General features: G+C 39.4%; 4 protein-coding genes across 5 annotated transcripts; 3 read left to right on the forward strand and 1 right to left on the reverse strand.

Moving 5' to 3' along the window:
• The first annotated feature begins 1506 nt into the window (after nucleotides 1-1506).
• Nucleotides 1507-4606, forward strand: LOC146306392 (toll-like receptor 1). The gene is made up of 2 exons (XM_084711087.1): nucleotides 1507-1606; nucleotides 1755-4606. The coding sequence occupies exons 1-2, from the start codon at nucleotides 1593-1595 to the stop codon at nucleotides 4222-4224; spliced, it is 2484 nt and encodes an 827-aa protein (XP_084567213.1). The 5' UTR covers nucleotides 1507-1592; the 3' UTR covers nucleotides 4225-4606.
• A 1438-nt stretch (nucleotides 4607-6044) lies between these two features.
• cnot4b (CCR4-NOT transcription complex, subunit 4b) lies at nucleotides 6045-56458 on the forward strand. Its single transcript, XM_084710917.1, has 13 exons — nucleotides 6045-6532; nucleotides 17781-18018; nucleotides 19431-19628; nucleotides 27090-27176; nucleotides 27264-27365; nucleotides 27485-27610; nucleotides 29038-29162; nucleotides 29328-29531; nucleotides 31165-31222; nucleotides 31934-32189; nucleotides 34900-35463; nucleotides 43137-43373; nucleotides 56094-56458. Exons 2-13 carry the CDS (start codon nucleotides 17845-17847, stop codon nucleotides 56378-56380), a joined length of 2418 nt encoding a protein of 805 aa, XP_084567043.1. The 5' UTR covers nucleotides 6045-6532; nucleotides 17781-17844; the 3' UTR covers nucleotides 56381-56458.
• Nucleotides 56459-68599: 12141 nt separating this feature from the next.
• Nucleotides 68600-235673, reverse strand: tmem178bb (transmembrane protein 178Bb). The gene is made up of 5 exons (XM_084711139.1): nucleotides 235519-235673; nucleotides 234626-235268; nucleotides 149537-149650; nucleotides 78309-78446; nucleotides 68600-72438 (listed from the first exon to the last, which is right to left on the reverse strand). Exons 2-5 carry the CDS (start codon nucleotides 235008-235010, stop codon nucleotides 72188-72190), a joined length of 888 nt encoding a protein of 295 aa, XP_084567265.1. The 5' UTR covers nucleotides 235011-235268; nucleotides 235519-235673; the 3' UTR covers nucleotides 68600-72187.
• An 8659-nt stretch (nucleotides 235674-244332) lies between these two features.
• On the forward strand, nucleotides 244333-249243 carry mrps33 (mitochondrial ribosomal protein S33). 2 transcript variants are annotated; one of them, XM_084711234.1, is made up of 3 exons: nucleotides 244333-244492; nucleotides 247647-247866; nucleotides 248579-249243. In XM_084711234.1, the coding sequence occupies exons 2-3, from the start codon at nucleotides 247652-247654 to the stop codon at nucleotides 248682-248684; spliced, it is 321 nt and encodes a 106-aa protein (XP_084567360.1). In that variant the 5' UTR covers nucleotides 244333-244492; nucleotides 247647-247651; the 3' UTR covers nucleotides 248685-249243. The 2 variants fall into 2 exon arrangements, with proteins under 2 accessions (XP_084567360.1, XP_084567361.1); XM_084711235.1 differs by having other exon boundaries at nucleotides 247650-247866.
• The last annotated feature ends 5885 nt before the right edge of the window (nucleotides 249244-255128 follow it).

Genomic DNA, 255128 nt, shown 5'->3' on the forward strand with positions numbered 1-255128 from the left:
CACAAAGACGATATGTGATTTTGCTCCTAGTCAGTTTATTAAATGTTAAGAGTAAGGAGGTTGTGACTGAATTCATCACTGGCCATCATGGTCACTCTGTGTTTTCAGGCAACCATGACTTATCATGGAGACACACCACGAGTGTCTATCATATGTTCTTCAAACTATAAAAACAAAGGCTCTTGGGAGAATTCTATCTATCACACACTGCATGCTGGGAAGTCTGCTGATATGCTGCACCTGCATTCTAAAAATAAACATTGCTTTGATTCATTTGTACAAAATTGTATGTATAAGAAATTAATAAGTTGGTAAAAGAATTAAAAGAAATTTGCAGCAGTTTTAAGTTGAGGAAGCAAAAATTTCTGATTTCAGAATAACACTACAAATCTTGTGTTTGTGTTTTTCTTTAGTGAACACAACATATAACAACACTGAGTTCATATTTTTACAACCTTTTTAATGACTTCAATCCACTTTCAAAATATATGCAAAGTGCCAAATGAATACTTGAATAAAAAAATTATGTCAATTAGTTTTCATGTCATTTTGAAAGTCCTGAAAATTTGTGACTCTCCAAACAATACATAATTATGTGTGTATATCATGAAATAGTGAAACGTCATGAATTAAAGTAGGCCAGGTCTCTTAATAACGTGTACTTTTGTCATTCCATATCTGAGCACCATGAAATCTGAGGGAGAACTGACTGTGTTTAATTTTATAAAAAGGAAGGAAGATGATCAGCCTGTCAAGGACTGTGTGAGTGAATCTGAGGATTAAATCTGAAGGAGTTGTGAAAGGATGACAGTAAAGACAAAAGCAAAAACAAATATTTATATATAAACACATATCTGATGAATATTTACTGAGAGCATGTTCAGTTTTCTGAACAGATGAACCCTGCAGAGTGGTGGTGTGCCTGTATGAATTTGCCCAAGAAATATTACCATAAATCCAATAAGGATAAATCATTTTTTTTCCAATTTAACTTCTCCTAAACGAATACCCCCAGTGTTAGAAACGTGAGACATTTATTTTCCCCCTGCTGACATTCTAACATAATCCCTTTCAGAGCTTTTTAATATTCACTGACACACACACACACACACACACACACGCACACACACACACACACACACACACACATTCACCTACCTGAAGCCATAACTATCGCCAAGAAAATAATATTTTGAAACTTGAAGAATAGGGCAAAAATCAACATCTCACGATGGCTGGAACTCCTAACATAATAGAAAGCAATGGAACAACAGTCAGCTCTTGATTAGTTCATTCAACAGCTCTCTGCTTTTTTCTGCTGCCGGTGAATTAATGCCACAAGAAATATAAATAAATTACAAGCATGCAACTAAGAAAGAAGGCAAATAAACAACAGTACCCCGTTTCACAATTTACAGTCACATGCAGGGAAAGAAATTACAAGAAAGAGGAATGTACAGGAGTAAAAAGAGGAACAGAACTTCTGTGGGTGACAGATTGCTTTTCAGAAGACAGAGAATAAAAGTCGAAGCTCACAGCACACAGCTCAGACCTGAGCTCCCGACTTTTTGAAAACTACTCTTTCTGAGGCTATGTCTGCACAAAGGTAATCTTCTTTTTCTTGTCATTTTTCTCCATCTAGCAATATTACTTATTACTAAAAAGGTTTGGTCTGTCATTACTGTAAGTGATCATGTCCAGCTATTTTGCTCATCTATTTTGACTCATTTATTTCACTGATTTTGGTGTTTCAGCACAAACGTAGCATTTCTGATTGGGACCATTGTCATCGTGTCCCTAATGAAACCTGACTGCACAGCTGTAATGGAAGATGAAGAGGGACTTAAACTGTGTGTGACATCAAAGCAAGGAATGAAAGACTTCTCCCATCTAAATCTAACCAAAGTTCCTTCAAATCTACCCAATGACACGCAGTATTTGGATATTTCTTACAACTCCATCCAAAGACTGAAGGAAGGTCAGTTTTCCAACCTGACCCAGCTCTGTTTCCTGAAGGTAACTCACTGTGGCCTGCAGGAGATTTCTCCCAATGTGTTCATTCACACACCAGCACTCAAAGTTCTCAATATATCTAACAATGACTTGCCTATGATCCCTGACATTTCACTGAAACAGCTGAAAATACTTGACTTGGCTAACAACCTGTATAACAGCTATCGAATTCCAGCATCATTTCAAAATCTGACCAATCTGGATGTGCTGTCAGTGGGTAGTACAGCTGCTCTGTCAGTCAACTACAATGACTTTGACCCACTGATGAAAGTCTCTCTGCATCATCTGATTTTGGGAGCCGGAAATCAGTGGCAAAAGTATGATTCTGGCACTCTTGCAAAATTTAAGGCTATCCGAAAGATTTCCCTTTTTGCATCTTTTTGCAGAGATTTCAGTATGTTGGAGAACCTCCTTGTTGACCTGAATGTGACAGGAACAATGTCATTAAGATTCATCACTGTGTTTCCAGACAAGTGCAACGTGACCGGCAACCCTTTTAAGAACCTGAGAACAATGCCATTAATACGAAATCTCACCCTAGAGAACACTTGGATTAACAGTTCATTCATGGAGGCAGTTCTGGAGAACGTGTGGCTGTCCTCCATTTATGACCTCTCATTTGTCAACATCACTTATAATGAAGATACCTCCGAGGGGTTTCAGTTTCGCACCATTAATCACACAATCAATCTTAGCTCACTTACCTTCAGTGGTGTGAATCATTACCAATACAAATACCCCAAAATCAACATGACCTTGGAAGCCTTCTCAAATCTGACCTATTTAAAGTTCTCTGGGACTGGAATGAACATTTTACCCTGTGATCTCTTATCTGCTCTTCCATCACTGGAGACCCTTGATCTGTCAGATAACCTCTTAACAGATACAGGCTTTTGGTGGTTTCACTGTTCATACACCTCCGTCTTCCCCAAATTGAGGCAACTGTCCTTAAGCAAGAACCGCTTCATAAGCCTTTCCTTCATCTCTAAGAGGACGCATCAGATGAAGACTTTAGATTCTCTGGACCTCAGCTTCAACTCCCTTAACTTGGAAGGGGAATGCTCTTGGCCAGCTCATCTGACTGAACTCAGCTTGGCAAATAACAACCTGGGCAACAATGTCTTTAAATGCCTGTCACCAAACTTTGAGAGGATTGACTTGTCAAAGACAGCAATAACAGCCATAACCCGAGAGGATCTATCTAGATTTCTCAAGCTGACTCACCTCCGACTCACCTCCAACAGCATCCAGGTTATCCCTGCAAATCTCATCGCCCCAGCTCTGCTCAGTCTCTACATAGATCAGAACGCCATCACATCTATATCCAGGGAGGTCTTGGCAGAATTTCCAAAGCTCCAGACCCTCAAAGCTGGAGGCAATCCGTTCGTCTGCTCATGTGACTCCTATTGGTTCACCACTGTTCTCAACAAGTCTTTGGTCCTGGATTGGCCCTTAGATTATACATGCAGCACCCCACCATCGTTTGCAGGCCTGTTGCTTTCAGAGTACAAAACCAGTGAGCTGTCATGTGAGACGTGGCTTCAGGTTGCAGTTGCTTTGCCTGTAATCATAGTCTTATCTGCTGCCATAGGTCTGGTTTTCTACAAATGTGATGGAGTGTGGTACACAAAGATGTTATGGGTGTGGATCAGGGTGAAGAGGAGAGGCAATAAACGCTCCAACATATTGAAGAATGTATCATTTAGTTACCATGCATTCATCTCCTACAGTCATCAGGATGGTGACTGGGTGGACGACCAGCTGGTGCCCTCTCTGGAAGGTTCTGGGTTTTCACTCTGTGTTCATGAGCGAGACTTCGTCCCTGGTGAATGGATCATAGATAACATTATCAACTGTGTGGAGTCCAGCTACAAGACGCTGTTTGTCCTCTCCAAACATTTTGTCCAGAGTGAATGGTGCAACTACGAGCTCTTTTTTGCCCAGCACAGAGCCATCAGTGTCCAGCGGGACTCTTTAGTCTTCATCTTGCTGGAGCCCATTCCAACTGAATTTCTGCCAAAGAAGTTCTTAAGACTTAGAAGTTTACTGAGGCAGCAGACGTACCTTGAATGGCCAAAGGACGAACGGAAACAGCAGATTTTCTGGGCGAGTCTCAGATCCATGTTGCGTATGGCAGACAAATCTATGGTTCTAAAGGATGTGGCTGTAGCCATTTCAGATACAGTACCTCTGATTACAGAACAAGTGTAGAGCTCAAGTAAAGTTTCTCAGTTTTCAAGTCTATCTAAAACAATATCTTCATGCCTATATGAAACAGTTTTTGGGTGCTGTACTTGTTCCTCTTATTGCCTGTGAAATTATACAGATATGGGGGAAGAAATAACAAAGCAGCTGAAAATAATGAGCGTCCTTCTGGTATTTACATTGACCTACAGAAAGTGTGTGTTACTAAAAGCCAGTTGTTGAGAAAACTGAAGACTTTGGGACAAGGGGTATAGCTCATAATTTAGTATATATGGTATACTCAGAATTTAGAAAGGACACCTGTGGAGCACCCCAGGAATCAGTGATTGGTCCAAAACTTTTTACACTTTATATCAATTATATTTTTAGTGTCACTGAATTGTTAAATATTTCAAGTTGTCTCTCACTATTAAGAAGATCATAAGTTAACATGAAAAAAACACATTGACCGATTTCAATAGCAGTCCGTCTTTGTATCATTGCGTGCTCATTTGAATTCTTCCCCTCTGCATACGGCTGATAATGTAGTTTGTATGGAGTCATTTATCCCTGTTAATTACAAAAATCTATGATTGATTGATGATTTGCTCTGTTTTTTTTTTGGTCTTGTCTTTGTGTCCTCTGTTGTGAGCCTCTCCTTATTTAGGCAAATGTCTCCCCCTGCTGTTTGTAATGACACTCACCACACACCAGTATGAAAGCATGAATCAGAATGAGGCTGAATAACAGATGGCAAATTTGTCTTTTTATTTTAATTTTATAGATTATAAAATCCATTAAAAATGCACTCTGACAATTTTTTTTTCTAATTTGAATTCTTCCCCTCTGCATACAGCTGATAATGTAATTTGTATGGAGTCATTTATCCCTGTTAATTACATAAAATCTATGTCGCTCAGCCAATTGCAGTCAGTTCTATATCATTGTCAGCCAGTGTACTGGGTCCCTAAATTCTTAATATATTATTATACTACTATGTAGGCTTTTAATATATGATACCACTTTATATAAGACACTCGTTATAAGGGGTTGTAATCTATAACTGATATCTAAATGTCTATAAATCATTTAAAAAGACTTTATAGATCTGTGATTATTAGGGATGCTTGACATGGATATATATTTTATGATTGCCTGCTTCCTGCTTTTATGATTGCTGCTGATACTGATAAAATAACCAATAATTTTGCATTTTTGTATTTTTTAAAAAAGAAGTTCTGTAGTTTATGCACACCAGAGGGTAAGAAAGGCTCAGGTTTAGCAAGCAAAAATGGATGATTTAATATTCTACAGCTCTGACTGAACCAAATCTGACTGACTCCACTATGACAACAAAAACACAGAACGGTTCTGATTCTTCAAATGTTTAGTTAGTTTGTATAATAAAGTTCATCAAAAAAACTTCACAGACTTAAGCTTGTAGAGAGCATCTCTGCGAATTCAAATTAAATGCTTTGTCATCATCTGTTGAATCAGATGTTAGATATGCCAATATTTATTAGCCATAAATTCATTATTGAAAATGATAAACAATGTAAATTCTATCACCACTGAAAGAAAAAAAGATATCCTCACGGTAAAAAGTCATAATGATGATTTTAAAAAAGCTGAGAATATGAGATAAATAGTAAAAATGTCAGTTTTGAAATTGAAAAAAAGTCGAAATTATTAGATAAAATCATAATTATGATTTTAAAAAGACGAAATTCTCATTATATAATTATAACTTAAAATTTATTTTTTCCTCATAATTTAGACAATTTTTATCTCATAAGTTCAATTTTTTATCTCATAAATACAACTTTTTAACTTATAACTATTTATCTCATAATTTCGTTTTTTTATCATGAGGATCTTTTATCGTCAATAATGCACAATAAATGTAATGGAATTTATATTATTCATTATTTCCATTAGCATAGTCCATCATTTTTTATACAATTTAAAGCAACATTCCTTGCAAAAATATGCAAAACTGGTGGACAACCACTGCGTGGACAAGTCGCTGTGTAGACAAGTTAGTGGAGACTACAATACCCATCATTCCGTGCATGCAACATCAAGAAGATTTGCGCCGACTCATTGAGTTGTGTAGTTGTCCCTGTTCTCTCCTCCTTTCAATGTAAGATGGTGGTTTGTGGTGTAAGTAGGTAGCCAGCAGCTTTATGTTGTTTCTAGAAGACAACAGCTCCTGAGTCCCAGAGACAGAGAGACAGACAGATAGACGAACGGCAGCTTTCTGTCCCGGAGGTCCTGTCCCAACGCACAGGCTGACTGCTCCCTCATCAGTCTCCAGTAACACACAGACAGCAGGGTGAGTATCCACACTAACTGTTGTCCCTGTCAAACTGAATCATCATTTCTACTGGAAGACATGAGTGGGACAGTTGAGACAAAACATTCTATAGTTGTCAGTGACTGTCGGTCTGTCAGTGACTGTCGGTGTGTCAGGGAAGCCGCTCCGGGAGGGCAGCCGTGATAGACTCACTCACGCCGGGTTGGTACTTGGGTTGTGTCGGGCTGTGCCGGTCCGGCGGAGGGCAGGCAGGCCGCGCAAACTCCTCTTCCTGACACACTTTAGAAAGAAACACAACTTCTAATACAACACAGCAACGTGCGAGGACGTGTCTGTGTCTGTCGGTAACTTTGGCCGGGTCTTATGGCACAGGGAGCGGTGTCTTCATGCTCCAGCAGAGACAAGACGAGGCTGTGGTCTACCTTTAGCCTACGTCATACAACACAGACAGTAGCTAGCAGCACTCCAGGCACACAGCCAAGCCGGTTAACATAGCGGTTAGCTTAGCTTAGCTTAGCTCGGCCGGCCAGTCACCGGCAGGCAGCGCCCCGCTCAACTGTCACTTCAGGCGGCACATGACTGACAACAAAACTGCTGCTTCTAACCACCCTCAAAACCAATACTGCTTGTGTTTGTCACTTTATTAAAAGTATGTTACAGTTACACAAGTGCATTGTTCATATATTTGCTAAGGGGAGAGTAAACACAAACTTGTTTGGCACACTCATATAGAAAAATAGACCTTTTTCACAGCAGTCACTTTGACATGAATTAGTAGGGTCAACGCAGGTGTTACCAATGATACTAGCTAATTAAATTCAAGCAGGTCAAACAGGGACAGGGTGCTGTTGCGCATATTGGGTCACTGGAAAGACACTACTGCACCAAGGACACATATGGAACGGGACCTTAATTAATATCATTGGTTACACCTGTTTTTACTCCACAATTTCCATCCATCAATGTAGCAACTATGAAAAAGGTCTATTAAGCATACTTAATTGTGTCCTCCTGAGTGTGCAGCTAAGAAAATATGAAGCTTAAGTCAGGTCTCTCTTATGGGACATAAATTTGGAAAAAATATGGCAAGAGACAAATTGTTTCTCAAATTTTTATTTATTTTTTTTTTGTCAATTTGAAACATAATTTTACAAGTCTAGTCACTCTTATCTTGCACAATATACATCACTGACACAAATGTCACTGTCTCTTGTAATGTTATTTTACCTAAAGTGTTTCATCAGAGACTCCTGGTCTGCTGTGAAGAGAAAGAATGTGCGGTTGTGTGACTTAATCCCTGTATATAAAAACACACAGGCATCATAGCTTCAGCAGCTAAGGTTAGCTTTTGGAGGGAGAAAATCATGACGCCACTTACATGACTTCTGACTGTGTAGTCTTTCTAATTACGTATCCTCACAGTGAGATTTTTCAAGAGAGAACAACTTTTTTGACTTGAACATTTATGTTTTAAGTTAACCAACAACATGTAGAATTTGTGGCAAAATTCGAACAGGATCAAAAACTAATTTGTCTCATTGTTTGACTACAGTTCATAGTTTTTCTGAAGTTCGGTCCCATGATTGTCCACCAAGAGATATGACTTAGGCGCTCTTTAGAAAAAAAAACAAAACAAAACATTGTAGGACTGGTGACATGATATGATGAGGTCAGAATCAATAATTGTTGGTAATAATTGTTGGAGGTGTCAGCCTAGTCTGTCAGTATGATGTCTCAGGCGTAAGAGTGCGGTTGTCTGCCACAGCTCTGTGTTGGCAACTGACACTAATCTCACTGGACTCATCGTCCCTCTAAACGGTTATATTAGCTATTGATGAGCCAGCCTTAGAGACGAACAATGATGTCACAGGGCTGCTGATGTGGCTTCATGCTTCTTAATTTGTGCACCATGTTTCACTGTGATTTACAATTTTAATTGGGCTGATTAACGTATTTTTTATTCCTTTCTTCATATTGTCATTGTAAATTTCTATGCGCATTTAAAAAGCTGCACAATATGTCTCCACATACATCTCCAGTGAGCACTTCTGACTGGACTTTACTTCCCTGCTCAATATTACAACTAAACACTAGAGTTACTTTGTCCATCTAATGTCCATTTGGCTGTCCAATAAGGAGATTCAACTGTTTGTTCTTTTTTAAGTTCAGCTCCACACTAAACTCCTCTATCAGTCCACCGTGAGCCTCATGTTTAACCAGTGCTGTCAGCAGCCTGACAATAGAGATGCTCCATGTTGTGCTGGGATTTTATAGCTGATTTTTGAGCTGGACGCACATTTCAGCTTTTTGTGACTGAGGGGAAATCTCATGTTTTCACATCACAGATAATGAAGAAAGGCATTAATGACAGTGTCAGAGAAAGTAAAAGTATGCATCACAGCACCACAGAGCCTGCCTGCTGTTCTCAGCAACACAGTGTTTTTGCAAGGAAAGAAAAACTTTATGTATTGTTGTTAATGCTGAATTCAAAAGAGAGCACAAATGATTAAGATCTTTTTCTGCAGAGGTTTCACACCCCTGCTCTGTATGCACATAAACCCCTTGGCAAAATGTGTTCTCATTTTTAACCAGAGGCCCAACAGTAGAATCCAACACACTGGGCCAAATGGACACACTGATTTTTCACAAAGAAAGAAATAACTTGATTTAGGACATTTGCCGAATTTACAAGAAGGCCCAAATAATTTCTCATTTGCCCTAGACAGCAAAGTTTATAAAGTTTCTCCTCACTCAACAACTCCCAAAATTATGCAGCTTTTAAGGGAGTGTGGGGATATTGCAGTTACTGTTGTGTTCACAAACATCCTCTGAAGGTAAGAGAGCCCAAACATGCAATTTGAATTACAGTGAACAAAATGATGTACTTAGAACATCAGTTGAATAGTCTCAAGAAAAGATTAAATCGAAGGCAACTGGACTTGTTTATATGTCTTTGAAGACATTTGTGGCAGACTGGTCTGAGCTAGTCTAGAATAGCTCAGACTAGTCTGACATACATGAGCTGATGAAGTTTCTCGAATGAGAGGCGAAACGTCTTCAAAGACATATAAACAAGTCCAGTTGCCTTCAATTTAATGCTTTCTTGAGATTACAATGACCTGGACGAATGAGAACATTCATGGACATCAGTTGAGTAGGCGGTCCCTCAGTGTGGACCAGGACACATTGCGTTCACACTGTGAAAAGAATGTGGTCTCATGCTTGCCCAGTCCACGTCCAAATGTGGTCTGAACAATTGCATCTCAAATGGTTTCTTTATGCGTCCTGGGTGAATTCACAGTCGTACTCAGAGCTGTCCACTTGTGAATGCCAGGTGTCAACAGGCTCAGAGTTAGAGACTAGCAGGTGAACATAGTGTAGTATTCAGCAGCTTAAGAAATCTTTCTCAAGAACTGGTGATGACTAATACTATGAAACTGAGCCACAGTTTGTTGCCATACCTGTCACTAGCACATCTTGGCAAAAACTTTACAGATACTGAAATAGGCCTGGTATAGATATGAAAACATATTAATCTGTCCATATCGATAATTATTGATCATTTAGGTTGTGACAGATGACGTGTGTGCCAAAGGGTGGAAGTGGCTAAGGTCACAAAATCCACTTGCTGGATTATCGCCAGGCAATGTAAACAGAAGTAAACATCACAATATATTTGACCAAATACCTCAGTATTGTAGGGATGACTATTGGTGCTTTTACAAAATATTGACACAGTAACACCAGGAAAAGGAAAACAGATCAGCATCATATTATAAGTATCATATTATGTTTTTCATGTTATAAGAAGATATTTTCATATAATTATGACAAAGACTTACCATGTTATGACAAGAAACATTTCTTGTTATATCAATATACTATTTATTAGGGGTGTGTATCTCACTGACTGAGACGATTTAATATGTATTGTCGTATACATATCAGGGGGCATGTTTTGTGTGATTGCAGCAGCAGGTGCCCAGTGAGAGCGGTGCAGGCAGAGGCAGGAGGAGAGAGAAAATGGAGGAAAGTTACAGCATCAGTTCCCTGATGCCAAAAATAAAACATGTGTGTATCCTAATGAGATGCATTGATAGGCTAGTGCTGCATCGATTAGTTTCTGATTCATGTTCAGCTTTTTACTGATACAGGTCGTCTGAACTGATGCACTCCTATCTTACACATTGAAGTCCGATGAGTTGGATGCATGAGTGAATCATTACACCCCTACTATTTATTGTGTTATAATGTGAAAACTAATGTTATAACATGGTAAGAAGTGGCAACTTATATTGTTATATATATTATATTGTGTCTGCACTTGTATTGAGAATTTTCTTTGACACACTTTTATGACTTTGCCTCCTGCTTCTGACCAGTGTGATCCTGTCTTAAATAAGTGAGTGGTCATGGGATAATAAAGTTTGAAGAGGCAAACAGCTCAGTGTGCTGGCTGTGTTCCTCCTGTTTTGCTGTCTCTGTGTGGAAAAGCCCTCTGCTATGGAACTGGGTGTTGATGTGTCTTTGTGAGCATGCAGACAATGCAGTTCAGTCAATCATTAATGAGAGACAGTCATAACTGCATTATGGGCAAAAGTCAGCACGAGTTTCCCTGTATGTGCTTTATTTGAATTGGTGTCATTGTGCATAGAAGTGACCGCTTCAGTCTGCAGAACCTGTGTGTGTGTGTGTGTGTGTGTGTGTGTGTGTGTGTGTGTGTGTGTGTGTGTGTGTGTGTGTGTGTGTGTGTGTGTGTGTGTGTGTGTTTGTGTGGTAAGATAATTCACACACTGTATATAGATATATTTTAGGGTCTGCCTTGTATTTTTTATCTAGTGAGACACTGCAATACAAAAGTTAATGTCTTCTCTATCAGCATACATGTAGGTTGTGATAAGGAGCACTTCTTTCACACACAGGAGGAAAACTCAGTTTACCCAGTTCAGAAGCAAGCAGGATAGTGAAGTAAACCAGGATCTGTAACAGCACTACAGTTTCCCCTTCTACTAAAACCCTGTTTGCCCAAGACTGATATTACTGATATCTCTTGATTAATTGATTAATTAATCCTGTCATGATATTGTCAGTTGCAAAAAAAAAGAAATTCAAGTCTTTCCTCTGTTGATTGTTTATCATTTTTTATTAATATGTTGATCATTTTCTCCACTATTGCATTAGGTGTTTGGTTCATGAAGTATCAGTAAATGCTGATCAGTGGTTCCCAAAGTCTGAATTGACATTCTCACAACTCAAATAAATTCAGTTTACTGTCAGAGAGGAGTAAAGAAACCAGAAGATATTCACATTTAAGAAACTCAAGTCAGAGAATTTGGACTTGCCTTCTTAATAAAATGACTCAAACCAATTAATCAGTTATGAAAATAGCTGGCGATTAAGGGTTAAGTGCTTTCAACAACTACACAGCCCAAAATGTGAAAAGATGAATCCTGCTTTTGTCTGTCTTCCACCACAGCTGCTGTTGCTCTTGATTTTTTTTTTGTCTTGATTGAGGATGTCATTGCTGTGATATCTATCTGAAAAATTCAGAGTAGGACAAATATAGCCAGTAAGTCTCATTAGGGATGTCCCGATCCGATATTGATATCGGATATTGGTCCGATATCACCCAAAAAACAAGTATCAGATTTTATCGGACTGCATCTAAAATCTCCGATATAAGCGCTCTGATAAGCAGTCCATTTTCCGCTCCAGCACTTCTATCCATGGGTGACTCTGGTTGCTGACTATTGTTCTCTGTTTGAGTAACATCACTTGATCAAGCCTTTTCTAACATTCCACACTACAAAATAAGTAATAAAAGTATGTATAATTCGTGCTGATATCGTATCGGATCGATATCGGTATTGGCCAGTAAGCAAGGCTGCAATATCGGTATCATATTGGAAGTGAAAAAGTTGTATCGGGACATCCCTAAGTCTCATAGTTTCTGTCTGGTTGTAATAGTTCAGCTGTCCTGTGGTGTTAAAGACACACACAGACAAAGGTGACTGTCCTGTCAGGCTGTTGGTGCCAGGTGACGTGGTTTCAGCAGATGGTGGTGTGGGGATGATGTGTGCTGAGCTAAAGGTCCCTGCATTAACAGGTGGATGAAAAAGATGGGGAGGAAACAGGACAGAGTCTTTGAAGAGAGAGTGAGGAAAAGAGCAGGTTCTTCTCATCTGTCCTTTTATAATAATTAGGACTGCAACTCATGATTATTTTCTTAGTTGAATAATCTATTTTTTTTTTTTTTTTGCTTAATCAATTAGTTGTTTGGTCTGTAAAATATCAGGAAATTATGAAATATATCCATCAGTTTTTCCCAAAACTCAAAATGATGTCCTCAGATGTCTTGTTTTGCCTTGAATCCAAAGATATTCGGTTAACTGTCAAGGAGGATTAAAGAAACCAGAGAATATTTATATTTAAAAAGCTGAAATAAGACCATAATCTAAGAGAATAAACTAAAATGATATACATAATATATATAATATGTAATAAAATAAATATAAACTAAGAGAATTTTGAATTGTTTTTCTTAGAATTACTCAAACTGATTAATTGATTATCAAAATAGTTGCTGATTAATTTAATTATCAATTAATTGTTGCAATAACGATAATGATAATAATAATAATATAAGAAGAAGAATTTTACGAACTTTATTCGTATAACAACTTTCATACAATAAATATTACCATTAACATTAATGGTTGAGCTGATCTTGTGCACTTAAAGGAGAAATCTGTAATATATTTACTGTAATAAATCATAAAATGACCATGATGTGCCATCAGATCAAGGAAACATGTTACATTGAAATACTTGCTTCACTTGTCTGCTGTGGTGTCCCCCTTTGAAATTTCTATTCCAGGGTGTCAATAACTATATGTCTGTTTCTCAGTAATCAGAGTTTAAATTAATGCAGGATTTTTGCCAAATGCGTTAGTGTCCGTTTATGAGTCATACAAAATCATTAATAATCTTGTAGAAGGTGTAGATGTTTATGAAGAGGCGGTCAGGGGGAACCGGGAGGAAACAACTTGCTTCAACCATTGATTGTATATTCTACAGGATTACAAACTACTTTTGGTATCTATTTGGACTGCAGTACAATGGCTACATTTTGCTCATTTAAACAAAAACTGTTGAAACTGATTTTTATCATAGATTATTTTATAAAGGTAAATTAGTATTTCCACTCTAGTGGGGCCCAGCTGAGCTTGTGCATACCAGCAGACATTGATCATTATCTGAATGATGACGTTAGCTGACAGGATTTGGTGGATGTTGAAGTAAATGTTTTCTCTGTCAGCTGCAGTCAGGGTCTCATGGTTGTGGGTATATGAGCCCAGCACCTGCTGTAATGCTGCCTTACTAAAAATGCTGTTACTAAATTGATGCAGACTGATTTCATATAGCAGGAGCCAGCCCCGGTGCTGAGCTGCTGGAGGAATTGCTGATGACCATACATGTCCAGCAGGGAGGACATGGGAGGCTGGAGGAGCACCGCTGCCTGCCTGCTGCCCATCTGGATTTCCCCTTAAAAGAGAGAAGCCTTGCCTGACTCCACCCCCCCCACACTCAAGACAGGCAGGGTATTTTTAGCTGTCATTTTTAGCAGGGGTAGACCCATATGGAGATCCTGGGTACTTCATTAGTGAGGGTGCAGAGGTACAGGGAGCACTGAAATGTTTTCCTGTTAAAGATTGAAGGTTGAAGATTTTGTAGGTTTTACGGACCAGTCTGGCTCAGTCAGGATGCAGTTGTCCACTGCTTGACCAGTTAGCCAGTCTGTCACTCTTCAAGCTGTTCAGCTGCCTGCTCTGTCTCTGAGTGATGAGAGTGGACTGTCCCTCAAACAAGGACATAATATGTGTACCATCATTCACAGTTTCCTGAAGGGATATTTAGAAGCTTGAATCACACATGATCTCAAATAATTTGAGTAATAAAAACATAATTGAGGTGGTGTATTGAATAAGATTCGCCTCAGCTCTCAACCATGGTGGTGATTTTTTTTGGATTAAATAGTTTGCAGGCTTCTTTTGGGATTGTTGCAGCTTAAAATGCCTGATGTCATAGCAGCTTTTCTTAAAAATTGTGATGCATGTTGCAGTGTTTTTAGGTGATTTTTGCAATGAGATTGCAGGAGCAAGTGAAAATTGGAAAAAAAGTTTTTTTGTTGTATAATTCATGAATCAATCAAAGGCAGTTTGTTCCAGGGAGAATAAAATCACAATCTAACACAATGTGCTATACTATAAGAAAGTATATGTTTTTGGAGCTTAAACTCAGTCAAAACAGTACAAAGTTATAAAATGTTAAAGTGTGCAGGGCATTGATAAATGTCAGTAACCATGATAAAAACTAATAAACAATGAAGTGTTGAGGCAGTTCATTAAGACGTACATATATGACGTTGCATGGGGGACTCCTATGATTGGTGTAACTCATAGGAAACTGCAATTATTGGTAAAATTTGCAGAAAAGTTGGGTTGATTTGACAAAATTGCAATGCCATGCAGAATTGGTATTGGTTGAAACCCAAAATCAACCATTTACTAGCAAGTGAAGGTCATGTGATTTTGTTGTGAAATTAGCAGAAACCAAAACTTCTCATTAACAAGGTGTGTAAGTTTAGTAGGCTTAGTACGTGACATATTGTTATCTAGCTTTTGTTGAGTACTGTTCATTGTTTTTATACACTGTTGAACTAAAAAGTACAAGGAAATCAGGATGTTTGTGGAAGTGTAACATTGTGGTGAAGGTTCACAGTACAGGGATAAAACTTGGTGGCCACCTACATAAAATATTTGGTGGCTACTGAGTAACTTTTTGGCCACAGGCCATCATCATGTCCAACCTATGTCCACAGTGTCTCCAAAGTAGTGTATAATAAGCTTGTTATTCAGAGGATGTGAGATTGATTTGTTGTTTTTTTCCCTCTCTTTTCCGTCCCTTTAGTTTTCTGTAGTGTGACACTGCAACAGACAAGCTGGAGCTGTGGCAGGTTTGCTACCACTTAGGATTCTATAGACCACTAAAATCCAATCCTCTTAAAAGTCGTTTGAGCCACCATTGCAAAATTGTACAGTCTGCATCTACTGAAGTCAATTGAGTAGGGTAGTTGAAAAGAGTTATTCACCTTTGTAGGAGTACTTCGGAAAAAAACAGCCTTCAGATTTACTGCCCATTTATAGCCCAGCAGCTTATTAAGACCCATATTTACTTTGTCTCAGGCAGCAGCTAGGAGAGAGATTGAGGTGGACAGATGGGTCAAACAAATCTAAAATACAGGACGTTCCTGTCCCATATGAAACCAATAGTTAAAGCTGACTTATCTTAAGATTATTTTAACCCAAACCTAACCAGACTGCTACCATTTTACATCATTAAACATGTTGTGACATGTGATTTATGCCATGCAGCTTATTGCAGTTAAGTTGTTGGCAATCAACCTCGTTTGTTGTTTAGATATGAGGATGGGTTACAGATGTGTCCTCCTGGCTGACTGTTTTGGTCTCTTGTAGCTGCTTGTAGCTGGTTTGACAGCAGTCCATCACTTCCACTAGACTTTGTTCCAAGTTGTGGGTTGATGTTTAGAAAAAAACTAAATAATCTAACTTCAAAATCACTCAACTTTTGACATCACATCAACTTTTGACACCACATCAACTTTTGTCATGTAAAGCATATCAAAAGCACATTGATGAACCGTTTTTTCATCTGAGACACTGGTCAGGTTGTGCTCAGTGCTGTCAGTTTAGAATGATTCTAATTCACCAACATACACATGGTGGTAAAAACAAACATGAATCAGACAGTGATTTTGCGTGGAAACTTTCTTTTGTGTGCCCAGTAAGAACATTTCTACATACATTGTGCATATTAATGTCTGAATAGACTCCCTGCACTCAAGTAGAACATGCAGCTAATGTTGAACCCACAGCACTATTAAAAAGTGTTAGAGTCAGAAACATTTACAAAGACTTTCTAAACTCCAACTGAAAATCCAGCCAACAAATTAAAATTAATTTTCTTCTTATAGCGAGTACAAAAAGTCAAATGTATTGTGTTGCAGTTTTGTTCGTTGTCTGTCCATTAGCTCAGTGCTCATCCACGCATTAAAGTAAATCATGTGTTTTGAAATCACCCAATTTCTTGCCAATTAAGCAGCACAGTGTGCGTGCAGAGGTTTTTACAACACTGTAATTGGTCACTTAGACTGATCCAAACAAAGCTGAACATCTCTCCAGCCCTGTGTGACACAGCTCCAAAACGAAAGCTTCATTAGCTCTCATGACTGTGACTCACACTCAATCCACACATCATCAACTGAAAGCAGTACTTTGAGCAACCTTAGTCACTGTTGAACCTTTTAAACCATTTTAGATGACTTTGTGTGACGGACCCTACAAGCATATTTCATGACAAAAATACTATGTCCATAGTCCATCTCACTATATTTAGTCATGTTTATTTGTCTAATAATCAAGCATTTAATACACTGTGTCGACAGTAGAGCTGCAATGATTAGTTGATTATTAAATTTATTAACTCTTTTGATAATCGACTAATTGTTTTGAGTATTTTTTTAAAAGAAAAAAGTCTAAATTCTCTGATTTCAGCTTCTTAAATGTGAACATTTTCTGGTTTCTTTACTCCTCTCTGACAGTAAAGTGAATTACTTTGCAGACATTTGAGGATGTCCTCTTTGGCTTTGGGGAACATTGATCAACATTTTTCACCATTTTCTGACAATATAGACTAAACAGCTATTGATTTATAAATTGCGAAAATAACACTGATTAATCAGCTATGAAAATAATCATTAGTTGCAGCCCTAGTCATCAATAATGTACATTACACATTCTTGCAAATTGGGACAAGTCCTGTCCTACATTGTCGGAGGGTGTTTTTGCCTTATTTGATATGGACAGCTGAAGATAAGACAGGAAATGGGGTGCAGAGAGAGGAGACGACATGCAGGAAATGTTCCACAGGTGGGAGTCACAGAGGACTCAGAGCTTCAGTACCTGTTGCATGCTCTACCAACTGAGCTAAAGGGGCACCCCAAAAATCTATTCTTTAAGGATATTTAGTTAGAGGGATATTTAGAGTTTGAAATGCATTTTCCAGAATAATTGAAGAGTAAAATTTTAAAACCCCCTCAAAATACATTTTTGTCCCAATTCTGAGGAACATTTTTCTCAGTTTTGGTCATTAATTTGCATTAAGTTCCTGTTTATCTCTACTCCAGTGTCTGCAGCTCCTCCTATCCTGTCCTGTGAAAGCTGTCCTGTCCAGTGGTGTGAAGGCGTAGGATGTCCCGGAAGCCGGAGGTGAAGGACGACCCGATGGAGTGCCCGCTGTGTATGGAACCACTAGAGATTGATGACGTCAACTTCTTCCCCTGCACCTGTGGGTATCAGATCTGCCGCTTCTGCTGGCATCGAATCAGGACAGATGAGAACGGCCTCTGTCCCGCCTGCAGAAAGGTAGACGTCCGTCCTCTCTGAAGCATGTTCAGCATGACACAGGATGTCCTTATAATGACAGACACAAGTCCAAGTCAAGGAAAACAATTCATCTCCTTTATGGAAGCTTTAAGTATATCCCATGCCCAATAGTTCTCCTTTTAAAAAACATGAGAAATGAGCTCTGATCTTTTATGATATAAATTATTAATAGTCCTAATGCAAATTAAACTTTTCAGTACTAGAATAACAAATCACTTGCTTGTTCAGTTTCACAGGAAAACAGTGTTGCAGAATCTCCCAAACAATGAAAGTGAATGGTGACCAGTTTTCAAATGTAAAAAAACAAACAAAAAACATAAAATTCCTCCATACGACTCATCTGGCATAATCCCAAGTTCGCACACTATGACACCACACACACACTCAATTCAGACAATGTGCGTGTGCATGTGAATGTGGCTTCAAGCTTCAGCTCTACAGTGAAGATTCAGGCTACAGACATGGTATAAATGACATCTTTCGAGTCAGCTTGGCATGTTCGGTCTTTAGGAGACTTGGATTACACCAGATGAGCAGTATGGAGGCATTTTATGTTTCTATTCTTTTGGGGTTTTTTTTGTGTTTTTTTTTTTTTTTTACAGATATGCCAGTAATTGATGCTGTTTGTCTTTAAGTAAACTAGACACAAGGTCCTATTATATTAATATAATTTTTACAGTGACACTCCTTAAAATACATGTACACATTCATCAGTTCTAATGCTTTTTTCAATCATGATTTTATGACGGTAGAGAGCTCAGTGGTTGATGTCTGCTGGGCATCTTGATGGATGATGGCATCATCCATCGGCTCAAGTGTGGCACCAATGTGTGTTCAAGTGCTACACAGTGATGTCATGACCTTTACTTCCTTTTTTAATTTCCTTACTTCAACTTTGACCTGCTGTAGTTGTATGAACATGGCTTTCCTGTGCAATAAGGGCTTGTTACAAAGATTTCAGGTGCACTCACTTCGACTTTTACTTCCATTTAAAGTGGTTCATATAATTGTTTCCAACCTGTCTGTTTGCCAGACTATGCGTGTTTACTGTCAGACTGTCGCTGTGTGCTCAGATCTCAGAAATAAACTTAATAAACACAATGTTATCATAACCAATAGAAATAATGGCCCAGTGCTCTTACATATATAATGTCAGGTGTCATGAGGCAGAAAATCACATATTGGACCTATTCAGTCTAAAATCTCAGAGGTGGCAAATTAAACTTGTTGTTCCACCTTCAGTCCCATCCTGATCTCAGATATGACTCACACAGCTGTTGTGAACTCCTGGAAGAACTGAGCAGTAGAGATTGTATGATGTGTGACAGTGACAGAGCATGTGACTGGGGATATTTTCCTTGAATGCTCTGTGTGTGTTGTGTGTTGTGCAGCCGTACCCAGAGGACCCAGCAGTGTACAAGCCGCTGTCACAGGAGGAGCTGCAGAGGATCAAGAATGAGAAGAAGCAGAAGCAGAATGAGAAGAAGCAAAAGATCACAGAGAACAGGAAACACCTGGCCAGCGTCCGCGTGGTGCAGAGAAACCTGGTGTTTGTAGTTGGGCTGAGTCAGAGGCTGGCTGACCCTGAGGTGAGACAGCACACACACACAATAAAGAAAGTACTATACGAGCCTGGTGTTGAGCTCAAATGGTAGTAAAGCTCTATCATATTTACTAGAATGAGCCTTGAATGAATAATTGTGCAGCTGCAGCAGTTGAGTCTGCCAACCTCTCAATAGTACTGGAAAACAGCAGCAGCAGCAGTGTGGTGTCGGTGCCTGATGACGTCTGTGATGATGTCAACAAGCCATAAATATCCTTGAACATATTAATCATCTTTCCGGCAGTGTAGGACAGTGTCAGGCTGTCTGAAGGTGGCATGTTATGACATGACAATAAGCCTTGCCTTGCCAATGATGTTAGGGTCCAATGTGTCAGATTTAAGGGGAAATTATTGTCAGAATATTGCAGGAATTAAATATAATATTGATCATTGTGGCGTGATTAGTGCATAATCACCTGAAAATAAGAATTGTGTTTTTGTTACCTTAGAATCTATAAAGGGAACAGTGTCAGAACACAATCTGTTCCAGCTGCACAGACGGTCATCTTGGATAGCTGTCTATAATTTGTCCAGGTGGTGTTGCCATAGATAGCTATCCAGTATGGCAACCCTTTTGCACATTTGCAGAACAGATTGTGCAGCTGGAACGGATTCTGTACTGACAAGCAGGTCTTCTTGCATGGAGGTTGTAATGTTGCACTGTAATGTTTCTACAGTAGCCCAGAGCGGACAAACCAAACACTAGCTCTAGATCCCGCCCTTCCAGTTTTCTGTCCAACGGAAGGTTCTCTTAAACCAGGGATCCTCAACTTGCTTTGACCTGGGGCCTGGGGCCTGTTAATAAACAAATGGGAACATTAAGGTAATTTATCAGATAAAATGAATACAAATTAAAAGGCCCATAACCCGTCTTTCTCTGTCTTTCAAATTAACTGACTTATTCACTTAACTAAATTAACTTGCTACAAGTCACTAGACAGACATTTTGGATATTTCTCTACATTTAAACTGTAATGAGTTTTTAGCTGGTTATGACACCATCTACATTCAGTAATGATGTGTAAGCAAATGAGACCACCCACGAGAAGATCCACAATTTCTATTTAGTTATTCTTAATAACTACCACCATTTACAGTGTGTGGTGTGTTAGCCAGTTAAAATTAAGCAGGAGAAGATTTTTATTTCCTTAAATTCATTTTTGACGTTATATTTTGTGGTTATGGCAGTAGAAACACTACATCATTTCAAAATCAGAAAAATATGACAGTTCTAGAGCTGTAACAGTTAATTAATGATTAAATTAATTGTTAGCTATTTTGATAATCAATTATTTGAATTGTGTTGACTTTCTTTACTCCTCTCTGACAGTAAACTGAATATCTTTGAGTTGTGAACAAGACATTTGAGGACGTCATCTTGGACTCTGGGAAACACTGATCAATATTTTCTGGCATTTTATGAAACAAACAATTAATCGGTTAATTAAGAAAATAATCAACAGATTAATCAATAATGAAAATAATCATTAATTGCAGTCCTAGAAAGTTCCTTGTAGTAGCTTCAACAACTGTAACTGCACTGTAGTTCTAAATGCTTTGGTAACATTTGAAAGAGTTTATACAACTTGGACAACATAGTTGGAGCCTCTTCCATCATGCAGTCACTGAAATGTTGGAATGATTCATAAACATATACATAAACATAAACTGCTCCTTACCAGAATGAACAGCATATTTAAGATCTTTTATGAAATGATGAAATACTCATTTCTGGGATCAGAATTATCTAGATTTCTCTGTAAGGTTTGCTCCTCTTCAACCATTTTCTGAGGGGAAATTAGACACTTGGAAGGGGAAAGTGAAGCAAGTGTTCAGATTCAGATTGTGGCAAGCTAAAACCTCACCGCTACATACCAGTAAATCCTACATACTGGTCCTGATCCAGCCCTGTTTCAGCCTCTCTCTCTCTTTTTTTTTACTGATCACCTTTAAAGCTGAGTATTGCTGAATGGCTGCTCCCATATGAGCATATGAGCCAGGACACAGCCTCAGACCCTCGGGCAGGGCTGTGCTGGCTTTTCCTGAGTCCTGGCTTGAGACTAAAGGCAACTAGGCTTTTCCCTGCCGGAGGGTCTGAAGTTTACTGAATCGGTAACTTCTTTTAAATCACTTCTCAAAACCTAACTTTTAAAAAGGAACATTTTTATTAACTGTAGCACGCCATTTTAATATCAACATGTCTTTTATACTTCTTTGCTTTATTATTATTAGTTATCTTTCTTGTTGTTGGAGTTTTATTCTGTTGTTTGTTTCTTGTCCAGACAATTTTACCCCAAACTGTGGGTCAACTTCACAAAAATTACAACATAAACAAACTGAGTGGATTTTGTGTCCTCAGTGTGTTCTGAATGACAGAAAAAAGTCTGAAGGAATCATATGTAGGGAAAGATTTGAAAATCACCTAAACATGATTCTACTAAAAATGCCTATTTTGCTACAGGCATTTTATGAGACAAAAGAAGTGAATTTCACACAATTAACAGAGGGAAAAAAGTGTTTAGTACTAATAGAGGTTTGTCTGGTGGAGCCATTTATTAAATAAAGAAACTTAAAATTAGAAAAAAGTGAAAAAAAAAACAAATACAGGGAAACTAGATAAACATGAAGAAAAAACATTTTGTATCTTATAAATTATTCATGATTAACTGATTAATAATTGGAAAATGTACAATATTTGCAGCCCTTTTCTAAGAGATCCATTAGTGATCAAAAGTGTTTCTTAACCATCCCCTGGCCCTACTTTTCTGCTTCCTAAAATAATCATTTAAATCTACATCACTACACTAGTATACCTAGGCAACATAAATTGACACTAATCCATATAATTTTTCACTGATTAACAAATTTAAAACAAAATCTTTAAACATCCCTGAAAATGGCACTGATATATTAATTTCAAAATATTTGTGACAGCAAAATTGGCATTAATCAACATAAATGCTGTCAATGATGAACATAAATTTAAACACGTTAGCTTTAAGGAAAACTTGTCATTACAAAGATATTATAAGAAAACAAGGCCACTAGTCATTTTGACCCACCTATGTATCTTACACCTTGTCCTTACTGCATGTGATTCCAGTGAGTGTCGGTGATAAAATGCATTATCTCTGTGAGAATGTCCTAACTGGCCACGAGCACTGCAGCAAAACTTTTGTTGCATGCCCCATTTCTATTTATTCCTGTCGCTCTATACCAGGGGTATTCAATTAAAATTCAAAGATGTCCAGTTAGAGAAAATTTCCTAAAGCAAAGGTCCAGAATATCATAATGTCTAACTTTCTCGAGTGGGCCAAACCAGTAAAATTTAAGTATAATCTATTGATTATTCTGCCGATTAATCGAGTAATCAGATAAGAAATATTGCGTGTTCTGCATTTTTTTTCTATTACATTACTTTTGCTTTATTTAAGAACAATGGAAATATACAAAAGAGAAGATAAGACAGGTCTATTAAATGAACAACTATAAATTGCTAAAGTAAAAATACTCAGCAAAGTAACTTTACTTTTAATGTAGATTTACTTTTACTGTTTTCACTTTACTTTTTACTTTTTTCCCAAGTACAAAGGTAAAAGTAAAGGTAGTAATGTCTGCAGAAACCACAAACAGAAGAGTGAACTCACTCTTTTAACTGAAACAGTCACCAGAATGTTTTATTAACATGTTAAAATCACAACATTTTTCTTCTGGAGCAGGACAGACGCTCCCAGACCCCCAGAGGACAGAGGACTGGTTTACCAACATGCCACCTTTTTCTCCTCTTATGAGTTTGCAGGTCTGTATTTAGTAATAAAAAAAATAGCGATAAGAATACCATTAAAGTACAACAACAGCAATAAAAATGTTGATTTTTCAAAAAAGGAAACAATAACATGCACAATTTTTAAATTTTAATTAAGTAAAAACACTAATACCACGATGTAAAAAATACCTAAATAAAGAATCTGAGTATTTTTCCATCACAGCAGGTCAGTGATCAGTGTTTCAGTGACTCTCTGTGGATCAGTGAATAGTGTTTTATTTATGGTGGCCCGCCACATTAAAAACATCGGCACCACCACATGATTTTCTATTTTTGGAGCTGCGCATCTTTTTCGGTCGTGTCTAGAAGGTAACTCTTTATTTGCACTCTCGCGAGATTTGTGTTCGTTATTTCTACTAAAATAATCAAACTCGCGCGATCTTTCGCGGGTCTAGGGTTCCCTTCTAGACACGACCCTCTGTCTCTCTGTCAAACTACAGACAGACTGTCTGTAAACAGCACGATGTTTCACTCTGCAGTGTTTCACACAAAGACTTTATTTGTTTGGACATCCAGGTTTGGTTTGTCACCAATTTTGGCATTTTTATTTTTTTAATTAGCCCAAGAGGACGAAGGCATCTGCGATTGATTAGTGATCAGTCTGCCCTCCTCTCCTCCCTCACCTGTTCACTCTGCTGTGAGAAGATCTGAACGTTTCTCACAGAGAAACACAAACTCTCCTGTTTTACGTTTAGGCCTCTTTATACAGTTTAATTTTATAAGTGCATCTGGTTGCTGTCGATGTCATTAACCATCATGTTAGTTTCTGTTGTAATAAACTGTCATTAACAACAGTCTCCCCACACGCAGCTTCTCTGCAGTTGGTCTGTGTGTTTCCTGATCAGATAAACCAGCGCCGGAAAGACTAGAAAACTTGCGCCAGTTAAAATAGAAGCGTCCCGTCAAAATTTAAAATCTATTAATAATTTATTGGTTATAGGTCCGGGTCCGTATAGGACGGCGTGTGGGTCCGGACTCGGACCGCGGTCCGCCATTTGGGGACCCCTGCTCTACACAATACCTTATTTAACAAGACAAACCTAAATAAGTTGTCAGTACTCACCCTCCTGTTACTTTAGTGGTTACGTCTGCAGTTTGATCCAGAGCAAACAGCTGATCAGTGTCACAGGAAGAGAAATTAACTTACTAAAATCTGACCTGATCTACCTGACACTGTCAAATAAATGTTCAAATTCACCTTCATCATCATCATCGGTGTCTGAAATCTACCAGCCACTTTCATATTTATTCTGTTGCTCCCAGCTGTTCATCATTTCCCACCCTGAATGTGGTTTGATTAAGCACAGGTGTGCTGCTGGAACACACCAGAGCAAAAAATATTTGCAGTTTGCATGATAATTGTAATCTACTTTAAGTGACTGAAGATCCAGTCATCAGTAAATCGTGCGGCCCTTATCAGACAGATAGAGAGGTGTCCTTTCCAGTAGTTTTGATGGGTGTGATTCTGAGTAGCTCATGTGGTCTGACTCCTCCGTAATAATTTCACCATGAAACTACTCATGAAGTCGGTGAAACATTTGATCTTGTTCTGTCACAGAATTGTATATTCAAATGGATTCAGTGTGGACAGAGGGCATGTATAGTGATGCTCTCATGCAGTTAGGACTGGGTGTAAGGGTTAAGAATTTCCTTTTGCACTTTCCCTGTACTGCATCCAGCTCCATGTCTCATGTACAGCATGTTTCTGGTTGATTGTGGACAGCACTGACGCCTTTGTATGGACATCAGACAAGAAGACATGCAATAATCAATTTTTTAACTGATTTTGTTTTCAGTATTTTTCAACACTTTGCCCCACTTAGATTTATTAAAACTTTCGATATGTTACAAAACTCTCGAACAGTTGGAAGAGTTTCTGTTGTGATTTGTGTGAAGTCATGTCGTTTAATGTCTGTACTGTTCATTTTAGTTTTGTTGTACTGCCTGATTTCACTCGTCCCATTGTGGAATTGTCTTAATGTTGGGTTTGCCATTAAAAGTGCTTTTTAAATAAAGTTTATTATTACTATTTAAATTCATGACTCAAAACCCAAGTCATGACTTGAGTCTTCACTTTAGATTCTGTTATAATGGATTATGAGAACACGGTGGTGCAGCACAAAGTAGTGCAGGTGTACTGGTTGCAAAAATCAGTTTGTTTTAAAATCAGTTCAGTTTGAATTCTCTTCTGTACCAGTGTGACTGAATGCAGCCGTGTGGTTAGGCTTATTTTCCTCCTGCGTACTGTGTTGTGTTTCTCTGCCCATAGGAGGATGTGCACACTGCAGTCCCACCTCTGTATTCTCACTGTCTAACAAGATAACAGCAGAGCCAAGAGATAACTGTCCTTCTGTCTTCTCTGTCACCCATGTCTTTCTTTGTCTCTGCTTATGTGTGTCTTTGTGTTTTGGAGGAAGAGGGTGGGAGGCTGAGCAGGCAGGATAGCTCCAGTAACACAAAGGCCACAAAGAACCCCCCCTACACTGTATGCACTCTGCCAAGACTGAGCAGAATATCAAAACCCTGAGTCCTGCCATCCAGCTCAGAGGATTGACATCAACAAAACATTTCCTCTGGAGTCAAACTGTTCAGTATGATTCATTCAGATGATTCATGCTTTTGGAGAAACCAGGCACTTATTTGCAGTTTTCCAAGAGAAACGCCTGTTCTTGACCCAGTCAAAGTTTTAGGGTTATATTTCCTGTTGCTCCAGGGGTCTCAAACTCAAATTACCTGAGGGCCACTGACAGGTTCTTGAGCTGATGAACTTTCTGCCTGATCTCATCATTCTGCTCCTCATATATGACACCACCTCCTATGGTACGGTGAGGGAGTGAACTTGAGCAGTTGGAGGTAGCAGGTGCGGTTTGGGATGATGGGAGAGCTCTTATGTTTATGTCTTTGTTGCTGTTAATATGTTAATTGTTTTGTGTTGTTGGATTATCTAATTAATCATTTCTGTTTTGTAAATCTTTGGTAATGCCCACGTTTTGTGCCTCTCAAGGGTTTTATCCTATATTGAAAATGATTATTTTTGAGTAGCACCAAGTGTGAACCAGTTGTCACCCATTGGTGGAGCATGCAAAGTTCCTCATATTACAACTTAACAGTCACTAAAACATGTTTCTGAAAACATTTGAGGCAGAAATAGGCAATGGAGAAACAGAATACTGATCCATATTTGATCAGCACTCTCTAGTTTGACAGTTTGCTCTGAGTTTGATGAGCTCTGAGTGTTGCACTGGGACACTGAGAATGACCTGTCAATCACATGGTAGCCCCGCCTTAAGGCATATTCAGCTTTTTGGTCTTAATGGAGCCATAATTTACTAAATGAAATCATGCCTCATGCAAGGGGACTTGAAACTAGTGATTAAGAACCCTAAAGTCAGTAGGAAACAGTTCACTGAGGTCATGAATCAAGAATAAAGTTTTGCCATAAGAGAGCACAAAATCTGACTTCTTAATGCAACCAATAGAGTTGTCTCCTGCTGGACTTTTGAAAGCTCTGGCTTCACTTTTCAGACCTGGAAGCTCTGTCCACTATTTATTATCCAAATGATGATGATGATGAAGATAAATACTTATCACACAGGAATATGTGTCTTCTGTGTTTAACAGGTTTTAAAGAGGCCAGAATATTTTGGGAAGTTTGGGAAGATTCACAAAGTGGTGATCAACAACAGCACATCGTACGCTGGGTCACAGGTGAGGCCGTCCACAGGTCACAGTAGAGCCAGAGACAGCCACGTTGATACAACTAGTTCTTAATTTAAGTGTTGTCTTTTTTCCTAGGGACCCAGTGCCAGTGCCTATGTCACATATATACGCTCTGAAGACGCTCTCAGAGCAATCCAGTGTGTCAACAATGTAGTGGTGGATGGCAGAACACTTAAGGTAATCTTTAAATCTTTAAGGTAAAAGAAGCAGCTTTAGACTGGGGAACGACTTTAAGTTGATAGAAGGTTCAACAGCTGACTATTGACTTATTGTAGGATATATTTTGTGTTTTTCAGGCTTCTTTAGGAACAACAAAATACTGCAGCTACTTTCTAAAGAGCATGCAGTGCCCCAAACCAGACTGCATGTATCTGCATGAGCTGGGGGATGAAGCTGCCAGTTTTACAAAAGAGGCAATGCAGGTAAGTGTAGGCAGCAGAGGTGGGAAGTAACATCTGTACTTAGGCTTGTTACTTAAGTTTTGATGCATTTAAGGAGAAATATTGATTATTTTTAATTTGCATCATTGCTGTGCCATCTTCCCAACATCAAGACTGATCAAGAGTTCCTTAGTTTATTCATCAGTGCATATCACGCACCACAGATGCAACGTAACAAGACAAAAAAAACTGTGCAAAAGACGTAAGATGAAACATACCAAGATGAAAAAGACTTAACAAGATGAAAAAGAGAAGATGAAAACAACATCAAAGAGGTAACAAGACAAAAATGATGCAACAAAATGAAAACAGTGTAACAAGGTGTAAGAAGGCAAAAACCTTGTAAAAGACGTAACAAGATGAAATGACAGAGAGGGAGACTCAACCACAGAGAAGAGGTGAGGTTGAATTTTCTTTGCACAGAAAATGTCCTTCAGAGAGCAAGTTTTTACTTTTATATTTTGAGTAAGTTGAAGTAAGTACTTCTACTTTTACCAGAGTCTTTTTTTACACTATCCGTACTTGTACTTCAGTGAGGGATGTGTGTACTGTTGCCACCTCTGGTACACAGGTTAGTCATTTTGAAGACACTACTTCAATGTTTTTAAACATATTCCAAGAGTCATAGCTCAGTCAAATGTGAACTCACAGACAGCATAACAGACACTGCTGGATACATTAGCAGCTATTTCGAAGGGGCCATTTTAGATCATCATTCATAAATCAGTATAATAGTAATGAGACACTCCTTATAATTTCAGAACTTGCCTCATTGTCAGTAAATGTAGACATTATTTTCTTTAGTTTCAAAGTACTCCACATGATGGTAACCATGCAAGGAGAAACTGCAAGTGACTAATGTGGGATGATTTTCCATACTGCAAAACTGTGCAATAAGTAAAGTTAATTCGCTGTCTCCATAGCAGTATCGTACATCTGGTTAACATCACTGACAGCAAAATGAAAACAATATAAAGAAAAGGACACATCAACAGGAGTGAGCTGTTTTTTCAAGGAAGCCAATAATGATTGTATTTGCAAATATTTTTTTAAAGGGACAGTTAACCCCAGAATCACAAAATACACATCTATGTAGATAATTTTGGTGTGAGTTTCAGAGTAGAGATGTCTGCCTTCTCTCCAATATAATGGGACTAAATGACACTCGACTAAATGACATTTTAAAAATGCAACAGCAGAGACTCTTTCTAGAAATCATGACCCGGTTCTTAAAGATAATCCATAATCCATAATCCAAAACTTTCTGTCTAGTTGAAAAAAGTAGTTCTGGTAGATTCTGTTGCAGAAAGAGGTGGAGCAAAAACAGCCAAACAAAACTATATAGTTGGTTTCTTTTATTTGTTATATTTGAAACCATGGCCCTCTCTAATTTGTTCTTTTACATCCAGGCAGGAAAGCATCAGGAGTATGAACAGAAACTACTACAAGACCTCTACAAACTGAACCCCACCTTCCTACAGACCTCAGCTGTGTCCGGGGACAAACCAAAAGGCAAAGCCAGCTCTCTACAGAGGTATTCTAACACTTGTGCATCTGTCTCTGTGTGTCTCCATAGTTATTTGATGTACCTTTCATCATTTCCTCTTTGGACTTTGTAATAAATAGCAAGTTAAACATTTCAGTTGAGTTTTGACTGCATCAGATGGATCTTTATTTTTCTGTCTGCGTCCTGCCACAGGTCTAACAGCTCTGGCAAAGATGGCTGGCTGTCATTACAGCCGTCAGGGAGGACGAGCAACGGTCTGTCATCAGACCACAGGAAGAGTCCGCCATTAGATGGCTCAGACTCTGAACACTTGACCCCTGAGGGGCCCGAACCTGACCTCAGCCTTGGCCCTGTACCGGCCCTCACACCCTTCTCCTCAAACTGTGACCTTGCTAGGTAAACTAGAATGATGCTCTGATTTATTCTGCAGAGGCTGGATCAGCCTTATGTAATATGTTATATTTTAATATAAGGTAGCATTTTATTTGACTTATTGGCACTCACTCACGAGTTTTGGAGATATTGGCCATAGAGATGTCAGTTTTCTCTTCAATAATGGAACTAAATAGTACTCAGCTAGTGGTGCTCAAAGCACCAAAAAATACATTTAAAAAAGTGTCTCTTTCTAAAAATCATGACCCAGTTACTCAAGATAATGCACAGACCTTGTTGTGAGCAGTTTCATGTAGGAACTACTTTCTTTCTAGCAGAGATGAAAGTAGTTCTGATAGACTCTACTGGAGAAAGACGCTAGTTTGAAATTTTTTAAATTTATTTTTTGAGCGCCACAAGCTGAGTGCCGTTTAGTTCCACAGCACTAGTTCCATCAGTACAAAAACAAAGTCAAGTCATGTTTTTCTGTTAAAAAGACAAAGACAGAAGTGGAGTGGTTGGTATTAATGTGTAGAAATGCACATAATGCTGTATTGACCATGTTGTTTTAAAAAAGCTGTTTCAGGCTACAGGTCATTTTATTCCCCTCAGTGTCACACCCACAGTGTTTGTTTGAAACTCACCATTATTCCTAACCAGCTTTTATATAACAATTCTAGAGGAACTGTGATGCTGACACTATCACGTGAGGTTGGAACACTGCTCAGTCTAATGTTGACTAAATATAATTAGGGCTGAAACCCCACAGAGTGGATCAAATTGCTGTGAGCTGGAATGAGCAGGAACAAGAACTTAACAATAACTGGAAATGATGTGCAAGTGCCTTCCAAGGAACATGTGCCCAGTCAGCCACATGGTGGTGCTGTAATTAGGGCCCAAAAAAGTAATTTTGGAAAGGCCACATCCCTTTGCTTGACTTGAAATTGGACACATATGTCCAGCTAATTGTGCTAAACCATCTATCATAAATGTCCACCCAATGGATTTTGGTTTTGCTAATTAGTATAAAATGAAAAACAGAAAAGTGACATCTATTTTTTTTTAACTTCATTAGGACCAAATTGGACATACAGCACTGGAGGCCTGAGATACACAGTTCTACTATAAATAAGCAAGATCAGTCAAAAAACATGGCTGCCATTAATCAGAATGTCATTGGCAGAGCTTAGCAGGAAATTGGTTATATCTCATTAACCATAAGTCCAATCATTCTGAAATGTGGTAGATATCTTCAGGCCATGTTTGGGAACAGGTCTGCAGAAGTATTTTTAGTCTAACCTGTAGGGGGCGCCACAAATAACACATTTATTTGAACACCAGGTGGACAGAATTGTATGAATTTCTGTGTTTTGTGTTCACCATAGTCTGAAGTGACAGTGATTTCTACAAGAAGGTGTGACCTGTCACACATTCTCTCATTATGCAAGATGCCATGGAGCAATTATTAAACTCACTGGAACCGTCCTGCACTATCTTCTCAATAAATGCACTGAGTTTTGTTCAGATTTGATGAACAGGGGATAAAGTGTAGAACTTTGTGTGTGCAATTCTTGAACCAGTGCAGGCTTTGTGATGATGAAACGGTGTGCGACTGGTTTCATTCCTTCTTTAAACAGTTTTTGTTTTTGTTTGACAGTCCCAGCAACAAACTGCCAGAAATCATCAGTATAGGCAACGGTGAAACCTCACAACTGGTAAGAAATGGACACACTTGAATTACAAAAACAGAAATTTCCTAAAACACAGTTGTTGTACATGAAACCAGCTGAAGAGCAATTCAGTGTTAGGATTTCTTGTCCTTACTGATAATTTTAAATCACAAATAATCCATCACCCTTTGTGTTTGTTATCTATTTTAATTATTCATTTTATTTTGTAGTAATGTGAAGTGTAAAACAATGCAGCTGAAAATTTCCAGGTAGACAGTATTACCAAAGCCCTGGTGTATGAATCTGGTCATTTAATTTGTTAATTTGATGCCAAATGAAACTTTTGACTGTTAAGATCTGCTGATGGTGGTGAAGTTTTCTAAACTTATCAATTAATTATGTGACAAAAGTGACAGGTATAAATACTGCTGAAGAAGACAAGGTCAGCTGACAGTGAGATCTGATGCTCAACAGTACAGATAAATGTGGGCTCACTATGTGTCACTATTGCCCTTTTCATCAAATGTGTTGGAAACAATTATTAATGATTTATAAAGTGTTTACAATCTAATTAATAACAAATAATAAACAATTCAGAAAATAATTTATAAGGGTAGTCAGGGTAGTCATGTTGTAAAGTGGTACCCATTTTTTATGTTTGGTTCATGATACTATATGTGTATAATTTAACTATACTCTTAATGAGACCAACATATGATAGAGTGGTAAAGGGATGTTCTCTCTTGTGTCCTGCAGCTCCTGGGCAGTGACTCTCCGTCGCCCCCTCCTGGCCTTAGTAAGCCCAGTCTGGTGGTTCCCATCAGCGTCTCAGGCCACACAGTTCACTCCCCATTTGAGGCAGCAGCAGCAGAGTCCCAGTCGCTGTTCTCAGATAATAGTAACTTCAGGCATCCAAATCCACTCCCCAGTGGGCTGAGCGGCTTCCCCAGCTCCCCGCACAGCAACGCAGACTGGCCCACTGCACCAGAGCCACAGAGCCTCTTCACCTCAGGTGGGCCCGATGGAGCAACAACCAGCTGGTTGTGTGAAAAGAAGCAGTCTGTCTACTGCTGGGTTAAGCAGGTCATAGCACAGTGTACTGGTTCTTTACAAGGTCTCAGATTGTCTTTTAAAATGTCATGATATAAAAACTAACTGAAGGCTTGAAGTCATGACAGTCTCACTGGATTGCAGTAGTGACTCTTATGGTGTAACTTGCCAGCAGCTCCCACTTAGGTATGATAGACGATTCACAGTTCAATTCACTAAAGATATTTTTAACTAAGTTGGTGTTAAAACTAAGTGTGAATGTGCACAGTTATCAATTCTCTTTAGGCGTAAAATGTACAAAAACTAGAATGGGCCTCATGCAAGAACCACTCAAACAGACAGGTTTCTTCTCAAGTGGTTTGCATCAGTGATTTAGGAGAACTTGATGCATTCACCAGTTTAGATTTTTTTCTTAGGTACAAACTAAGTGGCACAGACCTATTAGAGGAGTTTTGTGAAATCAGTCTGCTATTGTCCAAACCACAGTTTTTCACTAATGACTGTATATTTCATTTGTTGGAAGCACTGACATTATCCTGCTGCACTCAAATTATAATATAATTCTAAACCTGTTCATCAGGGCTGGGTATCAATTCAGATTTCCCAAATTGAATTGATTCAATTCATGAAGTCCTGATTCCATTTGATTCAATTCAGTATTGATTCAGTTACGATATTTCAATTGCAATTACCAATTTCACTTGGACATGAAAGAGATTCTCAGAGAACTAATGTGTAAATTGTACAAGGAACCCTTTAACCTGCTGCATTATTAAAAATATGAATGTTTACATTAGGAATTGACCCCAAATAAGTTACATTAACAGTGTCTCCCCCAACCAATGGAACCCCCGCCCACCTTGAATAAAGCAAAATATTTTATGTTGTGAATTTTTAATTTTTAGACATTTTTATTCAGAAACCACACATCCACAGGAGCCATGACATATATTAAAAGATCAATTCTGAGATTTTATAAATTGATATCAGACCATGAAAAAGAAAACTGATTCAAATCAGCCCTAGTATTCATATAGTCTACTGTAACTATTGACTATATCCTCACATGCAGGCTTTCCAGCAGGACATACTCCGCTGCAATGCCCAATAGTACAGCATCAACTATTATGGCATGCAATTCTGTGATAGCAACTTCTCCTTGGTCCCCTCCGCCGGTTGCAGTAATCAGTGTCATCAATTGATCGATTGCTGTGGCGAGATGTTTTTTTTAAGCAATTTCATATCAAATGACACTGTTAAAACAGATGAATGGATCTCTGAAAGCAGAACTTCAGTGTCAGAAATTGTTCACTTCTTCTTTTAAACTTTGATGCCATTTTCATGAATGAACACTTCCTGATGTACGGGGCACTGTAGGCTTATGGGCAATACACACGGAAATCATTTACACAGTTATCTGAAAATACAGGTGTTTGCTGTTTGTGGCACACTCATATGAGCCCACTGTATGAAAAAAAAGTAAGAAACACTTTAGATATGAATACAAAAATGTTCTTGGACGAGGACCATTCTGTCAAATGATAAGATAAAGCAGCTTCTCTACAAGAAAAGTGTTATTGAAGCTCAACTAAACTAAATCTCAAATGGTGAAAAATTTGTGTGTGAACTTGGTTGCTATGGATACCTCAAGTCTTTGCCAACATAACATTACGGTTGCACAAACATCCTGATTTCTAACTAAGCCTAGTCAATCTGCTACACACAAGGTAGACTAAAAAAATCAAAACAGTGAATGGAAGAAGGAGTTTAAGTGGCTAGAGGATGACACATTTGAGGACGTAATGTACTGTGGTGTGTGCCACAAGCTCAATTTTCATCAGAAATACCACATCACAATTCATGGGAAAACTTTTTTTCAATTTATACAAATTTATATATATATATGGATTTATATATATTTGAGCGACCAGAAATGTAATTTATCCACCAAATTTAATGGAATCCCTGAACTGGAATGAGTTTCTGGTCATCCAAACGAACTAAAATATGATTAAAATGGAGTAGAACAAAACATTTCTCCAGCACACAGAGCTTGAGGGAAAAATGAAAAGTCTGTCATTATCTACTCACTCTCATGCCGATTGAAGGTCAGGTTTAGTTTTTTTTTTAGTCCACAAAACACTGCTGGAACTTCACAGGAAAACAGTGTTGCAGAATCTCCCAAACAATTCATCATTACACCACATCACACATACCCCTTCAGACAGTGTAAATGTGGCTCCAAGCTAAGGATTAAGGGTAAAGATTTCAAGTAAACTTGGCATGTTGGGGCTTTAGGAGACTTGGATTACACCAGATGAGTAGCATGGAGGCATTTTATGTTTTTATTATGTTGTATTTTTGCATTTGAAACCTGATCACCATTCATCTTCCAGTATTTGTAAGATTCTGCAACCCTGTTTCCTGTACAAGTCCAGCAGTGTTTTGTGGACTAAACAAAACTAAACCTGACATTCAATCGGTGAGAGGGTGAGTAGATAATGACTGAATTTTCATTTTTGGGTGAACTATCCCTTTAAAGAGTTCAGTGCGTCAGTGATCACCTGTTAAAAGCTTGACTGTATGTTTGTGAAGCTTGCTCACAGCTCATCTCCTGTGTGTGTGTGTGTGTGTGTGTGTGTGTGTGTGTGTGTGTGTGTGTGTGCGCGCAGACACCATCCCAGTGTCGTCGTCCACAGACTGGCAGGCAGCGTTTGGCTTCGGCTCATCCAAACAGCAGCAGGAGGACGATCTGGGCTTCGACCCGTTCGATATCACTCGCAGGGCTCTGGCCGACCTTATCGAGAAGGAGCTCTCTGTTGAAGACAGCCTCAGCTCCTCCTCCCTGTCTCCTGCCTCCTTCCCCCACAGAACTCATGTGCCCCTGCTAAATAAAGGCCCCAGGCCTCCAGGAGGGCTCAGACTCCCCAGCCACCTTCCACCCTCTCACCACTTCTCCCAGCATCAGCACCCACACAGGGGAGGGTACAGCTCCTTCAGTTTCCCCATTCACCCTTCATCATCATCATCTTCATCCTCCTGCTCCTCCACTTCCTCGTCCTCCTCCTCAGCATCTTGTGGCTCCTGGATGGGTTCCTCCTCCTCCTCACGCAGTAACTTTGTGCATTTGAACCACACAGTCAGTCCGACAGCCTCCGGCTCACACAGCAGCTTCTTAGACTTGACAGTTCTACCAGGACACCACAGCACCGGGCTCGGAGGAATCCCCATCTCAGGTAAGACTGGATCAGGAATGTCTCACCTCACCATCACATGTGATGGTGCCTGACTGAATGAGGACCACAGCTGTAAACTCTGTGGCATGTATCACCCATTCTTGAGAATTGGGACAAATCATGTCCTACCAGAACAACTTCTTAATACCAACATTTTAATTCCTATTTTTTGGTGAAAATTGATTCTTTAAGGATTTATATATGAAACATATGTACTTTATTAAATGTTCTGGTCTGATTTATCTTCTTTTTATTTCTAAACCCCCTCTACCTACAGATAACATAGGTATAAAATGTGTTGTTATTATCATCTTAGTTTAGAATGAATTTTCTATGACAGTCTTGGCCCTTTTAAAGTCATGTCCCAGATTTCCGTTAATTCTGTCAGAGTTTTACAAAGCAAAAAAACCTTAGCTATATGCTAAGGACCCCTGTCTCACTTCCTGGTTTAAAAAAGGTGAGAATACTGCTTAAGTACTGGTAAACTTTCTTTTTTTCTTTCTTTCTTTTTTTTTTTTTTTTTTGTTAAATTCATGAACTAATATTGCTGTCAGATGTGTCTCAACCATAACATGTCAACTCTGTAGCCCTTCTAAATCAAAGCTAAATAAGAATTATGGTTTAAAACTGTTTATTTTGATTAGCATTAAGAGAACTCTGAGAAACTTTAAAAAATAAAATGGCTGCTCACTATGACTGTGCTAGGAAATGAAAGAACAACATTTTGTTGACTCTGTAAAATGTCAAATTTTTCATCTGACAGAGTTGACGTCTACATTTAATAAGAAATTAATCAGTTTTGTCTTTTAAAATATATTTTCCAGCATAGTTGGAGAGTAAAAATCAAAACCTCCTCAATATACAGTTTTGTCCCAGTTCTCAAGAATGAGAGTGGTGTGTGTGCAAAACACACCTGTTAGGAACTGTCTGATTTCATGACCTCTGCTTGCAGCTTTTTCGACACTTCACGCTTGACACTAACTACACATAGGTTAACCCTAACCTTTCCTGTACATGGTTCTGGGTACAAAGTAGTCTAAGGCTTCACTTAACTTTTTCGATTAATCTAACTCTTCTCAACTTTCTTTTTAACTACTAAAGTAATTATTCCAGAGATTAGTTTGTAACACAATTAAGATAATAATTAATTCACCCAAAATAAGTATCAAAACTATTTCTCATTAATATTCCAATATTTTATTCAGTCCTTTAATCATCATATTTGTCAGATGCCTGATCATAAAATACTGAAGCTCAAATTCAAAAGAATTGTTGTGACATAAATATGAATTTAATCACTGTATGTCAGAGCGACCCTTCCCTCGAACTGGAGAATCAATATTTTTGCTGAAGTACTTGACTTAGAGCTTAAAATGGTTGTGTTATGGATTTATTTCCTCACTGAAGTCAGATGCAGTAAAGATAATCACTAACAAATTTATTTTTGTATCAGTTTGGGGCAAAGAAAACTGCTATGAGTTACAGACTGTAACAACAGTGTGTACAGTGGATGCTAGTTTTGAGCAGAGCCATAGAAAACAGGTCTCATTTGCTGTATAAGTTTGAAGTTTTTAATATTATTACCATTATCATTACTATTATCATTATTATTACATTACATAACTATGGTGATAATTACAGACAGACAAAGATCAAAGACAAATGCATTTTTAATCCCACCATTTTTTTCTTTTTTGCTGATCTGAAAAATGATCCGATCCATGACTCAAAACCGTGATACGATCCGAACTGTGAGTTTTTTGATCCGTTGCAGCCCTAACATCAGCCAACGTGTGAACTTACGTTAAAGTTACAGTTCAGAAACATTAATGTTAAGGCGGACTCTCACTGCATCTATATTTTTATTCCAGTCCTATGTCCATCACTGCCATAAGTTACAAGAGAAATAAACACAAACACATAATGAAACAAGACCCACCAGTGTTTCTGTTTAATGAGTAACTGATGTGACAGTTTTACACCGTATTTGGTGACCCATCAGATTCTGTGACCTGCAGGGATGGAGTACTCGGATCTGTTATTTAAGTAAAAGCATTACCACCACAATGTAAAAATACTTTTAAAATCCTTAAAAATACTGTATTTAAAGCCCTACATAAAGTACTGAAGTACAAGCATTTAGTAAATTAAAGTAACTTATGACGGTAGTACCCAACTCACTACTTTTTCTTTACTTTTACTGTAGTACAATTAATTGCAAAATTAAATTATTGAAATCATAATATAGCCAAGTGCAATAACCACATCACAGAACTCGAACCAAATCCAATCAAATTTTTGGAAAAAGGAAGAATGTGTGAGAAAACAGCATAATAATGAGTTACTTTAGTACTGCAGAGATGTTCTGGTCCACAAATCTTGTTCTCCAGATGTAAGAAAACATGTTTATTTGCTACAAATATCACATCATCATAATTTTAATACCTTTTTTTTAGTAAAAATGAAAATTGCAATTCACAAATGATAAATTCCACTAATTTTGTCACATATCGCAATTGGAATTTCAGTCAAAATAATTGCAATATGACTTTTGTACCATATCATGCAGCCCTAGTGCTAAGGTAAAAGTAAAATGCAAGCAGAGGATGAAGCAGAATGCTCTGTTTATATGTTAAAAACACAAAATATATTTTTTCTGGTGGAGGATACCCACAGATTCCCCCTTCAGGGGATTGGTTTACAGACATGTCACCTTTTTCACCTCTTATAAGTTTGCAGGTCAGGTTGCCACACCCGGCCTGGTGGTGTGTGCTAATGCAAACAGAAGAACACACACCACTGCTGTGTGTTTACTGCCATGAAACTAAAGACCTCAGGGTGGTTTTGTCAGTGCCACAAAACCTGCCAGTCTGTCTCAGCCTGTCAGTCTTTACTGAGGGTTTCTGGAGATATGCACTCAATCAGCATCAGAAACTGCACACAAACTGAAATGTATTTGGTTCTGTAGAGTATTTAGCCTCTCTGCAAAATTGGGAGCCTAAAGTAACAACTAGTACATGACAAGTACATAATTTTAGTATAAAGTATAGTGCATTGCATTGTGGGTAAACTTCTGCTCACTAATTGACCACTTGGTGGCAGCACATCACTTACTTTAGCACTTGTTGTAACAAAGCAACCAGATTTTCAAGGTTTCAAGCAGTCTGAGCAGCACTGCAGCTGTTACTCCAGTCTGTTTCATATCAGCAAACACAGACCCTGCTCTTAATGTTCAACTGTCACTCAACAGCAAACCTCTTTCCAAAGAGTTCCTCATTTACTGAAATAATCTGGCTGTAAAAGCCATCACGACTAATGACTTAGTTCCATGTTTAAAAGTCTGCAAATGTTCGTGATAAGAGAAGAGATGAAGGAAGTGTTGAAGGCGTGGTGGAACTGCAGCAGCTCCAGGGAGTAGACTGACCTGAAATCCACTTGTAGGTGCAGATTTACAGAGAGCTCCTCATAAATCATCCTCATGGCAATCCACACAATTCAGATCAGATCTCACACTGAATATTCTCTGGACTCTGAAGGAAATGTGAAATATGTTTTACCAGAGAGCTCAAGCAGTGACACAAAATCAGAGAGATGCATGGAGTCCTTAAGCCTTATGTGTGATCATAGTTAACTGATATTTCTGATAATTATGTCTTATTTTTAGTTCTTCAGTGACTTGTACTAAAGGGCCGGTAGCCTACTCAAGAAAATTTTGTTTCTTGCAATCATCTGTTCTTTGTCTTATGAGAAATAAATGAAATTCTTATTTTGAGCTCACTGAAGTCTCATCTGTTTCTCCTAACCCCCACTTAGGAGAAAAAAAGAGCTCATAGGTGTCTCAGAAGTTTCTACTTGATAATGATATGGAACAACAAGACTTTAATCTGACTTCTGAGATAAATTTAAGATCTCATTTAAGACAACCAAGTTTTCTTTCTTTTTTTTTTTTTAAAGATTAATTTTTGGGCTTTTACCTTTATTTTGATAGGGACAGCTGAAGATATGACAGGAAAGGAGGCAGAGAGAGGGGGAATGACATGCAGCAAATGGGTCACAGGTGGGAATTGAACCAGCGACCACTGCAGAGGACCAACAGCCTCAGTACATGGGGCAAATGCTCTGCCAAGTGAGCTATGGGAGGATCCCCCAAGTTTTCTTTTAAGATCCCTCTGTTACCTCAAGAACTTAAGATCTTACCTTAAGATCAGTGCAATGAGACAAAAAAAGAACATTTTAAGATCTTTAGTTGATGTTTAGTCTTGGCCTGAGTGGCTATTTATCAAGAAACTAATTTTACAAGTATGAGAAAATGGTCAAAGTCTCATATTGTTCCTCAGTTGAGTTCATTCATGTCTCGGAGACACAGGCTAGACAAAGACAAAATCTAATTTTGAACTTTTTCTTTCCTCTGGACATAGTTCCTTGTAAATTTTCATGTTCTTTCTCCTTTTTTTCTTTTCTTGCCATATTAAGTCAAAAATAATAATAATAATAATAATGTGTATGTTGCATTTTACTGCTGTAGATGTTTAAAGTTTAAAGCTTATTTAAACTATTTTATATACTGTTGTGTAGTTTAATCTACAGTAATGCCATATATTCTGTAAGGTCATCATATGTTAACACTATTTGATGTTATGCAGCTGCCCGCCTGTAGTCAGGGCTGCAGCCCTCTCGCCCAGTGTGTATGCCCTGATGGCCCACCCAGCCCTGGATGTTTTTACCAGCAAAGTCAGACATATGACAGCTCATAAAACCAGCGTGGTTTGGCAGTGTTTTAATCTAGAAAATGAAAATGAGGTTGGATGTAGGCTGTGTCAGACTAAACTGGTATATAATCACTCGACTGGAGCGATGTGTAACCATGTTAGCACCAACACAGACATTAAACTGCAGGTTGCCGCTGCTAGCACTGCTAACGTTAGCCACACTGTGTCTCAGGCTGACAGCTAACGTCAACTCCAAGTAAATTATGTTGTTTGCCTGCAGACTCTGTGATCCTGTTCAGTCTGAAGAGTTGAAGCATTCAGTGAATTGTTGTAATGTTTTGTTGGTTAATCTGCAGTGTTTGTGTTGCACTGCGCAAAGTGTCACACATTTCAGCAGCATTTAATATACAATTTTCCATTTGCTTCAATGGCAGCATTTTCAGGCAGTATTAAACGTTATTAATTAATGAATTGTGCTCAATTTTAAAATCTGTTTTTTAAGTGTTGTCTTACTGACAGACTACTAGACTAAATTAAAATTGATATTTAATCCACAGGGAAATTAGTCACCAGGAACATCCTTAGTGTCCACATACTTTTGACCATGTAGTGTACCTGTACAGAAATAGGCCACTCAAACCAGCAGCATCTTGTCTCTTGGGTTCTAGCTGTTCACCTTTTCTGTGCTGTGATGATGTCATTAACGATGTGAGTTACCAGTGTCTGAAAATAAGATAATGTCTGTTAAATGAAACTAGTTGAAGAAGATGAGGCTGTACTGGCTGACAACCTTCCTCTGACAGCAGTCACGAGCTAATTCAGCGGTGAATAATTCCTCCCTGTGACGGAGTGGCATTGGATAACTTGGTTAAAATTGATTTGGAAGGCAGCTCGCAGCCTCATGAATTAAACATGGCGGCTCTTATTTATCTGGGGATGCAAATGGCAACATAGGTGATGATGTTAATGCCAGCCATGCTTCCCTGCCTGACAGCCTGATTAAAAAGAAAAAAAGGGCCTGGTGAGGGCTAAGCAAGGATCACAGGGGAATACTGAAGCTGTTTTGTTTCTTCTTAATCACTCATGTTTTTGGGGTTAGTGCTCGACCGTATTTAATTCAAAAGCTTCATATAATTAACGGAATAGTCCTTAGACTTAATGTTTGAAGTAATGGCTATGGTAACAACGTCTCAAAGACATGTTGTAATAAATAATACTTAATGGCATTTCCACTGTCTCCTCTCTGCCTCAGCCATCTTGTAGGAAGAGAGCTATGGGGGTTAATGACTAAGTTGACTAACAATCATCCTGTCAATTAGTATTTATTATTCATAGAGCCATGGTAACTGGAAAGGCAGTCGTCCTCGTGAGGCCTGCTGTCTGCACCGTCTCATTAGACAGAGCTCCAAATGATTCCAGCTCCCAAACACAGCACGGCCATGCTGCTGCTGGGCTGCAGGACAAAACAGAGCAGCTGAATAATTAGCCCACTTAAATCAGAGCTCAGATCTGACTGACCTGCACACATTTCTGACCACAGACACAGAAAAAAAGGTGGAAACTGATGTCATCATTAGATTGTCTTTGTACAGTTTATCATTTCAAATTATTGTTCACTGATGTAAAAACATACCAGACTTCCCTGCTATTGAGTGGCTGATGTAACATGTATTGTCAGTGAACATTTTGAGTCCATTCCACACTGGTAAGAATACGGTTGTGGGGACACTAAAGATCCTGAGCCACAGTGAAAGGATGTGATTTTAATTTCTTCACTGCCGGGCTGTTGGAACTGAGGTAAGTTGAAGTGAACTGCTGGGCTGATTTAGACTGAGGGAGTCACTGAAGGTATGTTTGTAATGGTGTATTGTATGTGTCACTTCATAGGGCTTATATAGTATTGGGGGACCATGGCTCCAGCACATCACTGAGCCATGTTTCAGGTCCACCCAAAAAATCCTGGACACAGAAATAATAGCAATATTTGTGAAAAACAGTTTAACAGTCTCTCCACAATTCAGCACTACATAATACTTTCCTTTTCAGCGAGAATTTTCTTATATGTAGTCTGTCCTTCACACAGACTCATACAGGTTTTTTTGATAGCAGTCATCAAATCTGAATATTTTATTGGCTCTTAGGCCTGTGTATTGAATCTCAACACTTAGTACAAACTGATCTGTCCATGGCATCAAAAACTGTCAAGTATTAAAACTTGGCATTAGCTGTCTAGTCAGATTCATCATGTTGTTGACTTGTTGTTGTTACTCTTTGATAAGATCAGATAGTCCCTGATTGACTGAAGAAAATGTTGCCAGTTTCAGACTGTTTTATTTAGACAAGGGTATTATACAATTAACCCTATCCAGGCTCTGGTGTGGTTTGTTTTGTGGTGTGAAAGTAATGGGATTTTATGAATAAGGGATCATGTGCAGTGAGTGGGACATGATTGCAAAATAGACCCTTTCAGGTTGGTGTCAAGGTCCTGCATCACCCTGTCTGGGTTTATTATCAATAATGACCTTTTCACTGTACTTTTCCTGCAGATTTCACAGCTACGTACTGATTAAAAAATTATTATTAAATTATTATCTGGCCTCTGCAGACACCTCTCCTCCCCAGTGTCACTGATGCTCAGTAGATGGGTATCAATAATATTCTGACTGGTTGTAATGACCCGCTGTTGAGTCCTTCTGTCATGGGATGTGCACATCCCATGATCCAGTTTGTGATGTTTCCCATCAGAATGCTTTGTATTGCTCCCCTGTAGAAAATGACGGACATGGGAAATTGACTTTCTTAAGCTTCCTTAAGAAATACAGCTGTTTTTGAGCCTTCTTTACCAGGATGGGTGTCCACCGCAGCGTCTCTGTGATGTTGATTCCAGGGAAACTAAAACTGTCCACTTGCTCTAACTGTTGTGTTGCTGGTGGTAGATCTTCCTCTCTCCCTGTGTCCATGCAGAAAACAGCAGCTGTGTAGAGAGCATAAATGTGAAAGAGTGGCAGGACGGCCTCAGAGCGCTCTTACCCAACATCAACATCAACTTTGGAGGACTGCCCAACTCCTTGTCTTCCTCATCGTCATCCTCCTCCTCATCAAGTGTCAACCACACGGGGGCGCCGGGGGTTTCTGGGAGTGTTTCTCACAGCCTCTCCTGGGATGGCACAGCCAGCTGGATGGACCCAGCCATCATCAGAGGTAAGAGTCAGACCTGCTCAGGGGCACTTGTTCATCTAAAAATATGATAATTGGGTTTTTAAAGAGATATGTACCAATTCCACTGAGAATCCTAATGATGAGATGGAGCTAGTAAGGTATTCAAAACACCATGCCATCGCATGAAAAACCTCTCAACACAAATACTGAAGATCAAAGTTTACATGACTCTGTGTATGTAGGAAATTTCAGTCATGCGGTGTCCAGAATATCAGAATATAGCTGTCAGCAGGATTATACATCATACATCAGCACAGCCTACAGACCCTGCATTGCTCGAAGGTTACCATAAACTTAAGAAAAGAAAGAACACCAAAATAAAAAAAGTGAAGCTGGACTCCTAGTCTAGAATGAAACTTATTGTCAGCTCTTATTTTGCTTTGGAAACCCTCAGAGATCAATGAAATCTGCCATTTTGGTCACTTCATATTTGTTCAGATTATTCGATTGCGTAAAGGCAGTTTGTGTTGGTCAGCAACATTACCTAACTAGCAAAGTGGTTTTCTAAGACAACATGATCAATAAGGTACTAGGTGTAATGACCTTGACAATTCCTGGTGCGTCATGTTCCGTGGTAAACGGCTGACTAGCTAGCTGTATTTGAGCTCAGAGAGCATGTGGTTGCAAGTTGTCAGGGTACCTGCAGGGTTTTAAAGTATTAAATTAAATATAATCTAAAATGAAGGCCTTGGAAGTATTGACTTCCATTTACAAGCTCTATTTATAAAGAATATTTAAAAATAATATATATTTCTAAAAATCAATTGTTTTTTTTGGAAAAAGAACTAATAAGTGCTGTTTAATAAGTGGCAGCAAAATCCATAATAGAGGTGGGTTAAGCCAAACCAAGGAATCTGAATGTGAGTATTAAAATAAAATGTTTTACTAAAATTAAGTACTTGTAATTTTTGTTTTATAAATAATTGTTTGCTACCACTTGAAATCCATTATCCGGATTGTCTACTATTGCTGGTATTGCTGTGATGTTGGTGTAGCGGGTCCTGGTCAGGTCTCGCCAACAGATAGATAATCTGGAAACACAAGATAATAATGAACGAGACTGGGACACAGCTGCTCATCATCCAAGCTATCCGGATTATGAGCCCCACTTCCGCACCGCCACGAGTCTCAGTTGACGCCGCGGTCGAGTGCTGCCACCCAGTGTCCAATTCCTACAACTCCAAGTCGTGTGTTTCTTTTCTATTTAACCAAAATATATATATATATATATATATACATACATATCTGCTCCAGGGAGAATAAACAATATTAGAATAATTAAAATAAACTCACAATATTTTAACCAAATAATTTGGTGAGTATCACATCCACCCCGACAAACAAAAATGGCTCCCGACATTTGTTACAAAGAAAAAAAAAAAATCCCTTGTTTTTTTTTTTCCGTTTTTTTTTTTTAATAAACTTGTGTTGCGAATGGTATGTAGTATGTGTATGGCAAGTACACTTGTGGTGTGCATGGAGCAGGTGAGATGAACTGACTGGTTATGTGTGGCATGAAAGGTAGCGGGACTGGGGCAATATGTGAGGAGGTAGAATCTACATGGGTTTGTATTGAAGGCTGGCCCAATGACTCATAAGTGAAAGTTGGTCTTGGTCTCCTCTCCCTTGCCGATCTTCTCACCCGACTGTGTTCATCTCCCACATGCAAAGGTCTTCCAGGGGGGGAACCCAGCCTTTCCACCTGTATTTGGTCAGCACAGTCAGTTTGCTCATCCCTCCCAAGCTGAGGTAGGTGCACGACATCATGTTGTGCTCTGTGCAATTCATCGCCCACTGATTCCACTTCTCTTTCTTTTGCAGGGATTCGTTTGTGTTCTCTCCCAGGTAAGTCCGTCTCATTCGTGTGTGTAACGTCTCTTTCAGGTAGGTTTGTCTCATCCATGCGTGTAACGTCTCTTCCAGGTAGGTTTGTCTCATCCGTGTGTGTAGCGTCTCTTTCAGGTAGATTTGTCACATCCGGTAAGTATACATCCACAGGTTCAATTCCTCTCATTGGTACTGTATTTGAATGTTCTCTGTTCGTGAGGGATGGTGTCTTTGGGGTCTGAACAGGAACTGCAGTAGGAGGCAATGAACTTGGAATTGACGTTTTCCCTCCTCCTGAGGCCGCTGGCCTGCCACATCCAGACTGATCACTGTCCATCCTCACGACAGGTGTTCTCAACCAATAACCTCCTGCCCCCCCCGTCCTCATCATCGGAGTCTGATGTCACCTCAACGTCAGTAGGGTTTCTCCTTGGTTGAGGTTGTTTTTGTCTTCGAGGGGGTATTAAGGCTGCATCAACTGGCTGCGCTGGGCCCTCGACCGGTAAGTCATTGACTAGGAGTAGCAAATTTCTGTGTATGGTTCTGTGTCTTGCACTTGCCTCTCCCTCAGGATGAATGACATATACAGGATTGTCAGAGATTTGCTCCTTCACCACATAAATCTTCTTTTCCCAGAAGGAACGAAGTTTACCGGGTCCCCCACGCTCACCCATGTTCCGAACCAGCACACGATCTCCCACTTTGAGGACCACTCCCCTTGTCTTTTGGTCATAGTAGGACTTGTTCTTTGCACTTGATGACAAGCTGGTTTTGTTTGCTATCTTGTACGCTTCTGTCATCCTTTTCGACCATTTCTCCACATATCCTTTGTGCGTCACTGATTCGGTATTGTCCACTAATCCGAACAAAAGATCCACAGGGAGACGAGGATGCTGTCCATATAGCAGGTAATGAGGTGAGTACCCAGTGGACTCGTGACGAGTGCAGTTATATGCATGTATCATTTGTGGTAAATGTTCCTTCCATCTCTCCTTTTCTCTATCCGTCAGTGTCCGTAGCATTTGAAGCAAGGTGCGGTTGAACCGCTCCGCGGGGTTGCACTGTGGATGGTACGGAGACGTCCGTGAGTGTCCGACCCCTGATAGCCGTCCGAGGGTGCGGAAAAGGTCGTTCTCGAACTCACGCCCCTGATCATGGTGGAGGCGATTTGGATAGCCAAACCGAGGTATGTAGTCGTTGTATATTCGTTCAGCTGCAGTTTGCCCTGATTTGTTTTTGGTCGGATAAGCCTGGGCAAATCTGGTAAAATGGTCAATTACTACCAAAATGTACTCAAAGCCTCCTTTGCTCTTCTCCAGGTGTAAATAGTCTATGCACACCAGATCAAGGGGGGAAGAAGAGGTCAGGCCACCCATTGGTGCACGTGCCTGTGTGGTGGGTTTCTTTTGTTTTATGCAGCTGCATTTCCTTGTGACATAGTCCTCTATACACTTCTTCATGTGTGGCCAATAGAAACGTTCCCTGGCGAGATGGAGCACACGCTCTGTCCCAACGTGTCCCATGTTGTCATGAAGGTGTTTTAGGGCAACTGACCGGTACTTGACTGGTAGGACTAACTGTTTTCTTTCTGATGTTTGGCGGTATAGGACTCCATTCTCCAAATGTAGTTGACTCCACTCGTGAAGGAGCTTGCGGGTGAGTCCATTCACTGACCTTCTGACCTCATTAGTGAGAACGTTACTGGTTTCTTTTAGTCCGATTATTTCCCCTATCTCAGGGTCGTCTCGCTGTGCTTTTCCTAGCTCTTCAAGGCTTATTTCAGGCAGGAGTGGATGAGGCTGGGGCATGGTATCAGCAGAGGAGGTGTAAAGTGCAGCGATCCATGCTACATCCTTCTTCAGAGCTGCTCTGCCTCCATCCCAAGTTGCGTGCAGCACATCCTGAGACAGCTCCTCAGTGCACGTTGCAACATAGTTGTCAATATCGAGTGGGATGCGTGAGAGTGTATCGGCGTCGATATTGTTTTTTCCAGGTCTATATTTTATGTTGAAGCGGAACTCTGACAATTCTCCAACCCAGCGATGTCCAACTGCGTTGAGTTTTGCGGTGCTCATGACGTAGGTAAGTGGGTTATTATCAGTGTAGATGGTGAAATGTGGAGCATAGAAGAGATAGTCTCTAAATTTCTCACACACTGCCCACTTCAGAGCCAGGAACTCGAGTTTTCCACTGTGAAGCCTGTAGTTCCTTTCCGCTGGAGTCAGAGTTCGCGACCCATATCCGACCACTCTCAGTTTTCCACCTTGCTGTTGGTAGAGGATTGCACCGAGCCCTTTCTCCGAAGCATCGGTGTGCAGGACGAACGGTTCTTCAAAATTGGGGTATGCAAGGACCGGGGGGTTGGTCAGCATGATGATTAGCCTTTCCAGCGTGCTTTGGTGTTCAACCTTCCACTCGATGGGTGTTTTGGACGGGAGCTGGGGACCTTTGGGCTTGCAGTGACGCGAGGGGAGCTGGAGTGTTGAGGACTTAACTTGGAGCAGATCGTACAGTGGTTTGGCTATTTTTGCAAAATCCTGTACATAGGAGCGGTAATAACTCAGAAAACCGAGGACCTGGCGGAGTTCACCAATAGTCTGGGGCGTTTTGTCTTTTAAAGCCAGCACTGCGTCGATGTCTTTGGGGTCAACTCGAACTCCCTCGGCCGACACCAAGCGTCCAACATAGCGAACCTCCTTCTGGAACATCTCGCATTTCTCTGCCCGCAGCTTCACTCCATGGTGCTGCAGTGCTACGAGGACCCTGCGAATGACCTCCACGTGGTCACTGAAGGATCTGGAGTAACATAGTAGGTCATCCAGGTACGGGATGCAACACTCGTCCCGCAGGGAGCCCAACATCTCCTCCATGCTCCTCTGGAAGGCCGCTGGTGCATTAGAGAGCCCGAATGGTATTCTTGTCCATTCGTAAAGCCCCCAGGGAGTGATGAAGGCGGTGAGATGGCGTGACCCTTTGGCTACAAACCCCTGGTGGTAGGCTTTACCCTGGTCAAGTATACTGAACACTGAATATCCCCCCAGCGTGTCCGTCAAGTCCTGTATCCGCGGGAGTGGATGCCTGTCAGGTACTGTTTTTTTGTTTAGGAGGCGGTAATCTATACAGAGGCGTAGAGCACCGTCCTTCTTGCGCACACACACCACTGGGGCCGAGTAGGCAGACTTTGACTTTACTATCCATCCCTTGACCAGCAGATCTTGAATGTACTCCTTTACCTCTTTGAACAGTGGTTTGGGAATGGATGTGTACGCTCTCTGTACAGGAACGTCGTCTTTGAGGTTGATCACCATTTGCAGATCTGGGATACAGCCGATGTCGTCTCCATCTCTTGCAAAAGCGTTCGACTCCTCATACAGCATCCTCCTTGCAGCCTCCCGCTGTTCTTCCTCCAGGTGGTCGAGATTTACAGGTGGGTGCCACAGGGGTGGATCTGAGCTACGGACAGGAGTGGTGGTGACCTCACTGACCATGGCTGCAGACTGGGCTTCGCTCAGATTATCTGCCTCCACCACATTTTCAACATGCTGCAGGATCCCTAGTGCTGTTTTACGTGGTATTGTGATATCGTGATTGGTGTTGTTGCCAATTGGAATGGTGACGTAGGGTTTGGTTGGATTTTGGATCTGTAACAGTCCTGGCCCTACATCCCACTGCCCGGACGACAGGTTGTCTTCATCTGTTTCAAACAATACTAGCTGGGTAGAGGCGTCCATGTTGGGAGGCACCCGACACTTCACCCATGACACTTGACCGGCCGAAAGTATGATGTCTTTGGCTCCTGTTCTCACGCGCCCCTGCTGTATTTCTGACTTTGATGTCTGAACAAAGTTGACGAGGGCTTCAGCTGTTTCGCTGGGGACAGATATGGCATTGCTGAGCAGGTTAACAAGTACTGGCATTAGCTTTTCAGGTTGGCCACGAATTAACACTTCCAAAACATTAAAGCCTATCAATGGCCTGTCCATGGGGTCGCTGCTGATGAGAAAGGGGACACTCATGGACAAATTGGGGTCCAAATTTCCTGGTAAGTTCACCGTAATATTAACCCACCCATCATATGGAATGAGACCACCATTTGCTGCAGTGACTCTTAGTCCCTCCTCCCCTAAGATCTCGGAAACTGGATGGGTGCTGAGGTCCGGTAGGTATTCTTCTTTCCAGGCACGGCTGATTATACTGACTTGTGACCCAGAGTCCAGCAGCGAGGTGACAGGTAAGCCATTTAAATAGCTTTGAACTAGGGCCTTTTTACCAATGAAGCTAGCAACAGCTCTGGCTTTAGCTACACGTGGTAGTTGAGGGGGGGGCTGTTCTACTTGTGTGTGGTAACTCTGTGTGTTCATCGGTATTGGAGTCGGGGGCGAAGTGGGGTGTGTCTTGTCACTTTTTGTTTTGCTTACCGGTTGGGACTTGCTTTCAGACTCGGCCACTAGATGTCCCCCTCCAGTGGCCGGTTGAAGTTTCCCTGCCTCTTTGGTCGCTTCAGGCAGCCGGCTGCATGATGTCCTTCATCCCCACATACAAAACAATGTTTACAGTCATGTCTGTCCTGTTCCACACAGCTTGGACAACCATAGGGTTTCCCACGTTTGGGTTGATTCCTGTTTTGGTTGTGCTGACGCCCTTTGAGTGTTAGCTGTTGTTCATTTTGTTTTTGCATGGTCAGAACGAGTCTGGTGAGTTCCTCCACCTTAGTCGTGAGGTCCCTCAGGGGGTCTGGTTTTGTCGGGTTTGGTTTGGACCCTACACTCTCTGACTTTGGGTTTGGTCTCTTTACCTCATCAGGTTCGAGTTGTGCGCTGTGTGCGTTTGTTACCGTCTGGCGGCGAGAAGAGCCAAGTCTTTTCATCCTCTCATTTTCTTCACTGGTGATTTTCATCACATGACGAAGGATCATCTCATCGGTGACGCTGCTGCTTGACAACAAAGGTTTGAGTTCTCTGCGTATATCAGTGTGTTTGTGTCCAAAGCCTTGGTATACTGTATGCAGGAAAACATCTTGTACTGTAGCAGCAGAGTATTTAATGTCAGTATCAGCCAGTTTTGATGTGAACAGGATGCGCTGTTTTAGACCCATCACCCGGTAGAGGAACTGTTGTGGTGTCTCGTTCTCTTCCTGTTTCGTGCACATCAACTCTTGGAATAACTCTGTGCTGTTTTTTTCTCTTAGGTGAGTTTGGAGAAACCCCTTCAGTTCAACCACCGTGATGTCGTCTTTATTTATCAACATCTCTTTGAATATCCCTGGTTTTATGATCTTGAGCACACCCCGAACAATCTCTGAGTCAGAAAATCCCTCCCTGATTCCATCATCAACCTGTTTGCACACATTGTTGTAACTGATGTCAGAGGATTGGTCACCAACCTGACCGCCTTGAACTTTGAACTCTCTCCTGGGCAGGTAACTGAGTTCCCTCGCAGACATCATCCCCTCGCAAGTTGACTGGGAGGCATGTTCAGCTGGTGGCTTGCTGCTCGGCTGCCTGGACATATCAGAGGGCAGGGACAAGTGTGTCTGTGATGGCGTAGCATGTGTTGGTATGCACTGTATGAGTTTCTTGCTCAGTTCTTCATAACTAGCGAGCATTCTGAGCAAATCAGTGTTTGTTGTGTCAGGTGCATTCAGCACCGTAGCTTTAGCTGAGCCAAAATCTGGTGCAGCATTATCACTAGGTGATGCAGTACTGACTGAAATGGGTATGGGGTGACTCTGAATATGAGTACCTGTGGGGATTGTGGGAGATGTTTGAGTGTTTGGAACAACAGACCCATCAGATAAACCAGCAAGGTTAACAAACTCTTCCCCACTTTGCACAGCATTTACCTCAGAATCATTCTTGACACTTAGCAATGGCATATCATTATCACGACATCTTACTATATCATCAATGGCATCTTTTAACATCAGCAACTGGACCATTCCCTGATCTTCTGTCTCAAGTAACTGCGTGCTGTACATAAACGAGTGAATGTGGTCGTAATACACCTCCTGATCTCCCTCCTTAAGCTCTGTCTGGTGCACATCCGCCGCTGGATCCACCGCTCTGGCAACCCGAAGAAGCTCTTCCGTTGACAAGGTGAGTAGGCTCTTCCTGATGTCCCACACCAGGCTCCTCCTCCCACCATCTGACATAATGGCTCCTCGTTCCCCTCACGGCTGACAACACCGTCTGATGATGGCACCGTCGGTTCTGGATCACAGGCCTCCACTCGCACGTACACGCAGTCCCCCACGGCTGGATAGGGCTGTAGGTCGGCAGCTGGATGATGTGGCCCTCCACCTAGTTACTGGTCAGCGCTGTCTTCAACATCACTCGGCTTCCGGTCCAGTAGATGGCACCGAAACATCCCGGACGAGCCCCCAAGAATCTGTAGCGGGTCCTGGTCAGGTCTCGCCAACAGATAGATAATCTGGAAACACAAGATAATAATGAACGAGACTGGGACACAGCTGCTCATCATCCAAGCTATCCGGATTATGAGCCCCACTTCCGCACCGCCACGAGTCTCAGTTGACGCCGCGGTCGAGTGCTGCCACCCAGTGTCCAATTCCTACAACTCCAAGTCGTGTGTTTCTTTTCTATTTAACCAAAATATATATATATATATATATATACATACATATCTGCTCCAGGGAGAATAAACAATATTAGAATAATTAAAATAAACTCACAATATTTTAACCAAATAATTTGGTGAGTATCACATTGGCATTAAGTTTCATTCAAGTGGTATTAAAAATAAAAGTCTTAAACTCTGGAGGTACCCTGGTTGTGCATATTCTGCGTTTAGAACACCCTCAGCATCAGTCTTACATCTAAACTAACCATTTAACAGTCAAATGGTCCAGAAATTTTAAACACAAGTCATGTAATGAGAACATTATTCACTTGGTGGATAAAAAGAGAACAAATAGCTCAATTTCTACCTGAATGCCATTCATCATGGAGCACCGCCAGGTTCTATACATGTTTGTGTTGATGTGGAGTGAAGATCAGCAGACCTTAAAGGACTGCGAACATGAATGTCTTGTAAGACAGCAGCTATTGAATAATTAATAATATATTAATAATGCCCCTGCCGGGGGTAGCAAATGTGCTGCTGACTCCAGTCACCTAAACACGAAGAGAAAATGTATTTAACCAATGAAATGACATGTACAAAGGGTCACTTGACAGTCTCAAAGACCATCCTTCATCCTTCAAGCGTGGTTGTTTGGTCCTCACCAGAATTCGAGTCTGGCGTTCACGCCAACCCAAAAGCACCAAGAACTGCATCAAGGGAGTTCAGTTCCAGGGTTCACTTCAACCGGAATAAGTAAGGCTGGTGAGAACCTACCCTCAGTATATCATTTTATCCCCATCTGTCATACCAGCTACTAGATCATCACTGAAAATATCCTCGAAAAATCATAGAAAATTATCTCTAGAAAAGAATGAGAACCCTTTTAAGTACATTACCTCAGTCTGTATGGACGTGAAGAACAACTGACCCAGAATCACAGATTCTAAAATATTTTTATTTAGATCTCTTCACTGTCAGATCTGTGACAGAATTTTCCCATGACCCCCCAGTACCCCTGTGGTTGTGTAGCCAGAGTGCTGAAATAAAGTGGACACTTTGCCGTCATTTGTCTTTTTTATTAAACTGCTTTTAGCAGGAATGAATTTTGGATTCACTACCCTCATCCTACCACTTTCCAGCAGCAACATGTCCCCAGTTGCTGCTGTCTTTTACTCCCAGTTCAGACGGGAGTGTTCTCCAACCTGCCTTTGACTCATTCATCTGAAATTGTGTACACAGTTTAGTCCCATGTCATCACTCAGACTCCAGGCTGCAGCTGGAGTTGCTGAAGCTTTGTTTGTAACCGGAGGTGACACCACAGTGCACACATATTTGTTTTGTTTGAACAGTATGTTTGTCTTGCCATTAAGTGAACATACTGTATACTTTTACCCCTCCATCTCTGTAAGAGGCTCATTGTATTCTGGAGGTAGCAGCGCAGTCTATTATTCCTTCCAATCCCAAACTGTGTTGCCCCCCTCCCCCACTGGCCCGAGGCACAGCACCTCCCACTGGGAAGAGATGATGCTCATAACATCCACCTGCAGGCCAGTCAGGCTCAGGGTGACAATCTCATCCCACACTGGAGTTTATGTGTTCATACTCCTGTGCTGTTGGTAAGGATGTTTGTAACCCAGTTTTAAAAGACCTTCACTGATAATTCATGTTCAAAACCAAGTGCTATAAATTGCAGAGAAGATTTGAGAAGCATGATGCATCATTTTGAATTTATTATTTGTAACTTAATCTAGCTAAAGCTAAAGGTAAAATGTGTCATGACATACCATTATAAATGAGGCATTGTTGGATTGCCCCATCCTACAAATCAATGTTACAGACTCCAGCAAAACTCTCATCATCATTTTTATTCGTCTTTTCAGTGAAAATAAAATACAAAAGTTGACATTCGCACTAAAATTGTGACTCATTTTGCAATCATGTGTCAAAGTATGATTTTATCTTGGCATACCTTTCAGCCTTACTAACAATGAATGAAATGACAGTTTGTATTAAAATATGATTATTATCTCTCATTCTTTATATCTTTTGCAACTCTGCTCGCCTGACATGCCAGATGGTTTGTTTACACAGAACCATCCGGAAAGTCATCCTTAGAAACTCTTTGGAAAAGGGTAAGCACTGTCCTAAAACACTTGGCAGGTGGTTGGATGAAGCATCTGTCTATCACATCTGACACAGGCTAACTTCAACTAATCAGATCAACAAACAATATGACGTAGTAGCAGAGCACTGAGGAGGAAACGCAACAAGAAGCAGCATTCTGAAGTAGCTAGTTAGCATGTTGGTAGATGATTCCTGTCGTTGTTATAAAAAAAAGTTGCGTATAAATGCATTCTTCGGGGCGCCCCTATAGCTCAGTCGGTGGGGCGTGCGCACTATGTGTTGAGGCTGTTGGTCCTCTGCAGCGGCTGCCGGTTCGAATCCCGCCTGTGGCTCATTTGCTGCGTGTCATCCCCTGTCTCTTCACCCCCCTTTCCTGTCATACCTTCAGCTGTCACTGTCAATAAAGGCAAAAATGTCCAAAAAATAACCTTTAAAAAAAAAAAAAAAAAAAAAAAAAAATGCATTCTTCAAGTTATCACTTCCATGGACGCCTCTTGCTGTCATCATACCTAAAATCACGCCTGTAGCTGTATTCCCTCCTAGGACACTGATTGGCTACACCACTTTTGTTGCAGACACAAACGGATAACTTGAAGCCTGGCAAGAAGGATTCTCAGGAGATCACCATCCAGCTGCTTCGCAAAGTTATGTTTGTCACAGACCACAGCAAAAAGTCACATCATTATTTTTATTCATATTTTCAATGAAAATGAAATACAAAATTTACAGAAGTTATAAAATTTACCCTCATCAGTAGCAGGCAGCTGTTTTCAGTAGGAAAAACTTTTATAAACCCCCTGTACACTGCCCAGCACCAAACAGCAAACAGACACACTTAGCCACCAGCTAACATAGGACTGGCTGATACAGCCATTATATTCAAACATCAATTAACATGTAATATGACAGATTACTATAATGTCATATTTTTTGAAAGATTTTTTTTTGGCTTTTGCCCTTATTTTTGACATAAGATATGACAGGAAAGGGGGTAGAGTGAGAGGGGATGACACGCAGGAAATGGTCCACAGGCAGGAGTCAAACCAGCGGCTGCTGCAGAGGACCAACCATGCGCCTCAGCACACGGGGCACATGCTCCAACAACCAAGCCACAGGGGCGCCCCACCATAATGTCATATTAAGTTATCAGTGTTTCTGCTGGTCATGGGCCACCTTGCAAAAAAAATAAAAAATCACATAAGAAAATGAAGCATTACATGATCAGTGTGATTACTTTTGTTACTCTGCCCATGGCTTCCTGCTCTGCAGCTCCCAACTGTATTTAGGAGACCTCCAGTTTTAGGCCCTTTTAATGTGAAGTGCCGGCAGACGCTGTAGTAACATTACATAAACAGAGACTTTTTATATCTTTTCCTTGGCAGCAAACACAACACACAGCCTGAAGTGGCTGCCTGAAGTAAAATAAGCACCCCTCAAACACTGGGAAAAATTCACTTTAACAACAATCCTGCTAGATTCCATCACACTCACAGGTTACCCACAAAGTCCATCCATCCATCCATCCTTCAACTGCTTTTCTGATGTCGGGTCGCAGAGGTAGCCGTTCCAGCAAGGGGTCCCAGATTTTCCTTTCTCCGGCCACATTAACCAGCTCTGATTCTGATTCTGATCCTGAGGTGTTGCAAGGCCAGCTAACATCTTCACGTTGTCAGAAGGTTGTATTGTTGGAGGATGTCAGCATAGTGTGTATAAAGCTTTCAGTGGCTTCAGATGGAGATGTGTGAAGTCTGATAAATAAAAAATAAATAAATAATAATAAAATAAAATAAAATAAAATACTCGGCTGACCAGACTTCTGTTGCTGCTCCTCTACTGAAGATTGGAGGCTCAAGGCTACATTAGCTGCAACTAGCACCCACCAGAAATTCTGACTGAACTATCAACATTGCATTGTGGGCAATGTAGGCTTCAGGTTTTGACGAGAAAGAAGAATCTGTGGAATATTAAGAAGAGTACAGTGTTCATCACTGGAGTGTTCTTTCACATCACATATCCTTTGTGGATGAAATTGTGCTACAGTTGAAGAGATGAGTGAACACAGCATTTAGCCATGCAAACAGCAATTAATTTATTTAGTAGAATATTAACATGATTAAAATTCAGATGTAGTATCTGAGTGTGTTGTATCTGTTGCCCCGTCCCCTGCAGGTATCCCGGCCCCAAGTGGCAACAGTCTGGACTCTCTTCAGGATGACAATCCTCCACACTGGCTCAAGTCCTTGCAGACGCTCACAGAAATGGATGTCCCGTCCAGCTCCACCTCACAGAACGGCCCCTTTGGGAGCCAGCCGCCCCCCCACAGAGCTGGCTGGGCACACTACCCGGCCCCCAGCAACCAGTTCCACTCCCCACCACCAGGCTTCCAGACAGCCTTCAGACCCACAACACAGATCCAGACAGACCTGTTACAGAGTGCTGCCATCGACCGCCACTAGGGACTGTCAACAACACACATGCACGCACACACACACACACACACACACACACACACACACCACCACCACCACCACCACCACCACATTGACCAGCATTATGAATCAGCAGAGACAAAACTATTAACAACTAATAAGATGATATAATATTTAAATTTCTTCCTCCTGCAGATCTTCTGAGCTCTTGTGTTTCTTGTCTTAGTTTCTGATGGTTGAGTTTGGTCGAGGTGAGTTACCCCAGACACACCTCCTGATGCATCATATCACTTAGTACTGATGAGAAACAAAAGTGTAGTCAGTCATCATGTTCACAAAGCATTGCAAACTGTATTCCTCGGTCATCAAAAAGTTCACTCTAGTCAGCATGAGTTGAAGACTACAAGTCTAAAAAAGAAACAACTGTGGTTGTGTGGAGTTAGTAAGAAGTGAGAAATGACCAGAGCTCTGTAGCTGCTCCTCATCTCTGATTGAGGCTAAAGGCTCCAGGCTGCATTAGCTGCTAATAGCATAACACATCAGAATCTCTGACTCTCATCAGTTGAGTTGCATTGTGGAGGAGTCGTGCGATTCTAAATCAGTTCTCTTTTAATTTACAGGATCAAAGGAATGTCAAGAATATGAAGATAAAAGTCTAGTCTTATTTTTGATGGGAGGAGGTGAATATTTCTCCACCACAGGGTGGGATTAGACTCCAAACTGGATGCAAACACAGTCCTGTTTATACCAACACATGTTGACATGTATGGTACACAGCCACAGACAGGTGCTAACCGATACACCCCTGTAGACATGAACATATAGTATAATTTGTGCTAAGGACTGCCAGCCTGTCTGGATCCAGGACAGTGACTATTGAACCTATATTGAACCTGATTTGCACGTCGTGCAGACACACAGATATGGTCCTGAGGCCATAGTACAGGAACCTCCTATCTTAAGTCTTAAGATAGGTTTTTTGCTAAGTTGGTATTATCGAAACAAATCCAAATGTACTTTATGAATCCTATCATATCTTCTTTTCATCCTATCCTATCTCAGATTAGAAAATTCTAAATATTCAATCCAACATCACTTTTCAACTTTTATGTCTGTTACCTAGCAACTGAAGCTACTTTTTTTCATTTCACAGAGCTATAAACGATGAACTCCAACTGTTTTTTTTTTTTGTTTGTTTGTTTGGGTTTTTTTTTGTGTTTTTTTAATGTCATTGAAACGCACAGAAAATGGACCAAAAACAGCTAGGGGCTCTTAACTTTGAGACTGGGAGATTTACTACAACCAACTAACTAACTAAGTGAGCTGAGACAGCAGTCTCCACTGTATCAGGCATCAGATGTCTGAGAACAGTTTAAAAACAGCCATAAGCATTAATCAAGTTAGCTAACACTAATGTTACCTTGTTATTAAGTTACTTAATACTACCATTTGCTCGTTAGTATGTTGGCTATCACCACTGTTGGCACGTTAGCAAGTTAGCTTACACTACCTGATGGGACAGCGAAACATAGGGCAACAGTTAAATTAAAGACAGTTTATTTCAGATTTTGGGAAGTTGGGATGCTTGTGTAATTCACTTTTCTTATCTTCAGTTAAGATTGGAACAGTGGGCCTCATGCAAGAACATTTTTGTATTGTTATCTTAAATTTGTCTTATTTTTTTTAATTCGATGGGCTCATACGAATACACGACATCAGGTTCAACAAATGCTCATAACTTCAGAAAACGGTCAATTATCCACCAGTGCATATTTGAGTGCATGTGCATGAGACTTGTAAATTAGCATAATTAACGCCCCAATAATACCATATAAGGCTACATTTCCTGCTCCATATGTCAGGAAATGTTCGTTCATGAAAATGGCATCAAAGACAAAAAAGAAGAACATTACGAGTCATTTTAACAGCGTCAGCAGTGAATTAAAAGACCCACTAAAGCAAAGAAACGGGAAAAGCGAGTGCTGTTAATGCTGTGTTACCTGAGGGTCGGGCTGTCACTGAAATAAAGAAGAAATGTCTTGATATGAAAATGACTTCAGAGAAAAAATCAACTCGCCACACCTACATTAAAGGGCAATCGATGACTGCAGCAAGAAGAGAGGGTTAAGAAGAAGTTTTCATCACGGAGACAGAGGACAGAATAAGTGAGGATGCCTGGACAGAAACTTCATAAACCTGCATGCGCACATAATGGCCAATACACCTGATAGCAGGTAATAATAGATTATTGAATGAAGGATGATAGGCTTTATATGTAAATTTACAATTCTATTATAATTTAAAATAATATGAAGAGTAATTTATTTTTCAAACTCAAAAAGTCTTCAAAGTAATGAAATATAGTTATTAGTGAAAAACTTTGGTTTGTATACGAGCAAGCTGACTGCAGGTCTGAACCTCGTAAATTGTGTTTGTATCTGAAAGAAAAATCAAAATATGAGAAAACTGGTGAATGCCACAAGTTCTCTGAAATCACTTGTATGCATCACTTAGGAACAAAACTGTTCGTACAAGTGGTTCTTGCATGAGGCTCATCGACTTCAGAACTGTTCATCTGTAATGGTGTTTTTCCTAAACCAGATCCTAATCCTACTTAACCATGTTTACGAACAGTAGACATTATTTGCACACCTGGTTTCGGAAAAGATCATGGATTCATTGTTAAAATAAATATGTGGTGTTATACACCGCAAGATGAGCATGACTTTATGCAACTTAAACCTTAAGATAACATTGACTTATGGTTCCACACGGGACATGAAACCTGGCCTCCTGAGTGAAAGTCCTGTGTTTGTTCCGCCTCCACCTGAGACGAACTTTGTTGATCTTTATACTACATCACGTGACGCATTAGAGGTACTTAAACCTCTGATGGATCTCATACAGACAGTACCCTGTGCATCTGTATGAGGCACTGAGGGGAGGGACAAACCGTTGGTATTTGATGACCTGGGAATGAGAACAGTGTGGGACTGCAGTAAATGGGTTAGGATCTGTTCAATAGAAGGAGGCTCTTGCAAGACAAAGTGTGTACCTGAGGTCACTGCTGAAGCTGCTTAGTGAATACTGACCTTGCGTCCCCAGCACATCTGTTAACCAAACCTCTGTATCAGAGGGTTGAAGGTAGACAGACAGACAGACAGCTCAGATTAGCTTTAGCTCGGTCAGTGCCACTGTGTGGCGCTCACTGTCAGCTGTCTTCACTGACCTCGCCCAGTGTCCCACATTTACATGACAGTTTAAAGCCTCAACTGTGTGAGTGATGATGACGTTCAGGGTAGTCACTGCTGTTCTGTGGACATGTGATTTAGACTTGTTCAGACAGGAGAGCTCTCAGTTCAGACTTCATGTGTTGACCATTTCTCCTGTCAGTTTCTATTTAGAACATTTGTTTGTAAAAAAAAAAGAGAGTGTTTTAATTGGACAGTTAATCTCACTGTGTGCTGGGATAGTCGAGCTTCAGACCAACTCAAACCATCAGTAACATGAGGTGTACATCATGTACCCCTTATTGTCCAAAAGCTTCAACTTCTAATGGTCCTAAGTTGTACCTTTTTTCATGAGGTCCTGACAGCTTTCATAATTCAACAGTATTAGGACACTGATGAAGTCTAACATGTTGTCACAATGTTCAAACATGTCTAAAATGAAGAATTGAGGGGAACAACACCTCTCCAGGTCTGGAACATAAAACAAACTAAATATCAAATAAAAGAGAAAATATGAAGTGTGGTGAGTTTTGTCATTATTTCTTCTACTTCTCTACAAGCTTCACTCATGAAGCTTCATGTTACACGAACATTTCTTTTAGCAAAGTCAGCAGACCAGTCCACGGAGAAAAGTATTCAATCAAAGCCAGAGACTTGTCAATCTGTCCATGGAACATGATTAGGACCACATGTGATGAATTTATTTGAATTCTGAGATTAACTCTGGATTTAATTTAGAGTTTTGAGTCAGAATGTGGAGTATAAAGTCTGGGTTTAAAGAATAAAGTCATGATTCTGACTTCAAAGTTGGAATTCTGTGTTTAAAGTCACAATTCTTAAGAAAAAGTCAGAATTCCAAGTTCAAGGTTAGAATTTGGAATTTAAAGTCAGAATTCCAAGTTTAGAGTCAGAAATCTCAGAATTAAATCAGAAAATTCTGAGAATAAAGTCATAATTCTGAGTTTAAGGTCAAATTTTCAAGTTCAATTTTGAGTTTAAAGTCAGAACTCATATAGTCATATTTTTAAGTTTAAAGATATAATTCCGAGATTAAAGCCTAAATCTTATTTATTAAGGCATAAATCAGAGTTTACAATCAGAATTATGACTTTAAACTCAGAATTCAGCTTAAAGTCAGAAATCCGAGTACCAGCCTGAGTCAGTTCTCGTCATCCATGTGGGAACTGGTTTTGAGCTCATGTTGTCTCAGATTCTCTCCTAGTTCTCACTGAAGCTTCCTCATGTACCACCAGACACATTAAAAGCATTTGAAAGGACAGACCTCAAATGCTTTCAGTGTGCCAATTACCTTTATCCTGCTGAGGAGGCAGCAGCTTGCAGATAATGTCAAGAGCAAATGAAGTGCTCATACTGTGCCTGGCAATGCTCACATTCACTAGTGACACTGTCACACTTTGAACAACACAAATGACTGCTCCTTTTTGCTAATTGGCTAAGCAAGCTGACAACATTAAGCCAAGTTTAGAGATGATCTTTAAATTCATTAGGCAGCCTTTGTTTCTGACACATGAATTGGAATGTAGACATGGGTTTGTTTTGTCAGACAGCTGTCTGAAGATCTTTATTCCTATCAGCAGCAGGCCGTCTGAAGGCACAATCCATAGATCTGCACATGTTGATGAAGGGAACTTGTCTTGTTGTCATGATGCTTGGTTTGCCTCTGTGAAGGAATGTTTCCAGTATTTATTTTCAGATGATTTGTCTTAAATTCACTTCTCCATAGTCAGTGTGTTACCTACAGTAGATGGCAGTGGACAAGTCCCCAGTTTGAGAAGCAGCCAAAAGCACACTCTTGAACTGTTTCGGAGTTTCCCAGCTGGAACCAAAAAATAGCAGGTTTTCCTTTGGAACCAAAGTGGGTGTGTTATATTCAACAACTCTCCGTGCATTGTGCAACAGCCTCTGTTGATGACATACATGATTACGATGGTTTAGAAGTTTCCAAGAATCTTGAATGGAATTGGTTCAAGAACCGGAGCTTATTTGGTGGAGAAGAGTGTTTAGAAATAAAAGTGCTGTCTAGGATCATATAGGGTTGTTAGGCTTGTCCCATAGGAGAACCTTTTTTGGGTAGAATACAGCATAAATGATTCTACCTAGAACCATCTATGAAATTTTCAACCCAGAATCCCCTATGAGAGGTTCTATAGAGAACCCTTCTATTATCCACCTGGAATCCTTTTGGGGGTTCTATCCAGAACATTTCCACCTAACAAGAACCCACCCAGGGTGTTGTACTGAGAACCTTTTTATATTCAGACAGTTTCATCTAGAACCAACTCAGGAATTTCTACAAAGGATGCTTTTATATTCCAATAATTTGAACAAGAATCCACCCAAGAGGTTTTACCAGGAACCCTTTTATATAAGGGTGTCATCAATATTTCATGGGATTAAAGTAGAACCCACTCAGGAGGATCTAAAAATATAATTTATAATGGCTTCACCTGGAACCTTCTCTGGGGGTTCTATCCAGAACCTTTCCACCATCTAGGACAGGGGTGTCGAACTCAAACACAAAATTTTGCCAAAGGGACAAAATTTAAAACACAGTCTAAATTGCAGACCAAACAGGATTAATTAATTTCTTGAACAGTCTAAAACTCACTGTTTTATTCAGCTGCTTCTCCATCTACTGTAGGTAATACATTGCTTGTGGATAAGTAACCCATACAATCCTGCTTCAGATAATCCGAAGTACCCCTTTAAATCTGCTCTCTCTCTCTTTCTCACTTCACACATTCAGTCAGCAACATGCACGACAGCCAACAGCATTAGTAAACACACCGACAAGATTTATTTTGTGATTTTTACATTCCACAGTTGAACATTTCCTCTTTTTTTTCTCCTATGTTATGTTTACTCAACAGACACAGTACTGATGTTAAAGGTTGATAGACCAGTTTTGTTTTTAATGTCTGTCCACAATGGAAGGTGCAGTATCTCTGTCCTGAGACATCCTCAGCTCTGTGTCTCTGTGAAGGCTCTCGGTCGGCTCTGACGAAGCCTGATGAGCTGTCCTGCAGCTGGAAGTGAGTCCTGCAGGTTGGGTGAGTCATGGTTCAGTCTGTCAGTCTGAGCTATTTCTGAAATGTCCATTATCTCACAGACTGTAAGTTCACTCCTGTGTGCTCCTCCACCAACTCAGTTTTTATCAGTTAGATTTTTAAATACATGTGTAACAGGTAAGTCTTTAAATTTGTCTGCGAACAATGCAACATTGCATTTTTTATACCTCTGTCAGGGCATAGTATGGTGACAGGTGGCACTAAAGGAATCATAAACTGAGGAATAATCTTCACAATCTGATTTTACCTAAAAGAAATAAATAGCTGAAGAACTGCTGAAGAGAGTGTGGCCAATCTATATTAGTCTAATTTATGGAACCCAACAGTGTTCAGTTTTAAAATAATAAAGAAATTATAAAACAAATAGTCTTATGAATAAACAATGTAGTGTGAAGTAAATGAGTGAAACAATAATTTTGCAAATAATTTAAGAAATTTTTAAAACTCAACTTATTATTATTAAATAATTCCATCACTCCGCTGAGGCAATTTTACTTATATAGCACCCAATAATATCAGAAGTTATGTCATGGCGTTTTCATATAGAACAGGTCTAGACTGTACTCTTTATACAATTTTTTACAGAGACCCAACGGTGCTCACTGTGGCAGCAGAGGTGAGGAAAAACCTCAAGAAGAAACCTCAAAAAGAAATGCTCTAGGGTGGGTGGTCTTTCAAAATGCTCTTCTCAAAAGTCTGGTTGTAATTCATAATGGCTTTTTTCCAAAGACACATTTATTTCATTTCATGTCCCACTGCCCTCTCAATTTTCAGCCAGTCACATCTCCTAAAAGTTTAGTAAGCAAGCTCCATTACTGCTACAAAATGTATCCAGTTAGCTGCTAGCTTAACAAGATGTACATACTACTGAGCAAGATGGCTAACTAGTCTTTCATTGACACCGTCTCTTCACTTTGATGCCAATTAATGAACCAAGCTCACAACTCTGCCTGCCCAGTCATTTTTTCCCTGTTTCACCTAGTCCTGCCCCACTGTGCTGTGACAGGCTACTACTCCTGAGCTGTGACTGGCTAGTTCTTGTTGTCCTTGACAACATGTCCATGTGATTACCAGATAACCTTTCTAATGTTGTGAATGGGTATATTTGTGTGTGTACTTGTATGTTATATGCATGTATGTATGTATGTATGGATGTATGTATGGATGTGTGTTATATGTGTTCAGGTTGCCATAAGTTGACAATTCAGTCTGCTATCAGGCTATAACAAAGTACTTTTCTAGCCTAAACCTTACCAAACTGTGACTGAAACCAAAAATTATAAGACACCTAAGTCTCAAAATAAATTAAAAGCTATATTTAGCTTCACACAGGACACAAAGACCAGTCTCTTGGGTCAAAGTCTTGCATTTGATCCTTTCATCTACCTCAGCTACCTTCCTAAACTTCTCCCAAGTGCCAGCCTACCCACAGCCAATCAGAGCACAGTAGGGCGGACTGTGGCAGAACTGTTTTGGGGAAAAAAGAGTTTGCTTATAGCTTGTAAACCAGCCAGAAGGGTAGCTGCCTTGTTAAGCTAAGGCTAAAAAGAAAGCTGGCATTATGAAATAAAATGTGCCATTATGAAATAAAACTTGACTTTAACACAATTCATTGGGAAAATGACGAAAAAATGGATTTTTGAAATTTTGAAAACTTTGTAATGAAATAAAAATGATATCCAATAAAACTCTGTTGAGTTGGGTTTTAAACTTGAGGTAATAATATTGAACACTTGAGGGTTCCAAATTAATGGTCAGTAATAAAGTTTAAATACAGGCTAATCCAAGTCTAAGACACCATTACTGATGATTACTGATGGCATCTCACTTGTAAATCTGCTCAGTAAAACTGTAATGCATGTTAATGACTTTTAACTGCATTAGAACAGCTTTTGCCAAGAGATAGAACTTGTCACTGTACATGTTATAATGCAGACATTAAATATAAGTGAAGTTAAGAATATAATATAAAGAATGTATAATGATCAGTACAGGTCAGTCTAGGTGCTGAATTCTATAAACTTTAATTCTGGGATGAAAAAAATCTAAGCGTAAAATCCACAAAAATCTGCTCCTTAAAATTGCTTTCACTGACTCATCTCCATTAAATCCTCCTTCCTACACTGCAGGACGCTCCCTGTGTTTCCTTTTATAATTATAAAGACATCATGGACTGCAAGTTTGATGATTTATGATCAATCAAAGGCTCGCTGGTAATGCCAGCAAGGATTTAATTAATACACAGCACTTCAAGTTCACATCCAGACTCTGGAGGTCAGACAAAAGCGGTACTAAAATTTGGCAGCACCAGTCACATTTAATCAAGTTGGGATGTAGAACTTTATGGTAAATATGTTCAGGAGCACAATTTTACTCAAACTTTACACAAATCCTCTCATGCTTCTTATGGTCTGGACTCCTCATATTGTTCCTCTCTCTCTCTCTCTCTCTCTCTCTCTCTCTCTCTCTCTCTCTGTGTGTGTGTGTGTGTGTGCAGTTCTTTGTTGAGGAAGGTTTAAGCACCACAGCTTTTGAAGTTCAGTAGACTTAAAGTAATTTCATGCTCAATTGCATTATCAGTCTGGGAACTAGGGAACATCTCTTATTGAAAAAACATACCATGATTGCAAAGAAAAACTCGGCCTCGTTGAACTTGAATAGTTTAGATGAGCCACAGCTTGTATGGAGAGCATTAATCATATGGCAAGCCCTTTAAACTGCCAACTCGCAATTTCATCAGTGGAAATGGCATTCTGACACGTCAAAATGTTAAATTAGGATATCTGTAGAGCAGTTCTGACATGCTAAAATATTTTTTCACATGTAGAAATTACAGTGTGACTGGTCAAAATTGATTTACAGATATCAGTAATTCATTTTTCACTTTTAGGAAAAACAGATACAGATATCTACAATTGAATTTCCATATGACATTATTATTATGTCAGACATGGTAACAATTGCTTTTCTGTTTTTTCAGAAAAAGCAACAATTGTATTTTGGTAATATCTAACATATCAACAATCGCATTTCCGATGTGTCTGAGATGTCAACAAACCATTTTGGATCTGTCACATTCATTTCCTTAAGCATTTGAGATATGTCACAAATGTCAGATAGTCTCACATAGCCAGATGTCTCTCCACAGCACTTGTTGCTGGAGAAAGGTCTAGCTCTCATTCTGATATTCTGCCATATGGGAAAAAAACACCCTGCCTTGTTTGCATTTCTTTAAACCAATCACAAACGTCTTGGGCAGAGCTAAGCCCAGGATGCTGCGATGGTGCTGCTGTCAAATCGTGTTTAGGTTGAATATTTGAACGTCAGAAGACGAGCTCTGGCATTAAAATGACTATGTCACTGCAAAAGAAAAGGTAACAGCTGTTAGCTTGTTTACATTCGTACTGTTGATGTCCAAGGTGCTAATTTTTATCTTGTAGGTTGCAGATCAGAGGTTGACCTTGTTTCTGGGGGACTTTGAAAATGCAGATAGCGAATACCGTGTTATTGCGACCACTGGCAAGACTTATTCCAGCAGTGTGCATCCTCTGCGTGTCAGACCATTCAGATACCAACAATTTTAACTGTATGTCCAACATATCAATGATTGTATAATTGATATCTCCAACATATCAACAAACCAGACATAAGACCAGATATATCACCCAAATTAGCATATTCATTTGTACACTATTAACAATATCCACAATGACATTTTGACCAGTAGAAATTCCCTTTTTGATATCTGAAATTCATTTCTGACAAGTAGATATCTCAAATATAATTTTTATTTGTAGAAATAAATTTTCCCTTCAGATATCTGAATATCAATTATAGATTGAAAATTACATTCTTACTTGTCACAATTCCAAGCCAATACATCAATAATTTAATTTTGACCGGTCAGAATTGAATTTTAGATATGTATAATTCATTGATGGTATTTGTAATGTAATGAAAAAATGTAGATATCTACTATGAACACCAGGACTAGTAAGAGTGGAATAATACTGGTAATTAATACTTTGACAAGTGAGAACTTAGTTGTCGATATCATTGATTAGAAATCAAAATGACATTATGGCTTTGAGTTCAAACTAAGGAATTCAATCACTGTTACTGCTACTGATTAAATGTTAAAAGGGCTCTGCCATACTATTACATACTGTATTATATATTTGTTTTGGAATTAACCAGCAGCCATGGTTTCTGACCATTTTATGGTCCATTATATTGAGACGGCAACTTAATCATTTCATTTTCTTGAGATTCTTTGATGCTCATCTTTATTTTTTAGATCATTATCAGAGATAATGGTTTGATATCTCATTATTTCAGTGAAGGCCATTTTAACAGTTAACTGATGATGAGGACTTCATTATGTCATTATATAAGATGATGTTATTATAAGATGATGTGTTGGCCTATGCATGATTATGATCTGTTACTTATGCTCTGGTCTGGTCTGGTGTTGTCAGAGCAGTATCTTTGAAGGCTCAGAAGACTGACTCCATGATGGAGGCTCAGATGAAACATGATTACCTCCCGATAATGAGAAATTGAAGATCTGATCACCAGAAAACCATGTGTGATGTCTCCAGATAACATTATAATCACTGGCTCTGTCATATCTCACAGCCCTGCTGCTCTCTGGCTGTGAGAGGTTAGCTGGGTGCAGAACAGTGAGTGGTTTGCATTGAACCATCTGAAGGTGCTATCACTTAGAGTTCTCTTTAGAGCCCACAAAAACTGTCACTGTAAAATCAATTTGGAGATAAAACTACTTTATTTTTTGTCCATGACATCACAGAATTAATTTAGAACCACACAGTTTCTACCTTTCTCCTGCCTCTGAAGTACCTGTGAATGATGTGCATACAGCTGCACACAGGGAGATGCTGAATGATGCGTGTAATACGAGATTTTAACCCATCAAGGGCACAAAAATGTGTTGTATGATAGCAGCTAATAGATGAGTAATTAATTAAAGGTTATTTCTGGTATATTCCAACTTGGGTCTTACTTTGATAGTTGTAGCCTTCATATGATGGTTAAATTCTACTCATAAACTTAATTTCTGAGATCTGGGAACACTGTGACATTTGTGCAATAAAGTCCAACCAATCAAGAAACACGATGATCAGACAGGTTGCAGACAAGCTAACAGTTAATGCAGATCAGATTCCTACAGAGGTCCAGTTTTGCAATCCTGCACCCACCCACAATTATCTTCAAGTCAAATCCAAACCTGCTTGGACTTGCGGCTTGTGATCTGACACAAACACAGGTGCTCACGTGTGTTCTTGAAAAAGTATCTATAAACTGGAACAACACCTGTGCTCCCACAGTTGTTTAATATGTTGCTAGCTTGATGCTATCAAAAACGCTAATACATTTTGCCACAAGCAGCAAATCTGCTGATGATACTAAATTTCCTCCAAAAGTCCAACTTGGCCTTTGACAATGTAATTTCCACAATTTGGCATTCTCTACTGCCTAGTTTTGCCTTTATGTCACTGACAAAGGCGTGGCCCGGCATGTTTGACTTTATGACTTGATGTACCAGCTCGCAGCTAGCCTGCATCACTGTCCGATCAGTGATGTCATATTATTTTGCGAAGAGTGAATTTAGGGGTCAAATCTTGTGTTGGTAAACTGATCGAGATGTTAAAAAGACAGCACAATTATTTTCAGCTCTGATTTTTCAAAAAAAAAACAAAAAAAAAAAAAAAAAAAAAAAGCCTGTTCACATTTTGTTCATTTTTACCTGTACCCATGGATTTATTTTATATATATTTTTTTACCTGTTACACAGTCCTGATCCAGTGCAGGACTTTCCAGTGCCAGTCCAAGCAGTGTTGTGCTAGGCCTGGGCTATCTGACAAGAACACACACATCTACAGTTGTACTGTAGAAACACTAAGGCCTTAATTTTGAACTTGAAGTATTTATTTTATTGAGTTTTGTTTGACAGATACAGAGCACATTATAAACTAGCTGTAAATGTGACAGAGTTAGCAAAAACAAGGTTAGCCATTTTCATCTGTTTTTTTTCAGTTTGGATGAAACATAGGGCAGCTTAAGCATCATTCACAGGGCGGAATCTTGCCAGGAAATCATCTGACTTGTCTCAATTTGGAATGAAGGCGCTGTTTGAAAGGATTTTCACACTGGATATAATTAGCTACCCTCAGGATAGCCCTGGTATAATTTAGCCCCTTTCACACACACATTTTTAACCTAGTGTAAACCCAAGCCCAGGGCTATACCAGTCACACACTGCTCTTCTGCTAGCCCTGGGTTAAATGCCTGTACAGTGACTAATGTTTAAATTCCTGCATCATTCTGGAATCAAATAGCCTTTAACTGTTTCATACCGGCTGCTTTTCCACTTTCATGCCAAATGTAGGCATGCTTGTGCTTGCCATTAGAGCTTGAGATCTGTGCCTGAACCCAACAGGACCTTACAGAACCTGATGAGTTTGGGTCAGGTCTCAAATTCATTTATTTTAATTTGTCTCCCCAATTTAGTCATCACCAATTCCAATTCCCTGCATGTATTGTTCCTGTCACTGAAAATTCCTTCTGTTTAGCGCACAGAGAGACTTTGTTAAGAAAAATGTCGGGCTGTAATCGGGTTGAACTTATATATGCTAATGAGGATCAGGTTCGGGTCAGTTTTGGATTGAATTTTGCCGACATCGGGCCTCAACAGGCTTAACTTTTCAGGCATGATTAAAGCCCTACTTGCCTGGACAGTTTTGTTTGTATCACCACTTTCATTCTTCGATCACATCTCGGGGAGGCTACTGATTGACCATGGGCCAGCATAATGAACATTAGCCTGAGGTGGAGTCAAGGGTCATAGGCTCACCTGGCTTGAAGGGTAGTGGAGATGTGTGCATGAAATATGTCATTGCACCAGCTCATTTTTCATACACCTGGGTTCATCTCTGAAGAATAACGGAAAAACTAAACATGCACAACTACCAACAGCATTGGTCAAACAAGGGCAAACTTGGGTATCATTTCTGCTTTGTGTCCTGGAGCTTTCAGCTAACATGACTTTTCGACGTATCACTCAAACCTTCATCATGCTCCACCAATCAAAGGTCAATAATAGCTGTGTCTTTTTCCATTATATTCTTTTTCTTGACAGCTTCTGCAGTGGGTTGTTGGTGCTCAGCTGGCAGACTTAAATTGCATGATAGCTCAACTTCTGCTTCTCACTCATGAAACAGGTGGGATGCATTACATTTTGGGTTTTAGGGAAATACTGTGGGGCAATAGTGGAAACACAAATGGTTTTTGCTCCAGCGGCTTGAGATCCAAGGATATTAATGGCAGCTGACTTGAAGATAGCCCTAGCTTGCAGTGGCACTATAGTGGAAAAGTGGCTAAGGGCACCTTTTAGTTTAGTTGATTTTCAGGAGATAACTCTGCTCTAGAGCAGGGCCAACAAGCCCTAGGACAAAGTTGTGGTTAGTCCTTTCTGGACTGTGTCAGGATTGTGCCAGTGTGAAAACTTTCCTAAGCTGAGGCTAAGAAGGTCCTAACAATGCTTTTACCCCTGGGCTAAGTGCAGTGTGAAAAGCTCTTGACGGTAGTTGCTGAACACATAAAACACGGGTAAAACTAGTTAATCCCCCTCTTTCACTCCCATACTCCACCAACTGATGTTGACCTGCTGGCCAATACTCAGACACTCTATGAACTGATTGGGATAAGGACTTGAAAAGAAAGACCCAAGTTGTAATTGACCAGAATTATTCTTGAACAGATACCATTTCAGGCTTTGTTTCCAAATTGACTATATTGTGATTTTCAATGGATGGCTCACACTGGCTGTGGTCTCACTACCTTTCACTGCTGTTTGTATTGTATTGTTGGAGTTCAAAGTTCAGCTCTGGATGACTGGATGTCTGTATGTGTGCCATCTATCACAGCCTGCACAACTGACTGCTGTATTTGGTCGTACTGAGAGTTTAAATGGCCTGTTTATTGCATGATGATCATCCTGCCTAATGTGCATAGAAATATTGAAGCCCATCCTAGTGTCTATTGTGATTTCTGATTTATGGCCTTGAGGATTCTTAGCTTTTCTTTTTTAGTCTAGACATCTTTAGACTGAGCAAGGTGGCACCTTTTTAAAACCTTGTACTTTGATTCTGTACTGTTTACAGAGAAAGCCCTGCTGGGTCTTGGCTGTTGGTGAAAGAAAAATAAGAGCTGGAGGAAAACCTGTGTACTCTGAGAAACAAGCAGCGGATCTTCCCGACAAGAAAAGCTGGAGCACGTTCTCATCAGATGCGATAACTTAAGCCTTCCATAGTTGCTCAGGGCAGCAGAGAACAAAGTTGAATAACTCTTCTCTTTGTGCCGTGTCTGCTGGGAGTCTCCAGAACAGATGACAAGGCAGAAGTCAGTCGGGTTGAACAGGATACTACATCTCTCCATTATGTCTTTCTGTTCATCAAAGCTCCTGCCTTTACACATCCCCGAGGCAGGGCTCCGCTTTGTCATTATGATAATTTTTTACAACTTTTTTCTATAGAGACTGCAAAACAATGCCTCCCCACACATACACACACTCATACACACACATTTACCTCTATGACTAGAATGGAAAAATCAAACAAACACAACATTTGCTCTGAAATTACGCTCAGTTCGTTCACAACATGACGGGTTCAGTAAAAAGGAAAATACACTTTGAGTAAAAGAGAAATGCATGTATAAAATGCTAAATGGAATACGGGATCATCAGACAGAATGGAATGCACCTACACGAGAATGAAAATGGTCCAACATGACAGTTCCTGGTTGTCTCTTCACTGGAATATTCTGTACAAGAATGTACAACAGTGGAGGTCCTGGATCTCTTTGCTCCTTGCATGTTCCAAGTCACTGGAGGAACCTCAGAAACTGGAACACTGAGAGTTAACAGATGGCCACTAAACATGATCCCAGCCCAGCAAGTCACATGGTTTCATGTCTGGTCCATGCCCTTGTGAATAATCGATCCTACAGGAGGCTCCAAGAGGCCAACTCCATGAGGAACTTCCACGAGATCTTGACAATCAGACTGTTTCCCTCCAATACTGCTGATTCATTGAGTTCTCCACAATCACAGTAGACCAGTTCATCGAAGTAATTCTCATTTTGAGTTCCCATTCTTTTCCTATAACCTCACTATCCAAAAGATCGTCTTTCAGTGTCTGCAAATTTCTTTTGCAACCTTTCAAGGTCATGGTCCATTTCAGTGTCTGCCCCACAACAACAAAACAAGCACAACTTCAATTTTTTTGATAATATTTCTTGAGTTCTTCAGTTTTTTTCTGTTATTTTCAAGATTGCAGATCATCAAGACACCCATTTTTAAACACACACAAATTAAAAAAGAATCTGTAACCAGGAGAGACTGGAGATGAGCGGACAGATGAAGACATGGAACAGTTTTTCTGTTTGTTTATGTCGATATGTGGGTTCAGTTGGTCTTCTCTCAGCTGCCGGCTTTAGCAGACGGTGCCATTCTCCTGTCTGGACTTGGGGCAGGTGGATCGGGGTATGGGCTGAACAGAGGGAGCCAGGGTGCAGAAGAAGCCAGCGATGAGGGTGAGGCCGAGGCCTCCCCAGGCGCAGAACATGGACCAGCCGTAGCCATGGCCGATGTCGTCAGTCAGGCCATACAGGTGCCGCGGGTAACGGGAAAGCTCAAAGTTGATGCCGGCAACACAGGTGCAAAGGGAGATGATGCAGAAGGTTCCTGAAATGATAGAACAAGATATTGAAGGAGATACATACATCAAACCTCTGTCACAGTGAAAGACAACCAAACCTGGGACAACCCTGACCTGAAAGCGGGTAGTGAAATCACTGTCTGCTTTTTAGCCTCTTCAGTTTTAAAACTACTGAAGATGCTGGTATCATATGAAACTAGAAGGCCTGAGGAATCCATAAGTATCAAACATGTCATGCTAGCTAGGGAAGGCTAAAGTTTTTTCCCAGGAGAATGAGTCACGACCCACCCTTAATGTGGTACACTTTGGAAGGACATTTGAGTGGACATTGATTTGATCTAATCAGTTCTCTAGTGGTCAAAGATGGTTTAATTCTGCACCAAATCAAATCAAAGATTTGCCTCCAACAAAACAAAATGTTGATATCCTACTTTTGATTTTCCAAAAATCTTTTTGTATGTTGTTTTATAGCTGTTTCAAGTGGCCACGCTTGAAGGCAAAGTGAAAAGCCTGTCACGATAGAGGTGTTTATTATTGTGCTTTCAGTCAGTCTCTCCTTGAAAGAATTCACGGTGTTGCTATTTGTTCATATAAAGTGACAGTAGTTATGTGAAGAATAAAAAAATAAAATACTGATGATTCAACCATTAAAGTTTCAGGTCCATCAGATGTTGGAATATATTGAAAAATATACAATGACTGCAAATAAAAACTTGAAAAGTCAAGCCATGGCTTGTATGGACAACATGAATAAATGCATACTGTAATATTGATGTATAATAGAATTGTATTGTGTGGTAATTAATCATCAGCCATGATTTCTGACTATTTTATGGTCCATTATGTTCAAGCAGCAACTTAATCATTTCATTTTCATGTGATTCTTTGATGATCGTTTATATTTTTTAACCATCATAATGGTTTGATGTCTCATTATCTCAGGGAATGCTTGATGATGAGCTGATGATGAGGACATCATTATGTCATTATGTAAGACGATGTTATTATAAGATTATGTCTTCCTACGCATGATTATGATCTGACACTTATTCTCTGGTCTGGTCTTAGAGGCCTCTTAGAAGAGGAATGACTCCATGATGGAACAGGATTGGATGAAACATGATTGACTCCAGATAATGAGGAATTGAAGATCTGATCACCAGAAAACCATGTGTGATGTCTACAAGTAACATTATAATTACAATATCACTGTCTCATTATCATCCTGCTCTCTGGTTGTGAGGGTTTAACGGAGAAGAAGTTCAAACCCAGCCTACTAAAGTCAGATTTGAAAAGTTACTGAAATTATTTGTTGGCAGACTAGTTTGCAGATACAATAAATATAAATGTTTCTTCATTATGTTGGTAAAAAAAATGCTTTATATTTCCTACAGCTCAGTGTCTCATTGTTTGATTGTTTGTACTGATCATTGAATCATGAAAATTTCAGACCATCAGGTGATGGAAATGCTCTACTCTTGGAAACAAGGGTTCCAAAAGGTTTCTTTCTGGAGGGCTACACAGAACCATATGAAGAACAAAGAAGAACCACCTTTATAGAAAAAAAGAGAATTGTTAAAGTCATTGCAGAACTCTTTCATCTTCTTACTACGATAGTATTCAAGGGTTCTCAGAAGAACCCCCTGAGGTCTCTTGCTCTTGTACAAAGAGCTGCTCCTATTGAGAAATTTGGACTTGAATTAGGTAAGACTAAATCCTGGTGAAGAATCAAGTTGTTAACAAAGCAACTGTTAGGAGAAAGGAGGAGGCTTAAGAGTTCTCAAGCGGAGGAGAAAATGTCAGAGACAAAGGGCCCTATCTTAAACCCAGCATAAAGCAGATGTGCTGCTGGTGCAGGTGGCTTTGCTATTTTACACCAACACAGTTGTCATTTTTGCCACGTCTGCAAGATGCGTCTGGCCTGTGCAGCCATGGGTGGGAGGTCTAAAAATGAAAGCAAACCAAAGGCGTGGCCCGGCATGTTTGCTATCTTGTGCTCGGTGCACTGGAGTAAAAAACGACTTGTGCTTTAGACCAGCTAAAACCTGGTTGATGTGGAAAGTCTGTGGCGCAATCCGTTTAAATGCGCAAGATAGTAACCAGCTCATTTAGCTGAAGCAAACACACACACACACACACACACGACTCCACAATCACAAAACACCTTCATTTATGTTCAGTCTTTTCCCCTCACAGGAGTGTGGATCAGTAAAGTGTCCTTTGAGCATATTTTCAATCCAAAATAAAGTGTAAATATTGCAACAAGCAGCATGTATGTGTGTCTCGCGTTTGGCTGGGGTCTGTGTGCTTCTGTCAGAGCCTGATACTAGCTGGATACCTCGTAGATAACCCATGCGTAATTTTGTGCAACTTCAGAAACACTTTCTTATTCTGTTTCCTCCACCCACAGTAGTGTTTGCAGGATGGAGGAATGTTCAGTCACAACCTTGATCAGCAGACTGATCACACAGTCACAGTACTTTCACAGTTCATTCATTTCCACTGGATGTCCACACCTCACAGGCTCATACAGCGGGCTTTCCTCCTTAACATTGTAAATAAACTTAAGCAAATAAATATAACAACTCTCAGCATGTGAATTTTGTAGGCTACTTTTAGTTTTTGGATCAATCAATCACATTCTTTAAAAGCATGAGTCATACCTACCACACCCCCTCACTATGATAAAGGATTTCTCCTCTCCAGCTAGGACTCCTTGCTAAAGATTTTTAGGCTAAGTTAGAAGTTCTCTGAGAGTTTTCTTACAATGTTTGTGAACCTATAGTGATGTTTGTGCCTTGGAGCATCAAAGGGATCTTACTAGAATGACCAGAGTGTGTTCTAGATAAAACCCATGCATATAAAAATGTTTGCGGTAGAACTCCCAGAGAGGATTCTGGGTGGAGCCATTACACCATAGAAGGATTCTCTGTAGAATCTGTCATAGGTGGTTCTGGGTGAAACCTGTCACAGATGGGTCTAGGTATAACCCTTTATATTGGCTTCAAGGTAGAACTCTCTGGAAAAGATCCATATGGAACCTTTATAAAAGGAACCAAAGAGGAGAGATCAGTCTCTCTGCTCATTATTATTCATTTATTATATCATTATTTCCTGGATCTTTGAATAAAATGGTATTTCCAAAAAAAGTCACCAACACACGAACAATGGGCAAAACCCCAGGAGATCACACAGAGAACATGCCACCAAACCTCTGATATCCCTGCTTTAAATGTTTAATCTGTCCACTTTATCTCATCTGAATGAGTCCTTTATGTGAGACTCTGTTTAGCAGAAGCAGTTGGAGACTAAATTTGGCCTCATTCTGGGAGCTCAGTGACCCTGTGGGCTGTTTCACTGTGATTTGGCCACTGCAGACTGACCCAGCCTATTTCTTGTGCCTTTATTGCCAAGCAACATAATTGACTTTTTAATTGCCTGTTCATTATACAACTGTAGGGCACAGCACTAATCCGGGGCCCATCATAATTGAGTGTGCAGTTGCCTCCTGCCAGACCAGAGCTGTTCAACACACATCACATCAGTGTGTGTGTGTGTTAGTTACTACTGACTAGCCACTGCCAGAAAGTGGGACACAGGGTTGTGTGTGTGTGTGTGTGTGTGTGTGCATGTGTGCGCTTGGGGGATGCAGGGGCTGGAGATGCTACACACTCATGTTCAGATGGGTAGCTTAGCATAGCTGGCCAGGCTGTGTTCATCTTGGTGAATAACACACCTCAGAGGTGAAGAAGTTGACCATGAACCATAACACTGCTGCTTTGAAACCAAACAGGGACATTGATGCATTGATATGTTCGTAAATGGCCAAAAAATAAGGAAATGGGCCTAGAAGTGGGACACAGCCAGTGACTGTGCGCAGCTTCCTTAAGACAGTGAGGTTGTCAGGTTTGACAGATCATGCCTGTAGAAAGACCAAAGCCTGTGCTCATTGTAGGGCTGCACAAATAATCCAAAATTAGTCTCAACTGTGGTTTTGGCTTCTGACAATTAAATGAACATGATTGATGTTTAAAATGAGGGCTCAGCTCACAGAAAACTGCTGAAAATCAATCTGAGTGCTTTATAAAGTAAGGATGATCTGATGGTAGGGTGCACAGACTTGCAGAGGCAAAGTGCAGCGCTATACATCATACATGTCTGTTTGGCATACATAAACAGGCAAGCTAACTTTAACATTGGATTCAGCTGAGTGCATAAATTATATGCACAAAAATGGTAGCCCCATCTGAGAGCTGACATTTGTCCACTTATTATTTATCCTGTTGAGACTGTGATGTTTTCAGTGTTGTGTTATAGAGTTCTGGGAACTCTGAAACTTCTTCCATCACTCATTACCTGCCCTGCTTGTATGTCTTGCTTCTCACTACATCGTCTCATTGGTTGCACTTTGAAAGGTCAGCAGCAACCGAGGTCGAAGTGAAAATTCAGTCATTATCTACTCATCCTCATCCTGATTGAAGGTCACGTTTAGTTTTTTAGTTCACAAAACACTGCTGGAGTTTCACAGGAAAACAGTGTTGCAGAATCCTCCAAACAATGGAAGTGAATGGTGACCAGTATTCACACGTAAAAAAACAACACAATAAAAAGATAAAATGCCTCCATACTGGAGGGAATATGGTGTGACACTAAGTTCAGAACAAAAGTTTGCTGATGTTATCATGGTGACCTTTATTTCACTAAATTTCAATTTGGACCCTTTTTATGAGTTCTTTCTCCTGTCATTGTTAACTATTGATTAAAAAAATGTTGGTTGTTTTCGCTTCTGAAGTGCGGCATGCCAGAAAAAGTTTGAGAATCACTATTTAACAGAAAACTGTTAATCACTTTGGTTATGCTTTCAGTGAAGGTCATGTCTATAATACATTGTAAGCACATTAAAAAGACATTATAATGCATTTATAAGGTTGCATAAAACCAAAGTATTTTAAGTGGTGGTAGAGTGTAATTAATTATAAATTCCACATTCATAATGCTTTATAGCTCCATGTCAAAGTGACAGCAGTGTTAAAAATTGAGATTCATTAATAGGGCTGAGTGATACAATCCCTAAAGATTCAAAGAAGAATCTGAGTCCTGGCTTACACAGCACATTATAACTACCATGACTTTCACCAGTTATAAAGACACATAGGGAAATGCTCTAATGTGTCATAACAGATTATAAAGTGTATGTAATAATGTCTTATAAACATCAATAATGCAGCAAAACAATATAGCATTACTTTGTGAGCAATAAGTAAAGTAACAGTACAGTATAAAGTTATTTGCAATTATATGATGTTAATAAGACATTATTCCATTTCAGAAACTTAATTAACACTTTAACCTGTTATGACATGTTAGAGCAGTTCTCTATGAGTCTTGAACTGGCTAAAGTAGTTACAACATGCAGTGGAACCCAGGACTCAAATTCTTCTTTCAAACACTGCTGTCACTTTGGCATGTAGCTATAAAGCATTATGAATGGCTGACATATAAAACATTGTGTCACCACGTACACTTTGTTACAAGTTGTCATGCATGATTGTAGACATTTCTTAAGAGTTTAATGCTGCCTTATAGATGCATTGTAATGTCTTATGAATGTGCTTATAATGCATTATAAACACCTTCATAGAAAGTCTTACTATTATGTGCTGAGATGATTACACTGCAGTTCTTTTAACAAAAGAAGTGTGATGAAGTAAAATGCAGATTTATAGAGGCCCATCACCACCAGAGAAATCAGTAAATAAACCCAAAGTTTCTTTATCGATGATAAAATGTGTTCCTTCAATGTTATTAATTTGTTTTTGTACAGTATGGGATGTCTGATAAGGTGGTGATACTATAATCAGCTTTCACTGACTGTGTATGAGTGTGTGTGACTCACCTCCCATGAGGAAGAGGAGGCCGGCCACATACTGCATGAGTCCTCTGTCCCAGCAGCAGCCGAGCACACCGATGATCCAGCCAAACAGGATGATGGCCACTGCCATGCCCATGAAACCTGCCGTCATCCGCCGCAAGTCTGAGGAGACACAGAGGAAAGAGAGAGAGAGGTTAAACATGAGGAGAACACTGACCTGAGGAGAGGAAACATGACACATACATGTTCACGCTGCGTCAAAACCCCGTTTCAATCATAATAACTGTCAGTGGAGAAAGAAAAATATTCTGAGGTCCTTCCTTCAGTTTTGGGTTGATAACCGGCCCCGCTGAAATAAACATTGAATACTTGCTGGCAGCAGAAATGTAACAGGACGGCACTTCCAGCCCATAAAGTTCATCAGTGTCAGTCACTGGTCCAGTTCTAATGAAAACTGTACAGACGATGATGCATTTGGACACAGTGGCTTAGCAATTTAAATACTCCCACACCCTGAGTCCAACTGACACGCAACCAGCTACACACATCCAGCTGTCCTTTCAAGTCAGGGAAGATCTTGTAAGAGGGGGGAGTGGTTTCAGAATAAAATAACTGAGGGAAACAACCCAATAAAAATGGGTTGCAGACCCATTTTCTCCGGTAGTTGCCAATAGGCAGAATAAAATCCACACCATATTTCCACAAATTCTGTCTAGCAGCAATGTCAACTCTTCGACACTAGAACAGCTGAGGAAGTCATTTGAACATTTTTTCTTTTTTTTTGTTTCATTTTCATTCTCTTGACCATTTTAGGCTGTGATAATTATTTGTGATGGTTCTAGGGGGAAAACTGTTAATATCAATGCTAAAATAACATGTTTATAATCTTCTGAAATACATTTACATATACATACATGTAATTCATACACTATGTAATTCTACATTAATCTAAAATTTGAATCAGATCACAAATAGTAAAGAAAAATACTGCTGTGAATATATGCAATCATTACAGTTTATTTCACAAGATGGCAGCATATTGATAAATATATAAATAAATGTTTAAAAAATATATATATTTTGGTGTTATTTAATTTTTTTAAAAGGTGTGAATGCACCCAAGATGCATTGCAGTCTGGGCCATACTCTCTCAGCAATGTGTATGTTAATGTGTCCTGGGTCCTGTCCAGTCCGTCCTCTCTAGTAAAACATGCATGTAGGTATTCTGACAAATATTTCCGTTTATTGTTAGAAAATGGAGAAATATAAAGAGCAAGTAAGTATGAATATGGTTGTCAGAGGTGAGGTGGATGATGACTCAAACAAACATTGTTATGTTTGCACCACCTCAATATGTCCTGTATCTGTTTCAAATTAAAAGCCTTCTCTCTTTCAGTGGACTGTGCATGTTAGTTATGAGGTGATGACATCTTATTGTATTTTTCATCAGTCTACAAATGTAGATGTTATGGCAATTCATTATGTATTTTTCTCAGTCTGTGTCTCAAAGACACACCAGATTTCTCTTTTGGATCTTCTGCTGAAAAAGTTTGGGACCCAGTGCTGTAACTGAACTGACCACATGATGGCAGCAGAAAAAGCTGTGAACAAACCTCTGACATATTATCAACTTATTCAGTTCATATGGTGAATGTATTAGTGAACAGTTGCCTACTTACACATACAGCAGAGAAACATCTGACTGTAAAAGTGGCCAGATGTTCCACACGGCTGAAAGTCTGAGCCTGTGCAGAGGTGCAGCAGAAGGTTTTACACTTTGAGATTCATTGTTGACTGTCGGCTTTGTGATGTTTTACAATACTGTGTTATTTTACATTTGAGGGGATTATTGATTATTTATATTTTGCTTTTTTTTTTTTTTGCACGCTGCCTTCTCAACATCAAGACTGATTCGATGGAACTGGATGGAAAAATAACACATAGAAAAGATGATTCTTTGGTGTATCTATCAGTGCGTATCAAGCTCAACAGATTCAACAAGAGGAAAATTATGTAAAAGATGTAACAGGACAAAAAGAATGTAATAACTTGAAAATGACATGACAGAACATTACAGGATGTAACAGGACTTAGGACGTAACATGATGTAAACATGACATAACAAGACTTAACAAGACATTACATGAGGTAACAAGATGAAAACAATATAAAAGATATGACAAGATGAAAATTACATAGCAAGAATTAACAAGATGAAAACAATGTAAAGGACATAATAAAACAAAAATGACTTACAAGATGTAGCAAGACAAAAATGACAAAACATGTAACAAGAAAAAAGAAGATAAAAGAGTAACATGACAAAAATGATGTAAAAGACCTAACAAGATGAAAACAACATCAACGATGTAACAAGAACAAAACAATGTAACAATATATAACAAGATGAAAATGACATAAAAGACGCAACAAGACAAAAAAAATGCTAAAGACTTAAGAAAATGAAAATGACAGGGTGTAACAAGATGAAAATGATGTGAATGATGAAAACTACATAAATGATGTCATAAAATAAAAATGACGCAAAAGATGTAACAAGTCAAAAATGACAAAATAAAATGAAACAAGACAAAAAGTTAAAGACCTAACGAGATGAAAACAACATAAAGATGAAACACAAAACAACATGGCAATACATAACAAGATGAAAATAACAAATGATGCAAAAAGACAAAAACAACGTAACAAGATGAAACAGACAGAGGGAGATTTGACTGCAGACAAATGGTGAGGTTCAGTTAGCTCTGTGCAGAAAAAGACAGTGGAAATGCTCTTACTTTTATACTTAGGACATTTCAGAGCCTGTATTTTTTCACTTTTACTGCAGTAAAGACGTTGAATCAGTACTTCTAGTCTTTTTTTTTTTTTTGTTACACAAGTATCTGTACCTCTACTCCAGTAAAGAGTGTGTGCACTGTTTCCATCTCTGGTGTCATTGCCTTTAACAGACCGTCTCATGGTAACAGTTCACTCCTTGGCCTCATTTGCTTCTTCATGTTGGGTTCATATGAACATCAGTATTGAGCCGTCCCATACCTAAACTCCAGAGCAACATATTGCCTCTAACTGTTAATATGAAACACACTCTGTCTTCAAAGCCAGCAGCGAGGTGTTTGTTCTGTACTAAGAGCCTAATTATTGGTAATATGCATACTTCAGTTCTGAGAGAAGGACTGCTCAGTGATGGAGGGCAGCAGAAGTCAGACACATTATTAAAATGTCTATTTACCATCATGTTATATATGAAACTGAAGTGCAGTCTTATAAATGTGGTCCATTCTGTGGAGACGACAGTGTGAGGGTAAACAGACAGAGTGTGAACGAGGCCGTGCTCTGCCACAAGGACAGCAGTGAGCTCTGCAGGAGGCTAATGACATTGACAGCGACTGGCTGCAGAGAGCGGCTGAAATATGAAGAGGAGGAAGAGCTCCAAGCAAAAATCCAGACCCCCCCTTCTCAAGTAGATTAGAATGTCATGGATGAGGAGCGCTGTCGGGGGAAGGATGGGGGAGGAAGAGGGTGAGGGAAGGAGGAGGCCGGGGGCTGGATGGAGCAGGACTCGGCTGGAAGACACAATGTGGTGGGGCGAGAAAGGTCAAAACATTTGGCCTGAGAGCAGAACTGTAGAGCACCAGAAAACAAGCCCGCTCTAATGTAGAACATGCTGATCATGTTCCTTCAGATTCACTCCTGAGATCTTCATCCTTTCACTGCCAGCAGCCTCTGAGACACACATCACATATTGACCAGCCTCAGGTAGTGCAAATACATTGTTGTAAAATCTGACTTTGGCCTCCTCTGACCCAGAGCTCTGCAACCTGCAGCTCTTTTGCCCTTCTCCACTGGCTCCATGTGGCTTTGACAAAAAACTGTATGGGAATTAATAGCCTTTTTTTCATTTTGATTGTATCGTTTTATAATTGTATCATTTAGCATTTAATTTTTGAGGTTTTTTTTTTTTAATTGCGAGTCAATTTAAAATAGTGATTTGTCATTATTTGGGTGCCTGAAGATACAATGGTTGCAAATGAACATATTAAATTATTAACCATTATTTACTTTAATTTCAGTGAGGTTACTCTATGGTTTTTGAAATACATTTTTTGGGTGGGGCTTCCAAAATTCAAAGATTCAAGTTAACATAAAGAAGAAAAGTAAATGATCACAACAAAACATTAGTAGCTGGAAAAACTAAAAAAATCTATTTAAGTTACCTTGAAATGTAGAGTTTTCTCAGCTTTTCCTTTTTACAGTGTATACAAAAATGTTTTAATATTTCATCAACTACAATGTGTGTCATAACGTATGTCATATGATAAACAACACTAATATACTTTTTTCTCATTGAAAAAAGTACATAACTTCTGAAACCAAACTTACACACCTGCATTAGAGAAATATTTGCCACAGAAGGCACATACTGTAGTAAAATATATTTAAAGCTGCACTGGTTTTGACCACTGGGGGGGCGGGTTAAAATGTAATGTAAAATATATTGTCATTTACAAGAGTTTATACTACACATTTGAATTGCCTCTAGATGAAGTCAGAACACCATGTTAGTGCTATGTGTGACAGACATGTTTGACCTGCTGGTAGACCAACTTTTAAGTTGGAGACTCTTGTGTCAAAGACTTTTAAAGAGAGACTTTAAGCTCATTTATAGCAAATGGTTGTACAGTCGGTCTGCACTCTGAGGGAACTCTAAAAGACTCAAAGAAGCAACAGGAGTCCTGCTGGGAGAACTAATCCCACTTAATAAACACAAACTTACATGAATAGTCCCTCTGAGATAAAAATCAACTAAAAGCTTAACACATGAGGAGGAGGTTGGGGTGATGGAGGAGCTGAAGCAGTAAACAGCGTTGGCACGAGTGTACATGAGCTGAGTAATAGTGACAAGTAATGCAAGCGAGACTTCAGAGCTCTGCCTGAACCAACAATATGTTCATATCTGAGCTGTGGGCTACAAAACCAAGTCTGTTTGGAAGCCACCACAACCCTAAATGACGGTGAAATAAAACACTAACATAGAGACCAAACAGCTGAAAGGACTTCTACAATATTCTACATATTTTAAAAGAACTACATCTGTGAAAAGGCATAGTTCAGGTTTTTTGAAGTGTGATTGTATGAGGTACTTATCCCTACAGTAGATGGTGGGCCATTCAAAATTTTTTAGATATCTAAAATACATGTTGCTGCTGACCCTGTCAAACTTAAAAAAAAACCTGAACTATTCCTTTAAAGTGACAATCCATTATACAAGTTGAGACATTTTAAAGTGTCTTGGACATGGAATTATTACATATAATTCAATAAAGTTCTATTATGCCAGTTTCTTAATGGGGTGGGGGTAAAAAAAACTGGAACACGTGTTTTCTTGTAAGTGTAAATGTAATTCTGAAGTGAAGGGGTTAAGCAGTGAGGAAGTTAGTGACAGTATGACAATGATCAATAAAACAAGAGCCACAGCTGACAATAACTGCATGAGCAGCCTCTGAGGACGTGGTGTAACAGGAGCGTGATGTGTTAAACACAGGCAGCAGGAATGTGTCATCCCACCAGTGAAGGATGAGTGGAGGCAGGCGCTGTTTGACATTCAGATGGTGCAGAGAAAAGTGAAGGTGTGGATGTTGAACAGGCGGTTATGTGGAGACATTTACTCTGACTGTGATCAAAGGTTTGTCTAACAGGCCCAATCCAATTTTTCACTCTGAAAATGTGAGTGCTTTCATGTACATAATGAAAGAGGCTGAGCTGTCTGGAAAATCAGCATTTTGCCTTTTACAAAAATTATTCAATTCAAAATATAGACTTGTTTTACAGCATGGTGTGGTTGTAAAGACATCTTTAACAGCTTCAGAATATTGTGTAAACCAGATACATTACATTTAAATATTATCACGTTTCTGAGAGTCAGTGCATGTTATAATATTGTGTTTATATTTTAGTTTACATGTCTATTCTACATTTTCAGGGGCAAATATTATATTTTTCCACTGCTGTTATAAACTGGATAAAAATACAGCAAAATTCTAACAATAATGTACCATTCTTCCTAATACAGGAAAATACTGTAATTTTTGTCCTGTATTTTGTAAAACAGTTTAGACTCAAGACTAAGTTTGTGTGGCAGCTCATTTATCACTGATGTGTTTCCTTGAAGCACTTTAAGAATTTACAGCATATTTTACTTGGTTTGTAAGATGTTTACAAAAATGTAAAGTTCATTTTAATTAACTGTAAGTTTTAATACTAGACCATTAAAATTAAAGACACATTGTTCTTTACAGCCTTATGTCAGTTTACAGCTGTTTTATTCATTTTCGTATGAAGAAAACTTTTCAGCAGTCCACTGTTAATGTATTACGTACAGTATATTACTGGAGTGACTAGCAGTATTCCACTGTAAGGCTCACTTTCTACTGCAGTGTTTCACAAACTTTTTTTCTGGGGACCCACTTTTTACAAATAATAGACCATCACAACACAATTTAGGCCCTAAGAATAAATCTTAAGAAGAGTAAATTTGTGCATAAACAAACTTTGCCATCACCGTGTCTTATCTTAATGCATGCAAATGCATTTTATTGAAATCATTACACATTTTAAATGCTTCATAAATTAAAAAAAAAAAAAAATCAGGTTAAAAGGCCATCTTATTATTTTAACTTCCTCTTCTCAGGAAAAAATATATAATACATATTTTAAATCTTACATTTTTTTGAATTTCTTCCATAGACTGTGACCCACCTGTGGGTCCTGATCCAGTCTTGAGGGAATGACTGTTCTGTACAATAATAATCTTTGACAATAATAATCTGTTGTAGTAAATTGCTGCAGTGACGATGCAGAAATAAAATCACAGGGAAATCTGTCACAGTATCTAACAACTATAGTTACTTATGGCATATACTGCAAGTATATAGCTTATATTTACTCAACAGATTGGGGTTAGAGTTCCATAAAAGTATTATGTAACATGGCATCAGTTTAATAACCTGACACATTTTTTTGAAGTAAAAGTAGTAATACTCTTCTACATATACTGTATATAACAATACTTGGAAAAAAAGGACACTGATTTTTGATATACTTTTGTACTTAAAAAGCAACGTTATACTTAATCTGCTTCTTTAAGATGGTGATGGAAGTTTTTTCCAGAGAAAAGTGAGAGTAATTCTGCCCTCTAGACTAGAGAGATGCCAGAGAAATGTACCTTTGGCTCGGTAGGTGGGATGGTAAGAAGCTTGAGTGTTCAGAATATGAATGTATATATATATATATATATATATATATATATATATATATATATATATATATATATATATATATATATAAATTGGGATTCTGAAGCTGAAATAAGGTGTTATTATTTTTTTTTACAGTGTCCCTCAACCAAAATGGCTTTAGTTGCCCAAAATGAGTCGTGACTGAAATATTTCATGTGACAAACGGGTGTCATGTCCAGTCCAGGTGATCTGCATTTCTTTAACGTCATGGAGACAGTGTCTTCAGATGTGTAAACAAACAAATATAATATACATACAAACAGTGTTAGACATTTTTCAGGCTGACTGTCACTGAGCTGTTTCTGACTCTGTGCATGACTTTATGAGCGAGGAGCCCATGTGGAACTCCCTGTCAGGAGGCCTGTCACTCACACACTGTAACCATGGTGACCCCTGACCTTTACAGTGAGGCATGAGTATGAACTTGGTGGACGCTGTCTGACAGCTAGTGACACTGCAGAAGTCCTGATACTTGCTGAACATCCACACTGTCACACATGCTTCCTCTTTTTCATATTATATAGTTTTGCTTTAAATTTTGCTATGATCCTTTTATTACATGAAGTATATTTTTCCATATTGAATATTCTTTACTTCTGTTCCTTAAGAAACCATGCTGCTGACTTCATGTTCTACATGTGTGATGCATACAAACTCATCAAATACAGCAGCTTGGTTAGTGGCTTTATGCTTCAAACTATGACACTAGAGGTACTCTAGTGTCAGTTCTGCACGTGCAGAGCTCTGTGGTCAAGTTAGCATTAATAAAAATGCAATGCTTGGGTAGACTTTCAAAAGAAAAGCACAGAAAACTACTTGGATGGGTTTAGGGAAAGATCACGGTTTGGGTTAAAGTAAGCATGTTCTGTTCCGTTCCATTTCATAACTTACATCACCTGATGTCTCTTAGTTAGTGACATCTTTTTCCATGTCTGTTCAAGTTGGTTACATCACTTTTGTAACTTAAATTTACTTCCGTAATAACATCACGTTCATTTTTTACATTTATGTTATGCAATGCAAGGCATTACTATACAATACAACACGATGCAATGCAACATAACATAGCATGACTTAAAGTGACGTACCCTCTAGTGTCAGTTCTCCACATGTTAGAGATAAGTCGAGTAACAAATAATTAAAATGCAGCGTTCAGGTAGACTTTCAAAAGAAAAGCACAAACTAAGCAGGTTTAGAAAAAGATCACACTTTGTGTTAAAATAAATGTGTTCTGTTCCGTTCCATAACTTATGTCACCTGAGGTTTACTTAGTAAGCATTTAGTGATTCTTTTTCATGTCTGTTAAATTCCGTAACATAACTTTTGCAACCTGAATTTACTTACATAGTAATGTGATCTTCTTTCTTACTTATTCATTTACGCAAGGTAAGGAAAGGCAAGGCAACATAACAAAATCTACCCCTTCAGCATCATTTCTGCACATGCAGCGCTCCGCGGTCAAGTAAGAAATACTAAATATGCAACATCTGGGTAAACTGTCAAAAGAAAAGCAGAAAAACTAGGAAAAGATCATGGTTTTGGATGAAATAACTACATTCTGTTCAGTTCCACAACATAAGTTTTGTAACCTGAATTTACTTACAAAGTAACATCACTTACTTTCTTACTTACTCACATACATAACAACAAATGTGAACAAATGAAGTTAACATTGACTTTTGGTTTTCCACAGGACACAAAACGATGTCACCCGACTTTGAGAACAATAAAACACCATGCAAGATAGGCACCTCCAGAAATGATGCTACAGGGGTACCTATAGTGTCATAATTTGAAGGATATGGGCACTGAACATGCTGCTGTATTTGATGTGCTGGGAGTAAGACTAGGTTGTCCACAGAATGGAGAATAAGATATATCTTACATTTGTTTCTTATGGTTTAATAAAAGGCTAACTGCTAGCTGACATTGATGTAAGTCAGTATGAGTTGTTGCTCTACTAGAAGCTGTATTTCCCTCTCCCTCACTCTGCAGAATGACAGTCCTTCCGTCAGGTCACATTAACCCTCAGCTTGTTCTCTGTCAGGAGCCACATCCTGCAGGTCACAGTGGGACTCCACGAGTTAAAGCATTAAAGAGGACAAATATGGAGCAAAGTCCCTTGTGGCCTACTCTGGAAGAAGTGCCCCCTGGGTAACAATGTCCTGGGATTCCACAGCAGTGTTACCCCTCTCCTGCATGAATACATGCGCTGAAGCACATGTGCCATTCTACAAGGCCTGCAGCCAAGATCAAGGGATGGACAAGCAAGAAAGGAGGAGAGGATGGTTGGTGGTAATAAACTTGATTTAATAAAATATAGTATATTGTGGGTGGCATTATGTTGGTTTGCTGAAAGAAATAATAATAATTACCTAAAAACATTAAAAACTGAATTAAAAATGAAATGTAAAGACATCTTAGGAGCACCCTCCTAAAAACATCCTAAAAATGACAATGTTGAAGTTGTAATGAAATGAAAATGCCTTTTTAACCCGTTTAGACCACATCCCTAGTCATATTAGATATGACCCAAATAAACATTCACAAAAAAAGAATCTTTTGTATTATATGCCAAATCCAACCATATTTTCTTCCTGTAAAACAAAATATGATGTGCGTATGTGAGCTACAACCAACCAATTTCAACCAATAATATCATGATATCCACCCATCAATCAATCTTCAACTTTTTGCAGCACAGAGCTAAAGATTCATCAGTTAGAAATCTAGGAACTGCACGGTACACAGGTTTATGACACGCCCACTAATCAACATTAGTCCTTCTAACAATGTGTCCTGTGTGCCCATCCTGTTTCACTTGCAAATATGTCAAGATATGAAAGATAGATACTCTTGAAATGCTGTGTAATCTGGACTTTAACATGATGTTTAGCAGAAAATGTTTATCATGCTCATTCTCTTAGTTTGGTGTGCTAGCATGCTAACATTTCCTAATTATAGCTTTTAATACAAAGTCCAGGACATATTGAAATTCTGATCTTCTGGTACCGCAGACTCACCAAAGTGTATACAATACATCCAGAGTGGACTGCATTGCAATCCATCAATTACTTAGCCTGGCCTAGTTCATTTTTGATTTCCAACATATGCTGGCCAAAATGCCTCTGGATGCCATTGGATAGACCTATAACCAATCAGAGCAACAAAATGTGTGACTTAGCTGTGCTTTGTCCATTTCCAAACATGACACAAACTGGTGGCTGCCTGGCAGCTGTATTTTCTTGTAGTACGACTCATCAATACACTTAAATATGTATATGAAAACATTTGAGAATCAGAATTGTGATCCACATTTGATCAGCACTGCAGTGTACTATTTTTTTATTTAAGTTTCAAGGTTGGCAAGTACGAGCCTAAGACGACAGAGAGCTGAGTGGCCACAAACAAACAGACCTACAACCAATCAGAGCAGCAAAAAGTGCAACATGAGACTTTTCAAATCTGCACCAGTGATGCTCCACTGCCCGTCATCATACAGAACCTACACCATATCACATAAATAGCTGTGACTGGCCTGACCAGATCTGTCGGAGCAAAAGAAAACGTGAGCTTGGCAGATTCATCTGGTTCCCATAAATTAGTCGCAAGGACATTTAAACTTGAATCAAAAATGTCAACCTCATGGAGGTGCTAGGGTGAAAGTCAGGGGATCACCATTTGGATTCAGAAAGTGTTATGACAGTGCTCATCTTTCACTCTGAGCCAATGTGGACCAATCAACTGATATCTCGATCCACACTGTGGCTACAAATATGGAATAGAGGAATTTATGAACAATTATACAAGATGCAAACATGTATTTTTCATTTTCAATGGAGGCCAGCAGGAGGCTTCCCCATGCTTCCAGCCATAGCAATAAGCTAGGCTAGGCTACACAGATGAAATTCATGCTGATCTTTTCATCTGATTCTGGGTAAAACAGCAAAAGACATATTGCCTACAAATAATTTGCTATTAGTGTTGTTGTCTTAAGTTTTCCAATCACTCCAATGCAGGGTGTTCAGGGCCAAAGGTTTCTAAGGACTGATGTCAGCACTTCTCTGGCATACAGACTAACAGCAGCACCGAGGGAGGAAAGACAGAATGACAGGCACACTGACTGGGCTGTCAGTCAGTGGCTGGGAGGAAAGCCAGCACAGGACTTTAACTGAATGCACTTTTTCTGGCCAAATTCTGTGCTGACACAAAGTGTGTGGATATATATGCTTGGTGACAGTCAGTTACTTTAAACACATAATCACAATTTTGGCATGGACTAAACTATTGAGATATCACTTCTATACAAAAGTGAATTTGATACTTTTGAGAAAATTGACTGTACAAAACATGTCATGTCATTAGAAAAGAATTGCACAAATCTAGTTATACTAGTATAGTCAGTGAGGATAAAAGCAGGTGTGGAGCTGTTGCTGTTCTTTTATCTTTGGCACAAAGTTGGAAATTCTACACAACCAATTCTATATAGCAAGTATACCAGGCACAATCCTTGAATTCCCTCTGAAATTGGACACTTCAAGTTTTTTTTTACAGCAGCTTGGTTAGTGGCTTTATGCTTCAAACTATGACACTAGAGGTACTCTAGTGTCAGTTCTGCACGTGCAGAGCTCTGTGGTCAAGTTAGCATTAATAAAAATGCAATGCTTGGGTAGACTTTCAAAAGAAAAGCACAGAAAACTACTTGGATGGGTTTAGGGAAAGATCACGGTTTGGGTTAAAGTAAGCATGTTCTGTTCCGTTCCATTTCATAACTTACATCACCTGATGTCTCTTAGTTAGTGACATCTTTTTCCATGTCTGTTCAAGTTGGTTACATCACTTTTGTAACTTAAATTTACTTCCGTAATAACATCACGTTCATTTTTTACATTTATGTTACGCAATGCAAGGCATTACTATACAATACAACACGATGCAATGCAACAGCTGTTGCTGTTCTTTTATCTTTGGCACAAAGTTGGAAATTCTACACAACCAATTCTATATAGCAAGTATACCAGGCACAATCCTTGAATTCCCTCTGAAATTGGACACTTCAAGTTTTTAGGAGATTAAAAAAAGGTAATTCTGTCGATTGCTTTAGCTCATAATCAACATTGCCTACTTGCTTTGGGACCATGAATAGCTCATTCCACTTGGTAAGTATGAGACCCGAGAGTGGGATTTAATACAAACACTTTCCTTACTGTTGCAAACTCTTTCAGTTTTCTTCCTCCTGCTATCTGAGTGAATTCTGCTGGCAGTACTGAATTCCCTATTTGGTCTTTCCTTATTGGGTCTAAATCACTCCTGGCTCTGTACCCACAGTGCTGCTCAGCAGACAAAAACTCAGCAGAGGCCTGATAAAACTCCCTCACTACATCTAACAAAGGATTCAAATGTTCCATCCTTGTGCCCTGAGCTAGAACATGTCACCAAGCATGTTTGGAGCAGTTTAATATGTTAATTGGGAAATTGAAACAACCCCACAGACCTGTTACTGGACCAAGACATCCTTTCCAAGACAAAAAAGCTATGGGAAAACTCCACCCCAAGCTGCTAGCACCACTGTTAGGTCTTTTTTTAGTGACTGAAATCTCCATCCTTTCAACACCATTTTCAGTTGACACAGAAGATCAACGAAGGAGCACCAGACCTCAACAGTGATTCGGAGACCTGCATCCAGGCTAGAAATAATGGGCCAAAGGGTTGTTGTAAATTGTTAAGTGATCCCTTAGGACCTCCTCCTGTTAGGGTTGTGTCAGAGTGGTAACTTTGGTTTGTGAAACTCTTGGGAGATTTGTAAGCATTCTTTCTTGATTGTGCACATTTCACAAAAATGTTTCATAATGTGATAACACTGTGGTTAAGATATTCTCATGTTTAAAGACATAGACATAGACATAGACAAAGACAAAAACTTTGGTTAGAGGTTAGGGAAAGATTGGTTAAAATTGGTTTTGGTTAAAATTATCACTCAGCTCTTTGGTGGGTCTGAAGTTGCCACCTAGGACCAAATGATTGTTTGCCAGAGTCATGACAATGGTCACATTTATCTTTGGTGATGCATTTGACCTAGTCAGTAGTCCCCTTTGGCAATCTGACAAAGAACCGCAAACCATATCTTCCAATGTATGCTCAGAGGTGGAAAGTCATTGTTGCAGGTGGGGGCTCCATAGACGTGCTTGCAGAGACAAGACACTGTCTTTCAGGTGTAACAAGTCAAAAATCACTTAACCTTGTTTAACTCTTCGCACTGTTGTCAGACTTTTACTGGGGCTGCTGGAATTCTTTGTAAAGGTGCGAGCACACAGTGCCAACAGCTGCCTGTTGATCGGGAGAACAAGCCTTAGGACTAGCTTGCTTTGAGGCTACCTATAACAATCTAGAGTTGGGTCTCCTGCATATAGGGAAGACCTGTGGAGGTATCAGTACCTGCATTTCATAGAAAACTGGAGGCAGTGAGTTCCTTTCAGTTACCAGCTGAGAATACTAACAGTGTAACATAACAAAAACTCCCCCAGTCCCACAGGGAAGAGTTCTGCAATCTCAGAAATAAAATTACAAGAGGAGTATTGTCACAAACTGGCTCAGGAAATGTGACAAAGAGGAAGTTTACACAAGAGATTTACTTAAAAACTATTTATTAAAAATAAAGTTAACACAAATTATCAGTGGGGTGTGGAAATTGGCACTATCAGTGACGCATGGGTTTGTGGCATGTTTGCTGTGGAGGTGTACAAGATTAAAACAAAAGAAGAGGCTGTGGGTGTCAGCTGAGTGAAACTATGGACCAGCATTTGTAGCCTGGAAGGCGCAGGTGAACTAGATCAGCTCAAGACCCTCCCATGTCAGCCAGTTTCCTGCTGAGGTTGGCCAGGACAGTTTCCAAGACAGTGGGAGGGACATCACAGTATGTTTCTGTGCTGAAAGATACAACAGGCACAGACCCACAGCAGGCCCATGATGCATATCTCTTGATCTACCACTAGTGTTGGTTGGCTTCAGTTATAACGCAAGAACTGTTACTTGTTACTTTTGTCATACCTGAAAACAATGAACGAGGACAAAACAACAAAACCTGTCCCCAATCTTTGATCTAACATCACACAAAATTTCACTGGCACACGACAGTGTAGCAGCTACCAAGGGCTGATATACATGTATTATCAACTCAATCTGTTGTCTTCTTCTATCAAATGCTACTGTCTTCACCACAGGCAATAAAAGTGTAGCTTGCATGTTGGAACACTAGTCACTGCTGCCCTCTGGTAGCTGGGAGTATTAATAATTCTATCAGTGATAATAGGTACAACGATAGATAAAATATTGACAGTTATAACTAAAATAATATAACTACATTATATGAATATAGCTACAATAAGATAATAAACTTGTGTGCATTGATAAAAGAACTAATGCAGGCACTTAAAAGTAAAGCAAAAGTTACTTTTCCTAGTTTCAAATTTTTTATGCAGTAACTAGTTACTGAATTTCAGTAACTGTCTAGTTTCAGATAGTCTAAAGTACAAATGTGTAACAGTTCAGCCTGAGCTAAAAACATTTACCAAGGTTGTTTAGAGTATCACACTAATAGGCCTTTTCCACCAACATGGATTCGGCCCTGTTCTGGAACTGAGTGGAACTGAGTGTTCTGAGTATTTCCACCCAAAATAAATTGATTTTAGAACTCAGAAAAATGGTTCCCAACTGGAAGCAAAAATAGCATGGTTTCCCAGGATACCAAAGTGTGGGTGTCATATTGTACAGGTTGTTGTGGATTCTGAAGCACCCACTGACAATGATGCTTACAATGATTCTACTCAAAACTGGTGGAAACACAGGCTGGTTTGCTAGATGGTTCCAAGGTTCCAAGAATCTTGTACTGACCTGGTCCAAGAACCAGAGCTGATTTGGTGGAGAACAGCATGATTTAAGTGAATCAAAAAGGTGAGGCACTGCAGAGACCCAGGTTCAGTAACCAGTAGCAGTGCTTCTGTCTTGCCAGAACCAGAGACTATTAAATACAACTGTCAGTTTCAGTAATGGATCATGTTCCAACAACCTCAGCAGGTTGGTCTGTCTACACTGTCTTTGTGGCTACACTCTCCCCAGGCCAAGAGTTGGGAGTGTCAGTAACAAAGGAAAAAGGTTTGCACACATATTATTTCAATACAGCCAAATGATGCAAATTTACCTTTTTGTCACTTATACTATTGAAAGCACAAACAGGAGTGGTGGTAGGGTGCAAAGAATCAAGATGCACAAAAGGATACTTTGACATCTACTGCACTGAACAAACAGTGGCAGCATCAGCAACAGCCTTTGAATGGAACAGAGGTTAAAAAGAGCTGCTGGTTCAGTCTGACATCCTGTGTTCAAACTCAGAGCCACAGCATGTCCTGTGACAACTGACTCCCATACAACAGCTGACCTGTTGCATCTACATACAGCTTATCTCCTGTTCATGGGTGACTGAGCATTGTCAGGTTTGATGTGGAAACCTCTCTGAGAGATCTGTTTAAACCCTGATGCACAGTTTGATGCATGTCTCTGCAGCTGTCAGCCTGTCTGTCTTGGTCTGTGGATCCCAGATAGGTCCTTGCAGCAGTCAGAATTCAGACAGGGCCGGCACACAGGCCTGTGTGTTGACTGGAGCTGGGAGCTGTCAGACGTCATCCATGCCCCCGCATTTGACTACATTTCATGAGTGATGGATATACCCTTGGTTGTACTGTGCATCCATCTGTGTTTTATGCTAGGACTCTCTATGGAGAGAACTGATAGACCATTGTCTATCAAACATCTTGTTGCTCTGTTCATGTTATTTATTTTTCATCTCATTTTTGCATGAATAAGGCTGAAATAGTGTCTCACATTTTGATATTTTTTTGATTGTGAAAAACATTTATTGAAGTCATTTGGTTGACAAGCGCTGGATGATTTGGCACCTCACAATATATCAAACTCCAACATTCAGTACCTTTGCAGGAAAAAGCGTGTCCTTCATGTAGTGAGGTGGAAAGCAAGTGTGTGGGGCTAGGGGTGTTGGTTGGGTGTAGGGCACATCTGACTTTCAAGCAGGAGACCAGAGTTTGTTTCCCATGACAGACTCCAATTATCAGTCAGTTTTTATTAAATGTTACTCCAATCTTACCCTACTCCTAATCACAAGATTCTGCTATCCACAGATACTGTAGAAAGTGAGAATTAACAGAAAAAATATTTTAACATATGGTATGCAGTGGATGTTAAAACAAGTTGTCCAGTGTAAGAGGTGTGGAGGTTTGCACTGCAGCTAGTAAGTGAAGTTGGCAGCAGGTAAGTTACAGTAAGTGAACTCAGTGGAACTCAATTTGTATTATGTTGCTAGAAGTGAAATTATTGGACCATGGCATGATGGATGAAAGTGAAAAGCCTTTGCCAAGAATGTTTTCATTAATCAAGAATGAAGGTTGCTCTCAGTTCAGCTGCTCAGTTGGTAGAACACGCGCCCCATGTACTGAAGCTGTTGGTCTACTGCAGCAACCATGGGTTTGATTCCCCTCTCCCCTCCTGCTAACTAGTTTGGAACCCCTGTGCTGTCAGTGTCCCACCTTGTACAGCAACAAGTGGTCTTCAGCCACACCAGATAGAGCAATAACAGATGTCTGAGGCTGCACATGCAGCATGCTGAGTGCATCAGTGTGTCTATCCTTCACCCTGAGGTGTGGGTAACCTGCTGAGCCACACTCATGATAAGGATTGGGGATTGCAGTTATTTCCAATGTGTGGGTCATAAGCTTGTATTAAGTCCTTGCCCTTTGTACACACCACCCGTCGCTACTACTGATTAGATAGTTTAGTGAGGTCCTCAGATAGGTCCCGTCGGGACTCAGTCACAGCTCTGGTGATGTGTCAAGAAGATGATCAACCTTTACATGATGTAGCGGCTAAGAAAACTTAAGGCCACTGAGGGGCTGCATACACAGGCTGATAACGTGGTTGATAGGCTCGCTGTGCACTGCTTAGTTGTGTCGTGAAAAAACAGCGTCCCACTTTGTTCTTGTTGCTTTAATGAATAAGTTATTGCTCACCGTTACTGGTCTTCAATGTGTTAATGCAAGAGTCCAAATTCCATGTCCATCAAGATCCATAAATCCAATATTCACAAATACAACAACACAAGCTTCAAGTGGCGTAGTGGTGTAGCGGTCAAAAGACTATTTGTGCTCCTCCAACTAGTGACACCTGTCGTCTGACAAAAACGTTCCTACCTAAGTAGACATGTGACCCATACCACAATGGTTACACCTAGTGGACAACTTAGTGTCCTACATATATACATCTCTTGAAATGACCCTTACAATTGAGATTCCAAATAGTCAGTCTTTTTTTTCTTTTTGCATTATGAATCCATTTCAACTAGGACATTTCTACCTCTATTTATGTTTTAGTTTGCTATCACCTTTAGTCACAGACTTATGTGTACCAACATTCACCGAAGGCAGCAGTACACAATAACAAGTACTGATTTGCCTACTTACGTGGGTTGAAGTGCCAGGACTCTATACCATTAAGTACAAGACTAATTAAAGCGCTTCAACAAAAGCAACAAGGGCAACCTTGCAATTAACCTTACTAATATTCCATTAGTTAGCTTAAATCTCTCTTATACTTGTGGCCTATTTATCTGAAAAGCTCAATGCGTGTCCACTGACCCTCCATAATAACTCCTGACCTGAGTTGAACACAGGTCAGATGCTGACTGGATTTGGTGACTGGGTGTCTGTATTAGAGATGGAAATTAATTGATACTGACATTTAAACATCATTTAACCAACTCAACAGGAAGAGAGAAATGTGCTCATGTGGGCAAGATAAAACTATTGTTTGTTAATTATTATTCTATATAAATTACTGTAATTGGTGAACAGTGAAGTGTAGTGAAACTAAACTACAGACTCTGAGTACAGCAACAAGCCAAGATTAACCTGTGACAGAAGTCTCATATGAATGGATCAACACAGGTTTAACACACATTGTGTAGACCATTGTCGTATGATCTGTTGTGTGAAAGAGCTGTTAGAGCCTCTATGAAAACATAACTTCTGCATCTCTGTCCCTTAGAGGCCACTGTTAATGTTGCCACAGATTTGTTTAAACTGTTGCAGCATCTTGATTACTGATAGTAAAGGGAGTTAATGCTCCTTTAGCGAAAGCAGCTGTTATTGTTCTTCTGTTGTATTTAAGTTGTGGCAGTCATTCTGAGCTTCTGAGAGAAACAGTGGAACTCGACATAAATGACTGAAATAATGAAATGTTCAGTCGAACAATATAACTGTGTCTGAGAAAAAGAGGCACAGATGATCAGAACAACCACTGACTTCAAAGACAAAAGCTCACATTGAATCCTCCTGATTACTGATGCTGCGCTGGAAATAACTGTGGATAATAACTGTGCTCATTTGTTTACTGTATCAGCATATAACAGACTGCTGTCTGTCTGCTTTTCTCTGCTGCTTAATAGCTTCCATTGTTCAGCTCTGTACTGCAATTCCCTTTTAATTACGTTCTCTGCTCCAGGACCAATGGCCCAATGAAATGTTATTTCATAAAAGGGAAATGGCTTTTGGTGCCTGTGAGGAAATGTTATTTTCTCAGTCAGATGGATGGAGAGGAAAATGTCCTGTCTGTAACAGCTCAAAGATTGCCTGTTAATCAGCACTTTGCTGCCTTGGATACTCCTCCTCACAGCTAGAATACACAGCGCGGTGTAGTGTTGTAACTGTGGAGCATATCAACAGTGAACAGTCAACTGTTGCAGGGAATTCAGTCTGTGACCAGGGGCAATTTACTTTTTAGTGCATCAACATCTGCCTCATCTACTCACCTATTTCTCAGACTGCCTTTTAATACTATTGGAATGGTGGTTATGTGGTCATATAGAATTAACTAACTAGTTTGTGTCTATTAAGTATGACTTACCCTAAACCCAAGTGTCCTAGTGAGGGCATGAACCACCCTCTGATTGGCTAATCCTGATATTCTAACCCAAACCCGAACCCATCCACCCAACCTCTGAGTTTATAGGCCACAGCTAAAGAATCCCAGAAGGAATCCTGAACCATAACCCAACCCAACCCTAACCCTGCCCAAACCAGTTTCTGGAAATATCAGGCTATGATGTCAAATTGTTTACATTTAGCCATGTAACCAAAGGAGACAGATCAATATGCTGACAAACAATATTTGGCCAGATGTACAAGAGGCACAACACAAATAAAATGTGTTATGTTGTTAAGTGGTTCTCAAACTGTGGGGCAGGCCTCACTAGGGACAAAGATATGAAATAGAGCCACTGCAGGTAGGGCACAGATGACCAGGGAAAATAGGAAAATAAAGAAATGAGTTTGCCGTCGTGCTGACCGCTATTTCACTACAATTCATCTTCAGCATTGCCTGTTTTATTTGTTGCTTCCCTTATAATGATCGATTACAAAACTATAACAATTAATAAAATATGACTGCAGGGTGTGGGGCATGAAGTTCTTTGGCTTCTGAAGCGGGGCATGACTGCTTTACTCTGTCAGTGAAAGCAACAGTCTGAAAATTCACAAGACCTTCATCAATCAACATCAAATCTGCTCTACAGTGTTCTTTAATATGCTGAAGAACTGACTACTTTGACCTGAAAATGCCAAGGGCATTTACAACAACCAGCTGGCTTTGTTATAGCCCCAGGCAGAACTTACTTTTGTAATGCTACCAGGAACAAAATGATAAATATTATATTTATCACAACATGAATTTTAGGACTGCTTACTAGCTTTTTTGTAATGCTTTAAACTGCATCAGTCCAATGAACCAACTCTTTGACAACTGAGCCAATAGCCATATTTTCATCACAAATGTATAGCAAATTTTAACAGAATTTTAGCAAATAGCCAAAAGAAAATGTAAATGAATTCTTGTTTGCATCCACTACAGTTATGTGATAATAAGGATTTGGCTCATTGAGGTAAGCAGCAGGTGATGCAAATTCTCCAGTTGGAAAACCATTATACCATTGCAGAGGAAGAGGGCGCAACAAGATGATGTAATTACAAGAGCCAGCTGGACCTCAAACTGTGAAAAAAACAGGATGTAGAATATGAAGACAACAGGATGGAAATCAGACATTTCTATTAATTTCATGTATTAGAAAAGTTATATCAGATCTGTGTAGAGCGATCATGTATGTATTATAGAGCCATGGAAACCATGAGGAAACAGTAATGTGAGTTAGATGTGCACTACATCAGATCTTATTAGGAAAATTAAAAATCAATTGTGGTATACACCGATTAGGCATAAGATTATGACCACTGACAGGTGAAGTGAATAACACTGATTATCTCTTCATCATGGCACCTGTTAGTGGGTGGGATATATCAGGCAGTAAGTGAACATTTTGTCCTCAAAGTTGATGTGTTAGAAGCAGGAAAAATGGGCAAATGTAAGGATTTGAGCGAGTTTGACAAGGGCCAAATTGTGATGGCTAGACGACTGGGTCAGAGCATCTCCAAAACTACAGCTCTTGTGGGGTGTTCCTGGTCTGCAGTGGTCAGTATCTACCAAAAGGGGTCCAAGGAAGGAACAGTGGTGAACCAGCAACAGGATCATGGACAGGCAAGGCTCACTGATGAACGTGGGGAGTGAAGGCTGGTCCATGTGGTCCGACCCAACAAACGAGCTACTCTTGCTCAAATTGCTGAAGAAGTTAATGTTGGTTCTGACAGAAAGGTGTAAGAATTCACAGTACATCGCAGTTTGTTGTGTATGGGGCTGCATAGCTGCAGACCAGTCAGGGTGCTTATGCTGACTTCTGTGCACCGCCGAAAACACCAACAATGAACATGTGAGCATCAGAACTGGACCATGGAGCTATGGAAGAAGGTGGCCTGGTCTGATGAATCATGTTTTCTTTTACATCACATGGATGGCCGGGTGCGTGTGTGTTGCTTACCTGGGGAGCACATGACACCAGGATGCACTATAGGAAGAAGGCAAGCCGGCAGAGGCAGTGTGATGCTTTGAGCAATGTTCTCCTGGGAAACCTTGGGTCCTGCCATCCATGTGGATGTTACTTTGACACGTACCACCTACCTAAGCATTGTTTCATACCATGTACAGCCTTTCATGGAAACGGTATTCCCTGATGGCTGTGGCCTCTTTCAGGAGGATAATGCACCGTGCCACAAAGCAAAAATGGTTCAGGAATGGTTTGAGGAGCACAACAATGAGTTTGAGGTGTTGACTTGGCCTCCAAATTCCCCAGATCTCAGTCCAATTGAGCATCTGTAGGATGTGCTGGACAAACAACTCTGATCCATGGAGGCCCCACCTCACAACTTACAGGACTTAAAGGATCTGCTGCTAACATCTTGGTGCCAGATACCACAGCACACCTTCAGCGGTCTAGTGGAGTCCATGCCTCGATGGGTCAGGACTGTTTTTGCAGCAAAAGGGGGACCAACACAATATTAGGCAGGTGGTCATAATGTTATGCCTGATCAGTGTATATGTTTTCATTAGTGTATAATCACCTGAAAATAAGAATCATTGTGTTTTTCTTACCTTAGAATGAGCCCTTTATATCTACAGAGGGACTGCTGTTTCCACTGTAGCCAGGACAAACCAAACACTAGCTAATTTTTTGATTGAACTGAAGAAGTTTTTTAAAATTTAGCCATTTTCATGAACTTTTTCTGATGGAGTAGGTCAACAGAAACAACTAATAATTTAATAATAACCCTGATAAAGATAATGAGATACAATTGATACAATTAATTAATACAATTGATCTTCTGAGCTCAACTTGGGTCTTTGCTTGTAGACTCATCAGAGTAAGTAATTGTTGAGATGTGTGAGTATAGTAGTGGTGTCACTAAAAACAAGTCAGTGGGGCCATGAAACACATGTAGTCAGACGATTGGAAACACACCAAAAGATTACCAAACACATCCTCATATCTGAACAATGGAATAGGTTGATAACTTCAAAAACAATGTATATTACAAGTGAAGATTTCTGTCAGCAACAGGCTTACCAGACGTTAACTACATTAAGTGGGTCAAGTGACATAACTCAGGTGGTTTACATTGAAAAATGGTTGCAGTTTGGTAAACTTAGGCACAAAAACTATTTGGAATAGAACATTAAAAATATTTTAAATAACTGTGTTTTGTATGTAACTTGATGAAAGTGACGTCACTCATGCGACAGAAGTGATGCGACAGAAAGATATTTTGACTTACTTGAGTGTTTACTTTTTGTTCCACACAGGACTTGAACCCCAGTGTTCTGGTTGAAACTCCTAGGCTTGTTTGAGCCATCCATCCACCACATCTCTTCAAAATGGGGAATTTGTCGACTTCTCCTGTCACTATGTCCATTGGGGGGCGCCACCGGACATGCATGTTTTTTCTAATGAGGATGGATTGGATTATCTGTTTCTCCAAACCAGTGTTTCCCTTTTTTTTTTTTCTTGGGGAAACACTTTTTTTGAAATGACAAACCATCGCAACCCAAGTACCACTAAGCCTTATCAATAAATTCTGGTAAGAGTCATTTGTACATAAATAAATGTTCTGGACCATTTCTTACTGCCATTTTTGCCTGTCCCTGAATTGTCTTGACATACATATTTTAAAACTTTATGAATAAGGAATACACTTACTAAAAACATAAGTGCATTTAGATAGGCTCTTGTTTTTTCCTCTCATCAGTAAAACAATATACACATTTTAAATGCTTGATAAAAGGTGTACTGCAGATATAAATCTTATATTTGCAGAATTTCCTACAGTATTCCTACAGTAATTCATTTATTTGGAGACCCAAATAAAATCTCCTGTGACCCACCTGTGGCTACCGACCCAGTTTTTGGGAATGGCTGCACTAAACCACTTTATTTGGAACAGTAAAACTAATCCCTCTACAGTGTGTGCAGGAGGTCAAAGTTGTCTCCATGTAAAAATACACAATACAACCTGCTGCATTGTAAAAGCTCACATGTGCGCATGTTTTTTGGGATCAGAGAGTGACTAAGCGTTTCTGGTGCGAGGTGTTTGTAGAGGCGAAGGTTTCAGTGAGATTGAGATTTGCTGAGGTTTTGCTGCTGTAAGCATGTGGTCCTGTCACAGAGGCTGCCTGCAGCCACAGCTCGTTGGGGAGGAGGAATAGAGCTTAATTTCATTAGCCCATGTCAACTGCCACTGGGGAGAAAACAATGGAGTGGGAAAATCAAATTATGCAAGATAGCAGGGAGGAGGGAGAAGGTGGGTGTGATGGGGATGAGTTGGCAGCGGAGAGAGCAGAGTCGATGTCTTTAAACATATGTGCTATTTGCTGAGGAAGCCCTCCCAACACGCCCCGTGGCTTTTGTGGCACCGTAGCGAAGCCTCGCTCTTTCCTCTGGGGTGGGGGCCATATGGATGATTTCATGGTGTGTCAGTCAGCGGCAGTGTGAGCACCCCTGCAGGTTGAGTCAGGGGCCCGGGAGAGCCGGCTGAGCGCATGCAGAGGGAGGGGGGGGATGGAGGATGGACAGGGAATTATCACTGACAGCCGTCTCCTGAAGAACATTGGACACATGGGTCCCCGCGGAGCTGCTGGTTGGAGCACGATAGCTGGCAGATGGGAGTGTTACTACAGTGGCATGCTCTTATCAACTGTCCATCACTGTCTCCATGGCAACAGGAGATGGAACTCCGATAGACATTTGATATGACACATAAACATTAAAACAGGGCCATGATGCTATAAATCCACATTATCATAACATTAATAAAAGCCCAGAGGCTGGTTGGTTTATGAGATATCTTGCGTGAAAAGTTGACATTTTGACATTTGGGTGTCATGAGAAGAAAGCTCAGTAGTCCTGCTTCTGGCTGCTGGTTTTTATGAATCCACCATAACATTACTGTAGCTGCCTAATAGATTATGAAATGCCTCTGGTGCCACTCCACTAGAAACCCCAAAAAGTGATGAATAAAAAGAGTGGTGGTGTCAGGGCTGTATGGAACTGCAGTGTCTCCAGTTTGAGCACAGACAAAGGTGCATGACAACCTGCTATCTTATCATCACATGCTCGCAAGGATGAAATTTTGTAGTGTATGGTGATAAAATAGTAAGCAGGGTTCTCTCAAGCTCTCTTTTTTCATTTCTCACACTTTTCAGGTTTACAACCAAGTGCAAAACTATGAATGTCTTTGAGGAGAAACTGTCCCAAATTGTGCACCATTACATCCATTTGAACTATCGCCATTATCCTTAGGAAACACTAGTTAGTTTCGAGCATACTGATGCCTTAAACAACACAATCTCACTCCAAACTTGTCAAATACAACAGCTACTGTAGAAACAGGGTGGTTCAACATGGCCAACTCCATAGAAAAAGCTCCCTCGGTAGATACTGTATAAAGGGCTCATTCTAAGTTAGTGAAAACACAATGATTCTTAGTTGAATTTAGTATGAATATTATATTCCATTTCAGTCATATTCTGCCAATAATTCCCCTAGATCTCACGCACGCACAAGGAAATAAGGACAACCTTACAATTAACCTGGCAGCAGTTATGCCCTATTTGTCTCTGACCCTCCTTAGTTACTTCTTATTAATCAGATACTGACCAGTAATTAGTCAGTTGCCCTATGCATCAAACTATGATTCTGTTGCAACCACTCTAGAGTCAGTTTTGCATGTGCAGGAATCTGTGGTCAGGTAGCAATAATAAATATGCATAAAATGCCCAGGTAGACTTTTAAATGAATGGCACAAAAACTATGTAAGTTCGTCAATATAAATATCTAATGTCTTGGTAAACTTTAAAAATAAAGGCACAAAAACAGCTTTGTTATGATTAGGAAACAAAACTGCTTGCTTAGGCTTATGAAAAGATCATGGTTTGGATTAAAATAAGTAATTATGTCAATGTTAGCATGCATAACATACATAACTTATGTAATGTATGCATGTTATATAGCATAAAGTAACATTACATAACATGCACACACACATGTACTGTATGTACGGTAAAATCCTCCATACACAGACTTTTATTAGAGGGACGCCTCCAGAAATGATTCTAGAGAAGTACCTACAGCAGAGGAAAGAGTTTATCCTCTGGGCAGCATAACTGCATAACAATCTGACCAGTGGTGGTGCAAATATCTTTTTCTGTGCCAAAGTTGAGCAATGACAGAGAAACCAACACCGTCACCCTTAGTCCCCTCGAACTATGATTAATATACTCAGAATCAGGACAGGATCTTTGTCAGAGTCACCCAGAACTTCTAAGTTATTTTACCAGCTTTAAAGGGTGACAAAACTGTATGAGCAGGGTGATGGTTTCTATTAATCAAGGTCAAAAACTACAATCGGAGGATAAAGAGATGAAAATCAGCAGCTTCTGCTAAATTAATTCATATCTCAAAGCATTTGATGATCAAAAAACAGAGACAGAAACCTGCTGGCAAAGAGAAAAAGGAAATGGTCCAATCTGGTGCCTGAGGAAGCCGGATCACTCCCCTGCCAAGCTGTATGACATATTCCTCTGCTAATGTACAATATGATTCTCTTTCTGAAAGGCTGTGAAGCTCAGCAAGGAGCAGACGCACTGACAGCCAATCACTGCACAGCATCATTAAAGCACTGGTTTTGCAATGGCGCTATGTTAATGGCTGTTGTGTGTCCCTTTGACGGGCCACTCCACTGGCACTGCCGATAAAACAGCACTTGTGTGACTCAGCATATTTTTGAGAGAAGATTTTCTTAATCTTTCCAGGACTGATGCCAAGTTGTTGAGCGAGCGAGCGGCGCTCTAGCCTGGACCCTGAAAGCTGCTTGAATGATTCAAAGGCGGTGCAGGAAGCAGGAGTGAGGGAGAGGCGGTGAAAACAGTGAAAGGCAGAGCTGGAGGAGAGGGAGATACTAAAACCTCTTAGCCATTAATATCTGCAGTTCTAGATGCTCCCAGCATGGAAATGAGAGTGTTGCTCATTTAGAAGGGATGTGCCGAGCTGAGAGCTTAAGCAGAGATAGGAATAGAAAGAGGAAATTACATGATGGTTTTGGTTAACTCACATTTCTTCCCTCACTTCAAAAACATTAATGCATCCTTTTGCAAAAGGTGAAACCATGTTAAAAATGATTTTACTGAATCCAAATATCAATATTTGCAATAATGTCTGTGAAAATGTCAAGAAATAACAACACACTGCAAAATGCAGAGGTGTTACATGCTACATGACTTGGACTCGAGTTAGACTCAAGCCCAAACATCAAACAGTCTGTTATTTGAAAAGTGTGAAACCACAAATCAATGAATTTCTCTTCATTTTATAAAAAACTAACATGAATACTATTAATTCTCAGCAAGTCAACACTTAATTCCCCAAGCCAATCTGACAGTGTCCAATCAAGTTGCAGGAGAGAATGATGAAGATCTAATATTAAGTTGCTGAGCTCCAGTTGGAAAAAATGATACATTGTACAAAAACTATGTGGTGCTGAGCAAAAAACGAATTGCAAATGTGAACAGCGCTGGATCAAAATGACATACGGAGATGCAACAACTTGCAACTTTGTTTGATGATGTTGCGCAAAGAATGGTAAGTCGAAGCTCGCATGACTTATTTAGGACTTGAAATGCAAAGTTAGGCCTCCGGACTTGTGTAGACTCAGTCTGTAAAAGCTCAATATAGACTGAGCTTTCATTGCTAGCACTTGATGGAAGCAATTAGACAGTTAAAACCCTGCACTGCAAAACCAATCAAAAGTCTTTAGGGTGTCCCTTCATGTTGGGGTGGTGATATGCAGAAGTCATGTGATTACAACTAAGGAGAATGGGAGCATCGTGTCTGGGTAGCTGTGGACAGTTGAGTCAGTGCTGGGAAATGGGACAGTGGTGTATCCTGACAATTTTACGTGCATCAACCAAGATGATGTGCCTGCTGGTCTATGAGCTTAACAGGCATTCAGATGTGAAGTTAGGCCTGCAACAAACAATGCAGGGGGCTACATTTGTGTGGCCACTGCTAACATATGAAATTTCATCCAGGAAGTCTGGTTTGAGTAACACATCCATGAATTTGAAGGCTTCTCAGATGCAAAAACATCCATCCATCCATCCGTCCATCCATGCATGTGGTTATCCAGGGTCAGGTCGCAGTGGCTGTAGACTACACAGAATATTTCAGACACCCCTATCCCTGGGAACACTTTCCAATTCCTACCGGGGGATCCCGAGATGTTCCCAGGCCAGATGAAATATGTAATCCCTCTGGTGAGTTCTGGGTCTACCCTGGGGTCTCGTCCCAGTTGGCACGTGCCTGGAAAACCTCCAAAGAAAGGTGTCCAGGAGGATGTCAAAGATCCTCACCATATCTCTAAGTTTCAGCCCAGCCACCCTAGAGAGGAAATTTGTTTTGTCTACTTGTATCAGTGACCTTATTGTTTGTGTCACTACCCAAAGTTTTTGCTCATAGGTGAGGGTTGGGACATAGAACAACATAAATTGAAAGTTTTGCCCTCTGGCTCAGCTACTTTTTCACTTTTAACTGATGATGGCATTTATTTATTTATTTTTGTTAGGATTACTAATACAGTGCAGGACCATGCCAGAATATATAGCCAGAGCCCCTCTATGTTGGAACGTCTGCAGAATCAATGGACTGACTCCATTCAAGTGAATGACATAAAACAATGGATGCAGGTGTTTTGATGCTTGTCACACACTGCTGGCCAGTGACCTTGCATGTTGCATGTCATACCTCTCCCTCTCCCTGTTTCCTGTCTTCCTTATATATATATATATATATATATATATATATATATATATATATATATATATATATATATATATATATATATCCATCTATAATCCATCTATAATATAAATCCATCTATAATATATGTGCATGAATAGTTAAAGGGTTATCATGGTTACTGCTGGATTCTCATGGAATGCAAATTCTTGTCTTCTCCATGAATTTTCAGATGTACTGAACTTCCATTCACCAACATTATCTGCTTCCATACAAAAAGGCCACACTACCCTCTGCACTGGCACTGAGATGTTGGTAAGACCCTATCCCACCTATGCAAGACAAAGCCCTTAAACATATATGACCCCCGACTGTAACCTTGTCTTAACTCTAGCAAGATCTCTCAGAAATCATAACCTCTAACCCAACCCCTGGTCTGAACTTAATCTAATTTATTATCCCTTCCCTAACTCAAAGTCGTCTATGGCTGTGAACAAAGAGTGAACCACAATGGTTTATTTTGCAAAAAACAGGCAAGTCTAAAGATCACAGTAGGCTTCACCAGTAGTAAAGAAGAAGAAAGCACACTCTACAGTTACTGAGAGGCTCCTATCCTTTCTGGCATTAATCTATCATGAACCTGAAGGCCTGAAGTGCCTCTATTTCCACTGCTCATCCTGTCACTGAAGGACGTCTGGAATACTTTGTGATTATTATCTTAATAGGTGGCCGGAGCTAACAGGAGCGAGGAGAGAGGAGGACCAGTGGCAGGATGGAAGATGGTGAAAGTAATTATTTCTTAAGTTGTGAGAGATAGATTAAGGAGACAGAGGGCAAAGAAATACACTTTCCCTCTCAGCTGCAGGAGAGATTAACTGATGATGTGACAGATGTAACTGGATGCTAGGTTCACACTGATTCTAGTAGGGTATATGCAAGTATGTTAAAGAACTATAAAAGTATTATTATTTGTAAAATAATGGTACAATAATATATGAAATCATAACTTACCAATATGTCAAATATGGTGAAAATTATCTTTGGCATTATTTTATTTCCAAACTGAAAGGCATCTGTATAATAATAATGCCACTATAGATATTCAGAATAATTTCAAAATACTTTTGAAAGGCTGGATTACCAACCAGGCAAAGTAGGCAACTGCCCTGGGGCCCTAGACCCCTACAAGGCCTGAAGTGTGTTTGCAATTACTTTGTGGTAATTTGATTCAAGGAAAATCTGTTCAGTAACATTGTATGCTCCACTAAAGGCCATTATAAACCGAACTGACAAAGACCTTAAAGGCATGGCGGTATTAAGAAGAACTGGATGCTACATTCAGAAATAACGTCATGCTCAGTACAGTGCTTTCCCTGTGAGCTGGTGCCTGTTGGAACAAATTCTGATCATATTCTGTCTTTTCAGGGTGCTTGTGATACAAAAATGTATCTGCAGTTTTATAGCCACCCTTTTTCCAATGATTGTGAAAATGCTTTTTGGGCCAGTGTGCATCATGTGATGCTAACTGTAGCCACTGAGCCAAAGTCGCCTTACAACCCACAATCCATCCCACAATTCTCAAGCTGGTTTATGAGCATCCAAACACACTAAAACACAAAACATGTTAATGGAAAAATGAAAATTGGTTCAGAACTAAGTGAGTTATAGTCGATTTTGTAGAGAAGTCTGCATGACTAGTGGATTTTGGATCCTCCAATATGGCAACTACACAGATGCAGATTCATATACAGATGCAGATGGAGATGGAGATGGTGGCAAAGCATAATATATCGGGTATGGAATCAGTCTGCAGATGCTCCAGTTTGAGATGAAAGGACCAAAATGTGGACTGCAACAGACTAAATAATCCATGTTTTTAATCTAGCAGTTAACTTGCGGCCCCTACCAGCCAGTTAAGAGGAGTGACGAATCAGCAGTTGGTGTAAAGCAGAGCAGTCAATAAAGTTTTTCAAAAAATTGTGAATCACTGCAACTACAAGAGGTCCTTGACCATACAGTCACAAATGTGCATAAAAATGTTGGATGAGAATTTCTTCAAGTACTGAGGAAAAACTAAAATGTGAACAGTTACGGTGCCCTGACAACTGGAGGAACTTGTTGTGCTAATGAAGGTCATGTGATCTTGAGGTGACCTTGACATGAAAATGTTACTTCTCTGACTGCCAAGTTGGAGAAGTAACTCCTCTTACAATGGCATCTGTATGATCACTAAATCTCAGTCTGACATCAAACCTGGCCCTCAAGTATTTGATGGTCTGAATGATTTCAGCTATTCCTCCACGTGCATATGTTCCAGACCTACTCAGAGTGAACAGGCCTGCTGGGTTCTCTCCAGGACTTAGTGTCTGGAGGCTTCAGGCTCCAGCTCTGGCTCTGGCTGTGACTGCTTCTTATATCCTTAAAGAGGAAGTGTTGTCTCCTTCCAAAAGCAGAGAGACAGAAGCAGAGAGACAGAGTGAGTAAAAGTGTAGGAGGAGAAGGCAGACGGAGAGAGTTGATATGAGTGGGACGGACGAACAAACAGACTGAGGAAAAGATTCTGCTTCTGACAGAGAGACTCCCACCCATTTGCCAGCTCCTATTTGAAGTGAATTCAACAGACTTACTGAGAATTTATTCTTCTCTTTGTACAGCAATTCTATTATGTTCTGCTGAAAGGACTTGTGATTTGGTTTGTTAGCAGAAAGTATTTGGCAAAACTACCTATTTGATATACTGTAAGCATCTCCAGCTCAGGGAGTTGAGCTGTGATGGAGCTGTAGGCAGGTGACTGCAGGTGGAGCTGTGGGTAGTAGCATGGTGACAGACAGCTGAGGAACAGACATGTCATGTGTTAAGTACCCGCCGTTCCTCACATTCTCTCACTGCAGTGCCAACGACTGGCCGGCGATCAGGTGACCTACAGCCCTGGCTCACTGGATGGACAACAACATTCACCGTGTTTGACACCTGCTGCTCTGTGCTGCAGATGAGGCAAGGTGACAGCTGTGGTCAGATGAAACATTTGTAGAAAGATGTGCAGTTTTAAAGAAATGGAATATAATATACAAAGTATGTTTCATAAGTGTATAAAGCACCCAAAAATAAAAATTGTTGTGTTCTTTAGCTTAGAATGAGCCATTTATATCAGCAATGTTGAACCACCATGTTTCTACTGTAGCCCAGAATGGACAAACCAAACACGCCTTTTGCGTTCTTCATGAATTTCATGGCAACTGTAGATTCTCCACTGTCTGCTATCACAGCATCCACTTATTATGTTTTCCCTGGAAGTCCCTGGAAAATGAGAACAACCTCCTAGTTGCAACCTTCATACTGAAAACAGCAAATTAGCGCCTGAGATGCCTCCTCAACACTATTTTGCAGCAACACTGTTACTGCATCCTCGGCTTTGCTCCACCCAAGACGTTTGTTTTAAAAAATGCAGACAAGGCAGGATGTTTTTCCTGTAGAGTAAAATCTGCATATGTGGAGCCAGACCTTCCTCCAGCGCTCTGAGTGCTGCGGAGAGAATTGGACCAACCTGTATCTCTAATTGTGTCTTCCACTGGACAAGTCATGCCAGTCGCCTCTGAACGCTAACAGAATGTTGAATCCATCTCAGCTTAATAGAATGACTTTGAAAATGGCAAATTACTTGCTTTAAAGAATTTAATATTTATGTCAGTGATAGATCACAGGCAATGAACTTGGCATTTCATCCTTGCAGCTATACTTAAGTTCAAGCTACATGCAAAGTTTTTATTATGTGGATTTACATAAATTGCATATGTCAGCCTCAAAATTTAAAGATTTATTAGTACCATTAAATACCACATTTGGAACCCACATTTCTTCTTGTTGCACTTAGTCTTGCCTGAAATACAATCACTGTGTTTCGACTGTAACTGAAGTCAGGGCTACACAATTTTCAAATCGCAGAAGAGGCAATATTTCTTAAAAATGGGTAAAATCTTCCATCTTTGTTTGGTACAGATTCCTGCAAAAATCATGCCATAGTCATTTTAACATGTTTTTCAATCACAATAAGAACAAGTAAAAAAATTATCATAAAATCTACCTTGTATCTTCTCTATATTGCAAATCATATCGCAATTGCAACATCAGTCAAAATAATCACAATTAGATTTTTTTTTAATCTTTCAGCCTTAGCTGATGTAATACTTTAAAGATGAGAGCAGTCCTAGGACTCCCAGGATGGTGTTCTTCTGTTCCCAGGGTAGACAATGTCTCATTTTCTGGAAAAGTATTAATCCTTACTACACAGGTTCTGATTGGAAGACATGTCAGAGATGGTAATGTGGGCAATAATGTTATGAGGGTAGGTCAGGACAGCACAAAGAATAAATAATGCATAATGTAAAGCAGGATTTGGCTGGATATGTTGACTTTCAAGATAAAGATTGAAACTTTTTTAATATGTAAATCAAACACATGCTGAGGTGAACTGAGGTAACATGTGAAGCCTGACATCTCTAACAACCTTAACACGAACAACACAATTGTGTTTTCTCTCTCAGCAGCCAGCAGCTTGTCCTTTGTCAGCACATGCTTCACTCTCTGAGAAGGACTGTGTTTCTATTCTCACGAGCCAGAGAGACAGAGAAAGAACAGGGGGGTGACCTTGGTTTCTCAGACTGTGCAGCGGCCCTGCTGCCCACGTGTACTGAGGAGATAAGCAGCAGTGCTGAGGAGCCAACTTGACAAACCCTGATGCTGCCACACAACTCTAAAGCTGGACACAGTCTCTCCACTGTACTCAGTGCACCGCACTCAGGCTGTGCGTATACAGAACACTGTGGGACTGGCTTCTCTGATGCTTCCATTCAACATCTGTCCACCCACACACACACACACACACACACACAGCCCCGTCTTATCTGCCCTATATACTGACTCATTTTAAACCAACTTTAATTACACTTGCATGGTCGTGAATAATGGAGCTTAAAAAGAAGTAGTGACAGTAAATGCACTGGAACTATTTCAGCCTGCCGGGGCTTTGTTTCTTTGTTTTGTTCCCTTAACTGACATGACCCTTTATGAAATCTGCAGGTAAACAAACAAACAGTTCTCAGGGCATAATGTAAAGCTTAGAGTGGATGTGTTTACCAGCAGGGAGTGCTCGCTTCTTAAAGCTGCAGCTTAAAAGAAAAGAGCAGGCAATCTGTTATGGTGTCAGGTCTTTCTCTTTCACTTGGTACTCCACTCTAGAGGTAATCTGATTACAGTGCAAGATGGATGGATTTATGGAACCATGGTCTTTGCTACATCTTTTCTTGGAGGCCTAAATGAGGCTGTTGAAAATGCTAATCCCTCCTTGGTGAGTAAACAATGATGAGGGTGTAAAGAGTAGCAACCACATCTTTAAAACACTGTCATAGGATATAGGCATCCTTTGGTGTGTACGCATGCTAGAAAAGCACACCACCCAGCGCCTCACCCCGCGGATCGTTAACAAGTCTGACTGAACAGGAAATCTGTGAGAATTGGGCCTTTAATGCTTTTTATATATTATAAGCAATCACTACTCACCACAAGCACAGACATGCTCATAAGTCATTTTTTGCAAGTCCAAGTCAAGTCTCTTGACTTTGACCTCAAGTCCAACACAAGTCTTAAGTCTCCTCTGGTTGTAATGAGCGTTCTGTCATCATGTTGTCATGTTTCAACTTAGGTTTTCCTCTAGGCTAATGGTTCCTAAAGTGTGGGCTGGAGCTCACTGGTGGGCCGTGAAGGCCCTGCAGGTGGGCCATGAGAGGTCATACCATAATATATTTATGATTAATAAAAAGAAGTCAGAACTAATAAAACAGAGCTATGGGATTTAAATTCTGTCTTCTTTTACATTTATTTGACCTTGTTTAACAGGTGTTATATTAACACCAGATATATCTTGTCATTGGTGTGGTTAGTGTTGTGTTGTGTTAGTTGTGTTGTGATTAAAGGTTTGTGTGGCCCCAAATGATTTTCAGGTTTCAAATTGTCCCTTGGCATTCTTAAGTTTGGGAATGGCTGCTCTAGGCAAAGAAAAATGAGATATAAGTACAATGAAATCATTCTAAAGGGCAAGAATTTTTTTTACTAATGCTAGTAACGATAATGAAATAATGTGAATAAAGAAAAAGGGGTGCTGGGCCCCAGTTGGTTCTTCTCTTATAGGTTCTTAACATGATAGCTTTTCCACCATATATAGCTAACATATGAGAAACCAAACCAGTTGTGTAATACTACACTGAAATACCATCTTATTCTAAAAAAAAACAAAAAACAAACAAACAAACAACAACAATAAAAAAAAATAACTCCTGTCGGACTTCTGTTTAGCACTCTCAGCAATTTAGTTCCAAATTGCTAATTAAAAGTGTAACAGCAACTGTACTTTTAACTTGTATCCAGCATCAGGTCTCCTGAAAACCACAAGTTTCTGAGTGTTTCTGTGATGCTTTATATTCCAGATTTCTTTCTCCCCTGCAATGTCAACGAGGAGCTAATCCCTTGAGTGCTGCCCTGGAAAGAGACTACTCAACAAAATAGTGACTTTAACAGAGAGTAAATGCATTCTGTCCACCACATACTGTATCTATCACATGATGAAGGCAGAGAGGAGAGCAGTTCTTTAGGTGGCCAACTTTGAGCTAATTACAGTAAACTAGGAGGATAGCAGTGCAGTGTGAAATCTTCTGTGGCAGTTGGTCAAAGTAAGCTAAGCTCTCTCTTCTTCTTTTTCTTCTTTTTTTCAGTCAGGGTAAATGACTTGAGGATTTCTGAGCTGGTGGATACAGAGGCTCTGTGATGTGACTAACCGGATTAACGGTTAGCTAGGACTTCATGGGAAGAAAATGCAGTGCGAACTCATCATCCTCTGCCGCAATGGCAACACATGCAGCATTAAATGTATGGAGGACACACTCGTGCTGAAACCACACACAAGACGAGAAAAGAGAGGGTATTAAATGATCACTAAACCACAAATTATGTTTATGCCACACAGTGACAATGCAGCTTTTCTGACTGGTCTGGCTATCATTACAGACATAACACACCAGAATAACTAAAACCACTCAAATGTCATCATAAACAGTCAGTACCCTCAAGAAATCATGTAAATCATCTCCATTTTTGCTTCTAATCAATATGTCCAACACAAGTCCTCCAAACAAAGATGGGGTTTCTTTTTGTCTTTACAGAACAGCCCATAGCATATCATTGCCAATACTGGCAGCAAAACATCAGTCATCAGTATCTTCCATGAAATTCCATTTATTTATATGATCTACCACTGCTATAGTTTCCATAGTGGGTTAAAAACAGCTGTTTTAGTAAGGTTGTAGAATCTTTGTTGCCAGGTTAGAGAAGGATCATCATCATGGTCAGCATAAACTAATGACAGCTCAGCATTTCAACGCAAAGATACTGCAATAGATTTTTGAGTTTTGAGCATAACTTTAAAAGCTGTTGCCAACCTATAATCTTTAGTTGAGATAATTTACTTTCCTATTTAGATAAACTTGAATCTTTGAGTTTTAGAAAGTCAAATAAATGTATTTCAACAACTGGTCACAGTGAACTGTGAACATGATACATTTAACCATCATTAACTTTCACTTCAATGAATTTACTCAGATTTTTTTTTAACACAATTGTTTTTTGTTTGTAAAACCAAAGATTTAAGTTTATCCAAATGAGAAAAGTTAATTATCTCTACAAAAGATTTGTACTTAAACAAAACTTTTTTAAAACTTAAGAATTTGATTTGGGCTCAAAACTAAAAACAATGACAAATGAAAATTAAAATGTTAAAAAAATTAAATGTTTTAACATTTTAAATTAAAATGCTAAAAAAAATAACAACATATCAAACTGGTTGCCATTCACTTCCATAGTTTGGGAGATTCTGCAGCACAGTTTTCCAGTGAAACTCGAACAGTGTTTTGTGGACTAAAAACCTGAACCTGACCTTCACTTTGCATGAGGATGAGATGACTGAATTTTCATTTTTGGGTGAACTATACCTGTAAGAGACCATAGGACAACACCAATGCAAGGATGTTGTCAGTAAATATTAGCACGGTGGTCATTTTATGATGCAGGACTTTAGTAACACTTCCATGAAAAACTGAGGTTCCTTTGTAAAGCCAGATCTCACAGATGCTTTTGACCGTGGGAATTTTGGTGACAGGGCAACAGGAAAAAACCATTGTTGTTTAAACATCATCTGATCTTCTTATTGAATTATCTATAAGTCTTAGACAATAGACGTGACTCGTGCTCAAGAATATGACCAGTTTCTTCTCCTCTAAACAAACCGAGGTGTATTATTTTAAACAGCTGTCTCCACCAGAGTGTCCTACTTTAGTAAAAATCACTGAAATTTACAGAGGCATTTAATGCCAATTTTATGGCTCTGTTTACTGTTTTTGTGAGCTTCTGCTTGACTGTGGACTCGTGTCCTACAGACTCTCCAACACACCCACGTAAATGCTCCGAGCATGAAAAAGAGGACAGATGATGTGACGGATTGCGATGTTTAGCCTATCACTTGATCATAAATACACAGCTTTGTGCCGCGCACAGGAGGAGGAGGACACGGGTGGAGGAGGACGTTTTCTGTCCCAGAGTGGAGACAGGGAGGAGGAGGGGTGTCTCTCTGTGAGGAGATTTGGTGAGGTGTAGCCTGGCACCGCTTTGAAGTCTGTGAAGTGCCGCTGCAGACAACCATGAGATGGGACTTTCAGTTTCCAATTACTCATGAGTCTGTGCAAATATGAGGAAACTAAATTCACTCAGATGGAAAGTTATGTCAGCCCCACGCTGCAGAGAAGAAGATGCCTGCCAATTCTCTCTGCATGTTGTGTGGCATGTTATGTAACATGCTGTATGTTCTATGACAGATTTTACATGCTGAAGTTCTCACTGCTTTGTGCCATGAACATAAATGCTGTTTCAGTATCATTTCTACTATGAATGAAAAGAGACAAATCCTTTACCAGTGTTCCTACTGCTGGTAAAAGCTAGGTTCTCCTCAGGCCCCAGCAGGCAGAGAGGACCTATAAAGAGAATATCAGGCAATATATGCTCTTTGCATTTAGCCTGTAGAAACAGGAGTTCCAAAAAGGTTCTCCCTGAAGGGCTGAGACTCTACCCAGAAACAATTTACATTTGAAGAAACCTTTTCTGAAGGCTAAGGATTCCGTTAAGAACCCTTTTTAGGAAGAGAGAGTTCTTCGAGGATTGTTGAAGTACTTGACTTTTTTGTCAAGGGTTCATCAAAGGTTCTTTGTAAAATGGTTATAATAGAAGCCCCTGGATTCATCCTAGATAAAACCCTGGGAATATAAAAAATGTTCTCAGTAGAAGCCCCTGGGTGGGGTCTAGATAAAACCCTAGGAATTGAAAAGGGTTGTTGGTAGAACCCCCTCACTGTGTTCAACATAAATCTCCTGGAGTATAAAAAGGTTCTCTGTAAAATACCCAGGGTGGGTTCTAGATAAAACCCTTGGAATATAAAAGGGTTTCTCAGTAGAACGCCCTGGGTACGTTCTTATTAGCACCCTTAGAAGATGGATAAAACCCCAGAGAGGATTCTGTGTGGAACCATTACAGCATAGAAAGGTTCACTATAGAACCTCTCATAGGCAGTACTGGGTGGGTTCCAGGTATAACCCTTTATGTTGGGTTATAGGTAGAACTTTGAAAGGGTTTCAAGTGGAACTTTTATAAAAGGTCCAACAGGAACCAAAAAAGGTTCTCTTATGGGGACAAGCCATAGAACCCTTCATGGTTCTAGTTATCACCAACTAGCAGTGTCTTCATGAAAATATATCAATCGACTAGAAAACAGTAAGGGGACATTTGAGCCTTTATTTCTGGCTCAAACACTGCAGATGGTTCTTTTGTTCAGCTCATGGGGAGTCAGGGAGGAAAGAGTTCCTCAAGGATCAATGATGCCATGATGATCTTTACCGATAAGTCACTGAAATCACTAAGTCCATCTATTAAAATGAATAAATCAGGGTCAAATAGATAGAAGACACACTGAAGTCTGAGTATCTGTTAGTTCGTGACTGTCTTCTCCTGTTTACATTTGATAATTAGCCAGGCTTCTACTGAACTTAGATTACAGTGTTTATCACACTGAGCTGCACACGTGCAGACTTCACAGTCTTTTAGTCAACATGACTCACTAACATCTATTTTGCTGAAGGGAGTTGTCCGTCCTTGTATGATGCATCACAGATGAACTGCCAAACTTAACACAGCTCAAACAGCAGTGTCGGGGAGTAGTGAACTATATTTTGCAGTAGCTTGCTGGTACTGTAACTACATTCATATTTGCACTGCTACTGTAACACAAACACTTCTCACACAAACATCTGGCTTTTGTCTTCAGTGTTACAGGGTACAATCACAATTTGTTCCTGGGTCGCATGACTCTGCAGTGGTCACAGGTATTTGTCAGTCCCACTCAGTAGTGATGCAGAGTTAACAACTCAGTGGATACGTTACTTGTGGTCTCCTTTCTGGTGGGATGCTATGAAGGCTTGTTGCCTCTGTCAATAACTCCTGTGATTCTCTGTACAACTTCCATCCATCTCCATTCAAGCAGTGATTACACAAAAAGTAACCACGGTAACATTGTCACTGGCCTCCATGCTGCTTTCCACTGTTTAATAACCCTGTTTTCCAGCATGTTTGTGATGTTGAATGTGACCAGATTACACAGTGGCTTTCAGGAGAGCCTTATTTTCCACTGTGCATCACTACTGAACATGTCACATGCACAGGCACACACAGTGTGCAGTTGTGTGGTCACTTGCCAGGTTATTGTGAACAAGTTCTATCATTAATACTGTCCAGAACATTTCATACTCTTCATAGAGGCTATAACAACATAAGGCTATTGTTTCAAAATCAAAGAATAGCCCTCATCAGAGCAAATAAGATAAAACAAAACAAAAGATTTTCAAAAATCACAAAATCACCAAGTGGACACACACACAGGCAACATTTTTTTAATTACAGATAAATAAAGAGACTTCAAACTGGATGCTGAGCTCCCTCTGAATAACTCAAAGTAGCCTTTCAGGGGAGCTCATGTCCTTTTCAGGGGGGCTGAACTCCCCTTAGCTCCACTGTAATTCAATCTATGAATGTGACGCATCAGCAGAAAAAAAGCAGGAAGGCAAAGTCCTCTACTGGCAATGGGAAAGGGGTCAGTTGCCGACACCCTTAGAAATAGGAGTTTAAACCCTGTTCTTGAAGAAAGAGTTTGTCAAGGGTTCTTTGTAAGCCTTTTCATTCAAGAACCCTTTTTGAAAGAAAGGGCTCAAGGATATGGATATGTCAAAATCCTTGAGGAACTCTTTTGTTGAGGGTTCATCAAGTGTTCTTTGTACCATAATATGAAGTGTTCTCAGCAGAGGTCCCTAAGGGGTTCTAGATAAAATCTTTGGAATATAGAAAACTTTTGGAATATAAAAGGGTTCTTGATAGAACCCTGGGTGGTTCTAAATAAGAACTTTAGAATATAAATGGGATCTTGGGAGTATCCCTTCAGAGGGTTGTAGATGTATCCTTTGGAATATAGAAGGGTTCTCAGTAGAAGCCCCTGGAGCAGGTTCTATATAGAGGCACTGGAATGTAAAAGGGTTCTTGATAGAACCCCGGGTTCTAGATTAAACCTTTGAATCATGTATGACTTGAAAAAGTTGGCATTTTTTGCAATAAGCTCAATTGAGTGGCATTTTGTGGGTTTTTGTGTTATATTTTATTATAATTGGTATCAGCTTTATTGTTTTTACCGAGTAGTTTGAACTATTTTGTCTAAGTAGCTTTATTTACCCAAACAGCTTTGCTATAGTTCAACTTCTTCCAGTGTGAAGTCACTTGTAGGTTACAAAGAAACTTCTCCAACACTGTCAAGAAGACATTTCTAGTTTCTCTTATGTATAATGATAACTAATATTACACAGTGATCTAATTAGAATCGCACTGAAGGATTGTGTTCTCCATCTTGTGTGTGAGTCAAAGAGACAAAGAGAACCTGGAGCTGAACACTACAGAGCAGCACAGTGCAGTAACTTGGCAGCAGCAGTGCTGTCGATACACTGTAGATCTACTCATACTGTCTCCAGAGACGGGCAGTATGAGCCAAGACTGGCTCTCATCCAGACCTGCTTTACTACTGCTGATGCTAACAGACACCTCCACTATATTATACTGGAGTGTTTTTAAACATTAATTATCACAGAGGAGTCAACTGAGCAAAACAGTGCCACACAATCACAACCTCACCCCCAGTTTAGAGAAGCAGCAGGAGTACTGGTGTAGGAAGTGAAGCATGTGCTGCTGTGGACATTTGACTTCATAGAACTCAGGAGTTGCAGGTCTACAGCAGCACTGAGCGATAAGTTAGTTTGTGTTATTATGTGTCTTTGGTGAATCCAAATTAACCCTTCAAAACACAAGTTACACTTAACTTTACTGACTACATTACATAACTGACTACATTTCATTGTACAGTTAGGACTTACTCATTTGTCACTGCTATTGAAAGAGCAGTTATATGTAACCTAGACAGCAAAAAAAATTCTCAACCAAACTAACCCAGTTTAAACATAGAAGACCTCGCTAATTACTTCCTCTTTGACCTTTCTTTTGAGAGATTATGTCCACTGAGCCACTGGAAAACTTTTAATTTGATACAACTGTGCAGGAAAAGTTTCAAATACACAAGCACTCCACTTAGTGTAGCATTAATTTCTGAAGACATGCACAACCATCGGTCCTAATGGACAAAGGATACATGGGCTATAATATATCTCTGGCCTTAGTCTTCATCACACAAATTCATTTTCAATTTCTAAGAGCTGTTATCAACACAGAGACCAAAATGCCTCTGGATGCAACTCGATAGACCTACAACCAATCAGAGCAACAAAATGTGACGTACAACCCATCAGAATGATGGAAAATGACCTACAATCAATTGGAGTAAACAAACTTGTTTAGGGGTGTAGCTAAACAGGACAATAAAATATGTTCTTGAAAATATTTTGAGCAATAAATAGAAAATGTAGGAACAGAACATTGATTCATATTTGATCTGAGTTGGACCTTTTGATCTCAGTTTCTGGAGCCTGAGGGGGTTGGGCTGGATAGATCTGCTGACTGGATACAATTGGACAAACCTACAACCAATCAGAGTAGCAAAATGTGACATGTGACTTTTCAAATCTGGACCGGAGTCAGGCTGGGTTAGGTTTTTCCCAATGACTCCTGTCTTTACGCTAAGCTACGTTAACAACATCCTGACTCAAGCTCTGTCCTGAACACAGATATGAGGCTGACATCCATCTGAACATCTCAGAGGAGAAGAAAAGAAGAAGAAGAGAATAATGTTACAGTTGTGGTGACTCTCTCTTAGCAGCCACAGTGAAGTGGTTAGAAGAGGTCTCGTTGACAGCTGTGTGTAAGCAGTACCTTGTCCCAGCCCTGCATCACAGACTCTGTAGATGATGGTCTGATTTAGAAGCCTGTCTGTTCCCCGAACACATCTCTGGCTCTCAGACCTGCTGTCTGCCTGTGATGACCCCCAGGACAGCAGTAAAGTCCACACTCAACCCTGTGTCCTGACTAAAAATAACACCAAGCTGCTGACTGCAGCACGCATCATCAGGAATCTGCAAAAAAAGCTTCTGTCTTTAAAACCTATTAGCAGCAAAGTTAGGCTGCTTCCACCTATAATCTATAGCCAAAATATATCTATCAAAGGCTCATCACATTTTACAACATGTATCACATGGTTAAACATGGTTTACTGAATAATTTTACTTTAGTTATTTACATTTTGTCTTGTTTTTTTATATAACATTTTGTCATTGATCTAGAACTTATTATTTATTTAGAACATTTTGTCATTTATTTGAACCTTTTTGTTGCATATTTGGAACCTTTTCTATTATATAGAACATTTTGTTATTTCTTTGGAACCTTTTGTTATTTAATTAGAATATTGTGTTACTTATATAGAACATTTCATCATTTATTTGAACCATTTTGTTTCTTTATTTGGAGCTTTTATATTATACAGAACATATCATTTATTTGAAGTATTTATATTATGTGAACATTTTGTGATTTATTTGGAACCTTTTGCTATTTAATTAGGAGATAGAGATTTTGCTACTTATTTAGAGCACTTTGTCATTTATTTGAACAATTTTGTTGTTTACTTGGAACCTTTATTTAGAACATTTTGTGATTTATTTGGAACACTTTGTTGTTTATTTGGAACCTTTTGTATTATAAAGAACATTTATTTATATGGACCATTTCGTTATTTGTCAAGAGCATTTTTTATTTATTTATTTGTTTTATTTATTTAGAACACTAAAAGCAACCAAGCAGCTTTACACCAATATAATAGATACAGAAATCTATATTTGTGGAGAAAAGACCTGAAGTTCTGAATAATTTTAGTGAAATTAAATAATAAGTAAAGAAAAAGCAAAGAGGCAGTGAGGAAAACTGCCTCCATGCTGCTCCAGCAGCTCCGTGGACGTCATCTCTCCTCCTCCTCCTCCTCCTGCTGACTGATCTAATGAAAAGCGAGTGAGCGGGTGAGGTTATCAAAGAGTAAGGGTGCCTTTTACAGACAAATCCTCTAACCCAGAGCTCTGGCAGACTGATCCACGCGGCCTACCGTGACTCACGCACTCCACTGTGTGCACTGGATGTGGCACAATTCTTCCACCATCCATTTTGAATGGAGCCGGGGAGAAGGGGATGCGAGTGCTATTTTCAGCAGCTCGAGCAAAAGCTCACATGCAGAAAAGGATTATCTACATGGACAAATATAGAGCAGCAAAGAGTGGATTAACACAAGCATTCTATTCTAAATGCACCACCTATAAGACACAGCAAGAATTCCACCAAATTACACTTTTTAGATTCAAAAACCATCCTGTTAAATCAGCTCAGTTAATATTAACATCTCATGTGTCCTCATGTAGCCTTTCCTGCTCATTAGCAACTGGTCCTTTGATTTAACCGACTGCTTCAAGCAAGTTAACATGAATATTGAAAATCAGACTTTAAACAGGCTGAGAAAGCATCCCATTTCCAATTCCATCAGCTGCATTAGAGATGCAGTTACCATATACAATAATTGATATTGGTTTGTGTGATGGATGAGATGAACGAGGACAGAAAGGTCATGTATTGATTATGGCAAAATCAATGCATCTAACCACTGAAATAAATAACAAGATATTATAATTCACAGATGACAGAGCTATTAATGCAAAAAACTATCACTCACCAGCTGAATATAAAACATGGATTGGAACCTAATCTTTTTCATCTCATGCAGTGAAAAAATCCAAGCCTATAATGTGAGTGATGCTCAGTTAAGAGAAGCACAAACCTTAATTTAACCCTGCCCGACTAAAAAATGCATTCATATATGACTAAACTGTCAATTATTGCACAGAACATTTTGATGGCAGTGTAATTGCTGCCTGGATTATGTTCACTGGCATAAAAAATACATAAATAAAAAAAGTTATGTCATTGTACCTGACAGAAGTTTGTGACTTAACAAAATCAAAACAGACTTAACTTGGTGATTCATGACTGCATTCGGACTTGAGCTTTTAGACTTTGAAATACTTTAAAAAGTGAGCCACCAATCAATAACTAATGTTAACTTTATTTAATCTCAGCAAGTCAATACTTAAAGGTCATGTTAAGGAACAATGAATGTGTGTTTCTAAGTTTGTCACACCCCAGAAACGTGTTAACCAACCAGGCAAATTTAAGTGATTAAAAACATTGCAAAATATACAAAATTAGGTCTCAAAATCGTGAAAAAATTATCAGTTTTCTCTGGTCTAAAACGCTGGGGGGGTTAGTGTTTTGGAACTAAGGTGAGCTAAAGAGAACTGCAGGGCTGAAGAGAGTCGCTGAAGGTACGTTTGTAACTGACTGTTAGGGAGGGTGAGGAGAGGGGGGGGGTTCGTGGGGCTTCTACAGTGTTGGTGGACCATGGTTCTGGTGCGTCACCGGTCCACCCAAAAAATCCTGAACACTGAAATCATGAACAGCTTAATGTGTTTTCAGCAATTATTTTCTAACATGTTTAGAAGAAAAACTTCTTTTTTGCTTTGAACAGACTTTAACTTTCCAGATCGACTTTGCTTGAACCAATCTGACAGCATCTAATCAAGCTGCAGGAGAGAACCATGGACTAATGTTATGTTAGGAGCTCCAGTCGGAAAACATTGTACCAAAGATCTTTTTGTTCATGTTCAAAAACTACAATGAGGTCAACACAAGATGAATTACAGTGTGCAAAACATGCAAAATGCATGCAAAGTGATGCAAAATTACAGACAGAGATGCGACATCCAACTTCGTTCGACATTTGAAGGTTCACAAAGAACAGTAAAGGGTTGTCCACACCAAGAACTATAATTGTAACTATAAACATCCTAAAATTGTTCTACCTCTAACTGGATGGTGGTGGCTGGACTGTAGCTTTATAGTTTTTCTATTGCTTTTATTGCTTAACAAAAATATGACAATAAACAAATGAAGAAAGGTCAACAAAGAAGGGGGAAAAACACAAAAGCAGCACATCACAGCTGCAGTCAAATTAAATCAGAGCTACTACTTTACAAAGATAAATATACAAAGGTATATGTGGGTAGTTAAAAAAGGATACAAAGCAATGCTCTTTACATCAAATACACAACATCAATCTGCCCTGAAAAAGTTCCACACAGGGTCCCTGATATTGTCGGACACGCTCACTTTATCATCATTAAAGAATCTCAGTCCCTGCAGATGTAATGTATGTGTTTGTCATTTCATCCACAAATCATACATGGGTACACGGTCCAATTTCCACACTCTCAAAATCAACTTTTTTACAATTACTGTTCCAAACAAACAGCAATTTTTTCATACTTGTTGGCAGAAGACAGGGCGTTGGTTACGCCAAGAATGACTATGAGTGGATCAGATCCCAGTGCTTCCCAAAGGCCTCCGAAAAACAATGAAAGATGCTTTTCCAATAAGTATAAAGTTTACTGCATGACCAGAAGATATGTGTGAAATTACTGGTTATAGATTTGCAATGATTGAGGTGTGACATGATTTTACAAAAAGCTGTGTAATTTTTCCCTGGAGTTATAGAGTGTGTAACATTTTCAAATGTATAAGAATACTGTCTTGTAGCTGGATATTTTCTCTGGATCAGAAATAATTTAAATGCAGGTGTTAAAGTACACAAAACATGTTACAATCAGAATGATATCACATGGTCCAGAGCATATGTGGAGGTGTCAGAGATTGGAAGTCACTATCTTTAAATACTTCATTCCTGTACTTTAGCAGATTTTTCAGGTATCTGTACTTTACTTGAGTATGTCTTTTTGATGTGACAGTGTAACAAGATTTAACAAGACAATCGTTATGTAAAAAATGTAAAAAGACAATAAAGATGTAACAAGAGGAAAATGATGAAAAAAAAGGAAAGACAAAAACAACACAAAAGTCCTAACAGTACAAAGCAGATAGAGAGAGAGAATCGACCATGGAGAATTTAGTACATTTTAGAACCTGTACTTTTCACTTTCACTGTGGTAAAGAAGTTGATTCCGTACTTCTACCTTTACCAGAGTCTATCTGTACTTCTACCTGAGTACAGAATGTGTGTATTTATTGCCACATCTGGTTAGATGTACATGACATCTGTATGTTAATACATTCTAAAGAAAAAAAACACATCCTCCCAGCAAGTTTAAAGGTAACCAAACACACAAGTCCTGAACCTGAGACACACCATGTTTGTCCACCACCTGCTCAGCACATAGCTAATCAGCATACCGAGACACAATTATACAGGTGTAAATATGAGGGGCTGTAATCAGATGTCATTATCCAAATACAGGTCACATGTTAATACCAGGATTAGATTGAATCATTTTTGGAGGAAGGCCAACCTTCTGTGGGTTGGGTGGTTTTATATATTTATTTTTTTAACTCAAAAGTGAGTGCTGCAACTACTAATGTTAAGAACAGTTTGGTCCCATGACATAGGTGAGGACCCTAACCCTAACCCATTCATCTATTTGTGCTAGGCATGAACTGACGCAATGTAAAACTGTCCAAAGGACACACTGGACCAGGTATAGATTGACTAGAACTGACCTAGATCTCGATCCAACATGTATCCTATCTCGTAGAGGCCCTGATTTAATCCATATGTTTTGGGCCTGTCCCCTCTTATTTACATTTTAGAAAACTGGTATTTAATACACTCCCTCAGGTTCCTCTATCACCGCTTCAGCCCTCACATATTACTTTCCTATTTGGCGTCCCACCAGATGCTACAGTGCCAACATTTCAGTGCAACTTCTTTGCTTTCTTAACTGGCTAGAAGGTTTGTATTATTGAAGTGGAAAAGTGCCTACACTCTCAGAATGGATGGCGGATGTTCTTTGCCTCATGAAACTGGAAAAAATTAAACATACCCTACATGGGTCCATTTCCAAATTCAACTCATTTGTCAACCTCTAATTGAGGATATAGAACACTCACAGGCTCCATCTACAGGGAGCATTGGGTTTTATGCCCCCCAAAAGTTGAAGTTGGTGGTGCAGAGACCACTCAATTGTAGGGCAAAGCAGGAATAAATGCGATTGTAAAATAGCCATAGACTAATTCATTTAATTGGCATTTGACAGGAAAGGAAAATAAAGTCATATATTATTCTTAACATTTATTTTCATGTGGGGTAGTGTGTGTTTTGTTACGCTTATGTGTTACAGGCCAAGCACACTGAGCACTTTAATTAATAAGTTAACAAGCACAAAGCCCCATGAATTCAAACACTCTTATCATTAATCCACTTAATACAGTAACTTTTGGCTCTACTATCTGAATGAGACACACAACACGATGTCTGACACCAGCTTTGTGTGGAAATACTTCAAAATATTCACAGAGGATGTAAATTGTGTTCTGTGCAGGGGGGATAAAATCCGCTGGACTGAGGTTTGCTGTGACATTTGGAATCTCAGACAAAATTTAAGGTGAAGCTCAAAGCAGAACACTGGATTTAAACTTAATCCAAAACATATCTGGGTGAAAGACTGTAGCATGTGATGAATTTACCTTCAGCAGCTGGCTGTGGCAAAAAGTGCCTCTCCCTGAAGACAGATGCCAAAATATCCCGAAGAATCCACCCAAAGCCTCACACCAAGTGACTGAGAGCTTTTAAGAGTGTTTCTTTTTAACACTGCGTGATCATTAACTTTATTAAGCTAACTTTAAGTGCGCACGGTGGGAGCCGTCTGCTGCGCTCAGCAGCAGCCTCTGAACGCAAAGGAGATGTGGAATCTCCAGCTCAATATCATGAATTTAAAAACACCAGTTGACTTGTTTTAGAGAATTTCGTTAAGATTAAAATAGAAGAACTGTAAAATCTCACTGCCGTGAGGCTGTTCAGTCAGACAGTGACAGATCACAGGCTGAATTTGGCTTTTCATCCTCACATGAAGCTGCAGTGAAGGTCAAACTGCATGTAACCCACACAGTTGATATCAATTATTATAATGCTGATTAATGTTTAAATGACATTCTTCTGCCTCAGTAATAATCATTAATACCATTGGATAAAACACTAAAGTGATCAGGTTTGGAGCCCACATACATCAGGATAGTGTACTTCTGTTTCCAGGATAGAAAATGTGTTGGGAAAACACCCCCTACTCCTCACTGCCTCACACCTTAACATTACACAGACCGACCTTTTTTGCCCCCACAGTGTTCAACTCAAGTCAGCGCCCATGAGAACACTTCAACCTTCACTCCTTCTCTAATTGTCTAAACTAGGTGTCTGAGTCAGAACTACTTTTGTCTCATTATTGCGACCCATGTTATTTATGTCATAAAAGCAATTCATTGAAGCTGGCACAGAACCAGTTCTGTCCATATCCACTGTTTGCATAATGGTATGAACTGTTACAATTACTTATTATGGAAGCACGATATTGGATTTTTGTCATTGTGCCTTTATTTCCTAATGCTTCTCTGGCAGATTGCCAACATATATACATTATCTTTACCACTCAGAGGGTGAGTGAGTATGTATATGTGTGTATATGTGTATATCCTTCTATTCCACTGCTTTGCTTCCCTTTGCTCTAAGTATAATGACAAAATACTAAAAAGAAAAAAAAAGAAAAAGAAAAAGAAAAAAGTGAGTGCTTCAACTGAAAATCCAATTTCTTGGTCACTGTATCTCATATTAAGAATTAAATCATACACTCCTTTCTAAAAAACTGAATGTCTGATTTCTCTTTTTTTATAATCATAAAGTGTGAATATGCTTGAAAAGTTTCTTTGGTTCTCAAATCATCATTTGCTGTTTCCTTCAAGATTAATCCATCAGAGCTGTGAAGCAGACATCTATTATCCCCCACTGGAGCGCTAAATGAACTTGGAAGGCTAAGACTGCAGAAGAGCAGCTTCCATAATCCACAGCTGTCTTAAAGGATGTGGTTACCGCTGGCAACCAGACCCTTCCTCTCCTGTGTTAGGTCTGACGTCAGCATTCTGCCCTCATCGCATCATCCAGGTCCAGAGAAGGACAGCTCTCTGCCAGAGGTCTGGCCAGAGGTGGAAGCAGCTGGAGGATGCTTCTGTATGACTGTGCCAGAGCTGTGTGTAAACTTAAATCCTCTCCTGTGCTCATCACAGCCCTGAGGATAACTGCTGTTTTTTCAAAGGCTTATCCTGTCCAAATTTTATTTCTTTCACATTATCCAAGAATGTTAATGAGCAACAGCTCAGCAGCCAGCCTTTCAACAGGCTTCAGTGTCTCAGTTCCTGCTTCAGTCCCAGTCCTCAGAGCCGCTGATGAAAGCAAACCTTTGCACACTACCTGTCAGAACTGCTTTACCACAGAGACACTTTAATCTCCATCTGTTGCTGAGTCTGTGTTGTAAATCACACGGTGGTATGACGACAGTGACCGTCACCAGGAAATCAACAGGCAAAAAAACTACAAGAGGTCACTCAGTAGTGTCTCATCATAACTGCCACATGCAACCAGCAGAAATTTACACAGTTTTTGGTAGTGTTTTTTTTAACAATATAGATACATAGAGGGTGTAATGGTTTGCTAACTGAGTGTTGTGGGTTCACCTGACTGTATAAACAATAAACAGGACAATAAGTCCAACATTTAAAAAAAAATATTTTTAATTAGAGCATTTCTGTGTTTGTTTAGAACATTTAGATATTTATTAAGATCATTTCGTCATTTATTTGGAACACTTTGTTGTTTACCTGTAACCTTTTGTCATTTATATAGAACATTTTATTTATTTTCTTTCTTCTTTTGTGTATTATAAAGAACATTTTGTTGTTTATTTGTTTGTTTTATTTATTTAGAATATTAAATGCAACCAAGCAGCTTTACAACAATATAATAGATACAGAAAATCACACAAGCTGAAATTCTGAATAACACTTGATGTTGTCTGTTCACAGGTCAGAGCTGCATGTTGGTGACTATATTGATTAGATTGTCCCCAGTAACTGAATTTACTTTCAACAACTTTTATGATAATTGTTTAAGAATTTTGTATTGATTTTGTATTGGAGTCTGCATCTCTCAATACAGACTGTATTTGTTTACTATCAGATCATGACCTCTCCAATATGGCGGCCGCACAGATGCATAGCAGTGTCAGCAGCAGCCAGTAGGCACAGTCAAGATGGTGGTGAGGATAAAAAACAAACAAACAAACAAACAAACAGGGATTTATTCATGTTATATGATGCCTAACTTCAGTGGGTCACAACATATCAGGTATGAAATTAAACTGCAGATGCTCCTGTTTAAGGTGAGTGCAAACTTTTCTACGGTTTTCAGTTTTTGAGTCAGCAATGGACAAAACGTGACCTGCAGCAGACTTGATGTAAACCTTGTTTTTAGCCTAGCAGTTGTTGATCACTCGCTTAAAGCTGTGTTAAGCAGCTATTCCAACCAGTTATTCTTTGATAACATTCCAGCATATTCTAATTCAAGTTGTCTGAGAGAAAAGTTGTCTGAGAGAAAAGTAGACAGATTCCTCTTGGCTCTGTTTTCAGGGAAAGTAAGTTATAATAAAAACATGGTTTCTACTACATGGATGGATATAATTATGTTTTATTTTACTACTGTTACTTGTGTTGAGTGATTGACAGAGCCCACCATGCTATCAGAGGTCTCTTACACTGTGCATACTTCACATTATTTCAATTGTATTCATGATCATTCAATTCGATTCAGTGGCAGTGCTCTTCAGCTGACCATGTGAAACACCTCCTGAGTGTACTGCTGGTTAGCTGGCTGACCTGGCAGTGCAGTGCATGCTGTCAGAGTGTGTTTTCTGCCACAGGCCCCTGGTGCTCCTCCTCAGCGTCCCCTCATCAGTAAACATGAGCATAGCACAGCTCAGTGAGTCAGGAAGTCAGCTCAGGCACCTGAGGGAGCGACATGATAGCGGCCACAGCGAGCTAACCTGGTAGAGTACACACCTTGCTGTAAACTGCACAGGGTGACTGGGAGGTTGTGGCTCTGGCTCTCACTGACAACTTCATGAAATTAATACGAGTTCTGGAATGTAATATTTTAATAACACACTTTTAAATTGTTTATTTAAATAAGGAAAGAATGAATTGTAATAAATGATTTAACAGAGAAGTGTCCATATAGATCCTGCATGGATACAGTGGAGATTGGAAAACACAAAAATACATGGTGTATATTTGTCTTGTTCAGTTCCTGTACTGATCAGAATCAATAAACAATATTTATTTTGGACTGGCTCCCAAAGGCTGGACTGGCTGCTGTTGAGCTTTAGTGGTATTGTGATTCATACCAAAACTCTGACTCCATTTTTCCTTCTTTTTTGGGATGAAAATGTATTCTTTAAGGATTTATATATGTTTAAATATTTGTTTTATTAAAGGTTTTTGGCTTTCTTTTGTTTTCTTTTTTTTTTAACTTGCTCTGTGCAAGGAAACAATGTTGTCCAAGACAAGCCTTCAAAATGTAAAATTAACAAGACATACTGATTACATAGGTATAAAAGTGTGATATTATAAGCATCTTTATTATTTTATTGCAGGTTTTCCCATTACAAGTTGTCAAGTTCATGACTCATTTAATTTGTTCTGCTGCATTTATACAGTTTTAATTTTTACAGACAGTGGAATAAAACAAAAAGAAAGAAAAGAAAGAAAGAAAAAAGTGAGAAACAAGGGAAATTTAATATTTCACTCCATCTGTTTCTTTGACCCATTTTTTCCAGTTTCTTATGAATTCATCCTCTCTGTTGCTCAACTGATTATTGCTTCTTTCCAGTTCTTTAATGTCATCATCCAGTCCTGTGTAATTTGTTTTAATGCAGCTATACAAATTATTCTGTTCATTACAGTCATCTTTGTTTCAAAATTGATTTTTCATGAAATCCCGTATTTTTAAAGTTGTGTAAAAAGAGAAAAAAAAATGCAAGATCCACACATCAAAAGACATCAGAAATTTAGTCCCTGCTGTACTCTCTTTGTTACTATTGGACCATGTGGTGTAATCTAATGCATTGTGGGTATTTAAAATGGCGACTTTGTATAAATGAGTAGCAGTCTGAGAAAGAGTGTCCAGCTTGAAACATTACCCTAATAAATTTTCATACAGGAGCTCTTTTGGTGTGCGGATCCTGCATTTTTTTATTTTTTTATGCATTTGAAATTTTGTGATCCAGCACCCAACCCACTGGGCCCCACTGTGTGTCCTTCTTTTATAGTGTCTTTTAAAGCTGTGTCCCAGATTTTGATCAACTTCTGACACGTTCATGAAATAATACTGCTATCAGATGTGTCTCATGTCAACTCTGTAGCCCTTCAAAATCAAAGCTAAATAAGAATTATGGTTAAAATGTGTATTTTGATTAGCATTAAAAGAAAAGAGGGAAGAGAAAATAAAATGAATCTCACTAAGACTATGGTGTGAAATGAAAACGTAACATTTTGTCAACTCTGTAAGACGTAATCTCCGTCAGATTCTCCATCTGAAAAATTTAATCACTGGGAGTTTTCAAGGTTTAACAGCAAGGAGTGTGATGTTTTAAAATATATTCTCCCATCATAACTGAAGAGTAAAAATCTAAATCCCCTCAAAATATGGTTTTGTCTCAGTTCTCAAGAATGAATGAGGTCTGTTTTTGGCACGCTGAAGGACGCAGGGTCAGAACTGATATCACACTTTGGGTGGCTGACACACCAGGAGGAAGACGTCGAGGGCAAGACATCTTGGAGACAAAAAGAGACTGAGCAAACAAGTTTATCTTCCACACAAGCATGATCTCGAACTTGTATTCACCTTCTAAACTGAACACTCACGTTGGGAAACAAGAATGGTGAACTGGCGGTGAGTCAACCACACCCACACACTTTTTCACATCTAATGCAACAAGCACAGAGAGGTACTAGGTTATGGGCTTGCCAGCCTTGGATTTAAGATTTAGGAGCCTGGGTTCATGTAGAACTGTCCAAGCGTACAACAATTTGAGGGTTATGGTCTTGAGGCCTATACTCTGACTAGACTCTCTGCCTTCAAGAAGTAAACCAAACTCATACTTGTGTCCTTGGGAGTTTGAATTTACAAATTCTTGAGAACTGTTCTGCATGTAAATTGATGTCAAAATATGTCACCAGTAAAGCTACATGTGTCCATTATCCTCTCTTTCATTTATGTATATGCAAGGGTGCTGCACTGCTGAAACTTCAATTACATGTACTGTGCACCAGTGTTGGGCAAGCTACTTGGAAAATGTAGTGAGCTCAGCTACAAGTTATTCTACATTACATGAAGCTTCACTACACTGGAGATACCCACCAGAGAAATGTAGCAAGCTAAGCTACAATAAAATGACAAAAGTAGCTTAATTACATCAAAGCTATTTTTTCAAGTAAAGTAGATCAAAGTATCTATGTATCTGTCTGTCTGTGTTTAGTAGTATATTTATTAGCCCCCTTCTGTACTAGGAGCCATCTACACAAATATCAAATTATTTATTTAAATTGACCACAACAATTTGGTTTTGTAAAGTCTGTAAAAAAAACATGCACAAGTAATATTTCTGAGTTATATATTACTTTTCAGCTTCTCCTGTCTTCTCATTCTTCCTACCTCTTCCTGCCTAAATTCCCTTCACACACATGCACACACACACACACACACACACACACACACACACACACACACACACACACACACACACACACAGTTTTATTCTTTGCTGCCAAAGAACATGTTGCTAGCTAGCGCCATGTTAGCTGTTTGGTGTTTGCTGACTGAGTTGTGATGATTAGCTTAGCTAGCGATTGTTGTATTAACTTTGGGAAATGTGTGTCCTTAAATTTTTGTTGGATGTCTTGGATGTTGACAGGATCTTTCTTTTGGGGTTGCAAAGTAAACACCAGAACATGTAGCTGTTGACTGTTCTGTGAGGATAAGTAACATGAACTTGTTAAGGTTTGGCCATGGAGATTCACAACATGTACACGTCTCTGTCCCCTCCTCTGCCACTGTCTCCTGCTGCGCACGTTCCATCTTGCCCCACTGCGACAATTCGCGGGCATCTTTTTCTACACAGTCTATGGCAGGCATCAGCAGGAGGACAGGTACGTGACGTCAAATGGAAGAGATGCATTTAAGGTTTAGAAATGTGTGGGGAAATGTAGCTTCTGTGGACGCTACCGCGTTATTTGATCACTAAAGTAGTTTCACTCCTGAAAAGCTATTTGATATAGAAAACAGCGACATTACGACCACGTTACTGAGAAATATAGTCAAACTAGTAACACCGCTACTTGTAACACTGCTACTGCCCAACACTGCTGTGCACTTATCAAAGAAACATCAGTTAGTCAGGGTCAGCCATGTTTTTTCCTTGTTTTTGCATCATGCACCTGGAACGCTTGGTGACCTGGGAAATTTCAGCCTCTAGCTAACTTTGACTTGAACACAGCATCAGTACACTTGAAGGGATGGTTTCAAAAATATATATTTTTCCTCTGGCCTGTAGTGCTGTTTATCCATCTAGATAGTTTAAGTGTGAGTTGCAGAGTTTCAGAGATATGAGCCATAGAGATGTCTGCTTTCTCTCCAACATAATGGAACTAAATGACACTGGTTTTGAATTTTTCAAATGCATTTATTTGAAAATAAACACACCAAAAGCTGAGTGCCATTTAGACCCATTATACTGGAGAGAAGGCAGACATCTCTATGGCTGATATCTACGAAACTCTACAACTCGCACCAAAACTATCTAGATGGATACACAGGAGGAAAAATATGTATTATTTATTTTGGAGGGACTGTCAATTTAATTTTCAGTTGAGACAACAGCATTTATGCTGACCTGATCAACTCAAAGGTCACTTAGGACACAGGTCGGGAAATTTAGTTAATCAACTGCTGAATACTTGTATTGTCAATACAGTATGACTCAGTCTGCAACTCTTCATATAGAAACAGTGAAGTGAGGAGCCCTGCAGCAGCTGACCAGGCTGACAGTCAGTCAGGACCACAGCAGACACAATCAGACGTCAAAGAAAGACAAGAACAGGGGACAGGACAGGAAAGATATGTGGACCTGCTGGAAGACAAATGTGCAGCAGGGATGTAATTTTGTTCATGCAAATGATACAGAGATCTCAGAGAAAATCAATAGTTGTTTATGTGACCCACTGTGACCTTCTGCAGGAAGGTTGTTTGTCTCCTCACTGTATCAGCAGGACAGAGATTATGGACCTGCATACACAACACCTGCTGCCACACACACACACTCACACACACTCTCACACAAACCAATCAGGAGGAGTTTTGTAGACAAACTGTGGTATTAGTAATAAAACAGGAAATGTATTTGTGTTTGTAATCACTGTCACATAGGTATAATGATGCATTAAGGGGCCGATGTACTCTATCAGTAGTGCTTGTCAGTTGGTCAAATAGCATCAGAAACCCTCTCCCAGCACATTTCTATTGTTAGATGATTAGGGGCAGCTGTGTCTTACCATTTCTGTAACTTTTCAAAATTGACAATCTGACATTTAACAATTCAGGTGTTGCTGCAGCACAAGGACAGAAATAAGTTCAGATAAACAGACGCAGTTAAAAAATAAATAACTATAAGCATAAAAATTCCCAAAACTACTGAACAGCAAAGTTTAATGCACAGAGCTGTCTCATTTACATTTTCATTTTCAGTAGGTTCATGTTTAGTTATTGCATGTCTCCTGAGTTTCATTTTCCTGCAACACAGCTCATCAATAACTGGTATATCTCAGATTTCCCAGCCACTCACTTGCACATGAATGCACAATAAGTCAGTGTCATGATGGAGGAAGTATTTAGATCCTTTACTTGAGTAAACGTAGCAACACAAAAATGCAAAAAATATTCTTGCATGAAAAGTTTTACTTTAGTAGAAGTAGTGACGTATTATTAGCAAAATGCAGTAACACTGCATCATATTTCAAGCTCAAATAGTATAAATACAGAACTTGATTTAGTGAAAGATAACTAGGTTAAGTGTGACCCACTGTACCCATAGAGTACAGTAGAGGGTGGATGCAGTGTGAGAATATTGTAACCCTAGTTCTATTACCACAGGAGGAGCCCTATCAAAGGGCCCAGTCATTCTGTCACTGTTTACTGGCCATTGAGGAGGTATGAGGAGGCAGTGAGGACACTTCCTTACATGACACATATCAGTAGCCATGTTCTAATGGCTGTCCACGAACACATAAATTTTCAGTTGGTGAATACGTGAGTGTGACTGGAGAAAGTGGTCACCCAGAGTCCAGTAGATGGCTCCACATGTGCCAAAAGAACTAGTGTTACAATAGTGTAACATTCATTATTCCCAACTCATGTTACAGACTGTTACAGACTTTTCAAGAGTCCACACTTTCAATTGCAATACCACATAGTCATAATACCACTAAATGCTCAATGTCACATGGACATGGAGATTATGTCCATCAGCAAGATTCATTTATGGACATTCAGAACTGGGAAAAAAGGACATAAATTCAAGACCACTTTGGAATGTCAGTGAATATTCATGATGGGCACGTGGATCATCTGTAGAAATTTGGAATTGGTCAATATTACTTTTAATCTCCAACAAACTGAGTGGCTCAATACTAAACATCTTTTATGACTGCCTCTAAAGCCCTGACATCCTTCCAGTGCACTGCTCAGCTATGAACAGTGTCCTGGGCTAGCTCCATGGAAGTACTGTTTCAAGACTGTTTCATGTGTTTTGTAAGTCTGTGGAAAGTGACATATGTATACTACATGTTCGATTTGTGTAAAGTTCTTGAATGGAGCTACCCAGGGATGCAAAGTGAATTTCAGTGTATACTGACAATAAAGTTGTATTGCATTGTATTGCTTTGCATCACTTCACATCACATCGCATGGCATCGTTCTATGAGTGGACTACATCACAATTTAGTCTTTTGAAGACTGCTGCTGAACATCAATGAATGAAACAAAAGACCACTTTGATCATATTTTTACTAAACATCAATAGACATTCATGACAGATTCACTTCCAGATGTCCGCCCAAGACCACTTCAAATGATGTTAGTAGCAGACCGTTTGTGTGTCAATAAATGTTCATTACAAGCTCATCTCTCGACTAAAGACAACTTCTAATTGTCACAATTGTTTTTTCTTCTTCAAGACAACTTTTGAACATCACTGGAAGTTCATGACATGCGATTAGGGCCACTTCTAAACCCCAGTCGGTCAAAATTTAGACTTCTGGTCAAAACTGTCCTGAGAGCCAGACAAATCTGCCGACCTCATGTTTCATTTCCTCTGGCAGATGGCAGATGTCTCCACCAGCCTTAGATCAGGTCAGGCCAATTACAACCATCTATTTAATATGGGGCAGGTTCTATATGATGACTGACAGTCACCGGTCCAGGTTTGAAGTCACTATGTTTCCCTATACTCTGATTGGTTGTAAGTCTGTCCAATTGCGTCCAGTCAGTAGGTGCATCCAGCACAACTCCTCAGACTCTGGGAACTGTCAACTGACAAACTACTGATCAAATATGAATCAAGATTCTGTTACTTCAGTGCCCATTTCTCACTTAAAAGGTTTTTAGAAACATACATTGATGTACTCTTTAGCTGCACTACGAGAAAGGTTGTAATGCAGTGTCTGCCATTCTGTCCCCAGCTTAGAAATGGACCAAGCTACACTACTTCACTTAAATTGGTTGGAGATCTATCCAATTGTGTCCAGAGGCATTTTGCCCTTTGGATCTCAAAAGTGAGCCTCCAAACTGATTCCTGAATGTGTACTGATGTTTGTGAATTACTCAGGCGATGCCAGGCTAGGTCAAAAGCACTTCTGTGTAAATATGACCAGTCACAACATAGCATGTCTCCTTTCACCATGTTCAGTGTCTATTATTGAGAAGTATCAAGTGTCAGACTTGTGCACCCCCCCACCACTCTGTTCAAGCTCTGTGGATTAGAGACAGTGGTTGTCCTGCTGGACTGAGACAGTCCACAGCTCTTCCCTCTGGACTGCAGCTTCATATGGATGAGCAGTGATGAATCACTGAGCCTGTGGGCACCGTGGTCACATGCCCGGACACAACTGATTTCCTCTAATCTGGAGTGCCTCAAACACAGAAGTGTAATGAGGTGCATCCAGGACTGCTAGCTATGTATTTCTGCAGCGTTTCCACCCTGTTAATTATGCTTAATTGTACTTCCCATCAATCATTCACAACAAGAAGGAGTGGATCCATAGCTATGTCTGCTGCTGCTTCATCCTTTATATTCAGATCCACTTCATATTTATGTGTGAGTCGGTGGGATAGTGTGTGAGACAGTGTGCTTGTGAGTAATGCTTGTCATGCCAATCAGCAGCCCCTTCACCATGTCTAAATATGGAAACAAACTGATTTCTCCACTAATTATTATCACCATAATTGCCTGCTGTTTAGCATAATTCCTTTAACTCGACATTAGACGGCGGGAGAACACGCAGGAAACTTTTTGAAGTTTTTAACAGGAGGTGATTGGTGACATGAAGTATGATAAGGGTTGGAATGAAATCCTGAGGATGCTGTGGTGATGTAGAGAACAAGCAGGATGTTTCCCACAGGCATGTGATACAGGATGTTCCTAACAGCAGCTCAGCGCCTCATAATAATTGCATGTGTTGACCTTTCTCCCATCACATCTCAACATACATTACATCACTTGCAAATGGAAGTTTTCTGCAAGGAGGACGTTACACAATGCAGGCGAGAAGATTTACTTTACATCTCAATTATTGGCTGATTTAGTCCAGAAACAGTTTGCATTGAAATGGCATATAGTCAAGTCACAAGTAACAAGAAACTGTGCTAAAGAAATTATAAATGACAACAACAGGTTTTCTGGCTATGGAAGATATGATTCAACAGGCTGACATCATATGTAGGTTTCTATGATCAAAAATAAATATTTTTTGAAAAATCTATATCTATAAGACTGAACACAGTAGGCCCAGTTTTTATTTATCATCAGTGTCTTTTCTTTCAGACTCAAGTTACAAATTTGAAAACTTTAAACTCGACTTGACAAAATCAAAAATACTTCACTTGGACTTTAACGCCAATGACTCATCACTTAACTTGGACTTAAACCTTTTCAGGCTGGTCTCACTCCCAACTTGTCAGATATCGCCAAAAGGTAACCATCCCCCAAAGGCTCAAACAGACGCAGATGGTACCTGTTCGCAGCTGAAACCAATACACCAGGAGTTTTGAGTGACTTCAATGTAAAAACATATGGGGCTATATGAGATGTTCTGGGGTGTTGATGTAGTATAAAGAGGGAGGAAGTCCACACATAGAGGAGGTGGGGTGGATGGATGAATGGCTCAAACAAACACCTCCACCCAGGAAGCTGGGGTTCATGTCCCATGTGAAGTCAAAACATCATTAAAAGTTGAAAGGTACATAATGTGATATGTTTCACATAACTTTTGTCACATGGTTTTCATGTCGCAAACATGGAGTGACACAAGTCACTTTCATGGTGTGAGTCGCTTCACTGACATGTGACTTTCATCATGTGACTTTCATAGTAATGGTAACACAGAGTATGGTTTTACCCTAAACCTAAGCCTAAACCTTAAGTAGTTTTGGTGCCTAAATGTACCCAAACTTTGACCCTTTCACAGTGTTAATCACATGTTAAAACAACTTTTTGACCATGTCAGATACAGCAGCTAGACTGTACATTCTGCCCCAGTACCAGACACCGAGGGGCTGTGACATTTTGTTAGTATGCAACGAGCTGAGATGAGGATGCTTTTGACTTAAAAATACTGATACCTTCCCCCAAACCCAAGGATTAAAAAGCCTCTTTCCATAAATTAAGTCATTTCCCTTCTTTTTTTTAATCAACAAATGTTAACACTATTCATTCTCTGCAAGTCAACACTTAATTCCACAGATCCACTTTGTTTGAACCAATCCAACAGCATCCAATCAAGTTGCAGGAGAGAACCACAAAGAACTAATGTATTGTTACTGAGCTCCAGTTTTTTCCATTTCATTCATGTATAAAAAGAGCTTATTATTACTTGTTTAGGACTCAAAACTCAGGACTTAGGACTTGAGTGTATCGACCTGAGATCTGTAGAACAATGACTTGGACCCACCTTTGACTGTCACCCATTTTTTCCTTACTTTATGCTAGATTAGCACACACTGAAAATAACATTAATGTATATATATGTAATCATCCTAAAGCTGGGAAGAGTCCTTTTGTTCATTAGTGTAAAACAGGAACTTTTCCACTGTTTTTTTCCAAGTTTGCTATGTACCTGTTCTGCCATCTCCCCAAAATCAGTTTTTATATATTACCAACAGCAGTGTAACATCACTGTAATTGGCCCTAGTGCAAATATTTTTCTGTGCCCCTCTTCACCCCATATACCACTGCACACTTGTCCACACACACATGCACGGACACACACAAGCCCTCCACAACTGCAAAGCAGACAATTGCTTTTTCCCCACAGAGAGGCTCACCATGCAACTTCCATCCTGCAAACGGAGTTAGAGCCGGTATTTAACTCAACCAACTACTATAAAAACTAATTATAAAAAGAGTTTGCTCATTTACAACTTAGAAGTGTAAATTTACTCCTTGACAAAATGTCCACTTGAAAAGACGACAGAGCTGTGATAAAACTTGTACTGTACTCTGTGCTGCTGCTGCCAATAATGCTGCTTTTTCTGTCACTCAAATGTGAAACAGGCCTGCACATTATGGTAATAATTAAAAAGATGAATTGAAATAGAGTATTCTTACTTTTATCCAAATGCAGCCAAAAATATATTACATCATAGAGAAAAAAAAGTTAAGGAAGAAAGTGCAACTATTCTTGGTCCTACTGTGGAGGCAGTGTACGTGGGCCAGTGAATACCACGTTAACTGTCAGTTAGAAGCTTTACAACCTTAAATAGTGTACTCACTCAAGTACTGTGGAGAACTGTAGCTCACTTTAAACAGTGTGGGTGGTGACTGATGCATCACATGTTAGTGTTCCTCAGAACAGGTAAACTGATCTTGATGTTTAAAATTGGTAGAGTACCCCTTTAAATATTTAATAAAGGTATCCACTCTGTGTTGGCTGAGCATCAAAAACTAGAACCGCAAATGCAACACATGTTCCTGCTACTGGTTCACTGAACAAGAAGTGTGTACATTCTACCAGGCCTGGGGAGTAACCAATTGCATTGACAGGATTACGTCATTATGATATTAAGAAATGGTAACTGTATTCCATTACAAAAAATGAGGTTATTAGCAGGATTACAATTTAAAAATACATTTTGAAATAAAGAACAATATACTACCAAGTGCAATACATACACACTGAAACAAGTCTCAAAACACCACACTGGTCTCAATGACACCAACTAATCTCACAGTTGCCAAGTCATTATCTATTGAAAAAAAATTTAGCCATTTTCTTGTATAAACATTTACAGATAAGACCAACAACTAACATTAGCTACACAGACCAACTGCTATCATTGCCTACACAAACCAAATTCTAATGTTAGCTATAATCACCAACAGTTATTTAGTCTAGTCCATTAGTCCTGTTAGCTAGTTAACCTGCCAATATGACTTCAACTGCTAAAAGACCAACTGCTAACATTAGCTGCACAGACTAACTGCTAATGTTACCTACACAGACCTAAAAGCTAATGTTACCCACAGAACTTAATTAATTAGCTACATAAACCAACCACTGTCAGTTACACAGGCCATCCGCTAATTTAAGCTACATGGACCAGCCACTAACTTATGCTGTTGTCCGGGATGGTGTCTGTGAATAAGTTTATTGTAGTTTACTTGAAGTTTGAGTGTGGAGTTTGACTAACAAAGTACATTTGAATGTGCATAATTACCGTTATTAATCTAAACCTGCATTAATACATAACAAAGGAAGGAAAACCTTAACAATTAAAGAATCTAACAACGAGCATAAACCTTTACATTAGGCTAAACAATTTCATCATAAGGAGACAATCCAAAAGAAACAGAAAGTAATCAGGTTATATTAATTTGATGTTGTGATATTTGGATTAGGTTGTGAGGTAATTAGTAATTGTATTGGAACACATTTTGTAACCCTCCCAGCCCTGCATTCTACTAACAGATCGTATGCTGTAGATCTATCAAAGTGAAAACAGCTGCTCTTGCAACATGGTATGAGCAACCAGAGATGCAACTGGACATGATCTCCTAACAACACAGAGGACACTGTTGACTCTTTTTTCTTTTATCTTTCTCTGTCTTGTCAAAAAAATCCTCCTGTTTGCTATCTGACCCAGAGGTAGAGGTGGAAGATCAATATCTCATATTTGTGTTTCCACTATGGATGTAGCAGAGGTCTGGGATGTGTTTAGCTTAGCTTCCCTCGGAGGCTGGAAGCAGAGGAAAGTGCTAGCCTCTGTCAAAAGTGCAACAATATGCCTTCCAACAATTCTAAAGCTGTTTACACTGTACACACACACTGATGATCATTGGATCTGCCTCACTTCAAAGTGAGGCCTCAGGCAGGACATTTGAAGATTTTTTTACAGAGCTGCGGAAAGTAGGCCTCTCCATCTCCATCACACACACACACGCAATCCTTAGATAACACTGAGGATGGAGCCAATACACATATTAATTGTGTTAAATGTGGAACACATAGTCAATAAGTGACAATCTAGAGTGGAAACACATGGTGCAAAAATCTGTTTCTCCTTCCGTTTGACATTTAATCACCAGAAAAGCAGGTTTAGGTGGGTGGGTGGTGGGTCTCTGAGTGGTTTTGCGGCCTATGTTTAATAAAGGAAACTCAGAGGGACTGTCAGAGAAACGTCAGGGTCTTTAATTATCACCTCAGCCCTTGAAGGATTCTTCAGATGTGACATGTGAGGTGTGCTGAAAGCTGATGAGCTGATCTCCACCCACAGCTCTGTGTGTGGGGATATCATTTCTGCAGATGTTAAGCTGCCTAGAGACCACTGAAACTGAGACATTTCTGTATTGCCTACACACCGCTGCATCGACATAGTGACAGTGCAAATGTCAGTGGTGGGTGTGGCACGGGCCCAGAGCGATATCTCTTAAAACTGAATGATAAAAACTGGGAGGAATCATTAAAATATGTGAAAATTAGACTGTTTCTCTATTTATTGATTCTTCGTACATTATAGGGCCAACAAGCCTCCTTGTGGCCAAAAGCTATATATGACTGCGATGTATGCACATGCAGCTCTACTATGGCAAGCACCTTAACATTTAATCAGTAGTCAAAATCTCAGTTGGCATGTTGAAATTTTGGTGAAATGTAAATTAAGGATAAACTGTTGATATCAATAATTAACATTTTGGCCAATGACATTCTTTAAAGGAGAAATCTATAATATACTCACTGTAATAAATCATAAAATGACCAGAATGCATTATCAAAGATTACGGAAACATGTTTAGTTGAAATACTTATAACAAATAGCCTAAGTTGCAAAATGTAAGTAAATCTATTTATTCCATGCCAGTTTTATTAGGCATCACAAATTTGTGTTTAAGCAGGTATTGTTGTAAACATTGTAATAATAGACTTGAAGCATAAGTGAACACTTCAGGTTGCATTTCCGTTCATGAGATGCACAGAGCTGCTGCAGACAGCTGCAGAGATTAAAAAGAGAGCGCATCTGTTGCGTGAGACATGCAAATAAAAAACGCGTCTGACACGCTTGTGGTCTCGACATAGATACAGACAGACCAACCAACAGATCCGATACTGTTTGTTTGTGCTTATTGTTTGTGTTGGCGTGTGAAAGAGGCAGTGATGAGGTTGTGGAAGGTGGAGGTTCTACCTTACCAGCTTAACAGGATGAAAGCAGCAGTGAATCGATGCTTCTCAATGACTTAAATCCCTGTCATCTCCACGCAGGCATGCTCACTGCATAATCTACCAACCACAGCAGCCACATCAGCATGATGAGATTGAGTGGGAGTGGCTGTCTGCTCAACAATTAGCCTCAGCCACAACCTTTAGCTGCTGCCTTGGATTAGACACTGTCACTCATTGACAGCTTTCCCTAGCTAACAACTTATGCTTCCTTTTGAAGTAACAAAATCCCTAAGCTGCAGTATGAGAAAACCTTCTTCCATCCTGTCCTCTCTAAAAGCCGGCGTCAAATGTATGCCGTCTGCATGTGTGACAGACAATGGGGGCGGGAGAAGGGATATTGTGTACTCTGTGCTGTTGCTTTGATGTTCAGCAGTAATAGAAAAAGGGGTTTTGGTTCCCGGCTGCGCGGGTGCCGCTGCGAGTTGCTGCAGCTTTTTTGACTGACAGAAACAAATGAGTATCATGTTCATCTCTGAGTCTTTGAAGCGGTGTCAATGTCACCCCACTGTTTCCTCAAATCTATGTAATGGGAGTGGGAGAAATTGTCAGGCCTGCCTGAGCTCAATTTCACACACTTCACGAAAGTCAAGACTAGGTTGTCATTCTTACTTAATCCATACAAGGCCCTAGGCACTGTGGGTGGATTTGGTCCAGGACATCTCTGAAGTTGAACAGCAAACTATTAAACTCTGCCTGCTGACCAAACAGCCTAAAAGGGCTGAGTTGAAGTGGAGTTACTCATCTGTAAAAAGCAGTAGCTGGTCTTCCACTTCAAGAAGGTGGCACAAAAATATGTTAGAAAAATTAGGCAAGTCTTTGTTTTAACACTTATTTGATGTTCCCAAGAGCTTCTAGCTGCAGACTCCGCAACAGTGCAAGAACTACCTCCGGAGCGGAAAAATAAAAAAAAAGACTTGCAACTTATCTTGTACTTTAATACCAATGACTTCACTTGGACTTTCCCAAAGCCCAAAGATGTAAAAGTCTGTTATTTAAAATGTGTGAATGCAGTGCGTTATTGGAAAGACAGCGGCTGTTTGGAAAATTTGAACATATTATCCAACCCAAGTTGAGGCCAATATACATAGTATAGTCATATACATAGTAATATACATGGATGGCGAGTTCAAGCTTAGTTGACCTTAGCTTAACAGCTAAGTAACTTCAGAAATTAGTGAGGCTGGGAACTCATTGTTACATTAGGATTTGTTTAGGACTTGGAACTCAAAGGTCAGAGAACGGGATTTGACTTGGGACTTGATTGAAAAGACCTGAGACTTACATGTGACTGGCAAAAACAATAACTCAGTCCCACCTCTGGTCCCTTGAAAAGAGTCAAGATCCAGCTTTATGGAAGTGATGAACTAGATCTATGGTCACTCTAGCTGCAGTGAGATCCAGGACTCATTAGAAAATGACTGTCCCCTAAGACTCCCCAGTTCAAGGCCCACATGTAATTTCTTATTAGCTGGTCCTCAGTGCTGTGATTTAATCTGGCACTTGTTATTGATTTGGTTGTGAGTGCAGATGCTCTCTCAGTGGACAGGCCTTTGTTTATTCACCCTTTTGCTATTTCTATTTCCCGTTTTCATACCCACATCCGAGTGACAGGCCATCGGTTAGAGGAGAGAAGTTATCTCACACTGAGATGGTGTGTGGATAGGCCCAGTAATAAGGACATTAAACATCTCTGACTGCAGAGGGGTGACCTTCCTGCCATAAATATGAGCTATGTGTTTTCCTGAGCTCACCAAGATAGTGAAGATGAAACACATCCTTCCCATTCCTATGCATATGAGCCAAAACTAAAGTAGAAAATGGCAGTAACTGAACCAAACATGCTCAAAGCATTTGCATACGCAGCAGCAGCTCCTTTATTTAACCCAATAAACGTGATGTCTTTTGTCCTTGGCTGCATCTAAAAAGCCTATCCACAGGAGATGATTTGGGGTCGATGATCTCCTAGTGTGAACTGTACATCTATCTTGAGTTAAATATGCTGAATGTAATTCCATAAACTGTTAAACAGATAGATGCGATTCACTGATTTCTCTCATTTAGACTGGGAGGGTAAGATATGACAGGTCTGCTTTTGACAGCAGAAATCACACTGTATGCCTCAACAGTAGTCACGCAACAGTGATTTTTGCTCAGACAAGTGTGTTTCACTGGAGGGTAAAGAAAATATACATATAACACTATAGGAGAAAAACAAGAGGGACAGTATGCAGTCTAAGCCTGCCCATAGGGAAAACATGTATAGAATAGTTTAGAATTAGCTTGTGTAGAGGACAAAATGCAATATAAAGTGCTATAGAACACCGACCGTAACGCATACAAGATATATCCCCTCACCCTAATGCCACAGGGTTGTGATTATGGGTTATACAGGGTTATAGGTTGTTGATTGATCCTTTGGATTCTCATACAAGTTTAAACGTATATATCTCTCTAGTACATCAAAAGATGTACCTTGACCACATTCATCTAAATATCTGGCAAATTATAATGTATATTTCAAAAATAACATGACTTGGAAGTCTTGCCGGGCAGTTTTCCAAAACCATGCAACAAGATGGTTGCCATGTACAAGCAAGGCACCTGGACACAGCTCTAGAGAGCTGAACCATTGTGCATTGTTTTTCATCCAATCACTCTATGACAAGAGTGAGAAGAGTGACAAGTTTGCCCAACCTGTATAGCTGGGGCATGGCAAACACTCAATCATGCCAACTTTGCCACAAGAGGGGCATCTTGGAGTACATCTTCAGTTGCTGCCCGAAGGCGTTGGAGGAAGGGCATTACCACTGGTGCCAGGACCAAGTCCTAACATCTTTGGTGAGTACAATCAGCACAGTTATTCAGAACAGTACTAATCAGCACACCCAGTCCACAGTCCATCACCTTCATCAGCCTTGGGGAGAGGGCGCAATATCAGCCTCAGGAGGACTCCTAACCACTGCAGTTCCCAGAAAACACTGCAGCAACCCAGGCAGGATGAAACAGAATGATACTACAAAGTAAGTGGCCCTGTTCGAACTTCCTGTCACCTGGGAGCAGTGGACTGAAGAAGCCATCTACCACAAAAGGGCTATATACAAAGATCATGGCAGGAGTAAGGCTGTGGAGCCCACTGTGAGCCAGTTTGGTGCTGGGACTTTGCTTGCCATTCGTTAGAGCAAACTCCTAGGTGAAAAAAAGGACTGCTATGCAGAAGAGACATCAAGAACACTCTGGAGACTGCTGAAAAAGCCTTACGGTAGCTGTAGACCCAGAAAAAAGGATTCATGTAGCAGGTGGCACTTAGACACAAGTCGGAGGTCAATAACCCTTGCAAGACTGGGTCACCCATGCGAGGGTGTCTGATGATTAGGCCCAGGCCCCAAAGCCCCCTGTGATCCTGGGTTCATTACTAAATATATGTCAAATTAGCACCAGAGAGTGTATTCTTGAACTTTTGGATGATTTTTATCAATGCTAGCAACATTACTGTCTGGATGGCAATGATGACCTGCTGGCTTCATGGGTGCATGTTTGGTTTCAATAACCAAAACACAATCCTGTCTCTAAATTATGTACAATTCTAACATGTTTGTCAGGGAATGTTGCCAACAAGATGGTGTCTCTTTCCCTACATGTGATACTGGAGCTTGATATATTTTGATGTTGATGGACTTGGACTGTCCCTCACTATGTGTGCATTCTTTTAGTAATTATCTATATACTGTCTTCCTTTTATACTCTGATTCCACCAACTGTAGCCACTTACCATTTCATTATGTAAAAGACAGAAAATTTAGGAATGTCTTAATTACATTTGTTTGCCACTGATACCGATTGTGAATCATCTATGAGCTGTACTGACCAGATACTGATCATTTAAGCAGTATTATAAGTCAGGTTTGATCTTAAGCCAAACCAGAACACTAATACTGAATTTTACTGGGAAATGTCAAATTAGATTCAGCCACTCCTGATTGAAAGTTTCAAGTCCCACAACACTTTCCTGCAGATGTTTCATAATAAAAGCTTTGTTGAGAAATGAAGGGCTTACGTCCGGTGATTTAATTTGAAATGTATACAAGAAGTGTTGAGTTTGTATTATTATTTAACAAGGTTTATTTGATGGCCAATCAATCTGGGCATCCCTACTAAAATTATACAGTTTTTGAAATAAATTGTCAAACTTGAGGTAATAATACATATATAATATAATCCACTGCCCTGAATATGCTATGGAAAAAGCATCTAAATAGAATAAAATTTCCTCCTCTGCTTTGAAGAACAGAGCTCTGTGGTGCGAAGAAGGTAGAAGAAAACAGACGGTGGAGCAGTCCTCTGTGGTTTAGAGAAGAGAGAAGCTTTTCCCAATCCTGTCACCTGACAGTTGAGGACTAGTCAGACTGAGACAGTGACAGTTTGAGGTCAGAGCGTGTTTCCACTCGGCTCAGTGGCCAGGCAACTGGAGAGCTACAACATGCCCAGAGGAACAGCTCATGAATGGCAGGTATCCTAAAAGTAGATAGACTCCCTCTAGATTCTTCTGACAGCGCCTGGACCCATGCTGATATAATGTAACTGTGCCGTGGGAGGTAACCCTCCATCTGCTTAGTGTATTCACTACAGGTCCATGACTTACTGGACAAATACATCTCTGACAGTTTCAGTGTAGCTAAAACTGAATCACAACTGAAAGTAGAGACTTGGATATTCATTACGCACTCAGATGAGAATATTAGATAAGACAAAACAACATACTAATGATTTAACTATCCTTTGAGTCTGACCAGTAGTGGGACCTCAACTTAATGTTTGCTCTGAGGGGGAAGGAAAATATTAGGAAAATTAATGTGGAAAAAAGGGCTGGAGAGTCTTTTTCCACCGGGGTCCAAATAGTCACAAGGCAGCCCCCTAGTTTAACTATAAAGAGCATTAAAATCTCTTTAATCTTTACAACAAAACTGCTTGGTTAAGTTTAAGAAAAGATCGTAGATTGTCTCTGCCACACCTATTTACACTAAATTCCATATTTACATCCTGGGTGCAAATAGCATTGTTGGTTAATGACACCTGGGTGCAAATACCATCTGCCAAGAAGGTTGTTTAAACCAAATATCATAACAATCTTCCAGTTAAATTGTTAAATATTTTGTATACAGCGAAAAAGGGGGAAAAAAGGGAACTTAACTCGTAAACTGAAAAAATCCTACTCATCTGCCTGTTCAGCCTTGATATTTGTATTGTAAAATACAACCTGATAGTGGCTCTAATAGAAAAGTCAGGTGGTCACCAAAAAGACCTGAACCCATGGGGGGAAGAAAGATTGCATTTATCCTCTGGAGATCATGAATATTTACAGCAGATTTAATGGAAATTAAGTTTACTAAGTAGTGTTTAAGATATCTTGTCCATGACCAAGTCTTGTGCTCTGGAACAAACTGTTGGATACATGACTAAGTAGATAGATGGACTGAACTAACCCCACACAATGCCACAATTCCATATGAGACACCATTAAAGAATATTGATTTTTGCACCGAATGGTCCAGTGGTTATAGTGATTGCACAATCCTGGAAATGTTGTTGGTTTGAGTTCTGCAAAAACCACATGACTGTGCAGTTGCATGTAAATGAAAAGTTTTCCCTGGGTGGGACACTGAAGGAAAAGTCAAGGAGTCATCAACATCAAAACCGTTCATCTCCTGGATGATGGCAAATGTCACGACAGTGCTTCCTTTTATGTACAAATGTGACATTTGTCAGCTGAGGGAGGGCTCTTGTATACAAGTGGTGACTGAGAGCAGCATGGTGAGCAGTGGTTGGCACTGTCACATCATAGCAAGATGTTCGAACTTACCAGCTAACTGGGCCCTTTTTTTCTCTGGGAGTTCAGGTTCTCTCTCTGAATCCACAGACTGGTTAATTGCCATTATCCCCCCTTTGATAGGAAGCAACTGGCAACCTATCCTAGGCCAACATGTTTGCACTGGCAATACTTCAAATACAGACGCTCAGCCAGTGGTCTTATGCTTCAAACTATGATGCTGTACGTACCCCTCTAGTGTCCTTTCTTGAGGCGGCCCTCTAGCATTACATTTTGATGTGACATCGAAGTCAGGTGACATAGTATAAAAAGCAAGATGTCAGCATGTGGAGGAGCTGGGGTGGATGAATGGATCAAAGGACCTTTACCCAGGAGACTGGGGTTTGTGTCCCGTGTGAAGTAATGGTCAAAACCTAACAAGTAGTTTTATGTAACTTATGTTGGCAACATAACTTGGACAGTAAGTAAGTTAAGTTACTTACATTAACTTCTGTAATTAATATGACCCAATCCATGACCTTTTTTGTAGTTCTAACCAAGTAATTTTGTTTCCTAAACATATAACAAAGTCAATACTTTGAATGGCGATGCAGACATTTATTTTTAATTTATTTTTGCTTACTTTACCACAGAGTCCTGCACATTCAAAACTGATGCAAGAGGGGGACCCATAGGGTCACAATTTAAAACATAGGGCCACTGACCAAGCTGCCATATTTGATGTCTTGGGTGTTGGAAGTGAGAAGAGGATGCAAGGGTATACCCCACCACTCCCCTGATGTGAGCTTGGATAAGTTCCAGAGCATCCTATGACCCTTGACTGGATTAACAGATCTAGATAATGCAAGGATGGAAGGAAACAGCGACCTAATAGTGGCTCTAAAAGACCAAATACAGATCCAGAAATCATCTGGATTTATGGAATCAAGACGCATGGAATTCATCCTTTGTGGACCATGGATGCAGCAAATTTCATTTCGTTTGATAAAGGCGCTACACAGAAGGTCATGAGGATCATTAAAAAAGGGTCAGCAATTATCCTCTGTGAACCATGACTTTCACCATGACACAATACATTTCACAGCTATCTGGTCAGAAGCAGTTGAAACACTTTACTCTGGAACAAGGTGCTGAACAAATGAATGGACAAATGCAGTTCCACTGTTTCACATAATAACACAATCAAACAGTATTAATCACTGGGCAGCAGAACAGCTGAGTGCTTAAAGCCATTGCAACTGTTGGTTTGATTCCTGCAACAACTGTGCTCCCTGTCCTACAGCAACACACTGAACCTGCTCAAGAGAACATTTAATTCAACACAATGAGAGCAGTGAAAATTAAACTGTACACCTGTCTACCTGAAAAACAAACAACTAATCAAACACAATGAAGGCTAAAGTGTGCCGTAGCCTGCAGGTATAATGACAATGAAATTTTCCTGCCTTTTAATACCTTTGCTCTTGAATATTACTACATTAATAGCACTGTAAGCTCAAGGGAGGAAAGTCAATTAAATATAAAGATAGAGGAGAGCATTGAATAACTCTCTAGCTAATGTGCTATATTTCTATTTATCTTCCTCTCTTCATTAAAAAAATGTCTATTACAATACAAGCACTTTTCAGAGAGTGGAATGAAATTTACTCAGCCTAAAGCAGTTCCATACACAAACAAATCGTCAGAGAATAAAGAGAAGAGAGTGTAGCAGACTTACGGAGGGAGTGCCACTCGTCCTGCCTTATTGTCTTGGTGATGTTGTAGGAGAGGTTTTTGGGTATCGTAGCCGAGGAGTAGTGATACTTAATGTAGGAGCACCTTGCAATGGAACCTGCAGAGAAAAAAACAGGATTTTCTTAATACAGAAATAACACTGACTCATAGGTCATTATGAAAGATCCACGCTGATGACATGCAGAGCAGGACTGAATGGAATGTTAAGATAACATTGTTCCACAGTGTCATGATTCAGCTGGAGAGGCTGCATCTGCAGTTATTAATTAAATGCCCCAACACTGGCAAATCACTCACATTTCCTAAAACAATGGCAATCTGCTGTTGTACGAGACGCTATTGTGTCAACGCCGAACAACACTTTGAACATACATTTCTATTACCTACAACTCTGACACAATGGCTGTCACAGAAATGATGTGTTCTTCAAAAAGCCATTAACTAATCAGTCAAGGGAGCCATTCAGTGTATAATTATGAATGTCTCTGAGAGTCCCCTGGCCTGCTGATGTGTGTGGGATTTCAAGATGAAATGTTTCACTGCTCGTGTAGACCTGAGTTACACTGACAGTTGAAAAGATGGCTGAATTAATCGAGATACACTGAGCTGCAGAAATACTGAACCCAAAGATGTTTAAGAAATGTCTTCTTAAGGTCACAAAATGTTGAAGAAGATAGCACTGGCTGCTTGTGAAACACTTACAACCACTTGTTAACACTTTCCTGACAAGCAACCTCATGTGATCCTGTGAGGAATGACTCATCTCTCTTAAGTGGAAGTATCATGACATGTTTAACCCCAGGATGGACAGTTGGGTGTACAAAGCATCTGACTTTGATACCTGAGACCACTGTTTATATTCTGTCTCCTACCACCAGTCAACATGATTTCAAGTTTCTTCTAACCTTCACCACATAGTTTTACTTGCCTAAACTTCAACAGACCTTGTGGCAGATCAGAAAACCTGTAAGTGCTCTATTAAACCAGCATTTCCAAAACTTTGGGTTACAACCCAAAATGGGTCATGGAGGCATTTTTATTGGGTGGCCAATTGTCACAGTAAAATGCTAACCACATTTCCTCAAATCGTGATCAGGGGCATAACAGGCCTTTATTTGAAGCAGGCTTGTATTAGAGACAGGTCTTTATTTCTAATTTCCTCTCTTTGATATGAGTAAATGCATATATTGTGGCAGGCAGCATATACAATGAGAGATGTCAGACATCAATCCTTTGATAGCACTCAGCACAGAGACGAAGAGAGAAGAGACGAAGGATAAAACAGCCACAAAACAGTCCAAGAAGTCTAACCTCACTAATGGTTAAAACTATAAACCAGCACAATTTACAATTAGGCTATCAACATAAATCCCCTTGTTCTGAACAAACACATTACAAACACTAACAAAAAGCAACATTTCTGGAACAGAAAACAGAAAACTTACAAAATACTTAGTCCAGCACAAGGCATGATGGGAAATGTGGGCCATCACAACAATATTTTAGGACAAAGCCTTGTTTTGATCTGCTCCATTTTGTCCTGTTAAAGTTACTACATTATGCTATTTATACAAACTCAACACATCCTGTATCTGTTTCAAATTAAAGGCCTCTTAACTTTTCAGTTGCCAGTGCAAGCTTGCTATAAAGTGGTGAGAAACTGAATATCACACCCAGAAAATCTGATTGCAGTGATGTATTTTTATAAGGTAATAAATAGTTTTCATATACAGATTTAAATTTATGGTTTGTTGTGTTCTTTATCAGTTTACAAATGTAGATTTGGCAGCAATTCATGATGTGTTTTGTATGTTTGGATAAAGGGGAGACACCGGATTTCTCTTTTGGATCTCGAGCTGAACAAGTTTGGGAATTAAAGGAGCAATACAACTGTATATCCAGAAATAAGTACAGCATTCCAAATAGTGAGTTGTAGCCACAGACGGTGAATTAAATCCTATTTAACATACAATCTACGGTTGAAGTGAGTTGTTTCCCCTGCCCCCTTCTTCCCAGATTGATGAGGGTCAGGCAGGTTGCAGGAACACTACAGGAGCACAAGACTTTGTAACTGGACAATAATAAGTGACCACAAGTCCTACACTTTAAGTTAATCAGCTTCAGTTAATCAGGAGTTCAGTGGCTGCCTGTAAAAAACATTATTAATGATTTTTTTATCTGTATCAATTTGAACTCTAATTAATGTGAAATGGGCGACCTAAAACAGTTATTTCGGGCTGGAATAAAAATTTCTAGCTGTGGCGTTGTCAGAGAAGCAAGTATTTCAACTTAACATGCTTCCTTGATCTCTGAAAACATATCATAGCCATTTTACCATCAATAAAAGTAAATGTACTACAGATTTTTCCTTTCAACCATTGCAGAAAAAGAGGACACAAAGCAATGATGTAAAGAGCTCCACTCAAAGGAGTGACAATGAGGTGGCTGCATAGAAACATGCCATATCTGCTTGTTTCTTAGAATATATCTCTTTAGTAAAGCAGTGTAAAGCAGACACTTGTGAAATTTGCACTTAATGTCACATGTAATTTTAATATCTCCTGTTTCCTGTTACATTACTGTCTATCTGATATAGTTTATTGCTGTCTTTTAAACAATTTGTGTCTGGTTTGTGTCTCTGCCTGGGACAGTGCCAGCCCTGAGCCAGTATTAACACAATGCTAAGTCAATTTAATTTATATAGCATTAAATCATAACAGGAGTTATCTGAGGGCACTTTTAAGTTTTTAGAGAGCAGGTCCTGATCTAGATTTACTGAGTCCCAACAATCCCCACCATGAGCAAACACTAAGGTGACAGCGATGAGGAAAAACTTTGTTTTAACAGGCAGAAACCTCGAGCAGAACCATGCTCTAGTTCTGAACATTTGTGAAAATTGTAGCTTGTGATACTGTACGTTCATAGCAAGACTGTAATTTTGTGGCTGGTGTAGAGAGAGCTGCTTCCTTTTGACACAATTTCTGCGTATCTGCTCTAATTATCTCTGGCAAGACTTGGATTGCTTACTGAAAATTGCATTATTGGACTCCTGCGAGACTTGAACTGCAAAAACAGAGACAACCAGGATAACACCCCCCCATCTCCCCCCTGTCCTGCAGTCATGCACACACACACACACACACACACACACACACACACACACATAGGCATAAACAGGGAAACCCAGGAGACCACAACTGCTGACAATGGTAATTACCCATTCATGACTATCTCTTTATCTGTGGTGCAGTCGGCACCCCGTCGCTCACAGAGACACTAGATGTATTTCATGAAATCATGGTGCATAAACTGGTACAGTATAAATCCTGAAATACCACTACTACTGCTACAAATTATAATACATTTTAATCCTTCTAATATTTAAACAGGCTTCTCTCAACAGTATGGTATAGTAGCTCTTTGGTTTTGTCTGACAAAGTATCAGGGGAAAAAATACATTAACAGATGGGAGCTTGTAAACAGTCTCTCTATTAGTCTCCAAACATTAGTCTCCATAATCCTGAATAATTTCATTTACTTTGAACATATGATGACAACCTTTGATGTGTAAAAATGGTTTAATCAGTTCCTGGTGGTGAGAAAAGTATGCTGAGGACCAAAATCACAAATTTGTGAAATCCTCATTTCTTTCAGCTAACTAATTTGAAGCTACCCAAATGTATTTAGCATTTATTTCTTTCTAGTAAAGAACATAGTTCCAGTACACTCTAAAGTAGTTCAAGTAGCTTCTACTGCAGAGAGAAAGTAGTTCCTGCATGAAACTGCTCACAACAAGGTCTGTGGATCATTTTGAGTAACTGGGTCATGATTTTTGGGAAGAGACACTGGTTTTGAATTGTTCAAATGTATGTCTTTGGTTCTTTGAGCACCACAAGCTGAGTGCCATTTATGTATTTTTTGATTTTGGGGTGGACTGTCCCTTTAATACTCAACGTTCCATTAGAGCAGTGACTTTCAAACTGGGCGGTGATCCCATCGGGTGGGGCATAGTGAGTGGGGCCTGGATGACCAGGAGGAATCATGGAGTGATTTGAACTGGGTTTAAATGAATATGATTCATATATGGAAAATAAAGACACAAGTTTGCTCATCATTGTTAATAAATGATAAAAAAAAAAAAAAAAAAAAAAGCAAACAAAAAATTATGGGGTGTGGTGTATGAACTTTTCTCAACTTTTGAGGGTGGCCAAACCAGAAAAAGTTTGGGAACCACTGCATCAGAGGTATTAAAGCTTAAAGGATGGACACGATGAACCGGAAGGCAATCCAGGCACTCCAAAGAATAAGAAAAATAGCAACACTGTGGACAGTAAATTAAAAAGCAGCCAAATGTAGCATCCAAATAATTTAAAATGCCAATATGTGTAAACAATTGTAGGTCTAGTGCCTGTATTTCAATCCTGTTCATCCTGATCTTTCCCTTCATTATCTAGAGCACCTGGAGATTGTTAATCTATGGTTAAGACATTTCCAGTCTTAATAGTTTAAGATACCTTTGCTTGATTATCCAGTGAAACTTTGATGTAAAGGCTCCTACTTGCTTGTCCCAACTCAGCTGCAGCAATACTTCCTCCTCTTTGATTAAATGTTAGAACACCATCATAACTTAATCCTGGCAAGTGGTAAATCCAAAGTCTAGTGTTCAGAATATCCTTTATGAAACATGTGGTTGACATTGTTGATGTTACCACAGGTAGATAATATGAAAATATGTATTATTTCCAATCTGAAATGTGTATTATTTATAATGGGTCCTATGCCCAAGACCTTGACTGGATGGCTAACAGCAAGTTTGTAAATGTCATTCCATCATATCTCCAGGACGGTGCTTCAGTTCAGGAGTAAAACCCAATAAACCTTACACCTTTGTCCCTAGTGCCTAGAAACATAATGCAACATTTATTAATCAATTATGTTCATATGTAATCCATGTACTCAGTGAAGGCTTGCCTTAAGGCTCCCACAAGACATCTTCTGATACCCCCAAGCTGATTCACCTGAGTGGTGTTTGAAGAAGATCTTAACTCTAACTCTGTGTGATCCTGCTGGCTTTAACACACAGGCTTCTATAGCATGAACTGAAAAGTGGCTAGCAGTGATCCGTCTTGTGCAGTAGAGTCATGGAGCTGGTATGGATTTTTCTGATGTTTGTGGAAGCCTCTGAGGGATTGATGGCTGGAGGGATTTCAAATAGGCCAATAAAACTGATGACCCTGACAAGAGGCTCATCAGAGCAATCTGGCAATGGGCTTCTATTACCCAACCAGCACTCATCTGAAGACAGCTCATCGCTGTTCAATATTCCCCAACTCCATACTGCTCACATACATTAAGGAAGCCACAAGAGAAGACAATCTAGAGTAAAATTTATGTGCACATTGTGGGGTTTTAAAAGGCAATTTCTCTGCTGCAATGTGGATAGAAAAAACACTGACAATCAAGAATGGGCTGTTTATAACTGGTGCTCATTCACGTGAACATTCACCATTCAGGTAATCAATATTACTCCGCCAACTGTTATGCCGGAACACTCATCTTCTTATATTGGTTGGACTGGATGTGTTGTGGAAGAAGTACTTGGGTTTAAAGAGTGGGAACTGGAGAACGAGGGCCCTGACTTGACAAGTGGTGAGAGTTCATTAAGTCAAGAGATTTCGAGCAGATGAAGGCAGCAGACAAGTATTTCCTATGTCAGTGGCATAACAAGAGGTGCAAGAAATGCTCTGGCACATCTCTCATCCTCCAAAAGAAGAAATTGAAAATGTTTGCACCTCATGCAGGGCACCACAGAGACTCTGGCTTGTAAGAATCTGAAGTACTAGGGATTCACCATGTAGTGATCTCCATTGGCAAGACATCATGATCCTGACAAACTGAACACCGATAGTTTCATTTTCCCCCTTGACATCTGTCAGACAGCAGATTTAGATATTTGAGTGCCTTTGAATGCCAAAACAGTTTGAATGCATTGACTAATCAAGCCCTCACATCTAAAAGACAAAGTAGCAGCCCATATGCCCTATAATGTCTTCCACCTTTACAGTTAACATTTATGTAAAGCAATAATAAATGTGTCACATCACAGAAACATGTTATCAACCACCCAGCCAAGTCTCTTAAAATTAGGTCTCAAAATCATGAAAAAAATAGCAGTTTTCTCTGCTCTGAAACACTGGAGGTGTGTCTGCTCTGCTGTCTCAGTGTAAAACACAACTGCAACCTGAGAAAGACCTCAGACATGGACGTTCCGTCTAGCAGCTTTATTGGACATGTCTATACATGTTTGAGCCACCAGAGCTAGAGGACGGTGACAAGATGGTATGTTTTTATTCTGTGTCAGGTTGTTGGAACTGAAGTGAACTGAAGTGAACTGCTGGACTGATTTGGACCGGGATAGTTGTTGAAGGCACGTTTGTAACGGACCATTTGGGAGGGTGAGGGGAGGGGGAGGCAGTGTCATTCATGTGTCAGTTCATGAGGTGTTGGGGGACCATGGCTCCACCCCGTTACCAAGCCATGTTTCATGTCTGCCCAAACTATTTCCTCAATAGTTTGCCAGTCTGTCTCCAAAATTCACTACTACATAGTTCTCAGTCTTTCCACATGTACAATATGTTTAGGAAAAACACTGACTTCCCTTTACTTGACTTTAATGTCTGATTAAGTTCACAACTACTTTTGGTTGAGGAAAAATCACGTTTATGAGATGACTGTTGGTTGACAGGATGCAAGCTTTAACCGTCACACCTTTTGTGCACCCACCTACCACAGATGGGGTCTTGAATCTGAATCCTGTACTCGAATCAAGTTGCACACACCTAACTTGAGAATTGACTTGAAACTTGCTCTCAAAAGACTTGAGTCTCGACTTAGGCTTGAGAGCTGGGACTCGTGCACACTTGATTAGATTGGCTAAATATTTGATATATTGATACAAATATTGATATTTTTAATATTTGAGGATGAGTGTTACTTTGCTTGCTACACTTGTTCACATCCTTTTTCGGATAGAGTGCTGCTTAGCCATAATGATAAAAATGGTTGGTAACTCAGTCATCCATGTTCCACTGCCATCATCCGCTGGCTAATGAGTAAGACCACCTTAATTATTGACTTCAGGCTGGTCGCACATTTTATTGTTGACCATGTAATGTTGCAAGATTATTAGGTTACCATTACACTGGGTTTAAGAGGCAGGAGGGATATGTTAATTTACAATAATTTATAAAATGTCATTAGTTATCTACAGTGTGGTTCTACTCTAAAGGGTTTTTCACACTGTATATTCTTAGCCTAGGTCTATCCTTAACCCTGGGCTAGCTCTGGGTTAAAACCTCTGTACACCACACAGGTGTTTTCCATTAACCTGGCTGATTATCTAACTTCTAATCTTTTAGCCCTGCTCCAGAGCAGAGTCCAGAAAGGCCTAGGCTAAAGTCAGGGTTAGCCCACTTTTGAATGTGCAAGGAATGCATCAGTGTGAAAGCTCTTTTAGCCCTAGTCTAAGAGAGCTTAGCCTGGGACTAACAGCTCTCTTAGTCTAAGGCTAAGAGCAGTGTGAAGACCCTGAACTGTTTTGCATTCATTTTCAGAAAAAAATAATTGATATATACCAAAAAACTAATCACTGCTGATACTGTGTGCTAATAGATAAAGGAATTATAATACAGACTTCAGACTTGACTTGGACTTGCTCCTAAAAGACTTGAGGCTTGCTTTGGACTTAAGCTAAAAGACTTGAGACTTGACTTGGTCTCAATAAATTACTTGTGAGCATCCCTGACAACTCCCCACCCTTGTCTCTTCCATCAGACTGCTGAGGTGTAACCAGGTCAGGGTACCTCTGCCTTTGGAACTGAGAGAGTCCATTTGTTAATCACACAACCACAGGAGACCTGTCCTCAGAAAAAACAAGAACACTGGTCATTTTAAGGGGTTGAGCAAACAACCTTGTTTTTTCTGGTGAGGACATTGTCCATTGCATTGTTGTGATGTTTGTGTTGAATTCGCTGGAGTTGTCTGAACAGAGTCTGAACTCCTGTCCCACCAGTGGCCCCTGGAAGCTGAATTTATTATTATAAATATCAGTTATTCCGAGTCAGAAACATGTCATGTATTGCACCGTGATGTGGAGTCACCTTCACATATTTAGCTACTGTACTGTAGGGATGGATGAGTAAGCATAAAGCTTGACAGTGGGCCGGAGACTCCTTTATCACAAGGGCATTCTCCCTGTCTTTTTGTCTGGGAATTTATAGCAACACTTCTCCCAGGTATCCTCTGCAGCTCAACGGGAGTCCAAAATAAACCCTACATTTGCCACACTTCCACATGCAGTCCCCATATAACAATGGCACCTTGAAAAAGTGACAGTGCTGTAGTGCACTGTTGCAGAACTAATTAACCAAGCGTCTCTTTATTTCCTCTGCAGAGCTGGTGATGATGTGCTTAAAGTGACTTGCTGTTTCCCCCATGACAGTTTTTAATAAAACAGAGGCTAAAGTCACCACACAGCCAGCCGAGTGGAACTCACTGCTGCACACCACCGTCAGCTCCGTCTCTGAGGGGAGGAGTGAGCTAACGCTGGGCTCATCCTCCCTCCTGCCCTCCCACAGAGAGCACCGAGTGTCAGATAGCATGGAGACATGGGTATGCATTATGCTGAGAAGAAGATCTGTCAATAGCTTGTCTGACAAGAGACAATCTCAGATGGGAAGGGAGTGGACATCTGATAAGTGATTTCAGTATCGATCAGCTCAATTTGCAGAACTGTAGAACATCTGTTTAAAATGGTAGAGACCTATGATCAAGCACCATTATAACACAGAACTCATCTGGTTAAAGTTATGATTTTCATTCTGTTTTTCATACTATTTATGGCATTCAGCACGAGCCATTCAGAGTATTTAAATTAGGTTAGTGCCTCTCTATGTGGTTATATTTCATTTTTACTGGCAGAGTCAGACTTTCCAGCACTCTATTCAATTTTGGTAACCACGCCCAAGGGATTCACTCTTACACTGTGAACAGATACATTAGTTGCTCTTCTTCTGTTGTATTTCTGACAGACAGAGCAGCTGCTCAAGGCACATTCGCTGCCTTGTAGTGATCGATACATATGTCCTTTTGACTAGAACTCAGAGACCTGGATTCCCATAAATTCTCAACTAGTGACCTGGACTCGAATGGGCCAAAAACATATTTTGAGGGATTTTTTATTTTTATTTTTCAATTATGCTTGCCACTGCAGAGGACTACATGGGGCAACTGAGCTACCCAGGTGCCCCAAAGTAAATGTAGTTTTATTTAAATTTTTGAGTAACTTAAAATGTCATTATGGATGTAATGTCTATCACACAAGTGACATCACTTCCTTCATGAATTCCTCCTTTATTTTAACAACCATCTTTTCATAAACCAAACAGAATAGTTTCTGTGCCAAAACCTAACCCAACTGCATCCATTTTTCAACATAAACCACGTGTGTAATGTCACGTGAGTTTTGTCACATGACCTGTCCTGTCCATTGATAATATATCTTGTTTTGAGTAATTGACAATCAACCTATTCTGGCATTTAGAGAAGGCTGTGTTGGAGAAATCCATGGAGCTGTCCATGGTGCTGAAGTAGCAGATGGATCTGTAATTGACCCTTTTCTAAGCACCGCTCTCCTTAGTAACTGTTGCTACCCCTGCCAAACTTTTCATTCTCATACTGCATTTATGCAGTTTACGGTGATAATGATGGCAGATTTAACATTGAACTTGGGAGTAATTGATGAAATACGAGGTCTGTGATTCCTGTGAGATGTAAACAAGAGCAGATTCTCGTTTCTCATAATGACTCAAAAGCAGATTTCATAAGTGTAGCCAGCTGATGTACACTAATGCTAACTCCTTGAGTTGGCTGAGAAGTCACCAGCCGACTTTTTTCCATCTGACATGTTTTAAAACAAGAACCCTGTGAAAATGTTTATCTAAAGTTACCTGACAGCTGCATAGATAATATAAGGCTAACAGACTGGGGCTAAAGCTAGCTTACATCTCAGCAAACATTGGCTGGATCGTGAAATATGGCAGATATGTCTAGCTACACGATAGATAACAGAAATACACTCATTAATGTGGGAAAAAAAAGTAGAGGGACTTGATTAGTGCAGCGGACCTTGAGATGGGTCACCCAGCCAGACCTGCCGGACTGCGATCACCACAGGAGGAGAGCTGGGATGAGAGCTAAAATAACCTGGCTTAGACCTGAGACAGTGAGCCAGAGAAAGATGTATCGTCATCAACCCACTTTCATTCTGCATCAGGCCACATCCTCCTCCTCAAACCAACACAGAACAAATGCAGATGCAGTCTAGTAACCTAGCATTAGTTAGCTAGACATGCCAACATTTACAGCAAGGACAGAGTTTAATCCAGTGTGCTCTTCTGTCTCACAGACTACAAAAAGTATCACTCTTCTCAGAGCCTCCTGCAAACCTTCAACACGGAGAGAAATGGAGAGCTTGCTAACCTATGATTGGACAGTTGCTGTTTGGAGGTGGGGCTTAGCAAAGGTTCAGTTAAGACTTTTTCTCTCACTCCCACCCTTCGGTCTCTTTCATCTTTAGATATACAGAATCAAAATTGTCGTTAATTAGTCAGTTCGCTACTTGCAGATTAACAAAATGAACCGGGTCCATCCCACCTGTTAAAGATGAACAAAGCCTATTGCATATTTGTATATATTTGACATATTAATTTCGCTGTTAGAACAATGGGTGTATGCAGAGAGTATAACATGTTTCATAACGGTAAAGATGTTACCTCATGGAGTGTCTGACCACAGGTGAACTCACCACATATGGCTTCTGCTGATATTTAAATAAGACCAAAATGACACAATATACATGACAACAAGCAGCTGGAAAGGTGTTGCCAAGCAACACTTTTTCTACACAGAAAATGATGAAGATCCTGTTAGTTTTACACCAGTAAGTAACATGACGTAGGCTGGAGAGTGAGGACAAAAGCACATCCTGTGAACCTATTGAATCTGCTTTTGGAGAGTGTTTCCTCAAATGTATTCATGCCTCAGGTAATCCAGTCTTCCAATTTAAATATTTATAAAGGGATAAGGCACCACACAATGCCTTTTAAAAAAAATGCTAAAACGTTTAAAATGCAGCGATCAGCAGCCTAGTCTCGACCATTTCCAAATATTTACCTGTGGAGGAGCAATTATGTATTCACTCCAAAACAAAGTCATTTGGTCTGGGTCACTGAAGATGTGAACTAACATGAGTCAACAGCTTTTTGCAGCAATGAACAGCCGTTCCTACAGCGGCAGCCGCGTGACTCAGTCCTGGGCCTGGCAAACACACGGGAGCATGTTGAGAGAGAAGGAAACAGCACAAGAGAAGCATGAAGAGAGAATCTGCTTTTTGTACAACCAGATTTCACAGTGTGTAACCCAAACAGACACGTTCAAAACTGCCATGATTTGCCCATGAATCTATCTGTGTTCTCATGTTTCTGTGTCTCTGCGTAAAAGTTTGTGAGTGAAATATCACAGCCAATAACCAATAATCAGAACAAACAAGTCACATAAACTGTAGGATCGAAATGACCAGAAGCTGCAATAATAGACTTTTTGGTCAGTAGGGGGGCAGCAAAGACAAAGCAGATAAATAAAGTTGTCCCTTCAAATGGGCTAACAAATAGTTTAGATCAACAGTAGCATTCATGTAGAGCTGCGTTTGTGTCCTCACTGTTAGAAGTATGGGAGGTACAGTGAAGTCTGGTGGGGGTTCTTCAACCGGGCAAAGAAAGGTTATAATGTATTATCTTGATAATCCATCGAATCAACCTCCTCAACCTCTAATTAACAAATCCTGAAAATTAGATTTAGTTGGCTTGATAGAGAACAGAACAATTAATGCCGAATATTAACACTATCTCTGAGCAAAAACTACAACTCAATGCGTGGTATTAAATTAATGTAAAATGACAAAAGTAAAGCATGTATGGGCCCAAACCAAAATTCAAAGCTTCAGTTGTGCACAGAAAACTCACCAGAAAGATTTGCATGAGAATGAGAAAATCCCCTGCTCATGAGACGGTGGTCACTGCTAACATGAAAGTTTTTGGTGCTCACAAAAAGTTCCGGTGTAACCGGTGGTTCCTAGTGTTGTCTGCGCTGGGTTGTGATGAGGAAACCCAGAACATGGACATCTTTGGGGCCAATTCAGTTTATTTCTGACAGCGAGAGGTGGAAAATAAAATCTGTCCATTGTGACTGTATAACTCAAGCCCCTACACAAATTAATAAATTATTGATAAGTTTAGACTTAAAAATAAACTTAAAAATGTAGTTTAGCAGCGCTTTAACACCGAAATTAATACAAGAGCAATGTTGCTTACCTCTCCCATGGAGTACTACAGCAAAAGAGGAGACATAAGGCAGGAGACAGCCCTTTATAGAATGGGGACTCCCAAAAATTAACGTAGGGGTACAGAAACTGAGTCTCAAACATTCCACATCAGGCATAAGTGTGTCAGGTTATACAACTTAAACAACAGCTTTCATGTAACTTCAGCTCCCAGAGCCAACAAAAAACAATTAAGTTCATCCCACTAGAAAGAATGACAGCAGAGGTGGATCCACCGACTTGTTAGATAAATAGACATGCTGTTAAAGAAAGGTGGAGGGTTAAAATGCCATGGGTCCACTTTGATAAGGGTGATTATCACCAGGTCTGAAGAAGACCAACGTTATATCTGGCCAGGGACTACGAAAACGAGGGATGAAAACTAGCCTTTTGGCTAATTGTGGCATATTTATAAATTTGCACTGACCCAGAGAAATAAATAAATAGAATAGAATAGACATGGAGGTGGAACACAGCACCTGGCTGTTCAGAAAAGTTACTATGGAGGAGTTTCTGATGGATATCCTGCCAAAGGACTAGTATGAGACTTAAAGTCTACTTGAAAGCACACTGCATGGGCAGACTAAACTATGAATGCAGTGCATCTACACTTCCTCCCAAGTAAAGGATAACCAAGTTTGTGTCATCAAAACTTATTGCTTAAGAATTTCAGATAATCATTAACACATAAATTAACAAAACAGATGAAAATGTTTGTTTGGACAACCAATAGAGACAAAACAATTGGTTGCTGAGTGGTTGGTTAGTGATAAGTCTCTGTGGGTTTCCTAACTACCTTCCTTTCACATTAGAGATTCTGAATATAAGAAATAAAGTCAGAATTTCCCTTTATGACATACCACAGTCTACAATGTATTTATTGGCAACAGTTTGAGATAATGTAGTGCACACAGCGTGCAGCACAAAATCATTCTGAGACAAGCTTTTGTTAAATCAATATATTTATTGAGTGGTAATTCCATCCTAAGTTGAGCCTCCACCCCCGCAGGTGTGTGAATGGGGAGCATCACACACTGTAAGGATGTAGCTGTGCGTGAAGTGGGAGTAGAGAGAACAAGAATAAGGAGTAATCTGATGCCAGGCCTGTGTGATACATTCAATATCCTTCGACATCAATCACCATCTGCTTCCCTGGGCCTGACGCTGAGCTGTACTTTCACCGTTTGATTTCCTGACCAGCGAGCGCTACATTAACGTCTCCTCTGCTTGTCTCTGTACACGACGACGCCAGAGGAAGCTTAATCCCAAACCTCGGGCATTTGCACCAGGAGACACATCACATTACACAACATTACACCCCTTCGCTGAGAAGCACTGCTTCCAGCGCTGAGGCTGGGGCATATTGCTCCCGCTCTCCCAAATGGATTTCTAACTCAGTCATTTTAGCCAAATTGCCCTTCAGCCTTCTGCAAACATCTCTGAGCCAGACACCATTTCCTCTCTGTGTGACTGGAAGTGATTGCACTGAAGGAGTGGGGCTGTGTGTGTGTGTGTGTGTGTGTGTGTGTGCATATGCCAGCCGATGTGAGTGCATTGTATTTATACTGCCTGGATTTATGCATCATGGTCATTTTCTTCTTGCAGGGTATATTTTTGGACTTGGAGCGATAGAGAGAAACTCTAATCTCCTCCTCCAGCAGTGCTACTTGACCTTTGCTTAAAGGTTAATTGTAAATGTGTCTTTAGCTTTCTGCTGTCTTGATGATGTAGATGAAGGATTGTGATGTGGACCCAGAGTGTCCTCCAATGGCTGTTGAATTTGACTCAAGGATCATTATGGAACAAGCTAATGTTAAAATAAAGGATAAATGGCTGCAAAAAGACATATCAGTTTCATCTCTATGCATTCAGTGTGGAGACCGTCCATCAAAATAGTAGGTTTTAGCAAACAGATTACACAGTCCAGTGCTCCTGGGGCCTGTGCTTATACTGGATGAGTCTTCCCACATTCAGTACAAAGGATCAGAAGCTGACATTTTTTTCAGGAATCGCGTGAGATTCTGAATTGGCATCTATTTCACTATTGATCACAGGACTGGGATGAGACAGGAAAGAAAGTCACTGGGAGCAGGCAGGAGCGGGACTCATTACAACAATACATCTTTTTTTTGCAGGCACTTGATTGTGAATTGGCAAGAATGGAATGAGACAGGAGACATTTTTCCAGGATTGGGACGGGACAGGGTTTTGTTTTTAACTCTGTCATGGGATTGGGACACTACCATTTTTGTGGGAGGGGAATTGGACAAGCTCTACTAGAGATGTCCCAATCAAGTTTAGGGCCTGGTCCCAATCACAGTCCTTTAATGTTGGGTATGTGCCTATACTGAGTTTAAATTTACACTGTGGTCTTTTCACTGTGGCCACATTATGATTAAGGTAGGGTTGGGGTTATTAAATTTATACAACTATTTGGCAAACAGTCAGGCAGAATGCACAGTCAGGGATTAGAGAAAAATGGAGTCTAAACTGGTTATGGTTAAGTCAAGGAAACTAAAAAAAGAAAGAAAGGTCATTACGTCACTGGTGCAACACTCTGAAGCTCTTGAAATTTAATTATATCACCAGAAATATGGAAAAATATAAGTAATGATACATGGAAAAATACAAGCTCAGTAAGTTGGAGGGAGTACTCTTGGAAAAATCAGTTACATTTTTTCATAAAACCTGTTAAGATCAATACTCTGAGGAAGAGACAACACCCAGTAGCTGGTGAAAATGTGGGGAGCTAGAAGCTAGTTACATAGTTAAATATTATTTTCCTAATTTTTTTTAGCAACATTGGGCTGAAATAAGTAAAGTTATGGATGACATTTTTTAATTGCATACTTCATTTGGAGCCTGAGGTAGAATAGTGCAGCCTCTTTTTCAACAATCTGATAAATGTGTTTTTAAAATTTTAAGAGTAGTGGCACTTAAGCAAATAACAAAACACTGGTTGAAATCAGAGGTGCAACAACTGAGCAAATAGGACACAATTAATGAAATCTATAAAATAGAGAAACTAAATCCCAGGATTAAGAATCTAATTTAAACTTTTGATGTGAGATGGAAGAGGATACAGGAAACAAATATACTGTATTTCAATATTAAGGCTGCAGGGATTATGGGGTGGGGGGATATACAGTAGCTATAAATTTGTTTGATACCTTTGTTTCTGTACTTTTGTGGAGTAACTACTGTAGGAGATTACAAACTGAAAGTCTGATAGATTGGAACAGACTAAAGTTATAACATTACCTTAACTCTGAACCTGATAACTACGTTTATGTAACTAAATCCAGCATGTTTGATCTGATCTGTTAGGTAAATTAACCATAGCAACGCACCAACCATCACATTCATTGATAAAGGTTTCATCAGAGGTTATACAACATAGATATGTTGGGTTTTACTGAACATCTCCCACAGGCTTAAACAGAAGTGACACCAAAGTCTGTCAACAAGCAGAGAATCAAAGAATGTTGGGTGATGATGTAATGACCCTCCTGCTTTTTCAGTTTCCTTGAGTTAGATTAGGGTTAGACTATTACTGTTCTAATGCTTTTAACATCCCACAAAGACAGATATTCTTTTGGTGCTGAGGGATTTTAGGGCTTCAGGGAACATTGTAACTCTGCCCCTCCAGTGGGCAGACAGAAACAGATATTGATCTATTGATCCACTGTTCTGGCTCCGGGTAAGACAGCAAGTGAGAGGATTTCCCAAATTGTGATTCCTCCCTAACCAAAACCAGTCAGGGGGGAGATGGAAAAACCTTTTAACAAACAATTGCAACCCTGTCTGTCTTTGATCTGTGTCTGGATCTAGAAGCTCTGGTCTTAGTGGACGGACCTACAAATCAGTCAGTTCTCCTTTCACTCAGATGCATTCATCCCTTCACAACACAGCCAACAGTCTACTCATGCTTATTCCTATTTGCAGAAATTAGACAGTCATACCAAATCAAGACCCATAGCAACAAAAGTAACAGTGGAAGTAACAGATTACATTTACTCATTTTTGTGAGCACTTGTGCTTTGAGTATTTTAAATAGCTGCAATTTCTTATCTGAAAAGTATATTTCTTAGGTGTAATTATCTGTAAGTGCTTTTGTTGCAATTATTGTATTACATTATGTTTACAATTCAAGTTGCATCCATTACAGAGTAAGAACCCACCACCCACTGGTTTGTGGACTGTCTTGCATACTTAAGCAACAACTCTATTGCAACTTTAATGGGACACACTCCCTCAAACACAGAAGGTTTTTCATGATTTTACAATGGTATAGGGCTCAGTAGTAAATGACTGTCAACCCAATCCTAGTTCCCTGTGTAATGTTATTACAGAGGTGAAGTAGTCAGTTACATAATAAAGCAATTTTAATCTAAACCAGGGACTGGAACTGTTTCACCAGAACATTGCTGTTTTGACATCACAGAGTTTGATGTAGTTTTTTGCAACCAGAGGATGTACAGTACTGATGACAATATGGAGCTGGTGAGTGACATACTGTGAGATGGGCAGTGCTTGATTTTGGCTTGTCCATTCAGCAGGAAAAAATGATGACCTGCCTGGCAACAAAGTTTCTCATATTACAGCTAAATGGTCATCAAAACATGTTTCTGACAACATTTAAGGAGATACAGGCAATGCAGTTAGAGAATATCCATATTTGATCAGCATTGTCTTGTTTGACAGTTTGATCTGAGTTTGGTGAGCTCTGAGTGTTGTACGGGACGGATTCACTGAGAATGACCTGTCAATCACACGGCAGCCCCATCCTAAAGCATACCCAGATTTATGGTCTATTTGACTCTAAATGGGACCATCATTTACAAGATGAATATCATGCTGTATTGAAGAAGACGTAAAACAAGCAATTGAGACCATAAAATCATCAGGAAACTGTTAACTGAGGTCATGAATCAAGTGAGGAATAGCCTCATTTTCTCATGAGAGTACCTACAATCTGACTTCTTTTTGAAACCAGTCTAGTCGCCCCCTTCTGGCCATTGTAAAGACTGTATGTTTAAGGCACTTCTGTATTGGCGTCACTTTTCAGGCCTGGAAGCTCTGTCCACTATTTAATATACAGTCTCAATGACAAGGTCGCAGTTACAAGTGTGTCTGCTGCTTCAGCACCACAGACAGCTCCATGGATTTATCAGTACACAGGTCAGGTAGACTGCTGATATTTCAGAGCCGTGGTCAGGGTCACAAACCTCAGTCAGATAAAGGATCAGTGAGTCAGACAGACTGGACTAACGTATTGAACTAAACAACCCCTCTGCACTCTCTCTGCTACTTGGGCATGGTGAGGGGGGCTGGCAGCTGAACAAGGGGGATGGCATTACCCCTCAGATCTCCTAGTGGATGTACCATAAGGAAGCAGTGGCACTTTGAAAACAAAATTTATAAAACAGGATACATTTACTATGATAGGTTACTCAAGCAAGTTTCAATTCTCTTCTTTTGAAACTAACTCAAAAAAAGCATTTCTATAAGAATCCTCACTTGAACTTCAGTGAAACTGCGTTCGGACCGGCCGGGGAACATTCCCCATGACAGCCAGCTGCCTCGGCCTGTCTCATTCGTGCTCATGGCAGATAGATAGGATGGACAGCTCTCTGTCAGATGGGAGGTCCTGCTACAGTTCAAGCCCTGCATGGCCTCATTTTTTTGTGTGACCCACTTCCTTGCTGTCTCCCTCCACACCCACACCCACACCCACGGGATTAGGCCGCACAGCAGGCAGGGAGGCAGCACAGCCGTCCTGATGCTGCTTCCTCCCAGCTGGGAGGAGGCACGGAGGCAGATGGGGGCTGGAAGCTTTAGCAAGTTGAAGGCTGGGGTGGGGCAGGTTGGGGGGGGGGGGGGGGGGGGGGGGACTCCAGCCTGACCACACTGTATTCACAAACACCAGCTGTCTGTTACTTTACCTCTATCAATACACTCACACAATGAAGCTCATCTACTGCTGGATCACAGCAACTGTGAGTGGGACATCAGCTCTGTGTATGTGAGTGAGTGTGTGTATGTGTGTGTGTGTGTGAACAGGGTAATTACCACCAATTAGAGGATGTTAAATTGTTGCATGTCACACACCTAACACTTTGAAAACTGTGCTGCCAACCTACTGAGGTGTCATGTACCTGGGAAGATGAATAATATCTAATCAGTCATAATGAAATATTAAAGGGTAAATTCACCAAAATTACAAAAAAATATATATTTGCTACTAGTGCAGTGATTCCAACCTTTTTACTGCTTATGAACCTTTAAAGTGAGTCAGTGTGTTTTAAAAACCCTTTGTCAGATGAACTATTCAGAATTTTGCAGAATATTCAGAAATTTGCTAAATGAAAACAAAGAAGAAGAAAGAAAGAAGAAAAGTCAGAAAAAAATACACATAATTGGCATGGCAACAGTATGTTTTTTTTTTCCTAATTTCTTTACATTGGAATGAACTTGGCACCACTCACAGTATAGCAAAAAAAAAAAATATAACTTTCTCTATTATGAATTTTTGATCCATGGAGGTTTTTTATCAGTAAAAGTTTCCTCAAACTGAGAGAAGCCATTTAGAAACTTGTGATGACATGAAAATGTGAAGTCTGTGTGCCAAACAGGAATTTGCAGGTGGGGCCGGAAACAGGGAGAAACACTACTGTTGTATATTCAGTGTACCGCATACTGTGGAAGTAAACTTGGAAGCTGGAAAACATTTTTGGTATATATAGCAGACTCATTGGACTTAATAAGTACCATCTTTGTATTATCCAGTGTTTCAGGTTTATCTTATAACCCCCAGGTTGGAAACCACTTCTCTTACGATTTCAAGCCATCCAGATTGTTGTTTTTTATGGCTAAGTTATGAATCCAATCCAACTCTATTGAGATGAATGGAATTTAGGTGGTTCTGCATAAAAATGCATTGAAGAATAACACTGAGCTTGCAGACTGCAAACACTTCACCTCACTATTCCCTTCCAAATGTGTAGGACAACATACAGTGGTCATGAAAAACTTGAAAGGTCATATCTAGAGCCAGTGTTTGGTCTGTCTGTTCTGGGCTATTGTAGAAACATGGTGGTTCAACACAGCGGCCTCGGTAGAAGAGGAGTCACTCTCTCTGTAGATATAAAAGACTCATCTACGGAACAACGAAAACAAACGATTCTTATTTTCAGGTGATTATACACCAAAATCTTACAAACTGGACTTATATTTTGACAGTTCATCAGTAACAGAATCAGGACATAATATATTCCAAAATAGACAGGGGTAAAGTGCAATATAATAAAGTTGTTCTTCATTGTTGTTGTTAATTTTTTGGGGATGACCTTCCTCTATAAAGCAGGAGCCCAAGAAGGCCTATATTATTATGTAATTTCTTGGAGTATCTTCAATGCTTCATATTACCAAGATCTGCGCAACCTAAGCTAACATGTTATGCAAGTCAATAAACCATAATAATTGATAAAAGTACTGAAATTGCATCATAAATCTTACAAATACAAAAACTGGACTCTTTACATTTTACTGAATCACCAAAACATTAAAAAGATCCAAACAATTTCTTAACGTAGAAACATGAACAAAATATTTCATGACACCCCAGGGGTTATTTGAATGTAGATTTTTGAGTTCATTCTCCGTGGCCTGTATTGGTATTTTTTCTTATTGTGATGTAATTTAGATAATTTAAATTAGACTTGAATGATTCTGAAAAAAATATCTAATTGCAATTATTTTGACTAATATTGCAATTGCGATATGTTTTTTAGTATTAGAGGGAAAGATCATTTTTCACATCTTTATTGTTATTTTCATTGAAAAACAAAATGATTATGCTGTGATTTTTGCAGGGATTTCTACCAAACCATTATCTACCAAAGATATTTTCTTAAGTTTGTAGAATATGATATGGAAATATATGATATTGAATATGTAGGCCAGGACATATTTGCAACATGACAATATTTAATGTAAAATGACATTTTGACACATATTTCATCTTTAACAAACATTCTGCTTCTTGTGATTCGAAAATTGCAGTCAGACATATTGTGATTTCCAATTTTCCTAATTAAAATGCAAAACTACTGACTCAATCCTGTTTCTCTTATTCTCTCTCTGACATGAACCACTGGCCTGCCTCTCTGCTCCTCTGCCAGCACCACTTCACAGTAGCACCACTCGTGTCACCATATCTTGTACCGCATGTAACATAATGATGTCATTATGTTGTATGCTCGTGAAAGACAGAAGCCTTTGCTTTTCACTGCAAAAAGAATGAATGCTCCAGCTATTATGGCTTTTATTTTTCATCAATTTAAACAGGATCATGCAAACAATGATTTCCCATGGTGAGCAAGGAGCCACCACCAGGACATCAGTTTTCATAGGGTAGAAATATTTATCATCCAGCAGCCACTCATCGTGTGTGTGTGTGTGTGTGTGTGTGTGTGTGTGTGTGTGTGTGTGTGTGTGTGTGTGTGTGTGTGTGTTGTAACACCTTTCACTGCCTGTCTCCTTGAGTACCAGTCTGATCTACAAAGACTAATGTGGTAAAATCTCCATTTTCCTCATAAAACTCAGTCATTAACGTTATCTCTGGGTATGTCTTGGGTTCTCATCCATGATGTTCGCTTGAAATGACTTGAAGGTAGATGAGTTGGTAACAGCGTGGTCCTGTCAACATTTAACTGGCCTAATTCTGCCTCACACGGGGCTGTCAGAGCCGTTTCTCCAGTAATAACCAATTAAAGGAAAGAAAACCCGGTGTTTTCTCCTGTGAAGCTCAGTGGGATTTCATTAGACCTGGTGTCTGTCTAAGCACCAATCCAAAGCTTCTGAACACACCTTCACCACAGCCAGGCTGCGGGCAGAGACTGCTACAGTGCTTCTATTTGCATTTGTTGATGCTTTTAGCACTAAAATGAGAATATGGGGAATGAGCAGGAGGAGATAAGAGCAGAGGAATCAGGCTGTCCCCATAGAAGGATGAACAGTTTAGCACATGGCTACAGTCTGACTGCACCAAAGCTGGTTCCTGTGAATTGGCCAGACAATAGTGGGTTAAAATCAAAATATGACCCAACAGGTCATGTGTCATTGACACTGAAGATGAGGAAAGATGACAGTCACAGTTAAAATCCATGCCAAGGAAAAGGGTGAGTTTTTCTTTAAATATGTTAGAACATAATATGTAAAAACTGAGACATGAACAACAACCCCCATCCCCTCAGCCTCCCAATGATCAGTTACAAACGGACCTTCAGTGACTCTCTCAGTCCAAATCAGCCCAGCAGTTCACTTCAGCTCACTTCAGTTCAAACAACCTGACACAGAAGAAAAAAAATACCATTTTGTCACTGTCCTCTGGTTCTGGTGGCTAAAACATGTCTGGACATATCCAGTAAAGCTGCTACACACAGCGTCCATGTTTCAGGCTGTTTTCAGGTCATAGTGGTGTCTGACACTGTGACAGCAGAGTGGACAGCAGAGAAAACTGCTCATTTTTTTTCATGATTTTGGGACCCAATATATATTGAGATTTTTGCAATCATTCAAATTTGGCTGGGAGGTTAATAACACATCTTTCTGTGGTGTGACAAACTCAGAACACACATTTATTGTTGCTTTACACGATCTTTAAAAGAAACTCAAGTCTGATTGATACTCGAATTTTGTAATGTCTTAAAGAGAAGTCAGCATTAGCTTTTGGTCCTGTGTTTGTTTGACCTATTAATCCACCAAATGTCCTCCATACATGGACTTTCTCACTCTTTATACTACATCACCTGACTTCAACAGCACATTAAAACATAACTACAGAAGGACGCCTCCAGAGATTATGCTACAAGGGTACCTGCAGCATCAGAGTTTAAAACAAAGGGGCACTGACGAAAAGGCTGCATTTAACACACTGGAGTGAGAATGGGTTGGCCAGTGCCACCTTTCTAAGTTATTTTATTCAAGGTATATAAATATGCAGTAATTACAAATATGCAATGTTTAGGCAAACTTTCAAAGTAAAGGCACTTAAACTTGGGAAGGTTTATGCAGCCAAATTACTTACTTTTAGGAAAAGCTCATGTTTTAATAAGTACATTGCTTGCATAAATTCATGTACATGATGCAACATGTGTAAGAAAATTGTGTAACTTCCATATATAATTTATGTAATGTATTAAAAAGCTGGCTTTTGTTTACACACTGGACACAAACCTGAGTCTCCTGAGTGAAAGTTGTGTTGTGACTCATCTGTCCACCTCCTCCATATGTTAACTTTTTTTCTCTTTATACTACGTCATCTAACCTTGCCTCAGGGCACTGACCAAGCTGATGAATCTGACATGATGGGAGTGAGAACAGGCTGTCCAGAGCCACCTTTCTACTTCAGTTTAATGAATAGAAACTGTACAATCAGAGGAGTGATCGAGTGGTCTGGCACATTCCTCCATGAAAATGCGTTAACAGACTGAATCACTGCAGTAAAGCCCTAGAATGACAGGCCTCTGGTTGGTGATGACATCATCACTGATCATATGGTGAGGTCGACTGTAACACCTTGCGCCCACGCATCCTGCTGTCATTCCATTTGAAGATCTAGGGGCTGTTCTTCGGTTTGGGTGGCAACCCCTCCCTCCATAACAAATGGCCAGCCAGCCGTGTGTGAGGGTCCTACATCTCTCCTGAGGCGTGGGTAAAGGAGAGTAATGGTGGATTGATTGCAGCATTGCTGTACTTCCCCTGCCTCTACCCCTCCTCCAACCCTGACAATAATAGAAGTGCACCATCTTCCACCTCACAGAGGACAAAAGGATAAGAAACTGGAGGGGTGAAGAGGACCAAAGTGTTTCAATGTAATGCATATTTTTTTGCCGTCCATGAGATTGCCGTCCATCAGTCTGCCCAACAGTTTTGTCAAGAGCAAGGAGTCGTAACAACTACCAACCTGATCAGATCAAACAATACCCTTCACAAACACTGCATAGACTGATCAGTCTAGAAATGTACTGCAGTTTTCTTAAAATTATCTCTATAGGATAGAAGATGATTTCCTAATGAGGTGACCCGTAACCTCATGCCAATATCAGACAAACATGTCCACTTGCTGACAACAAATATCACTGTAATCTGCTAAGTTGGAGCATATGGTGTCGGGGAAGGCCACTGTGTCTTGACCACTACTTTATGTCCTACGACTACAGCTGGTATTAGACTTTCCACGCTCAAGAGTGGCTCTGTGTGGACATCTACACACCACTAATTTGTTGTGACTGTGACACCGATCTGAGAAAAGGGATATCACTGATATGGACTGCTTCAGTCTGATTGTTGTACACATGACAAATCATGAACTTGAAACTTGGAACTAAGGTTAATTGTCAATTTTATACATAAAGTCTAAAAAAAAATCCATAGCACGTGATATTCTTATGCTCATCATTAAAAAACTTGAACTGGACAAATTGAAATTTTGACTTGATTATGGCGCTAGATAAACAGCTAGAAGATCACCAGAGTTCACAAAGAACATGATTGTCTGCACTAAATTGCATTGTAATTATAATCTATCCCACAATTGTTCCTACATTCCACTCTGTGTCAACCTAATGGTGGTACCAGGAGGATGATCTTGTAGATTGAAATGTTGTCTTTAAAGAGAATGTCCAAAAAGACAATTAAAATACGTATTAGAAGCCTGAATATTTTTATCTGCACACTTGGTCCCTCCTCACTAAAAGAAAACCTGATAACTACATTTGTTACAATTCATCCTCTGGGGACCATAAACGCCTTCACCAAATTTCATGGCAATTCATCAGTAGTTGTCAGTAGTTGTTCATTTCAGTCTGGATCAGAGGTTCTCAGACTGAGAGATGTGTATCCTCAGGGGGAAGAGCTGAAGGAAGGCAGACTGAAAGACATAAGACAAATATATTGTATAAGGTAAATGGTAGTTAGTTATTGTAGTTTGGCCGTTCACCAGCAAATTAGTAGTATGAACTGTAATATACGTAACGTGACTTATATATTTTATATACATTAGAAAGAAGTCAGTGTTGATTATGAGTTTGTATGGAACATGAATCCCTGTCTCCTGGGTGACAGTCCTGTGTTTGTTTGACACATTCATCCATCCCACCTCCTCCATATGTGGACTTTTCCACTATTTATGGCACATCAAAACATAACACTACAGGGGTACCTACATTGTCAAAGTTTGTATTTGACCATATTTGACATGGGCAGTGGGGATTGGCTGTATAAACCATGATGGTTTTGGTGACCCTATCTCTGCAGCACCACCTTCAGGAACACCTTTGCAGTGCTGAAACCTTGTGCTCACTGGCTGTGTACAGGAAGCAGCATGTCAGCAGATCTGGCCCTCCATCAGTGTCTACACAGGATGGGTGTGTAGACAGCTGCGTTGATTAATATCTGTTCCATTAGATGCTCAAGAAACAGACAACTGAAAAACAAGTCTGAAAGGCATCCTGCGCAGACAGCCTGCTAGCTTTACTGCTGGTGACGCTGCAAAGATAACAAACCAAAGTGTGCTGTTGGGTTGTTCAAATGATCAAAAGCAACATAGGTTTGCATTTAAGTGACAAGTGAAGAGCCGTATAAATGATGACTCCTGTCAGTGAGGAGAAAACAAAAGTAGTTTTGTTGTGGCGGGGTGGATGGAAGTAAGCCAAGAAAGCCTGGGACTTTGACACAGGAGACTGCTGCTCACATCCTGTTTCCTAGCAACAGTCAACATTAGCTCCTTTAAATCCTGACCACGATCTTTGCCCAAGCTTAAAAATGTATTTCCTTTAACCCAACAGCACTTTAGTGCTGGTCAGTCTTTGACGCTGTACATCAATGATAACCAGAGAAAAGAGAGAGCCAGGAGATCTGATGATAGTGCTGCTGCCTGCTGCTGGCTGCTGTAAGGGAGGCAGGTATTTCACTCTTCCTCATTGTAGAGACAACTTGGCAGCACCTCAGCAGAATTTAATTTGGATTAATAGAACGAATCTATAGTGTGACAGTCAGTGGGGACAAGTTGCTCCTCTAAGTTCCAGCCACAGAAAGCTAGAAGGATTCTAACGGAAAATTCTTGCCGAGTTCAGCTTTAAAGTTGAGTCAATTATTCTCCAGGAGTAGCAGAAATTCTTCAGTGTTTTTGTTCGTTTTGATTCGTGGTCCTTGAGGAGCTGCAAGGTTGTGGCAGATTTTTAAAGCCCTTTGTAAAATATCTGAGGCCCAAGGGACCTTTGTCCAATCCTTTGTTGTGACTGGCACCTCTGTTACTGTCAGCAAGTTCCTCACAGAGTGTGCAGCAACTCTCGCTGTTAACACAGTAGCTGTTATTTTAATTTGAGCACTATTTTATTTCATCTCAATGTGAGATGACAGCAAGGCCTGCTGCTTTTATGGAAACAAATTACTCATTGAACGCAGCATGTTTCAGTAACCTTGGAGGAGCAGGGATGGTGGTGAGTTTACAAAAGGCAAATCTCCCCTTTGCTACACATCCGACTGAAAGAATTTGCTCTTTAAGATTCACTCTGACTCTATAGTCCACATCATAATTCTTCTCCAAAGAATGTGCTAAATGTAAAAATATAAAAAAATGTATCACAAGTCAACGATGGAAGAAGCTTTCAGCCAGGTGTCGTGTGTGACTGGAGAAAAAAAAGGCATAATTTCTTCTAGATTGAATCTGCTTTTACACTATTTGAGGCTTTCAGGTTGAAATGTCAGAGGTAGCCCTCAGGTAGAGCTAACCTTTATTTTTTTGGGAACCATGAAACAGATACAACCATCCACAAAGCCAACAAAGCATATTCTGTTATTGACAAAAGCCAGACCTTTGTTACTTTAGATGAATAACATGCCAGAATATTTTGCAAGTCATATTTTTGTTGTAATGTGTTTTTGACTTTTCAAGTAAAACTAACAAAATACAGCACAGAGTCTGATAAAAGCCCCTCTGTTTCCAAGATACTGTTAAAGTGTTTGTACAGCTGTGATTTTGTCATCTGGATAAGTCAGACTCTGGTTCAGTTCCCCCTTGGTGTGATTCGTTTGGGCAGGTGTGGGCAGAGTAATCACACTTAGGTACAGACAAAAACAACCACACAAGACCTTTGGGAGGAGGTGGTTGCATTCCTGTCCCAGATGAACACTGGAGTGGTTCGTTTGTGGTGGGCGTGTGATTCAACCTTGATCTGACCTCGATCCGACCCAACTAAACATCTCTGCCAACCCTGACCCCTTAAAACTGTCACGGTTTGGAGTTAAGTTGGTCATTCCCTGTTTTACTCTATAGATCTCTCTTGTTTCTGTTGTCTTGACTTCCTGCCTTTGTTTTTTTTCCCTCCTGTATTGATCACTGATTATTTTCACTTTTGTTGTAGATCTTTCCCTAGTTTACTGCAGCTTACCAGTGAAGTGGATACGTTACATATTTTTAGGATAATCTGTAGCTATTGTTTTTGTATCTGTCTGCTGTTGCTTTGTTTTATGTTTGCTTCTTTCTTTAAATGCATTTTCTGTAATGTTTTAAACTATTTATTGTCCTGCTTTTAGCTTTTGTTTTTAAGTATCTCAAACACAATTTTAATGTTCTTTTAATGTTTCTATTTTAATGCATTTTCAAGTTCTGTAAAGCACCCTGAATTGCCTTGTGTATGAACGGTACTATATAATTAAAATTGCCTTGCCTAGTGTTTTTCGATTATAACATTTTCTTGGACTGTATTATTTTCATGTACTGTGGACTTGCAACTTGCACTTGCAACCCTTTTTGGATTTATCTGCCTTTGTCTCACCTATTGAGTAAGTTTTTGTGTTTTGAGGTTTTCATTAAACTGTTGAAGTGAATATTGTAGTCAGTCTGCTTTTGGGGTCCATTCTACTCTTTACTTTGCTTGGCTAGGTGACAGAAATTATGTTGGTATATAACTAAATCTTTTTCATAATTATGCTGTGGTGAGAAACATAATTCCTCCCTAGATTATGTTCACAAACAATGTGTTTTGAGACAATACACTTATATAATGTGCTGGATTCACATTGAGGTGGAGGGAGAGCTCACAAAACACTGGACTTTAACCCCACGGTCTCAAAGTTGTTGCAGATTCTTACAACAAAATCACTTTAGTTAAGGTTATGAAATATTGAGATTTTGAGGAGGTTCTGGCAATTAATGCAATTTGGAGAACATCATCAGATCATCATTTCGGTTCAAAAATAATACATAAATCTCATGTTTTCAGACACTGGTGACTTTTGAATAATGCCGTGTCTTGCAAGACTGTCTATTTTAGTGGAAAATAAATGAAATGCATTGTCAGTGAATGTGAACATTTTTGCGACTTGCCAGGTACATTAATTCACAAAGTTTCGTCATTATGCACATAGAAAATGTATTTTGGTCCATACTAGGTTCGCTTTTAAACATACAGTATTTGTTGTTGCAAATTAGTTGTATGTAAATATAAGTTCTCAGAGACTGACTCTGCAAGTTTGAGCTAAACAGCTCCTGTAGCCAGGTGTGCTTTGCATTGTGAGAGCTTGCGTAGTTGTTGCTGTTGCTAGCTGGAGAATAAAGTTAGTTCAGTAATATAGCAGGATACAGCAGTATAGTATTTTCAGGATGTTTCCTTGAAGTGCATTAGGCATTCTTTTGGTATTGTTTTCCCTGGTACATGGTAGAATTATGAGACAATGGGCTCCTAGGCACAGATCTGAAAAGGAGAGATCAGTGTTCTAACCTAATTTATCCTAACCTGACACACCAGATGGTTTGTTACACAGTTTGGAAAAGGGCACCACTTTCAAAAAACACTTAGCAGGTGACTGGATGAATCATCTGTCTATCGGGTCTAATATGGGCTAACTTCAATCAGTCGGATAAAACTCTTGCTGAAGCCTGTTGTGAGAAGACCAAAAACCTCTTCAGGAGCCACCATTGTTTGTTTGAGATGACTCACTTCCATGGACACTTCTTGCTGTTGTCACACCTAAATCCACGCCCATAGCTACCAGTAGTCCCTCCTAGAATGCTGAATGGCTGCACCTTTGATGCTGACACAAACAGATAACTTGAAGCCTGGAAAGATGGATTCTTGCAAGGTCTTGTGAATCCAGCTGCCCTGCAAGGTAAAATTTATCCTGGTATAGGTATGTGATTATTCTTACATTGAGCAGTGTCTATGATCAGACTCCACACCATACATCCTACCTGTTGCCACACACTAGGTAGCCATTAATAATGTTATTTGTTAAGCACTGCTACTTTCACAGGTTTCAGTTGTACCAACTTTGCAACATTATAAATCCAGAGATCATAGAGTTATTTCTGTGCACGGAAGATAACAAACCTGCATGGATGGACTTTGTAACCTCATTCTGAATCCTCATTACTTTCATTCCTGTTGTTATCCTCCCAGTGCATCTTTAAAGGGGAGTCCATCTGCGTTCTTTTGCAGGTTTTTCAAATGGAAACTCCATGTCAGCCGATAGCAAAAAGTACTGATGCAGGTTAGAGTGCTGATGCCCTCCCCTCTCCTCCCTCAACCTGGGAGGTTCATATGTAGCAACGCTTTCATGCAGAAACACGTCAGGCCAAATAAGAAAACAGAATTCTGATTGTAAAACATACATACTTTGACCAAAATTTGATTGTTCAGATTTGAATACAGGAGAAACATCACTGGGAAGCTATAGGACGTGACTAGTTTTAATTATGTGACAAAATTATGTGAGCATTGCTAATAGTTACAATATATTACATACTGACTGATGAAATTTGGTTTGTTTTCTTTCACATCAGAATGATACATTCCAGCATGCCAGTGCAAGTCACAGATGTGGCTCAAAGCTCTACATATGTGAGCTTCATTTCCACACGTTTCTCTGGCCGGTCTCCTCAATGTGTGTCACGCCATGTCTGCACACTGTGAGACAGCTGGAGCCAAGCTAAGACAGCTCTGAGCAGTGTGCTAACCCAGAACTACATCACAGAGCTGACCCACATGCACACTGCCTACGGTTCATTTTACACTCTGCACTGTGATAATGGAGAGCAGAGCTGCTACCTTCACACAACTACAGGCTCTGGCTGGTCCTGCACACATCTGACACTGGCTGCGTTAATGTAGACACAGTGGAACCTGACAGGAAGTGTTCACTCACTGGTTCAGGTCTGAGGTTAATCCATTTCCTTGATCTGGCCCAACTCTCTTTGAACAACTGCTGACTCTTAATACAGAGCAAATTAATCATCACCACTATCTCATATTCTATCGCTGCTTGTCTATTTTTGGATCAAATGATTTGTAGCAATGATGCAATGAGTTTGTCAAATAGTTCTGCTTAATCAGAAGTGAAAACAGAACATTGTCACACATGTAAAATATTCTATGATCCTGTTTCAGTTGAAATCATGTTATTTGACATCTATGTGTTGACTCAAGCCAAATCACTGGTTTGACTCTGTATATAATGTAATATTAAACAGTCACTGGTAACATTATCAATCACTTAATCAAATAATCTTGTGTATATATATATATATATATAGGTATTGCCTTCCCAAACCAGCAAATACTACTGGTCTACTGGAGTAAACTAAATACAGCTCAGCGTTACCACTGATTAATTGTAGCTGTTAAAAGCTCAGTTATATGAGCACATATGCAGAGGTCTGTAGTTACCTACTTGCTGCCCCTGTAGATCTAGTTCTGCCTCCCTTCAGAGAGCAGAGCAGTCTAAAACAGTGGAGTGATAGTGGATAATCTGAATCACAGAGAGAAGATGCCAGGGTTATTTCACATATTGATGGAATTGATTTTCAGGCCTGAATGGCCAAGTCCAATTATAGTGCCCTTCGGCACGCGGAATCGACATTGCATGAGGAGAGAAAGATGGGAATTGGAAGTAAAAGTGAATTTGCAAAGAGAGGTTTTGGCCCTGTTTCTCAGATAAGGCCTGCTCTGTGTCATTGGCTCTGTTTTGATTGGATTCATCCTCTTTTGATGTTTTTCGCTTATTCCCCTCCCTCATATTGTCCCTGCCTTGATTCAAAGTCCCATTTCCAGCAAAATGTGGAATCAGTTGGAAGTATGAAATTTGCATCACATTTGAATAATGATGACAGCATTCCCCACACAGAGCTGCAGGCTGCACTCTCCCCTCCACTCCCTCTCCTTCTGTCAGGCCTTCCTCTTCCACTGACTCTGTCCTCTCTGTCTCTCATCTCCTGTCTGTGCCCCTCCTGTTTGACTTGTGGAATGAGTGATGGGTCTGGACCAGCCTTGAGTCTCAGCCTGGCACTAATACAAGCCCTGTAATCCCAGCATGCACCGCTTCAAATGCAGGAGGAGGAGGAGGAGCAGATCCTGGAGGCTGCTGGCAGATTGTGACACATAGTCACTATCACAGAGCTGACAGTGGTTTGAACATTTGACTGAGCATATGTGCACATGTTCCTCCTGCCAACGTATGTGTGTGTGTGTGTGTGTGTGTGTGTGTGTGTGTGTGTGTGTGTGTGTGTGTGTGTGTGTGTGTGTCTTCAGTGGCCTGAAGCTTTCAGCTTGTAATTACAGTGATGTGGCTCACGTGTGAACAATTTACCACAGTAATCTAGATAGAACCGGATACCATACACAGCTGGCTACCTTCTCACCTCTGCACACCTGGCCAATCACAGAGTGAAGTGGGTGTGAATATCCAAGTATTAGTTTTGGAGAGTCAAACTGGTCATACACTGGTTTACGTTTATTTTTGATCTGATTTCTCATTTTTTTACCTTGCGAGTCAGCTAGATTTACATGATCACATGAGAATCCATCCTGCCAGGCTGTAATTTATCTGTTTGTGTCCACACCAAAAGTGATTACTGGCAGCTACAGGCATGGTTTTAGGTGAGACAACAGTGATTATCCGTGGAAACGTTGATCTGATTGGTTAAAGTTAGATGTGATAGAGATGGTTCATCCAATCACCTGCCAAGTGTGCTTTGAAAGTGCCTGTACTTTTCCAAACATTTTTTAGGACGACTTCCCAGATGTTTCTGTGTGACAAACCATCTGGCATGTCAGGTTAACTTATTTTATAGTTAGATTGAATTTCTGCGTTGTCAGGTTCCATTTGCTGTGCAGTTACCAGGAGGGAGCAAGGACCAATCAGCTGCTCTCGAACAGCTGTCAGACGCTTGGATGAATTTCTGACATGCCAGAATTTTTCGGCAGATGTCTGGTTCTCACACAGTTGAAACACAGACACAAGTCAACTCCCCAGGGTCTAGGGCTGTGTACTGGCTAGAATCTGGCGATATACTAAGTATTACGTATTAAATATTACAAAATATAATATTGCAATACTCTATATTTTCTATACCCCTACCAAGGTTAGAGCCTTTTTTCTCACTAAACCTGCACCACTTAGCAAACAGAGCATCTGAAAGTGCCATGACAACATGACAGAAAATATGATCAGTGAAACGAGCTAGCTTACTCCCAACTCTCTCTGCAAAATGAACAAATCATGCAGTCCACATCTTCCTCACCACCTGAGAATGCATGTACATGTTTTCTTTTTTAGAAGTTTAGGCACACAGGATGAACATGATGATCAAGGACGCATGTTTCTGCCATGTTAGCAATATTGCTAGCAAAAACAGTTAAACTCTTCTCTGTCTCTCGTCTCGTCTCTGCGCCCCTCCAAAATGACGATGACTCACAAGTTTGTCAGCAACGCAAGAGACACAACCAGCTTAGCAACCAGCGAATAGTTGGACTTAATTGTCCCCAGGGGACATTCTTCTTCACAGTACTGCACATCACAGAGAAGATACACATCATCACACAAGAGTGACAGACAGAAATACATGAAGTACAGCTCGGCAGGAGACTGTGAGCCATGACTTGAATGTCTTACCAAGTAGGTTTTGTAGCATAACATCAAGCTACATTTGTCTTTGCTTCCAGAGGTGGCAGAAGTACATATATTCTGCACTCAAACGGAAGTTAAAGTACAGGCTCTCTTCATGTGTAAAAAAAAGACTCTGGTAACAGCAGAAGTCATGATTTAACTACTAAACTTAAGTAAAAGTGAAAAAAATACAGGCTCTGAAATCTACTTTTCTTAACAGTCAAATCTTCTTGTCTGTTGTTTTTGTCTTGTTTCCTCTCTTATGTCTACTTCATCTTGTTACATCTTTTTCATTATTTCAATCTTATTACATCTTGTTATGTCTATTATGTCATTTTCATCGAGCTGCATCATTTCTGTCATCTTATGTCTTGTTATATCTTTCACATCATGTTTGTCATTTTAATCTTGTTACGTATTTTTCTCTGTTTTTGTCTTGTGACATCTTATTAAGCATTTCACTTTATTTTTATAATGTTCCAACTTTTAAGCAGTTTTCGTCTCATTATATCTTGGTAACTCATTTATGTTATTTTTGTCTTGTTATGTCTGTCATGCTCATACGTGATATGCACTGCTAGATGGTGATGCACATTAATGCAGAACAATCAACAGTACCCCACAAATGCATTTAAACTAAAGTAACAGGTTAGTTTTGAAAATATAAGGCATAGAAAGTACAGATATTTGTGTTAAAATGTACTGAGTAAAAGTCAAAAGTTGTCAGAAAAAAAAAATACTCAAGTTAAGTAAAGATAACTGAAAAATTTACTTACGTACAGTAACAAAGTATTTGCACTTCGTTACTTCCCAACTCTGTTTGCTTTTGAGTAAGAACTTTTATCATTCGTACAACTGCTGATGGGTTATGGGAATTAAAATTGTCTCCCAAGAAAAAGTCACAGGAACTTTTACAAGAAGGTGAAGTCAGACTGAATGATGACAGCTTAACAAACTGAGTGTCGTCTCTTTTGATCGGAGGATTTAGCTCCCAGCTGGAGTCAGGACATTGAGTTTAGTGTGTGTTCCCACTCCCTTTCTGACATTTCATTGCATTTGTGCTAACATAATGGGCTCATGTTGTCACAGCAGGCCAACCTGCTGAGAGAGGAGCTCCAGGCAGCCTGCGGTCCCCTGGGGCCCCACAGACAGACAGACAGCAGCAGCTCTGTGCAGGAAATGGTGGGTGTGACAGACAGGTGGACCATATTTAATTAGCCACATTAGCCTGTTAGTCATAGGTCTCTGGAGCCAACTAGTTAGAGGAGCTTCCTCCTCTCAAACACACACAATCTGCTCTTATTACAGCTGTGAGGACTTTTCACTGACTGGACTCATTCTACTTTATCTTTTACCAAAATACTGACCCAGAAAACTAATTTTTATATTAACCTCTTCAACATCGCTAGTATGCCCACATTCTCTGCCAACATTACTGTCTGTCAGAGGCTGTAGGAACCTAAAGGATCCATTTGTACCAACCATGTCACACTAGCTTTAGCTTGTTAGGGGGCTAAATAATGCTACAAAGTTGGGCTAAATTTTGATGAGCAAAAAACTGGCATAGACATTTTCTTAAAGGAGAAGTGTGTGATTTCCAGTGGCATCTAGCGTTCAAACCTTAGATTGCAACTAAGAGGATTTACCCCGACACCGCCCCTCTCTCACCAAGAGTACGGTGGCCGTCAGCGGACAAAATGGCGAACGAACACTATCACACAACAAACTACAATTATGTGTGTAGGATGAATTACCTGTCCAGCAGAAAACAGGCAACCTCGGCGTCACTGTGAAAACGTTTGTCCTCCATCAGCGATTTCCATCGTGTAAATGCTATGCCGATGTTGATTCGTGTTTTTGCCGTTTCCTGTCATGCTTGCGTTTACTTTCTTCGCGTCTCCGCTTCTGATGTCACTGTCCGCTGCTTTTTCTTCTGGTACAGTGTATGTATGATCCTCCATTTGTCAAAACTGTGCCAGTCAAGGTTCACAACGCTAAATGGTCTGCCAGCAATCACCTGCGTCTATCCTCCCCGTCTACTTCCGTGTTTACGCTGCGGCGTCTACGCAAGGTCGCCATGGGCTTCCCAAGAGTCACTGTTAGTGCAGTTTGTCCGCTCTGCGCTGCCTTAGACGGCGCAGGATGATGATCTCCGTAAGTCGATCCAACAATATGTAACTATAATGGCTATTTCTAAAGTAACGGGAACATATAGATTCTGAGTTTACGTTGATTGATAATAATAAATAACATACTTATATATAATATATCTCATGTATGTCCATAAATTCCTGTAATTATTACACACTGGTCCTTTAAGGAGCCCCTTGTCCTCTCACCTTATGTTGTCTGAATGAATAGTGGCCCTGTCTAAGGTACCCAAGATAGTGGAAGTTCTTAACTCAAGTCACCTTCTTAATGTTGGTCCTCACCTTTCAGCCTGATCTAGAGTTTTGCACTGGCTTAAGACTGGGGCCTGAACCTGGCCCCATACCCATGCCTTTAAAATCTGACCAAAACGAACCCACCAAATATCATTCTTTTTGACCGTTATATAAATTACAAAAAAAAAAAAAAGCTGACAGCAATATTTTTACAGGCCAAAAGAATATGACACAACAGCCAACCAGCAGAAAACAGCTATAGCATCTCACAATGATAAATTGTCTGTCTTACTTGTCAGTACATTACATTCCTGATAAAACTTGAAGTATTATTTTAAAAAGCAACTTATTGCAGCAACTTACAATGTACACTTCCCTCTGAAGTTTTTACACTCTGGACTGAGGGTGCTTCCAGAACAGGGCCTCTGTCTGCTTCCAAGCAGATCCTGGTTCAGTTTGTTCAAGGCCTGAAGGCAAACGAACCCACCACAAGATGTTGTGGTATTAGATGTGTGATTTTAGCATGATACTCATGCTCATTTATGCTGCCTTTACATACAGAAATAGATGTGTCACAATGTAACTGTCACTGTCCACATACTTTCAAACACTGGCATGGATGTTAAGCAAAACATCCACTAGAGGGAGACACTCGAGATCAAACATCAACCCATGGAGGAAGAAGAGTCAAAGGCAACAACAACAAACATGGCAACACTGGAGGAGATTGTAATAATGAACGTCTTGAGAAAGAGGCAAAAGTGGAGGCAGTGTTGTAGACAGATGTTGTAGACAGACGGAGAATTCTTTTCACTAGCTAACTGATGATCAATATCATTCTCTATACTTTAGGATTTTTAAAACTTCTTTGTCATGTCCTGTGGTTGTGTCTCACTTAAACTGTTGACTACACTGTCCCCCATGACTACAGGTTGTACTGTTCCATTTCGCCAGTATCCCTAAGGTTTGAGAAAACATGTAGAAATACAAACAAAGCGAAGGCAGAGTACGGACAGAAGGCTCCATTTGTATCTGTAAGCATATTTAACGTTTAGCATAAATGAGCCCTTAGACTCATGAACTGTCAGAAAAGTGATCTTAGGGCAATATATATTTTCAGAGTGTCTATTTTCGCCCCATTGAAAATAGCCACGCAGCAGCTATTTGGCCATTTACACCCAGCCCGCTAGTTTAACTATAAAGAGTAAGAAAATCTCTGTAGCATTAGCCACATTGGCTATTTACATCCCTGATGCAAACAGCATCGCTGGCTACAGACACCTGGGTGCTAATAGGCCATATAGGCTATTTATGCAAATAAGTCAGCTACCATGGTAACACTTATGTGCATCAGGACATGAATGCAGGGATTTTCCCTGTTCAAACAGAAACTCAAAAGCTACTTCAACAGGTGTGTGCTAAGCTAATGTCCTACTTGTGTGTTTTAACAGTTTCTTGCTTTAAAGTGAGCGAAAACATTACGACCAAACTCACCTCAGGAACTACAGTATTTGATTCCCTCAACATGGCTCCATGTAGCACTGATGACACATGACAGTTACCAAAACTGTCCAATACCTGTTAGTCCATTTATTCTTCATGGTTTGTTTGTCAGTGTGAAAATCAATTGTGAAATATTTTTCCTTGTTCACGTGCAAGTCGTTTGTGTGTTTATGTATTTGAATGTTCGGAGCGCTGGAGGAATTAAATTCTGCTCAGGGCCCCAAACGGGCTTCGGGTGGCTATGATGTCAGCGCTTTGTTTCCACAGACTGAGCTCAGATCCACACACAGACAGAAACATCCATCATCAATGCTTGTCTACTTCTCTTGACCAACTTTTCCCAGGTTCCGCCTCAAAATAGGTTCTCCATGCATTTAATTAACACCAGCACCAACCCTGTTACTGTGCTTCCATCTGTACAGCTTTTCCAGGGTGCAGACGGATGGAGGAGGGATATGTGTGTGTATGTGTGTGTTTTTTTTAAATGATATACTTTCTTGCGCTTTTCTGGAGCGTGCAGTTTTCATTAATCAACTCACCGTGGCCTGAATTTGTCCCTTTGTTTCCATCAGCGCTGGGCTTTAAAAAAAAAAAAGAGACGGGACACGAGGCTGGCTGGGATCAGAGTGATGATCCGAGCCCACAGCCACACTCATACATCTCCTGCCATGCTCTGATGCCAGCCGCAGCCATACAGGGAGGGCTCCTAAAATGGCAGATCACAGCAAACCACAGAGGGCTGTGTGGCAGCATGGACTGTTCTACAAAACCACAAACTGATGTCAGAGGCAGATAGCATGAGGCCTGCAATGGATCACATCGCTCTAAATGTCCCTGAACCTCTGCAGTAATGCTGCAATCTAAACTTTAATGCCCTGACATGTTCTGGTTTGTACTTCTACAATCATGACGAGGAAGCAAAGCGAGGTAACATCCAAGACTAACTGGAAGCATGAAATACTGGAATTACTCATTTTTCTTGCTCATGGTGTGAACAAAGAGAAATGAAGGAACAATAGATAATTCTCTACAGTCTTAAAACGCTGATTATCTTGCTGAACAACAATGAGGGACTTGCTTCAGTGCTTAAAGGAACACTACTGTATGATGCACACATCCAGAGCGAGGCTTACCCACAATGATTGTGTTCTGTTTGGCTTAATTATCGTTCCATATAATTTATCACCAGCTGTATAAAGATATAGGAAAGTACATATAAAACCCATACAAAATCATATATGTGTGTATGCATCATGGGGTGCATACTAGGGATGCACTGCTGCTGATACAATTTTTTTGTATTTTGTTTTTGTTGTTTTTTTTCATTTCCCCTTTTGTACCAAAGAAACAAAGAAGCCCTCATTATAAAAAAAAAAAACATGGAAGAAACACCAGCGCTGTCCAGGCAGTGGTCTCTTCTTCGAAACAGCAGCTTGGTTTGCAAGCTACTGTGGTCTGAGTCTGACCACAATAACCAACACAAAATTTAGAAAGCACAAAGTTGATGCACCACAACAGATAAACATCGACCACTGGTGAACATCATCTTATTTGCCTGCTGATTGCAGTCAACAGTGCGAATATTGGCCCATACTGATGTTATAATATATAATTATAATAATTATAATTATGCTATTTTCAACACTTTGTTGTTCAGGATTATTTCTCTAAATGGTTAAACTGAATAAGTACCATAATGGAGCTGAATTTTTCATAGCATGTTCCTGCAAGTACTTTACAATAGAGGCCTTGTTAAGAAAAGAGGGGATTCAATCCCCTGAAATTCTAAAGAGCTTTTAATTTGAAATGGACACAACGTTTTGGGTTTTTCTTAATAGCATAATGCAGAAACAAAAATTTGAAAGAGTGAATGGGAGCAGATCTGAAAACATGGAGGCTTTATACTAAAATCTTACCAAATATTTGGATTGCAAACAGATCTCATTAGAAATAAAGGCCTGTCTCTAATATAAGCCTGCTTCAAATCAAGGGCTCCAATAAAATAGTGAAGGTGTGCTGACCACTGGAATTCAAGTGTTTTACTCTAAATTCACCTTTGAGGAGGTCTTGAGTTGTTGGAAGCTGGCTGAAATCGATATGATGGATGGACACAGAACCACTTGATTTCATCCATTTCTGGTCTAAAGGATATCCTGTTTGATTACATTTTATTTAACATTTTTAAGGAAGTGACCAGTACCACACAGTTTGTCTATGGAATGCCTTTAAACAGATTTCTTACATATATTTTTATTCTTATCCTCATTCATACCGTTGTAATGCCCTGAATATCACCACAACAGATTATTACTGACCTTCACAATGCCACCACAGTCAAAAGAAGCGAACAGAAAGACTTGCAGTATAATGTATCTGACTGACCTTGTACTTTGGATGGTGCAAACATCAGACAGTGTCCACATCTACCACAGGATGTAGATAAACCTGGAGATAAATCCTGCTCAGGCTTGCTTGCAGGCCTGATACCAGACTAGACTGTGTTATTGATCTATATTTGTGAAAGTGAGGCCCATGCACCTGGCTGGGCTCAGCGTGACGTCAATGAACTGCAGCTGCTCTTATGTGCCTGCTTCTTCCATCCTGTTTGATATTCCCGTCCATGCCTGTTCCAGGGAGCCGCTGACAAAGAGATCCGCATACTGAGGCGAGGCGAGGCGGAGCGCCGCTGCATATCACCCGCACTATAATTACCCCGTAGCTCTGTGCAACTTTGGAATAACAAATGAGTAATCAGTTGTGTGTTTGCAAAAGGTTGGAAAGAATCAGACACAACACAGCAACAACCATGAAGAGGAAGATTCACAGCACATTTGCAGCCTGATCCCAAAGAGGTTGCTGCAGTGCTGGCTCACTGAATTAGAGAGGAAATGTTCTTTCTGGTTCTGCCGTGCCCTCGGGAACACGCTGAAAACATACCTCCAGAAACTTCATTTTCCAGCACATCAAAGTATAAAAACTGTAATTAAATCAATTCTTGTAGTTTGGCACAGAAGCCCCATCCTCCTCTCTCTAAAACTCCCCAGTAGCATCTACATCTCCAGTGGTCAATGTCAGGTTACACAAGGATTCAGTAAGGCCCAGTTAAGATGATGAGAGGCTGGAAAGAGCATGGGAACTAGCTTAGTTTAGCTTAGCATACAGACTGGGGAAAGACTGAAAAACAGCTGGACTCATTCAGTTCAAAGTTCACTTTGTTTAATCTACATTAGAACAGAAAATTATACCTTGTCTTTTTTAAAGACGTAAAGGCACTATCCCACACTGATCAACTTAGGACACAATGTGTTTGCTGATATGTCTGTCAGCTCCGCCTACCTGATTTGCATATCAAGGCTGGCACTGACCCTTTAATATATTAAATTTTAATTCACTGATTGATTGATTTTTCAGTGCATTTTATTTTGTGGATGTCTTGGTGGATGTCTTGCCCCTATAGGGATAAAGAGGCAAGTCCCTATAGGGACTATGTGTAGCTGGACTTGACTGTTGTATTTGATTTAATTGAATAATAATCTAATTAGATACTTTACTTATATACTGTTCTTTTTTTTGTTTGTGTTTTCATTTGTCTATTTTATTATTCTTTATTTTATGAACTGCTATTTACATTATTATCATTAATTGTCTTTAATATTGTAATTGTGCTTTGGGAATATGTGAAAAGTCATGCTAATAAAGCCTATTGAACTGAATTTGGATTATTTAATGTGGGGTTGTATGAGATACTATCCACAGTAAGTGTGTTACATACAGTAGATGGCAGTCAACATGTCGCCAGTTTGGAGAAGCAGAAAGGGGCACCAGCATGGAGGTTAAGCAATGTACTGCTGTGGACAGGGTCATCAGCAAAAGGTATTTTACCACTTAAAAAGGTCCACCTATAAAAAAAACCAATATAAGTTTAACTATATGCTATATTAAGGATATTTTCACTGCTTTAACTGACTGTTAGACAGTCTTTTCTGATGGGAAACTGGCATTATATAACCTAAATCTTACTCTCTCCAAACCAACCAAATTCCATTGGTGAAATTAGTCATTTAACCTCATAGAACAAAAGTTGCTGGTCTATTGCTGCCTCAATCAGTTAATGTATTTGTGCTATTTTGTGCAACTTTGGTTTGGAGAGATGGTAATATTTGGCTTATGCAATGGTGTCTTCCTCTCAATAAAGGCTGTCTGTTAAAGCAGTGAAAATATACTTATACTGATACTGATTTTTACATTGCCTCTCCAGACTGAGGGCCATGTCAACCAGCATCTACTGTAGGTAATACACTGACTAATTATAAGTGCCTCACATTTAATAATCCAAACTATTCCTTTAAAATACATAGGGTTGTTTATTGAAATTATGGCACATTATGCCTTATTTTGAAGACATATGGTGAAACATTACATTCCACAAAAACAGTGTGTAAATTTCAGTCAGGTGATGCAGATCTGTTATCCTTATGATTGGACAGTAAACATCTACAGAAAATTTCATGGCTGGTAGTTGAGGAGATGCAGTAACTTCTGAATTAATAATGCTGGTAACCAATTACAAAATAGTGTAAAATCCTCTTTTCTTCTTCCAGAAGTGAAACAGAGACAATGATGATGCTCGTATGGAGTCAGTGGCCTATATTTATACATGTATTGCATGCAGAGAATTCTCTCTAATGGCTGCCTCAATGCCTGGACCTCATTTGGGCTCCTCATGCCATATTAACACAATATCATGCCCACTGCCAGGAAATGGAATTCAATTAGTGCAGCAGCATGGCGGAGCTGGCCCGACCAAATGGCACCCTGACCAGAAGTTCAGGTGAGCAGAATTAATGAGGGGAAGCTGGCATTCTGGAAATTGAGTCCTGGACCTCCAGTCGGCCAATTCAGAGGGGTTAAAATAGAGAAGGAGGCCGGAGGCATTTAGGCCAGAAGGAAGCAAAGAGTCTGCAGATGTAAATGGCATTTGTGAAGGGAAATACTTTAGCAGCTTAGATTAGTGAGAAATGACATTTAACTGAGACTTTTCTCTGGAATGCATTTCCTTTCTTAATCAGTTCCAGCAGGATGTGATCTGAATTTTGGTTTGATTACTGCCCCCACAAAAATGATTGGATTTGTAGAAATCATTACAAACCTTGTCTAATTCCTTGGTAATTAAACAGTATTTATACACTTTTTTGCAGAATTTTTTATTTTGGTAGTTGGAAGCTTGCAGAGATAACTGGCCAAGAAGTTGCTCTGCAAAGTGCCCTTCTAGTGGACAAAATGTGGTACTGTGTCCTCTAAAGTGACCCTCCAGTGGACAGCATGTTCTCTAGGGTGCCTTTCTAGTGGACAAAATGTGCTGAAGTGTGGTAAAGTGTCCCCTAAAGTGCCATACTAGTGGACAAAATGTGGTTAAGTGTCCTCTAAAGTGACATGGTTTGAATGGGTGATTAAAATGTCTTAATCACCACAAAAGAAATTGTAACGGCTATTAGTTTGGTTTTATATTCATACAGTTAGTGACCCAGGCACTAATTTGCGATTTTCAGCGCATGCTGCTGGCTCGTTGTTGTTGCAGATAACGGATGCCACAATGCTGCCTGGAACAAGCGACCAATGGTAGAGTTATACCCACAGAGTACATTCAGTAAGTCATGCAATTATTTTCAAAGTTTCCCCGCTAACTTGACAGCATAGCCGAGCATGTGCAACACTGACATTAGAGGGGTTTCCACAGCGTAGGGCCTCTGACCGAGCTGCTTGGGATGAGTTTGGAATGAAGACATGTTGGATCCCTCTCTGGCTAGAGATCCCTCCCAGGCAAGATGTTTGCACCACCTGGGGGGCTTATTTGCCAAGAATGGAGCCTATCAGGTTCTGCTTAGTTTCAGGTTATGTAGATCTCTCAACAAATGCTATAACTAAAGCAGATATTCTTGTTTCACCCTGGGATAAGGCAGGCACAAGAAAAAGCAGCCAGTCTGGCTTTATAAAGAACAGTAGAGGTGACCCCGTCCTTTCTTCTTCATAACTCACTTGATATGTTGGCATTTACGAGTAACTGGAGATTGATTTCAATACTCTGTATACTGAAAGCTACTTTGTGAACAAAAGGGTTCAGTGCTTTCATAGATGTTGTGTGTCTCCCATACACTGTCAGAGCAGCTGCCTGTGGCTCGGCTCTTATTTACATGTTATCTCTTACAGTGGTTCCCAAGCCTTTTCTGTCAGGACAGGCTCAGGTGAGACTAATGGTATTGACGATGGCTCTATTCCAGCAATTATTAAATTGGAATTTAATTAATTATGTTATTAGTGACACCAGTATTTGACAAGTCAGAATATCTGCTGTGGAGAGAGTCTGTTCAACGTCCCATGAAATTGCTAGTGGAGTGCTTATTGCTTACGTGTTTCCTGTAAAAACAAGCAGCTAGGGAGGGACTTCAATTGACATGTACAGTAGCCAATAAGATGCTAACTCTGTCCTGATTGAGAGGTCCCAGCGAACACGAGAAGTCAGTAATGTTAGCAACACCTAAAGCTATCTTTCCATTTAGAAACTCCATAAATGTATTCCGTCTCAGTCTCAGAGGCTGTGTTTGTCTCGGTGTCTGGCCATGTGTACTGGGAGGCTGCTGAGCCTGGTTTTATTGCCCGATAATGAAAGTTCAGGCCAGAGATACACATGCTTTTCAATCAGGCATTTCCATTCATGTACACAAATCATTAATTTCTGCACAAGCATTGCAGCAAATGGACGCAGGATACATGAGGCAGCCATGATGTGTATGGGCGTAAATGTGAAGAGTCCCGGTTAACTACTTTAGCGACAAGTACACTTCTAAATCTATCTGTACATCAGGAAACTCTAATTAAATCACAGAATGTCAGAGTTGATAAGAAAAGTTGAAAAGTTGTGTTTTCGTACAGTGAGGCCTGCTCTCCTCTGGTGAACAGATCTCCTTTCATGCTCTGGCAGAGTCATGTGAGAATGTAAATTTTGTGTGCACCCCAAAGTGCAGGATGAGTCTCCAACAATTTCAGCTGTTTTCCAGGAAAAGACCAAATCTGAAATACCATTAAACACACCCAAGATTATATACACAATGATTTCCTTTGTCATCGTTGGGCCAGATACCACTACCACACAGAAATTACCACTATTACTTTGTTACTTTTTGCACTATTGGAGATGCATCTTGGTTGCTCAGCAACTATCATCTCTGTCGATAAAACTTTACAAGTGGTCTCGATTTCCAATTTTCTGACATTAAAATACAAATAATTTAATTAATTAGACTTGATTAAATATAAAGTCATTTTTAAAAAGATAAACTGACAGAATAAAAGCATTAATCTCTTGCTCTGGTATTTATCAAGAGAGATAATAGAGTTGGAGTGGCCTCTTATGGCCATTCTAGTAGTGCTGGGATTCTGGCACTTCTACTGTTAATAAACAACTTTAACTTCATGGGAAGTTTAAGTTTCTGTCGATTCTTGTCATCATGTGGATGAACCACACAGAGAAACAGGATTAGCTGTCTGTTAAGTGTTTGCTGGGTAAATTTTTTTTTTTAACCAATCCCAGTGTGCACCTGTGCTCTGTCACCATGGCTACAGCTCCAGCTTGATGTGGTTACATCAGTGGCTGTACGACACGGTGTTGCAGGAGGTCACCGCATGTTCCCATCTGTCTCATGTTGTCACAGCGGTGGGAGACGGCAGCGCGGCGAGGAAGCAGCCCTGAGCGCCGTGGGGCAGCTCAGCGTTTGTAACAAGACCCATGAGCCGACCTGACACCGAGACACTGACACCACTTGGCACAAGTCAAATTCCCACCGACTCCCCACACTCACACTGCAGTCCACTGCAGCGTAGCAACACGCATCTCCGTGCACTCACTGCTGAGTGTTTGTGTCAGCTTAAGCAGTCCCTCCTCTCTGCTTCAGCGTGGACTGAGCCTCTGCACTGTTTGCACGCTTCTGGGAAATATTTACTGCCTATATGTTAATGTTGGCTGCAATCTTCTACAGCCAACAATGAGCTCTTAAAGAGAAATCTCATCAGGCAAATAGCTTCTGAAAGCACTTCACCAAGTCAGGACCTACAGCAGCTCATTTGACCTCTTGTTGATTTTCCATCAAGGCCAGCAGGAGTAATGGAGAGCTTGTTATTCCTCTGAGGAGCCTGTTATTACCTCCAACACTCGGATCGTTAGGAGATACACTGATCCTGAACTTAACCTTTCTACTTAACTATATGCATGTTAAAGTACAATATGTGTTTTTTATGCAACAGACAGAACAACCAAGATACGCTGTAAAAATAAAAATATTTGTCTTAACTTAAAAAAAAGTGTTAGTCCAGGCTGCCTTAAAATTGGAATTTTGCTAAATAAACTTTTCTTGTCAAATAAACTTGATATAAATTTGTTGATCTTGAAAAAAACATGTTCGATAAAATTAAATTACCTTAAATTAACTTGAATAAATAAAACGTGTGTATTTACAATAATGAGAAAAGATTAGTTGATTCCACAAAATTCCTGTATGATTTTTTTACGGTGCGCGGAGGAAGACACAAAGAGGATGAGGTTAATGGGAAAGCTGGCCAACAGCTAAGCCAAGTATCCCTAATCATCTTCCACCAAAGTATTCAGATCAGAAGCACAGTGAGCTGATATGATCTATGAGACGTACAGTGAAGTCAGCTTCATGCACATGTGATGCAAACACAGCATCAGACAGCACAGCAGCAGTCACTGACTGAACACAGCCATTTCATCCATAGTGTCGTATCGCAGCGCTTGTGTCTCTCCTTTCATCACACACCCACTCCCTCATCAGTTTGTGTGTAAGGGGGGATGTGTGTGTGTGTGAGATTGCAGACAGATTTAGAGCTGAAGGTCTCTGGTGGAGGTCAGGGTGGAAGAGACTGATGACATCACCTTTACCACAGCCATGGCTAAATGAGCCTGAGATGATGGCAGGCCTGGGTGATAAAAACAGAGATATGTAGGGCTGCAAAAATGACTATGGCTAGAAATAATACTTTAAGGTTATTCCACAATATGCAGTGCCTGTATCAATATACACTTTTTCTCTAAAATAACACAGTAAATTCTCAGATAATGCAAATATATGTTGATCATGTAGACCATGATGCATTGCTGTAGATCAAACTAGCCAACAGTACACAAAGTAGTTAAAATGAGCTCAACCATAAACATCTACGGCAGAAAAATGCAACATACACATTAATGCAGCAGTAATATTAATCTAAAAACAAGACGGAATAGTAAGACACACAGGGACCATTTGCTGCACAATGGGCCTCAAGCAAGAAATCATTTACAAACAAATATTCTCTCATTTTTGTTCATATCCATCATTTGTTCTTATTTTGTTAGTACCCATTAATATCTGGGATTCAACAATGTTTTCTTGTTCATGTATTTCTCTGAATTTCCCATGTTTTCCACATGTGGCCACATGTGGTAAGCATGTTACCACATGTGTTTAATATGGGAATATACTGTACATATTATACCATACAAATGGTCCAAAACTACATTTCCCACGTGCAAAGAACATATTTAACATGTAAAGGACACATGTAAAAAAACACAGATTTCACATGTCATTTTGCACATGTGAAATTCATGTGTTTCACATGGGAACATACATGGGTTTCACATATTTCACCATGAAACGGTTCCAAAACCACATTTCCCATGTGATTTCACATGTTTAATATGTGAAAACACATATTCTACATATTTCACACGTGATTTTGCACATGTGAAATTCATGTGGTTTTTCTGTCAGGGTTAGGTTAGAGAACATTTTATGAGTGGCTGGAGCACTCTGACATCTTTATTTGTCCAACACAAGGAAACATTTAAAGAATGTTAAATATTTATAATAATCATTTACAGTAATCATGATTATTAACATGTATCTAGTAATTCAAAACAATATTCAGTGTTTCACCTAAGGGGATGCCTTTAACTGTTAACAGTGTCACATTTTCCCTCATCTACTTCCTGCTTCACAACTTTGCAGTTTCATCTATTTTATATCATGTTATATTTTATAGTTTTGGGGTTTTTAAGCTGTTCGGACAAAACAGACTTTTGAAAGTGTCTATACAGTCCATAAACTGACATGGTGAAATAAAAAGTTATCAGACATTTATAATTTAATAAATAATACTGTTTGTTAAATATTATAAATAAGGTGTAAAAAGAAATATATAGCCTTTCTTTGTAGCTCCAATCAGTTGAATTTCTTTGTCTTTTCAACTACTGGATGATTATATAAATAATAATTATTTAATTCTAAATCTTATTTTCTAACTCTCGTCTCGCACTTCAGTGGCTTTGTGTCTCTCTGCTGACACAGCATTTACAGCATCTCACCATACACTTCAGTAATCCTGAAGTTGTTCTTCTTACAGCCTTTAATCACAGTGTCTCTCCAAGTCTTGGCCATGTGCCTGAGTGTTTGCAAGCGGGACAACGCCTGCCCTTATATAGTTTTATGGGGCGTTACCTCTGCTAATATCGAACAATCAGACAGTTCATGGTCAAGTGGAGCCCCTGGATAAGAGCAGATTTAGGTGGTGAAGAACATTTGGTGCATCTGGAGTTCTCTTACTTTTTCTTTTAAAAGAAAATATGAATGGGACTTTAAGAGAATGTTGCTGTTCAGAGCCAAATGATTTCTATTAGTAAATGTTGCTATAAAAACCTCAATATCATTACTGGGACAATAATGTATAGGAATGATCATCGGTGCTCTCACAAAATATTAACACAGCGATATTATTGATAAATAATCATCAGTAATGTGGATATAATGACTAAGTGGATAAAGGCAAATAAAAGAACAGCTAGAACAGTCTGTAAGTTCAAATAATTACATCACTTTACTGTAATGAAGCCTTTAAAACCATTTAACTGGAATAAGAGTCTTTCATTAGAATAATGTCCTGATTTTAATTTCTAATAAAAATAAATATGAGACAAATCACTCAGACATCTCTTGCGAAAGTCATTATAAAACTGATGGATGGATAAGGCCATTTCCATTTCAATTAGAGATGAAAAATGTATTCAAAGGCAAAAATTAAGCCTGAAATATCTTTTCAAGGTTAAGTTGATCAGTGTCTGCAAATCTAAAAGCGCAATATCTATTTCACATTGACTTTTATTAATATTAGGGCAATGTTAGAGCATGTGTAGGACACTATTTGGCAGCAGAGTTGCGTTTTTAAATTTCAACAAAAGTGAATGTTGGGTTTTATCATTTAATATTTGTCACTAAACCTGTGCACATAAATAGAAAGTGAAATTTCTACAGAGCCAGATTAAACCAAAACTTTTTATTGAAGGAGGTGGAGGAAAGATCTATGAGAAGATCTTTAACATTTTAAAAAGCTTTTCAGTTGTTTGATTGGAGAAAAATCCCATATTTACCAACATTAATAGAAATAATCTTCAGATCACTGATGGAGCTGATTCACTCGACTCTATGCATGCTTGTTTAAATTGGAGCCATGTTTAGTGTAATTGCCTTGATCCTCGATATTCCCCAAGTAGTTTTCTTTGCTTGGATCACCGTGATGTTTGATATTCTATCTTGAAAAAAGTGTGGGAGCAATCTACGCTTCCTTTATCTCACCATGCACACCTGACTGCTTCGCTCCGAGCCACAGCCATCTGCAGTGATAAAAAGATTATAAAAGACAGAGCAGCCGAGGCAAGACGGCCGAATTTCCTCACCACCTTGATGGTATAGCTTTTATAATCTATTCTGACAATACAGAGGCTGCATGAGGATCTGAGTTTACAGCGACAGAGAGACAGACGGACGGACGGACGGACAGACGGCAGGGGACACAGGGAAGAGCTGAAGCCAAACAGAATGGATCTCAAGTCATTTGATTTAATGTTCTGGAATATTTTCTCAGGTTTGAACAATCTCTGAGGGGCTGTCAAAGACACATAGCAGAGTCAATACACTCTGAACACACAGAATACACAGAGAACCCTGAACTCAACCTCATGCAGTGCCTTGGGATGAAGTGGAAGTCTGACTGAGAGCTTATCAGCCAGCATCAGTGCTGGACCTCACTAACGCTCTTGTGGCTGAAAAAGAAAAAAACCCTCAGTGGTAGAAGCTGAGAGGAGTGGAGAATGTTATGGAACCACATTAACGTCCATGATGTCACATATTGAGTGAAATATCAGGCTATCAACATACTTCTGGTCAAATTTTGTAAAACTTGTTTTTCATTGTAGCCATTAGGTTTTTCATCTGTTGCATGTTTTCCTCACCAGCTCGTCTGTACAAACAGCATATATACGACCCATATTTACATTTGTTAATCAGCGACCTCTAATGGCCATAGTAATTATAACAGGAATAAGTCAGGTGACGTATCATAAAGAAAGTCTGTGTCAGGAAGGGATGGGGTGGATGGATGACTCAGGAGATGGGCAGGCTGCACCTTAAACACAAACAAGTTAGCAATATTCAAAAAAATATTGAGGCAATCGGTTGCCACAAGTTTTTTGAGTTGATAAAGTTAGAAGTTGGAAATTATCAGAGCTTAACTATAGTCAGTGTTATTGTTAGTTAAAATGATCAATTAAGGCAACTTAAATATTTTTAGTAAATGAAATGGATTTTCTATTTTAACATGTCAAAACGAAAAAGTTGAGAAAATTTAACATTTCAAGGCAATTTCTCAACAGATTTAGAGTTTAGAGCCCAACCCAAACTCTGAAGTTTTGATAAAGCTTTACTTTTGCTGATATTAGTTACAGGCGGCTGCAGATAACCAGGGGAGAAATAAAGTTGAGTGAATATGATCTGTGTAGTCTGCTGATGCTCTCACACTGACCTTTATTTCACAAAAAATCTATTTAATTTAATCCAACATAACAAACATATTTTTTCCGGTTGCTTCCCAAATTATTGTTTGTTTGACTGACTGAAATTTTGGGGTGGAGGGTGGGTAAACTTTTTTCGGCTTCTGAAGGGGGACGTGTCAGAAAAAGTTAAATCCATAACTTAAGAAAGGCAGCACAAAATGATGGTCAACAAAATATAAGAACTGATTTTTTATTGTTCAGGCAAAGTCAAGCTTTGGTCGAGCACAGTGCAGACCTCTGCTCACAAATGTGTCCCGGGTATCAGCAGATGCATCCCCTCCTTTACACGGAAAATTTGTTGGACGTCCTGCCTTTGAGTGAAAAACAGCCACACTTTGGACCATTTAGCGTGGCATTTTAACTTTGTTTAAGCTAGCTACTAGCTGCTTGCTGCCATAACTTGTGATGACACATAAGGCACTAAAATCTTCTAAATCTGCCATATTGGCTCTGGGTTTCATTACCCAACCCTGTTAACATCAGGTAGCATTAATAACATAATTCTTAAGCTCCTGTAGACTTGCTGCTTGTACACTCCACTGGTCACATGTTATTGTGGGAGTCACTGACAATCAACCCATTCTGTCGTGTTGCTTTTTCAGCATGTTGTCGTGTTGGGTGGAAAAAAAAAACATGGTTTCCACAGTTTCAGTCCACAAACTTTAAGTACAAGTCATGTGTTGGAAATGTTCAATTACTGGTCAAACAGGTGGTGAGTAAAAAGACAACAAACAGCCCAGTTTCTACCTGGATATCATTCATCATGGAGCACCGTCAGGTTCTGTCCATGTCAAATGATCAGCTCATCATCAAGCCTCTGCAGAAGCCTGACGACGACCTGATCATTTGAATCAGGTGTGTTGGAGCAGAGAAACATCTAAAACATGCAGGACAGGGGTCACTGAGGACCAGGGTTGGGAAACACTGCTCTAGAGGACAGCGGCTTTCAAATAATGTAATGATGCAGGAATTTCTCACTTCATTGTGAGTCCAGGTTTGTCTCCTGTTTATCCCCAAAACATTATTTAACCAATGAAAGGACACATACAGTACATATGCTTCTGTGATTGGTTCCAATTATGTTCACACCAGAAATGAACCTGTCCAGAGTTGACTTGTCTGTCCACACTGGACGGGCAGACATCCTTTATTAGTCTGACTCCAGTGGGGGACAAACTCCATGCTCATCATTTTATGCCAACTTCCCTCAGGAGGTTTCAGCAGTCTTAAACAAATCAAGTAGGTCTCCCAAAGTTACTGTCTGTTAAAATGTTCTCTTCAAATATCCCTCTTTGTGTTACTGTCCCAAACACAGTGTGAAGAGGGAATTTCATGATAAAAAGACAATAATGTCTCTAATGTCTAACTCAAGACCAATCCACACAAAGTGTTTCCGACACCCGTCACTCGCCACTCTCATCAAATTCACACACAACATCCCGGGAACTCCAGAGTTTTTTTCCTCCAGTGTGCTTAGTGAAACATTATCTCCACAGACAGCTGCTTAAATCACACAGATCTCCTGCTGCCATATGTTCTGAATTTATCTACACTATCTGTAATTATTGATCAAGGCTCCCACAGTCACTGTGAGCTTGTTGGTTTCACTTTCAGAGAAAATAAAATCAATGAATCAATAATAAAGTATCAGTTTCTCTGGAGTCTACTGTAAAACTGTCTTCGTCCCGTAAATGTCTGTCTTCAGTCAAGCCTGATGAAGAGATCTGGTTGTCCGCTGTCCTCTCAGCTCCTCTGTGCCGCTGCTGACAGACGGACAGCTGCTTCTGAGTACACAGACAGTCCAGTGGAGGTCAGTGTCAGTGTGGACTGAACGCTTCAACAGCGCTTACGCAGTGCTCATGTCTCACTTTTGATGTGGAATCCCAGTCAGACTGCTGAAGCCTCCCATTAACTTCAACGCGGTCCGTGGATTTTCACATTGGGATCGTGTTAGGAGGCGATCACTTCACAGCCAGGACAGACAAGAACTACAATTACCACAAACTGGTTCAATGTATATATGTGCATGTGAGTGCTGTTTTCAGACAGGTGTGAAAAATGTGAACATGTCCTTTAACTACATCTCTCTTAATCTAACAAAACAGTTTTGTTGCCCAAACCTAACCAAGTAGCTGTGTTGCATGAACCTAACAGATTAATTTTGTTGCCTTAAACTGACCAAGTAGTTGCATTGCCTCAACTTAACCAAGTAGTTTTGTCGCCTAAACAGAAAACAGAAATTATATCAACTCTGACTACTATGACTAAAACTTTAAAGTCAGTCTGGACTTTTAATCTCACAATAGACCCAAGTCCTAGTCTCTCAGGTCAGGACTTCAGCTTCACCTTCCCACAGTGAGCCATGAACTAGTTGGGCAGGTGTAAATAACCAGATAGCTGCGGTGTGACTATTGTCACCTGGGTGCAAATAAACACTGTGTTTAATTTTTTCATTAACACAGAACCCGACAACTGTCACTATTTTTATACAGCAGCAATCATAGTAGTAGTAGTAACATTAGTACTAGTAATGGTATTAGTAGTTATAGGTAGTAGTAATAGTAGTAGTAGTAGCTAGTCTTCATCTTTGCCAGGTCCCATAAGTTTGTAACTACCAAGACCAGCTTCCTTTTTCACTCTGGTGATTCATGTGTATGTACAGTTCTGACATCTCTGCCATGAGTCATTCTGTAGGTGGTGTGTTGATTGGCCAGTCACTGCTGCCATGTATAGTCATGTTTCACTTTTCCTTCCTTTTCAGTCCTTTTGGTAACACTTTCTATGACATCCATGTTTATAATGCAATATAAACACGTGCATTTCTGAATATTCATAGTGCTTTATTACAATAATAGTAACATAAAACATAACAACATAAAACATCTTATAGTGTCTTATAACATGTAACGTCATAATACCTTATAACTGCTGGTCAGTCACTGACATTTTCATTATCTAATTATAATTTTCATTGCTATAATACATTATAATAATTTCATAATGCATTATAATGTGATTATCAGTTGCTCATTGGGTATTTTAAATTAAATAATACAATTCCCTAATGAAATTGGCAGATTATAATGCATTATAAGTATGTTTATAATGCATTACAGGCATGAGAATCATAGACAGTGTTAACATACTTTGTTGTCTATATTTACACAGTCTCTGCTGGAAGCTTCAGCTCTCCTTGGTGAGGAAGCAGGAGGCGCCGCAACAGGCCTTTACACCTAATATCCATAAAAAGCATTAGAATAACACTGCAGTAAAGTCAGTGGGCAGTAAAGTGCTTGGCTCACTTGTCAACATTAGACTTGAACACCAGAAACTGAGTTCCAAATAATTACTTCATTAAATTTTGCCAAAATCTTCTCCCTTTTGCCAAGAAAAATACCTGCCAGAACTCATGATTTTAGCATATGTATTAGGTAGTGAAGGTTATTGTACTGGATACACTGAAATAAAAACACATTCTCCAATCCCAAATAAAAGTGTACACACTGTCATAGCTAAATACTAAAATTAGACCATGTCATGTGCTGTTAACTGCATTTATAAATGGATCAACTTCGGGTTTCTTCCAGTTATTTTCCATACTAAAACAGTTTACAGATACCATGAATGCAATCTATGTCACTTTATAATGTGCTCACATAGCGCACATTCCCAAACAAGTGCACACACGAAATTATCTCAAACTAATTATGAACTAGTCAGTCCCTCCAGGAAGCTGTCACATTGCAATTGCAACAATTCATGCAAATTCAGCCAATCCAAGTGAATTCTGCACAACAAAGTTATTTTGTAAAAAGTCTGCAACTTTTGTTGCTTCTTGTGAGTCCCCCATGCAAACATCATACATGTACGTCTCAATGAAACAACTCAATGTTTTGTTCTGTTATTCATGATGATTTTTGCATTTATATTTTAATTTATAACAGGTGCTGAAAAGAACACAGCATTTGTTACTGTATTGGCATTTATCAATGCTCTGTTCACTTTTATTTGATAATTTTGTGCCCTCTGTCTAGAAAGAAATCATATTTTGTAGAGTCTTTGTAATCCTGAACCTCTTTGGTCAGGTTACTGAGACCAGTCAGAATAGACGATAGTTTTGTTCTTCCTGGAACAACCTTCAATTTCAATTTTAATGAATTACACAGAACAAAATCTTGCTCACACAATTTCATGGCAAAAACATGATGAAAAATATTGCAACATGCATCACATTTTTTTTTTTTCTTAGAAAAGCTGCCATGATATCAGGCATTTTCAGCCACAACAATCACAAAAACAGCCTGCGAAATCCTGGAGGGGCTGATTAATATACAGACAATCCACAGAGAACAGCAGAAATAGGAGTTTCCAAATCGGAGTGCAGAGTGAGAACTCCACTCCGTCTCTGCTACGGTCTTGTGTGTCAAAATAAAACAAGATGGTGAACCCAAAAACCCAGACAGCGAAACAGAAAACACTTTAAATGCATTTAATAAAGAAGCGAATGAACAAAAGTTTACGTAAATATAGTCAGGTCTCAACCAGAGTCCAAAAAGAATCCACAACGGGAAAAATGCAACAGTCCAGGAAAATGAGTGCCAGGTCCAACACAAGAAAGCATGAGCTGGAAAAGGACAAAGACAGGAAATAATGACAACACACACGAGGGAGAACCAGTACTACAAAATAAAACAGGAAGTAACCAACAAAAACCCCAAACCATGACACCCACAGCACAAAGTCTGGTGAGCATCATACTGTACAGACCTGTGTGGTGATCTACAGCTGACAAATAAAGAGAAGCAGAGCAGATTAAAAAACACTGCACACATCTGGAAAGAGCTTTAAAATGACATTTGGTGTCAACAAGACAAATGGAAATGTCTTTAAAGATGTTGCTTTAAGAGTCAAAAAAAGACCCTTTATCACAGAGACAGTAACATGGGACAGAAAAAATGAACAAATTTAGTTTCAGTCCACAAAACACTGCTGGAGTTTCGCATGATAGCAGTGTCGCAGATTCTCCCAAACAACGGAAGTGAATAGTGACCAGTTTTCAAATGTAAAAAACAAAGTGTGGTTTCTTTGCCTTTATGTTCAGGGCACAGCTTTACACCCTGGACCTCCTTCATGTGAGGAGACAGTGAGCCAATGAGCCAACACAATGCCCTCCTCCATTATCACATTTTCTCTGAAATTTCAGGCTCACTGCTCCTTGAAATTACATTATCTTAAGCCTAGAAATGAAATCATCTGGTGCCAGTGCACCTGGAGATGAACCTCACATGAACTGTGGTTAATGGCTGTGGGGATATACTGCTTGGGTGGATAGTGAAACATTTTCAGAACTTCAGAGCAGGTCCAGAAGCCTCTGACTCTGAATGGCTGTTTGTATCATCGCCTGCATGACTGAGAAGCTTCTTCAGCATCACAGGCTGCTTGTGCTCTGCAGTCAGTATCCTCATCAGAGGTGGCTGCTGCTGGATGAAAACATCACTGCTAAGTTGTTTCTGATTCATTATGAGTGATGACAGGCTTGTCATAGATGATGGTTATCAAGCCTTGCTCATGTCTGATTGGTTATTGCAGTAAGTGAAGGCCACACACTTACCATGCTTGATTGTGTGGGCTAACATATGGATGTGTGGTGGTTGTATGGGTATAACTCAGTGTTTCCCTGATTTTTTTTTCTGGGTACTGACTTTTTAATAATTATAAACCATCACAACCCAATTCACAATCAGCCTTATCACTAAATTTTGTCAAGAGTTAATCTGCATCACTTTTTATAATCTGGACACATGCGTATAAGTATGCACATACTTTTTTATTTCCTCTCATCAGGAAAACAAACCTAAAAAAACTGACTCTCAAAAATCAAAATTTTGTTGCAATAGATTTTGAGTTTTGAGCCCAACTCAAACTCTTCAGTTTTGAAATAAACTAAATAAAGTTTTGCCAGCCTTTTATCTTTAGTTGAGACAATTTACTTTGCCTCTTTCAGAAACATTTCAAAGTGAGCTGTGAACTTGATTTGTCATTATTTGGGTGCTTGAAAATTAAATTGTGTTAATTGAAAATTGAAAATATTAACCATTAGATTACTCAGTCACTTTTGAAGTACAATTTTTGGTGTTTCTAAAACTCAAAGATTCAAGTTTATCTAAGGAGGAAAAACAAATTGTCTCAACAAAACTTTATTTGTTGGTAAAACTTTTTCAAAACTTAAGGCTCAAAGCTAAAATATAAAAAAAGCAAAATAAGTGCATTTAGGCAGAAAGAAGGTTTTGTTTTTTTCCTCTCATCAGTTAAGCAATATACAGTGCTTTATAAAAGGTGGATAGCAGATCTTAAATTTGATTTTTTGTGAATTTTCCATAGTTATTTTTTATTTATTTGGGGACCCAAATAAAATCTCCCGACCCAGTCTTAAGGAAACACCATTTTAACTGACCGAGGTTTGAGCAAATTACTGGTAAAATCCATACCACTGTCCATGGTGCTGAAATAGCACACCTCACTGTAATCTGCATTTTTTTCTCTGTTCCCTTCCAATAATTTCATTTAACCTGAATGAAATCACTGGATGCTGCAGATATAGACAAATCTGATGAAATAGAAGAAGTAAGCAAGCTGCCATTGCTGTGGTGGTGTCTCCCTACAGTATGAGCACAAATGAATGTGAGCATCATAAGACAATTTTCTACCTTTACACTTACTTGTTATGTAACATTACTCTTGACAACTATGTCTAGGAAGTCAGGAAGAACCTGTGCAGTTCAGCTCCTCCAACAATCACGTCAAGTTTCAACTTTGGTGTCTCTGTTGGTAAAAACCCTATCTTTCAAGCCAATATTGGTTAAGATTCATCCTCAATGACTTAAATGTGCTGTGCAGTGCAGAATGAAGAAATCTGTGCAGAAAATGTCACATGCCGTCTTTAAAGTGCATGAAAAAAGGCAAAGAGAGCTTTTCAGATTTTTATCAATGGCTTTCTCATTTTTTCTTCCTCATTTACACCTAAACCTCCGTCCAGCTTCTCTTTTCATTATGAAACTGACATTAGCTTCATCAGGACCGCTTCTAAATAAATGAGACATCTCTTACCCACAATGTCAAAACTTCACTATTCATTTCCACATGAATCATTTAGCAGAGCTTTAGTTTAGCCTCAGTTCAGACCAGCAGTGTGTGGGGTAAAGTGCAGCGTAATCTTTACAAAGGACACCATGCAGCAGCAGCTGGTTGACATCTGTCTCTGCTGAGCTGCTAAACTTCTCTGAGTCAGGACTAAAGTTTCAGATTCATCATAGTATCTCACTCTTCTCAAATACTTTATGAGTTGTTCTAAAATTTACACAGTTTAGGTTTTAGGAAACTGCAAGATTGCAGTGTGTTAAAGAGATACACTGTGTGTGTGTGTGTGTGTGTGTGTGTGTGTGTGTGTGTGTGTGTGTGTGTGTGTGTGTGTGTGTGTGTGTGTGTGTGTGTGTGTGTGTGCATGTATAATTGCCTGAATAAACAAAAGCCAAATGGAGGCAACAAAAGCAGCAAAAGCAATTGCAGAATCAAATAATGGAGTGAAGAAGATAAGAGAAACAAAGCAGCACGTCCTGAGCTGGGGAGGCAGAGATTTACTGTCACTACTCTGCGTGTGTGTATGCAGTTCATTGTGTATATGTGCTGAGGAGACGGTGTTGAGAAGAGGCAGCCTCTTTGTGGAGCTCGACACCTCTCTGAGGCTGTCAGCAGAGAGGACGCAGCCAATTATTCAGAGACAAATAGATGTCAGTCAAATGTCAGAGCTGTCCAGTGTCCTGCTGAGCCTCAGTCACATGTCAGGGATGATAATTAACAGTGTCTCAGAGGCTGAATGAATCAGGACCTGCTGCATGCATTAATGTGACTCCCCTGTGTGGGCACGCAGCAGTGTCTTTATGTTTACCACCTGTGCATGCTTGTACACAGCCTGAATGACTGTATTTTAACCTGCTGCTGATCACTGAGAAATCAGATGCAGAACCATCGTTGGTATTTTATAAATACTGAGTTTATATGTCCAAGTGATGCCCCAATATATTATATTATATATCATATCATATTACATATAAAAGTATTCTTCTCACAAGAATGGGATGGACGGATGGACAACCCAAAATAAGTCACGGCTGTCAGAGGCATATTTTTCCTGTCGTGCTACTTATGCATCAAGTCAAATTTTCTTTGTATCGTCCCATATCACAAAATACAATTTGCTGCAGGAGACTTGACACTGTAGAGGTTCTACAGTGTCCTGTAAGACTCTAGGGAAAAAAAGAAAACCACCCTCCAAAAAAAATTTTAAGAGGAAAAAATTGGAAGAAACCTCATGGAGAGCCACAGGAGAGAGATCCCCCTCCCAAGATGGACAGATGTGCAACAGATGTCACAAATACAGAACAGAACATCTAAATCACAAAAAATACAGTAATTGAAATCACAGTTTGTAATGCACAGAATTGTAGTATGCATGTGAAGAATGTGAGTCCCCGAGGATGTTAAGGATAAAATATTTCCTACATGAAACTGCCCACAACAAGGTGTGTGGATTATCTTGAGTAACTAGGTGATGATTTCTGGACAGAGACACTGCTGTTGAATTTTTCAAATGTGTTTTTTGGCGCTTTGAGCAACACAAGCTGAGTATCATCTAGTCCATTTATGGCCAATAAAACTTTTTTAAGTTTCAAGTTAGTAATTAAGTATTTCTGATTCATTTAGAAAGTAATTTCAAGTAATAAAACAAAGCCATGGGATTTAAATGATATGTTATTCTTCATTTATCTAACCTACTTTAACACAGTGGTTCCCAAACTTTTTCTGGCATGCCCCCCTTTCGGAAGCCAATACAAGTTTGAGCCCCCCTACCCTCAAATGTTTAATCAATAATTAACAATAATTGGGGATGGACATGAGAAAAAGTTGAATTTTAGTGATATAAAGGTCAGCAAACTAATGTTTGTTTATTTCTCCTACACAGATCATATTCCTTCAAATTTTCACTCTTTATTCCTCCGCTGGTCTTCTGTGCCCCCCCCCCCGCAATGGCTCTGCATCCTCCTCTCAGGGCCCACCCCGCCAGTCTGGGAGCCACATGCTGAATACTGAATATTAGGTGAAAGTGCTTTATTATCCAGTGTCAAACAGCTGGATAGAGGCTTAACAATTAACTTTTTTTGCAGTTAATGTCTTACAGTTGTTGCTTTACAAACTGTTATTATGTAGATGATTATTTGTGACAATTTACAGACTGGTGAGAGAGAGTGCTTTGTTTTGTGCTGCAAAATGCTTCAAATTATATTAAACTGAACCCAAATATAATGGATTGCACTGCATGTCAATATGTGCACATTTACATAGAATTATTCTGTTTATGAAGTAAAAAAAAATAGCTTATACATAGAAATACTGTACTTAATCTTAGTCTCTTGTGTTGATCAGAGTTGTGATTAAAGGTTTGGGTGGGCTGGGAATGGCTGCCATAGCACACTACCTTTATATTCTGCAAAGTGACATTTTCAACAGTCTGACATCCCATCATGTTTCCGCCCCAGAGAGAATCCACGTGTCTGCCTGTTATTCCTGATAGGATTTTAAATCTGTGTCACCTGAGGTCATCACACTTGTGTTGTAGCTGCAGTCGGATGAGATCCTCCACCTACACTCACATCATCTCAGCCTCTGTTCGTCTCCCATCACTCTGCATGTTGTAATTATGAACTCAGCTCAAATTAGGAGGTAAAGGGAGATGAAAGAGGCTCGACACAAACTGAGGGCTTGATGATTATGCGAGGAGACGAGCTGTTAAGCAGAATGAGATGAAGCTCTTATGCAGGTTTAAGCAGGGCCACCGAGGGCCAAGGTGCCTCTGCTCTGCTTTCTGTAGAGATGAGAGGCAGACAATACATGCCCTATGTCTCTGTACATCACTGGATAACACTGAACTCTACTCTACACTCTATGAGAGAGGTCACATGCAGTTGAAATACAGTGAAAAAATATATAGGAACTCTAAAGCTGGGAAGATTAAGTAAGAAACACTGTTCTCAAAAATCTGGCCTGTGATTTTCTATACTGTGTGTATGAACTGACAACAAGAGGGTGGAAGGTTTGGCTGTATACGTCGTAGGGATGGCCTAAAATTTTCCAACAGACTACCGTTAGCTCATCAACTGTTTATATAACAATTTATGCATGTGTTTGTGTGTGTCCTGCCCACATTTCATCTAGGAGTTGTGTGCATTGCTATAAATATGGTTGTGAGCAGTGCGAGTATGGATGTTTGCTACATCCAACAAAATAACCTTCAACGTCTCAAGAAAGAAAATATTCTTACACCTGTTTGCTTTATTAAACAGATAAATATGACTATACACCATCTGAATCCAAGTTTCTCACTTTGACTGAACTAAGACTCCATTTCATTTAAAGTCGACAGACAGAAACAAAATAAAAATGACCAAAGCAGTCCTGGTTTGTCTTTCCATTGTTAGAAAAATCACTAAGTGTTGTTTGGTCAAAATAAATCCCTAATTTACTGAAACAACTATTCACGCCCACATTTACACCCACAGGCAAGTCACAGTCGAACTGGCAGAAACATCCAACAGATGACATCACTGCTGGGTCTGAAAGGGTGTGTTTAATGAGGAAATAATGATTAATAATGAATAATGACTCTGAAGGGACAAGCTACCTGAAATACAGAAGGCTTTTAAATCACAATGTTACACTGGTAGAGAGCTCAGTGATCGATGACTGTCAGCCATCACGATGGATGACACAATTGTACACTGACCAAATCTTACTTCTGATTCCTTCAACATAAATACAGCTACGGCACACAAGAGTCTCATATTCAGTGATTGACAACAGTTGTCATGCTGGTATCACAAAGAGAATGAAATGATGTAAACACAGTTACTGTGATAAATACTAAATCACAACACTGCATCATGTAAGATAAATCTGTCCATAAATCTGGGGTTTGAGTAAAGACGTCAAATCTGACACTGAAATATAAATCAAAAATGTCTGGACTCCTCTTAACTACTTGTTAAGCCTGACTTTAATTTTGAATATTTCCATAACTTAGGGTAAGGACCTAAAATGGCCATCAGCTGACAAAATAAAATGCTGCATTACCTCAAACACTGACAGACAGAAAGAATCCCACAGGAAATCAACTCTTTACTGACATTCAACAGGGAATGATGACTTTAAAACACAGCTGCAAAATACAGCAGGATCAAGAAATGTTACAGCCACCTCACTGATGATTAAACTGTGAACCAGCACACAAATGACAAACACCAACATAAACCACCAGGTTCTGAACAGATCAGGGTGCAAACACTAACAAAAAGTAACATTTGCATTTTGGAATATAAAATAAACTCAGAAAACTACTCAGTAAATGCATGATGGGAAATGAGGGCCATCACTACAATATTTAAGTATGAAGTCTTGTTTTGATCAGCACCCACTAAAGTTAAAGTTAAAGCATTTCACTGTAAATACAAACTCAACACTTCCTGTATCTATTTCAAACTAAAAGCCCTCCAACATTTCAGTGGACAGCAGTGATAGTATCAGTTTACTGTATAAACTCAGTGATTTGTTGTTGGTTTGTTGTGTTCTTTAAGTTCTGTATGTAACTCCAAATCATTAAGTAAGTTGAATATAAATTGAATATAAATTGAAGATCTGAGTTATGCTAGCAGTACTCGCAAAAAAAAAAAAAAACTAAGTTTATGAGTCTAAAAGTTCACATTACTTGGTATTCTACACTGTAAACTGAAATAAATTGAGGCAATCAGTAGCTAGAATTTTTTAACTGATAAACTCAAAAGTTGGAGGTTGTCAGAGCTTCAGTATAGATAGTGTTACATGTTCTCTTTGATTACAGCTAAATTTAAAAAAACATGATTAAGTCAACTCAAATATTCTCAGTAAATGCAGCTCAGGATGACCCGTCTCATTACAGCAAGTCAGCATTGGTGTTTTAATTTGTTTAATTTTCAAGCACCAAAACAATGACAAATCAGGTTCACAGCTCACTGAAATACAAATTCAAATATTCAAGTTTATCTCCAGAAGAAAAGCAAATTATCTCAAAGGCAGAGGTAAGCAGAACTCTGTAGTTTTTTTTTTCCAAAACTTTTGAGTTGGAGTCAAAATTCAGAAAATTAGTAAGGACAGCTGCCTTGAAATTATCAGTTATTATGACTTTTATTCTGACTTTTTTTTTAGTCCAGAACGGAATCATTTTATGTATAAAAATCCATTAATTCATGTTCAGTGAAGTTACTGATTAAAAGAATCAGAGTTTAATAAAGACAAAAGAAAAGAAATTCTATAGCAACTCAACATTTTTAAGTTGTGCAACTTCTGAACAAGTTTTAAGTTTTCACTACTTATCACTTTCACTTATTACAACTAATTAACATGAGCATTCAGTTTATAAATTAAGTATACTTAATTTGACAGTAATTTATCAAATTATAGTACAAAATGTCTGAAATTTCAGTATTAATATGCAAACAAAATTAAAATGCTCTTTTGGATGCTTAGACTATTCCTGGAATGTTGATTAAAGGCAAATGTTAGTCTATAGAATTTTTTAACAGCACCATGGGAAAACAACTGACGTTTTAGAGGAGTCCAAGTCTCACACATTGTAAAGACACTGACTCGCTGTATCAGAAGAGTTCTGAGTGATTGTATTCATGGTTTCATGGATTTATGTCAAAGTGGGAGACGCAGTCTTTGAATGAAGTTCAGTTGTTGAGGGTACATGAGATAAGTTCAAAGAGAAGACACACAGCATGCAGAGGATTTACACAGTCATCCATCGCTGCTGTCTCTTCCAGAATGATGGGAATGGCTTTTATTCCCTAAAATTACAGATAATATGTGAGGTCAACTTTTAAAATGTATTTAAAGCTTTTCCATAACATAAAGCTTCTTCAATTAATATTAAATGTCAAACTGCAAATGTTACATTAAGGTATATTTTTTTAATTTATGTTTTTTAATTCGATGTATGTTTGCTGATGCCCAGTCATTAGAGTCATCTAGCAGCCTAGTATGACTGAACTCTTCATGGAAGAGATAAAAGCAGCTGATCAACTACGATCACATTCAAATAAACACGTCATTAAATAATTATCATTTTCTTCTTTATCCAGTGATTTTGTGTCCAGCATCCTGTGAGACATCGGCCCCTTCTCTTCTCTCTGTCAACACACACAACAAACACACCCAGACAACACTGAAGGTGCGGCTGCCTGGCTGGCAACAGTGAAAGGGGTCGCCGTGGGAACGCCGTCTCTCTTTCCGTGCCTGTCGTCATCCAAAGCAGGAAGCTTTGTTGTCTAACCTCCTGACATTCTGAGAAACACTCATCCTGATCCCCCCCCTCGCCTCGCCGCCAGCTCAGCCGCCGGCTCAATCTGCCTGAAAATCATCTGTCAGCGTGTGTTACCATGACAACACAAAGCAGGGGATGAGCTGGGTGTTTCTTCATTGTTAGGGAAGCAGATGATGATGATGTTCTCATTCAGTCCCTCCAGTGTTAATCAGCGGCTGCAAATTAGCAATCTCTGGTTTGAAGTACGTGTGAGACGATGTTATGAGCTAAGATAACTGCCGCCTTTCACTTAACAGCCAGCCTGGATGCTCCGCTCGCACAATAATGGTCCCTTTATAGGACATAATTCTTGTATTGTCCGGCGGTCCTGAGCAGTAAAGAGGCCTTTCTTGTGTGGGAGGCAGCTGTGGCCACAGAGCTCCCTTCATCTGCTCTCCCTCCTCACAGGCAGCCAGTCTTTGGGCAGGCAGAATAAGGATCTGATTGATGCAGGCTCTTCCTACAGGCCCGCAGCGCTCTCTTGACTTGATAAGCTGTTGATTAAACGGGGCTGGAGAGGCGCCGCAGGACAGACAGAGAGCTGCTTCTAAAGAATGGAATTGTCCACTGATGTGAAATCAAACATGGTTTTCATCACAAATGCTTCAGGAAGTCTCAGCGGAGTCTCAGAGCTGACTGTCTGTTGTATGAACTGACGTGTACCCTTTGAACTGTGTGCTGCTACACTTTGTTTAGGTGTTACACTGAGCAGAAGTTTCAGAGCAGTGGTTTTCCATTATCCAGTGTTAATTTCCTCAATAAAAATACGTACTGCTAGCTCATTTTGCTTGCATGATGAAGAAAAGATGCTGACGAGACTAAAGTTGCTTAAACGATAACTGTGATTAAAGGCGTGTTCACACCAGCCTTGTTCAGTCCAGTTGAACTGAACCCTGGAGTGTTTACACCCTTGGCATGGTTTGTTTCGGTTGGTGTGAAAGCCAGAGCAGACCAAACAACCGCTCTCTGGTGCGGAGTTCATTTCTGATGTGAACACCATTTGAACCAATCATAACAGGGTACTGCTGTATGTCATTTCATTTGTTAAAAAAGTTTTCTCTTCCTGACTGGTGAACTAGCAACACATTTGCTACCAAAATGTTGACTAGCAGAGCCAAACCTAGACTCAGGAGGAGATATGAAATGCCTGTTTTATTAAATTATTTAATAAACACTCATGCATTCATTTGCATGGTCCTCTAATGTCTCCAGCTGTGCTCCATGATGAATGATATCATGTAGAAATTGTTTTACCCTCATGAACACAAACTGGACCAGTTGGAAAATTTAAAAACTGCATCATGCTTGCATTGGTTCCAGTCAGGAACTAGATCTTTAGGTGTGAACCCACCCTTAGGGCCTTTTCACACCTACTTTGTTTGTCAGACTTATGAACTGTCTAATTTGACCCAAACCAAAATTACAGGTGTTAAACTTCCCGTTGGCCACAGTATTGACCTAACCGAAGAGGTGATCTCATTCTGGATCAAACTGTACCATGGTTCAGGTTGTTTATAGTGCAAAAACATTTTTCGAATGATTTGGACTTTCAGACCAATTACATGAAGTTCTGACAGGCTATCGTCAGAGCTGGAAAAAAGTTAAAACTAAGCACCAAGATAAAGTGAGCAGTGGTGGCACACGAGGAGAGGAGGAGGAGACCAAATGATTGACTGACATTTGATCTGACAACTTTATGAATATCAGTTGAAACCTCACAAAAATTATTTTTCAGTTATTTTCCAAGTGGATGAAAGAAAGAGGAACTGAGCGGAACTGAAAACACACAGAAGTCAGATGCAAACCAGTTACAATGTGAAATAAAAAAATTAAACACATCAAATCTATACAATGTAATGAATACGTGAACTTTGGTCCAAACCTTTGTTCAGACTTTCAGCTTTCAGGAAAACACAGTAAACCTTTCTACGATGTCATTTAGACCTGCAACAATTAATTGATTAATCCATTATTAAATTAATGATCAACTACTTTGATAATCAATCAATCCATTTGATTATTTTCTAAGTCAAAATTGTCTGATTTCAGTTTCTTAAACGTGAATACTTTTATTTTGTTTTTTTACAGTAAACTCAATATCTTTGGGTTGTGAGTAAAACAAGACATTTGAGGACATCTTCTTAAACTTTGGGAAAAAAAATGATTGACGTTCTTCACTATTTACTAACATTTTAAAACAACTATTAACTGATTAACCAAGAAAACAATCGAGATTGATCGACTATGAAAATAATCACTAGTTGTAGCCCAAATATCACTGACAAAACCAGATGACTGAAATGGAATTTTAAAATAAAAGCTTTAGTGAACCCTATCTTTATTTTAGTTGATGAAAAATGGCTGAACAGTTCTCTTCCTGTGCACCTGAATCCTCTTCTTGGTAAGTCTGCACACCAGCAGTGCACCTCTAACAATGCCAAAGCCTGGAGGAAACTGCATCCTCCAGCTGTAGGAGCTCTGTCTGTGTCAGACAGCGACAGGAAAGCAGAATTTATTGGACAAAATCTGATTTCAAAACAAAAATATCTAAATAAATTTTTACAAAAGCATAAAAGGGCATCATTTTGAGATGGAAGGTCAACATAATGGAATGGAAGGATCAAGATTGTACAATGAAAAGTTCACATTATTATAGGGTTATGACTTTATGTTGTGACTTTTTAATCTTATAATTTTGACTTCTTATTTCATCATTAAGATTACCATGGAGATATTTTTTCTTTCACTGGTTGACATAGGCCTTCATATGTGACAGAGAATTCTTACACTGTATAACTGCTACTATACTTTTATTTCAATAAAAGATTAGATAGAAAATTGTCTAAATATCAAGTAGTTTTGTTAACTAATATCAACTGCAAATAAAAAGGATGTTGACTAAATACGACTAACTTGGAGTTTTGATCTCAGGCTGGCAAAATCAGTCTACTCAAGCTAAGGATCATTTAATTGACAAAATATACTGATCAATACTCTAAACTTGTTACATCACCACCACTCCACCTACAGTTTTAATTGTTTCTCTATATTTAACATTGCAAGGTGTGAATCAATCCTTATTAACCTGCTGCTGATGCCCACTCAAGCTCATCAGTACAACACGGTACAGGTGAGACAAAAGCAGCACTTGGATGAGGCAAAGCCTCGACCATGTAGGAAATAATGTGGGGCCTTTGTGTCTGAGGTGATCAACCAGACACTCTTCAATCAAACCGATCATCTGCAGGCGCAGAGCGAGTAACTGTATGAAGTCATCCTTCTTCCCCCAAACAGTGAGTGAGGGGGTTCATTCCTCCACTGACTGTGTCAGATATGTGACTGCAGTCTGTTCCAGCCCACTCATCTCCATGCAGCCTCCAACTGCCAATCACAAGTCCAGGACACCTTTGTTTCCATGGAGATGTCACACTGCCATGACACAGCCAACCAGTGTGGGTTAAACGTACTGAGTGAAGTCACTGAAGCTAATGGGTGGATGTGTGTGTGTGTGTGTGTGTGTGTGTGTGTGTGTGTGTGTGTGTGTGTGTGTGTGTGTGTGTGTGTGTGTGAGTGTGAGTGAGTGTGCTGTGTGTCACCACCCACGGCTCTCCTGACATTTCTGTGGACCTCAGTCATTAAAATGGAATCTTACACATAAAGCAACATTACTCAGAGATTTCACCTGCCAACACACTGAGAAAACACCTGCATCCAAATCGTTCTCACTCCCAACAAGTGAAATACAGCAACCTGGTCAGTGCCCCCATTTTTCAAACTACAACTCTGTGGGTAATCCTCTAGTGTCATTTACGGAACGCACTTCCCTTCGTTTGTTGTCTCAGGCGACGACTCAATGCTGTCTTATTTTTAAGACGTTACATACATAACCGACTTATCATTTCATTCTCTCTTCATTCAACTATGACCGCAATCTTTCCTTAACCCTGACCTGGCAGCTTTTGGAGCTGCAACCTACATGCTGAAAAATGGCAAATTAGCACCTGGGACGCTAACGGTACAAACATAAACAGGCTAACAGCTGTTAGTTTTTCTTTTGCGGTGATGTAGTAATTTTAAGGCCAGGGCTTGCCAGACAACAATTAAATGTTCCACCAAAAGTTCAAAAGTTCCCCCTCAGCACTATTTTGCAGCAGCACCGTCGCTGCATCCTGGGCTTAGTGCCACTCAAGATGTTTGTGAGTGGTTCAAAGAAATGCAAACAAGGCAGGGCGTTGGGTTTTTTTTCCCAATAGCAGAATGTGTACATGTGGAGGCAGATGCGAGATGAGGAACTGACAAACAACATTTTGACCTCCAATTTTACTTGAAGGTCTTGTTGCCATTTTCTGTGTGGAAGGCTGGGTTGTTTTACCCTGACCACTCAGCAGCAAGTCACAAATCCATCCCATCAACACAAGGTCAGTCAACTTAGAAGCTATGGTTACTTGGAGAGGTTAATGTCACTGATTGAACATACAGTATATGTCAATTTAAAGGGATAGATCATCCTCATGCTGATTGAAGGTCAGGTTTAGTTTTTTAGTCCACAAAACACTGCTTGAGTTTCACAGGAAAACTGTGTTGCAGAATGTCTCAAACAATGGAAGTGAATGGTGACCAGTTTTCATACGTGAAAAACCAACAGAATAAAAACATGACCCTTCTGCTCGCCCTTACTGCTCATCTGCTGGAATCCAAGTCTCCTAAAGCATCAACATGCCAAGTTGATTAAAAAAATGTTCTTCACACTACCATGTTCACATGCACACTGTCTGACTTCAGAAGACTTGGATTAAACCAGACGAGCAGTATGAATATCATGGTTTGGGATTTTTTTGTTGGCTATTTCCTGTTTTATTTTGTAGTCCTGCTCCTCCTTCATGTGTCTTGACTTCAGGTCCTGTCTTTGTCCTTTTCCTTTACCAATGCTCTCAGGTCTCCTGTCCATCTAGTTTTATGTCTGTTTTGTGTCGTATACCTCCCTTCCCAATGTGTCCCATGCTGCTTTACATCATCCTTGACCAGTGGTGAAATATGATATGGAAATCACTGGTATGGCCTGTATGTTTTACTACTTGTCTTGTATTGTTTTTTTTTTTTACTGTATGTTTTCTAATCTGTAAAACTGTCTTTTATGTGAAACTGTGCCGCCTTGACCAGGACAGAACTGGTATCTCTATGGAACTTTCCAGGATAAATAAAGGATAAATGAATAAATAAAAATAAAATTCTAGTAACAAAACAAGATTATCATAAGCTCAGTTTTTCATATTATGTTTCATTCTAGTGAGCCCAGCATGAAAGTTCTTAGTATTAATTGGAAGCTCCATCTCCCTCTGTCAGTAAAGAAAGAGCAGAGGATCAGCAGCATCCTTCTTCTCTCTCTGTGTGTGTGTGTGTGTGTGTGTGTGTGTGTGTGTGTGTGTGTGTGTGTGTGTGTGTGTGTGTGTGTGTGTGTGTGTGTGTGTGTATCATATCCATGCACATTGTGTGTAAAGAAATTATATCAGCACAGAAGTGCATTGAGTGCATCATTTATTATTTATGTTGGATAAATCATGTCTTTTGTATATGTGTGATGTGTGTGTTGTGTACAATATAGCTCATCTAAGTAGGTATTATGTGTCTCCAGTGTGTTAGAGTGCACATGCATCAACTATAAATGGTGTCTGTCCTGAGGCTGCACATGCTCTGTGGAGCTGTGAGTGTGTGAGTGTGTGTGTGTGTGTGTGTGTGTGTGTGTAGTGCCATGGCTGGTCTGTGGGAGAGAGCATGAGGTCATCAAACATTTATGTTGGCTGTGTGGCTGTGTGGAAACAAACTACATCATGCTTCTTCCTCCTCATCTCGCTCTTTCTCTCTGACTCTCTGCATCTACTCTGCCTGTGGTTATACGAGTCACTCTGACTCCATGATGAGTAAGACTCCCAGCCAGAGCTGCTCTCCAGCTCTGGCCTTTTCAAACACACGTCAAAATAGGAATCAAACAGACTCACTGCATGTTATTAAGCTACTAACATCATATGCATGTTTGTAAATGTTCCCTTTAAAGACTTTCTCATATCACTAAATGACCAGAAGATATTTTATGTACTAAACAATAGAGACTACAAAAGGCCACATAATGAAAACTCGGGCACTTGGGTGGTTATAGTTAAAATAGGGGTGCAAGATTAGCATGGCATGAAATTTTCATTTAATTAAAACCTGAAAGTGCCATCTTCTGCAGGATATACGATCAATAAAACTGCACTTTCACTGTAAAGCTGAGTTTATACTGTATTATTACATATAAAGTGATTTTTAATTGTGCTCTGTACTTTCAGCATTAAGTGAGATAAAATGTTGTCTCAAAAGTGCAAGGACATATTTTGAGTCAAAATCAAGTTTTTGTTAAGGACAATCAATACACACATTATTAAGCCATCAATCAAACCAATAACTAACAGCAGTCAACCTCATCATATTTTGGCAGTCATCCTGTGTTTCTATATTAATGACAAAACATTTGACATTACATATTTGCAGTTTAAATTAAACTAAAGATCCCTGCATTCTCTGTGGAAAATATTACACCAAACTTCCTTTGAGAAAGATGAAATATTAATAATTCTTTAGGCGTCTGCAAAAACACACAACTATACACAAGATAAAAGGGCATCATATGTCAACAGTCTTCTTGTCAATTCGGCATCTATATAATCCATAAATATAGACTGTATTTACATACAAACTTTACATTTTGGATTTTGGGGCCTAAACTTAGGTTATCAACCTCCACTGGTTAGCAGCGCTATTTTAGCAGAAGAAGGAAATGAGTTTTTTCAGCTGTTACCAAAGTCAATATCTGGTATGCTACTTCCTTTTTGGTGCAGGACGGAGTGCACCTGCCCTCAGAAAATTAAATATAAAATGTTTGATTTTATCAGAACTTCAAGAGGAGAAAAAGACTGATTAAAGACATATCAAGTTTTTAATTTGTGAGTTTTATGACTAATCTAACAGGTTATTGATCGCAGACTGTTCAGAACACAGTAACATCGCTGGTGTATTCTACGACTAAAAGAGACTGGAAATGTAATACACCTTCAGTGGATCACCATTGGACTTCATTTATGAACTGTAGTCACTAAGGAGGAACAAATAATTTTTTGATTCAGTTTGAATTGTGCCACAAATCACATATGTTGTTTGTCAATTTAAAAGATAATTTTACAAGTCAAGAACGTTGCTGTTTGTCATAAAATTGTTAAAGTATCAGACTGTGAAGATGTGTGATTAGAAAGACTACACACCCAGAAGTCACGTAAGTGACTTTCTTCCTTTCCAAACTACCATTAGCTGCTGAAGCTATGATCCTTGTGTGTTTTTGTAGGATCGAGTCACGCAACAGCGGGTCTTCCTCATCTTTCTCTTCACAGATGATAAAAGCACCAGGAGTCACTGATGAAACACTTCAGGTAAGATAACGTCACAAGAGGCAGTGAAACTGGTGTTGGCGATGAATATTGTGTGACACAAAAGATGTAGTTCACTGGGCAATTTCCCAAAAAACTAAAACTTACCACAAACTGTGTCTTTCTTGACTTGTCAAGTTATCTTTTATATTGAAAAACATCATATGTGTAATTCATGGCACAATTCAAACAGGATAAAAAAAATATTATTCACCTCTCACCATTTACTACTGTTCATATTTTTTTCTGACGTTAGGCTCAAAAATCAAAAACTGGGGCTCCAAAACATGTTTGCTTCTCCAAGTCTAATAGCAGTGGTGCCGCTGCTCCTCTTGTGCCACTGCTCAGGTTCCTGTGAATACAGACATGCTAGACTGAATGAACAGCATGTTGATGATTTGACAACTCTCATTCTTAGAGCTAACTAAAATGGAAAAGAAAGTCAATAAAGTAACATATATTTATATGAGAAATGCTGCTGAGAATTAGTGGAAAACACATCTTCTGATCTTTTTGCCCCCTTTTCAGAATAGGTCAGAGTTTACACTGGATATCAACACTGTATTCTACAGCACATTCACATTCATCATTCAATCATCACTGAAATACAGATACTGGAGTCTGACATCGACTGGTGACTCATTCAGCTTCCAAGATGACAGACATTCAAAACAACAGCTCTTTGGCAACGCCACTGCTTTTGAAAGGAGATTCTATACCCCCATTACTCCAGAACACTACTTCTGTTTCACAAAAACTAGTCCCCCTTCTCTATTCATTGAGTCAGAATTGATTCTGAAGGAGAATCTTTGAGATGACAGATCCCTGTCATAATCATATCTTCATTGGAACTCATATTACTGACTACACCTAAGTTTGTCTGAAGTGTTAGCAACATGTCCTCCAACAGCTGCTTATTCCAACAGTGAAAAACCTCCAGAGACAACAGAAGTGAGCTTGCAGGCATACATTATACCAACACTTTGAAAGACATGGTGATCAAAATAGTCATCTGTCACCTCACTAACACTGAAAATACACACAAAGCAGAATCCACCTGACACCACTTGTATTTAAAAGACTTGGAAACCACTAGCAGACATTTTAAAGACATCTGAGTGATACTTAAAATGAAATGTTGCTACACCAGATGATCAGGATGTAGAACAGAATGTCATCAGTTATTCAAGAACATAAACCAATCAACCATAACATTAGAACTACCGCCTAATATTGTAATATTGTGTAGGTTCCCCATGTGCCACCAAAACAGCTCTGACCTATAAAGGCATGGACTCCACAGACCTCTGCAGGTGTCCTGACACCGAGACATTAGCATCAGATCCTTTAAGTCCTGTAAGTTGTGAGGTGGGCCCTCCATGGACCTGCCTTGTTGTTCCAGCACATCTCACAGATGCTCAATCAGACTGAGACCTGGAGAATTTAAAGGCCGAGTCAACACTTCATCAGAACCGGAGCAGCTTCTTCCATTGTCCAGTTCTGACACTCATGTAGCTGAGGTAGCCAACCAGCTATAATTTACATATCTCCCATTTGCCCTATTAAAGCATTAGAATACAAACCCAACACTTTTTTTATCAAGTTCAAATTAAAAGTCCTATGGCTTTTCAGTGGACAAAACCCCTATATTTCTTAAATCTCTTATTGTGAAACACTTACATGAACATTTTGGGCTGCATGTTCCACTCAGGAGCAGCTGAGTCACATACAACACCTAGTAGTAAAATTCTTTATTGCTGGTCCGATCCAGTATTTGGCTTAATATCAAACTGGTATGAGCATTTTCACATTGGCCAAACCTTAGATCCCCAATTCCCTCCTTGGACCAATTTGGTAGACTACCCACCCCACAAGACCTGCTGTTTTAAACAAGTCATCTAGCCATCAGAATCTGACCCTTTTTAAAGTCGCTCAGATCCTCACGCTGCCCATTTTTCCTGCTTCCAACACATCAACTTGAAGAACTGACTGTTTACTTCTTGCCTGATACATCCCACCCACTGACAGGTGCCATTGTAATGAGACTATCAATGTTATTCTTTTTAACTGTCAGTGGTTTTAATGTTGTAGTTGATCAGTTTTGTGGTTACATCCTCAGATCCAGCTGAGTTATGTTGAGGAAGTGGGGCGTTAGCTTGTTAGAATGAAAGCCAAACTGTTCCTGATGTCTGAACGGCATTATCATATGAAACAGTCTGCATCAAATTACTGAGAGAATCGATTCCAGGTGACAAACAAGAAGTGACAATCTAAATAAAATTACATTTCATGATAGTCAAGTGCACTTAGTATAACTCTGCCACAAGAAATCCTCATGCATTTTGAAATACCTGTTCAATCATTTTCAGTCATATTTGGATGGATGGCATCATTGAACCCTGGTGAAAATACAGTCTGGATTGTATTGTGTCTCTGATTCATTAGTATAAATGCTGTACTGTAGCAGCAGCTTGCAGGCCGTCAGTCAGTCAGTCAGTCTTCTCAGCTAAGCTGCCGACTGCAGGGGCACTAATGAGCAAGGAGTGCTGCCACATGTGTCTGAATAATTTAACTGTTTCCAGGAAGACAAGTGAAGCTCTGTGTCTGCTGTACACGTAAATAACCTCATTCTAATAACTCTGCCTCACAACTTGGCTGCAGGGTCAACTGGTTTAAAAGATCATCTTAATACAACATAAACATGCCCTCAGTTAGTTGAAAGAGTCATGGATCACTGGACTGTCCATCCTCACTGTGAAGTACACAGTAAGAGATGAAGGACACAATCCACAGTCCCCTTTCTGTCTTAAAAATGCACTTTAAGCCTCAGCAGATGCACACTAGTCTGAGTTTGATGAATACAGTGGGTATCTTTGCTGTAGCAATCATGTGTAGGTCTACTGCTATTGTTTTATTCTGGCAACAAGCTCAGCAAGGAAACCCCACCTGTGAAAACAGGGAATTTTACAGACTTTTAGAATCTTGAGAACTGGAAACTTGACTGCATTTAAGCCCTGTTTATAAGTTGTCTGTCTCTTGATGAAAAGGATCCTCTTCAATTCTAAATCAATATGGCTAACTTCATTTTGCATAATGGCTTGTTTTGTCCTTTGACGGTTTCAGTCTTCTTTAAACAAAGAGCTCGTCCAACCACCAAACAGCATCTGAAAACCCACCTTCACACCTTTCCAATCTCTGATCTTTCAAACAAAAGCCTTTGCGATTCATCGCATCCAACCCCTCTATAATATAAGAGCAGGGCTTTGTGTGCGGCTGTTGATAACAGCTACTAACACTTCTGAGGTTTTGTGGTCAGACAACAGTGTAGCCCTGCCATAACTGTACCTCAGTGACTTTTAGACAAACATTAAAGGACCAGTGTGTAATAATTACAGGAATTTATGTACATAAATGAGATATATTATATATAAGTATGTTATTTATTATTATCAATCAACGTAAACTCAGAATCTATATATTCCCGTTACTTTAGAAATAGCCATTTATAGTTACATACTGTCGGGTCGACTTACGGAGATCATCATCCTGCGCCGTCTACAGCAGTGCAGAGCGGACAAACTGCACTAACAGTGAGTCTTGGGAAGCCCATGGCGACCTTACGTAGACGCCGCAACGTAAACACGGAAGTAGATGGGGAAGATAGACGCGGGTGATTGCTGGCAGACCATTTAGCGTTGTGAACCTTGACTGGCACAGTTTTGACAAATGGAGGATCATACATACACTGTACCAGAACAAAAAGCAGCGGACAGTGAATCCCCGTCATCCAAGAAGCGGAGACGCGAAGAAAGTAAACGCAAGCATGACAGGAAACGGCAAAAACACGAATCAACATCGGCATAGCGTTTACACGATGGAAATCACTGATGGAGGACAAACGTTTTCACAGTGACGCCGAGGTTGCCTGTTTTCTGCTGGACAGGTAATTAATCCTACACACATAATTGTAGTTTGTTGTGAGATAGCTTTCGCTCGCCATTTTGTCCGCTGACGGCCACCGTACTCTTGGTGAGAGAGGGGCGGTGTTGGGGTAAATCCTCTTAGTTGCAATCTAAGGTTTGAACGCTAGATGCCTCTGGAAATCACACACTTCTCCTTTAACTATTTTTTGTCTACAGGACATCCCTGCAATACCGACACAAGGAGTTTTTCCTCACCACTGTTGCTACGTACTTGCTCATGCTGGGAACTGTTCAGTCTCTGTCAGTCTTATAAAGTGCCCTGACATCACTTCTGGTATGATTTGGTGGTATATAAATTAAATTGACTTTACTGACTCCAGGATGAAAAACATGATGTGATTGCAACATCTCAAAACAAGTCTGGGATTCACCTTTGAATGTCACTCCCTTCTCTTTATCTGCTCATTTCTTACTATACACTGTCAAATAAAGAGGAAAAATACTTAAAAGAGAACTCCTATAATATTGTCACATTCACAATGGATAGTTTAAACAAAAACATAAAAATCAATGCAGCAGAACAAGGGATATTGTCTTTTATTTGACACTTTCTTCCTCCTATCTTCCTAGTCAAAACCTGGTGCCTATATTACTCACAATGGGATGATGGATGCTACAGTTATAGTGTCTTCTCCACTCAGCAGCAGCAGAGTCACCGCAAAGAGTAGCAGAATTCAATTTACCTTGATATGGGCACTGTTTAAAAACTATGATACCAGTACCCATACCAGAACCCTTAAAGTGATACTAATACTAATGAAGTACTTAATTCAATACTTTTTTTCAAAAGGTTCTTCTCCATGAAGAACACTTGCAGTATTTGTCTGCAAACAAAATCATTTAAATAAATTAGATTTGGGTACCAGATGAGCACCGATACCCAGCCCCAGGTTGTACTGACTACTCTGGAAGGGGTGTTATACAGAGCCACAGTATTGTCTAACAGTTGTGAGGTGCACTCAGATATTAAAGTAAGTATTCTGTCATTCAATACATTACTGTGAAGGCATCAGCTAGGTCTAATTTGTCTTGACTGAGGCTAACTAGATTAAAGCTAGCCTTGACAAAAAGAAAATATTTCAAGTTGCATATAGTTAATGTTAGCCTTACTTTGCATCTGGTCTAGCTAACATGCTTGTCATTACCAGATAATATGTATTGATGTGTGATGTGTGATGTGATATGTCATGTGATGATATTAAAACCTAACTGGTCACTGAAATTAGGCACTTTAATTGGACTTTTTTTTTTTTTATTTCTGTGAATTCTTGAGCACATTTGTATAGAAAATGACCAATTTTGTAAATTGCCAATTTTTTTTTAATTGCAAGCTAATCGTGTGGCAGTACCACTGCCTCTGGAGCCCACTAGAAGGGGCTCTGATGCCCAGCAGTGGGCCAAGGCCCAGTGGTTGAGAATAGCTGGTCTACATGACAATACAGACAATAAGTTCAAAAGTTGGACAAAAATTGCTTTCCATTTCATTGTCATTATAATTAAACCTCGAAGGCAAATGATGGGCTTCCAGCTAACTTCTCCTAATAATCCTCCAGCAGTCAATCAAAGTGGAAGCCTTCCCTCTTCTATGTGTCTATTAGATGAGCGGCTTTGCCAGCAGGCTCATTGGCAGGGAACATATGAGGCACCTTTAGCCTCCCGTAGTGTCTAATTTAGCCCTCCCCATGATATGGGGCCCCTGGGGAGCGAGGTAATCCAATCCGGGGCCTCTCCCTGCTCTTTCTGCTTGGACGAGACTGTGAATGTCTTGATCAGGACCTGAAAAGCCTTTTCCCTCACAGAGCGACAACAGATGGCGCAAGATGAGGAGCGCTCACCTCCCCAACCACCAACCCCCCCCCACCCCCGCTCCTGTCTATGTAATCCTCTCCTCTCTAACATCCTCGTCTCCACAGCCATCCCTGGCTTTCCTCCCTTCCTTTTTTCTTGTTCGCCTCATTCTCTGTCCCAAACCACTTTGTAGTCTGATGTCTCTCTGCTGCTGTTTCATCCTCCTCTTTCTCTCTCCAGGAGGCTTCCCTCGTAACAAACAGGCTGAGAGGCAGTTAGCTGCTGCTGCAGCAGGAGGTCACATATCATGCCCAGTCACGGAATCAGAAACAAAGTTAACATATGCCAACTGTTCAGATTATCAACATGAGCTGTATAGTGAATGAACACCAACAATTAGATGCTGCTATGGCAGTGACCTATTTAGAGGAGAGTGACCGCAAATAACCCCCAACACCCAACACATACATTCCAACTTCACATTTTTGCCTATCCAAGTTTTTAAAAATCTGACATATGACAAGATTTTTATTCATTTTTTCTTACAGACTAGAGCTGCAAATGCATACTTATGCAACAGTATGCCTAACGCTGAATGCTGAATGGAAAAGCAATTCAAATATGTTTGAAGGCAGGATCACTGTAATAGAAAATGTAATCTGCATCACAGGTTTCCTTTAACAATTTCTTAGAATATTTTGCGTGGTGTTCTTTTGTATTTTGCATCATGTTTATGTGGTAGGAAGCTTCAGCCCATTCTCATTCCCAAACCATCAAATACCAGCATTTTGTCATGCCCCTCAGCAATGCATACAAATGCACAATGTACCCTTTAGCGCACATTTAAAACTCAAAGCCCACAGGCCAAATCTGGCCAAGCACCTCAGCAAGAGCTTGCAAAGAATATAATCTGTGCAATGTGTGTGTGTTATGGAAGTACAGTGTCCATAAACTACATGTCCCTGAATACATACCAGTTTCAAAGACATCAGTATATGCTAGATAGCATCTCAATATCATGGTCGTGGTTGTAGCTAGTAATGTAATAGAATAGTAATAGAAGCAGTTGGGAGCAGTTAGATTTGAAACTTTTCTTGTAGGTGACACAAACTTAGCCAGGCTTAATTGTTATTTTGATTTTAATACTTATTACTGAATGCTACTTTGTATATTTCAATTTTTTAAGATAGTTGTACACTTGAATGTCTGCTTGCTGTTATTTTTCCTAGACTTCTGCTTTAATTAGTTAGTAATTATTAAGTTATTGCTAAAACTAGCAATAATCAAATGCAGAGGCAATCCTGCAATATGATAAAAAAAAGTAGATACATTTATATAGTATTACATTTACAACTGGCCCTTTGAGGGCAACCATAATGCTGATGTTGGTCAAGTTGAAACTGAGTTTGACACCTCTTCTTTAGTGGCTATGAAATGGTTTTTGAGTTAATACAACAGGCAATAAAGTCTGGAGTAGGTGTGGTGGACGGATGAGTCAAAGAGACCCAGGACTTTCACCCAGGAAAAGTTAAGGTACATAACATCACGTGCATCATGTCACTTTCATCTTGTGACTCACTTCATTTGACTGACCAGATGCACACAGTGGATATAAGTCCTGTTACTGGCCACTTGCTTTGAACGGCATTCCAGCGTCAGCTATCTACATTTTCAAAGTCCACGGGAAACAAGAGCCTCTGTTGCTGCATCCTGGGCTTAGTGCTGCCAAAGACGTTTGTGATCAGTTTAAAGAAATGCAAACAAGGAAAGGTGTTTTTTCCCCTGTAGGAGGATGTGGCTGTGTGGAGCCAAACCTCTCTCTGGTGCTAAGTGCTGTGGAGAGGTCAGGCTGTGCAAGACTACACTGACATGACATGACATGATGTATTGTGACATACTTATTTTACCCTAAATCATCATATTTTTTCCTAAACCTACCCTACTCTAGTTTTTGTGTCTAAACCTAACCAAACTGCAACCATTTCACAACTTAAACTACATTTAAAAAGGCTTTCTAGCAGCTTCTCATACAGCTGCTAAAGGGAATCTTGTGCATCAGTAGGCTTTTCCACCAACATGGAACCAGTCCCAATCCAGTTCATGCACCTAATACTGAACTGTTTTCCATCAAAAATAAACTGGTCCAGAGCCTGAAAAATTGGTTCCCAGCTGGAATAAAAAAAAATAGTAACTCCCCTGGGAAACAAAGGTGGTGTGTCATATTCTACGGTTGATGACATCCTTGATTGTAATGGTTCTGCTCAAAGCTCATGGAAATGAGGGCTGGTTTCCAAGATAAGACCAAGGTTTCAAGAATTCTGAACAGTACTCATTCAAGAACCAGAGCTTAATTGGTGGAAAAGGGGTCAATGAGGTGCCGAGAGTCATTACGAAGTAGTGTCATATCCAACTACCTGAGATGAGATTGGGTTGGAAGCTTTAAGGTTAGGATTAGAGTTCAGATGGCTTCAATTTCATCTTATTAATAACAAAATACCGAAGTTCAGGTGCAAATTGTTTCATAATCTGGCCATATGACTGAACTAAAATGGTGGTGGATGTGTACTTAAATAACAAGGCTGCAGTATTCTTTCTTTCTCATTTTCAACAACTCCCATGACAAGAGCAAAATCAACAATGTGTAAGTCCATCTCATAATATTTTCTCACTTCCCTCTCTGAAGCTCATTGGTTCCAACTGAAGACTAAATTACCTTGCAAATACATAATTTAATTTTTAAAAAAGGCTCAGTAATTTCCTGGCCACTGTAGTTTTTAGCAAAGAGGAGGAAATATCAACTTTATTAGGGACTATTTTCAGCAGCGGATTAATCCACATTTGGGCCCCTTGTAAGTATTTGGGGTAGCAGGACGGTGTACTGTATGTGTGATTCAGAGAAAACAAACTACAATGTGTGCGTTCAGGGTAATAAAGTCCAACAGTGTGGCCCACTGATGTGTTTTTAATAGTTTTGGAGGTTTGTGGCACAGAGGAAGAAAACGTATCAGGCTTTGATACCTGTTAGCAGGACACATTTATTGTTCGTTGGGTCTTTTCATTGGATTTGTTGACAATAAGGAAGCATTGGTCATTGTCCCTCTAACACATTGGAATAATCCAGACTCACAAACACACCGTTTCTCTCATACCATAACTGGCAAAGATAAAATGGAGGTTTTAATGTTTAGTTTTGACCTGTTACCGCTGCTTCTCTCCCCTCCATAAATCTACATACTGTTGCAGCGCCTGGTTATGGAACATGGCTGGCAGATGAAGATATGAATGGATATTGCTGATGCGGCCAAATAGCAGCTGAAGTGTCATTAGTGTCCGTGCCAAAGAGATGGATGAGTATTAGAATATGAAGTTAAATGTAAAAGTGAATCAGGATTGATCCGTGAGATATGATGTTTTTGGATTATGATTCATTTTTTTACAACAATTATCATGTTTATTTTCATCAAGACGGGATTATCTTACTCAAATGGACAGGAGATGACTAAACGGATAAGAACTGCATGAGTGTTTCCTGTCATTTCATGCAGCTCATGTGTCATACAGGACACAGTGGAATCATTATGAAACAGCAGCATGAGGCCAGTTAGTGGCCGTGGATGGAAATCATCCATGTGATTTTTGATTTGACCGCAGAGATTAAAATGGAATCAAAGTGAAACAGCATGTGGAGGGGAGGCTTTGTGGCGCTTTGCTCTGACCTCTGACCTCCAAAAATCCCTAAAAAATGAGAATTTCTACAACACATGTTAACAGCAGACAGGAAACACAGCTTAATGTTATTAGTCAGTGAAAGCTGCTGTAAATTCAACGAGTTATGTTCTATTAAACTCTTGGATTGTGTGAATACAGTACATTTACTTTTAACAGGACCTGCTGACTAGCAGCGTTGTAGCTGGGATTTTAAAAATACTGAGGTCTTCAGTCCAACGTCCCCCAATGCATCCACAGTCTCTCAAAAGTCACTAACATTTCTCCAATTTTTTAATTATTCAGATTTTTTAAGTTGCAGTAGCAGTGAAAGTAGCAGTAATAGTAGAGGTAGCAGTTGCAGTAATGGCAATATAGTATTAGCAATACTAGCAGTAGTAGGAGTAGCAATAGCTAAGCAGTGGCAGCAGTAGTAGTATTGATAGTAGTAGAAGTAGCTGTAGTTGCAGTATTAGCAGTACTAGCATTAGTAGTGGTAGCAATAGTGGGAGTAGCAATAGTAGCAGTGGCAGTCACAGTATAGCAGTAGTGTTAGAGGTATCAGATGTAGTAGTAGGAGTAGTAACAGTAGTAGTGGTGGCAATAGCAATAGTAGTAGTGGTAGCAGTAATAGGAGGAGCAGTTGAAGTATAAGTAGTGTTAGTAGCGGTGCCACTTAGCAGTAGGAGTAGCAGTAGCGGTAGTAGTAGATGCAGTAATGAGAAGTAATAGCAATACCAGCGGCAGTAGCAATAGTAGTAGTGGCAGCAGTTGTAGTATTAGCAATAGTAGTAGCAGCAGAAGTAGTACTGACAGAGCCAGTGCCAGTAGTAGTAATAGCAGTGGTATGGGTAGCCTTAGCAATAGCAGCAGCTGTGGCATTAGCAGAAGTAGTAGTAGCAGTAGGGGTAGTGCTTGTGGTAGCAGTACTAGTAGTAGGAGTAGCAATAGCAGTAGTGGTGGCAGTAGCATTAGTAGCAGTAGTAGGAGTAGCAATAGCAGTACCAGCATTAGCAGTAACAGGGGCAGTAGCAATAGTAGTAGTAGTTGTAGTAGCCGTTGCAGCAGGTGGTACTAGAAGTAGTAGCATTAAGGGTAACAGAGGAAATATTAGTGGCACTAGCAGTACTAGTGGAGGTGGTACTAGAAGTAGTAGCATTAAGGGTAACAGAGGAAATATTAGTGGCACTAGCAGTATTAGTAGTATCAGTAGCAGAAGAAGTAGATGCAGTAGTAATAGTAGTGATAACAACAGGTGCAGCAGTAGCAATAGAAGTAGAAGCAGTAGGAGCAGTCAGAGTAATAAGCAGGTAGTAGTAGTAGTAGTAGTAGTAGTAGTAGTAGTGGCAGGCCTAGTAGTAGTGGTAGTAGTATAAGTAGTAGGCCAACAGAAATAGTGAAAGAAACAGTGACAGTAAGAGAAGAGGTACTAGAAGTCGATGTGACAAGAGTAGCAGTAGCAGCAGTAGCTGTAGTATGAGTTGTCTGGTTGGCCTCTGGATGTCACTGTCTCAGGCTCCAGCAGCTAATGTGAGCTGTAAGTGCTGTTACATGTAGAGCACACAGAGATAAACAGTGTTAATCTGCACAGTTGTGTCCTTATTGACCCAGATCAATGCGAACTTATTGTCAGAAGCATCATGATGACAAACCACGCTGTACTTTTCCACGCTGATGGAGCTGAGAGCTGGAAGAGATCAGAGCCTCTATGGAGGCATTCATCTGATCACTGAGCACACTGACTGTGGGCTGCCCATTACTGCAGATGGTAGGCCATGAAGGCCATTGAGGCATCCTCAAAGGAAGGCACAGCTGCAGCACACACACACACACACACACACACACACACACACACACACCCTCTGCTCTTCCAGCTTGGACTCAGACCAGAAACCTCCATCAGAAACCTCCCTCTTTTTATCACACAACATTCCTGTGTAGTATCATGAGTGGAAACTTGTATTTAAGTTTTGTCTGCAGCAGATTAGAGGATTAATTTTAATGTTGGTCATAAACATCTCTCAGGAAACAGGAAATGTCTGATTCCATGACAGAGTTTGTCCACTGGAGCACTAAAAAGTTGATTTTTTCACTGTAAAATGTCTGTCTGCATCTATTTCTTCTTCTTTTTCATTAAACGTAGATGTCAAGTCAACGGCTTACAGAGCTGACAAAATTTTAAATTTTTCCATTTCACATCACAGTCATAATGAGCAGCCATTTTATTTATAAAAGTGTCTCAGAGTTCTCTTAATGTTAATCAAAATACACATTTTTAAACCAAAATTCTTATTTAGCTTTGATTATGAAGGTCTACAGAGCTGACATGTTATGGTTGAGACACATCTGATAGAAATATTATTTAATAAATTTGTCTAAAAATAGAAAGTTTACCAGTGCTTGAGCAGTATTCATGCCATTTTTTTAAACCTGGAAGTAAGACAGGGGTCCTTAGGGCATAGTTAAACCTTTTAATGCCTGATTTCATGTTTTTGTAAAAATCTGACAGAGCTGACGGAAATCTTGGACACAACTTAAAGATGAAAATAATAGAGCATTTTTATACCTATGTTATCAGTAGGTATTGTTAATTTTAGATTTTGAAGACTTTAAAAACATTTTTCATTGTCTGAAGTTGTGTATAATATCTTCTTTTTTTGGTAGAGCATGATTTGTCCCATTTCTCAACAATGGGCAGTTTATGTTTAAAAGAAAACTATTATTGGACACTATAAGATTATTGCATGTTTTAAACTCCCATCCCAATGCCTGCCTCAGAATACAGTACAATAATAATAAAATACAGTACAATGATATCAAATTTTGTGAATCTCCAACCTGCAAATTTCAGGCATCCTTCAAAGTGTCAGTACACCCTCTTTTCTGTAGTGCTATTTATCCATCTAGATAGTTTTGGTCGGTGTTGCAGAGGTGTAGAGATACTGGATGCAGAGATGTCTGCTTTATTTTATTTTATTTGTTTATCTGACTTCCGCTGTACCAGAGACAGCTATAAGCTAATTTTTATTTGTCCCTGGGCAAAAAACAGATAATAACATTTCTGTCAAAACGACCTAATGCTGTATTGTACTGCCTACTCTTCAATATAATGGAATTAGATGGTATTTGACTTGTGGTGCTCTTCTTGAGTTTTTCAAATGTATTTAATCCATTATATTGGACAGAAGGCAGACATCTCTACAACCGACATCCCCTCAGCCGATAACTCTGCAATTCACACCAAAACTATCTAGATCAGGGGTGGGTTTGACATTGGGGGGGTTTACAGTTTTACAGTGTGCTATGCATGATGGATACAGCTTGTGGGACTCTTCCATTGTGAAGTTACGGCTGATGAAAACATTTCCTGATTGTGCTGCTTCATAATAAAAAGCTTTTCAATTACAAAATTACTTAGGACTTTTATTGAAGAATTTATGGGAAGTGAAGTGAAGCTGTGTGAAGCTAAACTTGTCTTTAGTTAAAACCTAGATTCTCAAACTATGGTTCATGTACCACAGGAGGAATATAAGAAATATTTTTTTACATTAATTAAAAACATATACAATAAATAAACACTAGAAAATCTGAAATGAAAATACATAAAATATGAGACCACTATCAGCCATCTTACAGTGTCACATAGTGTAAGCATACATCATCCATAATTACAGGTTACAAGCTAAACTGTGATGGTAAAATGAAGATACTGAAAATGAAGCCTTCAAAAATGTGCAGATCAGGAGGATATTTTGAGCAGCCATGTTAAAAATGAAGTAGGTGACAGTGAACCAAGAACAAGTGCTAATGGCTACTTAAGAAGTACCAGTGAAGGTGCAAAACACATGGTACTTGGAGAGCTCAAAGTTTTCTGGAGGATGTGGTTGAAAAAAGTTTGAGAAACACTGAGTTAAGAGGCTTCAAGTGGCTAGCCCTGCTGTACAGGAAATGCAAATCCCTGCGGTGCTGGGCTGACGAGTCAAACCAGGCCAGCACATGTGTATGTAAGTAATGGAAGCTTTTAGTGGGCTGGATCCAGTCCTGGGGCCACATTTTGCATACATGTGATCTAGATGGATAAACAGCACCACGGGTAAGAGAAAAAACATATGTTGACTGCCCCTTTACATGTTACACATAGCTAAATTATTTATGAGCCAAGCCTAATCCAGCATATAGAACACTGTACACCACAAGTGGACTCAGGGGGTGGCAAGGGGGGCTGTTCCACCTGGTAGAGAAAAAGCACCTTCTGAAGTGCTCTTCTAGTGGACAAAATGTGGTCAAGTGCCCTTTACAGTGCCCTTCCAGTGGAAAATGTGATAAAGTGCCCTAAAGGAAAAAATGTAATAGTCCCCTCTAGAGTGCCCTTGTAGTGGACAAAATGTGATAGAGTGCCCCCCAAAGTGCTCTTTTAGTGGACCAAATCTGGTAAACAGCTCTCTATAGTGCCCTAGTGGAAAAAATGTGATAAAGTACCGTTGCAGTGAACAAAATGTGATGGAGTGCCCTCTAGAGTGCCCTTCTAGTGGAGAAAATATGGTAAAGTGCTCTCTAAAGTGCTCTTCTATGGGACTAAATGTAGTACAGTGCTCTCTCAAGTGCCATAAGGCTGCCCTACATACTAAAAAATTATTTACTGTCTGCGTGCCTTTAAATAGTTAAATAGTTCTCTGTTTTGTTTTGTTTTTTACTACAGAGTTGTTGTTGTAGTTGTTAATAAAATAAAACGATTTAATCTAGACCAGGAATTGGAAATTTTTCACCTTAATGCATAATGATTTTTGGTGTGCCGGTGCCACTCCACGTACAGCTGGTGCCCTTTTTATTTTTTTGCCCCTGCCCCTCAGACTGCCTGGGTCCACCACTGCTGTACACATGTCCAGAGCGTGGGAAGAATCACTGGGTTAATCAGGCTCATTTTTACCCAGCGTCACCCAAGCAGGTAAATCCAGCCATGCACATTAACAGCTGCATGTTGGCTGTCTGAAGACTGAGTAAAGGGAGTGAGGGCCACTGTGGAACAGAGCAGGAGAATTTGCACCTAAGATGAACTCCTGATGGAAGATATCGAACCATAAAGAAGAACAGGACCAGCAGCTCCCACCCTGAAATCATTCAGTCAGTATTTGCAGTTGCAGGTCAGCCGAGCACCACTTCAACTTAAAGGCAGCTACGATCAAACAGGGGCAGCACGTACGAGCTGATGTTCAGCGTCAGAATTAACATCTCCCCTCTTGTGCAAAATAGCATGACAACAAGCAGCAGTGTGCAGCCACAGGCCTTCATATGAATACCCACACACACCGAGACATGACGCCGTGCGTGCCTCTGGACAAACATTAGCCTCCATGATCACAAGACAGCAGCTCGATGCCCTTGTTCATGCCCTCTGGTCAGATGATCGATTATCTGATGATCAATGTCACACACACACCTCCAGCCCGCCTGTCTGATTGGTTTATGACATCCTTACCTTTCTGGATGAGGGCTTCGACGTCCTGATCGAAGCCCAGCCGGTGGCACTTCCTCCACAGCCCCATGTTGGTGGAGTTGTACTGCCTGCTGCACTCCTCCGCGGCGCTCATGGCGAACAGCTGCCGCCGGTTCCTGGCCAGCAGCAGCTTCTCCTCCCAGCGGGGCGCGCTGCTGCTCCGGCCGGCCCGCAGCGGCAGGCTGTTGTTGGGGATGTAGATGAAGCCCGGGTCCTTGCGGCGGCTGGAAAAGTTCAGGCAGCGGGCCCTGTACCTCCTGGCGTCGGTCTCATACCAGTGGTCGGAGCACATCGCCACGGCCAGCATGCCCAGGGCGCAGAGGGACAGAGAGAGCCCGGCGTAGAGCAGCAACTTCCCGGCAGCCATGCTCGCTTCTGTCACAGCCGCATCAGCACCTCGACAGACGGACAGCTCCTCTGCGGCGTCCCGCTCCTCAGCTCACATCACCTCTGGAGAGCGGCGGCAGGGACATCATCCAGATACAATGAGCTCAGTGTGGAAATAAAAGGGTCAATCCGTGTATTCCGCTGTTTTCGTGCGTGTGTGCTCGGCGCTGCAGACAGAGGAGAGGAGAGGAGAGGGCGCTTATCTCATCTCAGCCCCGGATCTTCAGCATCCATCCGTCTGAGCAGAACAGGGCGACACCAACATGCACAAAACACATCAGCATTCAGTCAAACACAGATTTTACACAGAATAAACCCAGACTGCATCACCCACCCACTAAAATAAGCGATGGACAAAGAGGCTGAGCTGTGGAGAGAGCGAGAGAGAATCGTGCAGCCGCATCCAACCGAAGAAGCGTTTATAAATACACTGACAGACTAAAGCAGGAGCGTCATCAGATCATGTAGACAGAGCAGGTTAAATGTACCTGGTGTGTCCACACACAGCCCAGCAGCCCGCAGTCCATCAGCAGCACAGAGCAGAGGATCAGAGCACAGTCAGCATCCAGCATCCAGCCCGTCTGATAGGATGACGGCAGCTGCTACAGAGCAGCCAGCAGGCCTGTCCACCGACCAATCAACAGCAGTCTGTCTGTCTGTCTGTCTGCCTCTCTGTCTGTCTGGAGGAGCAGCACGGTGTTAGCTTACAGGCTGCATGATGTTTGACTGAACAATCATAAACTACCTCTGACTGCTGCTGTTATATATCACAAAATCATAACACAAGTTACCACTTTTCATACAGAGCAAGTCTAGACTGGACTCTGTGATCTTATTTATAGACAGACTTGGGGAGTAATGGATTACATGTAACAGGATTACATTATTTGGATACAAAAAAAGTAACTGTATTCCAGTTACAAATTAAAAAAAGACGTAATCATTAGTAAAAATGTGGATTATTATCAGGATGGCAATTTAAATATACTATCACACACTGTGACACACAGCTGCCAATTCATTATCATGACTTCTAGTAAAAAAAAGCTTCACTGATTGAAATTTGATCATTTATAGTATTTACATTAATCAATTAATCAATCAATCAATTGCACACAACAAAGGGGACAAACTAATAAACCTAACAACAAACATAATACACAAGTCATATATTATTAAACAACTATTAAATTCACCTGCTGCTATTTTCATAATTGATTAATCATTTTGAGTCTTATTTTATTTAAAAAAAAAAAAAAAAAGTCTAAATTCTCTGATTTCAGCTTCTTAAACGTGAATATTTCCTGGTTTTTATGGACCAAACAACTGATGACTAATTGAGAAAATGAATGACAGATTAATCAATGGTGAAAATAATTGTTAGAGGAAAGACTTGAGACTTTCTTTTTAAGTGACAGAATTGTAAATTAACAATCAGTTATTTGTTTTGAGGTAATCCAAAAGTAACACAAATTAGTCGTTAGATACTTTCATATTGTGATACTTGGATTACATTACTGACTACATTTTTAATGGGTTATTAGAAACTGTATTGAAATACATTTTTAAAGTCACTCTTCCAACTCTGTTCATAAAGAGCCAACGATCTTTTAAACTTTAAATCACATCCTTCAGCCTTGAGATCTCAAAAATAGACATGATTTCAAAACCAAACTGGGTCTGAAAATTTGATTTTCAAAGTAGTTGTTTCCTACATTCTGGTGACACTTTTTTCAGTAGACAGGTGTTTGAAGATGAGTTATAACTGACACTTATTAGCTGGAAAACACAGTGTGACACAAAGCATTTGGCCTTTCCTTGTCCAGTTTCACAGTTGATTACAATAACACAGAAAACTACAAATGCCTTGAAGATCCTAGTTGCGTTCCTTTTTGTAATTGTACTTTTCCTGTGTGCCAGATGTCTGTTCATTTTTATATTTTTGTATTTTTCTAGATTTTTATACTTCTATATTTTTATATGTCTGTTTTAGCACCTTACTCTGTATATAGAAATGACAAATAGAGCTTGAACCTGAAAATGATGTTTTTCTAAAGGTATGTCAGTTAGACTATTCTTAACAAATGTGGCCCTTTCCCTTAAAACTTTACGTAAGAAACAGGAATTATTGTTTATAGGACAACTGATATTTGCTTGAATATATGTTTCTCATAACACTCTCCATTTCTGTCTCAGTTTCTCACTCACTGAGGAGGACGAGGACAGGTGAAAAAAAGTGTGAAAAACTGTCAGAAATTAGTTGGTAAGTATGCTTTTAACACACAAGAACCTCCAATGTCTTACTATTGCTGACACTCATGTCCTGTACATCCTAGGCAGGTTTGGGTCAGATTACTCTGAAATGTAGTCAGTTACTGGATCAAATTACATGGTAATGTCATCCATTGGATTTCACAAAATGTTCTGAATAAAAAAAAATTTCTGAATACTTTTGGATTACAACAAAATCAAACAAAATATTGCACCTCATAGTTAAAAAAACAAATTAGGATGTTCCACAACTATTCTTTTTTTCACATGCAACAAAATTTTCAGAGTTAATAAAATGTATTTTTTCATCAGGTTCTTTTCTGTGGGCATGTTTCTTAAAAAACCCTGCAGGTCAGACACACTTTTTATGAGTTAACAGAGCACTGGTTATTATGAGAAAAGTTAAAGTAATCCTTGACAATGTAACTATAATGTAAAACACATTTTTCCAAAGTATATCCTGTGAATACCTCAATAGCAAATAAGAGAATGAATTTTAAAAACTGTGCGTAATATTACAACTAGTATGTATGTTAGTCTAGTGTGTCTGATCCTGTGGCCCCGACCGTGGCTCTGAAATATCAGCAGACTAACAGTGCTGTGTGCTGATCAGTTGGGGTCCGTGTACCCAGGACTCAGATTCTCTCAAATTCAGCCAAACACTGCAGAGTTACGTGCGTCCTGTCAGGCACATTCTTCTCATTAACCTGTGTCGAGTGTCTCACAGTGTCAAGTGGATTGTGTAGACAGACGGGAGCGGGTGAGGGTTGAGGCGTATGTAGCTGGACATTGTACATCTGAAGGGCACCGGACTGTAAGAAGTTTGAGTAACACTGTTCTAAAATGATTTTTTTTTTCCTGTAAAAACTACAGAAACAAAACTGACTAAAACTCATCATAAACCGAAATTATTATTAATAGTAGCAGTAGTTTTAAGGCTTTTATTACTTTAGCAGGCAATACTATATATTGATTAAAAGGTTATTTTCACAGAATGTTTGTGCTTTATCAAATTTCCATGGACCAATTACTGATTATTAACTAAAACACCCAATGTACAAAATGGGAGAAGTGTTGGTGGGGTCCATCAGGACCTACAGCTAATTTTTGCTCCAGGGCCTGCTGGCCCCTGCCTTTTTAGGGCCTCATGCACAGTGTGAAAACCAAATGCTCAAATGAATTATTTGTAGTAAGTAATGAAACATGACACCAAGTTTACTGAAAATGAAATAATGTGATTTTATACTTAGTATTAATAAATTATTTCACTCCGATTAACTTTTTGCAGTGAGAGGGATGAATGAATATTTTGAGTTACAATAGTGAAAATGTTGCAGTTGGCTTAATCATTTTTAATTCAACTGTAACCAAACATACATATAACTAACTCAAATATTTAAGCTCTAACGATCTCAGATTATTGACTTTATGAACTCCAAAAAATTGTGGCAACTGACTGCTAACTTGTGGAGATTTACAGTGAAGAAAATTATTATTATCTTTTTATTATTCTCTTATATTTTACACTGTGTGTTTCTCTTTCCTGTGACCACAGTCACTACAACGCTACAACTGCAGCAGGTGATTTATAATTTTTAACAGGAAGGAATTAGTAAAAACTCTTTCTGTGGGTCATGTCTCCGTATAAGTACTTCATTACAGACATGGCTGGTCTGCGGTGTATTTTCAGCAGCACAGACGCTTCTGAATGATCATAGCTGTATTATAGAAACATGACAGACAACAGCGTGTCTCTATGATCCTCTCACTCTTCTGTGACTACATGCTGCTACTTGTCACTTTGATCAGGAAGGTGACACTATTAATGTATCCTAGTATACAGGCTATGATATACTATAGGATTAAACATTTATAGTTTAGAGAATATCAGAGATCCAAGATGAAACTGACAGAAGGGCAAGACGAAGAGAAGCTACTTCAGCACCACGGACAGCGCCATGGATTGATCAATATTTTCATCACCATAAAGATTTCATCTGCAGGAACCAAATAATCAGTCACATCTCATTCGAATTTGATTCAAAAGCTAAACTGATTGGTCCATGACAGGATTTAATGTCACCTTTTTCTAACCGAGTGTGCACTTCAGATCAGATCAGTGATTCAGTCAGAATCACACAGAAAAAAACAGAAATACACAAATCTGTTGAGTGAAATAACCAACATTGTTCTAACTCTGACAAGAAAAGAAAAATGTGTGTTCACGTTGGATCACATCACTCAGAAAGAAGCATATAATTATTTTTAGAGGGGTTTTTTAAGGTTATTTTGAGTATTTTACTATTTCATCCAGATATTATCATACTGTAACTGCTGCTGTCAGATGAAAGCATTGATGCAATTTTACCAGAGGTGTGACAAAAGTAAAAATAATGGTCTCTGTCTGAAATCACTTTGGATTCGATTTATAATAATGCTCTATATTTACTGTCCTCCACTCTGTTTGAGATATAAGATTCTGAGTCTGTACATTTTTTCTCCAAATAAATGGCATCAAAATTCCAATGGACCAAAAATAAACAGTGTCCATGGCACATTCTGCAGATGCAAAATTAACAATCACGGGACACTACACGCATCAGTGATAATGCAAGATCACAATGATTAATAAGTGTTGAAAATCTCCATTTATTTTCAGCTAATTGTTTTGGTATCGCCGCCCACACCTTCATGAGTGGCTCAGTGTCACTGCAGCAGCAGGCAGCTCTCCTCTGAGGAAAAGCTCTGTGTACACTGCCTGCACGGCAGCAAACAGCAGACACACACAGGTACAGATGAGTGAATGTAGAGGAGTGTTCAGCAGCTATGAGTCACATATTTATCTTAGAAATTGGTGGAGACTAAAACCAGAACTTAAATAAAGTAAGTCTGACCTAAACTGTTTTCTCTCCTGGGTTGATGACTGAAGAACAGGTGAAAAAGTTTTGCCAGAATCATTTTTCTGAGTTACTTTGTGTCATCATCTGTGAAAACAGCTGAAAGAAGTTTTGGAAGGTGAAAAAAACAAAGTTAAGTAATATTATTTGTTAACTTGCTAACACATAATATGTGCCTGTTGTTTAGAGTGAATACACCTGGAGGAAAACATGAACACTTTTAGTTCTATTTACAACTAGAGCTGCAACTAATAATTATTTTCATAGTTGCTTAATTGGTTGATTATTTTCTCGATTAACAGTCGTTGTGTAGAAAATGTTAGAAAAGTACGTGGACATATGGACGTGTTTGGACCTATTTTTCAAGTATTTGCTGGAACAATTATTTTCATTATCAATTTATCCATCAGCCATTTTCTCCATTACGGGATTAGTTGTTTGGTCCATAAAATGTCAGAAAATTGTGAAAAATGTCAATCAGTGTTTCCTGAAGTCCAAGATGACGTCCTCAAATGTCTTGTTTTGTCCACAACTCAAAGATATTCAGTTTACTGTCAGAGAGGAGCAAAGAAACCAGAAAATATTCATATCTGAGACCTGAAATCAGAGAATTTTGACTTTTTTCCTTAAAAAAATACTCAAATTGATTAATCAATTATCAAAGTACTTGGCAATTAATTTAATTGTCAATTAATAATCAAATCGATTAATTGCTACAGTGCTATTTAGGACCATTGGGTGCTGCCAGAACAGTTTTTCTCTCACTTACCTCTCAGAGTATCCACATAAACACTACAAATGGATGAGAACATTGCTCTGAGTGTTCCTTAATGTTGTGCTATTTGCTAACACCTTGTTTGTAATAAGGTGATATTACATTAGGTGTATATCTCTTGTTCCACCAACCCTAAGTGGACATTTTTTTTTTTAAATCAATGAATGCAACTTTAATGACCCCATGAGGTTTCCTGTTGCACTGTCCTCAGGACAGACTATTGGTTGAGCTTTAAAACTATCAAATTCTGTCATCAAAACACTGCTCATTCTGTCTGTTACTTTTGTATTGCAGGTGCAATAAATACTGTCAAGAACAGCTGTGAAGTGTCTCAAATTTAAAAATGAACAGACACCTAGAGGCTTGTTTGATTAGTGCCTGCAGGGGCAGAAACCACCCTCATGGCAGAGGTGCGTCTGGTTCATGGTGACCTGTCCCCACCACAGTCTGTGTTCATGGCTCACTCCTGTCAGCGTCACTGTGCTGAGCAGGTGAAGCTTTAGAAATGTCCAGAAGAATCTGGGGCTCCACTTTTCTGTTTCTTCATATCTGGCGCCCTCTTCTGTTAATATATTGTAAAGACAGACCACTGTGTCTGAAACAGACTGTACATATATACACATACAAATTCTATAAAATCTTAATATACAAAACAAAGTAAAAGGATAGACGTATGATTTGTTTCCAGGATATTATAATATACCATGACAGCTGCACTCTTTCATACAGTCAGTGTTAATCAGGCTCGGGGAGTAACAGATTATGTGATCTAGATACAAAAAAGGTAACTGTATTCCATTACAGGTACAGACAAAGAGGTGTAAACAAATTACGGCTACATTTAGTAAAAATGGGGATTATTAGCAGGATTGCAACTTTAAATAAAGAACATATCCTACCATGCACAGTGCACACACAGCTGCCAATTCATTTTCATGGCCTCTGGTGAAATAATGCTTCACTGGGTGGAAATTTCACATTTTTTGTGTTGAAATCAATCAATCAATTATTAAACTGCACACAACAAAGGAAGAAACAGCAGGACAAACTAATGCACCTAACAATTAACATAAAACACTTAGACCTGCAACAATTAATCTATTATTGATTGACTATTTAAATAATCTGTATGCATTTTGACAATGTTAATCGTTTTGAGTCTTTTTTTAATGGAAAAAAGTCCAAATGTGAATATTTTTTGGTTTCTTTGCTCCTCTCTGACAGTAAACTGAATGTCTTTGCGTTGTGGACAAAACAAGACATTTGAGGACGTCATCTTGGACTTCAGGAAACACTGATTGACATTTTATAGGCAAACAACTAAAAAAATCGATTAATCGAGACAATAATTGACCGATTAATCGACTATAAAAATAATTGTGAGTTGGAGCCCTAAACATGTCAGCCCTATGTTTTCTATGTTATCGTGGGGGACCCGCCTCAGATCGGCCAGGACTCTACCAGGGAGGAACAGGAAATCTGAGGTGGCTGCATCTGTAGATGGATAAATAGCACTACATGGGAGAGGGACAACATGCATTTTTGATTTTGAGGTGAACTGTCCCTTTAAGTTGATAATGATGTCAAGGCTTATCGCAGTTTACCAAGTTTGATTTAAAAAAAAAAAAAAAAAAAAAAAATATATATATATATATATATATATATATATATATATATATATATATAAAAATAGTTATTTGAGCTGTACCTTATTTTTTCTTTATCTTTAAGGCAGAGGGTAGAAACAGAAAATGGTTTTGTAGTTGCATTGTGCAATGTAGCCTCCTATCAGCATTCTAGAGCACTTCTGAACCCTTGAATTGTTGTTTTATTATGTAATATTGAACAATTATGACCCACTATACAGACACTATCATTTGAGGTATTTTATATTGTTTATTATAGATAATATTTGGGAAGTGTTTGCAATCATTTTGGGAAGATTTTGAGCAATTATTGGGCTGGAAAACATCAAACCAATCTGGCAACACTAGCTGTTGTGGTGCTACAAACCAACCAACCTGCAGATCATCAATGACATTGACATGCCTGAAGCCAGAGCTAGGTGCTGCTAGCATGGCTAAAAAGAACTACAACACTGGCAAAAGTCTTTTTCATCTCAGGCAGAAGTGGTGTTGGAATAATAGGAAAAATATTTCCCAACTGTGATAAATCAGGTGAAAATCCCTTTATCTAACAATAATAACTTAACAAAGAGGCAGTCATAAAATAAATGACAAATATTTTCAGTGTCATTATTACAAAATACACAGTTTATATCCATCTTCTTTGAATTTTGCAAGTATCTGGTTAACTGGATAAATTAAATTATATATCAATTATATATCAATTTCATTTTAAAGGATACTTCTTTAACGTTATGGACACAATATTTTATATACCAGATGATTACATGGACTGAAAAATGGTAAAGCTATGAAAAGACTCAACATGTAGACTTTCAGTATTTTTGTTTGATACCTTGTTTCTTTTTTTACATGATACCCCTTGGTATAATGTTGTGTATAGGTGTATGTCTTTTGTTTTGTTCTGTTATTTTTTTATTGCCTTGTTTTTTCCCTCTTTATATATCGTACCCATTTTCAAGCCATACAATTAAACAAAATGTTATCAACATTAAGAGTAAACGTTTGGTTGACAATCATTTATCAATTCACAAATAGCATATCATTTTTGCTCACAAGTTAAGTGAAGTTACTGTTAGTTGTTGTCCACAGAGAGTGACTTGGATTAATTAGGGATGTTATTTATTAGCATTAACCCTGATAACAAGTCCCCTGTCTACACTGTTCTCTGCTCTTCGTAGCTTCCATGTTGTTTCTACTTTACGTCTTAAACACACATTGAGAAACTGGGACCGTCACAACATACGTCACAAAAATGCACCAAAGTCAACTGAGGCAGGTCAGCCGACTGTTTGGAGCTGGAAGTCTTGAGTTTTGTTGAAGAATATATTTCAATAATTTTGGATATTGGTCTTATTTTTAGTGGTGAAGATGGCGTAATGTGAATTAGTAACATAATACGTCAGGCTACATACAACTCAGCCCACTCATATGAGTGGACATCAACTTTGAAGTTAGCTGACTGACAGGCGGAACGTTGAGTCTGAACCTGTGAAACCCGCGGACCTCTTAAAGCGACGGACTTCCTGCCAGCGGTTGGTTGCATAAAATAAACATTACACTACACGAAAAATGACACACTGTCTGCTTTAATTTAACAACAACTAATCGATACATTTTTGTGTAATTTATAAAACATGTACAGAGTTGGAAATAAAATTCCACTTTACAACGAAACCGGAAGTGAAAGCAACTAACCAATCAGCTCCATGGAAAATGTGTCATGCGCGGTAGGATCTGTGATGGCAGTATGGTGTGTGAAGGTGAATGTTAGCTAAAACAGTGCAATTAGTTGAGTTAGTGCTTTTTACCAGTGTTTATATCGCAGTTCACTAAACAACAGTGAGGACTTCGTCGCAGGCTACAGACTGAGGTAAGACTCCATGTTATATCTCTGTTCCAAAGATAACTGAGCACATGGAGTCTGTCATTCAAATATGTCGTTAGTATGTTGCTGCTGGAGAGGTTTTCATCAAGGTTTTAGGGAAGTAAAAACATGCTTCAATATTACGACTAAAGCACGAACAACATATCAGCTGTTATGAACTCGGTTTAGATCGGTTTGATTGATTTGGACAGACAGACAATCAGCCATCAGACTGACAATATGGTCTCTTAAATACTGTGGAATCTACAACAGTGTAAAGTCTGGTATGAGTTGGGTCTTTTTTATCTTAGATATGTTTACAATTACTTTTACAAGTATATTTTTACAAATGATCAAAATCAAAAATACATTTTTTTTCTTTTATCTGTCGTGCTATTTGTCCACTTCGACAGTTTTTGAGAAATGTGCCTTCTCTCCAGTATAATGGAACTGGATGATCTGGTTACTCAAGATATTCCACGCACCTTGTTGTGAAAAGTTTCATGTCAGAACTATTTTGTTTATATTGAACTACACCCGTCAATGTAATCATGGTACAGAAGGAAATGTGCATCTACTCATGGATGAGTTGTTACCACTCAGGAGGACATCATAAATGTTTATGTCCCACACTGTCACCAGCTCGAACCTCTCCTTTATGAGTAGATGCACGCTCCCTAATTCAGTTAAAAGGATATAGTTCCTATATAAAACTGTACATAACAAGGACTGTGGATTACATTTACAGTTATGCAACTAAATCTAGATGCATAAATAACACTACAGGTTCTAGAAAATTATGTATTTCTGATTTTGGGGTGACTGTCCCGGCTGTAATGTCTTCTTCACCCATAAATCACCACTCTGTAGCACTGCATGATATTTTCAGAAGTTTTTATTTTATGACTAAAGTAGGAAAAATGAAGCTAATGCTGATTGTTACTGAAATGGTAGAATGTATCTATTGTAAATGTCTCTATTTGTTAATTTAATGGGGTGACAGTTGCTCTGTAGGGACTTGGTTTGGGAACCAAAGGGTCGTGAGTTCAAGTTCCACTCATACCAAAGTATGGAGTGTAGACTGGTAGCTCCTGGGCAGTGCTGAGGTGGCCTTCAGCAAGGTACCGAACCCCTATCTGCTCAGAGTGCCTGATTATATATATGTGTGCAGCCCCCTCACTCTGACACCTCTCTCAGATGCATGTCTATAGGTCCTGTTTGTGCATGTGTGTGTATTTTGGGCCTGTGTATATATGTACAAAAATTACAACAGAGTGAGAAGAATGTAATTTGGATTCCTTCTTCTTCTTCTATTAAGCCAAATCTGTGTTTCAGACATTTTTAATATATTCTGCCCCAGTTCAAGTGAAAACATTTTGGTTCTCAATGAAAGCCTGATCTCTCAGTTTAAGTGTCAGTAATTTATTTCTTTCACATTCTAATGTTTTTATTCTTTAATTTGTCAAAATTTTCAGATGTTTTTAAGAACTTTTCTGAAGACCACCTGACAGAAAAAAACAGTTTGCAGGTTCAACACTGATGTTCTAAGGAGAATAAATTAGCCAATTTCAAGATTTTCTATTAGTTTACAAAAATACGCTCATCCAAATGTGATCAGTACTGGGTGGACATGTCTGAGGTACAGCTTGTTCCCAAAACATCACATGGTGTTATAGTAATAAATGTTGATTGGAGCTTTATGTAGTGTGCAGATTTCAGGATTTACAATAACACATTTATCACAGTTAGACTAGTAGTTTGGAAACATTGTAAAAACACCTTTTAAAACCATCCAGCTTGTTATGGACTAACATTAAAGAATACAATTATGCATCAGTGACATTTAAATATGGGAATTAATTATTTTAATAATGAAGCTGGTTCATCAGCTGAGGTCAAAATTAGTAAGGAAAACAGTTCAGAGGTCAAAAAAGAGAAAACTCCTATTGAAACAGTTAAATGGGCTTAATAGGAGCAAGTGGGCTTAAAGGGAACATCAGTGAATTTATGAATAAAAAGATTTTATGAAATAAAATGAAAACAATTATATGAAATAAATCTATATATGATACATTAAGGTAATAGGTAAAGTATACTGTAAATTGATCACTCGGAGAGATCATTAGTTTTACTCATTTACATCCACCTCAGACTGTGAGATTTGTTGATTGTGTCTCCTCATAGCCCTTTAATGTTGATTTGAAAAAAACAATAAAGATAAATTCACACATTTATTGTCTATGTAACACTAAAATAATATATACTGTGTGTAAAAATGTAAAGTCTACATGCTTATCGTACTGCTGCAGCATGTGGTCTGTTTGCTAGCATGCTAAAACTCATATTTTGATTTCAGAAGAAATATTTCTAATTGAAGTAATATTCTAACATATGTCTCACTGAAAACTCTTAATTCTAAATTTTGATAACACATACAGGAGTAAAGAGTTATGTAGAATCAAAGTCACAAAAGTTTTTCTTTTTTTTTGCTACTACTTCTTCTGGGATCATCAGGCACATGTCACACATTTACTGTAATAACTCAAAATCTACAGATCTGATTGGCTCACAGTAAAAGTGTCATTTGAACAAAAACATCACACAGCAGAATATGCTGAGGGTTTTTTTTTTATTTGACTCAGAAGCTGCCAGTGGACTTGGTATGTGGGTGCCTATCCTATATTTACAAAAACAATAAAGTTAATCAGTTTGGACATTAAATATCTTCTATTTGTCCTGTATTCGGTTGAATATCGGTTTAAAAGTTTTTGCAAATCATTGCATTCTGTTTTTATTTTTGCCCAACTTTTGTGTTCTGTCCCACATGCAGAGTGTTGCTTAAAGAGACACAAAACAACCAAAGATTACACAAACATATTGAGCTTTACTGCTTTCAATTATGTACCACAAAAATCAGGAAATTCTCACATTTAAGATGCTTAAATGTTTATAATTTTTTTCTTGAAAAATGTTTCCTGTGCAGCTTCGAGACAGCCTTTTCATAGTAGAGCTTTCCCAAAAGATCAGCCAGGCAGATATCACCAGCTGATTGTATCACATGATAGATATATAATAGTGAAGTCTCAGTCAATACCCCACACGTCATATGGAATCTCTGCTCCACGTCTCAAGTTTTCTGTCGTCTCTCGGCTCTGTCCAGCAGTCATGGCCGGTCTGTCCACGTACGCCATGCGCATGGCCAGACTGAGCGCGCAGATCTTCGGGGAGGTGGTGCGTCCAACTGACTCCAAATCTATGAAGGTGGTCCGGCTGTTCAAGGAGCCTCCCATGGCCAAGAGGAAGGAGGTGTACGACTGGTACCCACAGCACAAGATCTACTACGCCATGACCCAGAAGCTCCGCTTCATGGGACTATTCAGGTACTCAAGAAAGTATAAAATACATCTCCCATGTTCAAACTAAACTGCTAAATTCTATAACATCTATGCAGGAAGTGTTGAGTTTCATCAGAACTAGATTGACAGCCATCAAAAAATGACAGAGTAGAACTGAGTGAGAATGGTATTTCAGTTAAAAGACAAACTTGACCATCAACATATCCAGAGATGGATGACATGGCAGCCCAAAAGTGAAGCCAAAACATCTGATTGCCCCCTGGTGGCAAGTACAGTATAGATCATAACTCCACGTTAGCAGGAGGGACAGTGGTACACCTCATAAACTTCTCCTGGAGATGCTTTCTGTCGTTTTAGGTAGTTCTAATCAGGCTGATGTTTGTTCAAATGTTAATTTTTATCATCAGTTTCATTTTAATTAGTTATTTGCTATAATAAAGAGGGTGTCACATCATGATTGACAGCTGAGCTTTGCTTGTGATTGAATCTGCTGGCTGTGTGGGCGGGGCCTTCATCTGTGGCTCAACCTGTGATCACTACTGCACAGACTCTGGCTCCAAATGATGTCACCAACACAAGATGGTAGTGCTCATATCCAGGATGTTTTGGCTTCATTTTTGCACTGTGGGAGGAAGTTGAAACCCATCGTCCATCTTTATATACGGTCCATGATGTGGAGCTGACCCTCGGTTAGCACGGTGAAAGTTTTAATAAAACATTTTCTCTTTGTTCTCAGAGACGAGCACGAAGACTTCAAGGAGGAGATGCTTCGCCTGAGGAAGCTGAGAGGAAAAGGGAAACCAAAGAAAGGAGAGGGGAAGAGAGCAACCAAGAAAAAATGAGCTTCCTCATCTCTGCTACTCCCTCTTTACACTGGACTCGTTTTTTTTATTTTTATGGAGGCAGACAGATCGGACTGTGCACACTATCACTGTGTGAGTGTGTGTCGGGGTTGCTGATCCTGAAAGAATTCCACTGGTCCGGTCAGGACTGTCCAGTTCCTTTGTCTGAAGCTTTTCTATGTTGGCAGCGATAGTACCTTATGTCAGCATTACATATGAAACATTGTCATCTATGCCGGTTGTATTGAAATGAATTCCATCCTTTTATTGTTGAACAGACTTCTGTAAAATCGTACGGAGCCACAAACTACAAGGGTACAAAAGTACTGCGAAAAGAAGCTGATAATTATGACTCTTCTGAAGATTCATACAACAATAAGAAGCATCTGAACATGTCTTTTCAAGATTTGTCGATTAATAACAAATTTATGGTCTGTTGCAGCTATATTGTACCTCATGTCAACTCAAGTGTAAGCTGGCATCGTCTTGACTGGCTGAAAAATGATGCAAAGAAACTGGCATCTTTCATGTTTTCAAAATAAAGTGAATATGAATAATGTGTAGTGTTACAAAGCTCTTTCTGCACCCCATACAGTCAGAAACACTGCAGCATCAAATGTTTCATGTTATTCTAAGATAAAGTGTATACTGTTATAACAAAACAAGTTTCTTGTTATAATGTGATGATGTTGTGTGTCATAATGTTAAAATGTTTTGTTATAACATGAAAAACAATTTGTTATACAACAAGAATATTTTCATGTTACAACATGATACTAACCTGTTTTCCGTTTTTTTCTGCCATGGCATCAATATGCTTTCATTGTACACAGATGTCGGTAATGACTTACATACTTCATATGGGGAACATGTCACAAGAAATTGAAACAGTAGAACATCTCAAGTCTTCAAGCCACACAATGACCCACATTTCACATGTTTATTTGGCTCACCTTAACGCTGAAGTGTTTGGGCACAAATCCTTCGTCAGAGTGTTTGCAGTACTGTGCAGGTTCACAAGAGCTGAGGAAAGTCACAGCTGGGGGCTGGACTCAGTTACTTAGGAACTACTTTTCTTTTCCCATGCTTCTACGTACAATACCAATTAAAGATAACCCTATTACATACAATATTAAGCTTAACAAATCATTCACTACCCTAAATGAAAATAAAGACACATATTTTTACATGAAAATCCTCATTTTAAATGCAGTTTAAGATGAAATCATCAAGTCTTTTTGGTGCCATAGTGCTCAGTTTCTGTAGAACATCTCTTCCTCCATCATGACTCTCAATCCCACAGAATTTTAATGAAGAGGGTGAACTGTGATTTCCTTTAGCATTATGTTTCACAATTGTGTCATGTTTTGTGCTCAGAGATACAGTTGGTGTGTCCCACGTGTACCAGCCCACAGGAACATAACATGTAAATCACATGGGTCGACTTACCATTTATAAATTCCCAAACAGGACTTTTCCTCCCAGTGTGATGATGATTGAATGATTTTGTATTTGTTGTGTTATTGCAGCAGATAGAATTACCACATCTATACATGCCAGTCTTTGTCAGCCATGTGGTTTTGTTCTGAGTCATGTTTTTGTGCATGACTATTTCTTGATTTGATTGGTTGATATGCTCACTGGATTTTGGGTGTAGCACTCCACCGGCATGTTGAATCACATTGTTGAAGCACAACCTCCTTTTCTAAATTTGATACTTGATAGGGTGTTATCTGTGCCAGTAAAATGTGGGTGTATCTGCACTAGGACAGATATTACAGGGTTTTTAGTCATAAAACAATGGGCACACTTGTATGTACAATGTCTCACATGTCAGCTGTGGAACCCTGTAACTCTCAAGCTCAAGGTCTTGAGAATATTCTGACCTGCACTGGTGACTACTGACTGGTACATGACAGACGCAATAACTAAAACACAGAAAACAAAGAGGCTTTTAATGGTCATATTTAGAAATGTGGCTTCAAGTCTGGGTGACCAAATGGCCATGGAGCCTCCAAAATCTCCCTGCATGTCACTTGGATCTGGTAATTCAGTTTTCCTTCATTTATTGGAGTTCAATATTAACTAAACCAAGTCCTACATCATCACTGGTTGTCTCAGTGTCTGAATTGTCAGGTGTTTGTATGTTAGAGGCTTTTAGTAGTCCAAGTGCCATGGAAAAAAATCTGCACAGAGTATCATTGGTTCTTTGCAACATTTTGTACTTTATTAGCTGTATTTTGCATAGAGCTGCAATGATGAGTCAATTAATCGATTAGTTATCGACTATTAAATAAATTCCAAAACAGTTGGGATGCTTTGTAAAATATAATTAAAACTGAATAGGATGATTTGCAAATCTGCTTCAACCCAGAATTCAATTAAATACAGCACAAAGTCAAGATTATTAATGTTCAAACTGATAAACGTCATTGGTTTTTGGAAATATACATTCTGAATCTTATGCCCACAACATGTTTCAAAGAAGTGGAGACAGGAGCAACAAAAGACTGGGAAAGTCGTCAAAAATCAAAAATCACCAGTTGACAGTATCATAACTGGGTATTAAAGGGACATCCTGGAAAGACTCAGTCATTCACAAGCATGGATGAGGTGAGGTTCACCAGTTTGTGTACAATGTTTGTCAACACAAAACTGCCGGAATTTAGAGATTCCACCATCTACAGTCTATAATATCATTCAAAGATTCAGAGAATCCAGAGAAATTAGTGCACATAAGGAGCAAGACTGTAAACCAACATGAAATAAATCTCCTGTTCCACCACGTCCCAAAGGTCCTCTATTGGATTGAGATCTGGTGGCTGTGGAGGCCACTGGAGTACAGTGAAGTCATTGTCATGTTCAAGAAACCAGTTTGAGATGATTTGAGCTTTGTGACATGGTGTGTTATCCTGGTGGAAGTACCCATCAGAAGATGTGTACACTGTGGTCATAAAGGGATGGACATGGTCAGCAACAATACTCAGGTAGGCTGTGGTGTTTAAACAATGCTCAGTTGGTACTAAGGGGCCCAAAGTGTGCCAAGAAAATATCCACCACACCATTACACCACCAACATCAACCTGAACCGTTGATACAAGGCAGAATGGATCCATGCTTTCATGTTGTTTACACCAAATTCTGACCCTACTGTCTGAATATCATAGATCGAGACTCATCAGACCAGGCAATGTTTTCATAATCTTCTATTGTATTTTGGTGAGCCCGTGCGAATTTTAGCCTCAGTTTCCTGTTCTTAGCTGACAGGAGTGGTATCCGGTGTGGTCTTCTACTGCTGTAGCCCATCTGCTGCAAGGTTCAACATGTTGTGCATTAAAAGATGGTCTTCTGCATACCTTAGTTGTAACGAGTGGTTATTTGAGTCACTTTTGCCTTTCTATCATCTTGAACCAGGCTGGTCATTCTCCTCTGACCTCTAACATCAATAAGGCTTTTCCACCCAGAGAACTGCCACTCACTGGATGTTTTCTCATTTTTGGACCATTCTCTGTAAACCCAAGAAATGGTTATGCGTGAAAATCCCAGTAGATCAGCAGTTTGTGAAATACTCAGACCAGCCTGTCAACAACTGTGCCGCATTCAAAGTCACTTAAATCACCTTTCTTCCCCATTCTGATGCTCAGTTTGAACGTCAGCAGATTGTTTCTACATACCTAAATGCACTGAGTTGCTGCCTTGTGATTGGTTGATTAGATATTTGTGTTAACAAGCAGTTGAACAGGTGTACCTAATGAAGTGGCCAGTGAGTGTATACTGAGATCCAGATGATGTCTTTTTCAGAGACGTCCCTGCTTATTTCAGCAATACGTTGTCAAGACACTTTCCGCAACTGTTCTGTTACATTTTCAGTGTCTCTCATTGAAAATGTGTGGTGCAATATGAAGAAAAAAGTACAACAACAGAGACCTCAGACTGTTGAGCACCTGAAGTTATATATCAAGCAAGAATGAGAAATAATTTCACTTTTAGAACTTCAACAAGTAGTGTCCTCAGTTCACAAACACTGACTGAGAGTTGTTAAAAGTGTTAAACATGATCCTGTCACAACAGTTTGGGAAGATGATGCAGACATCAAATTCAGAATAAGTGTATGTTTACAAAAATTACAAAATTAATCAGATTGAACATTAAAGAGCTTGTATTTGCGCTGTATTCAATTGAATATTGATTGACAAGGATTTGTAGATCACTGCATTCTATTAGAATAATTTTGCTGATTTCCGAGGCCTCTGGACAAAACTTGTAGCTTCCTCCACTCCTTGTGGCAGGTGTTAAGAATAACTATATCTATCTTTTCACAAATGGTCTTCTTTTCTTATGCAGGTCAAACAGAGGCGTCAATATTAAACTGAGACTGTTTCATGACCAGGGGGCTGCAGAGCCACTGTGGATGACCAGGGGAGAAATACAGACTAAGTGATACTACTATAATGCTGTCATGCTGACCAACATTTCACTAATATTCAAGTTGAATCTTATTTTATCAGTTGCTTCTCCAACTGTTAATGATTGCTAATAACTGTGTGATGTGGGGCAGTGTGTGTGAAATTCTTTTGTCTCTTAAAGAGACAACCAGAGATACCAGAAAAAAAGTTGGGAACAACTACTGTACTGTACTCTGACAATACCATGACAGTACATAATTTATTATTTTTATTTTATTGTATTTTGTAGAAGGACTGTGTTGCTGACTGCTGCATTGTTTGTGTTTTGCAGTTCTACATACATAATTCAAGCATTTATTACCAAAGACATTTGATGGCATTTTTTTTTGGAAATGTTTAGGTCATGGCTGCTACTTATATTTTATTAAAGACGGAAAGAAGAAACACTTTAAGTTGAAAGGAAAAGAGATGTAATGACACTGAATAGTCACAACAAAAAAGACTGATGTGTACAGCTTTTTTTTGTTTGTATAAATTCCATTTTTCTGTTTAACCTAAAGTGCTTCTGCTTTTCTCTTTTAATAAAACAGAATACAAGCAGCAGCCATGACCTAAGCATGTGCAAAAAAAAAATGGCATGAATGTCTTTGGCAATAAATTTTTGAATTACGTATGTACAAATACAAAACAAAAGCAATGCAGTGGTCAGTAGCAGCAGCAGTAGCACTATAAAACAGAACAAAAAACACATAAAATCACAGTATTGTCACAGTAGGGGAGACCAGGAGCAATAGTAACACTTTTCACATTTTCCATCATGTCACATTACTATTTGAAATATACTTGTCATATTTTTATGTAAGATACATACTAATTAATTAAACAATTAATATATTTTCACCAAGACTATATTATTAAATTTAATGCAATAAGCCAGAGTATTAAGGTTGTCCCCTCAGTAGGGGTAATTGTAACAGTCGTTGGGGGCAATTGTAACACTGATAAAATAAATCATATTAATCTTCCATATCTCAAATAAAAAGACACATGTGGTTCATGGACAATTGCAACACAGTGTTAGAATCACCTTGGTCTCGCAACCATGATGAAATCTTGTTTTCTAGCAAGTAACACCTGTAGTATAACAGTTTCTTCATGTTAATTTTTAACCAATAACCTAGAGATAAAATTGATGTAAATTTAAATTTGCAGTCATCTAATTTTTAGACAGTAGAAGAACACTATTGTGAATCCAAAAACCAAAGTTTTATCCCTCAAAAAGTTTTTTTTTTATTGAAAACTTTTGCTGGGATGAAATGATCCTGCTCCCTTTCCCACTGGCAGAGAAATGATGCTACTGAACATGTGCAGAGTAATGCTGTGTCTGAAAACACTTTGTGTAAATAAAAACATACAGTGTATCTTCAGACACATTGCTACAAACTAATTTAAAAAATATTTGAAGCCTGGCAAAATGAAACCTTACTTGTATTTAAACTGAATCACTATTGACGTTACACAAGTGCTGCCTTAATCACTGTTAATATCGCTATAAATATCACAATAAACAATAATATCATAATATCATATAGCAGCAGTAGTAGTAATAATAATAATGTTAATAACAACAACAACAACAACAACAACAACAACAACAATAATAATAAAAAAATATATATATATATATATAATAATAATAATAATAATAATAATAGTAAAATAATTATATAATGTTGCGGTACAATACGGTATTGGATTTTTTAAAATGTGATATTCAATATATTGTTACATCCTTAAACTTTATACTAACCAAAATGATGTAAAGGATTATTTTTAATATAGAGAATAATAATGATAATAATAATAATAATAATAATAATAATAAAGTTAAAATAAAACATAATTAAATAAAATAATTAAACGTAAATGTGGTAGATATTGTGTGTGGTATCCGGTATTTTATTAATTTATTTTTTGTGATTTATTGTGATATCGATATATTGTTATATCCTTAAATTTTATATGAACAAAAAATGTT

This window comes from Lutjanus erythropterus, chromosome 22, assembly GCF_056507025.1.
Source record: "Lutjanus erythropterus isolate fLutEry1 chromosome 22, fLutEry1.hap2, whole genome shotgun sequence".
Classification (NCBI taxonomy): Eukaryota; Metazoa; Chordata; class Actinopteri; order Lutjaniformes; family Lutjanidae; genus Lutjanus; species Lutjanus erythropterus.

Excerpts from the sequence above, each read along its gene's own strand:
- cnot4b (XM_084710917.1), top strand. The coding sequence starts at position 17,845 with ATGTCCCGGAAGCCGGAGGTGAAGGACGACCCGATGGAGTGCCCGCTG. Across the intron at positions 29,532-31,164 it reads TCAAACTGTGACCTTGCTAG|TCCCAGCAACAAACTGCCAG; the intron begins GTAAACTAGAAT and ends TTTGTTTGACAG. Across the intron at positions 31,223-31,933 it reads ACGGTGAAACCTCACAACTG|CTCCTGGGCAGTGACTCTCC; the intron begins GTAAGAAATGGA and ends TGTGTCCTGCAG.
- tmem178bb (XM_084711139.1), bottom strand. The coding sequence starts at position 235,010 with ATGGCTGCCGGGAAGTTGCTGCTCTACGCCGGGCTCTCTCTGTCCCTC. Across the intron at positions 78,447-149,536 it reads GGACGAGTGGCACTCCCTCC|ACTTGCGGCGGATGACGGCA; the intron begins GTAAGTCTGCTA and ends GTGTCTCCTCAG. Across the intron at positions 72,439-78,308 it reads CCTCCTCTTCCTCATGGGAG|GAACCTTCTGCATCATCTCC; the intron begins GTGAGTCACACA and ends CTATCATTTCAG.
- mrps33 (XM_084711234.1), top strand. The coding sequence starts at position 247,652 with ATGGCCGGTCTGTCCACGTACGCCATGCGCATGGCCAGACTGAGCGCG. Across the intron at positions 247,867-248,578 it reads CGCTTCATGGGACTATTCAG|AGACGAGCACGAAGACTTCA; the intron begins GTACTCAAGAAA and ends CTTTGTTCTCAG.